The 286,509-nt window shown below is 50.9% G+C and overlaps 1 protein-coding gene and 1 non-coding gene across 3 annotated transcripts; one reads left to right on the top strand and one right to left on the bottom strand.

Annotated features, from left to right (window-relative positions):
* Nucleotides 1-61,246: 61,246 nt before the first annotated feature.
* Nucleotides 61,247-236,448, top strand: LRFN2 (leucine rich repeat and fibronectin type III domain containing 2). 2 transcript variants are annotated; one of them, XM_045866162.3, is made up of 3 exons: nucleotides 61,247-62,164; nucleotides 192,987-194,411; nucleotides 230,831-236,448. In XM_045866162.3, the coding sequence occupies exons 2-3, from the start codon at nucleotides 193,012-193,014 to the stop codon at nucleotides 231,807-231,809; spliced, it is 2,379 nt and encodes a 792-aa protein (XP_045722118.2). In that variant the 5' UTR covers nucleotides 61,247-62,164; nucleotides 192,987-193,011; the 3' UTR covers nucleotides 231,810-236,448. The 2 variants fall into 2 exon arrangements, with proteins under 2 accessions (XP_045722118.2, XP_064453649.1); XM_064597579.1 differs by lacking the exon at nucleotides 230,831-236,448 and adding an exon at nucleotides 216,820-218,185.
* LOC123838058 (U6 spliceosomal RNA) lies at nucleotides 217,978-218,081 on the bottom strand. Its single transcript, XR_006789396.1, has one exon. It is a non-coding gene; the product is annotated as a U6 spliceosomal RNA (small nuclear RNA).
* Nucleotides 236,449-286,509: the final 50,061 nt, after the last annotated feature.

Below are 286,509 nucleotides of genomic sequence, written 5' to 3'. Positions count from 1 at the left end.
TGCAGGTTTGTTGCAGCATGGTGGGGACTTCGGGCAGTGGGACAGGGGCGGGGCTGGAGGCAGACAGGGCCTGAGGTTGAAGTATCAATAAGCGCAGGCAGATAAAATGGAAGAGGAGTGGGTGGGACCAGGGAGAGAGACCGAGGATTGAGAGGAAGGCATGGTTGTGGTTGGAGTCCCAGCTCTGCCACTGAGCCATGTGGGCAGGTGGCATCTGTCCTAGAGTGGGTGAGTCATAGCTGCTTTCGGGTGCCTGGAACAGCGCAGGAGAAGACACACATCTAGTGCTCAGGACAGTGGCTGGCCCACGGGAGGACCTCAGGGAGATGGTGCTGGATTGATAAATAGATGAGCTCCAGGTCTCAAAAGCAGCTTCTGCCTTGGGTCCGAGACCAGGGACTGGTCCTTCCCAAGCCCTGGATATGAGAGATGCCCAGACCCCTACTTGTGCTAAGGCCCCGTCTGGCCAACACACCCAGCACTTCAGTCCCACTATGGTAGCCACAATCCAACCACAGCTGGTTATACACTTGAGCTCCTCACAACAGTTCCAGGAGCATCTGTCTGGAAAATAGGCCGAGCTAGGGAGCCTGCATGATGTGTAGACAGCTCTTAGAGCAATGCATGGCCCATTGTGGGCACTATGGGCACTGTGACCATCATTCCTGTTTTACAGATGACCAAATCAAGGTATGGAGAGAACCAGCAAGTTGCCCAAGGGCACATGGGGCAGTATAGACCAGCCCCAGAATCTGGCCCTGGACCTCTGGCTCCAGGTCCTGCATCCTTCCTTCTATTAGCACTTGCCTTGCTCTTGCTAGGAACTGGCCAGCGACCAGAAGTCTACTTTTTCACTTCTGCTGGTAGACTGAGCCTTATCCTTGCCCGGCTGCCATTCAAACCCGCTGATACCGACCGTCAGCTTGCCTGCTCACCTAGATTCCCGAGTCATATATGTACCCTTGCCCCCCCGCCCCCATCACCACTCCCTTCCTGCCTACAGACCTTGTCATCCTTCCCGAAGGAATCCCTCCCTGCCTGCCTTATTCTTAGCATGGTGACACAAACCCAGAAACCACTGAGATTATTACCTCTACTTTGGGTGCCCCCCAAACTGCTGTGGCCTGAGAAGGCAAGCACTAAGGGCTAAGGTCGAGGGCAACAAACTGCCAGGTGTCTGAGAATCCTTCCAGTCAGGCAGTGGTTACTCAAGGCTTGACTGCTGTGGATCATTTGTCACTGTCTGTGTTTCTCTGTCTTGTCTGATACATTGTTTAATTTCCTTTCGTTTCCATTTGTTCATTCTTTGGCTTCAAGTTTGCTGGTTCTTTAAACTTGCTGAGGAGGAAATTTGCTATTATGGGGAAGATGACCAAATGCCATCCTCTGAATTTTCTTTTGCCTTTGTCCTCTTGCCTAATTACCAATTATCATCTTAGATCCTTTCCTAGAAGTGCAGACGGTGTGCACGCTCTGTTTCATGTTTCAGACCTTTTAGCTTTTCTTCGTGACTCAGTGGTCTGCTGTGCCATTTGCACTGAGGGGCTGGGGGTGCGGGCCGTGTCCCTTCTCCCAGCCACAAGTGCCAACTGTCACGCCCTCCTTGACCGGGGATGCACACTGTGCACAGCTCACATGCTCGACGGCACATAGATATATTTGTGCATGGTATATTTTCACCAGTAAATATTTACTGATTGAACACTGAGGTCAGGCACTATTCTAGGTGCTGGGGTGCACTGGCCAGAAAGACAGACAAGAACATTGTTCCTATGAATATTACACACACACACATACATGCACACGCACAGCCATGTATACTCTTACTCTCCCCCCCGCCCCACACCACCCTTTTTTGTCTACCCTTTCCCTGGGATAAAGCTTTTGGATACCTTGACCACAGTCTGACTTTGTTGGTGTGGATACCACTGCCCCTGGGCAAAGTGTCCCCCCAGCCATGTAGACCTTGGAGGTTCTCGACTCTGCCTTGCAGAAGTGACTGGGTGCATACTTACCCAACCAGTCCTCTCCGGGCTATGTCCCTGAGCTCTCTCTCATGTGTGCACAAGGAGATATGAGCTCAGAGGCTCATTGCAGCTCTGCCTGCAATGGCAACAATTGGAGAAAACCAAAATGTCCAGCTACATAGCAGAAAAAAATGACTGAACCAGAACTGCATGGATCGGCATGGATAAATCTCAAGCATGTAACATTTCATAAAGAAAAGCAAGTTTTAGAAGGATTCCATTATTATGCCATTTGTATAAATCATGAGACCATGTAAGCCAGCACTGTGTGTTATTTATGGATACGTGACTGAAGGGCACAGAATCCCACACATGGGAGTGGGCATGACACACGCCAGGTTCAGGAGTGTGGCGGCCCCAGGCCAGGGGCAGGGATCAGGACCGGGTCGCGTTCGTAAGCGCTTCAGCTGAAACTATAATATTTAACTTCATAAACCAGTTACTGGTTACCTGATGTTCACTGTGTTATTAGTTATATATTTTATGTCCAAACTATTTTATTTTAAAAGATATGAGCTCAAAAGAGAACCTAAGGTGTGTATTTATCCAGGATTTCTCTGCAGAGTTAGAATCCTATTGGAGGCTTTATTTCTTCACTTGATTTGTCTTCAAGTTGCAGGTAAGTTTTTTTTTTTTTTTTTCAGAAAAGAATCTTCCGTTTAGAGAAAATGACTGGGGTTTCTTGCAAAAAGGGCCATGATTGTCTGTGAGGCGTCTGGATCCTTTCACTCCTGTTTGGTTTTCAGTTTGCTTTGTTGCTCACCGGCGCTAACACTACAACAGCCCGAATTTCCCTGCCCGGCTGAAGAGTGAGGGATGCGAGGCGTAGGGGACGTGTGGTGCGGGAGAGATCTTTCCCTGTGGCTTCTTGGCTGGTAAGGAAGGTGGGGCCAATCCTCTTCAAAACTGAACCTATAAAGTTCTTCCATGTCTGGGAGCCTCACTCCATCAAGCCTGGTGCAAACGCCTGGCGACCTGACCCGTGCCCCAGGTGGCACCATTCTGTGTCCCTCCCTCATCGGAGCTCCCCGGTCCAGGGTCCCAGCCCATCAGTGTCCTGCTATCTACCAGGTTACCTGGTAAACGGACCCTACTTAAGGATCCTTGTGAGGACAGCATCCGAGGGTGTGGCCTTAAAGGAAGCTAACAGACAGATGTGTGATGTGGGCCTCGTCTTGCCTCCTCTGCCAGGGTGGGCCCCGAGGTTGAGGGTTACATTTACCCTGTCAGCTGGGGTGCCAGGCAGGTTGCGTGTGAGCAGGGGGGTGGTGGGGAGAGGCTGGTTGAGAGGGGCCCTAGTTCCTAGGGAGCCCCTTCTGCTGCCCCCAGGCCCGCTGTTCACCCACCCCTTCTCGCCCTGCTACCAATAGCAGTAATCCATCTTCTGCAGCCCCTTGAATTTTTGTTATCAGGGAGAATCAAATCTGGCGAAATGGCAGGAAAAGTGCTTGCATAGGGCTTTTTGGCAAAACTCAATTAAGTGGGAATTGGACTTGAAAATGAGCCGCTTTGCTCACTCCTCTACTCAGACCATTCTCTTCCTTCCCGCATATGCTGCGCACTTGCACAGGGTGGCCCAGGCCTGGGATGCAAACAGCAGGCAGTGAGAGAAGCCCTGGCAACTGCACCCAGTCCCACACACTCCTGTGATGGACGGGCTGTGGGTCCCAACTTTCTTTTTTTATTATTATTTTATTTTATGTGAGTTCCATTTTCAGTGGGGAAACTGTGGCATGTGCCCATTAAGCACATTGCCCAAGGCAGCACAGCTGGTCAAGGGCAGAGCCGACATAAAAATCTTAATATCTTTGGCTCCCTGGCACAACCTGCCACGCCATGTTGCCTTGAGACATTTCCGTCCTGATCTTCTAGAGTCCCAAGCCCACAGAACGTGGAGCTTCCTCTTGCCATCTGAACAAGACAGGGGTGGACTCAGCTCCACTCCAGCGTCTGTCCCCCAAAAGAACAGAGTGGTTCTCCCAGTGGCAAGTGCCATTTAGAACTGCCAGTGCTCAGCCTGGATGCCTCCGTGGACAGAGCCCACCCCTCCGCCCCCACCCTTCAAGGTGTCCTGGGCAGCCGCTGTCTCCCTGCTGGGGTATTTGCAGAGTTCTGCTGCTGGAGATCACCTTCCCGGAAGCCTGGACCATGCCAAGCACCAGCCATAGCTGTGACTTCCTTAACTCCTCCTCCAAGCTTCCGTTGTCACAGCAAAACCAGGTGGTATCACTGTTCCCATTTTACCCTGAGTGTGCTGAAGCACAGAGAAGCACAGTGCTGGGGGCCATACAGCTAACGTGGATTAGGAATTCAAAACCCATACCTGTCAGTCTGGGAACCCTTGAACAGCACTCCACCCTGTCCCGACTGTCAGGCTGTTGGAGCCTGCCCCCTTCCCAGGGAGGAATTGGCTCTTATTCTATGCAGCCTCCTGGGTATAAAGTTCTATCCCTTCCATACATCCCAACACCTCCCAGGGCCCTGCAGACCAAGTTTCTTAAAGTTCCATCTGTTATCATCCCCACTTGGAACTAGAGACAAGAAAGCAAGTGTCAACCTGTCTGTGGGGGAGTTTTCTATAAGATATTATTAGAATTTTGTCTCCCTGGAAAAGGAGAAGTCATGTGATTGCATTTAGGGTTAGATAGTGAATACACTTTGATTTGAAATGAGTCATAGTTAATAGTGTGTTGGTCATTGAGACCTGGCCCAAAGAATGCTTTCATTCCTTGGGTATTACCAAGTTGGCCTTCCTAAGCGTGGGAACATGGTTACTTCAGTGCCGATTGGATCCCCTGCCTTACTGGGTCTTAGGAAGAAATAAAGCAGTGAGAACTGATTTTGGTGAATTTTTTTAGACAGCAAGGAATAAAATATCTGATCAAAGTGGTTTCACTTATAAGGGTTTATTTAAGTCGCATAACCAGAAGTCCACATGAGATTTGGGGGCAGCTCAATGATATTATCAAAGCCCAGGGTTTTACTATCCATCCACCTACCGGGCAGCCATGCTGGCCATTAATATGGCAAGATGGCTGCCCAGCTCCCAAGCAGCCAGATGGGGAGGGGCATGCCTCCTCAGCAGAAATATATTTCCCAGTGCCCCACCCCTGGCAGGCTTCCTCATGGTCTCATTGGCCAGAGCAGGGTTACATGCCCATTCCTAGACCAATCACTGGCAAGACAGAATGGGATTATCCTAACTGAGTTAGACCAAACAGATTTCATCCCCTGGGGCTTGGCACAGTCCCATCCAAAATAGAAGGGAGGAGAAGGCAACAGCTGCTGGGTAGCTGTGAACAGCAGGGTGTAGGAGCTCCCTACAATCCTTGACGTGGCCCAGGGGGAACCCCATGGCCTCACCTTTGACCTCAGCCACAGGAGCCTCAAGAAGTCAGCATCTTCTTCTGAGGTAGCCAGCAGAGCTGGTCTTAAAATGACAGACAGGCAGCTGAAGGTGGGGGTGGAAAGGGGTCTGATGCCTTTGACGTGTTATAGCCACCTTGTCCAAATGATGCTCTGAACTCCAACCCTACTCCTGAGTCTCCCCAAGATAGGAGACATGGGTACCCTCGCAGAGAAGCCAGATTCCAGGCAGGTACAATGTCATGTTTGTGGTGTGCTATTGTGGTGAAGGGCACAAACTATAGTTTGAAAGGGCTGTGTAATCCTGGGCAGGGGACTTAATTTCTCAGTGCTTCAGTTTTTCTCATCTAGAAGTGGGAACAAGACCAGACCCAGGGGGACAGCACCCTGGTTTAAAATTTCTGCTTCTCATTGCAGAGCCCATGGCATTTGGTGTCACTTTGCAGAATCCCTTGGCAAACAGATTTCTAGAGTGAGTCACCTCTTCTCAGAGTGCTGTGCGACAAGTTCATGCAACTCTCCTCTTGCATGAAGCCTTCCTGGACTGCCTCAGGTGGTGGGCCTGATACCTCCTCATGATCTAGACATGGTGCAGCTCTCTTCCCTTTCTTTTTCATCTATGAGTGCTATCCCTCTCTTGGTGATCCCCAAGAGAAGGTCATGTTTGCATAGTTGTGTATGGTTTAAGTAAATGTGTCCACGTGTATTATTACATTGAATCCCCACTACAACTCTATGACATAGGAATGTGTTTATACAAGAAACCAAAACCTGAAGAAACTGAGTTCCTGGTTCAAGGGGTGGACTTGGAATCAGGTGGAAATCAAAGTCAAGCCCTGTAAAAATAGTAAATCGTACTTACGTACTATTCACTATATGCCAAGCACTGCTCTATTATCTCATTACATGTTCACAGCTAACCTAGGAGGTAGGTTGCTATTACTAGTCCCATTTTACAGTTAAGAAACTGAGGCACAGAGAGGTTAAGTGAGCTCCCTAGGTTATCACAGCTTGTTGGTTCTGGAGCCAGGATTCAAACCCAAGCCGTCTGATGCCAAAAATCATGGGCAGAACAGCCATGCTACACTCCAAGCCTGGTGTACCCACCATTGCAGCATTCGGGGGGCTCTGTTTCCCTATTACCCACCTTTTAATCACTAATGCCAGGAACAAAGTTATCCCTCCCCTAGTCTGCTGCATGTTGTGAGTTATTCACCGGTCTGCTCACATTCCAGGCCTCTCGGGACTTATATTTCCATTTGAATCTTTGATGAATTCAGTGATATATTCTTGTACAAAAGACATGGTCAAGAATATAATTGATCTGACCCAGATGTCAGTATGCCATGCTACTGAGAAACCTATTCCTGAAGTCCAGCATTACCCCAACTCAGATCAGAGAATCTCAGAGCATCCTCATCGTCATAAACACTTAAGAGCTCCCTACCATCCTTGACGTGGCCCAGGGGGAACCTCATGGCCTCACCTTTGACCTCAGCCACAGGAGCCTCCAGAGCTTCAGCCCTGTCCCAATGGCTTGACCAGTGATCTCTTCTGCTTACCCAGGCCTAGGAATGGGGTGTGTTGGGGCTGTTCCCAGTCTGCCTAGCAGGGCAGGGAGAACCCTGCCACCCCACCTAAGGGAGGAGGAGGTGACAGAGACCTTAAAGAAGATCTGGTCACAGCGGGGATGGATGTCTTTGACATGTTGTTGCCACCCTGTTCAGATGGCGCTCTGAGATACAACTGTGCTTCCCCAAATTGGAGAGGTTGGGACATTTGCAGAGGACCTCCAGGGAGGGGAGACAGTGGTGAGGTCAGCTAACATCTCGCTCTGTCTTTGCTTAGACCCTGGACCTGCTCCAGATCACCTCTCCTGGAGCGCGCTTTCCCTTGCTCCCTGCTCTAAGAGCTGGACACACACAGGAAATCCGAGCCAGTGTCCACTTTTCAAGGTCAGCCTGAAAGGCGAGTTGAGCCAGAGGAGGATGACGGGTCTCTCCCAGCATCCCTCCCCTTCCAACTTCTCCGTGAGCAGCCAGGTTTGGGCTGGCGTGTTCCCTCACTGGCCTTTCAGCTTGTTGAGAAGAATGAGCCGCTTGAAGGACACTTTACAACTTCATAAATAATCAGGATGTTGAGCACACAGGATGGGAGTCGCACCCTCAGAGTGGGCGGAGGGGGCTGGGCACTGGCTGGGGTTCTCATCCCAGGGTCCATCGTCCTGGCACCGTTTCCTCCAAGGAGATGCCTTTAGCACACTGGGGGGTGTCAGCGCCTCCTCCCATCCCTGGCTGATTTTCCTCCTGGAGGGGTGGAAGCCAACGAACAGCAGAGCTCTTGCTGCCCAATGAGAGCCAGAGGTCCAGGCGGAGTGGGGAAGCAGCCACTTCAGAGTTTTTCTGCAGATGCAGAGATGGATGCCCAGGAATCGATCCCTTCTGAAGATGAATCACAGCGAGATGCACAAAGAAAACCCCTTTGGTCTGAACAGGCAGATAATGTTCCTGACAGGGCCTCCACTCTGTGTCAATTTGTTGTGATTGGTGGGAAGCAGCAGGGGAGGAGGAGAGGGAGCTCCAGAGAGCTGGACAGTGACAGGGTGGCGGACTCCCAGAGATGTATGCAGATCCAGAGACTTTGAGGCAGTGATGCTGAGACAGGGAGAGAAGGAGAGATAGAAACACAGAGAAAATGCAACAGCCATGAGGAGATTCAGAATGGAGGGCAGAGGTGTTTTCTTAGATTTTTGGTGGTGGGAGGGAGTGTGTTGGAGGCTGGGAGAGTCTCAGTCATTAACCAGGCATTCAGGTCATATTAGGCTTGTGTTCATTGCTAATGATTAATTAAAATACCTGGTCAGCTCTCAATTACCAGTGAATTGCTCCAGTGTGTAGCTTCTCCAAGGGTCCATGGGGGTCTCCCTTCTATTACAGATGTTTGTGTGGGTGGGAGAGAGGCAGAGATAGAGAAAGAGGTTCATGTCACATGTGAGGACCAGCCAGATTCAGTTTGATTCATCTTTTCCTTTGGAATTAGCAATGCTTGCCCAAACTGTTCAGGTAATTAAGAGGTAACTGTGGGGGAATTCATAGCATGTTCTGCCTATCCTTGATGCACGACAAGATCAGGCTTTTTCTAATTATAATCTTAGAGCTGGAGAATCTCAGAATGTGGTTCATCAGAGTTTGGCAGGAACCCGAGATGTCTTCCAGTTCAGCCCCTTCCATGGCATAGATGGAAAGACAGAGGCCCAGAGAGCCACAGGTGCCCTCTGCTTCTACCTGCACAGGTGAGAGATGGAACTGTCCATGTCCTTTCAAGGGCAGAGGCAGAGTGTCCTCACGACAAGACTTTGTCAATTCAGCATCCTCCTCTCTATGCTGCCTCTCACTGAACCAGTGCTAGAGCTTTTTATTTCTAGCCCCTACCAGACCCTGCAGGGTGTCTGAGAGGAGTGGACCCCAGAGACAGATGAAGAAAAGCATCCATCTTTGATGTTTATAGAAATTGTCTCTTTCTTGGTGCTTTTGGAAGTGTATCATTAGACCTGGGGAAAGGGTGGAAGATATACATCGAGGTCATCTTGTGGGGCAGGTCCTCTGGAGACCCAGGAAGGTGGAGTGGTTATTTCTGTAAACTCATTTCAAGAAGCGAATGGCTCCTACAGCAGCAGTTCTCAACCATGGGCAATTTTGGCGATGCTTGGAGACATTTCTGGTTGTCACACTGGGGGGTTCTATTGGTATCTGGTAGAGAGGGGCAGGTAAAGCTGCTAAACAAGCCATGATGCAGGATCAGCCCCCACAACAAAGACTTTTTCTACCCTAAATGTCCTCTCTGTCCCATGCTGCTCATTTGACAGGGTGACCTTTCCAAAAAAAAGGAGACTCATTTTTCAATGGCACTCCAGGAGTTGACTTGCCTGCTAGAACCCGAACTAGTTCCCCAAGGTCATTTGTAGGAGACATGTTCACTAACTGGGGTGGCTCTCACTGAGGGCTGTCCTTTTCTACCTGAGCTCAGGAGGGAAGAGAGAGGGAGGTCAGCCTGGACATGCTGTCCTCTTTCCTTCTTTCCTCTTCATCCTTCCCATTTCCTGTCTTACCCTCATCCTCCTTTTATCCATGTTCTTCTGTTCCAGCTCCTTCTGGTCTAGGTCCTTGCCAAGTGTCATCTGATTTTCTTGATGCCTCTCTCCTGCCCAAAGCTGAATATTGTACAGAACAGAGCAAAAGTTTTCATCCTTTCTCCTTGGAACTTAGACCCCACATAGACAATTGCCACCAGCCCCACTCCCTACAGTTTGGTATATTGTGTCAAGGTGTTGAGATCCCGCTGAAATTAGCTAACGGAGGGGTCTCCAGCACATCCCTCATGCTCCAGAGCATAGCCCCAGGGTGGCCTCATGGTGCTGACCTTTCCCCTGAACACTCCACCTGTTGACAAGAAAGGGAGTCAAAGAACTGCTTAAGGATGCTGATAGAGTAGAGGTCATAAACATGAGATATGTGGATCGATGGTTTTACTATTTACTGGCGTGTGTGACTCGGGCAGCAAGAACGTGAGCATTTGTCACAAGGAGTGGCAAAGGGATGGCTAGATGGCAGCATTTTTTCTCCATCTTTGTGAATACTAAGCCCTCTTCCACCAAAGGTGAGCTTGGGTAGAGAAGCTGGAGGAACTGGGATTCACACAGCTTAGATCCAGACATTCATTCTTGCTCATTTTTTATTCTGATCAGAGTTATAGGATTCCATAGAGGTGGAATGCAGAAGTGAAAAGAGCACCAAGAGGAGGGAAGCGGGGAAGGCACTTCCCAGGAGGCTTTTCATGCAACCAGACAATAATGAGTATCTTCCAACTAATAATGGATACTCAGGTGAGAAAACCCAGGGACAGCATCAGAGAACCTCCCAGCCTTTCCTTCCCCTTTCTCTTCCACCCACCCTTCCTTCCTCCCTGTGGGGTACACCACCCTTTCCCCATCACCTGTCTTCGTCCAAGTCCCACTTTGGAGCCTCAAATGTGTGTGTGTGTGTGTGTGTGTGTGTGTATAAAAGCAGAGGGCTCCCCTGGAAGATAGATGGGCTTTCTCCCCAAGACATGCCTGTATGTGCAAACCTTACCATTTCCACAAGGGCTTTGAGGGGGATAATGAAATTAAATTAAATGGAGCACAATCCAGCTACATTACAGCATGCCAATGCCATATCAGCTTACACAATGTTTTTGTGTTTAATCACCAGAACATCCTCTGAATTACAAATGAGGAAACTGAGGCTCAGATAAGATAGGCCACTTGCCTGAAGATTCACCACTTGTGAGTGACAGAGGTGGACCTGGAGGCCACTTCTTGTGACTGCCAAGTAGGAGCTCTTTCTGCCACACAAAGCGTTGGCAACAGCAGAGGACTAGGTGTGCCCAAATATCCAGGACAAGAGAGCCTCTCTGAGTGAACCAGCAATAAGCTGAGAGCCCAGGCCACTGGCTAGAGAAGAGAGGGAGAGGGCAGGACAGTTTCTGAGGGTAGAGGGGCAGGGGTGGTTGTGGGGAGCAAGCATGAGGAGCGTAGGGGCTTTAGGGACAGAACTGTGCAGGCCCAAGGGGTGGAGCATCCTGGAGGGATGAGGGGGGAAGAGAGATGCTTCCATCTGCTCCCTCTAAGGGCCTCTCTCCTTCTGTCCCTGCCTCCTTTTCTTGGCATTTGTCCCTTACAGAGCTGGTCCTTGGCACCTCCCACACCCTATGCACATACTTTAGAGGCTTTCTGGGGTGCTGGGAAGATCACAGGAGGTCTGAAAACACCTAGTCCAAGACTCTGGCCCAGAGCCCAGGCTCTCCTATCACTCACTTCTGCTCCTCTACCCTCCTCTCCACCCTGGACACCAGCCTCCTATGGTATGACTACAGGGAACCTCATCTTCAAGGACCACGGAATGACAGGGGTCATCTGGTCAACCCTCAAGACACAGCAGAAGAAACAGAATGAGAAAGGGGATGAGGCTTGCCCGAGGACACATACTGGCGAAGGGGGTGGGTGGGGAGGGGAGATACTGGCACACTGGTCTCCTGAGCCAGGCCAGACTCTTACCCGCTGCAAAGGCAGGGCCTAGGGACGGCCCTGGCACCACTGAGGCGCGACCAGCAGGACCACAGCCTGAAGCACTGCCTGCATCTCCCAGAGTTGGTCGCAGCCACTCCTTCCCTTGTTTACTGTTTAATGTTTATAAAGCACATCTCAGTTCAGCGCTTTTGCCACAGTAGATATCTAATAATCGTTTCGGAATCTATTACTTGCCTCACAAAATAGTGCCTGGAAATGGTGCTTATTTAATTTTGTGCTGAGAGAGAAAGACTCAGAAAAAGCCTGCAAAACTCCTGTCTCATCTCAAGTGCAGTTGCCTATTTATGGTCCGGAGAGGAGGGGTGGCCCTCAGACCAGCACCTGGGACTGATGCTCATGAGGATATTGGTGCTTTTATTAACCGGATTCAGCCTACCTTGCCCTGCACAAAAGCTGCTGAGATAATGTGAGAGAGAGAGACAGACAGACAGAGAGAGAGACACACACAGAGAAGAACCTAAACATTCATGATTAAAGCAAATCTCTGAGTATAAATATAAAAGTGTATATGCCAAAGTCACTCACTGGCATGTGTATATGTGCATATACATATGCATGCATATACATAATTTTGTCCATGTTTTTGTCCATGTTTCACAACCAGCTGGTAGTCCCCAAAATGGTCCCCGCAAAGGAGAACACAGCTGGAATGACTGGTCGTACTCATCACAGGTGACTTTACCATTTGCTCTCATATTCACCGTCTCTGTTGATTCAATCTAGATATTTTCATGCCCATTTTACAGATGAGTATCCTGGGGCTCAGAGAGCTCAGAGCATAGACTGAAGTCCAAACACTGCTAAGTGTCAGAACTTGAGTTCCTGACTCTGTGGGACACCAGATTCAGAAACATTAGCAGTGGGGTTAGATTTGAATCCTGCAGGACACAGGGGAGGGAACCATCTTGCCTGATCCACAATTTTCTCATCTGCCAAATGAGGATTGTAGCATCAACCTGCTTATGTCATAGACAGTTGTGAAGGATGAATGGTTGCAAGGTGACAGGTGTAAATGCTCCCCATCATGCCTGGCCTGTTGCACACACCTGTACCTGTTTGCTTTTATTGTTATCAATAGATCCAGTTTCCATCCCCCGTCTGCAATCCCAGCTGTATGAGAGCCCCCTTATCAACAGTCCCAAAACCCTTCCGTCACAAGACCCCTCTGCCCTGTTGCATGCTATTGAGGACTCCAAAGAGCTTCGATTTATGTGATTTACTTCTACTTTTATTGACTGAGAAATTTAACAAATATCTATTATTTTAAAATAGCAATAACAAGTCCATCACTAGTTACTATAAATCATAGTTTATGAAAAATAACTGTATCCTACAAAATAAATTTGTAAAAAGAGTGACCGACTTTTACATTTTTGGAAATCTCTTTAATGTCTGCCTTATTTTGAAGACAGCTGGATCCTCCTATTTCTGCATGCAGTGTGTTGTGAGATCACATGTCAGGCAGCCTCTGGGACACACTGCTGCACATTCATGAGAGAATGAGAGTGGAAAAGGCAAATCACACCTTAGTTTGATTATAAAAATAATTTGGACCTCACGGTTCCCCCAGAGGTCCCAGACCATGCTTTGAGAACCCCTGTATGAGCTGAACGTTGAGCTCCCTCCCTGCTCAGACAGGCTATGCTTCTCTACATTTCTTTGACTATCCCTGAAGAATTAAGATTGACTAAGACAAAAGCAAACAGTCGCTTCCTCAGATTTCTCTCCGGCGACACATGCTCATGGGCCTAATATTGATAACTAAGGCTTGGTGACTTCTAAGCTGAGCCATCAATTGTTACCAGCTTCTCTGATGGCATCCACCATTGGCCTCAGACTGAGGGTGTTGATTGATTGATACGATACGATATGCTGTGTCTTGGACGATGCACTTCAATGTAAGAAACAGAAAACCAAGCTCAAAATGACTGCAACCATAAGTGAATTGATTATCTCACATAGCGAGAAGTCCCAAGGTTAGGAAGTTGTAGAGCTGCTTGTTTCGGAGGCTCAATCATAATCATCAATGCCCAGGGTCCTTTCCATCTTCTTTCACTGTAGGTTGATTGTATCTCATGTTCACAAGATGGCTGCAGCATCCCCCACCATCACAGGCAGATACAACAAGATCATTATCAGAAAAATCATTCATGGGGCACCTGGGTGGCTTGGTTAAGCCTCTGCCTTCAGTTCAGGTCATGATCCCAGGGTCCTGGGATTGAGCCACACATCAGGCTCCATGCTCAGCAGGGTGTCTGCTTCTCCCACTCCCTTTGCTGCTCTCCCTGTTTGTGATAACTCTTTCTCTCTTTCTCTGTCTGTCATATAAATAAATAAAATCTTATTAAAAAAAAAAGAAAAAGAAAAATCACTCATTCCCTTGCGTTTCTTTGTATTAGTGGGAAACATTTCCCCCAGGCAACTTTCCTTCTGATGTTATTGGCCCAAATGGGGTCAGATGCTGTGTCAGTTTCCTAGGGTTGCTGTAACAAACTACCACAGCCTATGGGGCTTAGAAATGTATTGTCTCACAGTTCTGGAGGCCAGAAGTCCAACGTCAAGGTTGCAGCAGAGCCACACTCCCTCTGAAGCCTGTAAGGGAAGGATCCTTCCTTGCTTTTCCAGCTCCTGTGGCCCCAGCCCTTCCTGGGCTTGTGTAGCATCCCTCCGATCTTCACAAGGCCTTCTTCCTGTCACACACATCGTCTTCCCTCTCTGCATGCTCTGTGTCCAAATTTCCCCCTTTTTACAAGGACACATCGCATTGAACTAGGACCCACCCTAATGACCTCAACTTCATAATTTGCAAAGACCCTATTTCCAGACAAGGTCACCTTCACGAGTACAGGGTGTTAGGATTTCAACATATCTTTTGGGGGAGGCACAATTCCACCCCGAACACCTTCCTTCTCTTAGATCACTGGCAAGGAGAATGAAGTCATTGCCGTTGGCTTCCAGCGACCCTCAACCAAGACGTAACAGCTTCCCTTGGGGGGGTTGGACATGTGGGAGAGTTTTGAGAAGTCCTAACATCTGGGGCCCCTCTGAGCACACATTCCCTGGGGGCATAAATGCTACCCATCCTGTAATTGGATGCTAATAGTGCTCCACTGAGCTACACTGGGGACTAATCCAGGGCATGGGGCACCTGCCCCGTGCACAGGGCCCCTGGGAGTAGGACAAAAATGGAAACAAAAGTTCTGCCAGAGACACAAAGAGGGAAATAGATCCGGGAAGGCCATTTAACAAGGCCTGCTGACTGTTGCACTGATTTCATGGTGTGTCCTTCCAAAGGCCTCTGACCCAGACCCAGAGCATCGGGTAAAGCAACAATTATCTTCCTCTCTTCCTCTTGATAAGGGTGAGGGAGAAGGGCAGGAATGATTTTCTTATTTGTTTGAAATACCTCTCTCCCTTCCCCCACCATGTCCACACCCACCCTGTACCCTCAGTGTTAGTAATGTGGCTGATTTTGGTGGGGGAGGGGGCTCGGAGGGGGAATAGAAGAAAAGAAAAAAGTCACACATAACTTCGGAACACAGCCACTATTACTTTTTTATTTTATTTTATTTTATTTTATTTATTAGAAGTTTCGCCATGTGTGTCTTGCTAACCAAAAATTGGGATCTTGCTTGTTTCGAAAATCAGACCTACTACTTTTAGGAGAGCGGTGCCTATGGTTCTAATGATAACATTGAAGGGATGCTGAGAAATGTAAATCACAATTAGCCAGGCTTAATTCCCCAGTGACAACCACTGTTACTCTGCTGGATCTGTTCTAGTCTTATTTTTCCTCCCTACGCATTCTAAAATAAAATATTTGAGATTATACTACTATATACATAGATTTTTTTTTTTTTACTCTGGTTAACCAGTACATCTAGAAGTTCTACAAAAAGATAGTATAAAGAGGGGCTTGGTGACATGAAAGATCTGCCACTAGAGTCTCAGTTTAAAAAGTATAATGATTTGAACATTAGTGCTCAAGTTGCCAGAAGCGATGGAGTCTCTTTTTCCAGGCAGCGTGGGCTGGACGAGAAGACTGCGGTCTGCTTGGCATCCTATGCCCCCCATGGGATTGTGGGGAGAGCCCCAGGCCCAGGTGGAGGCAGGTGCTTCCGTCTCTGGGGTCTACTCTGACTGTTGTTATAGGCTCTTCTGGTCCCCTCCCAGGAGGCCTCCTGGAAAGAAGTGACAGATCCGGGGGTGGGGGGGCATCCACCATGCCCTCAGAGAGCACACTCTCACCGTGTCTCTTTGGATGCCCACCTGCTTGAGCCCCTAGCAGGGGTAGATGCCGCTGGTGCTGGGTGGGTGACTGACCTGGGAGGGCACCTTCCTGGCACTAGGCCATCTCTTCCCGTGGAGAAGGATGGAGGGACAGACCCCCTCTTTCGTTTCCTAGATCCTCTGCAGCTCTATCAAGCTTGCTCTCCTCCTCTCTGCTCCCAGCTGAAGGCAGAGTGACCCTCGGCACCATCCCTGTTGATGGCTGGCTCTGAAGGCCCCTCTTTAGCACAGCAGAGCCAGGCTTGAGGGCCTCCAGATGGGCTCTTGGACTGCAGATTGTCTAAGCACCCCCTGCCCAGCCCTCTGGGAGACAGAGGGCCATTCTGAGCCCCAAGGAGATCATCGGTGGCCTGCTAGTCCTTGGATCACATCGTGGTCACGCCAGCTCCCTTGTCTTGCAAATGTGTGCCCCTGCTCTGCAAATCCTGCTCTCCAGGCTCCCTCCATGCCCGCCCGCTGTGCTTGTTCCACTCCCTCTGCCTGCCCCAAGACCTCCTCACCCTCCCTGCCCAGCCCCTCCTCCTCCGCCCCAGCCTGCACCCCTCCCTTCCCATGTGAAGGGAAAGGTTAAGTGGAGACACGCTCACCCTGTCTGTTGCGATAGAGACGCAGCAACTTTCTCCCCTAATCAATCTGTCAGGCATGATTAGGCCGCTGTGAGACTCGGACCACTCAGTGTAGCCCGCCCAGCAGGCTGAGAGCTTCTGGCACTGCCCGCCCAGGCGCCCGCACACCCGCACACCTGCACACATTTTCGTGCACATATACATGCACTTGCACACACACAGACATGCGTGCACACATATGTACACACACTCATGCATGCTCTGGATCTGGGGGCCTCGCTTTGTGACTAGGGAAACCTATTTAAACAGAGAAGCCTACCACTCAGGTGACAGCCCACCACGAAATCATTTCTTCATTACCCGACAAGTATGCATGGAGTGGCTTCTATGTGACAGGTCCTTCTCCGGGAGCTGGGAAGTGCTTGCCCTCAGGGAGCCTGCAGGCTAGCAGGGAACATGGACAACCACCAGTAAACTTAAGAAACACATGGAGGTTGTAGCATGGCCAAGAAGCTCAGGGCTTGGAGGAAGGAAAGGTGAGGGCAGTCAGGGGAGGGATGGGGGTTGGCAGGTGGTAGGGGGACTCTAAATGCCCCGTTATCACCAGGAGCAGACAGTCTGGGAGCAAGTCACTGATAGCCGTGTGACTTTGGGCCAGTCACTTCACTTCCCTCTTCCTCAGTTTCATCATCTATAGAATGGGGTTATAACCGCGATAAGGTGGTAACAAGTTAGTGTGTGTGAACTGCTCTGGATAGGGCCTGGTGTAGGGTCAGTGCTCAGCGAGAGCTTTCCTAGGACTGATCCAATGAAGAAATTGTGCTTGCCGGCAGGTGGTCTTCTGGAGGACTCAGCATTCGCCCAGTATTACTGTGAGATGGCACAGACTGACAGAACAGGGCACTGAGGTTGGGGGACAAAGGGCATGGAGAAGAAGCAGGCCAGACTCTGCAGTGGAAGGCCTAGAGAGGTAAGGTCTGTAGCCAAAAAGATGTCTTACCCACTTCTGATTTGGGCCAGGCTAGGCCTTCAGGCAGAATTGAATTTCATCCACCAGAAATATATCCTGTACCAAAACCTTCTTTATAAAAACATCACGTGAAATGGTACAGCTTGGCCCATATAGCTCTTGTGGGAGCCTGGGAACTGGGGGGTCCAGGGCACATTTCCCTTAGCCTCTGTCCTAGAGACCCCCCCTTTCTTCTCTGCCCCTCCCCTCTTTCTCCCCCCCCCCGTCCCCACCCCCACAGAGATCCCTAGATGTGGCAGAACCACTGCCAGTAACTCACTCGGTGTGGACACCTATAAATAAGTCAAGTGGAAAGTTACACAAACAGAATTAGGACATCCTCAGTTAATACTTGGACTCTCTCCTCCCCATCAGTCTGGGTCAAGATCCCAGCCTCCCCACTCCCCAGGTCCCAGAGCTGCTCAGAGTTCCTGGATCAGACATGGGATTGCCCAACGTAAAGGTTTGTGCTTCAGCTGCCCATGCTGAGGACTGATATTGGGACTGCCCAGAGGGGGAAACACAGTCCTGCCCTCAGGGGGCCCCAGTCTGAGGGGGAGACACAGCCCTGCCTCAGGGACCCCAGTCTGAGGGGGGAAGACACAGCCCTGTCCTCAGGGAGCCCCAGTCTGAGGGGGAGACACAGCCCTGCCCTCAGGGAGCCCCAGTTTGAGGGGGAGACACAGCCCTGCCTCAGGAACCCCAGTCTGAGGGGGGAAGACACAGCCCTGTCCTCAGGGAGCCCCAGTCTGAGGGGAGACACAGCCCTGCCCTCAGAGACCCCAGTCTGAGTGGGAGACACAGCCCTGCCTCAGGAACCCCAGTCTGAGGGGGGAAGACACAGCCCTGTCCTCAGGGAGCCCCAGTCTGAAGGGAAGACACAGCCCTGCCCTCAGGGAGCCCCAGTCTGAGGGGGAGACACAGCCCTGCCCTCAGGGAGCCCCAGTCTGAGGGGGAGACACAGCCCTGCCCTCAGGGAGCCCCAGTCTGAGGGGGGAAGACACAGCCCTGTCCTCAGGGAGCCCCAGTCTGAGGGGAAGACACAGCCCTGCCCTCAGGGAGCCCCAGTCTGAGGGGGAGACACAGCCCTGCCCTCAGGGAGCCCCAGTCTGAGGGGGGAAGACACAGCCCTGTCCTCAGGGAGCCCCAGTCTGAGGGGAAGACACAGCCCTGCCCTCAGGGAGCCCCAGTCTGAGGGGGAGACACAGCCCTGTCCTCAGGGAGCCCCAGTCTGAGGGGGAGACACAGCCCTACCTCAGGAACCCCAGTCTGAGGGGGGAAGACACAGCCCTGTCCTCAGGGAGCCCCAGTCTGAGGGGGAGACACAGCCCTGCCCTCAGGGACCCCAGTCTGAGGGGGAAGACACAGCCCTGCCCTCAGGGAGCCCCAGTCTGAGGGGGAGACACAGCCCTGCCCTCAGGGATCCCCAGTCTGAGGGGAAGACACAGTCCTGCCCTCAGGGGGCCCCAGTCTGAGGGGGAGACACAGCCCTGCCCTCAGGGAGCCCCAGTCTGAGGGGAAGACACAGCCCTGCCCTCAGGGAACTCCAGTCTGAGGGGGAGACACAGCCCTGCCTCAGGAACCCCAGTCTGAGGGGGGAAGACACAGCCCTGTCCTCAGGGAGCCCCAGTCTGAGGGGGGAAGACACAGCCCTGTCCTCAGGGAGCCCCAGTCTGAGGGGGGAAGACACAGCCCTGTCCTCAGGGAGCCCCAGTCTGAGGGGGAGACACAGCCCTGCCCTCAGGGACTCCAGTCTGAGGGGGAGACACAGGCCTGCCCTCAGGGAGCCCCAGTCTGAGGGGGAGACACAGCCCTGCCCTCAGGGAGCCCCAGTCTGAGGGGGAGACACAGCCCTGCCCTCAGGGAGCCCCAGTCTGAGGGGGAGACACAGGCCTGCCCTCAGGGAGCCCCAGTCTGAGGGGGAGACACAGGCCTGCCCTCAGGGAGCCCCAGTCTGAGGGGGAGACACAGCCCTGCCCTCAGGGAGCCCCAGTCTGAGGGGGAGACACAGCCCTGCCCTCAGGGAGCCCCAGTCTGAGGGGGAGACACAGGCCTGCCCTCAGGGAGCCCCAGTCTGAGGGGGAGACACAGTCCTGCCCTCAGGGAGCCCCAGTCTGAGGGGGGAGACACAGCCCTGCCCTCAGGGAGCCCCAGTCTGAGGGGAGACACAGCCCTGCCCTCAGGGAGCCCCAGTCTGAGGGGGAGACACAGTCCTGCCCTCAGGGAGCCCCAGTCTGAGGGGGGAGACACAGCCCTGCCCTCAGGGAGCCCCAGTCTGAGGGGGGAGACACAGTCCGAGGCGAGACACAGCCCTACCATCAAGGAGCCCAGTCTGTAGGGGAGATTTTGTTTTATTAATTTTTTAAAAGATTTCATTTATTTATTTATTTGAGAGAGCATGCACTTGCACGATGGGGGGGGCGGGGGGGGAGAGATTCTGAAGCAGACTCCCCGCTGAGTGCAGAGCCCGATGACATGGGGCTGGATCCCAAGACCCTGAGATCATGGCGTGACCTGAAGTCAAGGGTGGGACACTAAACCGACTAAGCCACCCAGGTGCACCATGCAGGGGAGATTTTAAACAAACAAATAAACAAACAGAAGACTAGGACATTAGAGAAGAGACTGAGCACTTCTGGAGAAGAGCTTCCCAGGGCTGTGAGCTCCAAAGGTGCTTTGGGAATGGGGAGAGGCAGGAACAGGGATCTCAGGCCTCCTAGATGGAATCCCCATAATGAGGGCTGGGAGAAGCTGCCTGGAGAAATCAGCATGTTCTTCATCTTCAGGCTCTTCATGCCCTCTCTGTTGCTGGAGCTTTACAACCCCTTTACGATAGCTCTACAAGGCCTTTGAGGAGGGCAGACAGAGGGCATCATCCCATGGTGAAGGGAGGGGAAACTGAGGTTCTAGCCCAATATCCTGAACAACTTGGTCCAGAGCTGGGCCTGGAATCCTGGATTTTGGCCAAAGGTCTTCTGTGCCAGTTTCCCCTCTAGTGACTATATCTCCTTCTCAAAATGGAGGTCGTTGCAATCCTTAGGCATTGTAGAGACTGATGCCTAATGAAAGTCAAGCAATTCAAGAGGGGACTGGTACATGGTTAACTCTCACAGTGTTGTGTCTATTGCTGCTTGTTATTATGTTTATCCAGGGCTCTCCCCAAAGCAGACTCTGGGACAAGGATTTGGATGCCGTTAGTTTATTCAGGAAGTGAGCTCATGTAGTGCCAGCAGAGGTGTGGGGAAGCAGGGGCAGGGGTGGGAAGGGAGCCAATTTTGGGTGTCAGTGAGCAGCTACCATGTTGGAGAAGTGGTTCTCCCTCCCACTGAGGACCTCTCGGCCACTGTGTAGGACACAGCACGGTGGTGCCCAGTGCCCAGCACACTGCTCTGCTCAAACCAGGCTCTCAAGAAACATCTTTTGGAATATGAAGACCCCCGTGATAACATTGTATGGCACATCTTCACTTCTGCCCATGCCTCTCAATGCGACGTGCACACCCCTCTAGGGCAGGCCCGGGACTGTGTGCCCTTGAACCTAGCACAGTGGCAGGTACATGGACAGTAGGTAAGACTCAGGTGTTGACTGAATGCAGGGGGTTCCTGAAATCCAGGGCATTATAGAGCTCCATCTTGGGTGAGGAGTAGAAACCCGAGTCCTGACCACTTAAGGAGCACCAAGGCTGGAGTGAGGGGCAGGCAAACCGTGGAGAACCATCCAGAGAAGGCTGATGGATGAAAGATTACAAGGGTCAGAGCCACCTGGAGAAAAGGCAGGAGATAAGGTGCCCTTGCCTCACCAAATTGGCTGGCCTGTGGGACTCCAACGGAGCTGGCCTCTTGCTTGAGAAAGCAACTGTGGAGCCCATGTAGTACAAAGAGAGAATAAATAGGAATTTTTAAGAAAGGAAGGTCTGCAGAGGAGGCTTTGTGAGCAACAAATGAGGGGGCCCAACCAAAGAGTGTGCAGCTTTGGCAGTAATAAGGAGTCTGAAAATAGCAGATCAGGAAGGCGGGTGGAACCTGAAGGGCAGAGGGGCTTCTGTGGGCTCCTTCGGTGAGGGTGATTGAGAGGGGAAAGACCACGGGAGGTGTGGAGGCCACCTCCAATGGCCTCTCTGTAGGTCCCTTTCCTCCACACCAGGCCAATCTTGCAACAGTGGCTGGCTGATTCCCCGCATGATATGGTTTGAAAGGCCTATCGGTGGGTCATTGTCACAATGATGCTGTATAAAAAGACCACACCGAAATGCACTTGCCTAAAACAATATGTATTTATTTTCCCATTTTTTTTTCTCAAATTTGTTCACACTACCCCCCCAAGATGTAGGGTCCGTGTCCTCTCCCCTCGAATCTGAGCTCAGCTCATGGACTGCCCGTAATCACCTGGGAAATGGCCTATCTCTAATTTTTGTTATGCAAATCATAAATGTTGGCTTAATTAGATATTCTGCTACTGACAGCTGAAAGCGCCCTAACAGATGCCAAGGTATTTCCAGTCATATCCAAAACCAGGGAGAGAATTCTAGCCTGGGGGGCTCTCCCCCAGGGCCCCAGAGACAAACCTCCATTGGCCAAGCCGTGGCTCCAGGAGAAATAGCTCTTCTCTCTTACTACCAGTCCTTAAGTGGCTCTGCCCTGCTCCATCTGCTCCATCTCCATCTCCGACCACCTAGAAGAGTCTCATGTTCTCTCTCACCATGGCTTGCATGTCTATCTAGCCCCATATTTAGGACCTGCAGTTCCATTAATGTCCCCTCCCCCAAACCCAGCAGGGTTGTCCGATACAGGGATTTAGGGAAGATCGTGGTTCTGCCCTCCATCCCTCAGGAAACCAACCACCGACCAGTTGGTTCTGCTGTTCTGATCTCCCTCCCCCACGTGGGCTTGGAGCCGTGTGCCTCAGCTCTTACAGTTAGAAGCTTCAACCCCAGCCAAGTGGGTTTGCATGCAAAATTCACAGGGATTGGGGGAATTACTCATCACATCCCAGCACAGCTTCCAGGACAGGGGTCTGGAGCAAGGGGGAAGGGAAATACAAGGCTCTGGACCAGTGGACTCTGCAGGGGATGCAGCCAGGGGATCCAAGTGCTGGAGAAGAGATGACCAGAGAGGTGTCATCTGTTTCCCTGCGGGGTTAATGACTCTGCTATCCTTCCCCATGTATTTATAACTTGCTCTGTGGGCAGAGGGTGCTGGTGCGCCCTCTCTGCTTCAGGGTGCCTGTCTTTCTTTGTCCCCACTTCTTACTGGGCATGTGTGTGTGTGTGTCATTGTCACCTTGTGTGTCGTTCTCTCCGTACCTGGTCCCTATTAGTCTCTTTTCCAGCCAAGTATTTGCTGACATCCTGGGAGTCCATGTTTGTCTCTACAGGTCTTCATAAAGGCCTTCAGTTTTTAAACATGGAAACCCCTTGGGTCCAGGGTGATCCATAGCTGCGCGTGACATTTGAAAAGCAGATGACATTTTCTTCTCACAGCTGATAAGTACTTCTGTTCTTTTGTCCGTGGTGGGATACAGGTTCCCTTCTCTCTCAGAGCCATGCTTTTCAGCTGAAATTGTGCAATGCCATTTTCCTTAACTTCAACAAATGGAATAAATTTGCTTGTGGGCTGCATGAGGACTTGAGGAAAATTATGCATTGCGGGTCGCCAAAGGGAACGACCCTGCTTTCACCCCGGGCCCTCCCCAGCCCCAGGGGCCAGGCCTGGGGCAGTGTTAAGGTCTCTGGCCACCACCCACACTTCCTCCGGAGAAGGTAAATGAGGAAGGGCTCACCTCGTCAGACATCTGCTCTATCGGCTGATTGGCAGTCGTCCCCCACAACCATTTGCCCCCACTCCCCTATCTGGGAGCCGAGCTGTCATATTCTTAAACATCTCGATGACTAATGTTGGAACAAAATCCTCAGCAAACTCAGAGGGGGCAGGAAACTTTTGAGCTTGGCCCCCTGCCCCATTCCCTGCTCGGGGAGGCGGGGTGGCATTTTCTCCAGACAGAATAACTCTGCAACATCTGCATACTGGCTTCCCTTGGCAACTTTTCTGCTTGCTTAATGGAGTTAGAATGTTCCAGTTAAGCCTGTGGGGTTCCCGGCTCTCTCTCTACCTGGGTACAGTCCCTGACACCTGGACATGGGTGGGGAACTGAAGAATGCCTGTGTCCCCCTGGCTGGCAGAGCAAATCCAGAACTGAAGGTCTTTGGGGTTTGGCTTGGGGTGCTAAGAAGTTAGGAATGCTGAAAAAGATCCCTGAGCATAGGGGAAAGTTGGGAAACCCCATGTGTTCTTTACCCTACCCCTTCTCCCAGGTGGTAGGTCTGGAAAAAGACAGGTGGAGAAGCCTGGCTTATAAAATTGGTGTGTGCTCCCTTTCTTACTTGAGCTCTAGCAGAGGCACCATTTGACTCCATGGAGCACAGAGATTTCCAGAGAGGGAGAGAGAGTGAGCACGAGTGGGGGAAGGGGCAGAGGGAGAAGCAGGCTCCCCACTAAGCATGGAGCCCAACAAGAGGCCAATCCCAGGACCCTGAGATCATGACCTGAGCCAAAATCAGACCCTTAACTGATTGAGCCACCCGGGCACCCCTGGTATTTTTTTTTTTTTAAGTCTATTTGTTGAATAACATCCTTCTAGAAAAGTCTTCAAATCCTAAATGTACACACTGGATGAACGTTCACAAACTGAATACACTCATGTAACTAGCACCCAACTCAAGAAATAGAGCATCACCAGCCACTAGGAATCCTCCTTGTGCCCGCTCGCGGTGTCCCCCAAAGGTCAGCCAGTATCCCCACTTCTGACGTCTGAGATTGGTTTTGCCCATTTGCAAACGTCATACGAATGGAATAAAAGCGTGCCGACATTCTTGGATGTGTGGCCTCATTCATGAGCATTATGTTGGTGGGAGGCATCCACGCGGTTGCCTGTCATTACATTTGTTCATCTCATTGTGCTCTAGAATCTCATTTTGTGAACCTGCCACCTCTGTCGGTTCTCTGATTGATGAGCATATGAATCATTTCTGTGTTGGCTCACTGAGGCGAATGCTGCTATGAACACTTCAGCGTGTGTTTTTGGTGGGTATGGGCATGCCTTCCTGTGGGTACACACCTAGGGAAGTGCTGGGTCAGGAGGCACATGTACATTTAGTTGCCACACTGCCAAGTAGTTTTCTGGTGTGACTGTGCTGTTTGTACTCCCACCAGCAGTGTATGAGAACTCTGGTGTCTTTACACCCAGCTAGGACTTGGTATCGTCTGTACTTTTCACTTTTGGCAGCCTAGGGGGTGTGCAGGGGAATCCCGCTGTGGTTTATTCTGCATTTCTATGATGGCTAGTGAAGCTGAGCACCTGGACATGTTTAGTGTCCACTTAGGTAGCCTCTTTGTAAAGTGCTTGGTAAAAGTTTTTCTCCAGACATCTGTGTTTTTTTAAAGCTCCCCTGGTGATACAAATACATAACCAGGGTTGAGATCTTTTGTGTCTTAGCCGTTAGGGTAGGAAGCTTTTGGCTTTGGGAGACAGAATTGGCGAAGCTAGGGCAGACTGTGTGTGTGTGTGTGTGTGTGTGTAGGTGTAGCAAAGGCGCCTATAAGGAGCCATAACTTCAGAGTCCAGGATGCCCTTTGGGAGCAGCTGAGCTGGAGCCTTCTGGAAGGCATATTTACTGAGAGAAGGTAAGAAATTCCCATCCAAGGGAGAAGCAAGGACCATGTCACACGCACAGAAACACGCTACAACAGTGGCTGGGGCAGCAGGTGGCCAGAACCCCACGAAGCTGACCCCAGGAGTTGCTGGCTCTCCCAGATGGCTCCCTCTGATTTAACACCCTCTGAATTAAAGGGCTTGCGGGAGGATCAGCCCCATTGGAGCCGTCTTTATAAGGAACAAAATAAAGGAAGGTCACCGAGCCACATAAACCAGAAGAAGTGACATCAGATATCGACTGTAAGAGAGGGGGATTAATGATGGTTTGTTGACAGGAAGGCAGGAGCTGGCCCCAGCCTCCCCCACAAGTAGGGACCTGGAGGCAAACATTTCATTTTGACGTCCTCCAGCATAGCAGATAATCAGATTTCTCTGGGAGGACAAGGCGAAAGCATCAATAAAAAAGGGCAGATTTATCCTCCCAGCCTCCCAAGCTTAGTATGTATGGGCTGGGCCTGTCGTCCAATCACAGCAAGACTCAGACATTGTCACTGTCACCTTCACCGTCCCCAGTGCCCCCTCGGGTTGTTCAACACAGTGGGTAGGGTGATATCACACAGACCCCTGCCCTCCTTGGCTCCCCTGGGAGCTAGATGGTCCCACCCCAGGTGACAGCTCCTCGGGGCCATCTGTCTATGCCCCGGGCTCCCCCATGGCCCCTCACACTTGGACCTACTTGGGCTTGATTATTCCATGGGCTGTAACAACCACATTCCACACAGTGAGGACCCAAGGGACAAACTCCAGACCAGGCAGCAGTTGTCGGTTCAGAGATGAATCCCAGGACCCAGTGTCAGAGGCACCTGAGGTCTCCCTGGCCCAGGACGTCTCTCCTTGGACTTCCTAAATGATCTTCCCCACAAGTTTTACTCTTTAACCAACCTGCAGAGAAGTTTTGACATTTGTTTGACCATGTTGAAAGCAGTGGTTGATTGCTTTTCTAGCTGGAAATGCTTCTAGAAGGATTATCTAGTCCCTCCCTCTCACTGTATATCATCATCATGCTGGTCCTTTTTATGGAGAACTTGCTATGTGCCAGGCACTGTTCTAAGTGCGTTCCACACTTGAGTGTATTTTATCTCATAACAATCCTATGACATGGGTATTCTTGCTGTGGCCCTTCTACAGATTAAAAAAACTGAGGCACAGAGAGGTGATGTAATTTATCCATGGCCACACAGCTGCAGTATATAAAGAGAAAAAGACTTAGAAAAGTACAATAATATTGTCATCATAATTTACTGAGTGCATACGTTAATGTCAGAGGCCTTATATATTTTATTCTTAAGTCTTATAAATCCCCTTTAGGGTGGTGTATTAGTTTGCTAGGGCTGTCACAATAAAGTACCACAACCTGGGTAGCTTGAACAATAGAAATGTATTGTCTCATGGTTCTTGGAGGCCAGATGTCCAAGATCGAGGTGTCAGCAGTGCCTCATTCCCTCTGAAGGCACTAGGGAAGGGTCTGGTCTGGGCCCTTCTCCTAGCTTCTGGTAGCTCCTGGGCTCAGCAAAATACCAGTCTTCATATGGCTTTCTTCCTGCGAATAGCTGTGTTCAAATTCTCCCTTTTATAAGGACACTGGTCATATTGGATTAGGGATCCACCCTAATGATCTCATGTTAACTTGATTGCATCTGTAAAGACTTCAGTTCTAAATATGGCCACATTCACAGCACCAGGGGCTAGGACTTCAACATCTTTCTGGAGCACCTCCATGCAACCATAGCAGGAGGGCATTCTCCTCTGTTACCAATGAGGAAAGGAAGACTGAGAATGAAGTGACTGGGCCCAGGCAGCAGAGCTGGTCAGGGGAGATGCCTACACCCACACCCAAGGCTGCACATGGGGCTCACCTGGGGAGTTTTCAAAAGCACTGCTCCCTGCTCCACTTGAAGAGATTTATTGGTCCCCAGGTGAGTCTATGTGTGGCCAAGGTTGAGGCCATCAGAGTTCAAACCTGGGCAGCCTGCCACACTGGTGTTGCCTGTGTCTTAGGTTGGAGGGTGTCAGAGCTGCCCGGATGGCAGCCTGGTGGCTCCACCACCACTGCCCTCCCCTGAGTGTCTTTCTGCATAATTCTTCCATTAGCCAGCTCCCTGGGGACACCTTTAGCTCATGTCTACCATCCTTAAGCGCCTTTTGTTTTCCAGGTGGGTGTTTGGCTCTGTGGTTTAAACGGAAGCTCAGCACCTTTCCTGCTTTCCAGGGAGCTGAGGCATCTCTTCCTTACTCATTTCAATGACCTCTTAAGACTTACTGGGATATCAGCACAGAAGCACAGGATTAGTGTAGAGAGACAGTCATGTAGCAAAGATGCACCGTAGGCAGCATCACATCAACCAGTGGATGCCCATCGCTGGCAGAATGGTGACTTCTGTCTCACTGGAATGCAGGGAGTTGCTCCCCCTCTGGAAGACTGTCACTAAGGAGTCCGTGAGTTTGGGGTCCAGGCCCAGCCTGAACCACAGCACAAACTAGAGTTGTAAAGAGCTTTACCTGTGCAGAGCCCTCCAATACCCAGCCCTTTGTGCGGAAGATCTATAAAGCAAATCTTGCAAACCTTGCTCTTTAGATAGATGCTTTAAAGATGTTATGTGACTTACCTTCATCACAGGTGGTATTTGTGGACATAGGGCAAGACCTGGGATTCCTTCTCCAGTGTTCTTTCTGGTTATCTCTCATGCAAAATGTCAGGTTAAAAAAAATACGTACATGTATATATACATACATACATATGGCAGATAACTTATACCTACATTTATATATGCCACCTAGTTCTATAAGAGAATCTGGAAGGCCTTACAAAAACACATTTACTACAAGAGAATAAAATAAATTAGGAAGCACAAATAAAAGGAAAAAGGGGTAAAGGAGGCAAAACCAGGGAGGAAGGTTGTGGCTGAAAGGTATCCTCTCAGGCCCGGCTCCCCGTGAAACAGTCTGAGGACGTTAGCATTAAGAAGTTTATTAGCGTTGTTCTCGGGACCTACACTTATGGAAGGGAAGGGCAAGCGGCAGGACTGGGCAGGAGTAGAAGCTGGGCCATGATTCGATCACTGTAACAGGAAGTGGAATGAAAATGGAATTGGGGCCAAGCCAAACCATTCCACTCCCACCTGGATCAGTCTTTGGATGTGGGCTGCTAGGGGGAGTGGTGTGACCTCAGGTAAGGTAGATCTCTTCAGCCAAGGGTAGAATTGTCAAGGTTGAGCAAATAAATATAGGAGATGCCCAGTGAAATTCAAATTTCAGATTACCAATAAATCCTTTTTAGTATAAGTATGTCCCAAATAGCACATGGAATATACTTAAATTTTTTTTGAAAGGGTATGTTGTTCATCTGAAATTCAATTTAACAGAGTGTCCTGTATTTTATCTGGAAATCCTAGGATTCATATGTGAGCAGCCAGTCAGCAACACTGAGCAGCTGGGGGAATGGGTACCTGAGCCCTGAAGGAGGGATCTACTCAGCACAACATTGCATCTACTGCGGGTGCTATACATTTGCAATCATGGAGTCCAAGGTCAAGTCTCAATTTCCTGGAAGCCAAAGAACAATATATTTTAACTTTAGCAGCGGCCTAACATTTTCTAAATCTCAGAAAATTTTGCTTAGGAGAAATGCAGATTTTTTCAGTCATGAAACTTCAAGAAATTTCTCCTTGTGCTTTGTCATAGTGGGAAAAAGGTGATGTAGTGGACAGTTATTCTTACTCCAAGGGGTGGTGGTCTGGCTAATGTTACATCTTGTGAAGGACAAGGTTTATTTATTCACATATTCGTCCAGCATATATTTATTAAGCCCCTGCTGAGATCCAGCACTGAGCTAGATGCCAGGTATTTGGTGGTGAACAAGGCAAATATTGCTCCTCACCTCACAGAGATGACAGTCTACACACCTGGGATCTAAAGCCTAAATCAGGATGGCAACTGGGTCTCAACTGAAATACTGATCTGTTAGTAGAGGCTGACTGGACTTCTGGGGTGGGAAGGCTTCACTATCAATCAGAATTCAGGTTAGACCACTGTAACAAAGAGACCTCAAAATACGGTGGCTTGAATAAGACTGAAGTGCACTTTATGGTGGGTCATCTGGGGCAGGTGAGACGGCTTTGTGTCCCTCGATCCCAAGGTTGCCAAGGAGTCAAACTTCTTCTATGTTGCGGCTCCGAGATGACATCTCACCAATACCCTGCCTGCATTCTAGCCAGAGGAGGGCAAGGGAGGCACATGCCTCTTCACCGTAAGAGCATAACAAGGAAGTTGTACACATCCCTTTTCTTCACTTCCATTGGGCAGCCGTTAGTTACACGGCCACACCTTCCCGCAGAAGAGGCTAAGAAGCGATGTAGTCCTTGTTTGAGAGGCCACCTGTCCAGCTAAAGGGGGGGGGTATTTTTATAATAGATCAGTAAAAGGAGGAGGAGAGAGTGGCTACTGGGGACCACCAGCAGTCTTATCCGCAGATTCTGGGAGGAAGGATGTGCTGGGACCATGTCCCAGTGATGTCTGCCATGGAAAAAGGATGTGGGACTAAGGTGCTTACGGCACCTGCAAGTCCCAATGTTGAGGCTCTCTGGCCCCAGGTTCCTGACAAGTCCTCTGATAGTCTACTCATGGTATTTTCTGAGGCAGCCAGGAGATAAGAGAGGATCACAGCCTAATACTGTCAGATTCTGATGACTGTGGTGAGGAAGCAGGGGCCAGGAAGAGTGTAGCTCCAGTTTGGGAGCTCTGTCTGTCTATTCATTAAATTCACCTTGGCTGATCATCAGACCTCAGGATGAGCTGGCACCTCAAGATGAGCTGGCATAGGGAATGGGGCCACACAAGAGAAAGATAACTGGCATTTTAAAAAAATTGCATGTACCAAGCAAGTGCTTTATATATTTTTACATACTGATATAATGCTCACAGCAGCTCAAATTTTGTTTTTGTTTTCAATCCCCTGGTCTAGGCAAGGAAACCAGAAGCAAAAATCAGAGTCAAGTTTGAAATAGCAACTACCTTGGCCTAATTGATATTTATAGAATACTACCTCCAACAACTGTAGAATGCACATTCTTTTCAAATGCACCTGGTCTGTTGCGTGAGGTGGAAATGTTCTGGTCAATAAAAGGAGTCTCAGTAAATTTAAAAGGATGGGAGGTATACAGGATATGCTTTCTGACCACTATAAAACCAAATTAGAAATCAATAACAATGAAATACCCACAAAACTACAAAGATTTAGAAATTGAGCATTTTTCCAAAGGATCATAAATTAAAGAAAAATCATAGAGGAATTACAAATACTTCTAAATGAGTGATAATAAAAAATACACCACATCAGAATCTGTGGGAGATAGCTAAAGCAGTGCTTAGAGGGCAATTTATGGCTTTAAATGTTTATATTAGAAAGAAAGAAATGTCTGAAATCAATTATTTAAGGTTCCACCTAAGAAGCTGGAAAACAGGGGCGCTTGGGTGGCACAGTTGGTTGAGCATCCAACTCTTGGTTTCAGCTCAGGTCTGACCTCAGGGTCCTAAGATTGAGCCCGGCATTGTTCTCCAAGTTCAGGGTGGAATCTGCTTGGGTTTCTCTCCCCCTCTCCCTTTCTCTCTGCCCCTTCTCTCCTCTCTCTCTCTCAAATAAATAAAATCATTTTAAAAAGAAGCTGGAAAACAGAGTAAAGCAAACACAGAGTAAGTAGAAGGGAAAAAAGAATAAAGATAAAAGCAGAAATCAGTGAAGTCAAAAACAGATGACAGGAAAAAATCACCCATCAAAAGCTACAACAAAACTTCTGGCGAGATTCATTAAGGAAAATAAAAGAAAAATACAAATGACTAATCTCAGGAATAAAGTGAGAACATCACTATAGATCTTAAAGATATTAAAAAGATAATAAGGAAATATGAGTAACTTTGTCCCAATAAACTTAATAATTTAGATTAAATGGAACAATTTCTTGAAAGAATCAAATTGCACACCGATTCAAGAATAAATAGAAAAATATTAATAGTTCTATAGCTAGTAAAGAAATTGAATTTGTAATTAAAACATTTGCACAAAGAAAACTCAGGTGATTTCACTGGTAAATTCTATCAAGCATTTAAGAATGAAATAATACCAATTCTACTCAAACTCTTCAAAGGACTGAATTGTACCCCCACGCCTCGATCCATATGTTGAAAACCTATGCCCTAATTTGGAATTTGGTATTTGGGGATGGGACCCTTGGGAGGTAATTAGGTTTAGATGAGGTCATGAGGGTGGGGCCCCATGGTGGGATTAGTGTCCTTATAACAAGAGACACCATAGATCCTCTCTCTCTCTCTCTGCCATGGGAGACACAGGGGAGAGGTAGCCATCTACAAGCCAGGAAGAGAGTTTTCATCAGAACTTGACCATGCTGGCACCTTGATTTTGGACTTTCAGTCTCCAGAAGTGTGAGAACATTAATTTCTGTTATTTAAGACACCCAGTCTATGATGTTTTGTTATGGTAGCCTGAGCTAACTAATTTAAACTTTTCCATAAAACAAAGAAGGTGAGAAAACTTTCTAACCTATTTTATAAGATCAGCATTACCCTAATACCAAAACCAGAAAAAGACAGTATTTAAAAAAAAAATGTAATGGACCAATATCCCTCATGAACCTAAATTCCTTAACAACAACAACAACAACAACAACAAACAAGATTCTTTAACAAAATATTACCAAAATGAGTATAGCAATGCATACGTATTTATGTGACATCATGACTAAGTAAGGTTTATTCCAGTAATGCCAGATTGATTTAACATTCAAAAATCAATCAATGTAATTCTCTATATTAGCAGAATAAAGGAGAAAAAATGACCACATCAGCAGTTGTAGACAAAGCACTTGACAAAAATGCAACACCCAATTATATTAAAAACTCTTAGCAAATTGAAAATAGAGGAGAACTTCCTCAATTTGATTAAAAATGTCCACAAAAATCTTATAGCAAACATTATACTTAATAGTTAAAGATTTAATGCTTTCCCTCTTGTCAAGAAACATGAAGAATCTGAATTTTACTCTACTTGCAAGCTAACAAGTTAGACGACCACAGTCTTATGGATATTGTTTTCAGTTGGTTGGGGCTGCCTTAACTAAATACCACCAAATGTGGCTTAAACAATAGAAATTTTATTTTTCCCAGTTCTGGAGGCTAGAAAGTCCAAGGTCAGGTTTCGAGCAGGGTTTAGTTTCAGGTGAGAGCTCCCTTGCTGTCTTATTGTCAGTACTTGGTCCTCACATCGTCTTTGCTCTGAGTGTGGCAGAGGGAGAGAAAGAATGAGAGAGAGAACAAGATGGAAGGAGGGAGAGAGGGAGGAAGAGTGAGAGAGAGAATGAGAGCGTGTGTGTGGGGGGAGAGAGAGAGAGAGAGAGAGAGAGAAACAAGCTCTCTGGTGTCTCTTCTTATAAAGACACTAATCCTATAGAGTCAAGGCCCCATCCTTATAATCTCACTTAACCCTAGTCATCTCCTTATAGGCCCTATTTCTAAATGCATTGGGGTTAGTCACATTGAGGTTTAATGCTACAACATATGAATTGGGGGGGACACAATTCAATCCATAGCTGATGCTAACGGGTGACATGAGACCTCTGTGTCAGAAACAAAGAGCTTAATTGCTCACTGCACAGCAGGTAGCATGAGCTTCATGTTCTTATCATTGTCCCCCCAGGTCCTATTGGGCCTAAATGGATACTCTGCACAAACTAGCTTTGTGTCACAGATGAGGAATGCTAAGCTTAGGGAACTCTATCTTTTATAAGGGTTTGCATACAAACCTGCCCAGCCTTTGCCTTGGAAGGACTATCTTAGACAGCAAAGAAATTGTTCCTCTTTAGCAGAAGGAGACACTATCTCTGTTTTCCTAGGCTGTTCACTGTACAAATAGTCTTGAAAAGATAGTCCAGAATAAAAGATAATCCAGAAGCTCGTGTCTCTGCCTGTACACATTTCTCTTACAGAAGAGAAATCTCTTGCACAAATGCATGAGATCCATGGAGAATTATTTTCCAACAATCCTAAGATAGAGAACACGGGAAGGATACCCATCTCGCCAATTTAATTCAACGACAAACTAGACATGACGGCCAGTGGGGAATCCAAGAAAGGCATAGAGATTGGAAAGAAAGAAATAAAACTGTATTTGTAGATGATCTGGCTGTTTATATAGAAAATGCTCAGGAATTAGGATTTGTACTACAAAACTACTAGAGTTAACAAGTGACTTTAGAAAGATCACAAGATATAAGGTTAAATACTAAAGGCAACTAGATTTCTACACACCAATAAAAAATTCTTAAAATTCTACGTTTAATAGTAACAAGTCATAAAACACTTAGGAATAAATTTAAGAAGGTAAATGCAAAACTGAAAGATATAAAACACATTGAGAAAAAGTAAAGAAGATCTAAATAACTGGAATGATATCCCATATTCATGAATTGGAAGACTCAAAATTGGTATGATGTCAAGTCTCCTTGAATTAGATTTTCCCCTTAGGTTCAATACAATCCCAGTCATAATCCCAACAGATTTTTTAAAAAGGGTACTGACATGCTAATTTTAAATTTTATATTGAAATGCAAAGGATTTAGAATATATAAAGCAATCCTTTTAAAAAGAACAAAGTTGGAGAGGGCTTATGCTATTTGTCTCCAAGACTTGTTATAAAAGCTGTATTAATCCAAACAGTATGGGTTGACATGAAGATCAGCAAATAGGTCAATGGGATAGCATAGAGAGCCTCAAAATAGACTCATATATCTATAAACATTTGATTTTCACTAAAGGCACCAAATCGATGTAATGGAGAAAAGGAAAGTCTTTTCTAATATTGAAAGAACCAGATATTAACATGGAAAAAATTAATCTCAGCTCTTGCTTTACACACACACAAAAATTAATTTGATATGGATCATAAACTATAAAGCTACCAGAAGAAACTGGGAAAATATCTTTGTGACTTAGGGATAGATAGCAAGGGTTTCCTAGACAGGATTAAGGAAGACAATAACCATAAAAGAAAACGTTGCTAAATCAGACTTCATAAAAATTAAAAACTTCTGCTCATCAAAAAAACACTACTGAGGAAGAACCAGGCAAGCCACAGATTGGGGGAAATATTTGCAAAACATATATCTGACAAAGGACTAGTGTCTGGAATATATACATCATCCCTGCAACTCAATAATAAAAAGACTAACAACCTAATAAAAATAGGCAAAGATTTGAAAAGACACTTCACAAAGAAAGATAAATGAGCAACCAATAATCACATAAAAAAAGATGTTCAATATCGTTAGTCATCAGGAAAATGTAAATTAAAACTACACTGATATACTGCTGCATACCCATTTGAATGCCCTAAGTTAAAATGACTGACAGCATCACTGTTGATAAGGATGTGGAACTGGAACTGGAGTTCTCATGTATTGCTGATGGGAGTGTAAAATGGTCCAATTATTGTGGAACATTTTGGCAGGTGTTTTGTTTTGTCTTGTTTTGTTTTAATAAAACTAAACATACATCTAACCTATGACCCAGTAAGTTCATTCCTGGATATTTACCCTTAAGAGATGGGAGCATATATCCACAGAAGTGTTGTTCATATCAGCTTCATTCATAATTGCTCAGAACTGAAAGCAGCCTAGGTGTCCATCAGCCGGAGAATGGGTAATCAAACTGATATATTCATTCAATGAGCTACTACTCAGCCATCAAAAGGAATGATTTACCAATTCACCCAGTATGGAGGACGCTCAGAAACTAAGTGAAAGAGCCCTTATGCAGAAGAATATGTACTGTATGCTTATGCTTCCATTTACATAAAATCTGGCAAACGATGCCATGGTGAAAAAAATCAGAACAGTGCCTGTGTTGCAGAATTGACTGGAAGAGGTGGGAGTGAACTTTCTGGAGCTACGGCAATGTTCTAGGACTTTGGGTCACACAAGCACTTTTATTTTTCCAAACTCATCAAATGGTGTATTTAAGGTTGATGCATTCACTGTATGTAAGTTTCACCTAAAAAAGGAACTGTAAACAAGTATCAAACTCTAGTTAGTGACATGTATACTGAAGTATTTAAAGATGAATTGCACCGATGTCTGTAATATGCTTTCAGATGCATCAAAAATAAGATTTATTAATGGATGGATAGAGAATAGATACACGACAAAGCAAACATTCGAAAACGTTGATTGTAGAATATAGGCGATAAGTATATGGTGTTTATTGATAAATTCTTTTCCCTTCTCAGTATATTTGAAATTTTTCATTTAAAAAATGTGGGGAGGCGGCGCCTGAGTGACTCAGTTGGTTAAGCATCTGCCTTTGGCTCAGGTCATGATCCCCAGGTCCTGGGATTGAGCCCCACACCAGCATTGGGCTCCCTGCTCAGTGGGGAGTCTGCTTCTCCCATTGCCCCTCCCCCCTGCCTGTGCACGCGCGCTTGCGCGCGCACTCTCTGAAATAAATTTAAAAAATGTGGGGATAATATGAAGAAAATGTTTTTGAAAAAGTATTTGCATACACCCCTAAATTTATGGGGGATAAAATTTTTTCTTATAATGATATATGCTAGGATACTTAGCTTTTTTTTTATTCTTATGTTAATCCCCATACATCATTAGTTTTAGATGAAGTGTTCCATGATTCATTGTTTGTGCACAACACCCAGTGCTCCATGCAGAATGTGCCCTCCTCAATACCCACCACCAGGCTAACCCATCCTCCCATCCCCCTCCCCTCTAGAACCCTGTTTGTTTTTCAGAGTCCATCGTCTCTCATGGTTCATCTACCCCTCCGATTTCCCCCACTTCATTCTTCCCCTCCGGCTACCTTCTTCTTCTTCTTCTTCTTCTTCTTCTTTTTTTCTTAACATATATTGCACCACTTGTTTCAGAGGTACAGATCTGAGATTCAACAGTCTTGCACAATTCACAACGCTTACCAGAGCACATACCCTCCCCAGTGTCTATCACCCAGTCACCCCATCCCTCCCACCCCACCCCCCACTCCAGCAACCCTCAGTTTGATTCCTGCGATTAAGAATTCCTCATATCAGTGAGATCATATGATACATGTCTTTCTCTGTTTGACTTATTTCACTCAACATAATACCCTCCAGTTCCATCCACGTCGTTGCAAATGGCAAGATCTCATTAGGATACTTAGCTTTTAAGCAACAGATTTGCAGTAAAAGGCTGCCCCAAAGAACAGAGATGACATGCATTAATTAAAGAACTTTCATATAAACGTATAGCCTCAAGGCTAATCTTTTCAGTTTTTAGTATGATATTCTGCCTTCATCAAAGTCATTAGTGGGAATGAGAATGTGATTATGTCTCCACACGTCTGTTTGCATTTCACAGCTGCTAGTGAGGCTCAGTCAACACTCTCACGTGCTAATAATTGTAATCAACCCATTTGTTCATTTAAGACAAACAAATGATTACTCTGTGAGAAAGAAATACCTTGAGTCCTAATTTGCTAATTATTAGTTCTTATGAACATTAGCCAGTTATTCTGCTTCTCTCCCCAAACATATAGAACCTTGAAGCTATTATTTTTTTTCCTTCCTGGAGGATTAGTCTGGGGAGTTTTTTCTACTCCCCACGTGGTTTGTAAATGCCCAATTAAAAGAATTATGCAATGGTTATTTTACACACATGTGCATACACACACATACATGATAATGGAAGAGGCGGAGGAATTTCATTTTAGTATAAATATTACAGTTTAAATCATATTGTAAAGCCTTTAAAAGCACACTATAATAAAAATCACAATATGCGTGCTAGAGCCACGCCAGGTGGTGAAAAGGACACCCAATCACATTTGAGGATTGACGCATCCATTCTGCTGTGTACGGGCCCTGTCCTCAGGAGTTCTATCCCTCTATGTGAAAGGCCCAGGTTAGAAGATACATATCCTTCACCAACTTGGAAACTGTAATGGGACCCCTTAATCAAATATGTACATGCGTTTCACCTGGAAGTGAAATAAAGGCTAATGGAAGCTCATTGAAATTCCTCCTTTTAGTAGACTTCGTGGAAGATCAGCTGAGAATGAGAAGAAAACATAAGAACCAACAAAGGGTGGAAGAGGTTGCTCCAGGAGGGCATGCGTAAACAAGAGTGCAAGGAAAGGACATATAGACGCTGGCTGCCATGCACATGGGGGAGATGCCTTACCTTCCCACACACCAGCTCACTGAAAGCTCCCAATCTCATGACATCCCTCTTCACAGCTGGGTCTTCACTTTGAGCTCCTCTGGGATGAACAGTGGGCAACCTTCATAAAGCTGTAAGGTCATTGTCACAGGCCCCAGCCTCCTGGTCTGAGCACCTCCTTCCCTAGAAGATAGTCAACTTCCTCTTCTTTCCAACACACCTCTCATGGGTGCTCTACAAGCCATTAGTGCTTGGTTTCAGCATTTATAGGCTGTGACCATGGGGATGTTATCTACTCATCGATTTCTCTAGCATGCCCCCTTTAACCTCTGTGCTAGGACAGATGCTAAACAGGAAACTTTTCCTCCAGAGAGATGCTTAAAGAACAAGAAGGAGGATGGGAACCAGGAGCCAGGGGCCCATAACAGGTGAGACAAGGCCATTCTCCTGGTAACTAATTCATCCTATTTTGCCTGGGGCTTTGCCAGTTTTAGCACTGGAAGTCACACATCCGGGGAACCTGCCTCCCCAACTTTAGTCGTGGGCAAACTGGGATAGTTGGTCACCCATAGCTCTCCTGTGCCCTCCAGAGGCTAGGTAGGACATAACTGATCTCCAACCAACCTGGGGGATGCGAGAGGAAGCAGGGGTGATAGAGCTGAAGTTCTCTTACCCAGTAGTGCCAGAACCCTGTATTAAGGATCCAGAAGTCTCTAGCTTAGAGCTGCTCCTTCCCCTTCCCTCTCCACCCCAAGTCTGTTCTGGAGACTGAGGAAGGGATGGTGATAGGCACTGTCTTCTCTCAGCTATCCCTGCAGTGGAGGGATCTGAGAAGTCACAGTTCCACCTGTTTGGGTCACTCTGCATTCTGGGCAGTTGTTCAGAGAAGGGGGCCTTCCATTCTGGCCATTCTCAAAGATCAGCCCTAACTGCTTGGCAGCCAGCCTCACAGCTCCTCAGGGTCCCTGGCAGGAGTGCGACAGTCATGTTAGCTTCGTGTCAGGCCTGCCTCTCTGGCTTCTACTCTGCCCACTGCAGCAGTCTGGATTAGTGCTGCAAGGCACCATGGACCTGGCAGCCTGTATGCAGGAGAGGGGCATGACACTCGCTGAGACACACTGGCTGGGTGGGGCCCCCTGCCCTTTATATCATGGCCTCCATCACCTCTTCCACCCACCTCCAGACACTTATCATCTTTCCTGGTGTGGGGCAGTGGGTGACTTTGAGCCAGTGTCCCAGGATTTCCCTGTGCCAGCAACACCATCTGGAAAATGGATTTACAACCTAATAATAGCGGGCTCAAGAAATGAGCTCACTGATGGGAACTTTGGGCTGTAGGAGTTGAGATGTTAAGCTGTGTAAGAGGCCCAGAGCCACTGTGCTAGCTGATTGTTATGGGCAGGTTTACAAATCACAACATTTGGTATAGGTCTCATTCAATTGACATCCCAGTAATGGGGCACCCAAAATGTGCAGCCAATCTGAGCCAGGCATGAGAATCGCAGAGAAGTAGAATTTGTCTTTAGCAACCAACAATTCCCAGAAAGGTGAGTGGATCTAAAACTAAGAAGTGGAGATTGAGATTTTCTTAAGGAACTGGTGCAGTATATGGCATGAAGAGTGCCCTCTGTAAAAAGGCACCATTATTGTTACTCTAGAGAGAGCCTGAGAGGCAGAGATTGACAGGAGAGTCATGGAGGGTGGGAAGAAAAAGGAAATGGGGAAATGGCCATGAGAGGCAGACATTTCAGGGTCCTGCCAAGGGCATGCTCGAGGGAGTGACAGTTAAAGCCTTCCATGATGCCTCTCTGGGATGAAGGTTGCTAGGAAAAGGTAGGAAAGGAAGCCCCAGTTCATAGATGAATATGCCATTTCAGACTGGAGCTGGGATTTATGGGCAGGACCCTTATCTCCAAAGACCATTTGCCTTACCTCTCTATTGCATCACCCTGTAGTGTTCTTCAAGTATTGGACGAGGGAGCTGCTAACCCGGGAATACCTTGAGGGGAGGGGTTGTGTTGATTCCATCAGACCAGAAGCTCTTTGAGACTATGAACTGTATAGACTGGCTCCATCAAACTGGGGAATCCCTAAGGCCACAAAGTGAATCTTCCTCTCACCCTGGGAATTCTGGGCTCATGGCAGCTTGTTACAGGAGTGGGTAGAAGGCAGGGCTGGTCTGGCCTGGCCATGAAAGCCACCCGAGCTGGGCTCTGGATATTTGAACCTTCTTTGTGCAGGGATGATGGAGACTGTCCTAGGTCCTGGCCAAGTGGTGGGACTCAGTCATATCCCAAGAGGAGGGGAACACAGTATCAGGCCACAGCTCTGTCACAACGTGCTGCTTCCATGTCCTTCGGGGCTATTTTCTGAGTCTTATACTCACACTCAGTGCTCTGGGAGCAGGCCCTACGTGTGGGAGGAGCTGGCCCCACAGAGCTCCAAGAAGACTACAAATAAGTGTGTTGTACTCCCTGCTAATGCCTGAGTTATTGCTTTCCCTTCTCCTCAAATGAAAGAAGCATTTTATTGGCTTGGGTTTAGAAACAAAGCATAGAAAGTGGCTTGTTTTTCTTTTCTGACATCATGAAGCTCAGGCTGGAGAGAGAGGTGCTAGGGAAGAATGAGGAGAGTTGAGGGCGAGAAGTGGGAAGGAAACCAGGGGGAGGTGGGTAGGGGCCAGGAAGAAAAGGAGGAAATGATGGGGTAGAGGGCAAGAGAACTTTGCAGGGGTGTGACCTGCAGCAAAGAAGAAGGAGGAGAGAGGAAGAAGGAATGCTGCTCTGTAGGACATGCATCCATCTCCCTTCCCAGTGGGAAGACGCTAAGAGCCAAAGACAGCACAGTCAGTTTCAGTTGAAAAAGCTTCAACTCCCTGGAGACACTGTCCAGCTCAGGCACACCCATAGGGTTTTGCTTGTTTGTTTGTGTTAGTTTCTGTTTTTAAGCTCTGAACTGGGATTTGAGGTCTCCCAGAGATAGGGCTTGATGCTTCTCTCATTTTGTGAAGCAGGAAGGAGAGTTTCCTAATTTGGGGCAGCTTAAACTGGCTCTTCTCCCTTGGTGCACTAATAGTGCCACATGATGGAGTGGAGATGGTGTGCTGCAGGGGTGAAGTGGGGGCGAGACTCCCCCTGCACCCATTGCTGCTTCACAAACCCAGTGTGCTCTCTCAGTTCTCCCTGACTTTCCCACACTTCTCCTCTTGCCGATTGCCATCTCATGTCTCGATGACCTGTCACCTGCTGGTCACCCTTTATGTTTTGACTCAAACTTTGTTTCCTTTCTGGAGTTTTTCATGCCACCCCAGGGATATGTTCCTACCTTACCCTCTGTTTATCTTTATCATTGTGTCATGCTGTATGTATTTTGATTATCAGTTAATGTTTTCAGTTAAGCATTACCTGGGAGGTCTTTGAGAGCAAGAACTGAGTCTTATTTACCTTTGTATGCTTAGCACAGGGTCAGAAACATGGTAAGCATCCATTCGTGTTCAAGGAAAGAGGGAAAACAGGAGCTGCAGGAAGGCTACAATGTCATGGTGATACATAAACTTTGGGTTGAGACAGCCGTAGATGAATATTTTTCCTCTGTAACTTATAAGCTATGTGGCCTTGAAAGATGATTTTTCAAGGTTGCCATGAAGACTAGAAGTAACACATATAAATTCTTAGGACACAGCCTGGCATATAGTAGGTGCTCAGTAAATAGTAGAGATTGTATGTCAGTCCTCTCAAGTGCTAGAGTCCATCCTTAGATGCATCTCTACACCCCCCTTATCCTACCATCAGCTAGGATCCTTCCATAGAATCTCTGGATGATTTTTTTCCAGGAGGCAGACATGGATTTTTTTTCATGGGAGGAAATAGTCTTCCTGCATCTTTGCCAGCGTTGACAGTGTGTCTGCCACAGGACTGTTGATAGGAGGTGCAAATGTATTTCCTAATTTGAGATGGTGGTGTTTGGAATGCCTGGAACTGGGCTATATTTAGCTTTGAACTCCCCAAATAGCAACATGGAGGAAGAGCCTCCCATCCAAACATCCCATCCAGCTGGAAAATACAATAATCATAATGATTATTTTTATTATTGTCATTATTTATTGACTAAATGAATTAATGGGACTTGGATATCCACTGGCGTCAAGAATAATGGGTTTTATTTTTTATTTTTATTCTTTTAAGTTTATTTGTTTTTTTATTAATCTCTACACCCAACATGGGGCTTGAACTCACAACCCCAAGATCAAGAGTTGCATGCTCCCCTGACTGAGCCAACCCCACTAGAATAATGGGGTTTTAAAATACCAAGTGTCGGGCGACCTCGAATTCCATATAATCAAATATAGTGTGCTCTACAAATAAGGAAGCTGAGACTGAAAGAGATCATATGATTTGTACACCCAACATCAGAGTTCAGAATAGACTAAAGTCCAGATATTTGGACTCAATTCAATGGTCTTTGTTCTTAAGTTTTAAGGCATTTCATGCAAAGGCATTGAGCTGGCTTTGACGAAGAAGTTAGTCATTCTCTGGTGCATCCCTGTCTGTCTTTGCCTTTAAAGACTTTCTCTCAGTGCTATAAAGACCACATGGAACACTGAGCAGGGAGTCAAAAGACTTACATTTTTGTCTCAAATCTGCCCAGAACTAATTGTGTGACCTTGGGTAGGTTATTGAACTTCTCAGGGCTTCTGTTTTCTTATTCACTGCCCATTGTTTATCCACCCATCCATCCATCCGTCCAACAAGTGTGCATAGAAAACCTATAAGCTCAACTAGAGATGTTTGAGATCCAAGGGAAGTACTAGCATGATCCCTGCCTTCCAAACCTACATATAGTCCACCAGTAGGTGGTAGAGAACTACCTGACATGTTCACAAAGGAGAGCAATGAAGAGCTGGCCCCATTAAGGAAGGGCAAAAGAGGCATGGAGAACCCAAAGTAATAAACATCCTACAGACCATTTCTCTCTGGTATTGAAAGGTAATGAGAGATGGCCAGTGGACCCCTGCTTGCCCAGTGTGCTCGTGTGAACACACACACACACACACACACACATACACACACTCCTCCTTGTCCATAGCTGCCCTCATTGAACTCCCCAGAAATGAACCTGGGAAGAATTAGGAAAGGAAGGGCCAGAGTTACAGCTAACCTAGAGCAGGTGTGCTGCTGGTCACAGAAAATTGAGGCTGCAGGCTGCTGGGAGGGGTGTGTTCATTGTCATTCAGGTGTCACTTCCCAGGCAGGCAGTACCTCAACACTCCTCCAAAGCTCTAAGAACATCAGGTATGGGACACATAACTATGTGTCAATGATTTACTGAATACTATTAGGTGACCTTGGGGAAACCTATTTCCTTCTTGGGCCTCAAGTTCTATGTCAGGAAAATGGAGAAGGGGTGTTAGAACAGATGCCACTTGAGGTCATTCCCAACGTTAAGAACCTGCTGTTTCATGAATGAATAACCCTTAAAGACCTTCCCCTTTGACTCTTAATCTGATTTTTCTTTTTATGTTTTATCCTCAGGTTCCAAAATTTGATGTTCCAATCCTCTTACCCTTCATCCCTGCTCCTCCATCTTCCATCCATTATTGTCTATCCCAATCCCCTAACCCCCTAATTCTGCTAACTCTAGTCCCCTTCTAATCTCTTGAAATATATTAGTCAAACTAGAGCTCTTCAGCTATGGTTGGCGGGGATGCAGTTGCCCTCCCCTCTCTGCTATGTGCACATACACACCTAAACCCATCTGTGAAATGCAATGAACCAAGGGCCCCAAGAGGTATTCTAGCTCTTGTCCAAGTTAATAGGAGAGGGGATGAGAAGAGAGGGACTGAATTTTAATCACAATGTGATTATTGGCCTTTTTGAAGTTTTTCTGAGTTTTTTTTCACCTGGTTGGCTCGATATCACTAACCAAAAGCTTGTCTCACAAATCGGCTTTGGCCGCAGTTCAAATTTAATTACATTCTAGCTAAGTAAAAGCAAGTAAGCAAGCAAGAGAGAGAGAGAGAAGTGTGTGTGTGGGGGGTATAGCTTATGTTTATAGACCAGACAACTCTATCCTAAATCTTCAAATCTTCCCAAAGTGCAACAATCAATGTGAGCCAGACACAGATGGGTCAGCCCAGAGATAGATGTGAAGCAATAACAAGCTTCTTGTAATTTGAAGCTAGTGAAATTACAATGCCAAGGCTGAGAGAAAATTGAGAAGTTGGCAGAGTTTGGCTCAAGTGTGCCAGCTGCCTGATTCTGTACCTAGGACTGCCTCTTTGTTCTCCATTTAGCTACCGTCTAAAGCACTCAGGCTTTTTCCCTGTGTCTTTTATCATATTCTCCTGTCAGTAAACTTATTCACACTAAAGTGTAAATGACTGAAGATAAATTGCCTTTTCCCTGACTAAAATTGCGTTTTACTAAGAATAAAACATGGACAGACAGTCAAACACACATGCCAGCACCTCAGAATCAAATTAACAGCAAATAAATTAAACAGCGAATAAATAAGGGTGTGTTGAGTGGCCATGATAGTATATATTGGGTAACTACAGACCCATAATCTATGGAATATTAGTATAGGTAGGCATGAGAAAGGTAGGGGATAGAGGCAACAGTGACTCAAGTTCTCTGTTATAGAAAATAAGAGAAGAAAGCCACTTGTGGGGGGAAAGGTGATGATTTCTGTGGAGGATAGGGTGAATTTGAGGTGCTTATGGGCATCCAGTGGGGGTGTATATAGGCCTTTGTATATTCTTGTCTGGTTTAGAGGAGAGGGCTGCTCTGAATCATGTGTTTGGGAGCAATTAACTCAGGAGGGAATCCCAGAGCACGGATAGATTTACCCAGGGAGAATTCATAGAGTGAGAGAGAAGGTGATCAAAGGCAGGAAGGATACGGGGGAACACCAAAAATTTTAAGGAGTGCTCAAGAGGCTAAGAAAGTGTGAGCCAAGAGGTAGGAGAAAAACCACTGTGGTCACAAATAATCAAGGAAGAAGAATAATTTTTAAAGTACTCAAAAATGTGAAGCCGTGAAGAGGTACTAAGTAAGAAAAGGATTGTGGGGAATGGGGCACACTGGACATTGCAATTATGAGGTCATTGATGTCCTAAACAAAGGTGGTTTTGGTGGAATGATTTGGTTATAACCCACAAGCAGTGGGCTGAGGGATGAATGGGGTGAGTGGAGATGTGAATAGGGAATGTAGGTTACTCTTTAAGAAAATGTAGCTTTTAAAAGAAGGTGAGAAAGGAGATGATAAGCTAGAAGGAGCCTTTATAAAATGGCAGAAACTTTAACCTGCTTCTACATCGAAAAGAAAGTTAGTAGGAGGGAGAGTTTGATGGGGAGAGGGTGCATTATTCATGGGACAGGGTCTTCACAGAGATAGAAGGAGAATGGCTCTACATCATGGATGGAAGGGTTTCCCTTGGGCAGAAGAAGGAACACTTGCTCCTTCATGAGAGAAGGAAAGAAGGAATGTATAATTGTGAGAGCAGATGGATTTTTAATGGGTTTGAGGGAATCCATGCCTGATGACCTGATTCTTCATTTTTAACAGGAATGCCCTATCACTTACTGAGAGGAAGTTGGGGAAGTTTAAAGGTTTTCAGAAAAGTTGAGGAAGGTTAGCACAGCTGCTGCAGAGAATGAGAAAAGGAGATTACACAAGCCCAAGTCTCAAGAGGGGATAAGGGGCCAGATTGAGGCATGAGATCCAAACTCTGGTCCCAGTTCAGCATGCACCTTTTCTCCCCAGAGCTCAGCAGCAGAGATACAGGGGAAGATAGTTGAATGGACCAAATTTGAAGGATTTCAGAATGCATGTGTCAGACTGATAAGGAGATGAGGATGTTGGAGATTCTGGAAAAAGGGGCGAATATGATGCTTTTTTGGAGCTAGATATTGTAACCTTGCTCTGTGTGTGTGTGTGTGTGCATGCACACACACACGTATGTATATGTAGGGCAATATTGTGAAGACTGGTAAAAAAAATACATTTGTATTAATGGAGTAGTGTAGTTTACCCCCATGTAGACTTTCTACAGGGCATCCCTAATCCTAGGCCAGCTACCTTCTGCCTTTTTTCCATACCTTCTCCACCTTTCTCTCTCTTGTCTAATTCAAGCAGGGCTCAACATGATTACAAAGGTACACCTGCAATCCCTTCCCTTCCTCTAAAATGCCTTCTAATTCAATCTGCACTCAAAATAGAAATTATTTTGTATTACGTACTATTTGGAATTCTATGAGCTTCCTCTTTCCTTCCATTGATACAGGTAATCAAAGTCAAGTTATATTTGATCTTCTTAAATAGCAGGATAATCATGCCAATGGAGCATTCCCATCTGGGGCTCACATCTGGGGCTCACATCTCCCCACCTGCACTATAAGTGAAATAAATGGCTCCAAATCTCTTGTCCATCTCTGATGATATTATGAGCCTCTAACCCCTAGCAACCTCTACTAGCTCAAGCCAGTCCAGCCCACTTAGCTAGACCAACCTGAGTTCCAGCACGAGGGCCAGTGCTCAGTAGCACCAGTGGCTGCTTGAAAATGGCATACAGCAGCCAGGACATAGATGCAAAGCTTCTATTAGCCTCTCTGGTCCTAAAGTCTCAGGAGAACTGTGTAATTAACCTGGGTCAGGGCTGCAGATCCCTGCTGCCCATAACTGGCCAGATATGCAGAGCAATGTGAAACCGTTGACAGACAAGTTATAGGGGTGAATCATAAGGAGATTTATGGGTTTTAAGTTTTTTTTTTTTTCACTCATTCACTTTCCCTCCTTACTCCACTCCCCAACCAGTTCCATCAATTCCTGGTGGTGCATTCCAAGTGATATGTGGCTGCCAGTGTCACAGGAGGGGATCCCAAGATGGAATGGGAACTGGACTAAGAGTTGGAGACATCTGTGGCTCCAGCTCAGCTCTGCCAGGTGTGACCCTGAGCAGGTCACCTCCCTCTCTGGGACTTAGTTTAGTCATGAGATGGTTGAGCCAGATGTCCTCTAAGATTCCAAGCAGATTGTCTTAGTCTGGCTTTCCTCAGAAGCAGACACTGAGTCTAGGATTCAAGTGCAAGCAGCTTATTTGGGACATGAGCCCAGGAAGCACCAGTAGCAGAATCAGGAAGCGAGACAGGGAAACAAGCCAACACTAGTCTGTAAATGAGCAGTTTACCACTGTGGACAACTGGGATTCAATCTCAATGGGAACTTTTGAGAGGTGGTGTAGGATACGTGTTCCAGAGTTGTCCCTCATGAGAGGTGACAAAGTAATTAATCACCAAATTCCCACTTGTTATTCATTGGGGGCTTTTCTCAGGGTGCTAAGTCTCTAGCATTTACAGCCTTTTCTGGGGTGGGGGAAAAGGGAAACATGATCTCACTGCTAGAGAAAGCCCTCAGGCAGGGAGATGCAGGTGCTTGCAATAAAAGACTCTCAGCAGGCACAGAACCAGTGAGTGCTAAGGGGATATGAGTAGGATACTGACAGCATTTGCCATGAATATTTAATGTCCTCAAAATTCTATGACTTCCTTTGACCAAACCAAGAGTGAGAAGAACCATCCATCTTGAAAGGACTAGTAGGCAAAGAGTTCTTTTTGCTTTGAATGTCTGACCCTCCCTTCCTCTAAAGCTTAAAGCTCATATATTCTGAGAATCTTTCCTACATTAAGAAGGCTGATAGCCTATGTTATAGTCTCAAGCCTACTAGTTACTATGGGAAATTAGTCAACCTCTGTGAAATGGATATATCTGTAGAGTGCACAAAATGAGAATGGATGTCTAAAGCATCAGGTCCATGAGAACAGAAAAAAAAAAGAGCAATAATAGGATACCAACTGATGGATGGACAAAGGAGAAAAAGTAAGACAAACAAGGGTAGAGGATGGAAAGAGTCAGTATTCATCAAGGAATGAAGGAGTCTTGTGTGCAGACCTCTGGGCAAGAGGGAACCGTGACCAATGCTGAACCAGTTTGGTTGCAGTTGCTGCTAGGGACTTCGATTGTCCCTAGTGTCGCTGTGCTGAAGTCATATGTCATTTCTCTAGCAGTGAGATCATGTTTCCCTTTTCCCCCACCCCAGAAAAGGCTGTAAATGCTAGAGACTTAGCACCCTGAGAAAAGCCCCCAATGAATAACAAGTGGGAATTTGGTGATTAATTACTTTGTCACCTCTCATGAGGGACAACTCTGGAACACGTATCCTACACCACCTCTCAAAAGCCAATCCTACCACCTCAGCACCAAGCTAGCCCAAGTGTCGCTGTGCTGAAGTCATATGTCATCCCACCCTCACCTTGTGTTGTGATCAAGGAGCTTCCTCACTCACTGCAACTACAAACCACCCTCAGCCTAAATGGCATCTGGCAACTAGGGACAAGAAATGGAGTTAGGGGGGAAAGAGACTCTCTGTTGTGGGGGAGGGAGAGGCTACCAAAGTGGAGACAGGTGGCTAGGGAGGGAGAGAGGAAGAACTTGGAAAAAGAGGAAGGCAAAGAGAAGAAGAGGATAAACAGAGAATCGTTGCAGTGCAGAGGACTAGGTGGAGGGAGCTCTTTCAGCAAGTTAGGGGTCCCCAGAGATTCCATGATGAATGAGCAGAGCAATTATCGCTCTACTTGGCGGCATGCTATGTACCACACAGATGGAGAGCTGTCCATGATACTGAGGTAACTGTGCATGAAAAACCCTCGTGCAGCAGGCCCACGAGAGTGACACCCTGCCCAAGGGTGACAGCCATCTGCCCCATTGTATGAGCACACAGCATGAGCCTACACATCTGTGCTTCAGCAGCACTCAGCCACACACACTTACTGGGGCCCTTATCGCTCTGTATTACAGTTAGCTGTCTGCCTGTCTGTGAGAGTAAGACCTCTCTGAGAGCAACTACCTTCTCTTATAGACTGTTTATCTTGGAGAAAACTAAGGTCTCCCTGGAACATAATGAGTCCTTTGAAAGTTTGGGGAATAAATAAGTCATTTGTGCACAGGGATGCTAGTGGTTGGGGTGTGTGTGTGTGTGTGTGTGTGTTGCACAGATGTGAGGGCAGGGCATGTGAGGGCAAATAAAAAAAAATCAGAGAGGTGTTCCACTACAATATTTCTGAAACTCCTTTGACTAGTTGGGGAGAGTCAACCAGGATGCATACTAAAAATACACACTCTCCTAGTGCTGTCCCTGAATCAGAACTCCACAGCTGGGCCTGAGAATATGCATTGTCTCTCCCTCCACAGGTGATACTGATGGCCAGCCAGGTCTAAGAACCGCTGTTCTACAAGCATCTATTGCATTTATGAGCAACTGATTCCTAGGTGACTAGAACACTGAGGGTCCTTTGACAGCATCCGGAACAAATCCATATTTTACAAATGAAAAAAGTCGAGGCCCGGTGAGGAGATTGGCCTTACCCAACTCCACGCTGCCACCTGGTACTTCTGCTGGGGAGATGTCACACAGATTCCCGCCATCGCCCCCGTCATCTCCGTGGTCCGGATGATGCGATTCCTCAGAGACATCCGAACACGAGCCGGAGCGCGCAGTGCTCTGTCCAGCACCGCGTGCTCCTGAAGCACGCCGGCCTGCCGCGGGGCGAACTCCCGCGTCTGGCACTGCAGTGAGTTACACCACAGGTGGGAGGCCCCGCAGTGCCGACTGCAGCAGTGCCCGCCCGCAGTGCCCCCCGCCCCGCCCCCTGCACCCCGCGGCACGCGGAGCCCGCCACAGTCGCAGCGTGGGGCTCCTCTCGCTGAGCGTTATCCAAATTCAGGGCGGTTGTAAATGGCTACAGCATGGAGATGGCAACCCGGGCCCCGGCACATTAGCTTGCGGCTGGTTGATCAATTCCCCTGTTAAGGGACCGCACAAGCAGAGGAAGTAGATTAAAATATAATGTATTGCATTGAAATTTAACACAATGCTATACATAATATTCATCCGGATTTGCGTATTCACGTTCCCCCCCCCCCCGCCCCCTCAATTTCTCCTGGAGAGTCCCATGGGCCCTTCTTAAGCTTCTGTCACTGCTGGACAAAGAAATTTAATGACTTGAGGGGCTAGAAGGGCCTTCAAAATGTCATCTATCCAGTTCTCTGTGTCTGGCTCAGGAATATTGAAACCCTGAACTCTGCCCTTAAACTTGGTGAAGAGGGAAGAAGGAAGGCTGAAATGGACCCTTTGGGTGGTTTCCATTTCACCTTTGACTCACTCAATTGTGTCTCCTTCTGTCTGGCCTTTCATCCTCAAACCTCCTCCTTTGAGCTAGGAGAAACCAGCTGGACTTTCTTTGCTGTCCTCCAACCCCCTCCCCACCCTCCACTGGTTTCTTGGCCTCAGCAACAAGCCTCACCCTTCTATTTTCATTAGCATCCTTCTCACTTGATTGGGAGCCCAGCTTATAGGGGATAATGTTAGATAAATGCCAAGTCTCCAGAGGCTTCAAATGGTGGTAGGACAAGTACCTGAGAAAAGAACTCAGTCTGTCGAAAAGAATGACAGCCAAAGAATCCCATTTAATTTGGTGGCGCGATGAATATTTAAAGTTTTATAAAGAAATACAGGAAAGCAATCAGGCTTATTCAGGCATGTGCTCCAGGGAACAGAGTACTGCTCCCCATGTGTTGGCAATATGGGGATGAGAGATGAGGATGAGGGTGGGGGTGGGGGACACACACATAAATAGTCCATATTCTCCCCAATCTTTATATTGAGGTGAAAAAGAGCTTACCAGTGCAGTTCAAGAACAAGCCGGGGTGGGGGGAATCCTCCCAGATAATTATCATAACGTGCTGACACCCTAAACAGTTCCTTTTTAAAATTGAATTTCTAATATCATCGCTTTGGAGATTATAATATTGAGACATGAATCCCTTGTCAAATGATTCAGGAACCATACACACTGTGATAAAGACACCTGCCACGGGAACAGGAGGGGACATAAATCTCCTCCCGTGTGTGTGGAATGCCTAATGGTGCCACCCATTAGGCAGAGTGGGGTCATCAGAAACCTCCAAACTGCCATTCCAAGGGCAGTTAATTCATTATAAACATGTACCAGATATTTTCATTTTGTATCAGCTGTTATGTCAAATCTGGTTATCAGGGAATTAGCATGAGATACAATCCCTGCCTTCAAAAAGCTCCCAGTCCTCTTGGAGAGACAGGTGTGTATGCACAGGACACTGTAATGCTAGTCCAGCACAGAGCAAAGAGGACAAGCTAAGGGCTAATGAGACAGGGAGTAGGGAGTCTGTCAATGCTGATTGTAGGGATAGGGGAAAGTTTCTTATTACTCACTTTGTGAGTCACCGTCATTGCCCTGCTCTTATCTCCTGAGCATTCACCTTTACACAACTAAGTTGCTACTATGAACACCTGAGACTTTATGTCTGAGGGTTTTTTCCTGGCCAACGGAGTCAGTTGTGCTGGAGACTTAATGTCCTTGAAAGCCCTCAGCCAATGATCAATGGTTAAGTAGGTGTCTAAATACTCTACTCCCTCACCCCTGAAGGGGGCAATTCAGAGTGTGCTTCATACTGTAGCCCACAGGTTCCCAGGGGAATGAGAGCCAACTGAAACTACTTGCTTGATGATGCACTCTTTATTGGGTTCTTTCCCTTTCTTCACTCCTGACTCTACTGACATTTTCTGGGTCACCTCCCAAATCAAATACTTGTACTCAAACCCCTATCTAAACGTCTGTTTCTGGAGGAATCCAAACTAGTACAATACCAACAGCTACCTTGCATGAAAAGTCAACCATGGCAGGCGCTGTGCTGGCTTTCATAGTGTTTCTAATCCTTACAATAATTCTGAAAGGTAGACATTATTTTTCCATTTTACAGATGAAACACTGAGGCCCAGAGAGTGAAAGTGACTTTTTCAAGGTCACAGAAAATGTTAGAGACCTTGAGCCAATGAAGCTCCTAAGACTCATGGGTAACCATTCTTTCCCTCTCCCTAGAACCACACCCAAGGTGAAGGGAAAAAGGATACCGTTGAAAGTGTGATAGATATAATAGCCTCTCTCTCGAGGGGAAAAATACCATGCACATCTACATGTGAAATTGGCAATACAATTTCAGGTTGGTCATAGTCCCCCTTAGAATTACCCATGGGCTCCAGATTAAGAAACTCTTAAGAAGGAAAAAAACTTTCAAAAACATGGGGGCAAAATACATTCCTGAGGATTTGGGTACGTGGGGAAACTAGGAAGGGAAGCTAGTTCAGGAGGGAGAGTGGATGACAAACATATCACAGTTTGATCCATTGGTGGACCCCATGGGGGTACAGAGGAGGAAAGTAACTTGGAGAGCTGGGTGGAAGGAGAATGCTCTCTGGTTGAGTGAAAGCTGGGAAGGCATGTTGGAGGACTCTCCTGATATCTCAATAGAATCCAGAGCCTAGAGGAAGGTGTGAGAGTTCCTCTCTAGCCTCAATTACAAATTCTTATCCTGAGCCTTTACTTCCCTGATATCTCAGTTATTTGACCTCAGTACTCCCCATCCCAAGGCCTTCATCTCCTTCATCTCTTCACTTCACCCATCCACATGCCACATTACATCTTGGGCTTTCCAGCAGGTAAAGCTGTGTCATCTGGAAAACAGAAATCACCCTAGGTATTTCGAACAGAGGGGAATTTAATACAGGGCATGTGTATCGAAGGTGTTGGTTGGATTTTAAAAAGGAAAAAAAAAAAAAGATTGATAGCTTCAAGAAGCCATTACTGCTCCCAGAGCTGAAAGAGTAAAAAGGGGAAAGTGTCACACTCCAAGATCCCAGGGTCCTGCATTCTCTGACATGGTGGTGACATAGCAGAACCACCGTTAACACTGGGCAGAATCCCTGAGCCCACATCCCTGCCAATGCTGCCACCAGAAGCAGAAATAGCTTCCACCTTCTTCATGCCTTCTAAGCTCACTTGAGTGCTTCCCATCAGTAGACCCTATGCGGAATCCAGCTAGAAAGGGAGTCTTGGGAATGAGTTTTGTGTGTCCAGACCCCTGTGGTACAGGGGGGAGTAGGAAAGAGCGGGTATGGGTCTTGCGCCAACAGGCAACATTCAGCACAATCTTAAAAACCTGGAAGCCCGTATTCTCCTTTGCTCTGGCCACAAGTGTTTATCCTTTCATCTGTCCCTCCGAGTCTGTTGAACCCCAGTTCCCCTTCAAAGCAAGCCCACCCCCCTCCCCATCCTATCCTCACTAGCCTACTTACCCAGGGCCCCACAATCCATCTTTCATAAGGACTCCAAATTTCCTGCATAGTCAATACATCCCCACTCCCTCCTGACTACCCCAAATCCTAGAGCACATACATGCTGGTTCTCTCTGTTGTTTCCAGGCTGATAAATTGCAGAACAAAGTCCCATGACCTCCTTGAGTTTCTCACCATAGCAAAATAAAAACAATGGGCTTCACTTCTGCCTGAAATACCCATATTCATCCTCTGGCAGACTGCCAGTTTCATCCCCAAGGGGCTGCTCCAACCTCCCTCTCCCCTCAAATCCCACTTCCTCTCTCTGTACCATGCAACTTAACAAGATCCAGACCACAAATCACTTCCCTCTACCTCAAAATCATCTCCTTTTCCTTTGTTTATTTCCTCTGGTCTCTGTAGAAGAAGGACCCATTTCTCTTTCTAGGGTTCATTCCTGAACCTTCCTACCCCTCCCTTCCCCCAGGAAGATCTCTTCTTGCTTTCTCTCTACACCAGCTGCTTCACTCTGGCTTACACCCAAGTGTTTCCCACCCCCAAGAAAGTCTTTCCTCCATTCTGATTTCTCCTGAGCTTCCATCCCACCTTCCACCCTCCTTTCACAGCTAAACTTCTCTAAAAAGTATTATATGCTCACCGCCTCTACTTCCTCACCTCCCACTCAGTCCCAACCACTAGCAATCTGGTTTCCATACCCATAACACTGCAGAAATTGCTCTCTTAAAGGCCACCAATGACCCCTGAATCACCAAACCTGAGCTTTGCCTTACTAGTTACCATCCTCATAGACCTGAACCTTTGCCAGATCCAATACACCACGTAACCAAATTCTGAGCCAGTGGTCCTAGCTGGTGTGTCACAGCATATGGGTGTGCTGGATATTGGTCACAGGCAGGCCTGGGAGGCGCCATTCAGCCAGATGGGTGATTAAAATATGGAAATATTTCCGAGCCACTGCCAGAGTCCCCTTTCCCCCACCTGGCTGCCAAAGCCCCTGGTCTAGGACCCCAAGACAGACCTCATCATTATGTAACAATGAGACAGAACTATATCTGGTGTGGCAGGGGGCTTCTGCTCTTATTGGTTGGTAGCTGTATGTACCAGTTGTTAGATATTTTCAATATCACCACTCTTACTGCTGTACTGAGATATTGATTACTACCGTACTGGGAATAGCCACATACAGGCAGGGGGTGGGGGTGGGGGGCAGTGCGGTGCTGAGGGCAAATCACTGCCTCCCTCCCGAAGAATAGCCTCTCTGTTTACTCTCCATGTGCCATACAAATATAATTTTCTATGTGAGCCTTGGCATGGAAGCATTCAGAAGCAAAGCTCTCAGCCCCTCCCCCTCCTTGATTCCCATGATAGGAATATGTTTCTCTACCCCTTTGCGGGCTGCTTTTCTATTTCTTTGCCTGGCTTCACTAACAGGGTGACCTTGGACAAGCTACTTAATCTAGTTGAGCCTCAGGCTTCTCATCCATAAAATGGGGCTAACAGATTTCTGCTTTGCAAAGAGGATCATAGGTAATATGTGTAAAATGGGTAGTGTAGGACCTCATGTGGAGTAAAGCTGAGTAAGTGTAGGTTCCTAACCCCCACCTCCCTCTCACTCTACACTTTCTTCCCTGGGAATTTGTTCCACTCCCATGACCTTCCACCTCCATTCTACCTCTGACTCTTTCTTCCAAACCCACTTATTGAATTATATCCTGGGCAAGAGGCCCTAGGGACCCCAAGGTCCCAAACTCTGTCCCCAAGCTCCCAAACTCCAAATATCCAGTGTGGAACTCATCATTCCCCACCTCCCACTTTCTTCCATCTTTCCAGTATCTCTCAAGGACACCAACCACTCTCCCAGCTGAGTAGGTTTCATAACATGAAGTGGGCTTTGACCACCAATCTCCTTCCCCTCAAACCCCACAATCTTGTTCCCTCTGGGGTCTGGTCCATTCTACTTCTCACATTCACCCTCTTTTATTGTCATTAAGATAGCCTTTGATCTAACCCCTTTTCCCCCTTCCTGGACTATTTCAGTACATGTATAAATGCTTTTCTGTGGTTCAGGTCCTTCCCCCATCAGTTCAACCACCAAAACCTTACATGGATCTGTTCAAAACACAACAGTGTCCAGTTGTCTGCATAAAGGAACCCAGACCCATTACCTTCATGTTCAAGGCACTGGTAGCCCAGCCTCCTCCTCCTCCTGCTATGCTTTTATAAAATAATAACAGTAATAAGAACAACCAACACTTCTTAAAAATTGAGTATGTGCTGCTCTAGTATTCCGAAGTCATTTATGTCATTTAATCCTCTCATCCAGCTTGTGACATTTCATTGTTATTAATCTCACTTTACTGTTGAAGAAGTGGAACCACGGAGAGGCTCAGCAACTAACCTAAAGTAACTTCCCCTATAGGTAGGGGATTTGAATCTAAATCAAGAGTCTATATCCAGAGCCCGCATTTCTATCACCCTGCCTTCTTCTCCCATCCAAGTACTAACTAGGCCCGACCCTGCTTAGCTTCCGAGATCAGACGAGATCGGGCGCGTTCACCCTGCCTTTTTCTGCTGTTGCTTTGGTCACGCCAGAAAATTCCCCATGCTCACTTTACTGCCCTGCCTCCCTGACTTCACCTCTACTGTACTCCCACCCAGACTGCCAGTTTCTCTCATCTCTTTAACCCACCAAAAAATGCCATCCATCCTTTAAGTGTCATTCAAATGTCAATGCCTCCTTGAAGTCTTGTATGATTTCCTTGCTTCCAAGTGATCTCTCTATTCTGGAAATTGATAATTTTCCCAAACTTTTCACTTTTACCTTATTCTCTCATACTATAGCCATTTGAAGACAGAGCTGGTCAGCTCTATCAGAGTGTAGGATGGGGCCACAGCTGCTCTTTCCCTTCATCCTTTTCTGTACTTTTCACATGAAACCTACAAAGACAGTTTTTTTTTTTAAAGATTTTATTTATTTATTTGAGAGAGAGAGAGACAGAGAGAGAGCATGAGAGGGGGGGAGGGTCGGGAGGGTCAGAGGGAGAAGCAGACTCCCTGCTGAGCAGGGAGCCCGATGCGGGACTCGATCCAGGGACTCCAGGATCATGACCTGAGCCGAAGGCAGTCGCTTAACCAACTGAGCCACCCAGGCGCCCTACAAAGACAGTTTTATTAGAGGAAGTTGAATTGTTGTCCTGCTCGGGACCAGGAATGGGTCGGTTTCTGCTCCACTCTCCAAGTCCCTTTGAAAGAAGAGCCAACTGCTTGATTAAGGAATGGAAAGAATTTTGTAGCCGGTCAATTCCTGCTGTGATAAATCTCTTGGGTGACTGATGCTAAGTCAGGGACATAAATGACAATAGCTATGCTTCCACAGTTGACTGGATTATAAAACAAACCACATACTTATGACTATATGCTCCAAACAATACATAAAAGAAAGCAGGGAGAGGGACTAAGAACTGCTGTGAAAGCAGGAGATTTGCCCTGTCCATTGGGGAGCTTGGGATGGCGATTTTTCCTTACCCTGATTCTCCTGAAACAAGTTTTTTTTTTTTTAAGATTTATTTATTTATTTATTTGAGACAGAGAGAATGAGAGAGAGAGAGAGAGAGCACATGAGAGGGGGGAGGGTCAGCGGGAGAAGCAGCCTCCCTGACGAGCAGGGAGCCTGATGCGGGACTCGATCCAGGGACTCCAGGATCATGACCTGAGCCGAAGGCAGTCGCTCAACCAACTGAGCCACCCAGGCGCCCCTGAAACAAGTTTTTATTTTACTACCAGCCACTTCTAGCATAAGCTCTGGAGTTCGAGCGTCAGGGTTAGGATGATGGCTCTGCCACCCACCAACTCTCTGACCTAGCAAATTACTCAGCCTCTCTGTGCCATGGTTTCCGTATCTATACAATGGGGATAATAACAGTACCTGCCTCATAGGGTTTTTGTGAGAATTAAATAAAATAACCACTGTCCAGGGCAAAGAGGATTGCCTGGCACATAGTGTTGCCTAGCAAGTCTGCTGTCATATGCCTGATGGCAAGAGAGGAGATGGGGTTGGGGGTGCAAGGTGGTCTGAGGAGGGCTGGGGCAAGTGCCTGGATGGAGAAGAGCCCTGATCCTTCCCAGGTTCCCTTGGGCACTTGCCACAGCCCACAGAGTTTCTGCTTCAATACACCCTTAGGGTTTGGGGGTTCCCTGGCAGGAGGCAAAAGGCAGGAAAGTGAGTGGCATCAGTCCATTGTCCACTGTCCATTGAGTCAAGGCACCTCAAGTCCCACTCCGAGTGACTATTCAATTTCCTGCTCTTCATCTGATCCTGGAGATCATTTAGCCCCGACTCTCCGATTTTAGAGATGAAGCTGAGACCCAGAGAAAGGAAGAGCTGGGCAAGGTCACACTAAAGAACCAGAATCCAGATCCACTCTCTTCCCCTCTGTTGCTCTTTCTCCCACACTATCCCACAAGCTGAGGGTCTCTTAACTCTGTATTTGCCAGGGTGGTTCTCCTTGGCTGCAGAATCTGCACCGAGCTGGTCCTGGTTGCCTTGGCCTTCCCTTCGCTGGATGCCTACTACACCTTGGGCTGTACAAGATAATTTGCCACGGAGTGGTATCCAGGCCAGTGTCAGAACGGCTGCTCTGTACAGAGGAAGGGGCCTGGGATGTGGAGGCAGATGATTTGGTCTGAAATCCAGGGCCATCCAGTCAGAGCTTCAAACTCTTTGAGCCATCATGTTATCTGTATAGGACTTAGAGTGTCTTTGTTGGTAAAATGGGGATGATGATCTATTTCGTGCGATTGTTGTGAGGAGCAAGTGAGGTAGCATTTGGGAATGCTCTTTATAGACTGCAAGGCACCGTGCCAGAGTTGGTTTGTGTCCTTTCTCTCTGGGAAGAGACTGCCTTCTCCTTCCCTCCCTTCTCCCTACATACAGTATTTAGCGGAGGGCTGGGTGGTGCATAGAGATACTTAGAGAGATGTTTCTGTCTCTGTTGATTGAATATGATCTCCCAGGATCCTCTGACCTGTTGATGCATCAGGCACCCCAGCCCCAGATCTGGTGTTGGGGCAAGAGGGTGAGGCTGTGAAGGGAGCTCGTGGGGCCTGGGGAAGGGGAAGAGTAAACAGAGGGCTTGCTGATGAAAAGTAAACTGGCTTTAGAAAACATACTCTAGCTAATGGCTGTAGGTGGTGTTAGTCATGCTGTTAAGGAATTTGGGAATACATATGCATACTAATAGGGATTTATTTGGGCTGCTTCTTACTCCAGCACTTGGGAAGGGTGGAGGGGTAGAGGGTACTGCAGGATTAAAAGACACTGGCCCTTCATCTCCAGAAAGTACACTCCTGGGTTGGGGTTGGGCTTCAGCTTCTGAGGATGCATTTGCCCGAGTTCCACAAGGCCTGTGGGATAAGCTGGGGTCAGGCTGGCTGTTGGTCCTGGGGGAAGCAGAGTGAATGGGGTGCTAAGAATTTAGGAGTGGCTCCCCGCTTCCAGCCCCTATGGTAGACTCAGTGGAGGGAGATCCCATGGCTTTATCAGTCTGTGCCCCAGTATCTGTCTTACTCCCCTGGGCCACAAAGTCACTCTTTAGGCCACGACATGCCACGGGAGACTCTGAGAAGCATCTAGTGCATTCTTGGGATTACAGACTGCACCACTTTTATAGAGCAAACTCCACAGTCCCCACTCTGTGACTCCATAGGCTCAGGCACCTGGCTCTGTCCTACCATCTAGTCTGAATCTCTCACTGCTACTTACATCAGTTTCTTCTCTTTTTCACACTTAGTGGATAGAGAAAAGAGAGGCTCCCCATGGTTCTTTACATAGGGGTCCTTCTATTGGTTAGGAAGGCCCAGGCCAACTCGGCTTTCTCTTCCTCATGCTGGAGGTCTCCCCACTCCAGACCCTCCTGAGACCTCTTCTGATAGGGAGCTGTGATCTTACCCAGCAAGTGGGTATTGGGAGCCAGCCGTGTGCCCAGAAGGGTGCTGGGGGTGGGGGGTCGGTGCCTAGAGTCCAGCCAGAAAGCCAAGTGATGCAGACAATAGGGTGAGGCTGGTCACAAGTGCCCAGGAGAGCAGGGGAAGATGAGTCATGGCCAGGGGCAGGGGGACCTTGGGCTAAATTCAGGTTGGAGTATTAGAGATATATCCAAGGGTGCAGCATGGCCCTGATATACAGCGTGAGGCCCAAGGCACAATCACCCTCTGTCACATAGAGACATAGAGAAAGGGTATGTGAAGACATCCTTAAGCACCTGCTGGGAGCTCTCTGGGAAATCATTTGTCTGCCCTGCCCTTCAGTGCCTAGACTCTCAAACTGGAACAAAGGATTATGGAACAAGAGCCTGATGTCCTTTGGCCCAGTAATTCTGCTTCCAGGAATCTAGTGCAAGCAGAGACACAACAAGAACGTGGGTGGAGAGTTAGGCACAAAGATGTCCATTACAGGGTTATTTTGAAGGGTGAAAATGTGAGATGTAGAAGAATCCAAATGCCCATCATTAGAACGGCTTGTGTAGCAGCTTTCTCTCCTCCTTGTTCTTTCACCCCTACCCCGGCCATATGCACCCCTTTGGGAAGCCCCAGCTCTCCTCTGTGGTCAGCAGTCAGTAAAAATAGCCGGTAGTTAGCAGAGCAGTACCCCTCCTCAGCCCTGCTGGGTTTGTTCAAACAATCAAAAAATCCACCATCATTCAGCTTTCCATTACTGAAGTGCAGATTATCTTCTGGGGGTTTTCCACTGTGAATGGTGACGGTAGATTGGCTTTCTCTTGGCCTCCCAAGGTACATCTGGGTCCCCACCCTGCTCCAACTGCTGAGGTCACTTGGGGGTTCCTAGAGCTGGGCGGGCCCTTAGAAAGCACACAGTCCAACCCCTCTGAGGGGATGGGATTGTCACATTGCTTGTTAGTACAAAGCCATCGTGAGCATCCAGGCCACCTGACTCCTAGCCCTGTGCTCAGTGGCTAGGTGAGGCAGACATAATTCGAAAAATAAACCAGTTGTCCTCAGAATTACCCAAAGTGCTAGAAATGAACCATTCATTTAAATAAATCTCATGAATATGCATTAAAAAAAAAGAAAATAAATGATCCAGGTCCTGGCTTTTCCTAGAATATCCATTTCCTTCTCTGAGTTGGGAAAACTTTTTGATGAGGCATTGGGTTCCCTTTGGAGCAGGGACTGGGGCATCCGTCGGCATCCCTGGGGGCCCCTGGCCCCTCCTCCACACCATCCTAATGCTTTTTTGGTTTCCCAGAGCAGCTCCATCTTGTTCTGGTGCCAGCCTGGTCCTATCCCTGCCACTAGATTTTTGGTTCTCTCATGGGTGACTCTAGGGTAAGGAGATAACCTAGCCTTCTGCCCCCTTCTCTTGGGGGAATTCAGAGACTTGAGCCTGGGGTACAGTTCCTCCTTCCACTCCTAACCCCCCTCCCAGGAAACCCCCACCTATGGTATGCAAAACCACAGGTAAGCAAGGAAACAAACACTGGCCAGGCTGATCTCCCCCTCCTTTCTCCCTTCCCCATCCTCCTCCCCTCACTTTCTCCTTTCTATCCCCTACCTCCTTCTAAGTACCTCCTCCTTCCTCCTTCCTCTTCTTCTCATTTCTTCTCTCCTCCTCTATCTCCACCCCCTGATTCTGACTCTCTTTTTTAAAGCCAGCACACTCTGATAAACCTTGACTTTCATCCTGGTCATGCACCCTCCCTCCCCCCAAGCTTTCCAGAATCCCTGCGGGGAAGGGCCTGTTTTTCAGGGTCTGCAGTAGGCTGACCTGGCAGTTTTCCCTGGATGCCCATGGAGAGGGTGCCCAGAACATAGGGCCTAGGTGCCTGGGCTTCTGCCAGTATGCACCCACCTGTGTGCATAGACAGGTAGGAGGCAGGGTCTTATATTACAGATTTATCCAGCTGAGTCAATCCTGGGCTGCAGAGACACATCCGCAGGCCACATGTGCCTCCCCGTGGGTATCTGGGACAGGTGCTCGGGAGGTGCTAGCCACTAGGAGAGAAGAGATGGACTGAGACATTTTCCCTGCCCCTGGATTTACCAGCCAGAGTACCGGCAGGAGTCTCAAATTGTCATTTCCTTCAGTTCCTCTTGGGAAACCCAGTAAAGGAGAGCCCAGTCCAGCCTTCCCAGGAACTGGTTGCTGATCCTAGTGGGCAAAGAGGACAACCAAAGGAAGATAACACCCTGGCCAGGCCCAGACCTTCTGATGCTAAGCCCACAGTCGGCTTGGAGTAGGGACTACCTGCCACGTGCCGTGGACAAGTCGCTCTACTCGTCTGGCCCTCAGTTCCCTCCTATGGCAGATGAGCGTTGTTGGGAGGCTCAGACCAGGAAAGAGTTGCAAAGGTGCTGTGCGAACTGCCGGCGCCACTGCACACCTCACGGATCCCCGTGATACTCACGGAAGGTCTAAGTCTGTGGGTGCGTATTCCGGGCGCTCATTTTTCACCTGTCCCTCGCCAGGACGCGGGCCTCGGAGCGGGGCCCGGGGCTGCGTGGGCGCGACCCTCCCAGCCCCCAACCCCAGCCCGGGGCCGGCGCGGCGGGTTTTCGTCCTGCAGGCGGCGGGCTGAAGGCTGCACGGCGCGCTCCGCACGTGAGGCGGCAGCACCCGCGCCGGCTGCGGCGGCGCAGCCCCGGCCGCCCGGCTCGCCTTGCGCAGGGGCTGCCCGCGCCGCTGGGTCGCCGAGCCCGCCCTCCCGGCTTCCGGGGCTCGCGGCCCGCCCGCCGCCCTGCCGGCCTTCCGTGCGAGGCCCGCTGTTCGGCGCTGGCCGTCGCCGCGCCACCCCCGCGGGGACCGCGAATCCCTCCGGTGTCGGCGGCGGTGTGGGTCGGCACTGAAGGAGGTGCGCCGGGCGGCGGGCCCGGCTCCTGCAGCTCCGCCGGCCGCCACTGGGGGCTGCCGCGCCGGCGAGCTCGGCGGGGACGGTGCGCACGGCCCGGCGTTCCCGGGCGCCTCCGGCCGCTGGGCTTTTCTCCGCCGCCGGCCCCGCGCTGCCTCCGCAGCCAGCCCAGCTCCCTCCCGGATCTGTGCGTGTGATCGCTGTGCGTGTGTGTGTCCGGGTGCGCGCGCGAGCGCGCGCGCGCGTGGGGGGCGGTGTGCACGCGGGGAGTGCGGGGGAGTGTGTTTGTGTGTGTGCGTGTGGGTGTGAGTGCCTGGCTCGCTCTCGCTGAGACACACACACACTCACACACGCACAACCCGGCTGGCTCCTCTGAACTTGAAGACACCCCACATTCCAAGATGCCGGAAGTCCCTGGGAATGCCCAGGGTTCTTCGAGCTGGAGAATCCTACCGGCGTCTTCCTAGGCGGCGGGGGGGAATTATCTTTTTTTGTTTTGTTTTTTGTTTTTTAATCTGGAAGAGAAGAGAACAAGTTGTGCTTTTTCCTCCCTTCTTTTCGCTAAATGCCATGGATATAACAGAATAAGCCGCTCAGGGCTCTCCCCGCGTGGACGTCCGAGGCCACCATCTGCCTGCGTTCGCCGGAGCCGGAGGGCTTAGCTCGAGCCTGTCTCGGGCGGGGAAGGATGCGTGGCCGAGCCGGGGAGCCCGGGCGCCCCGCGGAGCCGGCCTCGGAGCCTCCCAGCCGGGGATAGATGCTGCCTCGCCCAGGTGAGTGGTCGCCGCCGCCGCGTCTCCGCGATCGGGGTGTTTGCGGGAGCTCGGCGCAGGGCTGAACGCGCGGGGGGCGCGGGGGACCGGGAACTTTGCATCCCTTTCTTTTTCACTTGAGCACTCGTCACCCGGGCACTCGTGCGGACACCTTCTCTTTTCGCCCATCCTTATCGCGGGAGGTTTCCTTTCCTTTCTTTTTTCCCCGGGAGTGGGGGTGAAACTCTGGCGAGCACCGAGGAGAGTGGGTCCGAGTGAGGCCAGCGAGCAGGAGGGAGAGACGGGAGCCTCAGTTGTATGGCAACGTTGAAAGCAGCAGGAGAACTTTGCCTCCAGACCACTCTTGTTGCATCTCCCCACATGCAAGGCCTGGCTGGAGCTATTGCTGGGGGCTGGGTCGGACACCAGGGCTCCCTGCGCTCCGTGGGCTGGGTGGGGTGGGGTAGAGCTGGGTGCAGAGGGCCTGATTCAGCGCTGATGGAGGGAAGGCAGGCATCACTGCAGTTTGGGGAGGCAGGTAGGGCAGGCTCAGGGCCCTGTCCTGGCCTCAGGCAGAAGGCAGGGAGATCAGGGGGATTGTGTGTGTGCAGCTTGGGGCATCAGAATGGCATGATGAAGCAGTATGGAAACTGGCATTAGCCATGCCTGGTTGGTAGGTCTATCTCTCACCTAGCCCTGTTCTGGTTCTAAGGTTGGCCTGAGCAGGGAGGAGGGAGAGGGATGGACTGCTCTGAGGCCGGCGTGCTGTGCTCCCTACAGACCCTGAGGCAACGACAGGGAGGTGTCCTGCTCCCCTTCCCATCACCCCAGTACAAAGAACATAGGCAGCAAGTCCCAGGGAGACTGAGCCCCTGAAAGCCAGAGCCTGAGAAAGAATGAGGAGTGAGCCTGAGCAGAGACTGCAGAGGGACTGAGCCAGGCCGACACCAAGTGCACGCCGAGAATCACAGACACCACAGACAGACAGACACTTGGTGGGAAGAGGGAGCTGGAGTCCGAGGCATGGCTGTAGATGCTGACCCCCTGCCTTGCCACGGTGGTGTGTGTGTGTGGTGGTGGGGGGGTGGGCACTGTGGCTGCAATGGGCTGATTGGCCTTGTGGGACTGGGGGAGGGCACTGGCTGCTTCAGGAAACTGACCCCCATGGCAGGGGAGGAGCAAGGCTGGGGAGGAAACTGCCAGGCTCTGAGCTCTAAAGTTGCAGGGACCAGGGAGGGAGGTTCTGGGTGGGCTTTTGTCCGTGTGGTGGGGCGGGGGCGGGGGGGGGTGCACGGGCGGGGCAATTTGGAACTAATGGTGGGGAGGCCGAGGTAGGGGACTGTGGGGAGACAGGGAGTGTGGATCCCGGGTCCTGGGGTTGTGTCCTGGGCTGGCTGCCACCCTTGGCTTCATACAGCCACACACAGGGGAGCCCAGCTTGGGACTTGGTGTGGGGTACTTTGGAGGCTGAAGGGGATCAGGGTCGCGCAGGGAGGACTCGGGAGGAAGCTCCTGAGGGCCTGGTCTTGGAGCTGTCAGCCTCCGTGGACCCCACCAGCTGCCTGGGCCCTTCTGCTGATGCTGGGATGTCATCTTTCCCTTCTGACTCTGGCTGGGATGCAGAGTTCCGTCCATCTCTCTCCTCCAGCTCCTCACATGCGTCTGCTCAGGCCCCCTGTCCAGCCCTCAATTTAGAGTTTCTGGTCTAATTCCTGCTCAGGAATATCGTTACTTAACTTCCTGCCCTCGCCCAGGGGAATACAAACAGCCAACGTGGCATTTCGGTCTCAGCCTCTGGCGCGGCTTCTCCAGGAGGTCGACTCCCAGCTGCAGCTCCTGGCCGGCTGGATGGGGTGCCCACCGGCGGCTGCTGGGGCTCAGGCTCGCTGCTTCTCTGCGGTGCCACTTCCTTGCCCAGGCCCAGCCATCTGAGAAGCTGGGGAGTGTGGTCTCAGAGCGGGTGAGCAGGGAGCTTCCGGAGGCTAGACTGAGGAGGGGACGGATGGGGTGGGAAATGCAGATGAGGTAGGTGGTGCCACTGGGGAAACTTGGCAGCCTTTTGGCCACCCAAGCTCTGGTTTGGCTAGAGTGGGAATCCGCTTTCTTGTCTCAGCTGCACCTCTGAGGTGGAACCGAGGATCCAGAGTATTTGGCCCCCGAGTGTCAGGCTTGTCAAGTCTCTCCAGCCAGCAGGGTGGAGGAGGGCCTCTCCTCCTTTCAGAAAGTCCCCTGGCCAGGGTGGAGATGAACACCGTTATTGGCATCTGGTGCCTTCCCATTCTGATGGGGGAGGCCGCCAGACTGAAAGCAGAGATGACCGCAAAATACCCACCAGGGATAGCCAAGTGGAATCGGACCCCCCCACCAACAAAAGCAACAATTTGGGTGTGTTGTGATTTTTCTTGGGACACCATTGGTGTTTTAGGGTCCAACTTATTTGAAGGGATAGAGTCAGCATATCATGGAATGGGACCTACACTTGGAGGGTTTGGATTCAAATTCTGGCTCTGCCACATCTTTGTTGGTTAACCTCTGGAGCTTCTATGTTCTCCTTTGGTGAAAGAAAATAATAACACGTGACTCACAGATGTGTTATAACTTTATGTTTGTCCTGGTGCTCCCCAAACCCCCTGTTCAGATCTGGGGAGTGTTTGATTGGAGGGGGAAGGGCCCCTCAGAGACAGGAGGGTGATACCCCTAGCTTTCCCCACCCACCTAGCTGTCAGGAGGGTTTGATGCCATCACCTGTAAATTGATCGTTGGAAGACTCCAGGAAGCCCTCCAGAAAACTTTGGGAATTGATATTCAGAGAACAAATTTCACCTCCAAGGCTATGGCACCTGCTTCCCTCTCTTTCTTGTTTGCTTCAGATTTTTACAGCCATGCCCATTTGCTCAGGAAGCCCAGGCTCTGTGGTTTTCAAGTGTCATCTGTCACCCTTCCCTATCTGAGGCTTGAGTGTGAAATTTCTCCCTGAACCTGGCCCCTGCCTTCTCTTCTCTGCCTCTGCCTCTTGCTGTCCCAAGAGTGGCCTTACCAGGATGGTGTCGGGTCCAGACCCACTAAAGGGGCACAGCTCCTGCTGGGGTCTGTGTGGGGCCTATGACTGGACCTGGGTCCCCTCTGTAGAGCTGAGAGGCACACCCAGCTGGGGAGAGAGGCTCAGGCCCAGTATGTATTTAGTAGGGTCTGACTAATGAACCAACTGGAATAGGAGTGGAGAAGGAGCTCCCACCATAATGGGCATGCCTAAGAAAAGGTATTTTCAGGGAGCAAGCGGTCAGATATGAAGATGGGGACCAGGGAGAGTAGCCATATCCAGCCTGCTCAGAGTGAGGGCAATCAGGAGGGCTCCTTGGAGGAGGTGAGGATTTTAGGAAGAGCAAAAGCCCATAGAAGTCCACAGAAGGCAGATTTGTTTTCTCTTAAATTCTTAGAGGTTACTGGGGATTTGAAAGATTTCAGGGGTGGGGTACTGAACAAGCAGAATGGATATTCTGAGAAATTTCTGAGGCTGTCAGGCCCAGCTCTTGAAATAATTTCTTGGTTGCTTATTATGTGCCAGGCACAATGCTAAGTGCTTCACATTATTATCTCATTGAATTCTCCCAATTCCATGAATTTGTCACTATTGCTACCTCTACCTTCCAGATGAGAACACTGGGGTTCAGAGAAGTAGGGACCTACCAGGTCACTAATATGGGACAGAGCGGTCACTCGACTCTCATGTCTGTCTGAATTCAAAGCCCACCCACTTCACTCCTCTGGGCCGCTTTGCCCTGCTGGTGAGGAACAGTGGCCACCATGGGCCCATGCCTCTTCCAAGTTCTGCTGGCCTCGTGGGGAGGCTGACTTCAGAGCCTCCATTGCAGACCCCACGAGCCCAGCCTTGCCTGTGGGCATCTCTGTCCGCCCTGCCCACTCACTCCCACCGGTTTATAAGCTCCCCGCAAATAGGCAGTACCGTCCTCAGGGGTAGGACAGAAGATGGGACAGTGGAGTGAGCACCAGACAGAGAGTCTGGGAACCCAGCTCTGCTGTGTATGTGACTTGAGTGAGGAGCAAATCTCTTTACTCCCCTGGGGCCTCATTTCCTTACTGACGAATCAGAATGCTAATGCTTACGGCATGTGTGAGTGCACTTCATACAGTGAATAATACCGTTAGCGCTCAGGGTTATATTTGTGACCCCTTCCTTATTGATACCAAGTGACTAAAATGTTAAATGTAGTGCTTCTTAGGGTTGAGGGCCTGGAAGGTGGGCTCTAATGTATCAGCTTCATGTGGGACAAGGGTTAACCAATAAAGTCACAGGCCAGCACATGGGTGCTGTGCCTTTTGGGAAAAGGGAGGGTACAGAACCTGCAGAAGAAGGGCATGTGGGCCAGACAGTTGGGTGGCTTCAGTGGCAGGCAGCTAGCAAGGGACACATTGACATAGACATCATTTACTTTTGGAATCTGGCAAGCATCAGTGAAGGTTGGCCCTGGAGTAGGCAGAAGGAATTTTCCTTAGGCCGATGTTTCTAGACGTTCTTTTCACTGTGAACCTCTCCAAGGAGCCTTCTTAGACACTTTTTTTTCCTGATTGCACCCCTGCATGGATTTTAATACCACAGGTATAATGTATATCTGTTTATGTACTGCAGGTGTCTCCGTGCCTCATATACCAAAAGTAAGATTTTTTTTCACCCCGCCCAAGAACAAATTTTTGCCCCCTTGGGGGCGCTGTTGTCCCCGTTGAGAATGCATGCTTTAGGACTAACAGACCAGGATTAGAAAAAAGCGGATTATACTGAGGCTGGGAGAATCCAGGAGATGATGAGGAGGACAGATTCACTGTGACACGTCACTTCCTCAGGGGTGGTCCATGGACCAGCAGCATTAGCATCTCTAGAGAGCAGGCTAGCAATGCAAACCCCATCCCATTCCGGACCTCCTGAATAGGCATCTTCATTTTGTCCAGAGGGGAAGTGGGGGCGGGGTTGGATGCACCACCCCCAAACCCAAGGCTAGTTTTGAACAGAGGGCCAAAGGACAAGAGGTAAGAAGGCAAAGAGAAGAGACAGCCATGTGCTGGGTCACTGGCTTCTTAAACCACTGAGTCCAAATGCAGCAAGCAAGTTTAAGGAGTGTCATTGTCTCTACTTGTCCTGATCTATCAGTCTTTACTTTTTTCCAGGTGATTTCCTTGCATTGTAGCTGCAGGATGTGTAGAGGGGGTGGGGGTCCTGGAAAGGAGATATGAGGCTGTGTGTGGCCTGGCTTCCGAGCAAACAGAAGGCCAGGCCGCCTTGGGTTTGAACAGATCTGGGCCCTCTTTCTTGAATACCCCTATGGGCCAAGGCTAATGGGGACCAGACCAGCCTGAGGGACGGACCAAGCCTGAAGAGACAAGACTTAGGTTTTAAACTGTGTCATGCTGGATTAAGTAACCAAACTGAGCTCTTGTAGTTTATCAGCCTGCGTGGGATTGTCCGCCATAGACCCTGGGAATCCTTGGCAACAATCCTGTATTAACAGGGCAGCCCTGTAATGTAACGTGAGAGACTGCAAAATCCCCAAGTTGGGCTCTTTAGAGTTCAGTGCATTTACTATGGGCATGTCCAGTGTTAGTCCCCCTGCCGGCAGGAGCTGAGCGCCAGTCAACCTGAGAAGCAGGACACCGAGTTTCTCTCAAGCCCCCTTCCTCTGGGTCATCTCCCCCAACCCGTCCCTTCCTCTACCCCATTTTGACCTAGGCCAGCACTCAGTGGTCTTCCTTCTTGTCTGAACTCAGGCCCCTAATATCACTTTGGTCCTCCCATCTCCCCTTCCCTAAGACTCACTGCCTGTTCCTTTCCCCAAAGCTAGTGCACTTCTTACCTACCCTTTCTGATCTGGTGCCCTGTTAAGGCAGCTTTAGTCGAATAAAACTGGGGGAGGGGATTCACTTTGGTCCCCAGCTGAGACTGTGGAGGCTCTTACTTCAGGGGACAATTGACCCTTGAACAACATGGACTTGAACTGTATGGGTCCACTTGTACATGGATTTTTTTCAAAATACAGTATAGTACTGAAATACGTGGATTTTTTCCAAATACGGTTTAGTACTGAAAACATATTTTCTCTTACGATTTTCTTAGTAACACTTTCCTTTCTCTAGCTTGACTGCAAGGATACAGTACATAATGCAAAAAACATACAACATGTTCATCAGTCATGATATCAGTAAGGCTTCTGGTCAACATAGGCAATTTGTAATTGAGTTTTTGAGGCAGTCAAAAGCTATACATAGATTTCCAACTGTGTGGAGAGTCAGGGCCCTTAGTCCCCATGTTGTTCAAGGGTCAACTGTAGCTGTAAACTAGGTCTTGCAGTTAGATTATTCTTCCTGGTCCCCCAAATGAGTGATATATGGTCACTCAGCCTGTAAGACTTGGAGGCAATGGGGGAGTGAGCTCGGCTCAGGCTTCAGCTTGGGTCTCAGAGTCTAATGAGAGAGATGTGGGAGCCTCCGGGATGATGGCAATGAGGGTAAAGGCATGCTTGAGCTCCTGGAAACCCCTGGAAATTTCTAACAAGGGCCATAAGATGAGGCCCTGCCATTCTAAAAAGGTATTGAAGATTTTGGGGTGGGCAAAGTTGCTGCCTTGATTCAGTGCCCCCCCCAATGAAGCCATTGTTACACCCACATAGGTCCTGCTGGGGCAGAAAGGCAGGAGGTAGATGGTGACCTGGGGTCATGGGATTAAAGGTTAGAGGTCCTCTTACAGCACAAGGCACACAGCACAAGGCACCAGGGCTCGTGGTGGCAGACTCCCTGCTGTGCAGGGGATCCTGGAATGAGTTTTATCCGTTCAGCTCTGCCAGGATCTCGCCCAGTGACTTGGGCAGCCCATTTCCCTTTCTGTCCTCGCTTGTGCAGTGGGCCCAAGGCTCCTCAAGTCCCTTCGGTTCAGGTATTGGATCTTTTGATTTATAAGTCCCTGAATCTGCCTGAGTAAAGATACTTCTGCTGAGCCACCCAGGCTCTGGAAGTGACTTGTCCTCCAGCTTCCTTCTCTTCCTGTTCTCCCAGACCGTGCTGACCTGATGTTTCCTTCCGCTTGATGCCCTCTGACTGCTGCAAACCTGCCCCAAATCCCGTTACTAGGTTACTGAGTTCAGTTTTGAATAACCAGGATTCCAGGGCTGCAATGTGAATGCCAGTGTCTCCTTCCTCCCTCACTCCAGCACATGCATGCACGCGCACACACACACGCACACTCACACACACTCCTACATACTCACGCGTGCACTTATGCACGTGCACACACACCCACAAGCAGACCTGCATATACACACACTCTCACATACTCACACATCTGCACACCCACACATTCACGCACATATACACACTCCCGCACACACATGCGTAAACACGTGCATGCACACATACAGACTCCTATACTTACAGCTTCATACACATGAGCACATACGCACACACCTGCACATACACACATTCACACACTCATACCCACGTATAGACACACATATAGACACACACACACACTAGCTCACACTCCCTTTGTCTGCTGCCGCCACTTCTCCTTCAAAGACACAGACACATGCCATCCAGCCCTTGCAGGGCACTGGCCACCTGCCAAAGAACACTTCTGTGCATGGTCTCCTGTAGTCCCTACGGGTCTCTGAGCTGGGCAGCGCCTATTTTGTCCTCCTCCCCATTTAGACGAGGAGCTAGGCTCAGATGGGGAAGACCACAGGGGTAGCAGAACCAAGATGAGAAGCCAGACTTCAGGTGCCATGCAAAGGTTCACAGTCCCAGCAAAACTGCCAGTGTGCTCACACCGGCCACTGTGCCTGCGCAGGACATCCCTGGGAAACAGAAGGCTCTCTCTGTCCATGAGTGAATCACTGGAAACTGGTTCCCAGGCGATGCATGCATGGGGTGCTGGAGCTGGCACTGGGGCACCCTGTCCTCTGCTGGGACGCATGTGCACTCGCGTGGCTGTTGGGTGATCCTTCCTTCCTGCCTGTCGGTCTGCTCTTAGAAGCTTTGGTTCAGCAATGGACAGCACTGCCCTCAATCAGCCCCAGGGGTGTCCCAACCCCAGTCCGCCTCCTTTCCACGGAGCTGGGTAGGATGCAGGAGAGGGCTGGGACTGGTCATCACCAGGGCCTCAACTTGCTTGCACTTTTGTGCTCCTGAGGCGGTAGGTTCTGGAATTTGCTGCCTGCCCTGGGAGTGAGGCTTCCTTTCACCTGTTCCAGCGTGCCCCCTCCAGCCCCCGCGAGCCCTCAGGTCAGGAGAGCCTGGTAGTTTAGCATCTGGTGACCCAGGCCGTGCTCCGTCTCAGCCTCTCTCATGGCTGGCTGGGCGGCAGTCCTCACAGATTTCAGTGCAGTTCCACAAGCAGCTACTGAACGCCTACTGTGTGTCGCCCAGCAGGCTGGGTGCCACAAAGATGAATCATTTTTCCAGCCCGCATGCGCACGCAGCCCCCTCGCGTCCACCATCTGAGTGATCCTCCTGTACTTTTCCTAGTCCTGCCTCTGACCTCCAGGACATGGTGGAGTTGGGGAGTGGGGGGGGGGTCCCAAGCTGGCTTCTTTCTCATGCCTTCCCTCACCTGTGTGTGCGTGTGTGTCTGCGCAGGACTCAGCTGAAGGTCACACGTGATCTACACAACTGCAGACTATGGTGGTGGTGGTGGGGATGAAGACCACTTAAGAAATGTTCTCTCACGCTGAAAAAAAAGAAAAGAAAAAACAATGTTCTCTCACACCGCTTTCCCAGACCCCTCTTTTGCCCCATTACTAAACTGACATCTCACCGTCTCACCCAAATGCAAACTGACTGGATGAAGAGATTTGGGGGTTGTGGTCCCCATTTAGGGGCAGCTGACCCTAAAGGAACCATGTAATCTTCCTCCTGGCCTGGTTACCAGCGTCACAGGGGCTGAGCTGGTGAGAAGGGGAAGTGAGGAGAGGCCTTAGAATAGACATAAATCCCGGACCCTCTGTCCAGTCACGGCTTCTAAGTCCATGACAGGTGCAGGCCATCACACTGGGGGGAGGATGGTGGCCCAGCCTTCGAAGGGCAAGAATCTGGGTGTTGACTGCTGGCAGGGAGGACAACAGGGGGGTTGCGAGTAGAGCGGGCAGGTTCCTGACACTTGAGAAGCCTTCTGTAATGGGGAAAGCCCTGCTCCTTGTCCTGGGGCAGCTTACGTCAAAGAGAGGATGCAGCAGATAAACATGGCGCATTATGTGGGAACACTTAGACGCTAAGCCACGGGGATGCAGCATCCTTCTTATGTAGGGACCGTGTGTGCACTTGGGCCCCCCATTCCTAGGGTTTACGCTGTGTCCTGTTTTCTTGGTCGTGTGAACTCAAGCTGGTTCCTCTCTCTGTCCCTCGGTTTCCTCATCTGCAAAATGGGGATAATAATAGTACCTGTCACATGGGGTTGTTAGGAAAAGGTAATGGGTTACTATATGTAGAGTGCTTGGAGCGGTGCCCAGCACACAGTGAACGCTGTGTAAGTATGAGATGTGGTTATTCATAGTGGGTATAATAATGGCATTTCCCTAGGGCACGGAGAAGAACACTGTAGACCAACTTAACTGATACTCTTTTCAAATAAGCACCCCTTTAATTCTATAGCAACTTGGGGAATTTCATAGTACTCTCACATGATCCCATTGGACCCTCCAGACAATCCTACCAGGCAGGCAGGATGGGCATTATGAAGATACCCATTTTACATGAGGGGAAACTGAGGCACAGAGGTTACCAAAGTGGTTGCTGGTCCAGATGGGGTTTCCTGTCTACTTCAAGGCCACACTGTGTTCAGCTGAGGGGTTAGGGGAATTTGGTGGGGAGGGTTTGGGTGAAGATGGTGGATGGGCTCAGGACTGGCCCTGCCATCTGGCCCTCCCACCTGGCCCTTATTGGTGTTGGGATCCGATCGCTGGGGAACGAGGCACAATGTGGGGGGAGTTCATGTCATGTTCCGGGTCTGCATGCCCAGACTGGATCTACACAGCAAGGCACAGGGGAAAGCACGTTGCGTCTGTGTAACACAGTACATCAGGGGATGGGAGTTAGTGGTAGGGCTGTAGGACGTACTTAGTTGGATTTTTTTGAAACTGTTCTGAATGCCCTGGGGTGGGGGTGGAAGTGGGATGTGCTGGGGGTCCTAAGAGGGCTGGGGAACCGGGACTGGGGGAACGTCTATCAGGAAGGAGACCATTCATTCAACCTGGTCTGTATGTGAAGAAAAGGCCAGAGAGAGACATCCCCCTGGGCCATGATTGCTGCCCCTAGCCTCCAACACCCATGCCCCAGGGCCCATCCTGGTAGTGGGAAGAGGGACCACCTGGATCCGTTGGTTTGAAGGAGCCGGGAAAGCATCTGGGGCAGGAAAATGAGCCTTGAGCCGGGACACAAAAGAGGGAATGAAGACTTCCAGCAGGGAAAAGCCAGGCCCAGAGGGATGCTTATGAGGTAGGGTTTCGGGAGCTCTGGGTGAGTTGGGGTACAGGAATAGATGATGGGGTCAGTGTCTAGGGTGGGACATGGGATGGCGATGGGGAGTAGGTGTATGGCCATGAGGAGGGGACAGGAGTCAGGGAGGCAGTGAAGGCCAGTAGAGGCTAAGAACCCCGGGAGGAGAGCAGGGGTTGGGAGCCAACTGGGGCCCGGGCCTCCCGGCTTCTCCTGCCGCAAAACCTGGCTGCCTGGAACCAAAGCACAACACCAGACCCCCTCTCTCTAGGGAACAAACCCAGGCCCCAGCCTCATTTCCCAGCCATGGGATCTGCCGGGACCAAAATCATGTGCCGTGTAACTATAGCACATAATTGGGAGGCAGGTGCTGATAGCTCCAGGATAAAATCTGAGCAGGGAGAGAGCGGCAGATCCTGAGCTCCAGGCTGGCCGAGCTTGGGGTGTGAGTAATCTCAGGCCGGGCCACCCCCCACACTGCTGCTCTGTGGTGCCGGGCTGCTGTTTACTGCATATTGGTTTTTAAATTACAGTACAATATTGATTCCCTGCTCTTCAAGTTCAGGCCTCACTCACCATTCCTGTCTCACTCCACCTCTCTCTGCCTCTCCTCCTCTTCCTCCATCTGTCTTGTCTCTCTCTCCACTCGGTTTTTAATGCGGAGTATTATCTTACATCGTATCGTAACCCGCGAGTATTATGTTTATATTACCTGATATTTATGAGAGTACATATTCTGTTCATCCCTTCCACATAGGCGACAGCCCTTGACAGTTTGTCAAGCTCGGCTTGCAGCCATGTTTATCTACTTTGGACCCCAGGACAGTGAAGAAGTAGGGCAAGCAGGAACTGTCTCCACCTAAAGGTGGGGAGACTGGGTTCAGAGAGGCTAATGGAATGACCTGGTCATGCTTGGATTGAATGGTATGATATTGTACCATCAGGATAATGGCTTCTGAGTACTGAATGCTTACGCTGGGCCCAGAATTGTCCTAATGGAAGCTTTATGGACTCATTTTATCCCCACATTAATTCTGTGGGGTGGGCACTGTTATGAGTTCATTTTATAGGTAAGGAAATGGAGGCCCAGAGAAGTCAAGTAGCTTGGCCAAGGTCACGCAGATCAGAAGAAGGCAGAGCTTGGATTCGAGGCCCAACGGCATGGCTCCTGAGCCCACACTCTTGTCTGCGATTCAGGCTGTCACATGCTGTGACCCCTGAACTGGAGCGGGGTTAGAGGATTGGGGCGAGGGGCGAGGTGGCTTCCCTGTGTTACTAGAGGCATTCTTGGCCTTACACACCTTCAAGGTCTGTAATCGCTTTGCTGCACCCAAGGGAAAGACAGGGACCCTTGCACTAGCTGGAAATGCCCCCAGAGTAGGGGCCGTGTACCTGACTGGGCCCCTAGTATCTGTAATTTGGGCTGCCAGGCCAGGGCAGGAGGGGGGGCACAGGGGAGGGGTGGTGGACGCCCGGGCCGGGCAGCTCGCAGGCTGCCTGCCTCCTTCTTTCCCATGTCCCTGGAAGCAGGCTGCTGTCTTGACCTCCATGGGGTCCCGATGGACTGCCTTCGTGCACTTACCCTTGCCCTTTGGGTTTCATCTCCAATCACAGGCAAAGCTGCTTGGGGGCCAGGCCCATCTCCAAGCCGGACTTGGCTCCCAGGGGCCCAGTAGGCCAGCGGGCATCAGAAGAGTTGCTGGCGGTGTCTGGGGGCCCTGCATGTTCGGCTGCATCCAGCCCCATCCCTGATGGGGCGGTGTTGGGGGGCTGCAGAGCATTGCCCTCTGCGGCCTGAGACTCCTGCCTGAGCAGAAGTTTAGAAGGTGTCCTGGCTTCACTCGGGACTACAGCCATGGGCCCTTCCTTTCCAACTCCAGACTCCTCACAGTCCCTGCCTTCTGCCTCCATCCTGATCAGATATTGCCATGGCTTGAGTCTGGGTCACATAACGCAGCTCGCTGTGGCTGGGAAGCTCATCTCACTGTCCCCACTCTCTTTCTCATGGGGGAGAGGAGGCAGGTGTTCTGAGACAAGCAGGAATGCCCTGCGCCATCTGCCTCTGCACCGCCCCTATTAGGGGCGGGGAGGAGAGTGAGCAATGGGGCCTGAGCCTGAGGACGTTACTGTGGCCTGGCTTCCTGGAAATAAGCTATCCCGGGGGAGGGGGTGTGCAGGCTGCATATCTGCGTGTCCATGGACCCACTGCAAAGTGGCACTTTGGGTGCCCGTGCTCCCTTGCCAGGCTCTGTACCATCTGCCCCTGCTAAGGACCCTCAAACTAGGAAAATGTCAAGTATAAGGTAAAGGGACCCTTCCCTTCCCTCCCATGGGCTCAGAATCAGCAGCTCACACCCCATGCAGAACACAAACTGGCAACATCATTCAGAGGGGTGATATTTTTTTGTTTTTATTAATTGGTACTATTTATTGAGCACTTGTTATATGAGGGGAAGTCTAGCCCAGTGATTGAGGCCCAGGAACCCAACAGCCTGGGTTCAAATCTCAGCAATTGCACCTATAAGCTATGTGACCTCAGGCAGGCCACTCCCCACTGAGCCCAATTTCCTCCTCTGTAAAATGGGGCTCACACCAGCACTGAATCCCCAGGCTTATGGCTAGAGTATGAAATGAGTGAATGTCTACAAAGCACTCCAGTGCCTGGTCTGGGTGTGGATTAAGTGCCTGCTGGTGCTGTGATCGACATGCTTTCTCTCCAGTAGTTCCCTTACTATCTTTGCTAAGTGGGTATTACCACTCTCTGTGCAGATGTGGAAACTGAGGCTCAGAAGAGCAAAGGGTTTGTTTGCTTGGGACTGAGGGGATTCCTGGGATGCAGGACTTTCAGTGTTAAAACCAGGGAAGTTCCAGGCCAACTGGGATGAGTCCCAGGTCCCACAGAAACTGTCATGGCCGAGCCAGGATTTAAACCCAATCATGTCTGATTCTTACAGCCCTTAACTACCACACTAGCCTCCCCTGGGGCCAGTGCCTCTCTTAGCTGCCCACATTTGCTGAGCCCTGGCAGGCAGTCTCCTATTTCATCCTCACAAAACCTTGTGAATTAGATAGTCTTATCCAAAGCGTACCAAAGAGAACTGAGACACACAGAGAGGTCAAGTAACTTGCTCAGGGTCACTCGGCCAGGAAGTGGCTGAGGCGGGATTTGAGCCCGGGCTCTCGGGAGCCTGTGTCCTACACTCCCAGTCTCTCGGGCTACACCTTCCCTTGTATCTCTTCCCAGTTCCCTCCAGGGCACGTGGTCTCCTTTCTTCATCCCAGTGGCCTGAGGAGTAGACAGGGTAGGTACTTTTATCCCTGGTTACAGGTCAGAACACAGACATTCAGAGAGGTCAAGTAACTTAACTAATGTCACATAGCTTGTAAGTGACAGAAGCAGGATGAGGTTCATCAGAGGCTCTCGGCCGGCACTTCTTGCTGTGGTTTCCTTGTTCGATAAGTGGGAGGAGGCCCCCAGCTGAGCCCAGTGCTGCTCAAATTCCTAGAAGGCAGGAGGTCTCGGTCATCACTGGGTCCCACGTGCAGAGGGCTGGTTCCCATGCTCGGGCTCCGGGATGTCATCTGACCCCCCTGGCAGGTAGAGGAGGCAGCCTGCCCCAGAGTGGGCACGCTGCCAGTCCTACTGCACCCCCACCCCCTCGCCCACCCTCTGGGGACTGACTGCAGCATGGGCTGTGTTTTCCTGGAAGGGCAGCAAAAACTCTATTAACCCCAGGCTTGTTTCTGAAGCAACTAAATAAAAGAATTGGGAAAGACAGTGACAAGAGTCTATAAATTCTGAATGATGTTCAGGAAAGTGGCCTGGACCTTAGCGCCCATAAAACCCAGGCAGCCTGCTGAGTTGGGGGTGATTTATGGAGCCCTTCATCTGCCTTGGGGTCACCTGCTCATCAAGCTTCCCACTTGTGAGGTACTTTTCTTTTTAACTTCCAAGCTCTTTTCATAGTTGTTGGCATTGTGTGGTTGTCCTCGAGCCACTCACAGGGATGAATTACTCCCCCATTTAACAGATGGGGAAACTGAGGCATGGAAGGATTGGCGAATAGCCTAGGCACTTGGCGAATAGCCCTTGACTCTGTCCTAGGAAGTTCTTACTAACATTTATACTGATTAGCCTTTACTACCTGCCGAGAATGTTCTAAGCACTCTATGCTTATTAACTCATTTAACTCCCCACCCCCCAACCACCCTAGGACATAGGACTGTTGTCACTGGGGTTTCTATTTTATAGTGAGGAAACTGAGGCAGAGAGAGTTTAAATGACTGGCCCAGGACTACACAGCTGGGACATTGCAGAGCCAGGATTTGGATCCACACCCTCAACCATCGTGCCATTAGCAAAGAGGCAGAATGGCCTGTAGGGGTGCGGAGGGGCCCCTGCTGTCCCTGGAGGACCTGGCTGGCTGCCCCTGCCTGGGAGATGGTGCTTTGTGCTCTGGCCAGCTTCAGCACTGCCAGATAAGGACATTCCTGAAGGAACAGTGAGGGCAGGCAGGTGGCAAAGTGCCATGGACAAAGCCCTGGGTTGGGAGTCTGGAAGGCTGGCCTCAGCTCTGCCACCTGCTGGCTGTGGGACCTGGGTGACCCCTCTGAGCCTCCCACCCCTTTGCCTCTGCCCTGCTCTGATCTGGACAGAGGTGGGGCATCACATGGTTTTTGGGGTGGGGGGGGCCTGGCGGTGGTGATGGCAGCAGAAGGAGGAACACAGAAGCTCCAAGGCCAGACCAGGCCCTACCCTCACTGTGGAAGCCCAGAGCAGCTGCCCAAATTGCAGCTAAATACCTGGGCTATTTACAGTAGTCTGGCACTACCTGGAACTTGGAGGTTCTGCTGTTTTAAGGGGGGTCTGGCCTGAGGCCACCTCCCTCCCCATTGCCCTGCCTAATGGAGTTTGCTGGAGGTTGGGGGAAGGGACGGGCTTGGTCACTGCCCATTACCTGTGGCGCTAACATGGCTTCCCTATCAAGTGCTCATCCATGAGGGTGGGGTGAGGGGCTTTGCTGGGGGCAGTGGGGGTGCAGCATCCTCTTATTCTGGCCAAGGTCTGTGAAACCCCAGATCTATGGAGGAGAAAGTGAGCAGAGGGACCTCTTCTGGTTCCTTCCCTTCCTTGGCATTCTTTGGCACGCTGCCGGCCTGGTGCCTCCGTTCACCTCACTTGCAGATGACAGGTGTTTCTTGAGCTCCTAGTATTGGTCAGCTGCTGGGCTACACAGGTCAGCTAGACCTGGTCCCTGCCCTCAAGGTGCTGCCTGTCTGGCAGGGGAGGCTGAGAGGTAAACAGGCTCTAACAGAGCTCGATGGGAAGTGGGGAACCAGGAGAGCTTCTAGGAGGAAGTGATTCTCTCTGGCTTTTGCTAAATGGCCGCAATAGCCTCCTGAGGGCCCTGCCTCCCCAGGCTCCCCTAGCCCACCCTCAGACAGTGTGCATGCCTTGCTGAAGACTTATTGCCCTCAGGATAAAATCCTAATTCGTTAGGTGGCCCGCAAGGTGCTGGTCCCCTCAGCTTCTTTCCCTGGGCTGTGCCCACCCCACACTCCTACTGGACCTCCACAGTTCCCAGAGCACGTCATGCTCTTTCCCACCTCTGAGCCTTTGGGTTCACTGGGTCCCCCTGCCTGGAACACCATTTCCCCACATCCGGCTTGGCTGGATCCTTCTCCTTCAGGTGTCTGCTGAAATGTTGCTCCTGGGGGATGGCCTGAAACACCTCCCCGCTGCCCCCCAGGCTGAATTTGGCCCCTTGCTGCTTTCATTCAGGGCAGCTTTTGTTTTTTTTCCATATCCTTTCCCCTACTTGGTATTTGCTTGTTTGTTTATTGCTTCTCTCTTGCAGCCTGTGAACAACGTGAGGGCCATAGCCTGGTGCTTAGACTGGTCCTATGGCAGTGCTCACCAGCTGTGTGACCCTGGGGAAGTCACTTCCCCTCTCTGTGTCCCAGTTTCCCTGTGTGTAGATGGGGAAAATAATAGGACCTGCCCCACAGAGGCGTTATGCTGGTTTAATGAGTTAATATATGTAAAGCACTTAGAGCAGTGTCTGGCACGTGGCGAGTGCTCAATAAATATTAGCTATCATCAGTATTTTTATATCCAGTGCTTAGAATAGTGCCCAACTCAATGAATATGTAATGATTCGATGAGACACCTGGGCTGAATCTTCAAGAGAGTAGGTTGGGGTTGGTTAAAGAGAGGACAGTGGATGTCAGTCTTGGCTGTGCACTGAAGTCACCTGGGGGCTTTAAAACCAGTGGTACCTCCGCCCCACTCCCAAGAGAGTCTGATTTCACTGTTCTGGGTGTGGCCAGGCCATTGGAGGTTTCAAGCTCTCCTGGGACTCTGATCCCAGGGTTGTGAACATGGGAGACGGGGAGAGGTAGGCATTCAGGACAGCAAGAACATCCTGCCGCCGGGAGGGCCTTACAGGGAGAAGACCTTGAAGAGGGTTATAGAGAGAGACCAGGGGCAGGGAGTTGAATGTGGCCCAGGAAGGCGGGGCCCCATGTGCCATACTCAGGAGCTCAGGTTCGGCTTGTGGGGAAGCCGGTAGGGAGCCTGGAAGGCTTTTAAAAGCTGGGAATGGCATGGTCTGATTTGCCTGTAAGGTTATTGGCCTGGGTGGATGTGTGGAGGATGGATTACCAGGAGTGAATGTGGGTCCCAGAGCTGCCTTTGGGTGGTAGGGCTCTCGATAAAGTGACCCACGTCCCTCCTACGGTACCACGCTGCATATCACCCCATGTCGATGGGTGCTCCAACCTGGCTCTGCCACTTACTTGCTGTGTGATCTTGGGCAAGTCATTTGATCTCCCTGTGCCTCAGTTTCCTTGTCTACAAAATGGGGTGAGAACTCACAAACATTGAGTTAGTCTAGGGCCACCAGCCATGGTCATGGGTTTGACTAGCCATCCAGTTCAGAGGACACCATAGGCTGTACTTACCACCATGTTTCTTAACGTTAGGGAAGGATTTGGGATAGGACAGGCTAGAAAGCATCTTCATTTTCACCTTGTGGGAGGCCCCGCCGCTGCCCACATGAACAACTTTTTTTTTACCCCACACCCAGCTGGGCCTGCCAGTTGCTGTGACTAACCGCTGAGATGCATGGGAGTATCCTTGCTGCAGAGAAGCTGCAGCCTCAGTTTCTCTCCATCTCTATACCATCTTAGAGATCCAAGGCCCGCCTGCCATCTCACAGTTCCCGGGGCCCGCGGATCGGGGGTTTCACAGTACTCGGACAAACACCGCAACCCGGGTGCTCCTTCCCTGTATTGTGGAAAGACAGCCCAGGTCGTTTTCCCAGGGAGGCCTAGTCCAGGACAGGCCACCGGCAAGCCTCTAGTCTATCTGTACCTACCGTTTCTCCTAGGACGGGACAGTCAGGAGACTACTGTGAACCGTAAAGGCAAGAGAGAGACAAGAGAGGGGAGAAACTGCAGACCACCTGGGAACAGTGAATCTCATTTTCACATTGTGGGGGTAAACTGATCAGCTGGCGCCTGGCAAATTGGTTTGTCCGGGCATTTCTGTTCCTCAGCAGGCTGTCTAGGAGCGTCAAAGAACATAATGGCACCATTTTTTTCCCTCTCAGCATGGAGGATAACTAGAAGCCCAGAACCAGAGAAAGAGTGTCCTGTTCTCTTCTCGGTGGGACATGGGGATGAAGACCCTGGTAGCAGGAGGCTGTTCTCTTCTTGAAGGTCTTCCCTCTGTACTTCTTTTTCCTCTAGGAAGCCAGGTGGGCTAAGGGACGGGATCTCAGAGGCTGACCATGGAGCCTGGCTGTCCTGGGGACTTGCAGTATGACCTAGATCAAGAGGGTCTCCTCTGTGGCCCTCTTCTGTTTCCTCATCCTTAAAGCTGGGAGATGGAAGAGCTACACATATTCTATCCTAAGAATTTTAAGGAAATGGGCCTGCCTCTTTCTACTCTAAGCATACTCTTCGTGTTTCTCTTTAAGGCCACTCTCAAAGGTCATTATCCCAAGGTTTGGCTGGAATATAAGTGTTAGTAGGTCCCATAGTGATTTGTCTTGGGGTCCAGATCCCCTTTCAGTTGGCCCTGGCCATTACACATCTGACTTGGGGCAGGAAGAACAGTGCTCCCTTTGACTTTAAGGGTTGGGAGCTTTTCTTAGAGATGTGGGAAGGCTAGAAACTCCAGATCCTTCTTAAGGCTTTTACTTGAACAGAGGGGCGCCATGATGATGTGTTTCTGAGTCCATGTCTCAAATGGTTAGAACTTTGATGGTGGGGCTGCCTGTTTCCATCATTGCACACAGCACATGGCGTGGGCACACACATTGACGATGACTCACACTTTTGTGATGGCGAGGGCTGCAGGGATGGGGGGAAGGTAGTGGAGGAGGTTGGGATGATCATGGGATGGACGTTATGATTGCAAGGATGGTGGAGATGGTTGTTGTGAATAAGGCATAGGGAAAGGCTGGGGAGGTAGGTAGGGCATCAGAGGCAGTTAGGAAGTATTTTTGCTAGGAGCAATGGAAAAAGGCATTGGAGGCTTGTAATTTAAGGGAAGGGGGACCAGAGTTATGTTTTCAAAAGCTCACTGTAATTGCATGGTGGAAAGCCGCTCGGAGGGTGGTGGGGGTGGGTGCATGCAGACCAGTGAGGAGGCCATTGGAATAGTCCAGGAGAGGCAGAATGGTGGCTTGGACTGGGATGGTAGACATGAGATGCAGAGAAGTGGGCAGATTGGAGCTGCTTAAGTGGTGAAATCAACAGGGCGTGGTGACGGTTACACGATACCTTGATCAGATTGGGGGCGCTGTGCATGGGAAGGATGCGTCAGAGATGCACCTTAGATTTGTGGCTTGGACAACTGGATAGATCATAGATTAATAAGCTCCATGGATCCAGGATCCATGGATTTGTCTTGTCCACCTGTATCCCCAGGTCCTCAGGCAGCAGCTCACCCAAGGTAGGGCCTCAGTAAATGTCGGTTGGGTGCCTATTGCTGTTGACCCTTGGTCATGACCATGATGGAAAGTGTATATTGTTATTTTGGTTCCCGTGTCCTCCACTGGACACCAGACACTTTCGGAGCTGGCCCACAGATGGTTAACGGCCATGGGGCTGGACCTCAGAAACAGAAAAACCCGATTTTCAATCCTAAGACCTTCCTTTACTGGCTGTGTGATTTGGGGAAAGTTACTTAACTTCCCTGAGCCTCAATACATTCACCTAACAAATGGGGATACAAAGAGGTCTTACCTCACAGAGTTACGCTGATGAAATGAGGTCATATAATAAGATAATGTTGTGCAGCGCCTAGCCCAGCTCCTGGACTGTGGTTGCTAAGTGTGATGGTGGTCGTTTAAGAAAATTACTCACCTGTATCTCATCCAGCACCTTGCTGGGCACACAGCGTGGGGTAACGGGGAGGAAGTGAGTGAGGGCGGGGGGAGCCGTGGAACACTTCGGGGACAGGGCTGGACGTACCAAGGGAGACTGGTGCTCCTTCTGCAGCCAGCCTCTTGCTTCCACCCTGATTTCTATTCTTGTTTCTTGGCAGTCCAGGAGGTGAGACTGTTTGTGACACGGCCTCTGGGGCTCATGGCAGGCCCTCCGTGCCGACAGGGAAGGCAGACCGTCTGGGGACTCAGCTGCTTCCATATCTACCTCTGCCTCGGCTTAATCCCAGCTTAGTCACAAAGAAATGTGTTTTAAAAATAGCAACAGGTGCTGTTCATCCAGATGGAACCCCTAAAAACCACTGCTCCCTAATGGTCTTTGCGCCATGATAAATGACTGGAAGCCCCTGGCAGCTGCTGTTCCCTGCACTCTTGCTCCCTCGCTCCCTCTGATGAGAAAGCCAGGACTCAGCAAGCCTGAGGACCCTCGAGGGCCCCCCTGGATGAGGAGGCGGTAGGAGTTCACTGGCCTGGTGGCTGGTCCTGCTGCGGTCTTCCTTGTGTGTCTGGGCTGGAGGGAGTGGGAGATAGAATCACAGACACTGAGCAATTGAAGGATGCAGAGAGGCAGATATTCTGAGAGCAGGACGGAGAGAGGCCCTATCCGCACCTGGGTCTCCTGTGGGTACCATGCAGGTGTGCAGGGAGAGGTCTCTACAGAGTCAACCCTCAGGAAGAGACAGGTGGGGCCAAGAGCCAGCTGATGAGTCAGCAGCGCTTGGTCAAAATCTAGACTTAGGCTGTAAGGAGACACCCAATATGATACACACTCCTACACACACAGAGACCCGCGTACCCACCCTCACACCCTCCGTGGCCAGCCCCTCCAAGACTTGCCTGCAGCCCTTTGATGGATGTAGCCAGGGGCAAGCCCCACGTTGGGCCTAATGGGGTGTGTATGTGTATGTGTGTGTGTATTGCATGCTTGCAGGTGCCTTTGCATGTACAATAGCAGCTTAATAGTTAATTTCTAGAAAAGTCTTCACCTCCAAGAGGTGACAGAAACAGACTGGGCTTTATTTCACAGCTTTCTCTGGCTGGTTAATACATGTGTGTCAGCAGGACTGGGAAGTCCCTCCCCTCTGCTCATCCAGTGGCTGAGACCCTTCGAGCCTCAGGGGCAGTAGAGGGAGACTCCAATGAGCGCTCCCTCTGGCTGGAATCACAACATCCTCCACATGGACCCTGTTTCCCCAGAGGGCTGTGAAATTGAAAGTCCTGCGTCTTCTCCTCTTCCTTCACACCATACCCTCCCTGTTGGCCTGGCCCAGTTCCTAGTTACCACTCTCCCAGCACCCTTCAGGTCTGTGTACTTCCCCAATCCGAGCACTGCACTGTGGCGCCTCCTTCTGCCCACCCTAATCCTACCTTCCCCTAACCTCCACCTCCAGGAAGTCTTCTGTGATTGCTCCAGCCCAGCCTTGCCCCCAGTTCCCACCTCATTCCTCATCTGTGTCCCTTAGCTGTCTGTCGTCATATGTTCACTTTTAAATGATCTTCCTCTACTTCTCTGTCATCACGCCCAAGCTGGACTGTCATCTTCCAGAGGGCAGGTTCTGTGCTCCTTAGTCTCCGTTCTGTTCATTCATTCATTCATTTGCTCACTCACTCTTCCAATACTTCTTGAACTTCTTGTCTGAGAGTAGCCAGACACTGGGCTGAGCCCTGGGGCTATGGAGGTGAGCAAGACTAAGGTTTCCTGCCTAGGGGCTCCTTGACTCCAGGTCAGCAAGTGGAGGGAAGATGCCCTGGACTCCCTGCAACCTGAAGTTAGAGAAGGAGGTGGGGAGGGGAGGCCTACTCGGGGAGAAGTGTTCACCCAGAACCTGGGAAGAGTGAGCAGCTGGGGTGGGCCCCCCAGGCCTGCTGCATCCCCCCTTCCTCCAGCCCCTCGGCCCAGCCCCGCTTGTCCTCACTGGCATTCCTTCTCCATCCTGACTCCTGCTAGGGTTCAATGTGGGGAAAGCCGGGGCTCTTGTTTTCTTGTAGACCCCCTGAGCTGGCAAGGCCTTCGGTAGCCAGCCCCAGCAGGGAGAGGGCGCTGCCCTGTAGCCTGCCTGCCGCCCAGGGCGCCAGCCCCTCAGGCCTGGGCAGCAGTGGGAGCAGAAGCACTGCTCCCACTCCTGGGAAGGTGTTAGGAGACATGGCTGCTTCTCCCAGGTCAGTCCCCAGCCAGCCATTGGGCCGCCCTCTGTGGGGCTTCAGTGCCCCATCTACAAAATGCGGGTTGCTGCAGAAGCTCCCCAAGGTCCCTTCCAGCCCAGGGTCCCTTCCAGCCCCGAGTCCGCGAGGGAAGGCCTGGATTCAGGCCAGCTCTCCTGCAGCCCACAGGACGCCCTCCTTTGCTTCCTGTTCCCTGGAAGGCAGAGGAGGCGTTCCCGTTGCTGACTGCAGAGGGCATCAGAGGGGCTCGGGGCTCCTCCCAGCTGCCCTCTGCCTGGGGCCTGAGCTCCTGGCACCACTTGGGCCCCGGGGGGCGGTATGTCCTGAGGCCCCGTTGAATGTGCCTCCCTGCTGAACACACTCTGCTGATGACACCGGGTTGGGGGTGGGGGGGCAGCTCCTCACGGAGGCATCAGTCCGCTCCGAACATCCCTTAGCTCAGACGGTCGCTCCACACAGTTGCTGAATCACATTACAGAAAGGGAGGGAGCACACATCCTTTAGGGTCGGGTAGATTTGGGGGTGCTCCGGGTCCTCTATGCTAGTGGCTTTCAAACTTTATCAACTGGAATGCACAGTAAGAAATGGATTTTATATCACAACCTCATATGTACATTTGAGGCATTCAAATACCCAACACGTGTATAATGGAAACAAAGTATAAAACAGCATTCTTACTAAGTACATGCCCTATTCTATTCCCTCCTCTCCTCTTCTATCCTCTCATCTGTTAGGCATGCTGGTTATGCTCTACTGCATTGATCGCGTGACCCACCAATGGCCCATGGACTGCAGTTTGATAAACACTGATCTAGAGTGATCGGGCAGATCTGGCGTGATGGGTGTAGGGAGCTTCTGTCTGTTCCAATGCACGTTAGTGGGAGCAGCTTGCCTCCTGGAGCATCTTTAGGCTGGCTGATCCAGACAGAGCCTGTTGCACTTGGCAGTGTGCCCCTACCACAGACCCTTTGCCCACAGGAGTCAGGCACCCCTCCTCCTGTCCTCTCTGCCCCCTGGGACTTCTTGGTGCTCCCCAGGTATCTCTGCATTGGTGAGGGTCCCTGGCCTTATAGGGGCTGCCCCACCAGGGATGGTGTGTCTCACGCCTCGCAGCATCTTGGCCTGGTCCCAGGAAGAGTCCATAGGCCTGAAGCATATGACCTTTGAAAGGGTCTGGGTGGGGAGTGGCCCTTGCTGCCAGCTGGAGTGTTGTCTTGGTCGGAGAGGGCCTCCCAGACTGGGCTTCTTTCAGCCCACAAACACTTATTTAGCACCTTCCGTGTTTCCCACACTACAGTACATGCAGGCCGCAAGAAGGAATAGTTCCCTTCATCAAATGTGGACTGAGCTTCCTCTGAGCGCTAGGCCCGGGGCTAACCGGGACAAGGCAGAGATGGAGACAGCACCCTGCTCTCTGAGAGCTGGTGATCCGGGGGTGGGGGGAGGTGTGTGCACACAGATGGTGAAAACTGTCCTTGGCATGGGGAGGGCCAAGTCAGGACTGTGCCCGGGAAATGGAAGGGGGAAGGAAGCTGACTTTTGTGCACCAGCTGCTCCCACGTGGGTGGGACTTGGAAGGATGGCAGAGAGGGAGAAACGAGGATCTGTGAACAGGATGCAGGGAGACTGCCCAGGATGGGGAGGTGGGGGTCTGCGGGGTCAGAGTCAATGCTGCTCAGTTTGGGGAGGTGCTGGGGGCAGGGATGGAGTTGCCTGCAAGGGCAGAACAAACCTGGGGGAGGGGCAGGCTTGAATCCCAGCCCACCTGGCCCCTCTGGGTCTCTGCCCACCCCCCTGGATCTCAGAGGCTGGTACTTCTCAGGGTCCAAAGTCTGGGTATTGCAGAAGGGGCCAAGTACCACCTCTGCCCCCCACCACCTCTTTCCTCCCCACTCCCTCCACTCCACCCCAGGCCTGGCCCAGGCCGGGACAGGCTCTCCGAGCTCTAGCCTGGGATGGTTCCAGCCTGGCCAAGAATTCCCAGGGTGAGGGGCTGTTGCATGGACAGCCCCTGTCTGCTCTAGTCAGGATTTACAGTGACGGGAGTCATAAACTAAATTCCAGTAACAGCTCAAACAGTGGCATCGGGCAATAGAGTGAGCGCTGGAGGCACGGTAATGGGTTTACTTAGGAGCCCTGATTTACAGCGTCATCAGGAAGCCTCCCAGCCCTGCCCTCCGCAGGAGGAGCAGTTAGAAGCTGATACCTCCCCGGCTGCCAGCTCCCATTCTATACTTGACAAATGCAGGAGACACAGAGCAGCCCTCCCTCACCCCCACCCACCTGCCATCCACCCACCCCCAGCATCAGCACTCCCTCACCCACCCACCTGCCATCCACCCCACCCCCAGCATCAGTACTCCCTCACCCACCCACCTGCCATCCACCCCACCCCCAGCATCAGCACTCCCTCACCCACCCACCTGCCATCCACCCCACCCCCAACATCAGCACTCCCTCACCCACCCACCTGCCATCCACCCCACCCCCAGCATCAGCACTCCCTCACCCACCCACCTGCCATCCACCCCACCCCCAGCATCAGCACTCCCTCACCCCACCCACCTGCCATCCACCCCACCCCCAACATCAGCACTCCCTCACCCACCCACCTGCCATCCACCCCACCCCCAACATCATCAGCGGCTTCATCTCTCACCATCTTGACACACTTTCCTGCTTGGATCTGTACCCCAACATATGCTCCTTTCCATGTCCCCATTAATCCTTATTGTCTTCCAAAGTCACTCCTGCGGGCCGCCTTCCCAGCCAGCCTCCCGCCATCCTTCACCCTGATGCTGGCACCCCTGGCGGGGCGGGTGGGGGCAGGGGCGTTGTGTTGCTGGCATGCTCTATTTCCCTGCACAGTGTGGGGTCATGGTGCACAGTGCCGGGTCACCGTGCAGCTGGCTGGTGGCCCCTGAGCTGCCTCTGACTGCTGCAGACCTTGGGCAGGTTGCATAACTTCTCCATGCCTGGTCCTCATCTGCAAAATCGAGGTGCTAATGACGTTCCCCACCTCATAGTGGGTTTTATGGGGATTGAACAACAGGATGCAAGTGCTTAGAATAACAGAACAGGAGCTCTGTAGTAATGGAGTAGGAGCCATTATTAATAATACTAATAAATTTAATGATTCTAGTGTCAGCATAGCTCTTGCCTTCCTCTGCTAGACCCCAAACTCCACAAAGTCAGGGACCCTCTTCCCCATCAGACTCCCCTCCTCACCCTCCTGGGACCTGCTTGCCTCCTAAGCTCAGCTCACTGACCGCCTAAACCCCACACGAGCCAAGCAGCCAGACCCACTGCCCGCCCCGGTGCAGACCCCTCCTTGCAGCCCTTGGCCAGGGTGGGACTGGAGAAGGGAGGGGCAGACCCTTAGCAGAGGGCAGTGGCCCAGGCCTTCAACAGCCCAGTGGAAGGAAGTCCTGGCTGTTCCTTCACTGGCCATGAACTGGCCAGACCAGAAGAGAATCAGTGCACTGTCCCTTTGGGAGGGCTGAGGGTGTGAGCTGATTTTCTCCAGTTCCTAGGCTCTGGGCCAGCCCCTCCTGTCCAGATCCACAGGGGCTGAAGGAGGTGTGGTATTGGAGGGTCCCTCTGGGTGATCAGAACAGCTTTCCTGGGGACCTCAGCTTTTTCTTTTTAAAGATTTTATTTATTTATTCATGAGAGACAGAGGGAGAGTGAGAGAGAGGCAGAGGGAGAAGCAGGATCCCCGGGGAGCAGGGAGCCCAATGCGGGGCTCGATCCCAGGACCCTGGGATCATGACCTGAGCTGAAGGCAGATGCTTAACCGACTGAGCCACCAAGGCACCCTGGGGACTTCAGCTTACTCAGGCCCGGGAAGCCCAGAAACCACCCATCTGCTGGAAGGTACCTCCTCTCCTCCACCTCTTCATGTGGGGTGTCACGAGGCCTGTGGCACCCCATCAGGGGTCTCCACTGCTCACCGCTGGAACCTGTTACTTCTTTCAGGTAAATGGTAAATTTCAAGTGAATCTTTGCCCAAAATATAGAAGAGGCTTCTGTGCAATGAAATAACGTCATCATCAATATCAATGATAATCATCTCTCACATTGCCCTTACTGTGTGCCAAGCGCTCTTGTAAACACTTTGCAAATATTAACTCACCTAAACCTCGCAAGGATCTTATGAAGTAGGTGCTGTTTTCATTCTCATTTTATAGATAAGGCACAGGAAGACTAAGTAACTTGCCCAGGGTCACATAGCAGAGCCAGGATCTGCAGACTTCATCATGGTGTGTAAGAGCATGCCTGATGTGATGGCTTGGGTCCCAGCCATGGCACCTCTGCTGCCCCAGTTTGTTTCCCTGGGCACACTACACTCTCATCTTTATTTATAGAGGCCTGACTGGGCCCTCAAGGCCAAGGCCTGTCCCTGAACCCAAGGCCTCCTTGGAGCCTTGCCTGTGGATCTTGTCTCCCTGTGGCTCTCCCAGGGTGAAGGTCAGCAGTGGCAGCCATCATCTTTACCCCTTCTCTGAACCCCCACTCCTCTGCTTCTTTCCCTTTTCTGCTTTGTCTGTGTCGTTGCTTCGCGAGAGGCAGGACATCATTTCTTCTTTGAGGGCAGACTCGTGTCCTCTGCTTCCTCGGAGCCCTGAAAAGATCAGACGTGTGCTGGGCCCATGGGAGCCTCGCCCCAGAGGGAAGGAGGGTCTGATGAATGGTGTGACGCCCTCAGTCACGAGCTCACAGCTGCCCTGTCCCAGACTGTACCGGCGTGCTGGCTGGGCCCCAGCATGGAAGGCAGTGGTTGCAGGATGGCAGATGGGCTGTGAGACACACGGATGGAGGGCGGCGTGCCCAGGGAGGCACCTGACAGCCGAGCGCTGACCGGGATCCTGCTGATTATTATGTCTTTTGTGTAAGGAGCTCTCAGTCTGGGCTGACATAGGTTAGGCACATGGAAGCATACCTGGAGCAAGACCTGGACTGGAATTGTATCTTCAGAGATTTAAGCCTTGATGGCCGTGGCCTCAGGAATTCTGGGCATGGGCCAAATTTGGAGTCACTCAGATAGGAGGACATGAGTCCCCAGAAATCGCCCATTCAGAAGAGGTCCCTGGGCATGAGTAGGGGTGTGTGCGTAAGAGAGAGACTGGTTCTAGTTCGCTTGCCACTGCTAACCAGCTGTGTGACCTTGTGCCCCCCACCTGTTCTCTCTTCTGGAAAAACCTGCCATCCCAAGAACGAGAGTGTGGCCTCTGAATGACTGACATGGTGGAAAGTCCTGCAGAATCGGGGCATGGGTGACAGCGTCCTGTGAGAACGGTCACGCCGTCCCCCTGCTCCTGCCCTTTCAGAAGAGCGTGTGGGCTCCCTATCTTCTCCTCGCTGCTCTGTGCCTTTGGCACAGTTTCAGAGGGGCCTGTCAGGGTGTCAGGGCCCAACGTGGGCCTGAGTTCATACAGGACTGGGTCCCATCTGTCATGGAACTGCTAGACAGGAAAGCTGGCCATGCAGCCGGGGCGCACATCTAGGAGGGCCCTCCCTCCAGTGCCCATGGCTCCTCCCAGGCTCTCTGGCCTCAAGGTGGGCCTATACTAGACCCTCCAGCTGGTGGGACCCTTTCCAGGTGGCTCAGGTGGGCAGGGTGGGTAGAGCTCGAGGACAGAAGGTCTGCTGACAGTGAGGGTCAAGGTGCCCAGATCATGTGTGCCATAGAGCCTGGAACAGAGTCCATTCTCAGTGTATTATTATTGTTAGGGTTATCCTGATTTTGATTATGCCTCTTGCCCTTAGGGAGCTCCCGGGCCAGATGACATGGAGGTCAGCAGGGAAGAAAGGCGTACAGACATAGCACAGGAAAGAAGTCCAGGCCTGTTGAGAAGCTATGTGGACAGGATGCATGTCAGCGATATGTGTAGGTGGGGTGGGTGCTCCGTGGCAGGGATTCAAGTCACGGTAGAGAGGGCTGGAGCAGAATCACCCCTGACCCCCATCTATTCAGGGCAAGGAGGCTTCCTGCCAGGGGGGGAGGTTTCTGAGGGCCTCGGGAGGACGGGAGGGAAGCAGGCTGGGGAATGTGGATATGGGACCGAGAATACAGGATTGCTCTCACAATGCCAGTTGCCCCAGATGCTCCCCTACCTTGCCCCCTTGGAGCGGTGGCCTGTGAGGAGGGGGCTCTGAGTGGTGACTGCATCTGGCTCTTACCTCCCGGATGGGGCCCAGACAGCCCATCAGTGGCCGCACCCACCCCTCTGTGATCAATACTCTGAGAAAGGTTTCCTGCATCCTGCCGGCTCAGTTTCATGTGTGTGGAGGAGAGAAGGAGTAGGAGCTCCAGACCTCCTTACCAGTGGGTTGAGCTCATCTCCGGCAGCCTCCCCTCCGACCCCCATTGAGGAGGAGCTAGCAGGAGAGCAACTCCCTCCCCTCCCCTGACTGCAGAATGCATTTAACGGTACTGGCCTTTCTAAAGTTGGCAAAGACGATGCCTTACATTCCCAGGGAGAAGAGAATGGGGCAAATTATTTAATCAACTGTAAAGAAGGATGGAGTTATGTTAGATGTCAGGAAGAACTTTCCACCAGCATGCAAGGGAAAGGCCTTTTTTATACATTATAATTAATTATACATAATTGAAAGTGGCTTTGTTAGAAACAGAATGTTGGCCTTATCTCCTGCTTTTGCTGTGGAAAGCACTGAGCTCGTAGGTTGATTTACTGTGGGGTGACTTTTAACCAAGAAGCTGGCTGGGACAGAGATAAAAAATAGTTGAAAGATATGTAGGTGAAAGTCAGGACAAGAGGGATTTTTCAGGGAGAAGAAGGGGGGTGGAGGGAGGGAGGCAGAGACAGAGAAACAGAATTAAAAAACAAAAGCATAAAAAAACAGTGTTTGAGACTTGGGGCCTATCGGCTGACCTCCTTGGGCCTCAGTTTGCTCATCTGTAAAAGGGGGCCTCATTTTAGCTTAAACAGCCAGTGGTTTATGAAGCTGTGATTACGATTTGACAACCTGATTACAAAGGGTTGGTCTGGAGGGCTGAGTGATTGTTGGGTCCACTTTACCTTGAATTAGTGGTTGCTCTTGGGAAACAGGCAAAGAAAAGAGTAAAAATAATCATCAGTTTCCTTGGGACCTTTCTGCTTCCTGTCAGTGTGTCCAACCAAGCTGCCTCCTATCATTTTGTCTGCCTGCCTGTCCATTTATGTATCTCTCTATCCATTCACACCGTCCCCCGCCCCATTCATCTGCCCGCCCATCCATCTATCCCATGCATCCGTCTGTCCGTGTACTCATCCCTCCATGCACCTTGGATTCCAGCTTATTCCTGGGTGGCCCCAAGGTAGGGAACACATGGGTCTGAAAGGCCCAAGAAGAGAAGAGCGTTGGGAGGGCGTGAGGTTGGTCCATTGGACAGAGGCCTCCAGAACTGAGATGATCTCATCTCTGGTATCCTGGGTCCACTTACACCCTCCTACCCAGACCTCTGGGCATCCTGTTCTTTGACAAACTCCCTTTTGCTTTTGTATATCCCACAGTCCTCTTGGGAGGGGAGCAGGGAGAAGGGGCAGAGGCTTGTGCCCAGCAAGAAATCCCTGATTCCCAGGGGGTGGGAATGGAGGGCCCCCAGTGCTTAGGTAGGTTGGGGAGAGAGGGCGGTGGAGGGGAACTGCTGTTTTGAAGATTATGAAAAGTCAGCCAAGACAGGAGAGGGCTGCCTGAAGGCATGGGAGAGGCAGAGGCCTCTCTGGGTCCCCGAGCAACAGTATCCAGGGCAGAGGGACGTCTGTGGCCCAGAGTGGGATCTGCCCAGATGACCTGAGAGGGAGAAGCACAGCCAGGGTCCTCGCCCGCCTCTGCCCACCACTGTCTGACAGAAAGCCGCACGGCTGGGTCTCGTCCTGCGGTTGACCTGGCACCCCACTCCCCACCTGAGGCCACTTACGAAGCTCACCTACATGTAAGCAGCCCGTCTTCATTACTCGATGGTATACAGTTCTCTCCTGGCCACCCCGATGTCCACTCATGTATTCTGTGCTGTGAGCATTTACGATGTGCTGGCCTCTCCACTCTCGCAGGCTTCTGGTCCAGGACACCGTTGGGAAAGTGCTCTCCTGGGTAGGGAAGGAGTGTCCCCAGGTCCTGAACTTACCCGTTGCTCCGCTCTCGCGGATGTCCTGTGTGTGTGTGTGTGTGGTGCCTCCCTGACTTGGACCACAACAGGCTTTCCTTCGATGTGATTCTGTTTCCAGTGCGACTTGAAACCCCTCAACTATGTAATCATATATGGGGTTTTTCCCCCTCTGTGTAGGGTTTGCTGATTATAAAAAAAAAGTAATAATAAGTAGTCTTGGACTCCTAATTGCTTTGTTTATTCGACCTACATTGGTTGATACTTACCTTCAAAAACCTTAGCCTTAGCTACGTATATCTACAGAGTCAGGTGGCAGAGATGGGCAGAGATGGGCTTCCTTCTCCTAGGGGTGGGGGTGAGTCAGGAACTAGAAGTGATGGAGGAACCTAAGAGGCAGAGGAAAGTGAATGAGAAGGGAGGTGGACGGCGGCTGGAAGAAAAGACAGAGCCGAGGGCACACACCTGCCCTGAGAACCAGGAAGATATCAGTGCAAATTCAAGACAGTATAGCTCTAGCTAACTGTTGACCGGCAATGTTAATGAAGTGATTAAGTGTGGGTTTTTACTGATTAAGATTAAATGGGGCTAGAATTAGAGCATTCCCGTACAGAATTGTTCTAGTCAAGAAAACCCTCGAGTACATGATAGGACCTGCTTTTAGTTTTTTTTTTTTTTAAGGATACTTATGAATCAAGATTGGGAGGATTATGCAAATATAAAAAATAGTTGCTGAGACAGGGTGATTGGAGTATGAGTGTTTTTCTTCTGTTCCTTTTCTAAAAATCTTTTAATGATATTACTTTTATAACGAAAAAAGTTTTTTTTCAGCAAGAAAGAAAAGTAAGGTTTGAGACCTAGGTTTTATTTCTGCATGATCTAATGATTTAGCTATAAATATATCTCCCTTTTCATGGTGTGGTGGGATTTTACTTTTTCAAGTCCCACAAGATTGTGTCTGCTCAGCTACCTGTATGAGAGGTTGCAGTGTCCACAGGTGAGGGGAAACAGATGCATGATGACGTTTTAATGTATAGAACATTGCTCTTTGAACCATGGGCCATGGCCAGCAGCATTGGCATCGCCTGGGAACTAGTTAGAAATGAAGATTCTTGGGCCCTACCCCAGACCTACGAAATCTGAATTGGCAGTTTAACAAGAGCCCCCGGGACCTTGCGTGCACATTAAGGTTTGAGCACCACCGTTCTAGAAGAGTGGTTCTCCAGCTTGAGAATTCATCAGGATCACCTCAAGGGCTAAGTCAAACTGGGATCTCTAGGCCCACTTCGGTTTCTGATTCAGAAAGTCTGAGGTGAGACCCAAGAGAATTTGCATTTCTAACAGGTTTCCAGGTGATGGTCTCTAACCAGCAGGTTAGAGACCACACTTTGGGAAGCATTGTACTCAAGGATGGAACAAAGAGCCGGGAGTAAAATCCCTGTGGGAACAGCGTGAGAATGATGTGCGTCTCACCTGTCTGAATGGACTTGGGGATCTTGTCTTTTGTCTTCAGTTTCCCATCAGTCAAGTGCGTGGCTTGGACTTGATGAACTAGAATCCTCCTCCTTCCACCTCTGATCTTTTCTTAATTGATTCAGTCACATTTGCATGTCAGAGCTGATCAGAGAAATGTTTATAGAACATTCCACAGTTCTTGCTGAGAACGCTCTATTATTTCACCCGTCACCCTCCATTGCTAGCCTCAAAGCACGGGTACAGTCTTGCATGGTGGTCTCTCCAGCTCTGTGCTGGACTCAGTCCTCAGCAGCCACTCTGCTCACATGTTTTGTGGTTGTCTAGATTTGTTTATTCATCCAACACACATTACCAGTCATGGTCTATGCTCCTGCCAGTGGGTTAGGTGCTATGATGGGATCCAAAGAAGTGGACTGAACTCAAGAGATTCATGCACAACATATCTTTTAAATACAAAGAATGGAAAACTAGGTAAGACAATGGAGGATGTTTATTGGTTCATGTGTTTGGAAACCTGGGCAGTAACGTGAACTTCAGGAGCAGCTCAAACAAGCTTCAGGCTCCATTTCTCATGGGTTCTTGGCGTCCTGTCCTCTGTGTGCTAGAATTGTCCTCCTCTGCTGACTTCCTCCCTGGACTCACCTCTGCATGCTGTGCTTTCTTGAAGAGTGTGGGTTTTTGGAGGGCAAGAACCATGTCTCTGTCTTTACAATATCCACAATTGCCTAGAACAGTGCCTGGCACACAGTTGGCCTCTGTAATTACCTCTTACTGGGGTCTTTGTCCCCAAGAGTCACTTTTAATGGACTGACTTGGATCGCAAGTTCCTTGAGAACTGGTCTTTGTCACTTGGGTCATGAACCATCACTAACTTGCCTGGTGTCACACACAGGCTCCACCCTGGAGCTGGAGATTAAATCAGCTTCCTCAGCCCCACAGGAGATCCTACACGGAAATTGGGAGCTTTTATCATGGACTCTGGAAGGCAGTGTTAATGTCCACCACAGTCCTGCCTCTTTGGCTGCAATACCCACTCTTGTATTACATGCGTAGTTTCAAAAACAACCCCACACTACAGTGTGCTCATTTCACACCCAGCTGCACCTTACAGCTCCCCATTCAGCATCTCTCAGTGCTGCGTGCCTTCTTCATCCTATCCAGATAAGATTCCTGATGTTTCAGGCTCTGATCTATTCAATGGGAAGCTCTCTATGCCTCAACACACCTAATATGCATCAGTGGAGAGAGAATATGAGAATTGCAAAAATTAAAAGAAAAAAATTGCAAACAAAAACAGACCCCTTCCAGTTGGAAAGAGTGAAATTGGAAAGCCACGTTGTGGTCACTGGTCTGTGGTCTAGAGCATACACTTCTGGCAGTGCGTGCCTTCCTTTGTTGGCCAGTGAGGGGGTGGGGGGCTTCCTTGTCCATTCTCCTCTCCGGACCCCTGTGAGATGGGCACCGTGGAACCTTCTCTTCTGTGCCTGCTTTAGCAATTGCTTCCTCTTAGATAAGGCTGGGAATTTGGGCACTGCCTTAAGGTTTGAGCCATCAAAGGCCATTACCAGCCAGACTTACCAGTGTAACTCTCTCTCTGAAGACCTTAGATTTCCAGCCTCTTTACTTCATAGTCAATACCATGTGCCAATAACAGCAGCTAAGAGATATTGCTGAGTCAGTCTTAAGACTGAGAATCGTCTCCTAGTGACCTCCTTGCTCTGCCCATTCCCTGGCCCTTAACGTCCTAGCTTCTGCCTCCATGCTGTGCCTCCCAGGGGCCTCCTGCTCAGGACAGGGACACACCACCGATCTGCCCTTTGCTCACTGGCTGCACCTCCGCAGCACGCTTACAATAAAAAAGGATTGGCCTCATGCCAGGAAGGGAGTTTATTTGTGTGTGGTCAGGGGGTTCAGACTTCCTACTGATACCAATTTTATGTTCCATTATGCTTCCCTATTATTTACCTTTGCTTACCGCCCCCCCCCCCCCCCCCCGCCCACAGCATCATTTTTCCCTCTACCAGGCTCCAGATTACCATAATCTCAGGAAATCTGGATTCCAGACCAAAGGTGGCAGCCTCTCTTAGCAAAGCCATATGTATTTTTTTTTCCCTCTGTTCTCAGTGGGCCACCTCGAACCAAAGGTCATCTTTGCATTATAGGACCTTATATTTTATTGAAGGCACAAGAAGTAGTCAGTGTATTCCAACATCCTAAATTCATTTTACCTGCCAGAACCTCATCAGGCCCTGGGGCTGCAGCCTGAGGAGAGGGGCACCGTTTCACTCTACCCTTGCTGTTGCATATGCCGTGTTCCCTGTCTGCCACAGGGGGAGTGACAGCCCCGCCAGTTAGAATGAGCCTTCCCTTTCTTGAGTCACTTTACTTCTATTTGCTAGAAAGTTGACTTGTAAAGATACAAATGTATAATGGCTGTGAATGTCAGTGGTGCCCCCAGGGGTGTGCAAGCCACAGACCATGGTGGCCCTCCCTGGATGGCCACACTTGATTGTTTGCCAGCCTGTCTCTTTGGCTTGATGCATACGCCTTGCCTGACATTGTCAGGTAAGTTACATCAACATCCCACTCCAGGTACAAAGTCTCAATGCCTTGAATGCAACTGATTACAAGTAGACAAAAACCTAATTTGATCTGACTTCTAAAAATGAATGTTATTGGCTTGAGTCACAAGAAAGTGGTGTGGACTCCAGGCATGGAATCACCAGAGTTTGACTTCATTTACCTGCTCTCTTTGAGCTGGCTTTGCCTTTAGGCTGGCCTTCCTCATGGTAGCAAGATGGCTGTGTGTCCATAGACCAGGCCATCTAGAAGGAGAGAGAACACATTCGCCCAAAAGTCTTGGAAGGAGTTCTGAGTCACACTCTTGATTAGACCTGCTTGGGTCTTATGCTTCTCTTGTAACCAATCCCTGGGGCCTCTGGAATTAAATGCACCCATTGGAATGGTGTGGGCTGGGGTGAGGAGGGTGGAGTCAACTTTCTAGAAATACATAGCTTCCGCCAAACTAAAATCAGAGGCTTTTGGGAAGATAGCCATACATGCTCCTGATATAAATATAATGTTAGTAATGCTGATGGCTGTCATTTATGGGATCCTAGTATGTACATTGGATCAAAATAACCTATAAGGTAGGTACTATTTTTACCCCTAATTTTACTCCCATGTAAAAACAGATGAGAAAATGGAAGTTCTTACCTAAGTCACATGACTGGTAAATATTAGAATGAGATTTGACCCAAAGTCTGCCAGACCTCAGTGAAAATGATGCTTTCTGGCTTTCTAGTTGAAGCTGCGTATTGGTCAGGATGCCATCAGGAAACAGAAGGCACCTCGAATGGGTTATTTTAAAAGGAACTATTGGCAAAGCTGGGGACACGACATGGGGAAGCTATAGGCATCATGCAGTGGTACTATGGGACTAGTGACAGTGGGGAGCTATTGCTATCCTTAAACTTGAAGGAGTGAAGAGAAGGGGTAATTCCTATAACCCAGAGAGCGTGTGAGCTCCAGAAGGTTGCCCAATAGGAATTGTCACCTCTGCTTGAAGGTCACAACCGGACTCACAGGGAACGAGTTGTGTGTGTTGGGGGCGGGGAAGGGTGATAAGTAACCTGAACCCACTCTCCCCCCTCGCTCTCATCCTTTTCTGGCCTTTCCTGCTGACCTGCCAGTAAGGGACGCCGAGAGCCGTCAGCATGGTGGCCACTGATGGGGGACACAAGGACCAGTCTCCTGGGTGGTGGATCTGGAGGGGAAACGAAGGTGACAAAGACATAATAAGCTGAATAGTGTAATAGATAAAGTATTATGAGGCAGGAACGTCACCGTGGTTTGGGGCCACTTACTGACATTAATCACGATTTGCTTTATTGCCATTTTTACCATGGAAATACACTCTTCAGTCTCTAACAGAGTAGCTGCAGTTTACGAAATTCCTACTCTACAAGTACTTAAGATATGTTATCTCAAATACTCAGTAACTTGTGGAAGAAGATACTATTATGAGCCTCATTTAAGAAAGGGGGAACCCAGGACTCACGGAGGTCCATTAAATAAGTGATGGAGAGGGGCGCCTGGCTAGCTCAGTCAGTAGAGTCTGCGACTTTTGATATCGGGGTCGTGAGTTCAAGCCCCCCGTTGGATGTAGCGATTACTTTAAAAAAGGTATGTAAGGGGCACCTGGGTGGCTCAGTCGTTAAGCGTCTGCCTTCGGCTCAGGTCCTGATCCCAGGGTCCTGGGATGGAGCCCCGCATCGGGCTCCCTGCTCGGCGGGGAGCCTGCTTCTCCCTCTCCCCCTCCCCCTGCTTGTGCTCCCTCTCTCGCTGTGTGTCTCTCTGTCAAATAAATAAACAAAATCTTAAAAAAAAAAAAAAAGAAAAGGTATGTAAGTAAGTGATGTAGAAGTTAAGAGCCAGGGATGTGCAGGCCGAGTGCCTGAGTTCAAATCCTGCTGCTACCACTTACTCTTGACTCTCTTTGCCTGTTACGTCACCGTTTGGTGCCTCAGTTTCCTTCTTTGAAAAATGGGATAGCAGTAGTACCTGCCACATAGCGTAGTGAACATAGATGCAAAACACTTGGAACAGTGCCTGGAACAGAGCAAACACTCAGTAACTGACATCAGTTCTTACTATGCACTGAGTGGCTTGGGTGGCCTGGCTTGGAAGCTGCAGAGGTGGGGTTTGAATCCAGCTCCAAAGCTGGGGAGTGTCACCTTATCATCTGGTCTGTAGGACAAGAATTGGCCAAGCCAATGAAGGCATGTCTTCAGGGGCTCTGCTGAGCTCCCACTAGTGTTGGCCAGGAGGTGGCTTATGACTTGGGCCTGGCTACTCACCTGGGCCCTTAAGGAACCGGAGTCTAGCTGTCAGGGGTAGAGAGGTGTGCAGACGCTGCAGGGAGGCTTGGGGTCAGTATCAGCAGGTCATTGGGTTAATAGCTCTGCCGTCTTTCCCAGGAAGAATGAGTTATGATGTGCCTGGTTTGGCACAAACCCTTTGGAACGTGCCATACCTTTAGGACCCAGTAGACACATCAAGAGCCACATCCTCAGCTAAGGTCAAGGCCCTGCCTCTGTGCTGCCCTCTCCTGCTGCCCACCAGCACAACCACCCATCCGCTAAGGACTGTGGTCTGTCCTGTTGAAATCTCTCTACCTCCCTTCTCTCAGCCCTTTTCTCCTTCTGCAGCCAAGCTGTGATCCTCAAAATCAGCCATTAAGATTCCCTGGAGTCTCCCTGCATCACCCCGAAGTGCAGGGCAGAATCCCCGGGAGCCGCTGGGCTACAACCTGCTAGCTGATTCTCTGCACTGAAATATTTTCATTCAACAAATAGTTACTGAATGGGCTCCTGGGCAGGTGCAATTCTAGAACCTGAAGATACAAAGCTGAAAGAAAAGGAAGAAGAAAAAGAAACAGTAACACAGAGTCCCTGCCCTCTCAGAGCTTACATTTTAAAATAGCTCTCCCTTGCAGGCGGGAGGATGTTTGCAGAACTTTTGAATAGTGCCAGAGTTTCGACTCAAGAACCCAGGTCCTGGGCCACACTTCCTCCCCACCCGCCCCTTGCCCCTCCCTGTCCATCCTCTTCCTTTCTCCTGTTTTACCTTATTCTCCCCCTTACCTTCTCTCTCCTCCCTCCCACCTTCCTTTCTTCCACCTCCCCCCTTCCTCTTCCTGGGTCCCCTCCTATACGTGTGTCTCTCTCTCTCCTTTCCCTTCTGTCCCCACAGCCTCCATGTCACAGCAGACAGTAACCCACTTAGCATGCTCTGGGGGTTGCCCCAGTGCTGGGGTATGGAAGATGGGGGAATACAAATCATTCAATCAATTTGTTTTCAATGAAAGTGCTCTCCCCTTCTTTGCCCAGGACACGTTGTTGCAGTGCAATGAGGCTGGGGCTGCTGGGCTCTGCATTACACATGAGCCAGCTGTCTTGCAGGGGCTACAGCCCTTGAGTACCCTGCCCTGTCCAGGGGCCCCACCTTTGTGGTGCTCCCCAAGCTCCCCAAGCTCCCCACTGCTCAGTTCTCAGAATTAAAGGCTGAGGTTCCTTGCTATATGGTCAATTTCCAATAGAATAAAAAAATAATACCATTTATTCAGCACTTACTCTGTGCCTGGCCCTGAGCCAAGCACTGTGCATGAATTAGTTCATTTGATGCGACAACTATCCCATGAGGTGGGTGCTCTTCTTACCCCCAGTTTACAGTACAGAAACTCTGGCTCAGCGATGAATAGTGACTTTCCCTGGACCATCTGCTAGTAAATGGGGGAGCAGGATCTGAATTCAGGACCCTGTGCTTCTCACACTACCCCCCCCCCCGCCGCCATCCCCTGCCCCTGGTGACAGTTCTTGTCCAGTTAACACATCCGAACTCCTCACAGCTGCAAAGACCCTGTCACGGCCCTTTGCTCTATCCCCTCATAAAGATTCAGGTTTGGGGTCCAAAGAAGGGAGGTGATTTGCTTGAGGTCACCATGGAGCCAGCACGGAGCTGGGACTTGTCTTGGGCCAGTACCACTTTCTCTGCACCATGAAAAGGTAGCTTATCCTCAGTTCTGCTGGAATGGGGGAGATGAGCCATCCCTTTAAGCTTTTTTGAAGAGGAGGGCAGGGGGCAGGCATGAGCTCAGACCAGTTTTCTTCCTCCTCATTTGTCAGGGGAAACCACTGGAGCAGATGACTTCCTAGCTCTCTCTCGCTCTGAGGTCTGAATCTGGGGCTTGGATGGGGGGAGATCTGGGCCCACAGAGCTTTGGGGGCAAGAGTGAGTGGCCCTCTGGGGAGACATGGGATTATACATGGCTGTTTACTCAAATCCACCCTGAAATGCTCCAGCCATAGGAATGCCAGGCCTGGGGCTTTCATTTCCACCTCAAGTTGACTTGGACTCTTGTTTTAAATAATAAAACAAGAACAGGTCTTAACAAGTTAGCCTCGGGTGGGACTTTCAGGTCTGGTAGTTAGTGAGGATGGATGAGACACTCTGTAGACTTCCATGGGTCAGGCAGGTCACTGTACTTGTAGGGAAGGAGGGCATGAGCTCTGACTGACGACGGTTCTAGTTTCTCTCCCCTCCCCTTTTTCTCTTCTTTCTCCCAGCTTACTCGATTGGATAGGTACTTCCAGGCTTGGGTAGAACTGGCTAGTTGCACCCTCTGGCAAGAGACAGTGGATGGCCCCGCAGTTCAGGGTGCAGGTGGTGGTGGGTGGGGGTTGTCCTTGCCAGCCCCTGGAAGGAAGTTGGAGGCCAGCTGGGTGCTTCTCCAGGATGAGCCTGCCCGGCCCAAGTCTCTGGCTCGTGAGCTGAGCGTTTACAACCTGGCTGCAGGCATTTGCTACACCAAGGACAAGGACAGGAGACACCCAGTGGAGCCTGGCATTTCAGGAGGGCAAGATGGAGAGCACCAAAAGAGACAAAAACCCACGTTGAGTCCCTTTTCAGCATGCCTCCTGGATACCTCACTCCTTGCTGATACAAAAGACGTCCAAGCAAGGGAAGCCCCCAACGCCTGCAGCTGCTTTCCGCTCAGGGCTTGACCTATAATTATAATCCCTTTCCTTTGATTTTTCTCTGTGAAAACAGCAACATTCCTGCTAGCTTCGAGCTGGAAAAAAGCACTGTGCAGAGCTTAAGAGATTTATAAACACGATGAAAAATCAGTCTTGTTTTCCCACAGCTTGTTTCCCTAGGTGAGTAGAGGGAGGAGGAGAGAGAGGACAGCAGAGTTAGGATGGGGGTAGTCAGGAATAAGGGTGTGGAGGATACAGATGTGCAAGACACCTGGTTGTGCATGGACCAGAAGCTGAATGGAAACCAAGAATATGACTCAGCTGCCAAAAACCTAGCTAATTGTTTCTGGCGGCAATGAGAGAGGTATATACACATACATGGATATGTATGCATAATAAGCAGGTGCCCCAGGCTTCATCCAGAAAGGATTTATGGGATTGGTGTAAGCAGGGAAACCAGAACAAGAGGGAGGACAGTCCCTCTGGACTCTGTGCTGATGGGCAGGGACTGAATAAGCCAGGGAGATGTCCATACATTGGAGAGGGAACAGATGTGTGGTCTTTCCCATGTGCCTGATAACATCTGAAGATGCTCCATTCAAAATTAATCCAGGATATCCCAGCCTTTAAAGCTGCTAGGGGCTCTAGAAGTCATTAGACCCAATAACTTATTTGCAAAGGTTTTGTTGCCCATTTTGCAGATGGGTCATCTAAGTGGCAGGATGGGGGGAATGGAGATTAGCACCCTGATCCCTAGAACTCATTCACTTTGCAACCCTGCCTTCATCTAGAGGGTGCTTTGGCATTGGATGCCCTTTGGGAAGATGTGGATATGCTGGTTTGGGGGCATACAGCGCCTGCTGTATCCACAGAGACCCTAGGGGACTCTCCCCAGGCAGAGAGAGCAGCTGGGGGAGCCTGGCCCTCTGGGGATGAGCTCAAGGTAGAGGGACCTGCCTTCTGGGTGGAACTGTGAGGGCCAGGGGTGTCAGGGACAGCTTCACCTGTTGAGAGAGGCAAGGCATGTTCAGAGCTGGGGATAGGGCTGGAGACAGAGAGGGTGAATAGGTCTTTTTAGCATCTTCTGTCCATCCAGCCCGGCTCAGAGGCTACGTCGTGCAGGGTATCTGCCGTGGCCTGGGTGGTAAGTCAGCCTCCTGGGAGGAGAGCGAGCGAGTGAGCAAGGAAGCCACTGCGGTCGCGGGGCTGCTGGCTGAGGCCGGGATCCGGGCTCTGCAGATGTTACAGAGCCATCTGAAAGTCTTTCCGTGGCTGCTGTGTTTCTCTGCAGTGCCTCCTGCCCACCCATCCGTGTGCTGCCCTCAGTCCATTCCTCCTCCCCCTCCTCCTCCTCGCCCTCACCGCCCGGGCTGCATGCTTAATGAACCTCTGCCGCCACCGCACTTCTCACGGCTGCGGGTTCCTAATTGGAAAACTCATAGCGTGCATCTCTTGGAAAGGCGACTGGGGGCCTAGGAGGCTCCCTGCACAGTGCGGGCCTTCCTCCTGACACGGTCCTCTTTCTTCACATGTTAGAATGGACAGGAGTGTGCCCGCAGCAAGCATCCGGGCCAAAGCAGCAGCCTGCCTGGAAATGGAGTGAGAGTGTGTGTGTGCGTGCGCGTGTGCATGCCCATGTGCGTGTTTGTGTTTCAGTGACCAGTCTTGGGTCCCCATGAGTGCAGGTCTGTGTGATGGAGTCCCTGCCAGGGGCTGCCTGGGTGGAGACGCCCACTGGGTGTGGCGGCGTGTACTTGCACGTGGCACGTTCCTGTGTGTTCCCAAGGGGTGGAGGGCGCATTCTCAGCTGCATGTTTGTGTGTCTTTAGGGTTTCGTACACCTCTCTGCAGTGAGCCTCTGGGTGCCCGTCTGACACTGCAACCTGCCGCGTGTCTGGAGAGTGCATGCGTTTGAGTGACACAATAAGAACCCCTGGGGGCCGGCAGCCGACTGTTGGGCATGTTTCTATGGGGGCGGGGGCGGCAGGACCCAGGGCAGGGGGTGGTCGCTGCACCTGGCTGGGGCCCGTGTTTCAGCAGAGCCATGTTTCCCAGCATCCTCTGCAAGTGAGACCCTCCCCACTCATGGCAGCCCAGACTTGTCACCTACACCTGTGGTTGGCATGTCTGGGACCTTGCCAGTGAGCTCTGTGTCTCCCTGGGCTCTGCCCCACACCCTGAGCCTTCTCTCCACCATCTTCACTCTCCAGGTGGGTAGAGGAGGCTCCCGAGGTTCCCCCGTGCCGTCAGTTCCCCTGTGTCTGCCTGTCATTCCCCCCAACCCCACCACAATCTGTCTGGGGTCTCAGGAAATCCCCCAAGGGGCCCTATCAATTCTTGACACCTCAGTGGAACTGGGGCAGATGGTGAACAAAGACCCCAAAGAGGTCTCAGCTGTCCCTCAGGGGACACACTTTGCTGGGCTCAGCTATTGGCTCATTGGGGGCAGGGCCTGGCACAGATAATTCCTGTTGGGGAACTCGAGGCAAGCGAATGAATGGATGGGTGTGGCCCACAGCCACGTGGGTGCTCAGGGAGGTGTCACCCAGTACAGGAGGTGGGGGGGACATATTTGGGGGGCCAGTCTGTGCGGCAGCATTACTTGGGAGCATTCAGGCTGGGCAGAACCATCCTGGGCTGAAGTGGGTGCTCACTGTAGGGAGCCAACTGCTGGCTGGCTCGGAAAGAGGGCCCGGATGTGATGGTTCTACAAGCGATGAAGGACACTGATGGCAGAGTTAGAGCGCACCCCGTGTCAGTGCTAGTCCTGGGCGTACACACAGTCTAGCTGCTGTAGAACCAGGGGAGGGAGCCCGCAACCAGGGCACAGCACAGGCCCAGGGCTCACAGCACCCCTCCTCCTTTGCTGGGGAGAGATCTCATTCCCTCCTGAACCCAGTGGCTTCCTGCCACCATAGACGGCCCCTTTTGGCCTGAAGAGGGAGCTGAGGAAGGACTTTAATTTGCAGTGCCCTGTTCCATCACTGAGAGGTTTGCCTCCCTGGGCTCTGCAGAACCCCGCTGTGCTCCTGGGGCCCCTGGGGCAGTGGTAGGTGTGTCCCCAGCACAGCATGCTCCCTCCACCACTGGGGTGACTGTCCTCCAAGCTAGGAGGGAAAGGAGCATAATGCTCTGCAGAAGGCACAGCCTCGCTCAGCATTTCCCTTTGCATAATGAAAATGCCATTATGTTTTCTGCTCTCAATAATACCAGAGCAGAGGCAGCTAGTAGCCCCTTCAGGCGATATCCACCTTTCCCACACTGCCAATCACAGCAGAGCCACAAAGAAAACCACATAGTCTCAAACTTCTCTGATTGTCTCCTCCTCCCCAGCCAGGGCTCCTGGAATAGAGAGATGCTCCAGACCTCTGTGCTGAGGGGGAGGGATTAGGCAGATCCCGAGGGTCTGGTGCTGGGGGCCCAAAGGGAAGAGACCCCAGAGCTTTACAAAAGCTCAGGATCCAAAAGGGAACTTAGGTTCAACCTGCTCATTATACAGATGGAACCCCAGAACCCTAAAGGAGGGATCGGCTCACCCAGGGTCACGTGGCAAGCTCATAATCATCAATTTATGAAGTTCCATGGGCTGTTCTGAAAGTTTTACTTATAGTAACACTATCAAGTATGGGGTAGCATTTTCCCTGCACGCACAACGAGGAAACCAAGGCACAGAGTATTTAAGCTAGGCAGTGGTAGAGCTGGTATTGTGACCAAAGTCCAAGTCAGCATCTGTTCTCTCCACTGCTCTGTTCCACACTCGGTGACCATGCCAAGAACATGACCCTGGCTCTTGGCCTGGTGCTCTTTTTGCATTGAGGGAGACTTGCCAGAATTCAAGCATCCCAGCCTCTGTCCTTTCCTGGTAGCTCACAGCATCCCAGAGAGGTGATGGAGAAGGGAGGGAGGAGTGAGGATTATCCTCTCCTGGTCACAGTGGGGAAACTGAGTCAGAAATCGCTACACCCACAGTGAACAGGGCAAGGGCCACAGTCAAACTAAGACCCCGGCTTCCCACACCCATCTAAAACCTCTCTACCCTCCACTTATTCTTTGCTCCAGACACAGAAACATGCCAGGCAATCATCCTGGGCTCCCCAGTGCCAAGGGCCCTGAATCGTGTGCTAAGGAGCTAATGAGAGGGGTGGGGCCTGGGGAGAAGGAAATCTGTGCTATGGGACTGTGCCCCCCCCATCTGAACCCTGAGGGCAGGGTCCCCGCTGTGTCCCCAGCTCCTAGAGCAACACCTGGCTTACAGTGGGTGCTCAAGAGGTCTTTATTGAATAAATTTGTGAAATGAAACTGGAAGCTTCCCAAGGCTGTTTCCTCTACCACCGAGAACTCTCTGTCTCTATTTATTCCTCTGTTCTCCAAACAGTTAGTATTGGCTCACACTGAACCCCTGTCAGAGGCTGTCAGGGCAGAAACATCGAGATGATTAAAGTTGGGAAAATAGTACCTCTGGGGCAGTGTTGACAGGATGGGGGTGAGTGACCCCTGAAAAGAGAAGACAACCTTGGAGCTCTGTTTAGGAAGGCTTGAGATATCTGTGGCTAACAGCTGTTCATCAGCCTCGTTCCCCGGAAGCCTGGCCTGGGAAGGTGGGGCACGTGGGCAGGTGGGGTGGGGGAGAGAGGAGAGGCTCACTCTGCAGGAGGAATCGGGGGTTTGGGGCTGGGACTGGTAGGGTTGGAATGAGGATCTGGCTCTCAGCTGTCTTGTGTCCTTAGGGAGGGAGCCCCAGACTCCCAATCGCAGGGAGTGTGCACAGGGCAAGAGCTGGATGAGGTGCATGCCTTGGGTGCAAAATTTAAGGGGTGCTACAGGTAATTGAAATAAATAATCTTTGAATGCAATATTTCTAAAAAATACTTTAATGAAAAAATTTGTGCTGAACAAGAAATGACAGGATCTAATATTGAAGCTTGCACCGCTTACCTCGTGCCCTCCTGCTAGCCTAGTCCTGGGTCTGACACAGAAGGGAGTCAGAGAATGGGGGGCCGCAGTGGGGGCAGGGTTGTCAAGAGGAGACCTCTGCGTTTGAGATGGGTGTGGTTGGGGATGAGTGGGAGCTGTGATTGGGGGAGGAGAGGACTGGGGTTTGTGGTGAGTGGGGTGTGAGATTGGGAGGCGTGAGTAGTGGGAGAATATAGAGGCCTGGAGAGAAAGAGGGCTGTGGAGGTGAGGGCTTCTCTTCCTGAGCCAGGCTGTCTCTCCACCTAATTGGACCCACTGTGTCTATGGTCATTCATACCGGGTGCAGGAATCCTGAGCCCGGGAGGGGGCGCTCTTTCCTCTGGACAGAGCAGTGCCAGGGAAGGCCCTGGGTGGCTGGGGGCCATGGGGAACTCCAGTGGAGGGCAGGGCACGGGGCCTGGGAGTAAGGGAGCCTGTTCCCAGGGGCTTCCCGTCACTGCCACGAACACCAACCCCATTTCCTCCCCCTGCCCCAGAATGGTAGCGCCTCACTTCCTGCCCCTCCCCAGAGCATTGAATGCCCAGGCTCGAATAATTGTTTCTCCAGTTTCACTTTCTCAGAATAGCTAAGAAAGAACTGGAAGAGGCAGCCCCTCCCCTTGGCACCCAAGGCTCAGATAGAGAGGGTGTGTGGAGGGGGTTGGGGCACCTGGGGGTTTCTTCCATCCATAGCCTGAGCAGGGTGGTGCTAGAGCCCCAGGGAAGATGATAGAGCACAAGAGAAGGGGCTCCATGGGCCTGCATGCCCCTGTCAATCTCTGGGGGTCCTAGGGTCTCATATTTGTAGCTGGAGGGTGGAAGGAGTTGGGGTGGGTAGTGTGCCCCGGCCTCCCCCCTCCCACGACTTCTGCTGTCCATCTGTCTTCAACACTGAGGAAGTCTCCCTTGTTCCTAATTCTATGCCAAGGCTTTGAGGGCTGAACAACAGCATGGTGCTGGGTCTCTGCCCCCCAGTGGGGCTTGTGGTCAAGTGGAGAGGTGGACCACCCCCAGAGACGGGAACCATCCCCATCAGGTGTGGCTCAGGACCAGAGGAGAGGTCAAGACAGTGGGAATCTAGTGGGGACTGGAGTGGTCAGGGATGCTTCCTGGAAGAAGGGGCTCTCAGCTCTGATTCAGGCAGCCCCCTTAGTTCCCATGGCACTTGCTCCTTGGGAATTAGGAATCGCCTTGTTCGATTTTCTATTCTTGAGGCTCTTTCAAACCACATTTAGTTGAGACAGGTGCCTAGAGCCTGTGGCTGTGCTCTGGCTCTGGCCCACGAGTGAGGGGATGTGTGCCCAGGAAAGGATTCTACCAGGTGAATATTCATTCCACAGATATTCCTAAAGACCTTCTATGTGCCGGACACTGTTCTCTGTGTTCTCCATGTTCTGGTCACTACCTTCCCGGACCTTGATTATCTAGGGTGATGTGCCCCTACTACATGCTTCAGATGATGCGAGAAGGTGCTCTAGCAAAAGCAGTATTTTAAGGTATTGAGCTCCCAGACCTTGGAAGCAATTAAACAGAGATTGGATCACCACACATCAGATCTCACGGGTCTAAATTCCAGCTTGCTGTGTACTAGCTTCCGAATCTTTGACAATTTTTTAAACGCTCTGTGTGTCAGATTCCTCCTCTGGCTAATAGGAATAGTAATAATACCTTGGCCTAGGGCTGAGGTGAGATTCACAGGCTCAGGGGCTCCACCCCGTCTGAGTCACTGGCCCCTTAGCCGCTCTCTGTCTGGCAGGGCTTCTCCTGGGATGCCTCCCTCGGCTTCTGGCTCCTCAGTGGGAGCTGCAGCCTGGACAGAGCCCCGCCAGGCCAACTTTCCTGTCCCCTGGGACTGGGCTTGAGTTTCCCAGCTATTACCTACGTCCCAGGGGTTCCCAGCCAAGAACAGGCCCTCCTCATCCTCCCCCTTCCTCCCTGTTTCCACTGCAGACCCAGGCCTGTCTCCTCACTCAGGGCCTGTCCTGTCATTTACATAACTCAGGGGAGCTGGGGAAAATTCCATCCACTCCTTAGTCCTCATTCTGTTTAGTTCTGAACACATACATAGAAGGTCACACACTGACCTTGGGGAACAGTTAGCCTGTATATGTAATATGAGTCCTGGGTTTCTCTTCGGGGAAGGCAGTGACTTTGACTCTTCTCTCTGACTACAGGCTCCATGAAAGTGGAGATTATTTCTCCCTTCTCCAACTGGGCTCCCTGAGGGCAGGGCTGTGTCTCCCCCTCAGACTGGGGCTCCTTGAGGGCAGGGCTGTGTCTCCCCCCTCAGACTGGGGTCCCTGAGGGCAGAGCTGTGTCTCTCCTCAGACTGGGGCTCCCTGAGGGCAGGGCTGCTACTTCCCCCTCAGACTGGGGCTCCCTGAAGGCATGGCTATGTCTCTGCCCTCAGACTGGGAGTTCTTCAAGGACCTGACTCTGTAGGCTTTTGCCCAGGCTTCTCCCCTCCTCCCGGTGAGCCTTCCCAGGTCTCCTGCCTACTTTGCCTCTGCTGGAAGAGAAGCCTCCCGTGACTGGTCACATGCAGCTGGCTCCTGACCTCAGACTCCCTTATTTCCATCTCCTCACCTGACTCCTCCATCCTGGGCCCACACAGTGTATTGCTAACATCCCTACTCGGGCCAGACCCATCTGCTTCCACATCGCTGAGCCAGCTGCAAAACCAGGTCACCCTCCTTCTCCTTGTCTTTCTTGTCCTCTTTCCCTAATCGAATTATTTTTCCTCTGCATTGTGCACGAAGCTTCGACAGACGTGGGTTTTCTGCCCTCGCTGGGAACACTGAGTCCAGCGATGACAGGGCATAATAAGAGTCCCGCTGCCGAATCAGCACCCTCCCCTCCTCGCCACCTCCTGCTGGCCTGCGCCTCTCGCCATGCGGGCTGCGGGGCCGGGCCTTCAGGAGCAGTGCTCAGAGTGGGTCTGTAGGAGAGAGGAGGGCACCACGCTCACACTTCTGACGCCGGCTAAGGGGGTGAGCGGATGGGAGAGGACAGGTCCAGGTGATTAATGGAACCATGCCCGTCAGAGCCCATGTCTGATGGGCCACGGTGGGAAGTTTCCTGACCTTAGGAGGTTCCTGTCCATTCGGGGGCTCCAGGGTAGTGGCGGGGACGGCCTGGTCCCTGCTCCTCTCTCCTCTTGGGAACTTCAGGTCCAGGTCGCAGCCTGGCTTTCAGGCTGCCCTCAGCTGGTCCTGAGCAGTCAGGACACAGCTGCCCACCTGTTACTCCGGGTGGACAATCACAATAGTCATGACAATGATAATGATGCTGATCCCGCAGCCTGGTTGTAAATGCTCCGAAGGTTTCCCAAAAGGCATTCCCTCCCATCATCACATTGACAGGCAGGCAGGGTGGCCGAGACTCAGAGACATCGAGAGGTTTGTTTATGACTGCAGAGCAAGGCAGTAACACCGAGGCCTCCCTTCCTCCGTCCCCCTCCTGCTTTCTGGGGAGACTCTGAGCCCCAAGGCCTGACCCGTACCTCCCCAAGGGACTAGAGTGGTAACTAGAAACCTGGTTTTGGAGTCAGACAGACCTTGGTCCAAACCCCAGTCTGGCTGTGCTCTGTCGTGTGCCTTGGGCAAGTTGCTTCATTGCTCGGAGCCTCAGACTCCTCATCCGGGAAATGGGACTATGGTACCTCTAACCCAGGGATTTTAGAAGATGTGTGCAGGACACCTGACTTTTGGTCAATACTCAGTGGGTATCATCTGTCTTGTTCTTGCCTAAGAGTAGAATTGCCCCTTCCTTTTTCTCCTCCTCAGACTGATCCAGTAAGGTGGCCCCTAGCCTGTGCCCAACGGCCCTAAGGGGAGTCACCACAGAGGGGGGTCCAGACAACAGTAATTCCCAATGTGTATTATTAGGCTCTTACTCAGCCCAGGCACTTTCCTAAGCTCTTTACGTATACCCTTGCAGTAAATTCTCATAAAATCTTTATGAAGTATCTTGTAATTATGACGCTTGCTTTCCAGGAAGGGAAACTGAGGCACAGGGAAGTTACACGGTTGGCTTCAGAGCCTGCCCGTCTCACCATGACTTACCCAAGGTCCATAGGAACAAGGTGACAGAGCTAACACTGGGCCTCAGGGCTCCCAGCGCCTTCAAAGTTTCGGGTAGTAGTCTGAGCACAGGCTCTGCAGTTCAGACTCCCTGGCCATTTACCAGCTGTGTCACCATGGGCAAGCTCCTTAGTCCCTCTGTGCCTCCATTTTCTCATCTGGAAAATGGGGATAATAGTTGTAAGAATACTTCTGACATGAGGATCCAATGAGCTAGTCCATATGAAGAACATAAGGCAGCGCCTGACAAATTCTAAGTGCCTGGTGAATGTGGGTGTCCATCGTATTCTTGGAGTAATCTTAGTATAATTATGCCCTGCAGTTCCTGCATCTCCCTTGCCTTCTCTCTCCCTTCCTCTTTCCTTCCTAGTCCAGGCCATGCTGAGGGCCACACCCCAGCTTCCAATAACCCCTTTCCTCCTTAGGATTCAGCAACCCACTTTTTTTGCAGGTGCAGTAAGTTTGTTCACCAAGTCTGCTCTGTCAGGATAGCAGGTCCCTGCATCTAGGGGCCGCATCTGCCCTTGATTTTTTGTCCAAAGAAGGGATGTTCTGTGATCTGCTCCTGGGCCTTTGGTGTGGGCTGGCTGACGTGCCAGAAGCCAGGAAGTTGTGCCTGGCTTTGGTGGGGGTGAGGGTTGGGAGCCAAAAGGGTGAGTGACAGAAAAATTATTTGAGGATCCTTTAAGGAAAAGGAAATCTGATCCCCCTCCTTGTGTGTGTGCGTGTGTGTGTGTGTGTGTGTGTGTGTCAAGCAAGAGAGCAGTAAAGTAGAAAACATCCCACTCATATACTTTTTAGAGCAGGGAACAGATAAAAAAAATTCAGTTGGTACAACAAGTAATAGAAAATGTATTTTGGTTCTGGATTTTGTATTTTGTCCAGTTAAAGGAACGAGAAAGAAAGGACAAGGCGATGGAGAAAAGGCAAGAAAGAGAAGGAGGGGAGGGTTGGGAGGGGTGGAGAGAAGGAGACAGAACAAAACTAAACAGAGACTCACGGGATGAGCCTAGCGAATGGTCTCTAGGACATCTCCAGAAGCCCCAGGACCGTCCTCAGCCAGAGGAGGTTTAGGACTCTGGCCCTGAAGACCTTTAAACCTTCTGTTGCCTTTTTACAACTGCAGGCATCTTGTGGTCCCTGACCTGCAGGCCAGGTGAAGTAAGCCAAGGTCTAGATGAAGCCTACAGATGGGAGGCCTTCATCACTGTCTTGCTGTTATTATTACTGTGTTGTGCTCAACACCCACCTGCCTGGGGCTCAAGGTACAGAATTGACAGGGTTCCGCCCTTAATGAGCTCCCAGCCCAGTTGGAGAGGCAGACATGTAAATAACGATTATAATAAAAGTCAGGCTGCTACAATTACTACAATAAAAGTTCAGATGAAGTGCACGGAGGAGGGATTAATTAATTCTGACTGGGAAATCCGAAACTGCTTTGTAGGCAATAATGAGGCATCTTGGAGGAGGTACAGGGTTTCCTTAGGCAGAGCGGGTGGACGCAGTGGGGGTAGGATAGATTTTGCCTCAGACAACTTGGATTTCATCTCTGTGCCACTTCCCAGCTGTGTGCCTTTGGGCAGGTGACTTACCCTCTCTCCGTCTTTTCTTCACCTATGAAATGAGAAGACCTGTCCCTCTCTCGTAGGGTTATCACATTAAACCCTAAAGACTGTGTTGCTGGCATGTAAGATATAAACTGCAAACAGATGTAAAGAGAGCATTGGAAGACCATGGCTTCCATAAGGGGACTCTGACCACAGGATCCATTGCCATAATGTCAGAATACAAGCCTGACGGCTCCCCGGAGCTGAAGGCTTGGCAGCAAAGCTGAGGGCCAGGTTTCCTGGGCCTCAAGTGGACAGGAGCCTCTGAGACCATCTGAACTGAGTGAGGATCCTCTCTGGCCCTTGGAAAAACCAACACTGGCTCTTCGGTGGTAGGCGGGGATCTTAATGTACCCGTGGCTACTTGGATGTTTTGGGAGGTGTGGGTCAGCTTCCTTCCTGCAGCATCTGGGCACAAACTAGATGTCAGTCTTATTAGGGTGAATGTGCTTTCCCCGGCAGTGGCCCTGTCCATCCCTCCCAGCCACTTGGGAGTGAATACAAGGCCGTCTTATTCCATTCTTGAGTGAATGTGGTGAGCTGCCGGGAACTGGGGATCCCTTCCAGCTATCTCTGGGATCTGGGGACCCCGCATAGGACTAGACCCACCCCCTGCCTAAAACTGTCCCGCAGTGGGGAAAGAATTTCAGGCAGAGGGGAAGGCACCTCCCAAATGCCTGGCGCACAGTAATGCTTGAGCAACTCCATGGATGCACCCTGGGCAGCTGTCCACTGGCCTGAGTTCCCAAGGGGAGCTTCAGGGGATGCAATTAGAAAGGTAGGTGGGGCCAGAATGAGAACAGGATCATCTCGGGTGTATAAGCACTGGATCCGTGTCAGGAGCCTTGCGGGTGCTATTCAGGGAGATAGGCTCCTGCCCACAGGGTGGTTCACAGATCTGGGATTGGTGACTTTGCTTTAGGCCCTGGGGCCTGGGGGGGTCTGGAGCAGGACATGGCCCTGATGGGTGTGTGTGAGGCATCAGTGCAGGGTGCGGGGGGAGGTGGTGGCCAGGACCTGCTACAGAGGAAGCCTGTAATAGGTGATGGCCCCGACAGGACAAGAGGAGCACAGGAGTGAGGCCAAGGCAGTGGGGCTGAAAGGGGAGGAGGGATTACAGAACTACTGCACGGGTAGAACCAGAAGGACCAGAAACGCAAGGGAAACAGCTTTCTGAACAAAAAAACACAGATAAGACCACTGTGAGTGCTCCTCGGAGAGGAGGCAGGAGGAGGAGCCAAACACAGCTCTGAGGGCTCCGCGGACTGCAGTTCTCCCAGTTCTCCCTCGTGGTTGGAGGAAGGATTTGCTGGGACAGACACTCCGAAAACTCTTGGGAGAATTGACCACAGCAGTCTATCTGCCTCCTCGGTGTCCCGGGAGCTCCCACCTCGATGTACCTGCAGCAGAAAGGTGCCCGAAGGGTGTGTCCTCGGGTGCTCACTGGCAGCACCCAGTATTTACAATATGGCCCCAAGGGGATGCTCCCCAAACGCTGGCCAGCAACGGGGAGGAGAGAGGACTCAAGGGGCACCACACAGCAAAGCAGGGGCAGCCCGAGGTTACATCGCACCCTGTGCGGGAATCTCACCAATGTAACCTCCTGACATAGGGAAAAAGCCAGGCAAGGAAAGAATAGAGACTGCGGGATTCCACTTACGTAAATTACAAAAACAGATGCGGGATCAGTGGTGATGGAGGGCCAAGTCGCAGTGACCCTTGTGGGAGGGGTTGGGCAGGGACAGGAGGGGCTTCTGGGGGGCGGGGTTTGTTCTGTTTCTTGATCTGAGTGCTGGTTCCCTGTGTGTTTATTTTGGACAAATTCTTTGAACTTGTAATAGGTGGATTTTCCTCTATGTGTCTTGCATTTCAACAAACAACTTTTTTTTAAAAAATTATTTATTTATTTGAGAGAGAGAGAGAGAGAGTGAGCCTGAGGGAGAGGGAGAGAGAATCTAAAGCAGACTCCCAGCTGAGCGCAGAGCCCAACACGGCTTGATCCCACGACCCTGAGATCATGACCTGAGCCGAAACCAAGAGTTGGACCCTTAACAGACTGAGCCACCCAGGTGCCCCTTAACAAACAACTTTTAAGGAACATTTCCCTTCTTTGTGTGCCCCCCCAACCCCCGCCCCCCGAGAAAGGAATGAGATTTGGAACAATCTGACAAACAGTGATGACAGTAACCCAGGCTGGGAAGGTGAAGGTAGCAGCAGGGGAGGAAGCAGAAGGGAATTTGGTGTGGGTTTGCTTGGGTTCGGAGTGCTGTGGGCAGTCAGGAGCAGATGTGAAGAGGGTGCCGGAGTGTGCACGGGGGTCAGCTGGGCGAGCAGATGGCAGGGCTGTCAGTCTGGCTGGTGTGGGGAAGTAGCCCTGAGTCACCGGGCCAAGTACAGACAGTAAGGAGAACAGCAGGCAGAGGATGGGGTCCTGGGGAGCCCCAGGGTTCTGGGGTGAGCGGTGGGTCGGGGGGTGGTCAGAAGGAGAGGATAAAACCTCAGAGGAGGAAGTTTCATGGAGAACGTGGCCAGGGTACCATGTTTTGGAGAGGCTGAGCATCCTTGCTGTGACTGTCCCCATCACACCACTGTCCCGGTTTCTTCCATCCTCATTGCCTTCTTCCAGAACTTTGCTCTCATACCGAGCTACCGTCCAGTGACCCTCCCTGTTCCAAACCTCACTGCCCTCCCCCACCCCCATGTTAAGCCGGGGCCCTTTGTCATTTCTGGAACTGCTCCCCAGCCAGGTCTCCCCTGTCCTCTTCCTGCCCAATTGATTGTTCCACTCCCAATGTAGAAGTTCACATCCATCCCTGTTAGACTCCGCCTGTCTGTGTAAGCCCCAGGGGCAGGTGGAGACAGGGGAGGCTGCCCTGCACAGGCTTGTGTGTTTATGTGCAGGTGGCCCCGAGTCCAGGGTCCGGGTGGAGCAGGCAGCTGGCACCCCAAACAGAGAGACCATCTCTGCTTCAGTTCCTTCTGTACCGACTACCCTGGGCTGGCCAGCTCCTCATGTTAAAACGTGAGTGTCACCTGTCACATTCACCCGTAGGGACCACACAGAACTTCTAACCAGGAAAATAAGGGAAGATTTGCAAGCAAATGAAAATCTGTGCTTCTATTTGGCTATCTGTGATATGAAATTAGGGAGTTCAAAACAGTAAGAATCCTTCAAATTCGAGTAATAATAAGAGCTACCCTTTATTATAACGTAACTGTGTACCAGGCACTGGGCCAAGCATGCACTCAGGTGGTATGATTGAATAATCACATCTACCCTGTGGGCTGCATGCCACTATTACTCCCACTTTATGGCTGGGGAAACTGAGGCACAGAGAGGTTCACTACTTTGCCCACGGTCACTAAGCTAGTAAGTGGCAGAGCTGGGATTTGAGCCCAGAGAGCTCAAACTCTCCGCCACCTTTCATGGTGTCATTAGTGAGGTGAACGCGGGGAGCCGTGGCAGAAACTATACATAACCTAAATCCATAGACGATCCTCAGGCACTTTATTTGGGGTTTAAAATGCACAGCTTGATGGCTTGGCAGCTGATTTATTTCCTTTCTATATTCCATTTGGTTTAAGCAAATATTAAAATGAGTTACACTTCCCTTAAGCCCACATTGACCAATGGTGGGGAAAAAATGTGGAGAGCGTGGAAGGCAGCTGGGCCCACAAATTTAGGCGGGCAATAAATATCACATTTTATTTTATTTCCACTGCCATAAGTCTGACCCTGAGCCCCCACCTCACACTGATGTGGTGGGAATTTCTGTTTCTGTATGATTGGGACTTTCCATTCCTATTCTGCTCCGAGTTATGCAAAAGTCCTGGGGTCCTTTGAAGTGCCAGCTGACTTTGCACCTCTTTTCAGTGCCTTCAGAGCTGCTCTGCTCTGCCTTCCTCCCTTCAGGACACTGCAAATAATTTCATCACTAAGTCCCCACTTTTTTTTTTTCCTAAAAAAGACAAAAAAGGCAATGACCCCGGCATCTTTTTTTTTTTCATCCTGAGAACATCCCTGAGGCCTGGAAAAAAGACAAAGGGGAGAGGGGGAATCAAGACAAATTAGTACGTGTATGCCCACGGGGAGCTCCCGCTTACTGGAGGAGCCGGAGTCGTCCATGCACTGCCTTCCCCAGACACGCAAATGAACTGAGCCTAGAATATGTCCTGGGGGTAGGGGTGCAACTTGTTGGGGTGACTCCTCTAGGAGGCTTCCTGGAGAGTCCACAGTCAAGAATTCCTGGAGAGAGGATCAGATAGCCCAGAAGACTCTGCCTGTCTCTTGCAAGACTCTGCCTTCCTTGGGGGAAGGAAGACGTATTAGCCTGAGCCCAGGGCCCTCAGCCTCCGGAGTGAGCCGTGCCTCCTGACTTTGAGGGGGTTCCACCTGGCTCCCCAGTATAGCAGCAGCAGGGCAGACTGGAGGCATCTCTTGGCGTACAGACGAGTTCCCAGACAAAGTAAGGAAGGCAGAAACATGGGCTTCCAGGATCTGAGCGCTAGAGGGCTTTAGAGTCAGCTAGTCCAGCTTCCTCCTCATGCCTGTCCTGAAGGGCTGGGAAAGGGGCGCCTTCCTGTCAGGTGGCTTGGCTGGACGTGCGTGACTATAGGGCATCTAGAGTGCCTGAGTCCAGGCCTTCCTGCCTGACTCACCTGCTCTGCCTAGCACAGTTGCACGGCTCCACCTCGGCAAGATGGGGCTGGAACCGGGACCAAGAATATTCGTCACGTTAGAGTTCGGGGGTTGGCAATAGGAAATAAAAGGTTTCCTTTAAGCTACCCCTTATTTCTTTAAATAAGCTAGGATACAATGTAGGGGTTACTTGAGATCTGGCACCAGAGCAACCTGGATTTACGTCCCAGCTTGTGCCCTAACCAGTTGTGTGACCTTGGGCTGGGCAGGTACCTCTTTGAGACTCGATTTTCTCCTCTATGGATGGGAATAGTAGTCACTTCATAGGATCACGAGCTTGAGTGTTTAAAGCACTTAGAGTTAGTAACCGCAAATGGTAGCTAGTATAGTTATGATGATCATTCTGCCTGGTGGCAGGGGGTTCCTCGATTTCCTTTATATGACCCAAACTACAAACTGGACTTGGCCCAAAATCTAGACTCTAACTACGTAGTTTCAAATGCCTTAAGGTGTTTTCGTTTTAATTATTTTAAAAATAGCATCATTGGGGCGCCTGGGTGGCTCAGTCGGTTGAGCGTCTGCCTTCGGCTCAGGTCATGATCCCGGGGTCCTGGGATCGAGCCCCGCGTCAGGCTCCTTGCTCTGCGGGAAGCCTGCTTCTCCCTCTCCCTCTGCTGTTCCCCCTGCTTGTGTTCCCTCTCTCTCTCTCTGTCAAATGGATAAATAAAATCTTTAAAAAAAAAAATAGCATCATTAAGCAATCATTAATGGGTAGAATAATTTATATCATAAGATTTTCAATCTCTTCTCAAGTACAATATGGTACCTTTCTCTTTAACCATTTATATATTCAGTGCATCTTCAGCCAGGTGTATATTCCTTCTCTTTCTAAAGGATCTGGAATCTAGCTTCCTATTCTTATTTCAGATTGGCACATCATCCATCATCTGTAGTGGCTCAGACCTTTTCCTTCTGTAACTGGAGGCTTGGATGCTGGAAAGTGTCCAGCTTTGTGGTTAGAAAGATCTGATTTCAAATTCTGACTCTGCTATTTGCCTGCTGTGTGGCTTTAGATAAATCTGTTAACCTCTCTGAGCCTTTCTCTCTCCCTGTGTATAATAGTCTATTACCTCATAGATGAGGCGGCCAATCAAATAAGATGAAATCTGCAGATCTCTGGTTTAGAATAAACACCAGTGGAGGCAAGTGTCTTTCTTTTCATTTTTCTCCCGTCTTCATAATTTTGGCTGTTCTGGAATATTGTATTGTTGGACAAGGGACTGGAAAAGAAGCCTTATCCTGACTGCAGTTCCAGACCCTTCCTTCAGGCAGCTTCTGGAGAACTGCTCTCCAGTGCAGAAGAGGCCAACTTTCGTTTTACCTTTAAGGGCGAGTGAAATACCCATCTTCTGAAGGAAGTGCCCCAGACTAGGTGTAGCTAGGCCCACATCGAGAGGTAGTTAGTTCCCTTAGCCAGCTCTGGTGTTACAGCCTTGTCTCACCGAGCTCCTGCTGATAGCTCCACGTCTGGGCCCTCAGTGGAACCTTTTAATACAAAATGTTGAATGAAAGTTTGAGGTTTTTCTCTTGATAGAGATATATGGCCTTCATCAAAATTCGGCTCACCTTCCCTTCCTGCAGCCCCTCCTTGCCAGCAACACATAACTCAATGCTGATGTTGACAGAACAGGGATCTGGACTATGTTCTTGCCTTTGGTGACTGCTTTGGGATGAGATTATTCCTATGGGAGAGGAATCCCAAATCTTTAATGGTGGGCTATAAGGCAGTGAGGATGATGGATAGGGAAGGTATGGGGGAGTGTCATTCTCAGCCCTTTAAAGGTTATCCAGCCTAGGCCTCGACTGATCCTGTCTAAAGGTGGACCTGGTGCCGGCCAGACCTGGATTTGAACCTGGCCGTACCCTCTCCTGGGCATGTGATGTTGTGAACCCTGTTTCACCTCCTGCGTGTCAGTCTTCCAAACCCCTAGTGCAGAATGCTAGTCCCATTCTTGTCCCCATCTGTCAAATCTTGTAGATTTCACCTGTAAAGCGTGGGCTAAGAGTGGTTCCTGAAGCTTGGGGTTGAGGACACAGTGGGTGTGCAGTGAGGACAGGAGTGGCAGGGCCTTGAGTGGGTAGGGGGTCTTCTGGTCCAGTCGTTCGACACGTCCTCAGAGTGCTGGCTGCTCTGGGGGCTGCTGATGCCACGAGAAGAACTGACCTTGTCTTGACCTCACAGTGGACAGCGGAGGTCAGAATAGAGAAAAGTAAATGCTGTGGTGGGGGGACCCTGGGAGCTCAGGAGCAAGGGGGAGAGCCCCAACCAGTGTGAAGAACAGGTGTGCTAAAGACACGTTGGCTATGAGATCCACTCAAGATGTCTTCCTGGGAGGGTGGGCCGGAGAAGGCTGTCGTATTTGGTCTTTGCTAAGGGTTGTCTTGTGGCCCCTTTGTTTTCTGGCCACTTTGAGTGCTATAAAAGGGTTTTAGTTTGGCTTCCATGCCTTGGAATGACCTTTTCTGCTCTCTGGGAAAAGGCCTTACTGTGGTTTTGAGACTAACTCTGGACCGCGCTGCCTGGGTTCAAGCCCCCGTTCTGCCACTTTGCACCCGTGCGCTAGATAAGCTCCCTGAAGGAGGCTTGCTACCCTCCTCTGTACCACCCTCCCTGCAGAGGCTGTCCCACACACAGTGCTCAGAACAGCGCCCGCCTACAGTGATGGAAACAGTGCTCTTGTTAAACCAGGAACATCCTGAGGACTGGGGACCTTTGATCTCTCCCTCTTCCCAGCAGGGATCCTGTGCCTGCAGGCTGTGTCCTTGTGGGTTAAAGATGGTGACTTTTAACTATTCCCTGGAGGGGTAAATTTCAACACACAGACATGGAGAGGGGACAGATGGCAGGCAGGGCGGGTGGAGACTGTGTCAGGGGCGGTCTTGGGGGCAAAGTTCCAGGGACAGGGACAGGCAAGATTGTAGGAGGTAACAGCGAGAGTGCCTGTGTGGAGGTCTGGCCATGTAGGAAGCCTTGGGAGAGCAGGTGGGCTTCCTGGAGGAGGTGACATGGGTCCACTGGCGTGAGAGAAAAGTGAGAGCAAGATGTGGCACAAAAAGAGCCGAGGGGCAAAGGGTGGGGACAGAGTGTGTATAAATCTCAGTTCCCTCTGCTCAAGTTCTGCAGACGCATTTTTCTGTCAGTTTTATATTAACATTTACATAACAAGTAGATTGAGAGATTGCATTATTTACATATATATGGAGGCCGGCTGGAACTGGGGATCCTCGTGCCTGTACATGACGTTTTATTGATTAATAAATTAGACACTTACAGATCAGGCACAAATCAAATGCATCCATTTTAGACACCCATCAGGTGCAAATGAATGTAAATTGGCAGCCTCATTTGCATATGGAACGCACACCATTCAGTCATCATTTGTCATAGGCACCCTTGAGAGGCTGTAATTTGCCTTGTGGAGCCAGCCTGCAGCACGGCCACCGCTGTGCTCTGGGTGCTTTCTGAGACTGGAGAGAGGTGGTCTGTCTTCAGCTCCCCCTCCCCAGTCACCAGCGTGGTCCCAGAGGAGGGCCCTAGAGCAGAATCAGAGTCCAGGTGGCCCAAATTAGAAGAAATCTTGAAGTCCATCTATACCAGTCCTGTATTTTACACATGATGAACTGAGGGCCAGAGAGGGGAAGTGACTTGCCTAAGGTCACACAGCAATGTGGGCGCCATGTCAGGACTAGAACCTAGTTCTCCTGACCCCAAGGGCAGTGCTCTATCTGTGATGCCATTATGATTCTTCCTAACAGGACAGAGAGGAACAGAGCCTGCAGCTTCTAGAACTATCGGCTCCTGATTCCATTTTCTGGAGGAGCACTCAGCAGTGGGGGGGGGGGGGGGTTCGGGGTAAGGATGAGCCGCTGCTTTCAGGATGTACTTGTTCACAAGTCTCTGCTGAGGCCTAATTTCAGGGTGCCTGGAAGCCCCTTGCCCCTGACAGGATCTCCCCCACCATGCTCTGACTCCCCAAACTCTTTCACTGACAGAGAGGGTGTTTCATTAGATAAGAAAAGATGGTTTAAAGAGTGGGAAGGACCAGCCTGGAGCTCCGGTTTGTATCTAACCTGCTCTGTGACCTGGGGCCAGGCAACTCACCTTTCCATGCTCTCTGTAGAGACAGAAAGTACTAGAACTTATTCAAGGGATTTGCATTCCTGCCCTGTCGTGGGAGGGGCTTGGCCCAGTCATGAGATTGTCTGTGGCCTTGGGGGTCTTACTTAATTTAATGTCTCTGGCATGCACTGCCAGTAGGTGCTTCGTGGACCGATTATTTAGTGTCTCTGTTAAAAGGGAATCTTGTTATGCTGACTCCTGAGGGCTCTTGGTAGGAAAGCACCCAAAGATGCTTCAGTATCTTACATAAAGCAGTAAAAACAGGGAGGGTGGGGGGAGGGTGGTTCAATGACTCAGTGTGATGATCCTTCCCCACCTGGAGCAGTAGGGCCGAGGCCCAGGGTTAGGGTGCTGCCTGAGCATTTGTGCAACCCAGTCTTGGTGAGTTCAGTGGGCGATGCATCAAGGGGCTGTCGGAAGGGGCAGAACTAGAGGTCAGAGTTCTCAGTGACCCTTCAGAAGGAGGGCAAGGAAGGGTTCACTGAGCATTTATTGAGTACCTGCTGTGTGCTAGGCTACAGTCACGTGTTACCGCATTTGTTCACCCTGGCCTTCAAAAGGCCCCTCGAGACTCTGAAGTGGTCGAAGGTGTGTAAACAGTTTATACCTTCGGAGACTCACTGGGTCCTCGTGCCCTTTGATAGGCTTGGTTTCACTGATGTCGCTCAGAGGGCAGCCCAGGCCTGTGCCTGCTCGCCCCTGGCACATGCCATTTCCAGACCATCCTGCACACATTCAGTGGGGCCCCACACCCCACACCTGACACTTCCAGCCCGTTGCACAAAGCTGAGAGAAGCAGATACTGAGGCAGGACTCAGGGAAAGCATCGTAGGCTCTCATCCCTGATTCTGTTCCCTTTAAACCCTGTGGGTTCCCACGTAGATGCTGCTACCTTGCTAAGCCAGTGGTTTCCAAACTAGTGCTCCTAAGATTCCTGGGCCCTCCCCCACAAGAGCTCTGAAGTGGTGAAGGTGGGTGTGGGGGGGGTGGGGCGGGAGTGGGAATTCTGATGCAGGTAGATGGGGACCTTCACACAGTCCCCTTGCCGGCCCACTTGCTCGCCTTCCACCCCAGCTCCCAGCAGTGAGATGGGTCACCTGCAGCTTCAGCTGGAGGGGACGGCAGGCGGGGAGGGCAGTTGTCTTCTTAGGGAGACATGCAGCCGGGACCCTTCCTGTGTCACCTCCGCTCCGCATGGGGGCGCACGCTCACACAGCTCTGCTCTGGCCTCTGGGCAAGCCCAAGCTTCAGGTGGTGGGCTGGGGCCGGGGCCCTTGGCCTTCTCTTCCAGAACAATTGGCCAGATTCAGCCTTCTGGCTCTGTCTGCTCCCTCTCCGAGCACCAGAGTCCCTTGGTCGTTGCCCACATGGCCCCATGACTCACCTTCCTGGGCCCCCTCTAGGCCCAGTCTGATTCGTACCCTCCTCTCAGACTGGGCAGCTGGCCCTCGGTCAGCATTTAGTTTTTCCGTGTTTCTTTCTGTACCAGTGGGCTTGCCTGAGCTTCCTCCCCAACAGGCTCTCCAGCATGCATTGTGGCTGGCGACCGCCGCCCCTCCTTCCCCCACCACGGCTCCAGACCCATCTCCTCTGGAGGCTCCTTGATTTTCCTGCACCTCCATTGACTGAGCAGCACCCCATAAAGATTCCTTCCTTTCCTTCTGGTCTTGGGCTGTGGCCTTCATCCCCAAGATACTCAAGATACTCCTCAGCCAGCCCATTTCACAGATGAAAAGCCTAGGCTTAAGGGAGAAAGGAACACACCCTTTGTCTCCCAGTGGGGCCCTGTCTGGAAAGCCGTGGAGCTTTACTAGAGGTCCTCCCGTGAGCTGTGTCCCAGCTTCCCCCAGCCCAGGGCCTCTGGCCCTCTCCATCAGTGTCTTTATTCTGTTCCATCTCTGATGTAAAGGATTGAGAGGAGGCGGGTCAAAGTGAAAGGGCCCTTGAATCAGCACACAGCTCAATCTTCCTGTCTGGACACCTCTCTACATTCCACCCCCTCTGCCATGACACCCCAGCCTCCAAGTCCCTCAAGGGCAGAGCCCCAGAGCATCTTGTTGCTGTTTTGTGAATCTCGAATGATAATTATATGTATAAAATTCGACTGCTTAAACGTTCAGGATTAATCGGCACCAACACACAGAAATGCGCCTTGCCTGTAATTAGCGATTCCCTGGCAAATGCATTTTGCAAAATAGCACTTGATTTTAATAACAGGCTGTTAGTATTAGAACACTGTGCCCATTTTATTTCAAATTGTCAAAGCAGCCCCCTCTCTCTGGCCGCCCCTGGTGCCTTGGGCTCTGAGATCCTGGTTGGGGGCCTGGCGCCCTCTGGGAAGGGCGTCTTGGTGGTGTCCTGGGCCCTGGCCCATCTAAGCTCCACCCCGAGTAGGGGCGCACCAGGCCCAGCTGTTGCAGGTTGGAGTGAGAGTCTCAAGTCTCGTCTGGGGGATTCTTCCCCTTCCCCTCTCCTCCATGAGCACTTGCACTTCCATCCCCACCTCTTCTCTCTCCTCTCCTGCTGCCTCCAAGGTCCCCTCTGATCAAGTTCTGTCTCTCTTCAGGGACCTTCCATGTCTTTGAAGGCCTCGGTGTGGGTCCCCTACCTGCCTCCCTCCTCTCCTCACTGCCTCTCTAATTGCTTTTCCCTTCTCGTCTCTTTTTGCTTCCATGCATGTGACAGGCCCCCCCTGCCTTGGCCAGAACTTGGGAGGATGCTCCTCCAGCCCCTGGTGGCTGAGTGCTGCACACTGAGGATGCTCCGTGCTCGGAGGGAGTGGGGTCTCAGGCTGGCAGCCCCCCTACCCACACACACGGCCAAGCACCCGCCATGAAGACCTGGTTGGGCAGGCCAGGGTTGGGCAGAGGGGGCAGACTCAGCTGTGGCTGCTGCCTGCCCCTCCCCCTCCTGCTACCACCCTGCTTCAGCCTCCAGAGGCCCCTGTCCTTGCTGGCACCACTGTGTCACATGATGCCAGTGCTTGTCCTAGCAGCATAGGGACAGCCGTGACCAATAGAGGTACCTTCTTATGGGGGTATGGGGTAAAAGGACAGGAAGACCAAGGTGCCTCTGGTTGGGTCACACAGATGGCTGGGCGGTGGGGTGGGCCCCAAGGCTGTGAGGGAGGAGGCCCCTCCTGCAGTGTGAGCATGACCCCAGATTCTCTCTTCTTCCCCACACCCACTGGCAGAACTGACCCTCCTCCCATTTTCCCACAACCACCCACCCGGTTGCCCAGGCTGGAGACTAGGACATGACCCCTGCCCCTCCTCATTAGTCCATACCCAAAACTGCCCATCTCTCTCCACACTCCCTTCTCCACTCCGTTCACCTTGGCTGTCGGTAAGAAATGCAGCAGCATCTCCTCTTGGCTGGCCTTCCTGCCTCTTGCTAACCAGTCCTCATGGCAGCCAGAGGGTTCTGGCTAAAACCAAAACCAGGTCTCATTGCCCCACTACTCAAAATCCTTCAGGGGGTCTCTGTCACCTCAGCATAAGGCCCAGACTCCTCCACCTGGCCCACCTGCCCTTGCGGCTTCATCTCCTCTCCTGTCCCCAGGACCACCATGCCTCCGTGGACACTGTTCCCTCTGCCTAGAATGCCCTTCTCTGTCCCTTCTCTGAGAAATCCCAGTGCCCAGAACAGTGCTTGGCACACAGTATGTGCTCAGTTAGTGTTTTCTGAATGAATGATAGACTTTCCCCATCATCTAGCCCCAGTTCAAAAGTCTCCTCCTCTGGGGAGCCTTTCTACCTGCCCTTGGTTTACCTGTATCCCCCACGTACTATTTGGACACCTTTGATGTGTCTCTTTTCCTACCTGCAATACAAACAGACCTGTTGTATTTGTCGGCTATTGCCAAGTAACAAATATAGCCAGTGGCAGAGAGCAGCGATGTGGAGCTGGGTTGGATAGAGAGGCTCGGCTGGGGTATCTCCGCTCCCTGTCTCTCTTTCTGTGCCTGGGACCCGGGGGCTAGCCCAGGCACACACCCCTTCTGACAGTGGCAGAGTCGTAAGAAGGCGGGAGGAACTGTAAGGCCTCTTAACGCCCAGCCTTGGGGCTGATGCAATATCATTCTACCTTATTCTGTTGGCCAAAGCAAGTCTTACGGCCAGATCCAAAGCCACGGATGGGGCAATAGACTTGCCCCTTTATGGGAGGCACTTGAAAGTTTTATAGCAAAGAACATGAATACAGGGACTGGGTGGGCAGATTTGGGCCCACACCAGTGCTTGAATCCTCATCTACCTGCTTATCTGTATAGAGAGTCACGTCACCTCTCAGAGTGGCCGTTTCCTTATTTTTCAAGAGTATTATGAGCATTAGAGTAATTCATTCATTCACTCGGTGCATATGTATTGAGCACCTACTATGTGTTGGGCACTGTTCTAAGTACTGAATAATCTATGTAGAATGCTGAGTCTGGCCCACGTAGCAAGCCCCCTGCCCCCTCCCCTGCTCTGCAGAGGCGGCAGCAACCCCCTGATTGGCACCTTGATTGGTTCCCTGGGGTCAGGCCTCGTCCACATCTCCACCTGCATCCCGCCGCTGTTCCCCTGGTACTGCTTAGGGCAGCCACCCCGAAGGTGCCGCACTCTACTCCTCCCGCGCTCTCCACTTCCATTCCCTCTGCCCGCAATACCCTCAGCCCTCTTCACCTGGTCCCACCCTCTCCCTGGCCCCAGCTCAGGCACAGCTCCTGTTGGGTAATGCTCACCACATTGTGCTGTCATACAGTAGACCATCCAGGGCAGCCCTGTTCATCATCAGGTCCCCAGAGCCTAGAATACAGTAGGCGCTCAGTGCCAGTCCTGGGGGAGGGAGAGACTAAATGGGTGGATGGGTGTATCCTGAATTGCCTTATCTGTACAGGCTGGTGGAGGGTGTCTTGTGGAGCCATCAGGGAAAGGCATTAGAGAAGGAGGCCCCCTGCCTTTCCTTGAGCATTTACTGAGTGTTCGCCCTGCACTGTGCTCAGGAGTGTGCTGGACCAGGACGCTGCTCCTGTGGGACATGCGTGCTCAGTAGATCATCCAGGGAGGGTGAGTGAGGATGCCGATGGAGAATCAGCCCGCCCAGATTCAGATTCAACTTACTTGCTGTGTGTCAGCGTCTCCCTCTGGAAAGTGGAATTATAACAACACTTGCTTCATAGGGGTGTTGGAAGAATTCACTGAATGAAAAATTTATTGGCCACCAACTCTGTGCCAGGCACTGAAGAGAGAGCAGGGGAAAAAATAGAATCCTAGCACCAGGCTAAGTTCATAGTGCACACTCAGCCAGTGTTTACCACTGTTCCTCCACCATCTGGTCCAATCCTGTCATTTGACAGATGAAGAAACTGAGGCCCAGACAGGGTGAGTCACTGAATCAAGTTCACACAGCAAATTAGGGATGGGACTGGTACTAGAAACCGAGTTGCGTGATGCCCGAGCAGGGCTCTTTGTATTTTACTGCTGGCCTTTCCTTGGAAAGGGGACTGCTGGGAGATGAACAGTTAGCAAAAAGGGGCTGGGAGGCAGGAGGAAGACTGGCCCAATCACCCTTGCTCCCTCACAGCGCTTGTGGACCTTGATTGAGTGATTCAGTTTCTGTTGTCATCCCCCAATTGTCTGCACTAAAGGAGCAGAGATAATCCCAAAGTGCAGCTAATCCCATAACCTGTTCTTCCCGACTGCCGCATGTACGCCATGCCATCACGTGCATGCTGCTGGCCGGTGTGTGTGTGTGAGGGGAGCTGGCGAGTTGACCCCCTACTTAGGCTTTGCACAAACTGATATTGAAATGAATCTGCTTCCTGCGAGTGCACCTGCTCAGCTGGTAGGGAGGCATCCTGGGCAGGAGGTTCTGGTTGGGATGAAGGTGCCTGGAGATGAGCAGAGAAATCCACACGCACAGTTGCCTCCGCAGGTGGAAGGGAGTTCAAAAAGCTCCTCTTCCCTTGTCTGGGGTCTGGGTCTGAGAGCCGGGCCCGATGCCCTGCCCAGAGTGACCCACAAATGAAGCAGCACGATTTTTGTCTTAAGCACCTGAGATTGGATTCGTGGGGAGATGTGCATTTTAGGAGCCCAGCCTGAGCTTTCTCCGTCTTGTAGATCTGGATCCTCCCCTTGAACCACATCTCCATTCCCTTCTGCATCACAGGGCAGCGCCGACATGGCTCTCACTCCCTGATAACACATCTTTTACTTGACCCGAGGTCTTTTGGAGACCAGGTGTCAACTCAATGGAATGGATTTAGATGAGGATTTGGGGCACCTGTAATCTGGCAGTGGGGAGGGAATGGGCAGTATCACAGCTGGGAATGAGAGGAGCGGGCTGGTTCTCTCATAGGAATACCTAGGTGATGAGTCCTTTTGTCACAGGCAGCGCTGTCCTTTCCGGCAAGTGCTGATTTCTAGGTCTAGAATGGAAGCATTGTGAGAGCAGGGACTCTTTTCTGGTTTATACCCCAGTGTATCCCAAGCACCCCGAAGTGGGCTGGTACAAAGCCTCCACACGATGACAGCAGTTGGGGCAGAAGTGAAGACCCCATCACAGAAGACAGTATGCCCAGCCCCAGGGTCCTCTCCCTGGCCTTTTCTTAGATGAGGAGCTCCAGAGAGCTGGAGGGGTCTTCCCCAGATGACCCGGCACACGAGGCTCATCCCTGGCCACTCCGTGGAGACGGTGCCTCTCTTGGCCACCCCATAATCTTGCAGGAACCTAGAGACTTGAGTGGCAACAGGCCAGGGCCAGTGTGTAGGGTGTGTGAGTGACAACTCTAGGTGAGAGAGGTCAGCAAGCCCCCCAGCACATGGTAGGGGGAGAAACCCTTTGGTGGGTTATTGCCCTAATAAGGAAACGAGGTGGCATGATTCCTATGGTTCCTACCAATTAAATCAGGTGACCCCCTTCTGGGCCTCCCACGGCTGTGTGTGTGTGTGTGTGTGCACGCACGTGTGCACACAGAGCTTCCATGGCTGCCTCCTGGGGCTGAAATGTGCATTCTTTCTCTTAGCCATCATCTTGGGTCCTGTTTCTTTGTGGCTATTTGGGTCACTGTGAAGTCAGCTAGGTGACCCTTCCAGGCCTGACTTGGAATACCTGAGTTTGGTGCAGACACTGACCAGAGATTAACTCTGCACTGTGGGGACCTCCATAACCCTCCATAACCCATAGAAGAACCGGACGGAGCAGGCTCATGCACCTTCTCTCATGCCTGGGAGACAGAGCCTCAGACCTTGCTAAGTCGTTCCCAGCTCACCCCGCCAGGAGGTGCTCCCGCTGGGTTTCTTAGTTTGGGTCCCTGCAGAAGCAGACCTGGAGACAAGGATTTGAGTGGAAGCCGTTTATTTGGGAGGTTGGCTCAGGGCACCCTAATGGGTGGTGAGGGAGGAAAGGAGGTAAGGCAGGGCAGGGAATATAGCCAGTAAAGGCTGGGTTTTCAAGTCACTTACCCTTGGTGGCAACTGGAGCTTAATCCCACGGGGGGCCCCTGGGATTTAGTGTAGAGACAAGTCTCCAAATTGTGCCACCTGAGGGGTGAGTGGGCCAGGGTATTTATACCCTACTTTGGCGGGCATTGATGAAGACCTCTTGTGCCAGAGAGTGCTAATTCCTGGGGACCCTGGGGCTTTGGTACAGAGAAACCATCAGCTGGAAAGTCGCAGGTGCTGGTGGCCGGGAGTCAGGCACATCATGGACATGCCAAGGGTTATGGGCAGAGCAGCACCAACACCTGCCACACGAGGCTTCGCACCTCAGCAAGTGTGATCCTCAAGCTCATGATTTTTGCATGGGATCTCACCGAATCACACGTTCTGCTCATTTTTCTTCTGGGACTCCTGATTTCAGGGACCAGATCAGTGCACAGTTTCCAATCTGGAGGGCTTTCCAACATGCAGTTGAGGAAGGAGATACTAGCCACAGTGCATACGAAATTCCCCAGCCGGCTTCCCCAGGCATCTCCCTGGGTCCGCTTCCCCGTCTTCACTCAGCATGTTTCGAAAAAGCAAGCTCTTTTTGGCATGTGGTGAGTGAGGCCAAATTAGGAAGGTAAGGCTGAAGTAAAAATAAGCTCACTTAAGCATGCCCCAAATAAATGGCTTTCCGATTATCTGCTGCTTCGGATCATGCCATCTGCGCGGAGAGTGACCGGGACTGCTGTGTTCACCTGCTGCATGCCGCGGCTGCCAGGTGGCTAGGCAGAGCGGGCTGCTGCCGGGGAGTTCTAGAGATGGGCCCTTGAGCCAGGGACAGGATGGGGGCGGGGCTGCATATGGGGGCTTGGGAAATGGGGACTGATTGGCAGCACTTCCCTCAATCTGCTGCTTCTGCAGGAAGTTCATGGGTTTTATGAGGGTGTGGGGAGAGAGAGAAATGAAAGAGTCCTGTGGTCAGGTTAGGCTGAAAAAAGCTGGAACTGGCAAAGCGGGAAGTGTATTTACTGCAGGACTTCTCAAGTCCCTTACCATGCAAATCAGCATTGTGATTTTCCAAACGAGAAATAGGAGTCTGCAGGTATGCGTGCATATAGATGCGCGCGTGCATGTGTGTGTGTGTGTGTATTTTTTGTTTTTGCCAAAACTGTTTGTTTGGATCATGGAACCCTTCCCTTCACGTACAGTTCTTAGGACTTGTATGAATGCCCTGTGGAACGTTCTATGGGAATGCCATTTGGCACTTTTCCAGAGCTTTGTCATATCCAGTTCGCCTCGGATCCTATTAAACGCAGAAAACAGAAGTTCATCTCTTCTCAGCTTCTGATCCTCAAGATTCCCCAGGCCTGTCGGACGATGCTCTGACTCCTTAAGCCAGGTGTGCCAGCCCCCCATAACCTCGCCAGGCCCCCTTCTCCTGGCGGCTCCCCTGGGAGCCCTGAGCTTCTAGACCTAATGACTTTTGCACACCTGCTCGCTCTTGGGAAGGTTCTCCCTCTAACCCCTTCTGCTTGGCGAGCTCCTGTTCGTGTTTCAAAACCTCAGCTCAGACATCACTCTGGGGGAAATTTTCCTTGATCTTGCTGCCATCTAATGACCCTTCCTGACCACTCTTAAAATCCCCAGAGCTCCCTCTTCCCTTTCCTGCTTTATTTCTCCCTTGACACTTAGCAGCTTTGCATGGATTATGTCATTACCCTATTTGTTTCGTTTATCGGTTGTGATCTGTCTCCTGCCTCTGGAATGGGGCAGGGGTCATTGTCCATGCTGTTCTCTGTTTGCAGGGCCCAGCACACAATAGGTGCTAAAAATACTTGTTAAATGAGAGGCTATGGTAAGCACTTCCTCAGCTGTTCTCCCTCAATATCTTAAATGCACATTGTTATCGGACACCTGGGCCTGCAAGTAAGTACTCGCTGCAGTGTCCTGCCTCCCAGGCACACTGGCTTCTCCAGGGCACCTGCTCCGGGCCCCACCTCTGTGTCCCAGCAGTTAACAAGTCCCTGCCACTAAGGACACGCTAAACAAATGGCCTTTTACAAGCACCAGTCACCATGTTTATAAACAGAGAAGCCAGGTCTCCTCCCGGCTAAGGTGGGGGACAGGGAGCTGCATCTTGCAGACCCCGACCCCATCCAGCCCAGAGTCCTCTCTTTTGATTTCTCTCTCATCTCCCAGCTGACAGATGTCCAACCACATGGGGATGTTGGCTGGAGTTGATTTCTTCCTATGCAGAAAAGTGACGAGGATTTTCTCTCCCCATTTTCTCTCGGCGCTAAGAGCAGAGCCCTGGCCTCCTCCCGGTGGGTCTGTCTTGTCCTAAGGTGGCTCAGAAAGTGGGTCCAGAGAGCTGTGGGGCCGTGGTGGGGTCTCAGGAGGAATCCGGGTTCTGCTGTGTTCATTTTCAGTGTGGCTGAATCCGTATCCATGGAGGGGGAGAATCCAACAGAGCTGAATGGGGCCCAGAGTGCTCTCAGGCAGGAGTCCGACAAACCCAGAGTCAGGGGGCCCTGGCCTGGGGCGCAGACAGATGGTCTCTGCTCCCAGGGTGTGTCTGAGATGCTGAAGGGGATACTACAGTATTTCGGTGCATTTAAGCCTCCTTTAATTAAAAGATGGACTATTACTTTAAGAAAGAAACATTGCTGCTGATTCAACTTTGACATGACATTTCAATTTCAGAGATGTTATATAAAATCTTAGGATTAACGGAACTTGGGCCGTGTGATCCGCAGGAAGTGGGGGCAGCGGGAAGTTAAGTACCCCCTGGGCAAATGACACAAAGCAGAAGAAAGGTCTCCCGGAGGGGGCTTGGAGACTCTGGTCAGCACGCACAGGGAGCACAGGGAATCTGGCCGGGAATCCTCTGCCTTAATGATCTGGGTCCTAAGATCCGCAAGTCTGACTTTAGCCAGAGTCCTCGTCCCTTGGGAGCTCTATTGACTTAGGAGTTCCCAAATGCCTCTTGTGGCTGCTGACCCACCCACTTTGCCCACCTCTTTGCATAGCTTCCTTCTTTGTCCCCCTCTCCTCCTCCTTTCCTGTCATTCTTCCTCTTTGTCTCCACCTGTCCTCCCTTCTTGTCAATGACAATTAAAATTATTGAAACCTACACCCCTGGCATTTCTCCTTTAAGAAGACCCTGCCTAGGGGCGCCTGGGTGGCTCAGTCGGTTAAGCGTCTGACTCTTGATTTCAGCTCAGGTCATGATCTCAGGGTCATGAGATCGAGCTCCGAGTTGGGCTCTGCACTGGGCAGGGAGCCTCCTTAAGATTCTCTCTCTCTCCCCCTCTGCTCCCACCCCTCTCTCCCTCTCTAAAAAAAAAAAAAAGAAGAAGAAAAAGACCCTGCCTATTGCTGCAAAGGACCATTGTGTTAAAACCTTGGATCATGGTATCGTAAATCCTTTCTTCTCCCTTGTCCCCCTTGTCCTTGGCCTGGACTGGCTGCCACATCACCACCCCACGCCTGGCTCACAGTCACCCTCCCAGTGGCTTCTCCCTCTCCAGTTTGTCCCATGTGCTCCCTGAAACACCTGCCACGCCTCCTCTCAGAAACCCGCTGCACCTGTCTCTGCCCTGGCACCTCACAGACAGGCTGGTGCGGGACACAACACTCTCCCCAGCGGCACACGGCCTGGGTGCGAATCCCCCCACCGACTCCCAGCTGTGTGACTTGGGGCGAGTTACAAACCCTCCTGCTGCCCCAACTCCCTGATAACAAGGATTTGGGTCCCATCCATTCTAAGCTCTTTAACGTCTCTGAAACCCAACCGCCTCCTACAGTCTATGACATGTCAAAGTTTAATTAGCAGCGACATGTCTTTCTTGAGGATATCAAAACAATCTATCTTCTAATCTAAAGAGTCTGAGATTTGATGAAATGTTGGAGTGTCGGCTTCAAGGGTTGCAAGGATCACATCAGCTAACATGACAAAGTCTTAGCACGGTCGCTGGTGCACCGCAGCTGGCTCCTAACTGTTGGCACAAGAGTAAACTCCGTCTGCCCCTCATGTCTCAGAGTCTCCCCTCGTGGTCCCCACTAGTGAGCACGATGACTGCTCTCTGCGTCCCCTGCACCAGGCTCCCTTTGGCCTTCTTCCCTCTGGTCCCGCCCCTCCCCCTCCACCCGACGGCCGTCTGACCCCCATGGCGCTCTACCCTTCCCTCTTGCCAGAAGGGATGCCTGGCCACACTCCGGCTTGCCCTTTCTGATCTGTAGTTCGCTCACCTCCTCCCGCATTGACCTTTTCCGTTTGTACAGCCTTCCTCTACTTCTGCTGTGCAAGTCTCACCTTCCCGCTGCTCCTGGGAACCGAGAGCCCTGTCGTTGTCACATGCTTACTCTCTGTACTCTGCCAGCCACCAGGCTTGCTAGGAAAAGACCGTTAAAGTGGCCGCCCAGTCTGAAAGCGCATCCCTATCTGCCCCGACCCCGCTTTCCTTGCCTTCAGCATGTTATCCAGCCTGACGTTCTGGGCGTGTATCTGCTGGTTTATTGTTGGTTTCGCATGCTGGAATGTAAGCTCCCTGGGGCAGCAGCCTGGTCGTCTTCCTCATCCCTGTGCCCCAGCAATGAGCCCGAGCCGAAGACTGGCATGATGTAGGTGCTCAATTAATGTTCATGGAATTAATATGCACGTTCTTATTCACCAACTGGCTTGTTGACCAATGGAGGGCAGAGGGTTTGGGTGGGGGTGGAGGGGTGGCTCAGCTTTTCACGGACTGAGGCTCAATGATCAGGAGAGAGACTGGGCTCCAGACAACCAGGGGAGGCACCACCTGGGATCTCCAGCTTTGCCTGGCTTGATGCTATTCTCCTCGTATCCTCACAGAATCCCTTCATGCTACATGAAACTTGGGTCCAGGAAGTCAAATTAGGTGCTCTAAGTGTGTGGCTCAAGCTTCTTTGACCACGTTCCACAGTGATGCATGCCGTTCACACCATAGACACACACGTGAGCACTCACCCCTTACCCTGAGGAGGACGCTTTTATTTTCTGTGTTCTTTTATTCCACTCTGCTCTTTCATTATGTTTTAATGCCAGACATGACCCACTGTGTTGAGTTCATAACCCACAAATGGGCGTCCCAGAGCTGCTGAGCATCACCTCAAGCTGCTGGATGCAAAGCCCGTGCTGTTTCCGATGAGCAATCCTGCCCGGGAAAATAGGTACAGAAACTCATGTGTATTAAGAGAACAGGATTATTCTGGGAAAATAAGTGGGAGGTTCTATCAGAGTTCAGGAAGGAGGTTCTGTGGGGGTATCATCCCTGGCTGGGTCATTCATGAAGAGAGAGGCAAGGTGGGCTCACTCCAGAAGGTTCGTTGACGAAATGAGTGAGCAGGTGAGTGACTGAATGAATAACCCCCTTCCCTACACACCTCTGGCACCGACCCTGAAGGTAGAGGGAGAATATGCCACACCAGTTGTCGTGGTCCTGAGAAGAAAGGGATGTCAGAGTCCCGGCATGGAAGGAGCCCGGGAGATCATCTTGTCCACCCTGTTTATTGCACAGATGTGGGCACTGAGGTCCAGAGAGGAGACACGGCATATCCGAGATCACGCTGTGGTCACTAGGGGAGCCAGCTGGGAGCTCCCACGTGCTGGCTCCCAGGCCAGTGCTGAGATGGTATGATGAATACAGAGTCCAGGCTTTGGGGTCCAGAACACAGTGCTCCCACCATGAGTATTACTAGTGGTTAGAGCAGCATCTTTGAGCGTTTATGGAGCACTAAGTTCATGATAAGCGGGGTTTTAAGTGCCTTACGTGTCTGAAGTCATTGATTCCTAATGCAAACCCTGTAAAGTAGGTGCCCTTATGAACCCCTGTCTTTCTGGAGAGGAGCCTGAGGCACAGAGGAGTAAAGCAGCTTGCTTAAGCTGGCCCATAGGTTTGTGGTAGAGACAGGGATTTGAATCTCAACGGGCTCTGGAGCTGTGCTGCTGGAGGCTTGGTCGGGGGGAGACAGAACCTCTCTGGGCACAGGAAAAATAGCCAGGTCTTCTCAGCTGGATGGCCCTCCCCCATAGCAGATCGGGCCCATGGGGAAGCCCCTATACCTCTGGCATGGCTGATGGCACAATTGGCAGGAGGGGGGCTGTGGAGTGGGGACAGGCAGAGGGGGCCCTCAAGTAGGCAGGATGGGATGGCCAGGCAGGAGGCTGGAGGTGGCTCTGCCCCGTCCCTGTGGCATGTCCTCGGGCGGGAGAAACAATTGCTGTTGAAAGTTAGAGAATTGGGGGGGTGCCTGGGTGGCTCAGTCGTTAGGCGTCTGCCTTCGGCTTAGGTCACGATCCCGAGATCCTGGGATGGAGCCCCGCATCGGGCTCCCTGCTCAGGGGGGAGCCTGCTTCTCCCTCTCCCACCCCCCCTGCTTGTGCTCTCTCTCTCTGTCTCTGTCTGCCAAATAAATAAATAAAATCTTAAAAAAAAATTATAGAATTGGGATGGGTGCCAGCACTGCATGAATTTTCAGATCTAAGCCTAGGAGGGAGTGGGGGCCCAGAGAGGAGGTGATGAGCCCAAGGGGACAGCTGAGGACCAGAGCCAGGTATGGGTGCCACCCGCCCCCCCAGCTCCCGAGCCTCTGCTCTCACCCCTGCGCTGGGGTGCAAGCTAAATGGCCTGCTCCGTGCCCCGACCTTTCCAGGGGAAAGAGAGGCTCCCACCTCGACTGTTACGATAGCTGTCAGGTGTCTGGCTCCTAAAAGGCATGCGTGTTTGTTAGCTGGTATTCACCTCCCTGTCCTCAGGGCATCAGAATCAGAACACCTGACTTGGAGTTGTGGCTTGAGGTTTAATCAGATGCAGATAGAGTCTGAAACTTTTCAGGGCCAAGGGCCTGAGCATTTTGTGAGTAGCTCATTCAGGATCCACTAAAGGCATGACAGAAAGACAACTCAAAACAAAACAAGATGTCACCAGCGTCTCTTGGCATTTGCAATGTGCCAGGCACGGGGCTGGGCATTTTCTCCTTTATGTCCTCATTTCCCGTCAAAGCAGCAAGGGAGGGGCGCCTGGGGGGCTCCGTTGGTTAAGTGTCTGCCTTCGGCGCAGGTCATGATCTTGGGGGTCCTGGGATTGAGTCCTGCATCAGGCTTCTTGCTCAGTGGGGAGCCTGCTTCTCCCTCTCCCTCGCCTGCTTCTCCCTCTGCCTCTGCCCCTCCCCCTGCTTGTTCTCTCTCTCCCTCAAATGAATAAATAGAATCTTAAAAAAAAAAAACAGTAAGGGAGGAAACATCACTCTGCCCAGTTTTCAGATGAAAAAAACCAAGGTTCAGAGCATCTCAAGAAACTGCTCAGCCTTAGGAGAGGCCGTTTGACATTGAGGCCTAGAGCATGGACTCTCCGAGGACCCCGCCCTCAGTCAGCCATGGGGTTTACCCTTCTGAGCCTCAGTTCCTGAAGCTGGAGCCTGTCTCAGCAAGCCCTCAGGATTAAATGAGATACTGTGTGTTTGGGATTTAGTGTGTTTCTGACACAGGCTGAGCACTCAATAAACAGTAGTCATTGAAATCCCATCTGTGTTTTGTTAGGGTATAGAGGACAAGGGGAAGAAATCCCTCTTTACATCATGAACTCGACCAGGGCAATATTAGTCTGGCTCCGGGAATAGGAAACACATCAGTGAGCGTTTATGAAGAGCCTACCGTGTGCAGGATGAGTGCAGACTCTTTCGGTCCAGCCGAGACGCTGAGTGGAGCTGTGTAGGCATCGAACCCCGGCCAGTGACTCCAAACCCAGACCTCGGGTCTCCTCCACACGGAAGCCCCCATAAAATCAGTGCTAGTTAGGCATCCTCACATGGCTTATCAGTGTGATGCTTTCTAAATTAATAGGGTCCTTGGTCCGTTCGCATTATAATTTGCGAACAGGCTTCCCCTTTAACATTCCCTGGTCTTTTCCTTTCAGCTTTACATCCCTTCCAGGCAAATTAGGGACAGATAGTCCCATCTGGCATCTGTGACAAAGCTCAGTCTCAGAGAGTGGAAGCGAGACGCCCGAATTCTCCAGACTGGTTGCTGGGAGTATGGGGGCTGGAGCTCTGATCCTCCTGATCAAAGAATTCTCTCCACCCCATCCCGGGATCCTTCTCAGAGGGAGGCATGGCTGACCCCGGCTTTGGGGACAGTGACATCTTGGCAGATGAGCTGGGACAGCGTGGCTCAACAGCTGGGGGCAAGCTCCCCAATTTGCAAGGCATCTAGGAACGTGCATGGTGAGCCTCCAGCATGCTGGCACCTGCCCAGAGACAAGACACAGTCTTACTCGAAATCCCAAACACCAACTGAACGAAATACCCGTTAAGCTTGGAGAATAGTTCTGGGCTGTACTCCTGCCCTAGCTACGTAATTTTAGAATATGCAGGATGCAGGTTTGGCTCTAATGCACAAACTGTTTCTGGGGGTATTTTTTTTTTTTTTTTAATAGTTCCATTCATGCTTCAGAGAGCTAGCAGATTCATTCTGGTCAGAACTCTGCCTTCAGTTCAAGTTCCTGTGCACATCTCTGCATGATCAGAGAACAAAAACACCCCTGGATGATTTTTATTCTAGCGGGCACATGTCTGGATAAAACGATGCTGGACCACCAGATTGAGTGGAAGACATCCTCTCAGAGAGGAGGCTGGGTGTCCACACCCATTCTGCCGTCCATTACTGGAATGGCCTTGAAACAGGCATCTTGCCTTCACCCCGCATCTGCTCAGTGAGGGTGCTGGACCTTAAATTGTCCTTTGGCCCTGGTTTTGTAGAAATGGATACAGTTGCAAGCAGTGCCCAGGCCCCTGGAAAGATTTGGGCCCTCATTGGGGCCTTTCAGGCCCAGCCTTCAGGATCCTGGATATTGAGATGGGAAACAGCTTGGGGCCCTTTGCTCCAGTGGTCACTTGGCCCCAGACCCTCCTGAGCATCTATGCATCTTGGGGCCCCCCTGACCAGCTGGCAGAGATGGCTATGCTGACGAGGCCTATCCTGGAGACTCACAGCTGCAACCCCCAATCCCGGTTAGGAGGCATGAAATTAAGATGGGAGTTGGGAAGAGATAGGTCATCCCTATGCGGGGTGAAGTCCCAAAGCCACCTCCACTGAGCGCCCTGAAGGCCACCAGCACAGACTTGTCCAGTGGTCCCCAAATAGCACTCTGTCAATCAGGGCCCCCGGAGGTGCGAGCTTCCCTTCCCTCTTCCCACCCAGGCAAGGGGAGGCTTTTGTGTGGCAACTTCCTGATTTCACATTTTCATTTTCAAAAAGGAAATAAATTCTCTCCAGCCATAGCTATAATTGACTTTGGAGTTGTGACTTTATCATGCAAATGGTTATTTGTGGACTTCTAGAAACCTGCATCACAGAGCGAAATTATAAACTTAGAGACTTCCGAAGCCATGGATTGCGGTCCCAACAGATCCTAATGATTCTCTGGGTGCCATTAGGGTATAACGTGGAAATGCATATTTAGAGGATGATTAAAAAGCAAACGAGCACGCACAGTGAAATTCCTTGTGGAAAGTGGTGATTAGACCCACCGAGAGACTACTTGCTCATGTTAGGGATCTCACCGAGATCCTCCCTCCCTTGCCCCCCTCCCGCCCCTTGCCCCCACAGAGCCCCCGAGGCCCTGCTGCTGGCTTGTAAGCAATCACAGACACGGACCTGAAGGAGGCAGAGGAGGAGACCCGCCACACCTGCCCCCTCGCAGAGGGAGCCTGCTGGCCGCTTTACTGCAGCCACCAGAGGGATCTGGGACTGTCCTTTCTAAAGATCTTGGTGCATTTTCTGCACCCCGCGCCTCCCCCAACCCAGGCCCCCATCACATCACATATCCTGGAAACAGTTCAATAGGAAATCGCTTTAGCAGGAAGTGAGGGGCTCTCCCACCCAGGTAGGGAGGGCAGTTTATAGGGACAGGAGCTTCAGTCTTGGGTAAGGTTTGAGACCCTAGTTTCAGACTCTGTGCTGGTACATCCCGATGGCCAAACCCCACTGGGGGTGGGAGAGCAAGGGGGCACTTCTGTCCTGCTCCTCCGCTGGATCCCCGGACTGGTCAATCCATGTCCCACATCACAACTCGAATCCTATCACCCACACCCACCCTCACCCCACCGAAAACAACACCCTTGTTTTTCTGTTGCTTTTGACATCATTTCCTCAAACCGTGACATGGCCCTTAAGGCCTGCATGGCTGGCAATGTCCACCCTCCAGCTTTGTGGCCTGTCCTCTTTGCCCTCTTGCTGTCTGGGCTCCAGCCACACGGTCCGTGGCCTCTCAGTCCCTGGAGCTCACAATGCTCCCTCCCTGTGTGGTCTTAGATGACATGAACACCATGCTTTCTCTGTGTGGAACATTCTCTCACTGCTTGTGTGCCCCACCCCCCCGCCCCCAGTCTTGGCTCTTTTGTTCTTTTCTCTGATAGAATTGTGGACCTGTCTTCAGGGCACTTCCTCAGTCTGTAAGCCTTGCCCGTTAGTGTGTATGTTGACGATTTCTGTCATCTTTGCTGGCCTCTCAGTTCCACAGGATCTAGTACCACGTCTGGTGTTCCTGCCCCATCCTGGTACCAGGCACCCCGCATTCAGTCCCTCCCTCAGTCCGCCTGTACTTCCCGAGGACTGTCATGTTCTAGCCACTGTTCTGGGTTCTGGGGAACACGAGGGTGCACTTGACAAATGTGAGTGAATGTCTCCCTTTTGTGCCTCACCTCCCAGGTCCCTCCCTGCTCCCTTCTAGGAAGGACAGAAGTCCAGAGCCTCCAGAGAGAGGGACAGGAAGGACAAGTGTCTGCTTCTTCCTGTGGACATGGGTCCATTATTTTCCAAGGGCTTGTAACTGTAGCCCTTCTTCTCTGCCTCGTCCCGACAGTCCAGTGGGCTTCCAGTTGGCCTCTGAAATTCCTCCCCTCCCTCTAGTCCCCTCTGAACCCTCGGGCATGACCCACACCCCGTGGCTCTCCATGCTGATGCTCTGGGGTGTCTCCTATTGTAGGCTGGTGGAAAGTGGTGATTAGACCCACCGGGAGACTACTTGCTCATGTTAGGGATCTCACCGAGACCCCTGGAACTCTCTGGGCTGCAGCTTCCTCTGCAGGAAGATGGGGCTGATGATGCTCACCTAGAGGTTGCTGTGGGGATTAACTGAAGTCATGTGGGTGAGGGTGTTCTGAGCCCATAAGGCCCTAGACAGATGGAAGTGTTGTTATTTTAACTGTTTTGTTGCTTAACACTGTAAGGCCGTTTCCCTTTGCAGGGGGTACGTCCTGTGTCCTGAGCAGGTCACACCCACTCTGGATCTCCACAGGGCTCAGCAAAGGACAAGGCGTATAGTCAGATGTGCTGGGTGAAGGACTAAGGGTAAAACGTGCATAAATGAGGCAGAAGGTTCAGACTATTCGGGGCCTCCCTATTTCTCTAGCTCCAAACCCCTTGGATACCTGGCCTCATCTTTCCATGGTCCCAGTGGAGGGGACCCCCAAGCCAGAGTATTGGGGCAGAAGGAGGCACATTGGCTTAGGGCTGAGTCCACACCCTGGAATGGTTTGGCCTAAAGTGTCCTAGACTCCTAATTAAAAAATATAATTTGATCATTTGAAAATCAATGTTATAAAAAATTTAGAAAATGCTGTTAAATGTAAATAATTGTCCAGCGTCCCATCATCCCAGATAACCTCTGTTAACATTTTGTGCTTCCTTTCAGTCTTTTTAAATGAGATTTTAGATATAATAGTAAATCATATTTAGGCTATGTTAGACATTTATGTGTGTGTGTATATATATGTTTAACATTATATATGGAGAGAGAGGGATTTTGCTTTTTTCACTCAACCTTTTATGGTATTTGTTTTTCTATGACATTAACTTTTAAAAAAATCATTTTTAATAGTTGTACCTGTACTACCAAAACTTCTAATCAAAAGAGTAATTTTTGCTTAGAGCTGAGACTGCAGAAAAAAGAAGCAACACACATATGTACAAAGGGATAAGATAACTACTATCCATAGCTCACATGTTCAAGGATAACACAGTTGACATTTTGGGGTATATCTTTCCTGTACATTCTCTTTCTAAACCTGTATGTATTATTTTTGATGGTTTTAGGTTGTCCATAGTCTTTGAGGCCTGCTATTTTTCTTGGAGGTGTGTAGTGAATATTCTCCAGTGTTGGTGCATATTCTTGCACTTGTCATTGTTCTTTTTTTTTTTTTTTTTTTTTAGATATATTTATTTGAGAGAGAGAGTGAGCGCACAAGCGGGGGGGAGGAGCAGAGGGAGAGGGAGAAGCAGACTCCCTGCTGTGCAGGGAGCCCGATGGGGGACTCGATCCCAGGACCCTGGGATCATGACCTGAGCCGAAGGCAGACGCTTAACCAACTGAGCCACCCAGGCGCGCCTGTCATCGTTCTTAATAGCTGCAGCCCAGTGCCCCATCTGGATGACTCACCCGATGCCTGTTGGTTGGACCTGTAGGTTTCTTTCACTTTTTGTCATTATAAATAACACTGTGGTGACCATCTTTGCATGAAAACCTTTATGTACAGCCGTGATTACTTCCTTGGCCCCTGCCGCTTTCAATCCCCTCCAGAATATTTAAGGGAGGGGCTGTTTGCAAAGGTGTGGGCACAGTTGACAGAATCAGCAAGGATGCTGAAGCCCCCAAAGACAGGCAATGCTGGGGAGCCGTGAGCTACCTCGCTCTGGCCTGAAGTGATCAGGTGAGGACGCAGAAGGGAGGCACCAAAGCCAGAGGGAGTATCCGACTTCTCTCTCCTCCTGCCTTCTGACCTTCTGCTGGTACATCCCGATGGCCAAACCCCACTGGGAGTGGGAGAGCAAGGGGACCTGGGGGGCGCAGTCTGCAGAGGCCAGCCTCCTGGAGCACGAGTGGCATGAGGAGCTGGAGGGGCAAGCGGAAGAGTCAGCCGCATTCGCTAGTACCCTGGGGTGCAGAGGGGGGAGACCTGCAGGGTGAGGAGCACTCACCCTCCCTTCACCTCATAAGCGGGGAGCTGGTAGCCACCTGTCTGGCGATAAGGGATACAGATAAGGATGGGAGGCTGACAAGAGCCAACATGCTCTGAGGATTTGCCAGGACCCCCTCTGAGGGGAATCTGTACACTAGTCTAATATAGAATATATAGACATACTTAATCCTTACAACAGCCTGAGGGATGTGCTGTTTTCCCCCATTTTACAGATGAAGAAACTGAGGCACAGAGAGCTTTTAAAGACTGTTGCTCCCACAGCTAGTAGAAGGCAGAGCTGGTATCCAAACCTGGGACCTCCCTGGGCCCCCCACCCCCACCCCGCCATGGGGTCAGCAGGTCACTGGGCTCACACAGGGATGGGCTCCCAGCCCTGCATTCCGATTTCCCCTCTGTCCACTCTCTGCTGTCACTCTCTCCAGCAGGAGGAAAAAAGAGAAACCACAGGCAACCTGGAGAGGAGCCCCACAAAGCCCCTAAATCCACTCCAATTGTATTTTCTCTCTATCCCTTGGAAAATAAAAATTGCTGAGCGCCGGCTATTTTCCCCGAAACTGTGTAGCAGAAATCTTCTCCTGGGCTCTGACCCTGGGAGTCAGCTTTCTGCCCAAAGCACATTTTTACAGCCAGGTTATTTCAGATTCTTTAAAAGCAAAAGCAAAAAAAAAAAAATGTCTGGAAGGAGCAGGCTCTGTTGTAATGTAATGTCTCAGCAGAAATCCCTGGCCGCTGGGTGCACGCTTGGCTCCTGTCCTGACCACAGGAGGCTGGGAGGCGTCTTAGGCAGCATGGGGCGAGTGCAAGGCCGCAGGCAGCCCTTGGCACTTTAATTATTGCAAGGACATGGTAGCGAGGAGTAGAGATGATGTGGTATTGAAAGGAGACGAACACACAGTCAGGGAAAGGAATGGACAATTCACAAATCTGACTTCGAACTTGGAGGGGCCCCACTCCTCATTCCCAAGTGAGCTGCTTCCTAGGGGATCATAAAAATGCTTTGACTTGGGATTTGTTTTTAAAAGCATCAAGAGCTCTGTGTGTGTGCGCGCATGTGAATATGTGGTGTGAAGTTGCTTGGCCTGTTTGTGAATGTGCCTTTATGGGTCATCCTAAGGGCAGGCAGGACCCATGGTGGTCTCGCTTACTTGTATACCTTCAGCACCAAGCGTGCTTCCCGAAATGAAGCAGGTGCTCAATAAATGTTTGTTCAGAGTTTCTTTGAGCATGTGCACGTGTGTGAATGAGTCTGTGTGCGGGCGTCGGAGGGGCCTTGTCTGTGCATTTCTTTTTTTTTTTTTTTTAAGATTTTATTTATTTCTTGGAGAGAGAGAATGAGATAGAGAGCATAAGAGGGAGGAGGGTCAGAGGGAGAAGCAGACTCCCCGCCGAGCAGGGAGCCCGATGCGGGACTCGATCCCGGGACTCCAGGATCATGACCTGAGCCGAAGGCAGTCGCTTAACCAACTGAGCCACCCAGGCGCCCCTGTCTGTGCATTTCTGTGGACGCAGCACCAGAATGCCATCTCCCGAGGGCAGAGATCTTGGTCGGCTCCCTCCACTGGTGTACGCCAGGTGCCGAGTGCAGTGCTGGGGTGCGGCTGCATGCCCGTGGCGGCGGGGGGTGGGGAGAGGCTCTCAGAGCCGGCCTGGGTGTGAGCATGAGCTTCCGCTGTGTGTGAGAGATCATGTGTGAGAACCAGTGCCTTTGGATAGCATGGTGCCTGGGAATATCGGGGTTGGGTGTATCTGCATTTGGGAGCAAGCGTACATGCTTGTTTGTTAGGAAATGGGGAAAGACATGTGTGTAAACAGCAACAGGGTCGGTGACTAGAAGCAGAAACAACAGAGAACTATCTGGAAATATCTTCATAAATATGTCAGGAGTCTCTCCTGCAGGCTCTGGCCTCTCTGCCCATGGCCCTGGCGTGTTTGGATTTGGGTCTTAATTGTAGACCCTTCAACCACGAATGCAGCTTAGATTCAATTATGACGAAGGGCCCGAGGGCAGAGACTGGACTTTTTGGCACACACCCTCATTACTCACTTGTAGCTCTGGAAGAACCTTCGGCTGCCTCCCATCTCCCGTTTCCACGTGCAATGCCATTTTCCCTCCCGTTTGGTCTCTCCAGGCTTCTCTGCCGGGGATGGAGCATTCAGTGTGGATACAGGGCTGTAGGCACACCGTCATCCAGTCTGCATCCCCTCCGGATGGTCTGGATCTCATCCCCCTTACCTTGCTCCCTCAGTCTCTACCCCGCCCCCCATGGCCCTGGTTCCTCCGCACCCCAGCAACCACCCCCGTAAGTGATTCTCTCCTTCCTCAAGGTCAGCTCTGTCTCAGGCCTGCTCCCCAACAGTAAGGATGATAAATGGCTGTTGTGGTCCGAGACTGGGGAGGTGACATTTCTCTAGCCTTCCAAGAATCCCCTGTGTGCCCACTGTTGTTGTCCTGATCTGGGTTTTTTGATCATCCTCGCTTCCTGGGGAGCCCAGGGCCCTCTCTGCAAAGGCCATGCATCAATCCTGGGGAAGACAGGAAGGCGGGGTGGCGGGAGGTGTTATGGAAAATCTAGGGCATCTGCACTGCAGAGCCTCCTCCATGCAGCTATGGAAACTGAGGCATTGTCTGGCACTCAACATCTTCTCTTCACCTAATCCTTGTTCTGTTGTAAGTGCATGCTTTCCTGTCTCCCGGAGACATGATATCACCATGCGTTCTATGTGGCACAGGGACTTATTAGATACTAACGTGATAAGGGGGGCCTCCCAGAAAATGAGAAAAGAGTGCTTAGCTGGCTTCCACCGGAAAACAAAGCCACAGGACAGGTTTGGAGGCAGGTGCCCGGGTGGGGGCAAGGTTGGGGGGGCAGCTAGACTAAGGGTAGGGCAGAAAAGATAAGAAGCGTCCTTGGGACAAGCAGAGATTGACAGGACAATGGGCTGGGCCTCTCAGGCTTGGAGGAGACCCTGGAAGAGAGGGGTGCTGGGGTGCTCGAGGGTGAGAGCCGGGGAGGGGTCTGCTGGTCAGGGTCAGGGTTAGGAACACCCGGAGGAATGCAGAGGGGTTCTCTGAGATTGGGACAGGGAATAGAGGCAAGGGTGTAAAGGAAAGGAAATAGAAACTTCTGAGTTGGACAGGCAGGTGGAAATGGGACCAGAAGAGTCCCTTTGGGGTGCTAGAAACTCCTCTCCTTTTCTGCAGTCGGGTAGGGCCAGCAGTGCCTTTGCATGCTGATTTGCACATTGCAAAGCTCTAATCACATCCAATAACCTTGTACCAGCCCTGGAGGCACATATGTATTAGAGCCCTTACGTTATAGATCGGGAGGGCACAGAGGGATTAACTGGCTTTTCAAGGTCCGTCAGCAAGGAACTGGCGGACTGGGACAATTAGTCCTACTTAATAAGCACCTACTGTGTGCCAGGCGCTTTTTAGGTGCTGGGATTAGAGTCAGAACCCTGCCCTCAAAGATCTTATACTCTTGCAGGAGGAGGCAGAGAATGACACACAAATGCATCAGTAAGACACTTTTCAGTACCTATGGAGAAGATAAAAGAGATTATGGAAAGTGGTGGCAGATGGGGCGGGGGTGCCTCTCCGGGGAGATGACCCATAAAGTGAGATCTGAATGATGAGGGTGGCATGTGAAGAAGGGGCAGGGGGGAAGAAGGGTCCGGGCAGAAGGAATGATGAGTGAGAAGACCCCAGGGCTGGAAGGAGCTCCGGCCAGGGTGTCCGGAGCTTCCCGACTGAGGGCAGAGCTGGGGGAAGATGAGGCTGGGGGGTGGCCAGGGGCTGAATCACTCAGAGCCTGCAGGCTTTGATCCTCAGTGCCGCAGGAGCCTCGGAAGGGTTTGAAAACAGTATGCTCCCATCCAAGTACTAACCAGGCCCACAAAAAAACAAAAACAAGAACTGAAGCATTGACAAGTGAGATAAATTACGTAAGAACACAGATACCATGACAAGCCTGACTTAGTTGCACAACTCCGTGACTATATTAAAAACCACTGAACTGTACAATTTAAAAGGCTGAATTTTATTGTATATAAATTATATCTCAATAAAATTGTTATTTTTTTAATAAAAAGAATCATGAGTTAAAAAAAAAAAAGAAAGAAAACAATATGCTGACCTGATCTGATTGCGGTTTAGATAGGTCCCACCGGCTGCTTAGAGGACAGGTAGTTATTGAGAGGACAGGTAGTTATTGGTGATGACAAGGTCTAGGGTGTGGCCATGTGCGGGGAAGGTTAAGGAAAGGAAAAGATCTTCGGTGCAAGGGGGGTGGTCAATGAACTGAGGGGGCCACGGTTGGAACAGATCATCTGCAGGGACACTAAAGATGTTGAGAATAATGGCCAGAATAGTGGTGGGGGAGAGAGGGGGAGAGAGTGCACATACCAAGGGCTGAGGTCATCAATTGGTGACAATCTTTTAATTCTTGGAATTTCTGAAGTCATCTAGTAAAGTGGTTTTAAAAGGATTTGGAAGACCTTCACCTCTTGTTTGTAGGAAGCATTCTGAGGCAGCTTGGACAAACAGCAGGAGCACAAGTATACTTGTGTTTGGAAATAGGGTGGGGGAAATTGAACCCCTTACTCTCACCTCCACCCTGGGTGGGGGTGTGTGTCTGTGTGTCCAGGGCAGGGCGGCTTTGAAAAGGCTCCATGGAACCTTCCACAGCACACAGTTAGAAAACCACTGATTGGATCCAGTGGCCCTTATTTTACATATGAGGAACAAGAGTGCTATTTATCCAAGGTCACCCAGGTCATTCGGAGCAGAGCCAAGAACAGAGCCAAGAACAGAGCCAGGTATCCTGCCTCCCACTGGACCTGGGCTCCATCACCTCTGCAAACCTGCTTTCCCATTCTGGGCTGCTTTTCCCTCAGCTTTCTAACACTGCTTGTAAACACGGGACTGACCACAGCATTAGCAAGAAGCTGCTCCGCTCCAGCCCATCCCCAGGCTGGCCCATTTCATTCTGGCTGGCCTTTCCCGGAACTACAGGATAACACTGTCCCATCATCACAGGGGGCTAGGCTCAGGTGAAAGCTGTGCAGAGATGGCTGAGGGACACCCAGCTACAGGGTCTGCCCTTGGGGGCCAGATTTTGGGCCGCAGATGAACAGCAACCAGAGATTTGGCTATGACTGGGCTCCTAGAGCCTGGGCTGAACATGGGTGAGGCAGGATGGCCCCACAGGCTGGAGGTCAGTGTCCAGGGGCGAGGCCAGCACCCAGCTAAGTGGACTGCCCAAGCAAGACATCAGTGTGGCCAAGAGACAGAAGCCCCTCTGCAAGGCGGTGGGACAGAAACAAGACTGCAGGAGAGGGGAGGGTCAGGAGGGGGAGGGGAGACAGAGCTGGAGGGTTTCCAGAGGTACTGTAGAGCATGGGGGCTTTTTATAGGTCCCACTGGGTCTCACCCATGGTAAGGAAGGTGCTAGACAGGACTCTGTATGGGGGAGCATAGCCAGACTTGCAGGTCAAGCCTCGTAATGGGGGACATGGAGGCAGAGGGCAGTACTCAAAGCCAGCTGGGCGTTCCTTCCTGATTCTGAGCCATCTGCCCATGGACAGTGGAACCCCACCCAACCTGGTATGTGGGAAATCGTATCTGTACCCCTGGGAAGAGGCTGGTAAGCATTAAACAGATCTCCTTGTCTCAGCCAAATGAGTCGGAGTACAAGTCAGGACTCTCAATAGAGCAACATACTGGCAGGGAACTGCAGTGCCAGGCAGGGAAACTGAGGCAGAAAGCCAGGATGGGCGGATAGGGGCAGGGGGCTCACTTCCCATCCCTGACCCCCGCCTCAGTTCTGGCCCCAGTGCACAGAGGACTCCAGGATGTCCCTTCTGCCCCGAAGCCCTTCCTCCCACCCCCTCCGTGCCCCATGTCAGCGAAGTTCAGCACTCATATGTCCCCTCCGTCCCCTCCTCGGAGAGCCCTTCCCTGACCTGCCCGTTTCAAGAGCTCCCATGTCCCATCCTTCATTCCCCTCCAAGTCTTCAGCCTGCTTTCTGTTTCCTGGCAGCATGTGTTACTTACTACCTGACGTCTTAGAATGTATGCATCGACTCGTTACTGCCCATGGTCCACACTAGCTCTGGACTGGAAGCTTCCCCCAGGCAAGGGGTTTGGTTTTCCTGTGCTTTCAGGTCTGCCGGGTTAGGCCGCCAGCAGAGGGGGGGTCCCGGCTGCCGTGCTGCCTGCTGCAATGCTCACCCCCTCCCTGACAACTGCGCTGCTGCAGGCCCCAGGGCTGGTGAGCAGGGCTGGGCCCCTGGAAACCCCAGGCCCGTCGTATCAAGGCAGATAAGCTTCAGTAAGTGGCTCTAAAGATAATCAATTGTTTTGATTCTGAGCGAAACAACCGGCTCCAAGGAACCTCTATTTAAAAACCGCACACATATGCCAGATCCATCTTTCGTTAAATTGTTGCACATGCTGATCTGATTTGACCAGGCAGGTTTAATGTGCTTCAGGCTCAGTGCCAGAGAGGGGGCTGGGAGGGAATGAGGCAGGGGGAGCTGCGGGGCGGGAGGGGCAGCTGAGCAGGAAGGAGGGGCGGATCTGGAGCTGACAAGGAGGTGGGAACCTCACCTTCTAACTGTACCCATCTTTGGGACTCAGATGAGGGCTCCCCTCCCTTGTGGGGAAATCCTGCCCTAATCCTCTTCCTCCTCCTCATGCTCCTCCTCCTCCTTCATTGACCCAAGAGAATTAGTGGCCTGGCTGGAAAGGACCTTGGACGGCAGGGTCCAAACCCTTGATGTTCCAGGGAGGAAAACAGAGACTCAGAGAGGGTAAGCTGCTTACCCAAAGTCACACAGCAACATGGTGACAGGGTGGAGCTGGGGCCTGGGATCCTAGAGGTCCACCTGGTACTCTTTCCAGGAGCTGCCGGGGAGGAAATCTTACCTCTTCCACAAGGTGAAGGCCTCGACAAGGGCACAAGCACATCTTTCTCCTTCCCTGCTTTCCAGGCATGCTCTGAGATGGGCACCCAGTGAATGTTGCTAAATGAATGCAGGGAGGGGTCCATGGGGTCCTGAGGAGGGGAAGGAGATCTGGTGGGCAGGGAATGGAGCAGCTTGGGCAGATCAGGCCCCAGAGAACACGGGAGCTGCAAGTTTTGAAAATACAAGGCAGGTCATGCCCCTTCTCTGCTCCAGACCCTGCACTGGCTCCCAGTTTGCTCAGAATAAAAGCCAAAGTCCTAATGATGGCCTGCCCTCATTGCTACTCCTCTCCCTTCTCATCACCCTGCAGCCACATCGGTGCCCTCCCTGTCCCTCCTGCATGCCATGCAGGCTCCTGGATTTTACAGGTGAGCACCACAGACTCTGAAGGAGTCAAGGATGTGATGCGTCACTGGAGACTCAGTGAGGTGGCAGCCAGGGAAGCTGGGAGGTCAGGCAAGATGGCAGGACAGGCAGGTAATGGAGGCCGGGGAAGGCAAGAGACTGTCTCACTCCAGCCCAATGGGCAGTGGAGGGAGCCTGATGCCCATCGTCTGAGCCTGGGAGCAAGTCTCTGGCGGTGGGTCCTCGGATGCTCTTGTCCTGCCAGGTCTAGGCACAGTGGGTGGCTGCTCAGGGACCCCACAATACCAGCCCTGCTGCGCTCCAGAAAGAGGTCAGGGAGTAGGCAAACAATGGAGAAGCACAGGGCTGAGGATGGCCACAAAAGCTATTCCTTCATGTGACAGGTGGGAGTGCCTTGAGACTCAGTCCCAGGGAGGAGCACGTCTACAGAAGAGCTGCAGGTGACCTGGGGGCTGGGAGCCCTGAGGCCAGGGCTGCAGTCAGGTGGCCCCTTTCTCCCAGGGGCCACTGTCCCCGCCGCTCTGCCCCTCCTCTGTCTCTCTACACCTGTGCTGGCTTGAGGCACGGCCACAGCCATAAATAATAGTAATAAAGAGAGAGTCCGTGCCAAGTGAGATGATTTTATGAAATTACATTTTTGAAAAGGTTAATTCTTCCATCTCCCCACTTGGACTCCAATCTGGAGAGGCAAATGTGGATTAATTGGTCCCATTTCCTCCCCGGCCTCCGTGGGACACGGACAAGATGTTTGCTTCCACCGAGATCTGTCTTGTCCCCGCAGGCTTGCGGGAAGCAGCCGGCCTGGGCTCTCCACCCCTCCTGGAGCTGGCTGACCTCCCTCCCCGTCAGGCTCGGGGCCAGCTGGGGCCCTCCCCGTGCTGCCCATGCTGTCCTGACCCAGGCAGTGGGCAGAGTCCCACGGGTGGCTTTGCAGCTTGCCTGGGAAGTCCTGGCAGACAGAGAGACAGACGGAAAGGACGGGAGAGGGAGGCCCCCAGAGAGATTTCGGGAAGTGGCCATGGAGGGCAGCATGCGGGAGGAGCAGATGTGGGTGAGGTGGTCCAAGTGGGGGAGCCTGAAGCTGGGGGCTCCCAGGCACACGCACGGAGTGGGCAGGATGGGTGAGTCAGAGAGGGGAAGGGAATGAAGACAGATGGACAGACAGATGTGAGGGAGGAGCCAGGAGCCAGTGGGTAGACCTTCTTCCTGGTCTCTACCTTCCACCTTTTCATTCTTATTTTTCCCAAAATCAGGCAGAGGAAGTCGGGGGAAGACAGCCCCTGAGGGAAGGCATTTACCTCAACAGGAAGTGAGGAGAATGGGAAAGGAGTGTTTCCTTGGAGCTCAGAGGTGACCTGTGTCCTGTCCCACTTCTCCTCTCCTTCCCAAGGTGGCCCTCCCCTGTGTCCTCCTCGTGTCCCCAGCACACCACCCCCCTTGGGCTGCCCAGCTCTCCTCCCCTCCCCTTCCTCACTCTCGTGGATGCCCGGCCTCCCTCCACCAGGAGAAGCTGGGGTGGTGTCGGCAGTTCTGCCCTGTGTCCCCAGCTGCCACTCGTGGCTGGGCCGCCTCAGGCAGGCACTGCCCTACTCTGAGCCTCAGTTTCCTCATCTGTAAAGCAAAGAGGTTGGACGAGCTTGTTCGAGGTTCCTTATGGTGCTGACTTGTGGAGAGTGTTGGGTGCTTAGAGGAAAGGGGTGCTCTGGTGTTTAGCTGTGTGAGGATTTTATTTTGGTGGGAGATCATCACTGGTTTTCAAGTGCAATAAAGTGGACCAGCAGGGACACAGAGAGGGCAGCGAGATGGAGGCAGGCTGCACCTGGGTGTCCATCTGTCTGTCTCTGATGTGCTGTGAGGTGTGTGTGCCTCTGTGTGTTGTGGGGTGCGGGGGGCACGGGATGTGCCGGCAGGTGCTTCTTGTGTGGCTGACTCCGTCCTCTTCTTGGGTTTGCTCCTAGCATTTCACACTCCCAAGGGTGAGCCCGCCTCCCAGTCATGACGTAGCCCACCACCCTGAAGCACTGGGGGGATACAGAAATGGACCTGCTCTCAAGGAGACGGAGGAGGTGAGACTCCATACTGGGAGTGTTTCACCTTCAGACCGGACCAGGGGGGCTTGTGCCGTAACTGGAATTACCCCTAATCTGCAATGGTACAAGGAGGGAGCAGTCAGTCCACCGGAGGGCTGGAGGGATCAGGGGCGGGGGGGCTTCCTGGAGGAGGAGACACAGAAACACAGATTGATTACACGCTATGAGCCACAGGAGGCTGGACAAATGGCTCAGTTGAGGGACAGAGTGGCAGGCAGGTGCCCAGGGGTTGGGGGGATAGGTAGAGAGTTGATCTATCGTAGGACTGTGCCTCGGCCAGATATGAGAAGAGAGAGGCGTAGAAAGGCTTCTCACAGGAAGTGAGGCTGAGAAGAGAGGTGGCTTTGTTTTGGTGGAACAGAGGCAGAGGGGTGGTGTCGGGAAGGAGCAGGGCAGAGGCAATGGCAGACCGGGCATGGATGGGGAGGGGACAGGCAGGTGGCTGGCAGGCACGGCCCCTGCTGCCTGCTGGTCCTGGAGAAGGAAGGGGTGGGCTGGAGAGAAGATTCAGCCTCCCTGGCACCCTCTCCCTGTGGCTCCTGATGGGGCCGTCACCTATTTCCTGGCGTGGGTCCCCTCCTGACAGGCGCTCTCCCTGTTTATTCCTGTTCAAAGAGCGGGGAAGACCTATTTCCCTCCCGAGAGCCTATTTATTCTGCTTTCTCATTTTCCAATCCAGTGACTTTACAGCTTTTTTTCATTTGGCTTCATCTTCCCAACAAGAGGAAAGATTCCCTCTCCTTTTCAAGCCCCGGCTGACGAAGGACTAGGGCCACTGCTCTGGCGGGGAGGCCCGGGGCCTGCTGTGCACCAGTCAGGTGGGCCCGGGGCCCCCATTCTCCAACCCGGGCCATACAAGGCTGGGATTTTAGCTCCAGCCAGAGGCGCTTACCCTCTCACTGCCCTGCAGCCCCAGGGCCATGGAGAAGAAGTGGGGTTTGGATGAGATGGGGGAGAGGACCTGAGGTAGAGAGGAGCTGGGACCCGGGGAGGGGGGTGTGACCCCCAGTATGGCAATGGCTGGTGGGCCTGAGGCCCCCTCTGCTTTGCTCCTACCATCTCTCTTTCCCTCCTTCTAAGGGCAACCCCCTAATCCTCACCATCCCCTGATCCCACCACCCTTGGATTTGCTGATGGAAGCCACTGATTGCCCTCCGCTGATGTCAAGGTTCCTTGGGCTTCTGACCACCCCTTCTCACCTCATCTTTCCAAAAGTAAGCGGTCCCACACTTCACACCTCTCTGCCCACCTCCCCTCCCTTCTATTGACCTTCTCAGGACACATTCACTTTGCAGAGGTTGAAGGACAGACTCCATGTGGGGCTGTCATTTCTCGGGGTGCGGATGACTGCAGAAGCAGAGGCTCCTGGGGGACAGTGAGGGCTTGTTTATGGCCCTGTTAGGTCTGGGGGTGCCTGTTAGACACCCCCTGAGGATGTCCTGAGAGTCCAGGTGTGCGTCTGGAGCTCAGGGTGAGGCTGGGGCTGGGGACATGGACTCGGCACTCATCAGCATATGATGGTGTTTCCCCAAGGGAAAGGGAATAGATAAAGAAAAGAGAGGGCCCAGGAGGGCCTGGAACACTAAAATGTTTTGTTGAAAGAACCAACAAAAGAGACTGAGCAGGGCAGGCCAGAGAGGAAGGGACAATGAGGACCCTGTGCTCTCTGTTTCCATTGTCTTCCCAGTGTGGTTATTTCCTGGTGGTCTTCAGGTCACTTCATGTATCGGGCTCATATCCTCAAGGAACAGACTAGACAGAGCACAGCCTGAAGCAGAATCTCAGCCCCCGCTCTAGCTATGTGGCCTCGAGCAACTTGCTTTGCCCCTCTGAGCCACATTTCCTCATTGCGCATGCAGAAAATTCAACCAAACCCATGAAACACCTGGCACCTAGTAGCCCCTCCATAAATGTCAGTTCTCCTTCCCCTCCTTACTCTTCCTAAAATAAACCACCGTGGTATGCATCATCTCAGAAGGAAGTCCTGTAGAGTTTGAGATATTTGTCTTTAAATACACTATCTTACACTTGCCCACACCGAATCTCATCTGTCACTTTTCTGCCCACTCACACACCCTTGTGGGATTCTGTAGTGTGTATCCCCATTGGCTTGACATTTCACTTCCCCCCCCAAAACTTAGTGCCATTTGCAGATTTCCAGCTCTCACTGCGTACTCCATCTTCCAGATGATTTATTAAAATTTCAGTCGAGATGCTCCGTCCTAACCATGGGGCACCTCTGTTGGCCATTCTCCACCCAGAGAAGTGCCTGGCATGTCTCCAACATCCTGCTCATTTCTAACCCAGGAACAGTTCCCCTGAGATGCCCACCATCCCAGAGGCCCTCCGAAAGCCTGAATGAATCTCCCCAGGAGGTCTTGCTACCTGCTCAGTTCCCCAGAAAGTCCTTGTGCTTCAGGGCTCAGGGGTCCTACCCTTTCCAGAGACCCATCCGTTCTTCTTGTTAGGGTCAGAAACTGAAACTCATTAGCCCATGGGTCTCAAGTCTCCTCTAAGATTACTCTTGTGGGGATTGTAGTCTTACTGGGTCCTGCTTATTACCCCCTCGACCCCGCCATTTCAGTTCATACCTGCTCCTGCCACCTCTCCCTGCATCCTTGGCTTGAAGGCCTTCTCTGGCCACAGGCACACACATGGCCCAGGCAGGGATGCAGGCCAGAAGTGCTGAGGGATTTCGAGAGCAGGTCTCCAGCACTGACTGTTGGCCCCTATGATCCCAGCGCCCTCACCCCTCAGCAGGGAGAGCTCCTGACGAGGTCCCATTGGGACTGAGCTCCCTTTGCTCACCATTGTAACATGCTTGAGAACACTTTTATTAGCTGCCTTCCCTGCCCCACCTCACTTCCCCTACACCCCTCCTGTGTTTTCAGGGACCACCTCCCCAATAAACTATGCACCCTCGAATCCTTGTCTTAGGGTCTTCTTCTGGGAGAACTTAACCCAAGACATGCTGGCTCATTGGCCTGTGATAACCAAGGGTCCTTGAGCTGCAGCTGGCCTGATTCACCCCCTGTTCTTTCCAGGGCTTAAAGTCCAGCCCCTGGGCATACTCCATACCAAGAGTTCTCCCCAGTTCTGGTCCACAGCCTGCCCTTGTGTGGGGGGCTGGACCAGACTTCTCCTCTAGGTCAGGGCATTTCTGAGCATTGCTGTCGATGTTGGAAGAGTTTATCTTGTCACTGGCTGCATTGTCTGCTGATTTATCTCTATCCAGGGGAGTGGGGCCCAGCTGCAGACAGCAAACATATTGAGTAAATTCCTAATGAACTGATTACTCAGCTTAGCATTTTAACTGCGGCATTAAGCACCCTCTCACCCTCATAAACATGTTGAACTACTGAAGGGATTATGGCTTCCAGGCTGGCCACTCTGTCACTGGGAAAAATTAATCTCGAGATTTAATCAAAGCCAAGACCACAAACTGCAGCAGGGACGGGCCTTTTTCTTTCCGTGATGCCCAGGAGATAGTAGGGAATTCATAGATTCCTCTGACTTGTGAGTGACCTTGAGATGTCATCTGGTCCATCCTCCTATGTCTGTGTGCACACAGACTTCCTCAGCCTGATGGTTGAAACCTTTTCTAGACAGGATCCAGCTGAGAAATACCCTTTTGTAGTTAGGAGGGGAAACCCAAGAGGAAGTAAGTTGATGACATTTCCTACATAAGGTTGGAATGCAGTGCAGAAAGCAAATGCAGGGTTCTTGCCTATTCTTGGCCTCTTCTGTTAGGGATTCACCGTGACCCTCAGATCCTCATCTGAGGGTTGTTAGAGTAGCCAAGACTACATTTGGACACTCAAGGCGTCTTCCCCGAGTTTCCCCATCTCTCCTGACCTCTGTCAGCTTCTGTGTGGTCAGGCTGAGGAGTGAGTGTGGATGGCAGAGCCCATCTGTGCGGGTCTCACCTGGGCACGTTTGTCAGTGAGTGAGGCCAGAGGGGTCTGCGAGGACTGCGTCCCCCAAGGAAGGGCCAGATGTTGGGATTCTGCAGCTGGAAGCTCGTGGTCTTAGTTCAGACGTGCTCACGGGTGGACGCGGGTGGGTCTGAGTGACTGATAAGCAGCAACTGAGAACAATTGTCCAGTGTCTGGTTCCTGAAGGAGAAGAAGGCCTGGGGGGCAGGGTGGCACGTGTGGTTCCGGAGAGCCCTAGGCCCTAGACTCTCAAAGTAGGGGTGCTGGACGCATTCCTGGGTCATCTAGGCTCTCACTATCTGCAAGTAGTGTCCAGACACCTAAGAATGCAGCATCTGCAGCCTCCCCCAGACCTCCTAGAGCAGGACCTGTGTTCTGGAGTCCCAGGTGGTTTGTGTGGGTACCTAACCATCAGCTGCTCGGGGCCCAGCCATCTAGAGAGGCTGCTCTGAACTCCGAAGGTGGGGGCGGAGCCAGCCAAGGGCCCTCCCTCCTTAGTTAGGTGCCTGTGGTGGAGCCGCTGAGCATCAGAGTGGCCCACCGCCAGGGATGAGGAAACGTTGAGGAGCCGTAATTGGGCAGAGGCCTCTGGAGATGAGAGCTCTCAGCTGGCTCTGTCCCTCCACCTGTCACCACACTCCGTCCCTGTCAGGGCCTGCTGTCTCCCTGAGAGTAAATCCTTGCTCCTGGAATGCGGTCCTGTCCTTGGCAGGGGGGAGGCCGTTGGCGCAGACTCTCTGCTTGAGAAGGGGAGGAGAGAGGCCTCCCGGACCTGGCACGGGCAGCAGGACGCCTGTCACGGAACCCCCTGGTGCAGTTTGTGCCAAAGGAGACGGAGTTGTGCCTGCCGCGCACAGAGACAGCCCCACACCCGGCAGGGAGAGTGGCCTGAGACGGCCATCCTCCCTGAGGCAGGCACCCCGATAGACTCGGCAGGAGGGTGATGGGTGAGACTCCGTGGGTGACCTTGCACTTGGACGGAGAATGCTTTGCAGGGATTCAGATGCTCTCCATGAGTATTTGGGATATAAAGGCAGAACCCGTCTCAAAGCTAACAGACCCGAGAAAGGAAGGGGCACTTCACGCCTCTGGGCTGCCAGGCCTCCTCTCCCCTGTCCCCCTTCTCCAGTCACTCGCACATCCTAGAATCGCTGCCCCTCCTTTCCTGCCACTCCTTGGTGTTTGTAGCTACAAAATCTAAGTGTCCCATAGGGGTGACGTGACGATTAAATGAGCTGATTTGCGGAAAGCTCCTCAAATAGAGTTTGGCACACCGTAAGTACTCGATAAATGCTCTCCCCTGCCATCACTCTTGTTCTTGTGCTCCCCCTGGCTCCCCAGCAGAGGACAAGGCTGTCCCTTCTGGAGATGGGACATCTCCCACCCCCCTTCCCCAAGAAGCCCCGTGGCCACAGGAAGAGTGGAGGCTGCAGGTGCTGCTGGCTCGAGGGGCTGTGTTAGCAGTAAAGCCTGGGGAGGCAGGAACAGAGAAGAGACAGGGCCGGGAGGGCAGCGGATAAGAAGAGAGGGAAGCCAGGTGGTTTCATGGAGATGGAAGATGGCAGGGGAAGGGGGTGGGAACAATGGGAAGCAGAGAGGAAGGAAGGAACTTATCGTGTAGCAGGTTTTTCCACGCCACTCCTCAGGGACACCCTGCGGCAACCCTTAAGGTAAGTCTTAGTCGCCCATTTTGTGGATGGGGACGTGAGGCTCTGAGAGGTCTGACATAACTTGCCCGGGGTCAGGCTAACCAGGTTTCACAGATTCTTTCTTTTCAACCACCCTGGAGCCTCCTGGGCTTTGGGGGACGGAGAGAGAGCTCCAGAGGACAGAGGAGGCTGCAGCAGGGACAGGGAGCCAGCAGGGAGGTGGTGGGGGCGGAGAGGGCGAGGTCTCTGGGGCAGCTGAGGCCTGTCTGGGAGCCCCTGGCAGGCCCATGCCACACGGGAGCTCATTACGGTCACTTACCTGCCGGTGCCGGGGGCTCTGAAGTGGTTCTCCACGGAGCCGCCCCACCTGGAGGGACAGGAGGAACGGGAGGCTGGGCCCCTCTGCGCCCGTGAGGGCAGGCAGGGGTGGGGCGCTGAGATGGGCAGGGCGAGGGCTGGGCAGGGCCGGGGAGGCTGCCAAGGCCGCTGGAGGGAGCTGAGCGCTGACTTCGGAGAAGCTAGTGGGTGGTCGCCATGGCAACCACAGACCAGTGACATCTTTGAAAACGAAAAAGGACAACAAGTTGGAAGATTTTATTTGCTGCTGTTGTACTTGGCCGGGAGGAGAAGGCCGGGTAGACAGGTGGGGTGGGGGTACCAGACGCAGGCTCCCCCTGAGGGGAGGATGTGGTTCACCCCCTGAGGAGGGTAGTGACGGCTTCTCTGCGTAAGCTTCAGGACCCCAGGCCATGGCATCCTCTCCTGAGCCTGGGCCGTCTACACTCGCACGTCTTCCACCTCCTATGTTGAGAACTGGGAACTCCCCGGGACTTGTCAGCCGGGTCTGGTTGTACGCCAAGTAACCCACAGAGAAACCGGCTTCAGACTTAAGCCCACCAGGAGGGGGGATTTCAGAAATCAAGAAGAGTTTCCATGTCCCATCCTCCCTACCCCTGCCTAAAAGTACCCCCTTCGTCTACACGGCCTTTGACACATATCCAGGAGGCACAGGGAACAAAAGTTCAGACTCCAGAGTCACACTGCCTGGCTCCACAGCCCCATTGTCCCTTCTAGCTATGTGGGGAAGCTAGTTAGCCACTGTGCCTCAGTTTCTCCACTGGGAAACCGGGTCAATGATAATAATAATATCTACTTCTCTGGGTTGTTGGAAGGAGCGAATGAGTCAGTGTAAGTAAAACACTTCAGCCAGTGTCCCGGCTTGGTCTGACCTGGTGCTGCACGGCTTCTGTAGTCACAACTTCGGGGCTGTGGGGCTGAGTCTTTGGATGGCTGCCGTGTGGGCCAGAGTTCCCGGCCACCCCTCCCTTCCCGCCCCAGGCGTGGGGACCTCTCATGCCTGGGCACCGCCATCTTGATCTCTCTGGCCCGAAGAGCCTCCAGCACACTCACCGGGTATCTGGAAGGGAGAGAAGGAGAGTGCCCTCTCCTTACGTCGGCCTTCCCAGACTACCCTGGGCCTGTACACATGCCTAGAGCTGCCGAGCCTCAACTGCTTCAAGGTGCTTTCCATCCCTGGCATTTCAAAGATTCTGAGCAAGAAAAATAAGCAAAACACAGAACACTGATTTCAATCCTCAGGGGAGGACCTGTCTGCATTGATGAGCATGTGAGCCAGAGACTGCTTTTCCATAAGTGGTTTCCTTCCTTCCAGACCCAAGCCCTCAGAAGACCTGTCTTCCTGAACAGACCCAGACACGTGTCAGGGACCATCGGCTACGGGAGACTCACTCAAATTAGCATGGCACTTGCAAATAACATGTGAGTGCTCTAGAAAGGTTCTCTATGGATGTTTGCCCCAGGATTGTTTTAACCTTCCCTCTCCATGTATAGGTGATATTGTTTTAGGTGCCATCCTAATTTCTATAAATTTCAGAGTAATTAGGTTTTGCAGTCAATGCCCACTCAGCAGTATGTTATTCCTCTAAATCCAAATAAGAACTGCACTTGGCAAGTGCTTCTGTGTCCCATCAGGCCCCGTCTGGTTATCCATAATTTCCGGTCACAGCTTTGCAGGATAGACTGTCTTATCCTTATTTCCAGGGAAGGAATGTGGGGCCCAGGGGTCATGGACTCATTCAAGATCACACAGAGAGCCAACCAAGGAGTCAGGCTGCAAATCTAAGGCCACCCAGCTCTTGACGTGAACCCTGACACACAGGGCAGTCTATGTGGTGATTAAGAGCCTGCACTCCTGGGGCGCCTGGGTGGCTCAGTCGTTAAGCATCTGCCTTCGGCTCGGGTCGTGGTCCCAGGGTCCTGGGATCGAGCCCCACATCGGGCTCCCTGCTCAGCGGGAAGCCTGCTTCTCCCTCTCCCACTCCCCCTGCTTGTGTTCCCTCTCTCGCTATGTCTCTCTCTGTCAAATAAATAAATAAAATCTTAAAAAAAAAAAAAAAAAGAGCCTGCACTCCTGACCAGTCAAGTAGGACCAAATCCCAGCATGACCAGCATCTAGCTATAGGAAACCACCTTCTGGGCCTTCATTTCTTCATCTGAAAATCAGGGATAAAACTTCTAACCTGGTGTTGGTAAAAAAAAGCAAATGAAGGGTGCCTGGGTGGCTCAGTCAGTTAAGTGTCTGCCTTCGGCTCGGGTCGTGATCCTAGGGTCATGGGATTGAGTCCTGCCTTGGGCTTCTTGCTCAGCGGGGAGTCTGCTTCTCCCTCTGCCCCCTCCCTTCACTCGCTATCTCTCTCTTAATCTCTCTCTCTCATAAATGGATGGAAACTTAAAAAAAAAAAAAAAAGCAAATGAGTGAGTATATGCAGAGTTCTTAGAACAAAGCCTGGTATACAGCAAGCGCTGAATCAGGGTGTGATTTCATCCTTCCTACTAGGCCATGGCTCTGGAGAAGGGGAGTAGATACATGTCTCTCCCCAAACATCGATTCTCAAGAGTCCTTGAAATTTTCCTAGAAGTAGGCCTTAAAAAAAACCCAAAGTCATGGGTTTTAAGCCAAAACTGTTTTCCCAAACTTATTTCTCAGTAGCACAGATTTGCACGGGAGAGAGAAGAAAGAATTGTATAGCCAGATGGACCCTCAGTAGAACTAGGGCTCCACCCTTCACACAAGCATGACCCTGGCACACTCTTCACCCTGCCTGGATCCCCGGCTCGGCTCTGGGATGAGGGCAGAGCCGGCAGCCCCCACTCCCAGGCCTGTCTTACCACAAACACGCTGAGCTCTTGCTCCGGGTCTCAGCTTACCTTACCTATACATCGAGGAACTTGTTCCACACGGTGCTAGCAACCCAAGCTCAGGTTTATAACCCCACCCCCACCCCAAAGTGGCCCCAACCCAGAGTGCCCCTCAGAGTCCTGGGTGGCAGCACCAGATGTGCAAGGAGGGAAGGAGAGAGGAGAGAGACTCCTAGCAATTCTAGAAAGTGAGAGCTAGAGGAGGTCCTAGGAGGTTACATGGTGCACTCCCCATTTTACAGATGGGAAAGCTGAGACCACAGTCGTGGGTCGGGGAGTCCCCATCCAACGTCAGAGCTGGGACTAGAAGCCCTGTGTTCTGCCTTGTAGTCCCAGTGCCCTTGACACTGTATCAGCTCGGGAGTGTGAAGTCCGACACCCCTCCTCCGGGTTTTTACCACTTGTCAGCTTGAGCAAAGTGAATCAGCCCCAGCGCGCTTCGGCACAAAGATTGAGAGACACACGTCTTATTCCCTGTAGTGTTACTGCTGCTGACAACAACTCTAGTTTATTAAGTGCTGTGTGTCAGACATTATTCTAAGTGCTTTATATTCATTCACTCCGGGGAGGCGGGGACCGTGCTCATTTCCTGTCACAGTGAGAAAACTGAGGCACAGAGAAGTTAAGCAACGGGCCCAAGGGTTCCCAGCTGCTAAGTGCAGGAACTTGGTCTTGAGCCAGACAAAATTCTAAAGCCTGCCCTTCAACTGTGTGTCTACACGGACTCCTTGGAGCGTAATTGTTCTGCATTTCCAGTCTGGGGAAACCCAAGGAAGGGAATTGTGCGGGCTTCAATTCAGTTTAACTCCGTTAGTGTAATTGTCAAGACCTACTATATGATCAGCTGGATAGCCAAAAACAGTGGCTGGTTCCAGATTAAATGTATCGATATAAATAGGTTTCTGGATTGACCTCTCACACAAATGTGTGTGTGTGCACACAAACACACACACATACACGCACAAAGAAGGGAGAGAGAGAGAACGCCAAGAGCATGGTCAAGCAGAGAGTAGAATGAATTCAGAGAACCAGAGCACCTAACTCCAGTCCTGCTTGCTGCCGTCCAGCCGGAGGCTGCTTGGTGAGTTAATTTGCCTGCTCTGTGAGGGATGGGGCCACATCTACACCATTTGCCCCCAAATTTCCAGGTGTTCCACTCAGCAAATGAATGGATTATTTCCTCCCCTCTGCTTTCTAGCTGTGTGACTTTGGGCAAGTTACTCAACCTCTCTGTTCCTCAGTTTCTTCCATTTATAAAATAAAGATAATAATTTGACCTACTCCCCAAGGCTGTTGCAGGATTAAATGAATTGACATGTATAGAGGACTTGGAGCTCTGCACAGAGTAAATATGCACCAATGTTAACCATGACGGTGGTGATGACAGTGATAATCTGATTACTGTAAAATAGGCCAGTACTAGCACTTAGCTCCTAGGGTTATTCCGAGGACCAAATAAGACAATAGCGCAGAGTATGGGCTCAGCTTCCAACTCATACCACAGGTCAGGGACAGAAGAAGGAAGGGGGTGCAGAATACTGCAACACCTTGTCACTTGATCCATGAGGAAGAGGAGGGTGGCAGGGTGCGCCCTGGCCTGGAGTCTGTCACGGGAGCAGATAGGACATTTCTTTCCCTTGCATCAGCTTATCCCTGTGACTTGCCACCCCAAAGCTGCCACTTTGCACGTGTGACCCAAACTTTCTCTTTAATTTTCACACAGAGGAAGAGAAGCCGCAAACAGGTTTACAATATTCACGGTTTGCTGCGTTGTGTTACAGCCTACATGCATGTAAACAACATCTTGTGGCATTGTCTAATAAATTAAACATCTCTCCTGACTGGGCTTGGAGAGGAGCATAGGGCCCCCAAAGAGGGGCACGGGTGACTCAGTGTCTCAACCACTGTAGAGTTTGCTTGGAGCTCCTAGAGCTAAAAGCTCAGGAAGGGACACGGAGTGGAGAGTGCCGGCCCCAGCGCATGGCCTATTTACTAGGAGGGGGCAATGGGATGTGCCCAAAGCCCGCACTGAAGCACCTAGAGCAGGCTGGGAGTTGTTAATGAGGACGAACACCTCTGCAACCTCGGGGTCTGGGAAAATGTGCTCTCCACACCACACCACCCCCAAGACTCTTCATCCTCTAGAACCAGCCCCTCTGGCCCAGCCCACCACCCAGTCATTTGTTCAAAGAACCTGACTTATCAGCTCAGCTCTGAAGGTGGAGAGAGAGCTGTATGACCCACTGACAGACTCTCAACCTCTCTGGGTCTTGTTTTTCTCCTGGGCCCCCAGACCATGAAGACAACCTTGCCAAAGGCAGACAGCTGGATCACACTGTCCCTTGAGCTGTCCCAGCAGCTGTAAGAGCCACCAGCCTCTTCCCAGCCAGCCTCCAAGGAGATCCCTGGACTCAGAAAATGAACCAACAAAGACATCATGAGAACATAAGGGAGATATCTTTGATAAGAAAACCCCACGGAGAGTTAGAAATCACCCAAAAAGCCTTTTTAAAATTACCCAAAATACCGATCCTGGTACCATCCCCAGCATTTCTGATGCAATTGTTCAGCTGGAAGTTCAGGCTTTGGAATTTTATAAAAGCTTCCCATAAGCCTAACGTGCAGCCAGGGTGGAGAACCACTGACCTAAATAACCCATTCCCCGTTAATTAAAAATTGAAGGTGATTTTAATTAATGAGGAAGATGGGAAGAGATTCTGGGGAACCAGACGTCTAGGCCTTTTGACAGCCTGACCTGAGATGTTTCTCGGGCTCCTGCCCAGACAGGCTGGATAAAGGACACTGCTCCTGACTCTTGGGCCCCTCCCTTCAGACTTACGGTGAGGCCGGGAGACACAAGGTTCAAAGGGAATTTCAAGATGGTTCGTAGAAAGGGAATTCCTAGTGAGGACTGCTAGTTGGCCTGCATCATAAGGAAGGTTGCTTGGAGGAGGTGAGTCTGGAGAAATGGATACGCAGATAGGAGGTGGTGACGTCTCGGGACCGTATAAGTACGGGGAGGGAAAAGCTCTGCTTTCTGATGATCCAGCCTCTGCCATGGCCTGCGGTGTGGGCAGGGCAGGGAGCCCCAGGTGACAGAGGTACAGGGAGGGAGACAGCCTGAGCAGAGCAGCTCCAGGCCCAGCTGGGGCAGAGCAGTAAGGGGCCTCCAAGGCCATGTTGGGCTGGTTGGACCCATTCTGAATTTGGGGGGTTGAAGAAAACAGTCTGGATTATATTCATCTTTTTTTTACCAATGCAATCGTAAAATATAATATTTTTTAAAAAGATTTTATTTATTTGACAGAGACACAGCAAGAGAGGGAACACAAGCAGGGGGAGTGGGAGAGGGAGAAGCAGGTTCCCCGCTGAGCAAGGAGCCCGATGCGGGGCTTGATCCCAGGACCCTGGGATCATGACCTGAGCTGAAGGCAGCCGCTCAACCGACTGAGCCACCCAGGAGCCCCGTAAAATATAATTTTTACTATCTTCTTATGGGGGAAGGAGTCCATGAAGGCAAACATGCCTAGGGCCAAGGAAAATCATGTCGCCTTGAGTCAGCCCAGTTGGCTGGGATTCTAAATCCTTGGATGCTCTTTTGAGCCCACCTTCAATTAGCTGGGTATTTGGGGGGCAAATCACCAAGCCTCCTGGCACCTCAGTTTCCCTTTCTATAACCCAGGAGCAATTAGCCCATCTCAGAGGCAGCACACTCTAGGGGGCGCCGTCCACCTGGGATACATGGAGAACCATGCCCATGGACCATGCAACAGGCCCAAAGGGCCCACGAGAGTGAGGAGTCCACCAAATAAGAGCCACGGAACCACATTTTCAGAAACAGCTCCAAGGAGACCACTGGTCTTAGCACTCGGGAAGGGATCGGGGCTCCTCATTCAGCCTTCCTATCCCATTCCCTGTACCTCCCATCAAAGAATCTCTGGGCTGCCCTTTGTGGGCACAGTCCGCAGGGCTCTCTGTGCGCCCCACCTGTGCACACTGCACGGCTGGCTCCTCCGAGACACCCCCATCCCCTGAGGCCCGGGACCCCAATTTGTCCATTGCCACCCGCTGGCCCAAGCTTCCTGCAGGAGCCGGCACCATCAGAGTGCAGGCCATGCTTGCCTGTGGTCCTGAACCCGACACCCAAGTCCTTCCTTCTCCACCTGCCTCCGGGGACCCCACTGGGCTCACCTCTGGGTCTCCGTTCCCTAGGATGCTCTCAGTCCAGCTGTTTTCTCTCAGCAGAACTGCGACAGTCGCCGGCCCCCGTTGTGCTTGGGTCAAACAGTCTCGGCGCTGGTACTGGGGTCCCCAGCCTAGCTCGGGCCACACGCTGGCTTCCCACACGCTCTGGTGGCCACGCCGTCCTCTTTTTGCTCCTCTTCCACTGGGCTGTTCCCTCACGAAGCTCCAGTCCCCAGCAACCGTGAGAGCAAGGGCAGCTCCAGTGAGGCTGTCTCTACCACACGCCTTGGTGCAATGGATCTCGAGATAAAATTATCCTGTTCTGTTTAAGGTGGGCCCTGACCCCAAGATGGGTGTCCTCCTAAGAGACAAAAAGGGAAAAGATACCAAGAAGCACAAAGACAGCGTGTGAAGACTGAGGCAGAGATTGGAGTGATGTTGCTGCAAGTTAAGGGATGCCAAGGGTTGCAAGGAGCCACCAGAAGCCAGATGAGGCAAGGGAGGATTCTTCCCTAAAGACTTCTGTGGGAGCCCGGCCCTACCGACACCTGGATTTCAGACTTCTGGCCCCCACACTGTGCAAGGATCAATTTCTGTTGTTTCGGGCCACTGGGTTCGTGGCAATTTGTTAGAGCAGCCTCATTGCATCCATTCCATCCATCGATCTGCCCAAAGACCCCATGTCTAAATTACGAACAACAGGAATACCATCCTGCATTTATTGAGTGCTTGCTGCACACCAGGGACTGGGTATTTGCAGCCCAGTGGGCACGCAGGGCAAGTGTGAGAGGCAGCATGTGATAGTGATTCAGGGCCAGGCAGGTCTAGGTGGCCACTTTCTAGTTCTGTATCCCTGGACCGTGATTCCACCGCTCGGGGCCTCCGCGTCCTCATCAGTCAAAGGGGGATGATCACAGCAACACCCACCTGCCGGCTCGTCGTGGATTCCGTGGATTAACATTCATGACGCCCTCCGGTGTTGGCCACTGTCCTTTCCCCATGGCTCAGGTGAGGTTAGGAAGCCCAGGTGGAATGTGTCACTTTCCCGCTAGCAGATGGCTGGGCTGGAGTTTCATCCCAAGTTTTTCTGACTTTAAAGCAGAAGCGCGTTCTAGTCTGACACACACTGTCTCCTTTCCAGGAGCTTCCCAGAGACTTGACATTTAAGCTGAGAGGAGGCATGTTACCCGAGATGCTTAGACAGGGCTTCTCGCCCAGGGGTGGCAGCTGGGGGCTGCTTGTAAGTTGCAGCCACCACTCCTGGCCACCAGCTGCCAGGGAGCAGAGCCCGGGAGCTGGGCTGGGGCCCCCGGAGGTCATTTTCTTAAGGAGAAGGAAGGCAGAGGACACGACCTGGAGGCACGGGACTGGGAAAATGAGATGTGAGTTGGCCTGGGGAAACAAGGAGGGAGCTAGACACCGAGGGGTAGGGACGGCGTGGTGTGTGCTGTGTGTCCTCTATCCCAACATCTCACCCAGCGAGACCCAGGTCTGTAGCAGCCTGAGAACCAGGTATGTAAGTAGCTGCAGAAGGGTGCAGCCCGGAGGGAATGAAGGTGCAGCCCGGAGGGAGTGAGGATGTGATCGCCAGGGTGGAAAGAGACTGGAGATTGCAGGCCAGGGAGAATCGCAGTCATGGAAAGTTAGAAGCCAGTAAAAATGAGGTTTGGGGAATGACATGGTTCTTGCCTGTCAACCTGCCAAGGTGCCTGAAGGTGGGGGCCGCAGCCACAGGCGGGAGGGAGGCGGAGGGGAAAGCCCAATACCGTTGTGTCAAACGATGCACAGAGTCATGACACACCTAGGGCTCCCCATTGGGTCTCCCTGGCGCCACAGGATGCAGTTTCCTCTGTGATTTGTAACGGCACCAGTGTGGGAGGAGGGAAGCGTCTGCACGCCTGGAAGGAAGTGCGTATGTGCTGGCGAGGCTTTTGGAGGATCGAGGCTGTGGGTTCATAGCAGAGAAATCTGGAAGCTGTATGCGGAGAGCGGGGGTACTTTGCAGACCATTCCTAAAGGTCATTTGGCAGGCCCTCTGGGAATCTTTAGTAGGCCAAAATGACCACACTGGCCCCTCTGCTCCCCACAATCCTCCCCCTCCTGTTGAGTCAGGGCTATGGCCAACATCGGGGGTCTTCAGTTGCCAACTCAGCCAGCAAAGAAGTGAAAAGTTCAGACAGACAATGAGTGGTTCTCACATGGCGAGAAGAAATCCCCAGATTCCTGGCTTTCACTAAGACCCGCCTGCTAGATTCCTGAGTTGGTGGAATTGACCAGTTATTTTGACCTAAAAACACCCATCCAGCCCTGGGGAGGAAAGAGGGAGGGGCTGGAGGGAGGGCAGAGGGAAGATGCAGAGCAGACAGGGACAACCTGCATTTCTTTCTCCTCTGGGCACACACACACAAGGAAGCTTATCTTCAAGCCCCCACATGTGGGGTGGGGGCATCTGTTTGTCTGAGTTACTGAGTCCCTGTGACCACAGCCAGCAGCATGCGGGATACCTGGGGGCACCACTGTCACTAAGCGTGAATACACAGGCCTCACTGTTTCTGGGCACTCAGTCACCCTCCTAAGGGGCTTGCCTTGCAGGGATGTGGTCCCTCCATTCACCTTCTTTCTTCAGGCAAGTGTATTCCGGCTGCAGGTGTGGGACAAGTCCTGTCGCAGAGCACGTCTCTGTTAGTGTCATCAGTAATGAAACCCTCTCTGGTTGGACGGGAGGTTGGCTCTCCCTGGCCTGGGTGGCAGTTCTGGTTGAGCTCCCAGAAAGAGCAAGTCTGAATAGTAATGATGATAGCAAGCACTTAACCTACTACCTGTAGTATTAACTCATCCCATCTCTGCAGCAGCCTTGGGAAGGGGGGTACTGTTCTTTCCCCTCCCCCCCATTTTACAGGATGGCGGGGGAGGTTTTAGCGAGCTGTCCCTGGCCCCACTGCTCATCAATAACAGAGCAGGGATTTGAAGCAGGGCCAGCGGGCTCCAGTCTGTGCTCTCGACTCTACACCACAGCACCTCTCAGAGGGCAGCTCGGGGGTATTAGGGAGACGTTTTCGCCATCAGAGTAATGCATCCTTTACACAGCATTCCATGACAGCATTCCTGAATCTCCATGGTCCAGCCTTCACTTGAATATACCCAATGACGAGTGTCTCATTACTTTGCCAGGGGACCAGATCCATTTTTCAACAGTTTGAATTTTTGTAAAAGTCATTTGGATGCTGAGCCCCAAACTTGCCTCCCGGTGCCCTGCGGCCCTGGCTCCATTCCTGGAGCCAATGAAGAGAAGTCCATTCCTTCGGCCTGATACCCTTCACATATTTGCTGGCCAGCCCCATACCCGTGACTGCAGACTTGGATCGCACAAGCTTGGGGTCCCCTAGCCCCTCAGTCCTCCCTCCTTCTTTGCCATAAGCTCCCACAGCCCTCGCCTGTCAGGCCCAGACCTGCTGGACACGCTCTTGTTTGCCAACATCCTTCTCAGCCTGCTGTGCTTAGGCCTGGAGACATCGTGGTGTGACCCTTCCCCTCCTGGCCTTTGGCCTCATCAGTAGGGCGAGGGGCTGGCTCAGGAGGCTCAACATTCTGGGTGGTATCCGGGGCGCAGCGCCACCCTCTCTGTCCTGTCCCTTGTCTCTAATGCTCCACTTCCACCCTGGTGCCCTCCCCTCCTGGAGGTGGGCCACAAGGCCTATCAGAGCTGAACAGAGAGAGCGATAGCACATGGCGCAGGAGCCAAGGCAAAGGAGGCCGCAGGTGCTGAGACGTGAGGAGCTGGAATGGGGTGGGGGAGTCACAGGCCCAGAGCTGCTGGCTGCGTGGTCTTCTGAATTTCTCTCTCTTTCTCTCTTTCTCCTTCCCTCCCCCCCCCCAGGGGATTCCTCTAAGCACAGATAGGAAACAGCCTCTTGTTATTAAATGGAAAACACTTGGCACCATTTCATTTTTGGTTTCTATTGCAAGGGAGATGGGGAGGGAAGACATTGCATTTCCTTAGATGTAATGGAATAAACATGCACAAACTCACCACCCAAAAAACAGCTTGACTGTCACCTACATCTGAGTTCCATCCCACCCCATCCCATACCTCTGATGCCCAAATCCAAACCTGCCCTCCCTCCCCTCTGTTCCATCCCATCCAGCCCAGCCTCTCCCTTAGGACCACTTCTGGGCTTCCCCTCAGCTCTGGGAATGGGAGCCTATCCCTTGAGCCTCCAGATTCCTATTAATGTGATCATCTTGGGAACTTAATTGCCCCGAAGATGCTGGAGCTGTCAGGTGTCAGATCTGGGTCAAATCATAGGTGGGTCAGGATGGCCCAGGTCTTTTCAGTCAGATATCTCTCTAGTCCCTCCAACTAATTAACGTCTTATGTTGGGTTCCTCCAGAACAAACCAAAGCGAGGATTTGAGGCAGGTAGTTTATTTGGGGGTGACCTTAGGAAGCACGGATAGAGAAGGCAGGGAAGTGAGAAGTGCAGGAAGCCCATACAGGGCAGGTTAATGAGCAGATTACTCTTCTGAACAACTGGGAATCATCCCCCTGGACCTCCAGGAGGGCGTGTTAGTTTCCTCCTGCTACAGTGTAACGAATGACCACAAACTTCCTGGCTTACAAACAACTTGTTTATGGTCTTACAGTTTTGTAGGGCAGAAGTCCAAAATGGGTCTCACCTGGCTGAAATCAGCCTTTCTGGAGGCTCTAGGGCAGAATCCCCATCCTTACGCTCTCCAGCTTCTAGAGGTTGCCACTCTCCTTGGCTTGTGGCCCCCTCCTTGAGAGCGGGCCCAGCAGGTCCTGTTCTCTGTGCTGCACCCCGAGCTCCTCTTCGGCTTCCCGCTTCCACATCTAAGGACCCTCTTGATGACATTGGGTCCACCACGCTAATCCAGGATAATCCCTATTTCAAGGTCAGTTGACCAGTAACCTTAATTCCACCTGCACTCTGAATCCCCCCTTTGCCATGTCACCTAAGATATTCACAGAGGGTTAGGATGTGGATAAGCTGGGATCTTTATCCACCAGCTCCCATCCAAGATTCATTGCAGGGGGAGGTAACTTCTCAGTGTTTCTGCTCTGTCCACTGGAGCCCTGTGAGTTCCTGTGCCCAGAGCAAGCCGTTAGGCAGAGTGGCAGACTCGTGGAGCAGGAAGCCATCAGTACACATGGGGCTGCTGATCACTGAGGCACATGGGCAGGCTGTCATCAGGATCTGCGACAATTAATTAATCTATTTATTCATCAGAAATTGAATGTCTGGTTAGGCCGGGTCCTTACCGGGTCCTGGTGAGAGAATGATGAATCTGACACTAGTCCTTGCTCTGAAGGTTTTCGCTGTCAGGCGGAAGGGACAGGCGAGTACGGGATAATTATAATGCAGTGCTTTAAGTGCAGCACTGGGTACTTGAGCTGGGAGTCTACACAGTCTGGGGTGGGGGTAAGGGGAGGATCCGAGAAGGAGTCCTGCCGTGTAAAGCCTGAGTTAACATTGAAGGACGTTTAGGAGTTGGCCAGACGACAGGGGCAGGCCCTTGTTGTGGATGGAGGCGATGGTGTGAGCAAACAAACACCTGAGCAAGAAATGGTGTGATGCACGCAGGGAGCGTGGAGTGGCCTGAGTAGCCTGGCTTAAGACACTGGGGGGCAGGGGGGGAAGTATGGGGATCCCTCTGCAGGGCGAGGCAAGGGCACGGGCACCCACAAGAAGCCGCCTCCGCTTCTGTTCTGGGGCCGAGCCAGGGTTAAGACTCATGGCTTAGGCCTTGTTTTTCTCTTCACTGGCAAATGGAACCTTTTCTTGGTTTTAGCAAAGGCGCCCTCCGTTCTTTATAGTAATTATTGCTCGATCAGTAAATGGAAAGGTTTTAATTTCACAAGGGTATGTGCAAACTGTATGTTTTGCATTCACTTAGCCTTAATCAATATGGGAACAGGATTAAGAGGCCCCAGCAAGTCTTGTGATCTTGCCTAAGCTAATAAAAAATGAGCCTATATAACTACAGACAAGACTTTAGCTAATGTACTTGTAGATAGCTGGTGATCACATTTTTCCGGCTTGTATCAAATTTTCTCTAGTTTATTCAGGTATTGACTAAAAGAGTGTTCTGTAGAGGCAGGGGCACTCTTTCATCACTACTACAGTTTTAAGATTTCATGTCATCTCTGCCAAGTCACCCAATTACATTAAGTTTCGATCTCAAGCCTGATAATCAGCAATCTCCATCTGCTCTCCTGCTTTATTTTTCTCCTCAGCACTTACTACCTTCTATTATATTCTGTGTTTTATTGTGTATCTCATTTTTCTCTGCCTCTCCAAACTAGAATGTCAGCTCCGTGAAGGCAGGGATTATTTCGTTGTTGTTTTGTCCTGTTGGTTCACTGCTGCATTCCCAGAACCTCGAACAGTACCCGGCACTTGTCAGAAGCCCAATAAATTATTTTGCTATAGTAATAAAAAATAATAAGTTATTTGCTATTGGAAGGAATGCAGTCACCTGGTACAGTTGTGGTACACACAGTATGTGTAATTTCTAACGCCAGTTCTTGGCTCTAAAATTCTGTGTTCAAGCATATATTCTCTGCCCTCTCTCTCCAACATACGGCCAATTTTTAAAATAGCATTTAATGACCATCTCATAAAGACATCACTGCATCAGCACTGGCCCATCAGCAGTCTTCTGACTGTGAAGCCCCCTTGTTTTCCTGTAGCGATCCCTCCAGGGGACCACGGAGGGGGCTGCTTCCTGGCCCAGCTCACCTGCTTTATTTGTAACCCAACTCCCTGGATAGGGTATTCTGCTAAATACACCATCTCCCTTATCTGCCTCTCCTATGGTAATGTTCCTGCTACACAAGCCAGACAATTAGAGGTAATTGGGATAATCGGCATTTATTATGGCAATTTGCATTTCTGCAGCAAGCAGCACAGAACTTACCCCCCGGGCTTGGGAATGTGCTTTTTGGATCGGGGCTGAATTCAGCCCTCCATTCTAAAGCGCATTTTAGAACCCACAGGATTTATCCCCTTCTTTGCTCACAGGAGGTCCTTAGGCCTGCATTTGGTGTGATTCTCACCAGCCAATCAGAGGGGAGCATGCAAATGAGGGTCTGGCACTGAGGGCCGCCTCCTTCTCTCACCTGGGGAAGTGTACCGCCTGGAAGGAGCACCGGGTCTGAGGCCAGCCCCCTGGTGACTGATTTTTCGCTACATTGACCAGATGTTTGACTTAATTGACAGAATTGTTTCACTGTCTCAGCTGAGTGACTCAAACCTCCTGTCTGCTGTCGGCAGGAGCCTCAGCAAGGGAGCCCCTGTGGTGAAACAAGTCCACACAGGAGCCCACACCGGGGTTTCTGAACTGGCTCTTGCTCCCGTCTGCGGCCACCTTCTCTTGCGCCCATCTTGGACTCTTCCCTTATGCCCAGCTTCATGGGCCCCTGCTTGTTCCTCTCATGAACGAGGACAGTGTTGTGCCGTGATTATAACTGCAACTTCCAACATTGGAATCTCTTCTCCAGCAGTTAGCTGGGTGACCATAAGCGAGTTTCTTAACCTCTCTGTGCTGTGGTTTCTCATCATCAAAGTGGAGATGACTCGTACCTGACTCAGAAGGCTGATATGAGAAGCAGGTGAGATCATGTATGTGAGTCCCCTTGCAGAGCGCCCGAGACAAATGTCTGATGATCTCATTCGAAGGTCCTCTCTCCAGCCACTCCAGCAAGCCTGGTTCTGCACCTTCACCAGCCCATCTACACATTACAAAGCTCCAAGTGTCCCCAGAGAAGCCCAGATAAAAGTGCTTAGGGAATTTGGAAAAGGGAGCGATTGATCTGGTCAAGGGGGACATGCAGGTTTTTTGAAGGGAAGAGGTGACATTTATTCTGGGCCCTGAAAAACTGATCAGATGGAACCTGCAGAGAAGAGGTGGAGGCCATTAGGAAGCAGGAAAAGGTGGGGTATGCATGAAGAAAAGTTCATAGCAAAGGGCACAGGTTTGTATCTGTACCTGTACCTGAAATCTCTCTATTTACATAAAAAAGGCCGTGTTTACAATGTAACTGCAACTTACAAGCGAGCTCTACATCACACACAACCTCCCCAAGTCTCTTACTCTATCTCATCTCACCCCGAGCAGGGAGGCCAGGGGAGCCTGTCACCCCCCTAGAGTGGCAGCTCCTCTGGTCCAAGACTTCACTCCTGTGACAGCCCCATCATAGACTTTGTCTGCTTCATTGAGAATGTGGTGGCCAAGGTGGAGAGACAATTTCCTGGGGTTCCTGGGGAAAATGAGGATAGTTAGATGGTGGGGCCCACAGATTGCTAGATCTTTCAGGCCCCCTGACCTGCTTGCCTAGGCTCATTCCAGCCAGGCTCTTAAGCAAGAAAGATTGGTTTCATTGTTTTTGGTCCCCTGGGTTCTTGGAAGGCATGTGTGAAATAAACTAAAACACTGGCAACAGTGTATTTGTTAGGATAAAGGTGGGATGGGAGGATAAAGGTGAAGTTGCTGTAACAAAGAGTCCCAAAAGAGAGTGGCTTAAATAAGACGGAAGTGTATCTTACTTTCACACAGTGTTAGCTGGTTCAGGCTGGCAGGGCAGCCGTGATTGACAAAGTCATTCAGACCCGGGTTCCTTCTGTCTTGTGGCTCAGTCTCCCCTTGGGCACGGTGCTCCTCTGCGTGGCTGCAGCTGTGTTGCTGGCCCATTTGCTTTCCAATACATGAGGATTGGAAAGAGGAGCATGATTCCTTTTTCTTTAACGCCAGGGATGTAGAAGTGACACCCGTCATTTCTGCACACTCTCCTTTGGAGAATGCAAGGTCATGTTGGCACACCTAACCCTATGAAGGGCTGGAACGCCTAGTCTCTGGCTGGTGCTTTGTGCCCAGTGAAGCCTTATGGGAAAGAAGGGTCTGTTAACACAAGGAAGCAGGGTGCCTTGTGTTTCTGTTCTGACTGTTGGTGGAATAGAAAAAGCTGGGAGTTATTTCATGTTGCTCTGGACCATCTCTTATCAACGGAGCCAGTACTTATAAGCCAAGATGTAGATTGCAGTGGACATCTCTGGGCTGAACACTAAAGAGAGCATGTGTTTCTGAGCCTTTGGGGGCCTTTGCTGCTCCTCAACAGTACCTGGTTTCATGAGAATGTCCACTGCCCAGCCCTCCCTTGCAGGCCATCCCCGCTTGCCTGTAGAAATAGCCTCAAGTAGCAACCGAGCCTCCATGCTGGTGAAGCGCCTGCCCATTCTCTGATCTAAGCTGTCTGTTGGTTTATCCCTTCCTCACATGTACCCTAGGAGGAAGGCTGGACAGTTTCCCCCCACATGTTAAAGAAGAGAAGACAGGCTCAGAGAAGTTAAGGGATGTATTAGTTAGAACAAGCCAGTTACGCTTTCATAACAAGTGGCCCCCATCTCAGTACCTCAACACCACAAAAGTTTACTTCTCATCCTCACAAAATCCGTAGGGGGCCCGAGTGACTCTTCAGGGCAACCATCCTCCATTTGGTCCTCAAAGATCCAGGCCTCTAATGGCTCTGTCTTCTTGTAGTTTCACCATCTGATACACACAGCCTCCTTGGGACTCATGGCCAGGCAAGAGAGAGACTGGATAATCCTGTCTGACAATGACACACATTGTCTGCTAATATTCCAGAGTTCACCCCTTGGGGAGTGATATTATAATCTTGACTGGTGATACCATTGGCTATTATGGCCTTGATAGTGGATGTGGCTAATTCTAGATCCTTGTTAGCTTGGGATATCAATAGGATCATGGGAGCAAATCAATGGCATGGCTGACCCAGGAGGTGGTCTGCCTTGAACCTCTGATGTTGACCAGCTGTGACTCTGGCTTTGAGAATAGCTGCCACCATAAATGTTAAGCAGGCTGACATAGAGACACATGGCACTGCCATTCTGGTCCACCTCCTATTCCCGGAGGACTTTCACTGGAGATTAGACACTTTGGAAGTCCTCTCAAGAGTTTGTACTAATGTGTTCAGCCTTTTTCCTGTGCCTCTGTTTCTCCTTATGTAAGAGGGAAAATAACGGTGATGTGGGGTGTCCATAATATTGTTTTCACTGGGAGAGGTACCCTTGGAAGTGACAGAATGAAGGAGTGGTTGTTCCTGAAAGATTGTCCACTGGCAGCCTGTGGAGTTACTCATTTTTATTTATTTTTATTTATTTATTTATTTATTTTAAGATTTTTTTAATTTACTTATTTGTCAGAGAGAGCGAGCGCACAAGCAGGGGGAGGGGCAGAGGGAGAGGGAGAAGCAGGCTCCCCACTCAGCAAGGAGCCCAATGCGGGACTTGATCCCAGGACTCTGGGATCATGACCTGAGCCAAAGGCAGACACTTAACCGACCACCCAGGTGTCCCATTACTCATTTTTAATATGGAAAGGAGCAGTGATGTCTGGCCCAGTCCCGAGGGCACATCCCAACAAGGCCTTCCTCTTGTACTTTGGGATCTCCTACAAAGGACCTCTTGCCTCCCCTGGTCACATAAGAGCTACACGTGTGACCGGGGAATGGAAAAGAGCCTGTATGCTTTGAACAAGGGGAAACTCACACAAGCATGCTGCTTGGCACTGTGGCTCCTTCTCGTAACTGTCAGGAAACCAGGATCAACATAGGACCACTGAATTCTGTAATGAAATGTCTGCTCTCCCCAACACAGGCCTCGTGGCCAGTCCATAGAGATACTCATTAAGTGAAAAGGCTGATAATTCATTCACCACAGGGCCAGACATAAGCAGAGGATGCTTCTTCCCTGGAGAATAGCGTGCCTTGCTCTTCCCCCCCAGAATGGTTACTCTCCCCAGATAAGGCACATAATGCAGGTCTCAGGAATTGGAACTTGTGTAGGAAGAGTCATATCTAGAGATCTCCAACCTCCCTTCATGAAGTAGATATGGTCAGACAAGTAATGGTCTGAGATCCAGTGAGGCCTTACTTCTCACTAGCTTCAGAATAGGTGTTCAACTTTGGGGGAAATCACCTTCACCTTGGAGAATCTGATGAAAGCTGTGGACATTCTTTCCAGAAAAAAATGCATGGTCACACAAAATTTAGCACACACTTTCAGTAAGTTCATAGGTCCAGAAACCCTTCTCATGCTAGATTATGTCCCATATATCTTGCTCCCTTGGGGGCACTTCCCTCCTGTTTGTGGGGAGCAATGATAGTAAAGCTAAGAATAACATGGGTGGACATGCCCCAATGCTCTCTTTGAGCTGAATAGCACCTTCAACTCACATCTATGTTCATCTAAATATTGTGCATCCTTCAGGCCTCATAGAAAAGCCCCTAAAATTCATCCCTGGTCCTCCTTTCCTCTCCATTATCTGGGAACCCAAAGAACACTGCACCCCTAATGATAATGGTCATTTTCTTCTTACGTTAGATGTTTATCCACCTTCTATGTTCTCTAAAGACCATTCCCAGGAAGTGGGGACCAGCCATATTTGTTTCTTTGCTGGTTGTCCCATAGCACCCATTACAATCTTTTATACATAGTGAGTGTTCAGTAAATGCTCTCTGGATGAACGGATAGATGATGAATGAGTGTCCTTGCTTGGGGACTGCCCAGTCTGCCCGCAGTGGGATGCAGCTGGACATTGACAAACACCACCTACTTGGCCTTCCTTGCAGGCCTCAGCATAGTTGCATCTCCCAAACACACCTACTCGGGGACACAGACGAGTCTGTCCCCACAAGGAAATGCTCCTCCCTCCCTTGCAATATGCTCAGGGGCCTTTGACATTTAACTCCAGCGCAATTTGTTTTCACCCGAGTTGAAAATACCAACAAATGTCACCCGCCTTCGCTCCTCTCTCCTGACATGTGACTTTGATGGGCCAGGAACTTGCAACACTAATGAGCATCTTGGGTCTCCATGAACTAGCAGGAAGATGCAGAGCTCTGGGTAGGGAAGACGTGGGTGTGGAGATGGTTCCTGCAGGGGAAGGGTGAGCACAGAGTTATGGATGGAGGTGAGGATGCCTGCAGAGGTGGGTGGTGGAACAAGGAGGTGGGGGAGGACAGTCCTTCTACTAGCACCATCAAAGGGAAACATGGCTTGATAGTCCAGTGCCTCTCTCTGTCCGAAAGGACTTTTCCCCAGGGCCCAGAAGGTTGTCTGATTGTTCATTGCATCCAGGCCAGCTCGACTTCTGCCTACCACCTATCTTCCTCAGGATGGAGCTGGGATGCTACCTTATTATACTTTTTGGAAATCATATCACTTAGAAATAGATTTCATTGCAAGTGATGAAACAAAACAGGACAGAACAAATAAGAGTGGCCTAAATGGAAGCGACTTGTATTTTTCTCTTGTGTAAAAATGCAGAGGAAGTTCTATATTTGAGTGAATAGCATTGCATCAGTGTCGATTTCCTGTTTCTTTGATCATGTACTATGGGTAGGCAAGATGGGGAAAGTGAGGTGAGCAGTCTATGGGAACTCTTACCATTTTTAAAACTTCTTGTGTATCTTAAACTATTTCAAAAAATGTAATTTAAAAAAACCTGCAGGGAGTCCAGGACTATGTGGTGGTGCCATGGTACCCAGGTTCCTTCTATTTTGTTGTTTTGTATCCTCAACACATGACTACCGACTGGTGGACCAAGATAGCTGCTCAAGCTCTATCTGTGCATCTACGTTCCAGTCCTTAGGAAAGAGAAGGACAAAGAAGAGTGTGACTTTTCTTTAAGGAAATCTCCAGGGTATTACCTACCTCTGGTTTACTTACAGCCCTTGGCTAGAACTTGGTCATATGATCACACCTAGGTACAAAGGGGGCTGGGAAATGTAGTCTTTATTCTGCATGGCCTTTAGGGCAAATAACACCTGGGGATTCTTACTGGGAAAGAAGAGAATGGATATTAGAGGACAACCAGGAGTCTGTACTTGGAGGAAGAGCACAGCACTGGGCGTTGAGGAAGACACGGTTGATTTGATTGCCTTCCCAACTGTCCAACCTGACTTCCCCATTACCTCTCCCATTTACACCAAGAAGTTGCCCTTGTTTCTTCCCTTTAGCAAAATACTCAGTTTCCCTTCCTTGGCTTACTGAGTCACCACCCCATCTCTTCAGCAATTCTTGGGAACTTAAGCCAGAGGCATTCATCTTCCTTGGCTCTGCTGTCTGTTGAACACCAGGAGGCACTTAGGTAATGTGAATAGGAGAAATGATTAGACTCTCCCAGCCTCACAGTACTCCAAATACCACCCCCATGAGTCAGAGGATAGTGCCTAAAATTTCATTAGGGTTCCTTGGTTAAGGCAGTACAGAATTCTCATTTCACATCATCAGGCATTAATATTTTAACCACTGATTTATTTGATCTTTTTGAGTGTTGCAGCAAAATAAAGATCCCTAAAGGTTAGCACTGGAAGAGAATTCAGAGATCTCATTGTGCCCAAATACCCTTTACTTTGTGTTGAAAGTAGGAGACTGTGGACAGCTGTAGTCACACCCTCTCAGGGGCAGCTCCCTTTTGGCTTCAAATTCCTTCTGTTCTCCTGATTATCATCATAATAATTTTTTCATCCTACCCAAGGACTGGTGAGGTGGGGTCTGGAGGGGAGCACTTGCTTGTTGAGTTCACCAAAGCCCAGGGGTTGCTGGAGAAATACAAACCTCACTGCCTCAACCAATCCCTGATCCTCTTTCTCCCATTGATAAAAGCGTGAGACCCTACCCCAAATCAGCAAGCCCCCTGAATCCTGAGGCCCCATGATATTGTGAATAAGAAGAGGCATTCACACTCCCTCCCGCACTGGGACCTGTGGGAAGGATGATGCTCAGGGGCACCCAGCACCCCCCACCCCCCGATCCCTCACCTGCTTGTGCTCTAATACTGGGAGCACCCTGACCTTTGACATGTCAGGTAGGGCGTCCCCACTCTGAAACTCTGGGGTGAGCTCTCTCTTTCAAATAAACAAATAAATAAATAACATCTTTAAAATATAAAATAAAATAAAATAAAATATTCTCTAATCCCAGGTCCCCAGTTAGTGCAGGTAGAAGACATCATCAGGTAGTGACACTGTTTATCTATGGTGGTGCAAAAGGTAGCTATGTTTGGGGGAAGAAGAGAGACTGGGGTGAGGCTCACTCTTGAATCTCACTCCACATCCTAACATCACAGCGACTTTATTTATTTTTTAATTTTTTAAAAGATTTATTTATTTATTTGAGAGAGAGAGAGAGAGCAAGCATGTGCACATGAGGAGAGGGGCAGAAAATTTAAGCAGACTCTCTGATGAGCGTGAAGCCCAAAGTGGGGCGGGATCTCAGGACCCTGAGATCATGACCTGAGCTGATACCAAAAGTCAGTGCTCAACCGACTGAACCACCCAGGTGCCCCAACATCACAGCAACGTTGAAGCTAATTAGTGCCCCTTATTAGTTTCCTAGGGAAATTGAGGCACAGGTGGGAATGTGTTTAGCCTGAGGTTAATGAGAAGTTCAGTGGGGGTATTTACACCTTGCAAAGAGGAAGTATAGAGTGTTCCTGAAGAACTACTCTCACGGTGAAGAAATAGAAGACTTGGATACCAAGGAGCCCCAGTCTGAGGGGGACAAACAGCCCTGCTCTCAGGGAGCCCCAGTCTGAGGGGGACAAACAGCCCTGCTCTCAGGGAGCCCCAGTCTGAGGGGGAGACAGAGTCTGAAGGGGAGACACAGTCTGAGGGGTGACACAGCCCTGCCCTCAGGGAGCCCCTAAACAAGGAGACACAAGTCTGCTTCTTTGTGGGTTAGAGGAGGGAGGCAGGGCAGATCTTGCTTCTATCATCAGACTGCTGCCCCCCACCCCTCTCCCTCTTCCCTGAGTGCTGGGTTTCTCTGTCTGGCCTTTAATAGATTTTAGTCTCCTAGAGAACAGAGAGGAACTATTTACTCAGACTGTGTATGGAGCCCAGCACAGCAGGTGCTCAATAAATATTTATAGCTGCTAAGGATTTAGCACAATAAATACACATAACCTAAGTGACAGAAGTGTAATGAGCATGGCACATAGCAGCTGTGCTGGTGGCCATCGGTGGAAGGAGCAGGGTAGAGAACAAGTTATTAACAAACTGGAAGTGATCAGAGAGGAGGCATGGAGGACCCTTTATTTTGTGGTCCCCACGGTGGTAGGTGAGCAGAAAGTATCCCCAGTACCCCGAGCAGGGCTTCATTATGATTTTCATGGGTCTTAGGCACTTTTGCCTTTGAAGGCTCCTTCACGAAAGAAAAAAAAAAAAGTCCCTGCGTTTTTCCTGGGCATGGAGGCATCCTATCTCCAAACTACCCCTGAGCCTAACCCTGGAATGGGAGCAGCCAGACTGGAGGAAGATTCAAGTGTTGCTTCCTGACCCCAGCTTTACTTGCAATACCCTCTACCCACGTGACCTAGCACAACAGAATTTCTTCAGCTAGTGGCAGAGGTTCCCAGGAGGTGCTGAATTCTGGAATATGTTTTACGTTTTTGCATTTTATTTCAGTGGCAATCTCAGATCCATTCTTTACCAAAAATTCTTTTGAGAACAGCCAGTTGTGACTTAAAGACAGTCACAGAGTAAGAATTATAATGGGTGACCCTGTTTTGCAATTTCACTATGTGCTCAGCTCTGCTTAAGAGTTTTACATGGAGTGACCTAGTTAATCTTCACAACTCTATGAAATTATCCAGTTTCACAGGCAAGGAAACCCAGGCACTGAGAGATCAAGCAACTTGCCCACAGTCACACACTAGTAAGAACCAGGATTCGAGCGCGTGAGGTGGCTAGACTCCAGAGTCTGTGTCCTTCCCAATAGATGCCTTCCCTCGAAGTCAGGCTTCTTAGGACAGCACTTCTCCAACTGGGACCTCCGAAAGGGTCTTCCTTTGAAAGGTTTCTATAATTACTCAGCTTTGTTAAATCCTCCTCTGACTCCCACAACACCTTGAATCTTTGTCCTTCTAGAATGTTCTCATTAAGACCACCATGCATAGATGCTGAAATCCTACCACCTACCATTTAAGGCCACAATTAGTGCTACCCCCTTCAAGAAGCGTTCCATTGCTCTAGTTAGGAGGAATGTCTTCTGAAGAATCCCGATAGCATTTTACCACTCTTCTCTCTACCCTCAGTTTCTCCACCTGTAAAATGGGCAAGTAGTATTACACTATCAAATGATGTAAGTGAGATAACATGCAGAGGGAGCCAGACACACTGTAGACACTGCTACCCCCCAGCTGGATTACAGTTATCCAGGTGTTTGTAAGCTCCTCCTGAGAAGAGGGGGGATGTCCTGTCCAGTTCTGTCCATCCCCATGTCCTGCATGTCCATGAGCAGTGGGTGCTCAGCAGAAGCCTGACTGAGTCCCTGCTGCTGAGTCCAGCAGGTCCTGTGTCTGGGGGTGATGGGGGTTGGGGGGGTATGGAGGGTCGTAGGAGGGAGGAATTGGCTGCAGAGTTCCAGATCTCCACTCCAGACAGTCTCCAGAGCAGAGAACAAAGGAGAAAAGAAGGAAAGGACAAAGAAGACAGGCAGAGGCAGAGGGAAATGGGGAAGGGTGGAAGATCATGGGGAGAAAGGAGGACAGGAGGAAAAAGGAGAAAAAGGGAAGGGAGAGATGAGTTTATAAACTGAAAAAAAAAAAAAAGGAAAAAGAGAAACCCTGTGAGGTTTTCAGACTTGAAGACAGAGAGGAGACTCTCTCCCATTCCCCACACTTAAGGGGCTGGGGTGGGAGTGGACTAGGGTGCTCATGGGGCCTGAGTCTTCATTGCCCCCCAATCTCATTCAATGGGCTGGAAATGGACCCCCCCCACCACACACACACAGAACCTAATTGCCCAGATGTGGAAACTGAGGCACAAAGAAAGAGAAGTGGCTTGCTGAGGTCCAGGGCAGGGCCAGGATGGGGACCCAGGGCACAGAAGGCCTACACCACGCTCTTCCTGCTCCGCTAGTCCATGCATGCGAGTCAGGATGCCCATATTCCAACATGAAGAAAGACAATATTAGGGATGCAGAGAGCAAATCCCAGGGTAATGGAGCCTGGTGTTTGCAATAAAAATTTAAATGTGCCGTCCTGGTGGCGACAGTGACTTTTATCTGATCAGCCTGTCAGTGCTTAAGAAGGCCGGCTCTGTAAATGGCAAAACCAAATTGAATTCATATTTACTGCCCTTGAGTCTGTGGGGTTTATTGCTTCCAAAGGATTAATCTCTCCTTTCTCTTTCTCCTCTTCCTCCTTTTTGCTACTCCCTCCCTCTTCCTCCTTGTTTTTCTTGCACTTCCAAGTGGCCTTATTATCTGCCAACTCCTTGGGAAAGTTGACAGCAGTGAGGGGTGCTCTTTCTGGGTGCAGATTATTTTCCATTGGCACCTCCAAGTAAACTCTCCACAGTCCTGCCGTGTGGCCCTGGAGGCAGACCTGTGTGGACAGCCTCATGCAGGCCCCCTTGCCCTCTGGCTTCCTGGGTTTGGCTGCTGGAAGGTCCCAGCGGGAGGAGAGAGGGCAGCGTGAGTGAGAGGCGCTTACTTCCTTGGCCGGCTTCCTCCCAGAGGGCAGTTCATCAGTGGATGTGGCCTCTACTCAGGGCCACGACTCCTGTTGGGCCACTGTTCTCCCGTGGCTGAGACAGGCCCGGGTTCCTGAAACTGCGCTCTGCCTTCGCCCCTTCAGGCCTGGGGGCAAAAGGGTAAAAACCTCCCCTCTGTTGCCAGTCCCTGGGTGCTAGAGCTCCCCTACCCCTTCCCACACCCGCCGTACATTGTCCCTTCACTAAACTTCCTTCAGGCAACCCTTGCACAGTCAACTCTTTCCTCCGAGGACCCCGAGTGATAATGCATCTCCGCCCCTGGTCCCCAGAACTGGGAGGACATGGGAGAGCAACATACCGAAGGAACAGGCAGGAGGACCTTGTTCCATTTGCTTATTACAAAGTGGGAGGAAGCCTTTTTTTTCTTTTATGGCTTTTTCTTATGCCTTATGTCTGCTAGGGAATTTGTGGGGGTTATAAAACAGCAAAGGTAGCCCCGACTGATAAGTGTGTGTCATCCTATAAGTCTGGGTTGGCCATTAGCTGAGGATTCTGTTCCAAGGCCAACGAAAGGCCAGACAGACCTTGGAGGTGCAACGTGGGATTCTTTATGCCCACGTTCCTCCTCGTGGCAAGCGGCCCCGGCCCTGCCCCGCCACCACAAGCAGGCGAGATGAAACGGGCAAAAAAACCTCCCATCAAGAAGCCAATTTGATTGTCTAAATTCTTTCTGTTTTAATAATCAGAGGTGTTATTAGGAGCCCGAGATTAAATATGCCACGCTTGATATCCTAGCAAACACATAATACCAGGGCCGGGTAATAACTGCAGGTCTTCGTAATGAGACCTCCTCCTTCCCAGAGCCGCCGGTGAACTTTAATGAGATCCTGCCTGGGGCTGCCCAGCTGAAGCCCTCTGCCTCCCTGCTGGACAAGGCTGGTCTGGGAGGCCGGGCCCTCACTGGGGCCCGTCAGAGTGGGCTGGGCAGAGGGAGCAGAAGAACTCTGGTAATGCTTGCGTCAAGTTCCAGGGCCAGTGCTGTGGGCAGATGCTGGGGATATAGGGATCAGACACAGCCCTATCCACCTGCAGCCCTGGCCTGAGCGGGGAGACACAGCCCTGCCTCAGGGACCCCAGTCTGAGGGGGGAGACAGCCCTGCCCTCAGGGACCCCAGTCTGAGGGGGAGACACAGCCCTGCCCTCAGGGAGCCCCAGTCTGAGGGGGGAGACACAGCCCTGCCCTCAGGGACCCCATTCTGAGGGGGGGAGACACAGCCCTGCCCTCAGGGAGCCCCAGTCTGAGGGGGAGACACAGCCCTGCCTTTAGGGAGCCCCAGTCTGAGGGGAGAAACAGCCCTGCCCTCAGGGAGCCCCAGTCTGAGGGGGAGACACAGCCCTGCCCTCTAGGAGCCCCAGTCTGAGGGGGAGACACAGCCCTGCCTCAGGGAGCCCCAGTCTGAGGGGGGAAGACACAGCCCTGCCTCAGGGAGCCCCAGTCTGAGGGGGGAGACAGCCCTGCCCTCAGGGAGCCCCAGTCTGAGGGAGGAGACACAGCCCTGCCTCAAGGACCCCAGTCTGAGGGGGGAAGACACAGCCCTGCCTCAGGGACCCCAGTCTGAGCGGGGGAAGACACAGCCCTGCCTCAGGGAGCCCCAGTCTGAGGGGGGAAGACACAGCCCTGCCTCAGGGAGCCCCAGTCTGAGGGGGGAGACAGCCCTGCCCTCAGGGAGCCCCAGTCTGAGGGGGAGACACAGCCCTGCCTCAGGGAGCCCCAGTCTGAGGGGGGAAGACACAGCCCTGCCTCAGGGAGCCCCAGTCTGAGGGGGGAGACAGCCCTGCCCTCAGGGAGCCCCAGTCTGAGGGAGGAGACACAGCCCTGCCTCAAGGACCCCAGTCTGAGGGGGGAAGACACAGCCCTGCCCTCAGGGAGCCCCAGTCTGAGGGGGGAGACACAGCCCTGCCCTCAGGGAGCCCCAGTCTGAGGGGGAGACACAGCCCTGCCCTCAGGGAGCCCCAGTCTGAGGGGGGAGACACAGCCCTGCCCTCAGGGAGCCCCAGTCTGAGGGAGGAGACACAGCCCTGCCTCAAGGACCCCAGTCTGAGGGGGGAAGACACAGCCCTGCCTCAGGGACCCCAGTCTGAGCGGGGGAAGACACAGCCCTGCCTCAGGGAGCCCCAGTCTGAGGGGGGAAGACACAGCCCTGCCTCAGGGAGCCCCAGTCTGAGGGGAGACACAGCCCTGCCCTCAGGGAGCCCCAGTCTGAGGGGGAGACACAGCCCTGCCCTCAGGGAGCCCCAGTCTGAGGGGAGACACAGCCCTGCCCTCAGGGAGCCCCAGTCTGAGGGAGGAGACACAGCCCTGCCTCAAGGACCCCAGTCTGAGGGAGGAGACACAGCCCTGCCCTCAGCGAGCCCCAGTCTGAGGGGAGACACAGCCCTGCCTCAGGGAGCCCCAGTCTGAGGGGGAGACACAGCCCTGCCCTCAGGGAGCCCCAGTCTGAGGGATGAGACACAGCCCTGCCTCAGGGACCCCAGTCTGAGGGGGAGACACAGCCCTGCCTCAGGGAGCCCCAGTCTGAGGGGGAGACACAGCCCTGCCTCAGGGACCCCAGTCTGAGGAGGGAGATTTAACTCCTTTCTCCAGTGACCTTCAAGTCTGATATCCTAGTGAGATATCGACCCTAAATTATGTTCTCCAGCTGGAGTGAACTCTAATGCTATCCAGTCATTGCCTACCCTGTAGCCTGGATGGCTTGAAGAAGAAAAGCCAATTTTAATTTTAGCCTGAGCCAAACATAATGAGGAGAGTAAATCAGAGTGTGAACCTTCTCTAGCCAAATGGAAATGAGTTTTGGATTATCTGCCGTTTTGAATTATCCACCCCACTGCTCCTTTCATTAGCCCAGGCCTAGAGAGGACCACACACTGAGGTTGCCACCCTGAGCATGGTGCCCAAGGAAAGGTCAGGGTGCTTGGGATGGGGTGCTGGTGAGTCAGTGAACCCAGGGGTGCTCTGTGATTTCAAGCAGGGAAAGGTTAAGGCAAGGACTGGGTTCTTGGACATGAATCTGCGGAGGGTGAAGGGGAACACTTTGGGCAAGGGAGAAGGGACCAGAGAGGCCCTGGTGACTGGAAATGCATCCCTGTGTATCCATACCCTCCACACTCTCCCTCTGAGGTACAGAAGGAGCGGTCATCCCGGCTTCCAGAGCAGGATCCTTGCTTGAGTCTTCAGGTGATAGAATCCAGAAAGTGCTCAAAATGGGGGGCAGGGGGCATTTTAGAGAAGGAATCTTGAAAGTCATGACTGAATCAAAGCAAAAATCTCTCTGCGTGAAACCAGAGCTCCCACACACTCACCTAAGGGCTGGAATAGAGACTGACAGGCAGGGACAGGGAGGAAGGTCAAGCAAGGCCTAAACTGATGCTGAAAGCTGCCAGCCCCGTGGGCTGTCTGTGTCCCCTAAGCAGGGACAGATCACAGGCAACCATGGAGATTAATGCATTTGTAGTTGACAACACGGCAGCAAAACAGCATTTGTTTCCATCAAAGCCGAACAAACAAGCTTGCTCCCTCTCCCTTCCTCACACACTATCGGCCCACAGGCAGCCTCATTCACATCCAGGCCCCCATTCGTAAAACCAGGCCCTCCTTCACTCACACAGCCCTCCATTCAGGCAAACACACCCCGTTCACTCACTCACTCACCTCCATTCATGCAACACCCCCTCACTCACACATGAGGCACCTCCAGGCACGTGATCAGTCAGACGTGCCCGCTTCCTCACACACACACCTCTCCATTCACTTTCCAGCCCTGATAACGACACTCCACATGCGTGTGCACATGGGCCTCTCTCAATCACACTCACTCACACACTGGCTCCCAGCTGTCTTGAGACAGGAGGGTGAGTGCTCCACATGGCCATGGTCGTGAATACGCTGGGTGGAAAACAATTGCCATTCAACCCTTAGGACCAGTCCTTTGTGTGGGAACTCAGGTCTCCTTCCCCAGAGTTGCTGGTTTTTTTGTTTTGTTTTTGTCATTGACGAGAACGTGTGTGATTTTCACATCATTTTTTATTTCCATGTATGTGACATTTCCACAGTGGCCCAAACTCGGTTGGTACCTTACATCATGAGAGTTATAATTAAGAAGTGGACCTTGAGCTGGATTCCCCAGAAGTGGACCTGAAACAAGGATCTGAATGGAAGTGGCTTACTTGGCTGGTGATTGCAGGAAGAGAAGTGGGGGTGGGGAAGGGAAGACAGCCAAGCCAATATGGGGTGTGAGGAGCAGGTGACTCCAAAGGGCATTGCGGCTCACTGTCACCGGGGACCTCCAGGAGACTGAAGAACGTGCCTCAGAGTCCTCTCACCAGTGAGGGGAGGGAGTTGAGGTATTTATCCTCCGCCCCTCTTTTGGGGAAGCATTGGTTGGAGCCTGCTGTCTGGGGCATTGCTTCTCCAGCATGCCCGGCCTGCCCCAGACAGGGGTGAGCGTGTTCCTGCAAAAAGTCAGCGTGTGCGGGGTGGTGAAGGTGCCAAGGGGTACAAGTGGTCATGCACTCATTTTCAGTCAGTCACTCATTCATTCTATCCTGACATATCACCGACGCCTCCTCTGTGCCAGGTACTGAGCTTGCTCCTGAGGATTCAGAGCTGAACAAAACACAGTCCCTGACAAGAAGGGGTTCCCAGGTGAATGGGGTAGGAGACAGCAAAACACATAATTACATTGCAACACAATAAAAGCTACCATGGATGCATTAACACGGAGGCCTAATGCTGTCATTGAGAACAGAGAGGAAGCAGCTCTGAGCTTAATAACTTGCTTACGATAACAACTGCTTATCTTGCACAATAGAAGTTTAAACAGAGCGTAAATGGGCTCATTCTGCCCTTTTGATGTTTTAGACATTATTTCCCCTTTTCTTTCCTGTTGCCCATGCTGTCTCAGACCCTGTTTTAAACTAGTTTATGCCGAAGTTTGGGGATTCAGGATGTGGTCTCTGCCCCCACGGTTTTGTTTGGGGACAGCACAGGGACTGTTTTTGCCCGTCTTGTTTGAGGGTCTTCTGTAGCCAAGAAACTAGGATCTTTTAGAGGGGAAGGGGCTCCCTTGGGGATTTAGCTTCCTATCTCTCTTTCTCTCTTGCCTCTGTCTATCTCTCCCCCCCCCCACCCCCTTTAAACCAGAAGCTGTGACTCCAACATCAAAATAGGAGCTGCCTGCAGTCAAAAGGCTGTGCCTCTCCCATCAAACTGGGAACTCTGAGGTCTTGGGCTCTCTCTCTCTCTAGCACAGACTCAGGAAGCTTGCTCCCTGCCCTCTTTTTGAGGGTTCTGGAAGGATCTCTGTGCAGGGCAGCATCTGAGAGGGGGTTGAGGAAATCAGCTCTCTAATGCTAATTCATTTTTCTTATCCTTAGAAGGAGCTCTGGTCTGTTATTTCCTGAGGGTCTGGGAGACAGAGGTGATGGAGATGGGGCTGAGAGGGCCAAACATGGGGCTGGGGGCAGGGCCACCACCTGCCAACTCCTAGACCAGAAGAGCAGCCCCATCAGCTCTTGTCTTGAAGTCAAGTTTCCTTTTCCCTATCCCCTGGCTCCAGAGCTGGTCCCCCCAGGGCTCGCCTTGAGTGGTATGATTTATGGGGAGCAGTAAGTGCTCTGGGAGGGCAAGTCTGGAAAGAAGGCGCAGGGACTACCTCTCCTGACAGATCTGAACCCCTCCCACTTTTATTAATTCACACTTTCCTGTCTGGGAGCACCCTGGAGGGGCCATTTCTCTTTACCTGAAGCAGAGACTGGCATCTTACTTGATTTACAGGCTCCAGGGGCGGGTGGCTCCTTGGCTGGTTGCTAAGGTATCTTTTAAATGGAAATCAGGGTGGAGAGATATCCCATATATCGTGCCAGCCATCTGCTAAGTGTTGCCTCTTCTGTCTGGAACAGCTCGAGGTGGTTCTGACAGGGAGGCAGGGCCCAGGGGCTGGAGGGAGTGGGGAGGAAAGTCTGTGGTCTCACCATCGAGGGAAGGAACAGGAACTTCCCTTTTCTGCCGCCATGTCCATTAGTTTTCTGCTTTCTGTCCTCGCCTTTCTTTGTCCCTTTTGTTTTAAATATAAAATCCCATCTGGAGACTCTGATTACAAACCATCAGCCTAGTTCTACACGTTATATTTGTTGCCAGTACATTTAAGTGTGTGCATGCATGCGTGTGTGTGCACGTGTGCTCGTGTGTGTTTGTGTGTGTGTGTGTGAGAGAGAGAGAGAGAATCACCACCATGAGGCCTGACAGGTGGGTTTTTCTGAGCCAGTTAGGCCCCTGCTTCTGAGAACACCATCCCTAAGCAGCAAACTCAAGTGCCCAAATTTAGTCAAACAGCTGGGCAGTCACAGGTCACTAAGAATCCCATAGTGGTGGCAGCCACTTTTTCCCTGTAGACCGGGCACATGCAAGCCTCTGCGGGGGGGCGGGGCGGGGGGGGGGGGCTGCTCTACTCCAAGGACAGCCTGGAGCCAGAGAGAGTCATCAGTTCTTCTCGGAGTAGCTGGGAGAGTTTGGGCCAGCGCAAACCTCTTTGAACCTCATTTCCTAGTGGTTGAAATGAGGATAGCAATACTCAAGGCCACAAGGTATGGGAAGGTAGGTTGTTTACTGTGCAAGGTTGTCCAGCAAAAGGGGCCCTACAAATGCCCTGAAGGGACACCTGATTGCACAAGAGTACCCTATGAACCAGTTGCAGCGCTCACGTTGCACAGATGCCGGGGAAAACTGCCTGAAGAAACCCAGGGAGGGAAGAGACACTGTTCCCACCCAGAGACGCGTGGATTCTTGTGAGCACAGCAGATCCAGGGAAGAGTGTTTCTCCTCCTCTCCGGGGTCCTCTGTCTGCCTCCCCAGGCAGCCCCCTCCCCTCCGCTCCCTTAGCCCAGGCTCATAGACATTCCGAGCAGACGAACTCTTGTCCTCTGCAGATGGATTCCTTTGCATGAAGGCTGATGCTGACATTTGATATCAGCATCCATTTCACAGCCTCGCTTCTGATCCCCCGTGCACCTCTCTCAGCTTTGCTCACAAATAATCCCGGAGCCCCTCCCACCAGCTTTCATCTGCTCCTTTTTTCCTGAGACCAGACCCCTACTCCTAATCTCCAGCTCTCCTTGCTCCCCTCTGCCACCTCTCCCATTCGGACATGTTTAGAGGGACCTTGTTGCTCCTTCCAGCCCAGATCTCTGCTCAGGAGAGGGAGCCCCCAGTCTGGGCGTGCACTAATTACGCACACCCACATGCTCCCCATCGCCTCCCTCCCAACCCAGGGTTTAGGCTGCTTTTTGTTTGGCTGTGAGAGTAATATATTAAGTGGCAGTTCTCAGAATACGATTTTAATTACGATTCAATAGTCACTTCTCTGTCCGTAATCTTCCATGCTGATTACTTAAAATATGTTTACCCAGCTCTATTATGTCACAGCCTTGAATTCATTAGACGTTTGTTAATCCTTAACAAACTTTTAAAAAATAATTCCCAAGGACAGAACTGTTTGAAGCAATGGGCCATGTACAGGGTGTGCAGCCTGGAGTGTCTGAGTCTTCTCTGCTTGCTGCCACCGCAATCTAGCAGAGGGCAGGCGGGCAACAGGACCGAGGACAGCCAGCCCCAGAGGATGCTGCAGGATGGGGCAGTCTGTCCACAGTGCACGGATGCAGCCCAGACGGCCAGCCTTCCAGGGCAGAGGGCAGGGTCGGGGAGGGCGGAGGGAAGAATCTGGAGGGACTAACTGCAGAGATCTAGCATGGGCCACCTGCAAGCTTGGCCCTGGACTCACAGGACCCTGCTGAGCACTACCATTTCCTGTGTGCACTGTGATGTGAAAATGCTGGACGTGCTTCTTAGCCTTAGGTCACTTCAGTGTTTACCGATGAGAGCTGGTAAGGAGGATGGCTTTCTCTCAAGGCCCTAGGCTTTCAGCACACTACCCCCCTCTCTACACGTGCACACATGCACACACACAGCTGCCTCCAGCTTAACTAGGGAGGGACATCTTGGGCATGGTTGTCCCTGGATCCCCAGTGGGTAGAGGGAGTATTGTTCACCTCTACTTGAGGAGACATGGTAGCCAGAGAAATAAGGACTCCCTGACTCTACGACCATGGTGTCATGCTGGGAAGTGCAGCTGATGCTTGACAGAAGATGCTTCTGAAGTTTCTCTCCATAAAGATAGTTTTCTCAGCTGATCAACCGAATGAACCCTGGGTTAATACAGACCTCAGAACCTCAGCGACGATGCCAGAAACTCCCTTTGCTCAACTCATACTTCATTCATTCATTTAATTGGTATTTACTGGGCACTTGCTATGAGTCGGGTGTGGTGCTAGGTCCTGGGGGTACCGTGAGGGGTAGACAAGATAGCTAAGTTCCCTGCCTTTTGGCGTTTACAGTCTAGGAAGGCAGATAGGTAAGGAAGGAAGGCATTATAATGAAAAGTGCAGTGAGCAATCTGTGGGACAAGTATAGACTAAGGGGCACATAGCAGCAGAGCCAAATTTGGTCCAGGTCGTGGGAAGGTTTCCTGGGGTAGGTGATGTTGGAGCCGAGACCTGAAGAGAGAATAGGAACTTGGCCAGGCAGGAATGGAGGTAGGGAGAGAGGCCAGGAAGAGACCAGAGCATGTTGGCAGTCTCGGAGGAAGATCAAGCATTGCATTTATAAGTGAGAGATGTTGAGCCTGGCTGGGACACGAAGAGCAATGGAACGGAGAGTGGTAAGAGATAAACCAGGGGAGTGGCCAGGACTAGCCCTTGAAAAAAGAGAAGATTCTTATTTGTTTTATCAGGGCCCCAGCTAAGTATGGACTTAAAAGGCCCGGGCACCTTTGAGCACAGAGACAGTGGCAGGTGGGAAGCTTCCACACGTAGACAGACACCTCTGGGTTGGATGCTCCTGATAGGACCTGAGTCAGGGTGGGCCAATACCCCTCAGGTCTGTGAGAGCCAGTGGGGACTGGCAGGGTGGGTGGTGGCTCATGGGAGCCCAGAGCAGAACTGTGTGGAATTAGGCACATTGGCAAGGGCTTTCAATGAGGGTGACCGTGATGAAGATGAAGAGGGAAAAAAATCCTCCGCAACAGAGGTTGGCAAACTTTTTCTGTAAAGGGCAAGACAGTAAATATTTTTGGCTTTGCTGGCCACGTTATATTTGCTGCAACTACTCACTTTCGTCCTTGTGGCGTGTGCGTGTGCACGCACGCTCACGCACACACACACACGCACACACGACATATCCATAGACAGTATGCAAATGAATGAGCATGGCCATGTTCTAATAAAACTTTATTTCCAAAAACAGGTGGCAGGCTAGATTTGGCCCTCAGCTATAGTTAGCCAACACCTGCTCCAACAACATTGTCCAATATGGTAGCCAACAGCCACATATGACCAATGAGCCCTTGAAATGTGCTCTCAGTATTAAATACACACCCGATTTTGAAGACTTACTACGAATAAGAGAATGTTAAATATCTCATTGATAGTTGTATGTAGTGAGTACATGTGAAGTAATATTTTGGATATAGTGGTTTAAGTAAAATATATTATCAAAATTTATTTCACTTCTTTCCCTTTTTATAATGGCCATGAGAAAATTTTAAATTACATGAATAGCTAGTAATCATCTTTCTATTGAACAGGGCTGATGAGAAACAGCACTCTCTCCAGATGAAATACAGATTAAGTCTCTGACCCTGAAGGGTCTTAGGTGGGAGATTTACCCTGAAAGAGATGCAATAATGAAATTCATATCTTCACAATAAAGTAATATCTGATTGGAATAGGTTTTTAAATTTATGTTGTATCCTTTTAAATCAGCCAGTTGTTTTTTTCTGCACCTGTGCTTCTCAAACTGGGAGCTCTGGAGCCCTACTTCCTCCAGATATTAATGGTTGTTGCTTCCAAAAAGGAATATCTTGGGGGCACCTGAGTGGCTCAGATGGTTAAGCGTCTGCCTTCGGCTCGGGTCGTGATCCCAGGGTCCTGGGATCGAGTCCCGCATCGGGCTCCCTGCTCCGCGGAAAGCCTGCTTCTCCCTCTGCCTGCTCTGCCTGTTTGTGCGCGCTCTCTCTGTGTGTCAGATAAATAAATAAAATCTTAAAAAAAAAAGGAATATCTTTAGCTCAAAATGGGGGAAGCAATGCAGAATTAAACACTAATCCATTTTCTTTACTGCAGCAGAATTCCTCAACCCTTCTGCACTTGCTAATGCATACGGAGCTTTTGCAAGAGCAAGAAAGACCAGTCAGTGCGTCCCCAACTCAGTGGCCTTAGGAGGCCCCCTTGCAGCACGCTGCTCTGGGTGACGCTACACAACCGGTGTGCAGGGTTTTCAAAAGTCCAGCTCCACTGATGTTTTTAGCACCACATAAATAGAACTGCGGTTAGTGTAACATGGAATAGTGAGGAAACTGTGAGATTTGGAGGCACAGAGACCTGATCCAGAGTCCATTCCTTCCTTCCCTAGATATTCATTCATGCAAAAGCACCGACTGTGTACCAGGCAGTGCCCTGAGTATACAGTGGTGAATAAAAACAAGTCCCTACATCTTGGGGCTTTGTTGCCAGTACAGAAGACAAGCAATAAACAAGACAAGCAGGGGGCGCCTGGGTGGCTCAGATGGTTAAGCGTCTACCTTCGGCTCAGGTCACGATCCCAAGGTCCTGGGATCGAGTCCCGCATCGAGCTCCCTGCTCTTTGGGAGCCTGCTTCTCCCTCTGCTTCTCTCTCTCTCTCTCTGTCTCTCATGAATAAATAAATAAAATCTTAAAAAAAAAAAAAAAAACAAGACAAGCAGGTGAAATAAATACACAGTAAGGCAGATCATGACGAATTCCCAAGGAGAAAACACAAGGCAGGAAGGAGGGTTATGCACAGCTGGGGTGGGGCCTCGGGGAGAGGGTGACTTTTGAGTGAACACCTGAAGGAGGTGATTCAGAGGTGGACAAGTCCTCATCTAAATACAAAAATAAGCCCAGCCTTGTGAAGGGTGTTCCCAAAGCCCAAATGAGATGAGGTACATGAAGGTCTGGGCAGAGGACACAGCACATATAGGGTGCTCAGAAGAAGTTAATGCCTTTGCTTCCAGCCTCACCCCCTTCTTCACTTCCCTGAGCTCCCAAAGGTTCACCCACTATGTAGATTCTCCATGGGGAAACTTATCTACAACCAGTTCCCCAATAACCTTGGCATCTCCGGGGGCCAGTTCTCTCCTTGTCCATGTCCTTGTTCCTAAGGAATGCTGGTCCAATTTGATTTCATGCCAAGTCCAAACCAATTAAGGAGATAAAAGTACTTTAACGTACATCCAGAACGCACTTTTCAAATATGATTATTAGATGAACCACTGGTATAGAATCATCCTTCCATTCGTTCAACACATTGATGGAGCACCTACCGTGTTCCGAGCACCATGCTAGATGTGTGGTATATAGCAATTAACAAAACAGACAAAAGAGCCTTCTGTTGTGGAGCTGGCATTCTAGTGGGGGAGATAGGAAATATTACATAAACATAGTTAATAAGCAAATTAAATAGTCTGTTAGAAAATGATAAGAGCTAAGGCAAAAAATATATATATATATTAGAGGGATCGATTGGGGGAAGAGGTTAGACTTCACAAGAGCACAAGCCATTCTCTGCTGCTCCATAAGGCAGGGGTTAGGGCGACAGATGAAGCCCTGGTGGGGCATTAGGAAGTTGTCTCTTGACCCTGACCTTGTGTCCCTCCCTTCCAGGCACCGCGGCCTGAGTGACCAGACCATGGAGACCCTGCTTGGTGGCCTGCTGGCATTTGGCATGGCGTTTGCCGTGGTCGACGCCTGCCCCAAGTACTGCGTCTGCCAGAACCTGTCTGAGTCACTGGGGACCCTCTGCCCTTCCAAGGGGCTGCTCTTCGTGCCCCCTGACATCGACCGGCGGACGGTGGAGCTACGTCTGGGGGGCAACTTCATCATCCACATTGGCCGCCAGGACTTCGCCAACATGACGGGGCTGGTGGACCTGACCCTGTCGAGGAACACCATCAGCCACATCCAGCCCTTCTCCTTCCTGGACCTCGAGAGCCTCCGTTCCCTGCACCTCGACAGCAACCGGCTGCCCAGCCTTGGGGAGGACACCCTGCGGGGCCTGGTCAACCTGCAGCACCTCATCGTGAACAACAACCAGCTGGGCGGCATTGCTGATGAGGCCTTCGAGGACTTCCTGCTCACGCTGGAGGACCTGGACCTCTCCTACAACAACCTCCACAGCCTGCCCTGGGGCTCCGTGCGGCGCATGGTCAACCTCCACCAGCTGAGCCTGGACCACAACCTGCTGGACCACATCGCCGAGGGCACCTTTGCCGACCTGCAGAAACTGGCTCGCCTCGACCTCACGTCCAACCGGCTGCGGAAGCTGCCCCCCGACCCCATCTTCGCCCGCTCCCAGGCCTCGGCCCTGACGGCCACGCCCTTTGCTCCACCTTTGTCCTTTAGTTTTGGGGGGAACCCGCTGCACTGCAACTGCGAGCTGCTCTGGCTGCGGCGGCTGGAGCGGGACGATGACCTGGAGACCTGCGGCTCCCCGGGGGGCCTCAAGGGCCACTACTTCTGGCACGTGCGCGAGGAGGAGTTTGTGTGCGAGCCGCCTCTCATCACCCAGCACACACACAAGCTGCTGGTTCTGGAGGGCCAGGCAGCCACGCTCAAGTGCAAGGCCATTGGGGACCCCAGCCCCCTCATCCACTGGGTGGCCCCCGATGACCGCCTGGTGGGCAACTCCTCAAGGACCGCCGTGTACGACAACGGCACCCTGGACATCCTCATCACCACGTCTCAGGACAGCGGCGCCTTCACCTGCATCGCGGCCAACGCCGCCGGGGAGGCCACGGCCATGGTGGAGGTCTCCATCGTCCAGCTGCCACACCTCAGCAACAGCACCAGCCGCACTGCTCCCCCCAAGTCCCGCCTCTCGGACATCACGGGCTCCAGCAAGACCGGCCGGGGAGGTGGAGGCAGTGGGGGCGGGGAGCCGCCCAAAGGCCCCCCGGAACGCGCTGTGCTTGTGTCCGATGTGACGACCACCTCGGCCCTGGTCAAGTGGTCGGTCAGCAAGTCAGCGCCCCGCGTGAAGATGTACCAGCTGCAGTACAACTGCTCCGACGATGAGGTGCTGATCTACAGGTGAGCCGGGGCTGCCGCGAGGTGTCTGGCTGGGGAAGGAGGAGGGGCTGGGAGGGTTGTGAACCGTTCCCACCCCAGAGGTGCCTGGGGGAGTCGTGGGGCGAACTGTGCCCTCTGTGCAGGTAAGAGGCCATAGAAATCACATCGACTAAAGTGTAGGAAGAAAGGAACCCTGTGGGCAGCCCAAGAGACGTGTGTGTAAGAGGATCAGGCCTCCCAGGGTGCAGCTCTGGCAGGTGGGCGCATGGCTGTGAGCCTCTGAGGAGTCAATCTGGCCTTCACCTGAACGCACATTCAATCATGCTTAAGGCTTTAAGGTCAGGAAGAGTAGAATTCGGATCACGGCCCCCGCCACTTGCTAGTGATTTAATTCTCCCGGCCTGCCTGCTTGTCCCGATCTGTAAAATGGGGAGAATCCATACCTGACTTAGGCGAGACACTTGATTGCAAGTAATGGAACCCAATTCAAACTGGCTGAAGAAAGAAAAAAGGAAAAAGGAGAGGTAGGGTGTCAGCTCATGTAATATAGAAGTCAGGAAGCTGCTTCAGGTTCAACGAGATCAAAGGTCCCCCCACCGACATCCTGTGTTCTCAGAGTTTCTTACCTTCACTAAGTTCCACTTTCTTCTGGTTGGGCACACCCCCATGCAGTCTCTTCTCTCCGAACAGCCCTAGAGGACCCATTCCCAGCTGGTCCCACAGGAGCCCTGGATGAGCTCCGATTGGCAAGAGCAGGTTACGGGAACCCGGATATTAGAGGTGGGGTCATCCCTCCCCCCCCCCCCCCCCCCGTGCTGACATCTCTGGACACCAGTCTCCTTTATCTGGAAACAGACAATGATGTTGACATTGTAAATTTATGTGAGGGTCAAGGGATCATTTCCTGGGCCTGGTAGAGAGGGAGGTTAAGACTAAAAAGCTGCGCTAGAATCGCCTCCATCATTCAGAGGGAAGAGCTCACAGAGTGATAGATCCAGGCCTCAGGGTCCAGGCTCTGACGGCAGATGAGTTCCTGTCTCAGCCAGCCTCGGTTTGCAGTAAACGTGAAGCACATGGCCTAGAATCTCACTGCTCAAGGAATGCCTGGTTTCTTCCGGAAATCCTCTATGTTTTCTTTTATGCATTTATCTTATTTTATTTTTTCAGAGAGAAAGTGAGTACTGGAGACTAAGTTGGGTGGTGGCGGAGGGAGAGGGAAAGACAGAATCTTAGGCAGGTTCCACGCCGGGCCCAATGCAGGGCTCGATCTCATGATCCTGAGATCATGACCTGAGCTGAAATCCAGTCAGACGCTTAACCAACTGAGCACCCAGGTGCCTCTCTTTTATGCATTTAAAATGGTTATTCTGAGAAGCAATCCCATATGCTTCATAGACACCCAAAGGGTCCATGGTGCAGGAGTGGTCAGGAGTATTGAGAGTTCTTCCGGCTCCGATCTCAGCTGATGAGTCTCTGTATGGGAATGTGTGAGGGAGAAGAGCTCGTAAGGAAGGTATTCATTCACCAAATGGAGTCCCTGAGACTGAAGGGGTGCATCATGGAAACCAGCAGAAACCAGGGTATTTCCCTGGCCGGGCATGTGCTTGGTTTGTCTGGAGAGCAGCTTCGCGTCTCAAGATGTGCAGAAAGCAGCATTAGAACCTAACTTAAATGTATGCATATATACAAATATAAAGAGATCTATAGATATATCATTAAGCCTAAATATACATGTATGTATTTTTCTAATTATAAAAGTAATAGTCTTTGTAGAAAATTTGGAAACTAAAGAAAATGACAAAGAGAGGGGCGCCTCGGTGGCTCAGTTTGTTAAGTGTCCCACTCTTGGTATCGGCTCAGGTCATGATCTCAGGGTCATAAGATCGAGCTGTGTGTCCGGCTCTGTGCTCGGGGCGGAGTCTGCTTGGGACTCTCTCTCCTTCTCCCTCTGCCCCCCTCCCCAATAAATAAGTAAATTAAAAAAAAAAAAGAAAGAAAAGAAAATGACAAAGAGAGAAATAAGAATTACCTGTAATCCCACCAAAGTTAACCAGAGGCATTTGGCCTCTCAGTTTTTTTTTTTTTTTTTGGCCTCTCAGTTTTATTTCAATTCAAAACAATATTTATGGTCAATCTAGTTTGTATTCTTTGCACTCCACATTACAGCTTGCTTAGTTCCCATGGTAGTAAAATATTTTTCACTTCTCTGTACCACAATTTCTGTAACCAGTCTTCTATTGTTGAACATTTAGATTGTTTCTCATTTTCAACATTGAAAGTAGCGCCTCGATGGATTGTTGTACTTAAATATATCTGTGCTAGTTCAGTGATTTCCTTAGCTTATTTTTCTAGGGGCTGAATTACTGGTTTAATGCGTAAATTATAATCTTTATATATTGCATGTAAATATTTATTGACCCCTCAACAGTGGAAGGCGACAGTGCCCATTTCCACCACCTTCACCAATGACAGAATATATAATTATTTTCATCTTTGCAAATTTTACAGGTGAGAAATGGAACTTGTTTTAATTTGCATTTCTTTGATAACTTGTGAGGTTGGCCTTTGGAAAATAAGTTTATTTCTTCACTTGTGAATTTATTATATGGTCCTGACTTTGATAAAAAGTGTAAAGGTGAATGCTACCTGCTCTGAGGCTCGCACAGGCACAGGGCAGAGGGAAGGCAGTGCAGTGGGTGATGGGGGGGGCTGTTGGTGTCCAGGTGGCAGCACGCCCATAGGGCGCCCCTCCTTGGGGACCCCAGAAGCACAGGCAGGGGCACAGAAGGGGTTGGGGCTGGGCTCCTGACGTCACTCAAGATGGGGATTCAAACGGCTTGCATTCGGTGGCTCAGAACCTGGAGACACTAAGTTCATAAAAATAATTGAAATGAAAGCATCAGAAACCTTGGAATTAAAAAAATAATAAATAAAAAAACCCCCGCTGACTTCCTCTGAGGGTGGTCGTGGGGACCGGAGGAGACAGAGCTCAGAAGCCTCTCCAAATAGCGTGAGCACACAGCTCGTGTTCAAGGTACGCGCATCATTATCATTATTGTTAGTAAAAGTAATAGTAATGGTGACCGAAGACCATTATCTTGTCTGCCAAGCTTGGGGGAGGAAACGGAAGAGGAGGGCTGAATACACAATTCGGTCTGTAACAAGACAGGGTTCCGAAATCTTAGAGAACAATGTCAGAGTGAGACTGTATCCAGATGATAGGAACAGCCATCGTGGGTCACCATGGTTGCCTGCTTACTCTGTGTCGGACCCGTAGCTCTACGGGCAGTGTCCGAAGTAGAAAGGGCCGAGAGAATTAGAAAGCTCTCCCTGGCTCAGGCAGCTAGAAAGAAGCAGGAGTGATTTGAATCCAGGCCCTTCTGGAGTCCGCGCCTAGCCTCGGCCCTGTGGCCATGCCTCCCGGCGCCCCAACAGCGACTCTGGCTCGGGAGAAATAGGGCACTCCAGGAAGGAAACTGAATTTTTAGAAAATGAATTGTCCCCATAAGAAAGAAAAAACAGGGCGCCTGGGTGGCTCAGTTGGTTAAGCGACTGCCTTCGGCTCAGGTCATGATCCTGGAGTCCCAGGATCGAGTCCCGCATCGGGCTCCCTGCTCGGCAGGGAGTCTGCTTCTCCCTCTGACCCTCCTCCCTCTCATGCTCTCTGTCTCTCATTCTCTCTCTCTCAAATAAATAAATAAAAAATCTTTAAAAAAAAAGAAAGAAAGAAAAAACACCAGTGGCTGCACAGTGGCTTCTGACATGCACAGACTTTAGCAGGAAAGTGTACAAAAGAGGGGAAGAAAGGCCCGTATGGGAAGATGAGGAGGAGCATGCGCTGTGCAGAGAGAGCAAAACACAGCCCAACGGGGCTTTTTAATCCGTGTTCGTAGCAAAAAGGAAAAATGACAACAGCCTGCTGGTTGAGAAGGAGGTTGCAATGAGACTGGACAGGAGCCAGCAAGCCAGCCTGGCCATTTCTGACTGGCACCCACCCTCCCGGCAAGGAGCACAGCGGCAGAAGGGAGGGCACAAATCTGAGCTGAGAGCTGACTAGGGCTTTATGCGGACCAACTCATTTAGTGTTTACTATCCCCAGGAGGTGAGAACTATGATTATTCCACTTTCCGTATAAGAAACTTGTCCAGAGTGTGTATGATACAGGGGTAAGAAGCAGAGACAGAATTAGGATCTTAGCAATCCAGGAAGGGCAAGCCCTATACTGCGGAGAAGGAATGGAAGAATGTGGGTCCTGTCCACAGGTCCCCAGGGTCACATCCAAGGCTAAAGGAACCATAGATGAGGTTCCCAAGCTGTGGGCGTGGTCCTGAGGCAGCACGGACAGAAAGACAAGTGCCTCAGATGGGAAAAGGGCGGATATTCTGTTTTTCCAAGAATAGACCGCGTAAAGCATAGGATGCAAGGCTGGGCATGGAGTCCCTGCCAGATTCTAGAAAGGATTTTGCAACAGATGGCAGTAAGCCCTCAGAAAAGAATGCTGATTGCCAGGCCCCAACGTGGGTTCACGAGGAGAAAATCCTGCCCAATTGCTGATCTGTGTTCAGGAGACACTGTGGACAGCAGCTCAGACGGGCGTGCCTCCCCGTCATTCACGAGGGCAGCACCTCTCGGTCAGCATCGTCCTTGTACAGCGATTCTCCATTAGATCCCACCCCCATGTGTCCCCACAGGGAAGTGGATCCGAATCTCGGGGGTGCTAAGTACCCTTGGAAAATGTCCTAGGAGTTTCCATTGGCTATGACTTACTACCATAAACAGAGCTTATCACAATTTTACAGGACATTTGACAAAATCTCACCCTGTGTTGGGACAAAATGGAGAAATGCCTCCTGGTGAAATGCACTTGAAACTGGTCAAGTAACCAGACTGATACATTGATGTGAACATGAAAGAAAGCCTCCGCCTCTTGCTTCCTCAGCTTCTGCCCCCATTTCTGTACTGCTTGATCCATTTTCCTATTGTCACAGATAATAACACAGAAAATGTGTATTCCCTTCCCTTTGGTTCAAGGACTCAACTGGACAAGCACAAGGTGGAGAAAACCTGGCTTGACTGGAATTTTGTGTGGCCTAGGCTCTGAGTTTTAGTTGATGTCAAGGACATTACGGCCACGAAGTGATGGAGCTGCTAAGACTCCTATGGTGTTTGGTTTTGTTAACAGAAATAAAAGGCTCAGCTAGTGAGAGATTACGATTCTAACCACTGAATCATTCAAGCTGGTCAGGGCAGTGCTGTGGAATGTTCGATACAGGATGGCACGGTCTTAAGAGTCATTGCCATGTGTCCAGAGATCAACTGATGAGAATGGGGTTCTGGAAGCTCATGGGAGATGGAGGAAGGTTACCTTGGAGATGAGGCGACTCAGAAAAGAAGACCTACCTCCCTTAACTTATTCAAAGAATTTAGGAGCAGAAGAGTGGAAAACACATGCACTTGTGCACACGCATGCACATATGAAAGTAGGCATCAGCCCATTACAAGAGAAAAGTCCAACAGCAACAGCCTTATGTACCTCTCTCATTACTCTCCATCTGGCCGTGAAATTTGCTTTTGTATCTTTCTTTCTCTCCAGCATGTACTTTTCATGTGTACTCATCTCTGTACCCCCAGCTCCTAGTAAGTCCTGGCCCATGACAGCTACTGGGTCGACATTCAGTGAACTGAACAGAATGGAAATGAGCATCAGAGCTGCCCAAGAGCAGAATAATTAAGAGCTGCCACAAAGTAGTGAGCTGCCCGTGCCAGAAGGGTTCAAGCAGAACCTGGTTGACTTCGTGCCAGGGGCACTGAGTGGGCAGCCCGACTTTAGGCAGGCACGGAAACATTTGACTTACATGATCCCAGCCCTGATGGTCTCTGATTCTGTGCAAGACCTTTACAATCCCATGATTAAGGCAATATATTATTACTCTTGCTAAATCCACCTGCTTTTACCAGCTGGGGCCACTCTGACATCTTACTTCCCAGGTTAGAGTGCCCTCTCTCATAGGGGTTTGAGCCCCAGGGCCCTGAGGTCACAGACAGGGACTTGGGCAGAGGCTCAGATTGTCCAACCAGAACAGGATGCGAGTCATCGATAGGGGAGCCCTGGGGAGCCGTGAGCAGTTTCTGAAAACATCAGGTTCTATTCCACATACCAAGAAGAGGGAAGCAACCATAGGTAATCCCAAATCATGGATAACTGAAGATTTGAATTTGACTATGAAATAGGGTCTTGCTTTTTTATCAGATAATTAGCTCCCTAATTATCTAATGGTTCTTGCAGACCTCCAAGGCATTTGTCTTCCCTGCATACACACGGCTGAGCTCCCCAGCGGCCTGGCATGTTTCCCATGTGACTGGGGAGTGCTGACTCTCCCATCTCTCTGCCCCAGAACCTGCCCTTTCAGGAAGTGGCCAGAATTAATGAGGACAGTGTCAGAGCAAGGAGGGGTCACAAGGGGAAGAGGGAGGGTGGCAGGAGAGGAGTCAGAAAAAAGGGAGCCTCCCTCCTCGCTGGAGAAGGCAGCAGCCTGTCCTGGCTCAGCCTCATCCCTGATGTGACATGGAAAGTTAAGTGCCCTGCATGTCATTATCAGCCCAAGTGACATTCACAGACACTTGTCTCCAAGAGTCATCAAGAACATCTGTCACCAGGCGTGATGTCAGAACTGTCCTCAGGAGGGCCAGGGGAACAGCAAGCATGCTTTTAAAGCACAGTGTGTAATTAGCCAGGATGCAGTCTTGCCTTTCTCTTGCTTATTATGCTGTGGTCATCCGTAAGTAGGGCAAGTGATGGATTGTGAGAAGAGAGACACTGAAGTTGTGGGGAGATAACAGCCACTCCATGCCCCACCCCACTCTGTCTGCAGGCCCCCCTTTCCATGTCGTCTTCTTCAGTGAATGTCAGACATTACACCATCCCCCCATCCTGGGGAGCCTGGACCACCCCACTGAGTTTTGCAGTGCTGGGGAGGGGGCATCTTCTACTGTTGGTCTGCCTTCCATCTAGGGAAAGGATAAGAGGGCCAATTCGGTCAGGTCCCACCCCATCAGGATCTTACCAGTCAACACTTAAGTGGAGATCTGTCTCCTCCCCATGAAGAGACAGCCGTCTCCACCATGGGATGGAAGGGAATTAACTAATGAACTTGAGATTTTATGGATATGGGGAGAAACTGGTAGGGACAATTGTACCCTAGAGGGAGGGGGACCTGCTGTCTATGCAGGGGGAGGCTTCCCCAGACAGCCCAGCTTCTGTTGAAGGGGTTGATTGAGCTCCCACAGGCGAAGGAAGAAAAAGATGTAAAGGAGGAAACCGGGTGGATGGGTCGGGAGAAGCTCCCCAGCAGCTTGCTGGTCAGAGCCAAAATCAAAATCAGCCTGCCTTGGATTTTATATTTTTCTAAATTTTGTTCACACTATTAAATTACTGAAACCTGACATCCACAAGGGAGGGATGGACAGGACAAATATTAGGCTCATTTTATAGATAGTGAAACTAATTGTCCAATGCATTAAATAGATTTCCCAGGATTCCAAAAAATACAGATGTGGTCTCCTATGTTCGGTGCCAGGTACCACGCTGTGGGGCACATCTCACTAGCAGCACACGGGTTTTTGTTAAGGCTACAGACTTGGACTACAGACTTGGGCCAAGGAGCACCAACTGTAACTTCTCCTGAGAAGGATGGGGTAAATCACTGGGAGTCTGCCAGGTTGTCTCTCGCAGCTTTAGTTTCTTCCCACATTTCTTTCTTTTTTTTTTTTTTTTTAATTTTATTTATTTATTTGAGACAGAGAGAATGAGAGGGAGGAGGGTCAGAGGGAGAAGCAGACTCCCTGCCAAGCAGGGAGCCCGATGTGGGACTCGATCCCGGGACTCCAGGATCATGACCTGAGCCGAAGGCAGTCGCCTAACCAACTGAGCCACCCAGGCGCCCCTCTTCCCACATTTCTAAGGCCTAGAAGTGTTGAGGGAAAAGGAACAGGAGGGCCAGGGAGAACCTTGGGTCCCACTCAGAAATAGTAGCAAATCAAGGCAGGATGAGGATTTCTATGTGGTACCAGGTGAGCCACTGTGAAGTAACTTAGTTGCTAGAGGCATCCCAGAGGAAAACAAGCCTGGAGTCGTAAGTCCAGAGTGGCAATTAGGATGAACAAAAAATTCAATGACTTAAACTCATTAGCGTTTATATGTCTTTCATGTAAAAGAAGTCCAGTGAAAAAGAATTTAGGTCTGGTTTTCTGGGCAGAATGGCCACCAGGGGCCTAGCTCCTTCCAGCTTTCTGCCCTGCCAGCTTCAGCACAGTTTCTGTCCTCAAGGTCACCTCATGGTGCAAAATGGCTGCTAGAGCTCTAGTTGTCATATCTCTCTTCTATACACAATAGGAAAGATGAAAAGTAGAGAGCAAGAAGGCAAAAGGGAAGTTCTCAGTAGTCCCAGCCAATAAAATCTGCTCACATCTCAATGACCACACCTTTCTGCAAGGGAGGCTGGGAAATGTAGTTTTTTTTAAAGCTAGGTACAATGTACACCCATTAATATAGAAAAGATAGGGAAGAAACTAGCACTTCTAGAACCTCAGTTTGCGCCCCACCTCCACCATGTACTAGTCCTGGGACCATGAGCAAATCATTTCATTGCTCTCAGTCTCCATGTTCTCCTCTGTAAATGGGAACAAAGATTCCCCTCCGCATAGTTCCTGGGATTGTGGTGAAGACTGAATGAGATTGTGTATTTGAAAACACGTCTTTCATAGTCAAGTGTGCGGTGCTGAACACATGTAAGTACTTACTGTTATTAGGAGACTGCCTGCTTTTCCTTCTTGCCCCTCTTCTTGGGCCTCTTCTTCAAGCTCCCTCTTATGGCTCCAGTCTTCAAAGCTGTATTCCAAGAGAGCTGTAAATTTGGAAAATAATCTAACAGGGTTTTAAGAGATCAAGGTATAAGATGTAAATCCTCTCAGAAGTGTTTACAGTTCAATTGGGAAGACCCAAAGGAATGAATCTCTAATGGTGGAATTTAAAAACCCACAGCACACTTGTGCATAGGGAAGACATTTTTCAGGGGTGCCTTCCAAGAGCATTTCAAATCATATCACTACCTTCTCATCCTTCCTTTCCTGCTCTGCACAAGAAGATGACACCACTCAGATTCAAAAACCTTCAGGGCATCTGCTCAGAGGTGACTAATTTCTCTACTTGTCATTCCCTCTTCACTCTCAAAAAGCTCTTGCTGGAGACATCTCCGAAGATAGAAATAATTAGCAGGAGTAAAGGGATTATAGTGTATATCCAGTCTGCCTTGCTTCTGAAATGTGGCTCTTCCCCCTATTGGTAAGGAAGAACCAGAGAACCAGCCTCTTGTTAATTTTATATACCTTTGGTTAGTCCATGAGTGGAAGTGGGGGATATCATTTATTTCACACCAGGAAAACACCAAAGAAGGTTCCTAGAGGGAGGGGCTTGGCTGGGAGGAATGTGTGGTGCGGGGGGTCAGTATGGCTGGTGACACTCATCATAAGGCCACCAAACCCTCATCTGACAACTTGCCCAGGTGGGTTCACAGCAGCCAGCTCCTTTTAGGAGGAACCAGGGCTGGGCAAGGTGTGAAACTCAGGCATCCTAACCCCAAGCCCCAGGTTCCCACCTCCCCAGTGTTCCCTGATCCTGGCTGCACGCTGGAATCTTTTGGGGAGTTGTATCTTCCCTCCAAGAGATTCTGAGTCAGCTTGGGGTGGCGCCCAAGCATCAGTGTTTCTAAAGCTCTCCCAGCGACTCTGACGTGTATTCAGCATCATGCCACATGCCGGTGAAATCAGATGTGTGGGCAGCACTGGTGGGCAGAGCCGCTGTGCATCCCACGGGGGGGGGGGGGGGGCTGCTCTCTGAACTTCCGGCCTGCTCATCTCACCTCTCGGAGACTTTGCTTCCTCCTTAACATTGAAATAAAAATCCCTTAGAATGGGGTTATCTCCCAAAAGATAAAGTACGCACGGGCAAGTAAAGCACCTTGCACACTTCAGTTGCTGGGGTCCTTTGTTCTTGCCCCTCGTTTGAGCCTGAGGGATGAATACAAGGATGGACTTGGGGGCCCCAGATGTGGGCTCTTATCTTTCCTGCTCTGAACTTCAGGCTTCCCATCTGCAGAATGGGAATAATAGGGGTCCTGCCTACCTTATTAGGTAGCAGCGAAATGCAAGATGTCCGGCGTGAATGAAGAACATCTCCATAGAGCGCCAAGTGCTTCTAGTGGCAGAGATTGGACTACAGTGCATGAATCAAATTTGGAGGGTTTTTGTTTTTCCTGTCATGTAACAGAATCCCAGCCAGAGGAAGTTCAAGGCTGGTATGGGAGTTCCATGGCTTTCAAGGACTGAGGCTCCTTCTGAAGGTCAATGGCATTGTCCTTACCACGTGGCTCATGTCTCCTGTGCTCACTGACAAATCCGCCTGGGGACTCTCCGGGAGCACAGGTGGTAGTGCAGGGGACCATCCCCAGGAGCCCCCCGAGCCTCTGACACTGGGAGTTGGAGAATTCATACCCCAGCTTCCTCTTCCTTGGAGGACAGGGAAGGAGGACAACCGAGGCGTGTTCTGTGCCTCCTCCAAGAGGGTCCGAGTAGGATTGAGCCCCAGTTGCCCACAGTGGGACCATGCTTAGTGGACCCTCCTGTAAGGACTTCCTTCCCCATCTCCTGGCCGGACTGTCCTGGGTCCACCTCCCAGATTAACTACTGGTACTTGAATCCTTGTCTCCGGGTCTGCTTCTGGGGAACGTCACAGGCACCACCTCCTGGTTGGGTTAGCCCCCAGAAGTCCCATCCGATGACTGCCAGAGGCTGAGAAAGGTAGTTGTGTGTTAGGCACATCGCTGCCCCAAATAAAATCAGGGCTCTGCTGGGAATCTGGGAGGGGGAGAGGCTGATGGGGAGGCATGCAGCCACTGCAGAGCTGTATGGGTGAAAGCTTTGGTGTCATTAACGCTTCTTGGCACCTGCCCACACAATCCCAGAAACCAGTAGCCAACATAGAGCTGAGGCCAGCCTGGGAAAGAAGATGATCCAGGCTGTTTTTCTGCCTCTCTCTGAGTGCTCTTTTCTCATCTCTGGAGACAGTGAGACAGAGAGAAGCGAAGAGGGATGTCTTAGTTCTTGTCAATTAGGGCTATGGTCTGCCATGTGCGCATGTGATGGGAGTGGGCACCCTGTGGGGGACAGAAGGGTTGAGGACATGAAGTCAAATTAATGCCCATCATCTTCAAAGTCGCTGAGGTGGTGGGGGGGGCAGGGGAGGAGTGGGCAGAATCACACAAACCACAAACTACAATGTGTCAACCCAGGGTGAAGGCAGGGCCACGGATGTGCAATACGGATGAACAGCTCATTAACAATTTATGAAGGGGAGCTATTTCTAGCTGGGGTGGGCTCCAGAGATGGGCTCTGACTTGTTCTGTGGCTGCAGGGCTGATGCTGTGGCCGGGGTTGGGTAGGGGGGGATGTACTGATCCAGATGTGGGAACTGACTTCTATCCTGTCGTAAAGGAGGTAATTGTTTGGAAATTAAACATCGCGGGGAACTATTAAACACTTAACCTTGTCACATGGTAATTAGTTAGTGATGGTACTAAGTTAAGGGGTCTTTCAGTGTAGTAATTAGCCACCTAAAAGGTGAAACTCTAAATGAATGGTGAACTTTATCCACTTGAGCTTTTTCATAAGCTAACTGAAGTGAATTCAAATGACTGGGTGGAAGGGGGAGTAGTGGGGTGTATTCTAGAGGGTAGGGCTTCTGGGAACAGGTGGGGTGGAGTGTAAGGTGTATCCTGGGGAATAGGTGGGATTTGGGGGGAAGAGGGAAAGGCGTAGCTGCTCTAGATGGAACCAGTAAAGACAGAGACAGAGGCAAGAGTGATTGGTCCTGGTCAAGGACTTATAAGGGCTGCTGGTGTATTAGTCAGCTGCTGCCACAGTAATGCTGCGTGACAAACAACCTCAACATCTAGGTGGCTTACAACTACTAACATTTCATTTTCTTATTCATGGGTCTGCAGGTTTGTTGGAGTTCACCCAGTCTTGGCTAGCCTGGGCTGGGTGGGGCTGGGCTGGGCAGGACTGGGTTGTGGTGTAAGTCCTCCCTCCGTATCTCATTCTGCAGCCCAGCTAGGGACAATGGCTGTTCGGAGTATGTTCTTCTCAGGGTAAGAACAGAAATGCAGGAGGTCAAGCCCAACAGAAGAACCAAATGCTAATCTTGGGGCATCACATGTACTAAATCCCATTGGCCAAAGCAAGTTACATGGCCAAGCCCAAAGTCAGGGGGCAAGGCATGCACTTCACCCACCATCGGGCCATGGTAAGGCTGGGGAGGTATCATTTTCTTATAGAAAAGTGAGGAAACAGGACCAACAACTCCATCTAGCACACATGGCCTACCTACCAGAGGAGTTGTCTCTAGGGCAGGTTCTCACACTTGAGCACGCATCTGAGTCATCTGGCATACTTGTTAGCACACAGACGCAGGACCCTACTGAGTTTCTGACTCAGTTGGTCTGGAGCAGAGTCTGACAGTCTGCTCTTCTAATACATTCTCCCAGGGATGCCGATACTCTCACTTTGGGACCACACTTCAAAAAGCTCCCGTCTAGGAAAATAATAGCTTTGTTTAAAGATGGGAGAGGTCAGCTTGTCAGTGTCCTTGAATGTCACACAAAATAGCTATATTTACTGAGTTCTTACTACCTTCCAGGAACTGTTCGGAAAGCATTCTGTGTGTTCTCTTCGTTGGTATGTGAACCCTGTATGTGTGGCGTTGCCATTTGACAGACAAGGACTCTGAGCCACAGCGGGTGATGTGACTTCTGAGGCCCCCAGCTTGGAGGTCGCAGAGCTGGAGCTTGTAGCCAGTGCTCTGTCCTGCCCTGAAAGTCAGCCTTCCTCCTGTTGACGGTGGGGAGCCAGGTCAGTTCTAAGGAAAGGAGTGACCTGTGGTGGAGAAAACTCTGGACTTGGAACTGGATGGTCTAGGCACAAACCACACTTTGACTTGCAGTAGCTAGATTTTGGGGTAGCTAGATCTGTTTGGGGGTAGACTGTCAAGACCCTAGGGTTAGAACAAGATAGGCAAAGTCCTTATATTCTTATGAGAGAGATGGACAAAAAATTTAACATGTGCCTTTGGAAGAAAAATAATTAATATAAGGGGACATAGAATGAGGGGCTACTGCTTTATAAGGGTGGTCATGGGTGGCCCCTTTAAAGAGTGACATTGGAAGAGAGACCTGAATAGAGTGAGAAAAAGAGCTCAGTCGTGGGTGGGAGCTACCAGGCCCTGGGGTAGGAACAAACTTGTCTTGTTAGAGAAACAGCAAGGACTCCAGTGCATCTGGAGGCAGAGTGACAGTAAATAAGATTAGAAGACTGGACTGGGCTGGATCATGTAAGGCCCCATAGGCCATGGTGAGGCCTTGGATTTTATGCTGAAAGAGGTGGGAGCCACTGGCGTGTGGAGTGGGAGGTGTTGAATGCAGGAGAGTGGCATGATGTGATTAAGAGAGAAGATTCTGGCTGTTAGGTGAAGAATAGACATCAAGGGGGCAAGGGTGGAAGCAGGGAGATCAGTTATAAGATGGTTGCAGGAGTCTTAGCTATGTCTTGAGACACCCCCCCCCCCCTTAAGGTTCACATCCATAAAATGGGGGAAGGATCTCTTCCATCTTTTCCCCTCAGTGTCCTTAGAGCGGGGAAGGAGATCAGGGTGCGGGCAGCGAGTGAGCAGGAAATACTCAGGTGGGGAACAAAGCAGCACTTGGTCGTGGTTTTTCTGGCAGAATTCGTGGGCCTGCGTCTGCCCGGCTGGGGAGCCCTGCTGAGGCCCAGCAGCCGCCTGGAGTGACGAGGAGTTCCCATCTTCCCCTGCAGAGCAGACGTCTTGCGCATCACTGTCCCAGCTCCGCAGTCAGTGTCCCCCACCCTCTCCGCCCCCAGCCCTCTCACTCTGATAGGGAGTAATTATTTATGTTCTTGTTTAATTAGCTCATTAGGCATGTGCTGCAGGATTTCTGATAATAAATCTTCTCCTCTAGTGGCTCTTCGGTGCGTTTTTGCTGGCGCCGGGCCACGGGGATAGAGGCGGCAGTTGCAGGTGTGAGGCTAGCTGGGGCTTGGGGCTCGGTGACCTGGGTTCTGACTCCTGGGAGGCGGGCGTGTGGACAGGTGAGGAGGCTGCCAAGGCCCTGGGCAAGGAGACAGGATCTTGGAAGCTGAGACGGTGGCAGCAGCCGGCACTGAACGCCAGAGAGATATTTTTACCACCCGTCAAAATGCCACTGAGGCTGCTTTGCTCTCCTCCCCCAGCCTTTGATTGTCACTCCAAAGAAGGTCTGAGCGAAACAGTGAGACTTGGAAAATTCCCGGCCGGCTAGGCTGGTGCCCAGCAGTCCTCTCCCTCTGGCAGGGGCTGGAAGAAAGCTGGTCTACTACAGCAAAAGTGAGTGGGTGGGAGCTACCAGGAAAGCACAGGTGCCAAGATTTAGACCCAAACCTCACACACACCCCCCATTCCGTCTAGAGCGGGCCTACGAATGGACCCCACCCAAAAACATTTCTTTCGTAGAAGATCAGAGGGCCTGAAATTCCACCGTTAGAGATGCACTTCTTTGCACTTATCATAGGCAAAAACCTAGGTGATACTGATGTGGTTTCCTCCAGGACTGGTCAACAGAGGATGTGGACCTGAGCGGGGGCACAGTGGAGGTCCCAGCAGCAGGAGGAGGGAGGGGCGCAGGGACGGGTCATAAGGTGACCTCAAAGCCCAGTTCCCCTGTGTGGACAATATTGCCAAGGACTTGAGAGAGCTCAGGGAGAGGGAGGGAAAGCCAAGGTCTTGGGACCAGTCCAGCTATTTATTGGCCGCAACTCTCTTGGATTCTGTTCTGTCTTTAAATGAGCCTTGTTCTTGCTACTCTCATAGACTGAAGTAAGTCCAGAGTTAGAAAGGGACAGTTCAACGTCAGCCAGGCTAGCTCTCTCCTTTCTTTGTGAATACTTATGATGCCCACCCCTTCCCCTATCTATCACCCCCACCTCACCTCCCCCCACACCATTAGGATCCTAACTGGCCCCATATGGGAATAGCTTGCATACACAAGAAACTACCCCCTCCTTTTCTTTCCCAAGAGCCCCAGCTACCGTTAGATGCTCTCGCTGAGAAGATTTCCCTTATTACAGGCCCCCAACTCCTTCTGCCTCTACTTCTTGCCCTTCCATTCTGCCTTCATCCTCATCAGGAATAAAATGAATTCTGGTTTCAAAATAGGTCCATTTAATGTTTGCAGATATTTCTCATGGCTCGCTGAATCCTGTTTTGTTTTGTTTTTTTCAGATTCAATATCCTCCTTCCCTGCCTTCTTCCCTTCTTGCCTCTCCCCTTTAGTCATTGAAGAGGTCTTTATTTCATGTGGCTAATGTCAGGCCTGGGCCACTCACAGGGAAAACGGCCACTCACAGGACACGCCTGCCCTCCTGCAGTTCACATTTCCCAGGGAAGTGGACATAAAGGAGTACCTTTATGAGGTGCTTGAGGAGTACCTGACTCAGTTACTGTGGCTGGGATAAGTGCCGTGCAAGCATCATGGCAGGTCCTGGGAAGGTCAGGGAGGGCTTTCTGGAGGAGGTGACCCAGAAGGTCAAATAGGAGCCCAGTCAGGGAAGAGACACAGGAGGCATATCAGGTACAGGGTGGTGGTGCTTGTCTCTGGAGCAGGAAGGGGGCGGGGGGGTACATTCTCTGGTGCCTCTCCTGCTTCCTTGCCTTGGAAGCGTGCCAGGTTGTGCCATCCTTCTGCATGTGTGGGGTCTAGTGGGTGGTATGCTGGATGTGGCCTGGGATGGGGGTAGCCCCTCCTGGGCTGGGGGTGCCCCTCATCTGAAGTATGATCAGCCCTTTCTGCTCCTATTGTCCCAGTCCCACACAGACTGGATGCCCCTAACAAAGCTGCTCCTTTCACATTGTTCTGAGGCCATCACATCCCCCACCCACCCCACCCTCCTCCCTACGCTCTTCCCAAGATAGAATGACCCAGGGCTGCCTGGTGGCTCTGTGGGCATGCCTTAGTTACATGCCACAACCAACCATCCTGGGGGCAAGGCCTCTAGCTCAAACCTCCTTACTGATCTCTGGATCTGCCATAAAAGAGTTTTTTAAAAATTTACTTGTCTCCTATGTTTTTATGTAGCAAGTCATCTTATATCTTTGGTTAGAAGTAAGTGGATTATAAATCACAAAACCAATTGATGGAAATTAGGTCAAAAGTGCCAAGTAAATGCAGGTGTTTTTTTTGTTTTTTTGGTTTTTTTCCTCCAGTAATGATGATGATAATAAGAGCCAACCTTTTGGAGAAATGATGACGTGCCAGGTACTATTCCAGTGGTTTCCATTTATTAGCTTATTTAGTTCTTTCAACATCTCGATGACGAAGGTCCTGTTATTCTCTTGCTTGTACAAATGAGAAAACCAAGGCACAAAGATGTTAAGTAGCTTTCCTGAGGTGTTCTGCCTGGGATTTGAACCCAGGCAGGCTGGCTCCAGGATCTGTGCCTCGCTGTCTTAACAATATGCAGCTAGCATCTGAGCGCTTGCTGTGTGCATCCCGCTGCACTGGGCATGCATACAACTACAACAACAACTTTACAGGGTAGGAATCTCCAGGATCAGAGAGGGTAGGTAAGCTGCCCCGGGTCTCCCAGCTTGGACACAGCAGAGCCAGCATTCAAACCCAGGCCTGCCATGCTCCAGATAGCTCCCGACCACTCTTCTTCCTCCCAGGACGTGAGTTAGGGTAGAGAGGAGTGAGATGGATGTCTTGGGGTCACAGGTATTGTATTCAAACTGTGGCTGGCGCAGTGAGTGGAGCATGTGATTCTTGATCTCGGGGTCGTGAGTCCAAGCCCCACGTTGGGCGTGGAGCTTACTTTAAATAAATAAACAAACAAACAAACAAGAAAAAAAAATAGAGACCAGTGACCCTATTTCCTTTCTAGATCATCTGCCTCCCAGCCACCTAATCTTTTCACAAACCCAGAACTATCAACCCACTGTCACTCAGAACCACCATGAGGAGCAAGGGGAAACATGAACACATCCCACCTATCCCCACGTAAGGAACGAAACAAGGAGACACAGGTGGGGTCTATAGGGAGGGATCTCAGCCAGACAAGTGGAAGGACGTCCCAGCAGTGCTGGTGATGTCTAACAAACAAAACCATTGCTTCTTTGAAAGCAGAAGGAGGGCCTGGCTGTGTAAAGGGCCTGGAGGATTCTGCGGGAGGCCAGCAAGCTGATGCACGCCTCTTGCCCCTTCTGCATGCTGAGGAAGGTGATGGCCAGCCCTGGGGCATTCTCATTTATAACTTGCCATTTGAACCGCGGCTGTTTGGCCTCCCCATCGCTGCCTCCTCCCAGGACCGAAATGAAACGCAGGTCACGGGTTCAACCCTAGTGATGGGGTGTCCTCAGGAGAGCGGGAGGAGATTTATGGCTTGGTCTCTGCCCTTAATGAGCCGTCATCCCCTAGAGCCACTGTGACCATGTCCTTCCCGGCTGGGTGAGGCCCAGAACCAGCGCCAAGGGGCAGGCGGTGTGCCTGCCTTCTTCCCTTCTTGCCTCTCCCCTTTAGGGCCAGAAGATGGTGCCATGAATTTCTGACAGCCACAGGACTCCCTGGCTCATGGACGGCCGGCGGAGGGAGCTGCCGATGGATCACAGCTGGGCTGTTGACCTTGAGTCTTAAGCAAAGTAAAGAATAAAAGGTCACATTTATTCCATCAGAGCCACAGGAACTATAAAATACTGGAGTGTGGATAAAGACAGTGGTAAATCACTCATCACTCTCGGGAACTTGGCTGATCTGTCTTCTGGCCCCATCACCCACAGTGCAAGCTGGGGATTGGTGTGCTCAGCGATGGGGGACCCTGAACAGTGCTCTCTTGGAACACAGGGGTGCCAAGAATCGCTGAGATTCATAGGTTCCTGGAAAGTAAGATGTCCCTCACTGCAAAGGTAACCTTCTCAAGGAGGTTTCTCTGGTCATCCCCACTTAGAGCTGAGCCTGCCTTCCCTCCACCAACACTTTTACCTTCTTTTTTTTCTTTTTTTAAAGATTTTATTTATTTATTTGACAGAGAGAGAGACACAGCGAGAGAGGGAACACAAGCAGGGGGAGAGGGAGAGGGAGAAGCAGGCTTCCCGCCGAGCAGGGAGCCCGATGCGAGGCTCGATCCCAGGACCCTGGGATCATGACCTGAGCCAAAGGCAGACGCTTAACGACTGAGCCACCCAGGCGCCCCATCACACTTTTACCTTCTTTTAACCTGCTACGCTTTTCCCTTTTTTCCATAGCATGCTCCATCTTATGACACATTCACTCATTTACCAATTATGTTTATTATTTACTCCCCCCTCCCTGCCAACGCCCGGAATGTCAACTCCACAAGGCAGGGACTTGTGTCTAGTGGCCACCACTGTATCCCCAGTGCCTGGAGCAGTACGGGCGTATAACAGGTGCTCTGGGAACATTTCTTGGATGAACGGACCAGCCTGGAAAGACCTCAGAAATGGTCTAATCCCAGCCCCTTCTCTGCCCAGGGAGAGCAGAGACCCAGACAGGGGACACGGGACATGTCCTGGGTCCTATAGCCTGTTAGGGGTCCCCGGGCTGGGAGAAGAATCCAGGCACCCAACTCCTGGGTCAGAGCTGGGGTCCTGTGTGGTCTGAACAGAAACCACAGCCATCAGAGGATGTGCTTGCTGGTCACGTTCTGCTAACTACCTATAGGATCAGGAGCCGGCAGCCTGGGGTGGGCAGGCGGGGGCTGCCTGGCTTCCTCTCTTGATTTTTAAAAAAAGGAACGAATCTACTGATAACTAACTCCCTAAGCCAAAGGGGGTCCACTAATACGGGCTCTGGGACTGTGGGATGTCAGGGAAATTTTACAAGGTAGGTGGAAGGCCTATGAGCCCCTTCCCCTCTGCCGGGCCCTTCACACAGATCACTCACCTCCTTCTGACTCCCAGCTGTGATGGAGTATAATAATAATAGCCAACATTTACTGAACTATGTGCCAAGCACTGTTCTCAGTGCTTTTAGGTATTCATTCATTTAATCTGCCCGACAACTCTATGAAGTGGAGAGCTTCTATTATCGTCCCCATGTTACCAATGAGAAACCGGAGGCAAATATGCCAGAATATAAATGCTTCCATTCTGGGTGCTTGGGATGCATCGGTGAACAAAACAACTGAGGATCCTTGTCCTCATGGGGGAAGCAAGCAACAAGCACAACAAATGAGTAAATTATCTAGATGTGGGGAGGCAGTGGGTGCTTTGCAGGGGAGAGAGGAGCAGGGTAAGGGGCTTGAGGCAGTGGGCAAGGTGCAAGCTTACACAGGGTGGCTGGTGTGGGCCTCCCCGAGAAGGTGAGGCCTGGTAGAGGCTCGAAGGAGGTGAGCCAAGCCGAGGTCTGCAGGAAGGGCGTTCCTGGCAGAGGGAACAGCAGAGGTCAGGCCCCAAGGCTAGAGCAGGTGTGAGGAGCAGTGAGGGGCCTAGTTGGCTACAGCGGGAGAGCGAGGGGCAGAGTCTAGGAGATGGGGCAGGGAGGGAGTGGGGCCAGGTCCTGGGAGCCTTGCAGCCCCCCTCAAGGACATCTTCTTAAATGAATTTCTGACAGCCACAGGACTCCCTGGCTCATGAACGGCCGGCGGAGGGAGCTGCCGATGGATCACAGCTGGGCTGTTGACCTTGAGTCTTGAGCAAAGTGAAGAATAAAAGGTCACATTTATTCCATCAGAGCCACAGGAACTATAAAATACCGGAGTGTGGATAAAGACAGTGGTAAATCACTCATCACTCTCGGGAACTTGGCTGATGTGTCTTCTGGCCCCATCACCCACAGTGCAAGCTGGGGATTGGTGTGCTCAGCGATGGAGGACCCTGAACAGCGCTCACTCATTCAAATGCTCACATAGGTTCATGGCCTCAAGCCAACACCCTCCTCTCTGCTCACACAGCAAGGGTGCTTCCATACCAGCCAATAGACCCACACTCAAGCACACACCAGCCAATGGACACACACTCACATGCTCACACTGGCCAATGAATGCACACACTCAGGCACATGCTGGTCAACGGACACTCACTTACGTAGCCACCCTGCCAGAAGCTTCATCCTCCATCCTACCTTGTGTGTAGGGAAGAGGGACAGGAGGGGGTCCTCATGAGCCTTGCTCCATCTGCAGCCCAGCATGGCCTCTCCACAGCCGGACCAGGAAAATGAGGAAAGCATGCCAATTCCTGGGGCTTCAGACACATACACCCCAATAACAGTGCTGGAGAGACGCCCAGAAAACCATAGACCTAAGTCTGTGATGTACTCAACCGTGATTTACTCACATGATTACTTCCATATAAGAAGATCACAGACCCACATGGTCATCCTCCAGGGACACTGAAGTTCGTTTAGTGGCTCTATTCTGTGCTCATTGTCCCCATAGGAACTGCTACCCAGGCCTGCGGGGGGCTCGGGAGGGAGAGGATAGTAATCCTGCTACTTTTAGGTATTCCCAGGTAGAACCAGGACAGGGTACCTCTAGACCAGGCCGGCCTCACCTGAGAGCTCCCAGCTAATGAGTAAATCCCACAGTAAGGTTCATCTTCTCAGCACTGAGCCCCTGAACCCCCAGGCGACCTACCAGTGCCCCCAGACAGCTCATCTGCCTCTGCAAGAGCTCCTCCTGGGAGATGGACGGGTTGGATGGTGCTAGTGTTCTTTATGAAAAAGATGATAGTGATGATAAAGATCGGTAGACAGACAGATACATAGAGATAGATGGAGAGATAGAAAGATAGATACATAGATGATAGATAGATAGATAGATAGATAGATAGATAGATAGATAGATAGATAGAGATAAAATAGGTTAAGCATTCACCATACTCATACCTGATCTACTGAGTATATATTGTATGCCAGTGTTTTGCATACATTATTTCTAATACTCATATGACCTTGCAATTTAGATTTGCACACAGCTTTTACAAACAAGAAGAATGAAGTTCCGGGAAGTTAAGCAGCAGGGTAACGATGAGGCAGCCCGTAAGTTGTGAGTCAGGATTTGAGCTCACAGCCCAGGTCACTCGGATGCCAAATCCTATGTGCTCTCAGGGTTGGGAACCTGGTGCTCGAGCTCCCACAGCCCTTTGCTGGCTGTACCCCACCTGCCCTCCTCCTGCCTCCCCCTGGCTCCTGTCACCTCTCTTCTGGTGATATTCTTATAGAATCCTAGAATGTCAGAATTGGGCACTGAAGCACAGAGAAGAAAAGTAGCTGGAGAGCCACACAGCCAGTCCGTGACAAAGCCAGGGTTAGAGCCTTGTCCATCCAGCCTGGACCGGAGGGCATTTGATGAGTGGGGACAGCTCTGTCCCCCCATCCTCCCTCCCACTTGGCTGAGTGGAGTAGCCTCCCCACCGTGGGGAGGTCTCCCTCCAGAGGTCATTCTCTCCCTCCCTTAATTCCTTCCCAGCCAGCCTGCTTGTGAGGGGCAGCGGTGTCCTGGGGAGGATCAGCAGAAGTGCAGCCCAGAGAAGTGCTGAGCAGGCTCCTCCAGTCCACCGGCTGGAAAGGCTATCTCTCCGCTGGGGGAGGCAGGAGCAGAGTGATGCTGCCGCCTGGCCAGCCAGGTGTCCAGCAGGCCACTTGGTCATGGGGGCCCGCCTCCAGCCACGCAGCTTGGAGCAACCCTCCAGGAAGTTTCTCCATCACTGGTTCGTGCACGGGTGCTGAACGACCCCTCACATTTGTGACCACTTCACCACTTACGAGCTGCGTCCCAGGAGACTCCCATCTTCCTAGGTTTGCCCAAGAGTCCTCTGGGGGTAGCAGGATTAGCGTTCCATGGGACAGACGACAAAGCTGAGATTCGGACAAGCGAGATCTCCTTGTTCGCGATTGCTCAGCTAGCCAATGGGGGGGCCAGGAATGGAACCTGATCTCCAGACACCGAACCCCAGCATCAGCATGGCTGCTTCTGACTGCACACACACACATTCTAAGCACGGTACCCGGTACTGAACCAGTACCGTTTAATGTTCACAGAGATACCATGTGATCAATATTATGAACCCATTTTGCAGGCAAGAAAACTGAGTAAGGCTCGGAGCTGTGATGTGAAGGGACTTACCTACGCTGCACAGTCAGTGAATTTTTCCCACACGGCACAAATTCCACCTCGGGGTTGAGAAAATTCCCGTCTTCGAGGAGCTTCTCGTCTGACAGAGAGAGGGGATTGTAATAGGGGGGAAAGGCAGGACCCCAAAACTCAGCCATGAGATGACTGAGGACTTCATTTCATCTTGATTTCTTCTATCAAGGGTCAGCGTTGACGTCCCCCCCGTCGTCAAAACAGAACGTCGTGCTTCCTGTTCAGGCGTCCTGCCAAGCGTTTCACACACTTTACCTCATTTCATCCTGACGGTGTTCCTACAAAGCAGGTACCAGCATTGCTATTTAACTCATGCAGAGAGGGTGACATAATCTGCCTAGAGTCCCAAAGCTAATCACTGGCAGGGGGGGAGTTGAACCCAGGCCCAGCCAACACCACGGTGGACACCGTGACCACCGCGTGATTTTCTTCTGCAACCTCTTTGCACCCATTCGATTCACGCCAAGTTCTGCTCTGGAGCTGCCTTGTTCTTCAACCATCAGGACAGATGGAGAAGTGCAAACACAAGGCCAGGGGCCACCCTATTCCACCCAGGCCCCTCCCTACATGCTGCCCATCCCTGACCTGACAGGGCCAACCGAGCCCGCGGACAACAGAGCCAGGAAGGCCCTGCCGATGGTGACTGCCCGCCGAGTGTGCATCAGCCATGCGGACGCGGCAAATTTGTTTCCAGCAACCTCTCTTTGTCCTACCCTCCTGGCAGAATTTGCTTTGTGATGGCATTTTGCAGGGGGGCATCGTGTGTGTGTGTGTGTGTTAAAATATACGGAACATGGGGCACGTGGGTGGCTCGGTTAAGCGACTGCCTTCGGTCAGGTCATGATCCTGGAGTCCCGGGATCGAGTCCCACATCGGCGGGGAGTCTGCTTCTCCCTCTGACCCTCCCCCTCTCATGCTCTCTCTATCTCATTCTCTCTCTCAAATAAATAAATAAAATCTTAAAAAAAAAATATATATATATATATATATATATGGAACATGAAATTGACGATTTTAGGCATTTTTGAGTGTGCAGTTCAGTGTCACGAAGTACTTCCACACTGTTGTGCAGGTGCGCCACCCATCCCCTGACTTTCCCTCGTCCCACACTCGGACTCCGCACCACTCGCACATCAGCCCCCCTTTCCCCGCCCCCCAGCCCCTGGCAGCCACCCTTCTTTCTACTTGCTGTCTCTCTGAACTTGACCACTCTCAGGACTTCGTGTGAGTGGAATCGTGCCGTAGCTGTCCTTCTGTAGCTGGCTGATTGTACTTAGAGGAATGTCCTCGAGGTTCATCCATGTTGTAGCCTGTGTCAGAATTTCATAAAAATATGCAATGCTTCATGAATTATCATGTCATCTATGTGCAAGGGCTGTACTCATCTTTGTATCATTCTAATTTTCATACACGTGCAGCTGAAGCGTGCACTGTGATAACATTTTTAAGGAGGTTGGTGTCACAGGTGACTTTACCCCTGGGTGGTGCCCCCATGAAATGATGGATCTGCCAACCGGGGGACTTGGATCAGGTACATCATTGGGCGGCACTGACCTGGGGTCTGACAGTTGTTCGGGTGTATTTTGTTTTGTGTTTTGTTTTGTTTTTTTAAAGATTTTATTTATTTACCTGATAGAGAGAGACACGGCGAGAGAGGGAACACAAGCAGGGGGAGCGGGAGAGGGAGAAGCAGGCTTCCCGCTGAGCAAGGAGCCCGATGTGGGGCCCGATCCCAGGACCCCGGGATCATGACCCGAGTCGAAGGCAGACGCTTAATGACTGAGCCACCCAGGCGCCCCTGTTCGGGTGCATTTTGAACGCAGCTGGTGGGGAATCTTTATTTTGAACACTCCTGTGTTTACAACAAGGTATAATTGGTCTGACACCTTCTGTGTTTTTCTCTGTAAGTGATGAATTGTTAGTGAGCAAGCTTTTCTCAACTCCTCAAGGAGAAAAAAGCCAACTATCATCATCATCCTCCTCTTTGCTGGGGTACCAAGTGGCCCTGGGAAGGGAGCGGAAGGGGCAGACCTGCTTCTCCCCACTGCCTTTAATTTTTCACACTCACACAGGAGGCTGGTACAGCTATCCCCATCTCACACGTGAGCTAAGAGGTTCAGAGGCAGAAAATGATCCAGAGTCACACGGTTGGGGGCAGAACCGACCTTCAAAGAGAGATTTCTGTCTGATTCCAAAACCCACACTTTCTCCTCTGAGACATGCCAACCCAGTCCTTGGGGGCTGGGAGCTAAGGACAAGTGAATAGAGAGAGAAGTTTCACATCTGTTGAGACTTGGATGAAGGGAGACAGAAAGAAAGCTAAAGACACACAGAAAGAGAGGCCTGCTGTGGGCTGGGGAGCCCGCCTGGGTGGTTGCAATGGCAAGAAACGAGCCAGCGATGGTAGAGACGCTGCTCTAGGGGAACGGAATGGTAACAACGGGGCTTCATAGCAACCCTGGGCTAATCACAGGGCATTTCCACTGACCGCAGGCTCAGTGGGAGCCACGGATGGGATGCTGCTTCCAGAAAGTCCAATGCAGTCTTGGGCGGGAGTGGGGGAGGCTCAGGGGAAGGCTGACGTCTGATCAGGGAAGGTGGCGTCTGACCCCGTTCTCGGTGCTCAGAACGGCCCAGAGAGTCACAGACTGGCATGTGACCGGAGGCGAGCAGCTGGGAGGCAAGAGGAAACTGGGGCCTGAGGAAATGTCAGAAGGAATGGGAATGTTAATTCTGGAAGAGTGGAAACTCAAGGTGGGATGGGAGAGCCACTGCACAATTTGAGAGAAGCCCCGACATGGCCAAAAACAAGCAAACAAACAAAACAGCACTTTGTTCTGCATGTCCCTTGGGGTTGGCTCGGAGCCCGTGGGAGAAGCGGCAGTTATCAGGACACAGACGTGAGCCGGGATTCCCCTCCACTCGAGGTTGTGCAGAGCTGGACAGGCTACCTGGCCTGTCCCTGACCTGTGGGAGCACGGTGCTGACAGCCAAAGGAGCCCGTTGCAGAGGGATTTGTACCCCTCTCAAGTGGCGTTCCTGAGGTCTGTGTGTGGAGATGGCAGGGGAGGCGGGACAGACCAGCAGACATCAGGGAGTCAGCCAGACAAGCACCTGGGCCGGAGGGCAGGCTGGGCCAGCGAGGGCACCAAGACAGACCCCCGGGTCTCAGATGGCTGCCCCTGCGCTGGGCTGCGTGCCTGCCTCCCTATTCGGAACTGAATCTAATCTCACGCCGGCTGGGTTCATCGGCCCACCCGCCTTGGGACCAGATGACACCCTCAGTCACCAGCTAGCATATGCTGAGTGCTCACGAGGGACCTGGCACCATTCACACGTCAGGAGCTGACTCATTTAGTCCTCATAACGACCCTGTGAGGGAGGCCCTGCCATCTGTCCCCCTTTACAGAGAGGTTGAGTGGCTTTGCCCGGGTCACACAGCCAGTAAGTGATGGTGCCAGGCTTTGAACCTTGATGACCCAGGACCAGTGGTCTGGCCCTGACCTTCTGGCTCCATCCTCTCCGTGAAGGAGCACCGTGGAGCGGGGGAAACTCTCTCACTGGCACTGTAGTCCCGGCCAAACACGGGGCCTGGCGATTTCCCCCGCCCTTGCCAGGCAGCTGGATGGCTGGATGTGCCATGCTTCCCGAGTCAGGGAGCAAAGGAAAGGTCTCCCCAGGTCAGACCCTCACCTGTCACCAGGTAAGCCCTTACTCTGGGAAGGTGAGCGCAGAAGCAGCCTGCTGGGGCTTGCCTCACTTTGGCCTGATTTCCAGACATCTCTGCAATCACTCAGCCAGGGTTTAACTAACGCTGTCACCACGTGTCTTCCGAAAGAAAAAGACTCTTGGAGTCACAGGGAGGGTGGGGGACACACGTCTCTGTGGTGAGTGTCCCAGGCACCATGCTTCCCTGCCGGCCCAGCCAGGACCCAGGCACAGCGCAGGTCTCCCCCTTTTTAGCTGGTGTGAGGTTTGCCAGCCACAAATCCCCGAGGCCTGCATTTCCAGCGTAAGAGATCCATTTCTTTTGGTTCAGCATCGCCAGCTCCTTTATATAATAGATCCTCAAGAGGATCTTACTCTGTGCCAGACACTGACCTAGGTTCTTTGTGAATCATGACTCATGTAAACCTTATAATGACCCTCTAAGGCAGAGCTTATAAGTGTGCCATTTTACAGAAATTGGGTATTTTTAGGCCACTAAGGCACAGACAGGTTAAGAGATTGCCCGTGGTAAGCTCTCATAGCTGGTAAGTGGTGGAGCAAGCATTGGAACCCAGCAGGCTGGCTCCAGGGTCTGCTCATCACCACAGCACTCTGCTGCCTCTGCACCTTTTCTTTCTTTCTGGTGGTAGGTATTCCTGGGAGGGGTGATATTTATCATTGGGGATTTTTTTTATATTTATCGGAGATTTTTTTTAATAGAGACTTATGCAACAGAAGTGTAACTAATAGAGGGAAAGTGGAAAAGCAAGCATGAGGATTTAGAAACAGAGAACCAGAGGGGGACGCAGAGCCTCCGTTTGGCAAAGCAGAGATTCAGAGCAGTCCGGGGGCATGTGAGCTTGAGCCAGGCCCAGGGGAACCCCCAAAAGACCCCACTGAACCTGAGGTCCGAGGAGCCAAGAGAAGCTGGAAGAACCAAAATGAAGGGATGAAGCTGTCCAAAGTCACTGTGAGACTTTGTGGGGAGAAAGAGAACTCAGAAGCCCTCTGGAAACCTCTAGGAGTGGTCCCTGAGCTGGAAAGTGTTCCCTGGCCTGGCCCCATCAGTTTGGGGTGCTGGGGCTCATACAGGAAAGGGTCTACCTCCTGCTGGAGTGCTCAGCATGCTCTAGAAGAGCACCATCCGATGGAACTCTGGGACGGGGCGGGGGATGCTCAGCAGCTGCCCTGTCCCATGTGGTAGCCTCTAGCCACATGTGACTAGAGTGACTGGGGAACTGAATGTTTAATTTGATTCAATTTTAATTAATTTGAAGTTAAATTTAAATAGCCACATATAGCTACTGTGTTCAGTGGTGCAAATATAGAACATGCATTTCGTTCACCTGCCCAACAAATGTTTTTAAGGGCCTCCTTTGTGCCAAGTGTTGTTCTCAAGGCTGGAGAAATATCAGCCAACAAAACAGGCAAAAAACCCTGATCCCCAGAAGGAGAGCTGAGATTGATTCTATTGCAAGGAGAGAAAGATAATTAATAGTAAGCATAGTAAATAAGCAAATGATAACATCTTTCAGGCAATAACAGTGGAATGGAGGGGGAGGGAATGGAGCAGAGTAAGGGGTATGGGGCAGCCAAGATAGAGATGAGAGGAAGCACACCATGTTAAATAGGAGGTCAGAGAAGGCAACATTGGAGCAGAATTAAAGGAGGTGAAGTAGTGAGCATAGGGACTCTGGAGGGAAAGCACTAAGGTAAGGGCAACTGCCAGCGCAAAGGCCCTGAGGCAGGAGCACCGTCGGCAGGTTTGAGGACTAGCAGGGAGGCCAGGTGCTGGTGCAGAGCAATCTGGGTAAGGAGAAAGAGAGGAAATAAGAGAGGTGAGGTGCAGATCACATGGGGTCTGTAGGCCACACAAGGACTTTGACACATGAGACAAGCCTCACTGGGGGTGTTGGGCAGAGGAAAGACTTGATCTGACTGGCTTTTACAAGATCCTCTGGCTGCTGGTGCAGAAGAGGCAGAGGGAAGAAGAGCAAGAGAATTTACCCAGAGACCAGTTCAACAAGGGCTCTGATCCCCCACCCGGCCTGCTCTCCTGAGGGCTATGGGAATGGATAGTAGGGGCTTTGTCTCAGAATCTCAATAATCTTGAATGGGACTTCTTTACTTGTTGACAGAGTGAAGTAACTGTCAAGAAGACAGAGGGCCTTGGGACACCCGGGGGACCCTGTGTTCTCAGGAGGGGCAAAGGCAGAAAGGGAGCGACAGAGACTGGTCCCTGGCCCCTGGCCCTGGTCAGAGGTTGATAAGAAACTTCTGAATCTTGGAGCCTCGCTCAGTCACCCCAGCTCCATGATAATCTCATTCCCTGTTATCACTCAGGGCCATGCACTTAGGGAAGGCCAGCATCTGGCATGAGACACCAGAAGAGGGGATTCGACAGCTTATATTAGTGATTCCAGTAATTCTAACTATTCTCTGATCCCTAGACCAGAAACAACAAATACAGGACACAGGTTCTTCCAGACCCATACCACTCTGTCCCACTGAATTTGAACACAGCCTCAGAATCCTCCTCAACCTGCCGCCCAGCAAATACTCTGAGTTGGAACACAACACTGAACATATTTACAAGCCTTCCAGAACCTGGCTCCTGGCTACTACTTTGGTGACCTCATCTCCTACCACTCTTCCTTTCCATCACTCTATTCCAGCCATACCAGCTTCCTCACTGTTCCTGCCTCAGGGCCTTTGCCCTGGCAGCTCCCTCTGTGAGGGAACTGCCTACAGATATCCATGTGGCTCCCTCAGTATCTTTAGACCTCACATGAACCTCAGGAAGCAGGCAGACAACCCTCATGGCTCACCGAAATCCCATCTCTACCCCTAATTAGCTATGCAACCTTGGGGCAAGTCAGTTACTCTCTCTAAACTGGGAGTATAATTATGAAAGGTACTTTTCGGGGTTATCGTAAGCATTGATGGAGGTAATGTGAGAGTGCTGGGTTCAAATCTTATCCAGGCGCAAACATTCTAAGAGACGTTGGGCAAAAAACTTCTCTGAGTTTCAGTTTATTTATCTGTAAAATGAGGATCATAATAGTATACCTCCCTCATAGAGTTGCCATTAGGATTAAATTAGTTTAATACATGTAGCATACTCAGAAGAGTGTTTGACATATGGTAAGTGTTCAGTAAATATCAGCTGTCATTGTAGTAATACATGATTTTTTTTTTTTTTTTTTTTGTATTGCTGTCAGTTTGCATGACTCTAAGACTGGCTTGCTGTTAAAATCTGACTCTGCTCAATTCAGTTCTAGGCAATTCAGTAGAAGGCAGATCATGCTCAGGGGACTGGCAGGCCTGGCTTACAGCACTGGCTCAGCCACTGTCCAGCCCCGTGCACTTGAGGGAGTGACCCATCTGCCTGAGCCTCAGTCTCTTCATCTGTAATGTGGGGCTAATTATTACCACTTACACGGGCAGGGCACAGAATCAAAGAGAGCGTGACGGTCAAATGCCCAGCACATGGGAAGTGCTAGGTAAGTTGTATGTCAGAGAGAAGCAGCCGAGTCTCCCCTCTACCTGGCAGTTTGTGGGGGGAAGCAAACAGGCCCCTCTGAGGGCTTGCGGGAGGAGGGAGAGGCTGGGGAGCCAGGGCCGCTCACCTCTGTTTAATGAGGCTCTTTCATGTGCCCCGAGATCTCGCAGCCTGCCAGAGAGGTTGGCAGGCTGGTGGTTCTGAGAAGAGCCGGTAATAAGGGTGCAGAGCCGGGGAAGTGGAGTGGGGCAGCTTGACGTGGCTTCTGCAGATGAGTGCAGGGGCCCAGCCGGCAGCCGTGGTGCATCATGGATGGGGGGGCGGGCATGATGTCTTCTTCACCTGGAGACACAGTCACCTCTGACTTCTACCATCCCTCAGGCCTCACTGTCACCTGCGTGGTCAAGACAGGCCGCCGCACCCCGTGTTTGGCCGCAGAAGGGAGGGAGAATATGGGACAAGCAGTTCTCTTTTAAGGCCTGGCCCAGGGGCCCACATTCCATTTGCCAGAATGTATCACTTGGATTCCCTTAACTACAAGGGAGACAGGGGAATGTAGTCCGGAGTGAGTCCAGGGAGGTGGGTAGTGGACTCTGGTAGTCAGCTACCAGGCTTTGCCCTGAGGCCCTGGCAGAGACTCAGGATCTCTCCCATTCCTGTTCTTGGATGCCCTGATACCTTTAATGGTAGCTATTAGGAAGGATTGGGCCTGGCCTGCAAGGGCGCACAGGAGTCTCCTCAGAAGTGTCAGGGGACACACAAGAGTGCCTGGGACGGTTGAGACTGGGCAGAAGGGGAGCAGAGCAGTGACTAACATTGGGGGGAACCAGCACCTTTGCACACCATCTGTATGTGAGCACTGACACCCCCCACCCACACACACAGATGCACCTCCATGTCCGCACTCACACTCTCCACACACGTATCTATGTGCACATCCATGAAGGTGGTCAGGAGGGCACACGGTGAGCCTCAAGCATATAGAAGAACTCCTCTCCAGAAAGACATCCTGGGGACCAGCCAGTGTCTGCGAGTCACCATTAGCCAGCCATCATATTTAAAGAAGATTCTCTCCCATTTGTATAGGCCTTAACATTTAACAAAGTACTCTTTCATTCACTCAACTGTAAGGTACATATTTACTCAGCAGTGACTCTGGGCCAGATACCATGACTGGCAGTGGAGCTACAAGGTGAGTAAGACGAGGCCCCTGTCCTCAAGGGGGTCTCGGCCGCGCATAAACAGAGGAGGGCTCTAAGGCAAGGGTGTGCGAGGGCGGGGGCAGCTCTCAGTGGCTCAGTGGGGTCCAACGTGATGTCTGGGTAAGGCCCCAAAGGACACAGTCACCCGGTGGAGAAAGAGATAGGAGGCTTCCAGGAAGAGGGGCTGCTAGGTGCCAAGGCGTCGTGGTGTCTTATGTGGGGAGTGGGGAGAGAGTCAGAGAAGGTGGCCTAGTGCTTCCTGAAGCTGGAGTTCCATCAGGCTAAGGCCAAGATGTGCTGAGGCCGATGTGAAGCCAGGACAGTCTTTTCCCGAAATGCAAGGGGAAAATGATAAGGTAGAACATTCTCATCACGGGAAGGTTACCTCCCACGCCACTCAGGAATCAGACAGGAAAAATAAAAACACGCTCTAGATCTAAGAGGGAATTCGGTACAGGGGTTGGGCCACACAGGGGATGGAATCGCTGGGGCTTCAACCAGGGGGCAGGGAGGCATCAGAGGTGAGCGACAGCAGGAAGCCGTAGCCCCCTCCCACCTCTCCCTGGGTGGGGAGCACAGGAGATGACATGACCAGAGCCAAAGATCCAAATCCATCTTGCAGGAACCAGAACCCCAGGAGCTGGGATCACAGAGGGGGGCCCAGAACCTGATGGGAAGCCACCACATGAAGCAGAAAAAGAGGAAGAAATAGCTGGCTTCTCCCCCACCTCGGGCCCTCCAGCCTTCTTCCAGGGCCCTCATGGGCCAACTCTTCCCTGAGGCCCGAGGCCAAGGAGCCTGGGAACAGGCAAGGGAGCCTGGGAAATGTAGTTCCTCGGCACCCAGCGTGGGGACAGGTGAAAGGGAAGACAGACGTGTGAGCAAATAGTCGGGTAACAAGTATGCTCCTGTGATTCCTCCCTAAACCTCTGGCATCAGCTGTAGACATCCGCTGTAGATTTGTCTGATAGTATTAAGCTGAATGAACGAATGCCAAATGAATATTAATAGGGGAAAAAGAAAAACAACTCAGAAGCAGCCACTTACGTTTGTTTTGTTTTTCCTGGGTAAGTGCTTGGGGTTGCAAGCTTTAAATTGTGCTTTAGAGCACGTGAGCTTAATTAAATTTAACATGTTGGAGCAACTGAACTTAAAATAGCAATTCATGTTTTCTGCAGAGATGTCGCCTGTGTATGTGATAGAAAAACCTATCAGGATTTCAGGGATGTGTCTTTCACAAGGAGGGCTGTGACCCAGTGGTTGTGCCAGATGTTGCCCATTGCCTCCCCAGATCCCCTCCTCTGTGCTGCTGTGTGCCCTGGAAGGCTGACCAGTGTGCCACCCGGAACCCCGGCTTTCGGTGGGGTTCAGCCACGGGGAGCAACAGCAGAAGATTGAGAGGAGGGAAGAGAGTGAGGTCAGGGTCTGGTGACCTCCCCTGGTATGCTCAGGGCTAGATTGGGGAACAGCGTGGCTGCTACCAGCCCTGGGTTATGGCATGTTCCCTACGGTCCCCCATCCCCGAATCTACCCCTTTAGAACAAAGTCCTTTGTAAGCAAAGGCTTTAATCACCCCTCTGTGAGTATGCCTTCCGCCCCTATTGGGCCCAGCTGATTCCGAGGTGTTTTCCTAAAGATTGTGGGCAAAGTGCGTGGGTGGAGGGACAAGAAGGTGATGGGCAGCCTGGTTTGGGAGCCCCGCTCGGGAGCTTGGACTGACTCTTGTAGGTCACGGAGAGCCCCTGAGCAATGTTTCATTGGGCGAGGGGCGTGGCCAGAGTTGTTTCAGATGGTGCGCTCTGGGGTTGGTGGTGCTGAGCATGGATATGAAGGGAGCCCAGGCAGAGGCAGGGAGGCCTATTTGGAGGCTTCTGCGCTCCTCCACACCAAAGATGGCAAGGCCTAAGCAAAAGTATGAGTGTGGAGATGGAAGGCAGCGAGAAGTCCAGAAGGTGGAACGTGGAACGTGGATAGGAGTAAAGTGGGGCCCCGGGCTCTCCAGATCTAGCCTGGAGGATCAGCAGCTGGTTGTGCTGGGGAGCATGAGCAGGTAGACAGGGCCATGCGGGCAGGGATGAGTTTGGTTCTGTCACTAGAGTTTGAATAGAGCCCATTTCACATGACTTTCTCGTGCAGTTTGTCCTTTTGGTTGCCCGGGGTGGGAAGCAGCCTTGCTTATGCCTAGAAGTGTGGGCTCTGAATCCCTGCGGATCCAGATCTGGTCTCAGCTCCCCCACTCCCCCGAGGGAAAGTGACAACTGCTTAGCTTCCTCCTTCCCTAAATGGGAATGATGATAATGACTTCCTCCAGGGGTTGTCAGGGGGTAAAGTGAGATAATGTGCAAAACTTCCAGGCACAAGATTAGTACTCACGCTGGTTATTATTGTTTTTGCTCAAGGTGGACTTGATTGTCAAGGCTGTTTGTAGCCAGCTGGCTCTGGCTCGCCCATGAGTACACACACACACACACACACACACACACACACACGCCCAGGAACCCGGAGCTACTTCCCTGCTCTTAATCCTGGGAAGAAGGCCCTTTCCTCTGGCCATGTTTCTGACGCGCCAGTTATAGCGGGAAGCTTCTCCCAGCCCGCCCTCTCTCACCCCTGCTGCCAAGGACCAGCCCGCCCTGTTATACCTGCATCAGCAGTGCGGCCCACTGTGGCTTCATCATATTCTGAGCTGCCCGGACTTGGGAAGCAAAGGGGAGAGAGGCCAGGCAGGGTCTTGCACAGAGTCACCCCGAGGCCTCAGGAAAACAAGATAGTGTCTGAGAGCCGGGGTGGCACAACGGTCGCCTGAGGCCAGACTGCCCAGTTCAGATCCCAGCTCTGTCAATTACTAACTAGCTGGGAGTCCCTGGGCAGCCAGCTTAACCTTTCTGTGCCTCTGGTTCTTATCTGTAAAATGGAGATGATGATTACTATTATGAGTGTTCATCCCGTTGAAGATCTCCGAACAGTGCCTGGCACACAGGAAGCCCTCACTCGACCTTAGCCCCTCTTCTTCTTTATTTATTTTTTTTCTTTTTTAAGATTTTATTTATTTGCGAGAGAGAGAATGAGAGACAGAGAGCATGAGAGGGAGGAGGGTTAGAGGGAGAAGCAGACTCCCTGCCAAGGAAGGAGCCTGATGCGGGACTCGATTCCGGGACTCCAGGATCATGACCTGAGCCGAAGGCAGTCGCTTAACCAACTGAGCCACCCAGGCGCCCACTTCTTCTTTATTCTTAATTAGCAGTAGCGGCAGTGTCTGCTTTCCAGACGACAGCTAAACATGGATAAAAGTTCTGGGCTCGTGGTCCATCCCCTGCGTCCTAGGATTGCTGCAAAGGTTAAGCGCAACACCGGATGTGAAAACCCCATCCCAGAACAGGTGTTCAGTAGGCAAGCTGGCCCATCCCCTCCTCCAATGGATGTGCTCTGACATTGCACACGCCCCAGCGGGGTACTGGGGGGCAGTGGTCTGGGGTCAAAGCCCAGCTGTGTATCTTTGCTTCTTAGCTCTGCCTCCCCAGCTGCAACTAAGGATCATGGTAGGGGCTGCCTCAGAGAGTTGCTACAGGACCAAGTGAACTGATAGCCATAGGGCCCTGAAAATGGGGCCTGGCACACAGGTGACCCTTGGGGTTTGCTCCTACTGTCGTCACTGTTCTGGCTGTGGATTGCTCCTGCCTCTCCAACTTCTCTCGTCAGCTCTGAGGGGGAATGAAGTGGGCTCTGCCCAGTGGGTGGCCCAGCAGGCCAGAGGTCCTGCTGGTGGCGGCGTGTGAGCCATGGTGGGCTCAGAGCACTGCTCTAGGGAAGGGGTGGCTGACAGGCCACAGGCTGGGACAAGCTTTTCAGTGAGATGAGGAAAATGCCCCGTGTTTGTTACATGGTAAGGAGCAAACCCAGACTACGGATCTAGAAACCAGTGTTAAAGTCCAGTGGCCCATCTTAGCAGTCCCAGCTGTGTGACTTCAGGAAATCACTTAACCTCTCTGAATCTTGGCCATTCCTCTTCTGTGCCATGAGAGCACTAGTCCCTACGCTCTCAGGATTGCCACGATGCCCAGGTGAAACAGATAGACCTAAGGGGCTGGCCTACAGGCCCTTGCGGACCCCCCACAACGCCCCCCACCCGGCCCTGGCCCCACCTCCCCACCTCTCTTAGCTGTGGGCTGGGGGTGGGGCCAGGGACCAAAGTTTCCTCCACTGTGGCTTCCCCCTCCACAGAGCAGGCTGGGAACGTGAGGAGGGAGGCAATGGCCTCTTGCGCTGCCCACTGACGGGACGTCAATAAATGCTTGTCAGCTCCAATCCTGTGTGAGGGAGTTCCCGGGTGGAAGTTTGCAGGCTCCGGTACTTCATATTTGAGATCTCAATTAAGCTGCCTGGCTCTGGGTTTGCGGGGTTGAGGGGTGCTAATGGAGCCCTTGAGTAGTAGGGGACTGCAGAACGGAGGGCCCTTCGGGAGGAGGGGCGGTGGGAAAGGCTCAGAGGGACATGGCCCCTCCAGGACGAGGTGACTATCTTTGCAGGAGTGTTTATGGGGTGACACGGGCATTGTCTCTGGAGATACCACAAGGCACCATACCTGGACGGGGCTTTAGAGATCAGGGTGTGTGCCCAGGCTTCCTGAGGGTCCCAGCGAGAAAGGCCCTGGACAGTAGATGGGCCCCAGCGTGGGAGACTGCAGCCCCACTAGACCCTGCCCTAAGGTGGAGGGACCAGTCAAGGCCTCCCCGAGCAGAGACTCTCTTTCCCCAGGCCTCTCTGGGTGAGGCTGGCCTGCTATGCCCGCGAGGGAGGAATCATCCTTTCTCTCTGGGAAGCAGAATCGCCCTCCAGTCTTCAACATTGCACTGTCCGCCTCCCCTCCCCGCCTCTAGCTGTCTTCTGCTTAGACCCCTCCAGCCCAGTTTGCCGCAGCAAACATTCTCCTGCCAGGCCTGAGAAAGCCATTTGCAGAGAAGGATGGCGTGGGCTCCGAGGGCAGAGCCTTGACTGTGACTCCCCACAGTGCAGGCTCCTGGCAGGGGCTCAGGCAATGTCCATGAATCTCCAGGACACAGCAGGGGTGGATGGAGTCTGGGGTGTCTGAAGCGGGGGCCCTGGCAGGCCCGGCTCCCACCACCTCCCAGAGTCTGAGGGAGACAGGGCGGGAATCAGGCTGGGGGTCCGTTTGTCTAGACTGGGCTTCTGCAGGCTTTAACCTCTCTGCCTCTCCGTGTCTCTCCCTCTGCCCCTCCTGTCGTCCTTCTCCCATCTCTGCCCGAGGCGCTCCCCTTCTTCTGTGTACCTCCTTCTCCCTACCTGCTCTCCACTCTCCCCCCCTTGTTCCCTTCATCATCACATTCCTGATGTCTGTTTTTGCCTCTTTGGGGCCCTTGGGCACCTGGTCTGCATGTGCATCTCTCACTGACCCTCCCACCCCTGAATCTCTCTCGCTGCCCTTTTCACCCCCACCTGTCCTTCTCTGGCTTCTTACCTGGGCCCCTCTCCTCCCACCTCTGGGACTCCTTCACCACCTCCCACGCCCTGTTCGTGTCCCCTGCCGTCCCTTCGTCCCTTCGCTTCCTCCTCCTCTCTCGCCACCCCTCCTGTCTCCTTGGTTCCTTTTCCCATCTCTTCGCCTGCCCCTCTCTCTCCTGCTCCACCTCATTCCCTCTGTGTCCATGTGTCTGTCTCCCTACTGCCAACCTCTCCTGTCTCTGTCACTCTCTGTCTTTCTGTCTCTGCTGACCCTCACCATCTTCCCCCTCTGCATCCCCCCACCCCAGGATGATCCCAGCCTCCAACAAGGCCTTCGTGGTCAACAACCTGGTGTCAGGAACCGGCTACGACCTGTGTGTGCTGGCCATGTGGGACGACACGGCCACGACGCTCACGGCCACCAACATTGTGGGCTGTGCCCAGTTCTTCACCAAGGCTGACTATCCCCAGTGCCAGTCAATGCACAGCCAGATCCTGGGCGGCACCATGATCCTGGTCATCGGCGGCATCATCGTGGCCACGCTGCTGGTCTTCATCGTCATCCTCATGGTGCGCTACAAGGTCTGCAACCAGGAGGCCCCGGGCAAGCTGGCGGCCACTGCGGTCAGCAACGTGCACTCGCAGACCAACGGGGCCCCGCCACCCACTCTGGCCAGTGCACCCAGCGCAGCCCCCATGCAGGGGCCACCCAAGGTGGTGGTGCGCAGTGAACTTGTGCAGTTCAGTGCCAACCTGGCTCGGGGCAGCGACTCCTCTTCCTCCAGCTCCCTGGGCAGCGGGGAAGCCGCAGGGCTGGGACGGGGCCCCTGGCGGCTCCCACCCCCTGCCCCCCGCCCCAAGCCTAACCTTGACCGCCTGATGGGGGCCTTTGCCTCCCTGGACCTCAAGAGTCAGAGAAAGGAGGAGCTGCTGGACTCCAGGACTCCAGGCGGGAAAGGGTCTGGGACATCGGCCAGGGGCCACCACTCGGACCGAGAGCCACTGCTGGGGCCTCCTGCCGCCCGGGCCAGGAGCCTGCTCCCCTTGCCCCTGGAGGGCAAGGCCAAGCGCAGCCATTCCTTCGACATGGGGGACTTTGCTGCTGCAGCTGCGGCAGCCGGAGGGGTCGCCCCTGGTGGCTACAGCCCCCCGCGGAGGGTCTCGAACATCTGGACAAAGCGCAGCCTCTCTGTCAACGGCATGCTCTTGCCCTTTGAGGAGAGTGACCTGGTGGTGGCCCGGGGAACTTTTGGCAGTTCCGAGTGGGTGATGGAGAGCACGGTGTAGGCCGGGGGGGCCCTCCTGCCGCTCACCCTTGCAGGGTAGATGAAGGGGAAAGAATCTGTACTGGCAAGTCTTTGTGGAGTTTCCATGGTGATGTTTACATCTAGGGACAGTTTCGTCTCCCTGTCAACGCCCCTCCCAAGCCACACCACCTTCCAAGCCTGTCCCCCACCACCCAGCCGGGGTGTGCTCAGGGAAAGCGGATTCGATCGCTAAAATGTCGGACTGAGCCCTGAGTGTTTGGAAAGGCGGACTCCCTCCTTTCTGATCACGAATGTAGCGTGTAAGCAAGTGGCTTTGGATTGCTTATGGTTCCAGCGTTGTTTTTATTTCTTAATTTATGTTTCCCACTTCCCAGACTCCTCCTCTTCATTCACACAGATGATGGAGAATTTACTCTTCATGTGAGAGTGGGTTCCCAGCAGTCCTGATAGTGGGAGATTATGGTCCGTTGACAAGAGAAGGGAAAGATTCTGGTTCCACACTTGTTTGGAGGGAAGACTGAGGCATCCCCTGTCCAGACTCCTCCTTATTCCCAACTGTCCCCGTGCTTGGGAGGGATGGGCAGCCACCAGCATACCTGACCCAGCTTCCTCTGCTCAGACATCATGCCCCACACCCATCACAGTAGCCTAAACCAGAAGAGTAACTTCCAGAACTTCTTATGTGTGGGAAAGGCAGAAGGGCTTTATGAGGCACAAGGGCATAAAGGGTGTTAACTTTTGGAGTTGCTGTAGGATTTTTACCTCTTTGGGGGAGGAACCTGGGACTGAAAGTCCGCATAAGCATGTGGCTGGCCAAGAGGGCTTCTCTTGACGAAGCAGAGCGGGGTGGCTAAAGGAGCACTGGACTTGGAGTCCAAAGCTCTCAGTTTGGGTTCCAGAGCCACCACTGAATAACCAGCTGAACACGTTGGGCAAGACCCTTTTTCTCTTTGGATCTCAGTCTTTTAATTCTCACACTACTGGATTGTACCCAGTCTTTGATTTCCTTCAAGTTCTAAGGACTAACGAACTCTTCCATGCCTCTAGATATTATGGTCTCCAGATCAGCAGTACCAGCAGCACAAGCAGGTAGAGCGTCCCTTTTCTTCCTACTGGACACAGAGGGAGAATTCTAGAGGTTTGGGAGGGGGAAATTGGAATCTTTTTAGAATGGTAGAGTTTTGAAGTTTGAAGAGGTGTTTGCAATCATCTCATCCTTAACCCTCTCTCCCTCCCCCACCTGCCCCAGAGTATAAAGGACTTGCTCAAGGTCGCACAGTGAGTTAGTGACCAAGTCAGGGCAGGTGCCAAGGTCATCTCCTGGGATGGTGTTTGGGATTCACTATGCTGTCTTCACCCTGGCTCAGGCATTTCTGTGTCCAAAGTCCATCCCTTGTTTGTTCCTGAGGAAGGTGGCTCAGGGTGGGACATGGGGGATGCCTTTCCTAGATGCCAGCTTTGAGGAGGATCCATCCATGGAAATGACAGAGGGCAATGGGAGGGGTGCACATGGGTTCCTTTCTACCAGGGGATGAACCCCCATATTCCAGACCATGTCAAGAGGGGGCAGAGGACATGTGGCCAGGAAGAAACTGTTTTAGAAGCATCTGGAGGACTTTCCCCTGCATCTCTCTGTCTCTCCTGGTCTCCGTCTCTTCTAGATCTCCTCACTGCCAACATACTACCTCTCCCTCGGTCTCCCCAACCCATTCATTGCTCTTCTGAGTCTCTGCCATTGATCTCTAGCTTCTCTCCTGTTCTTTTCCCTCCTTCCACTTGCCAACCACACCACACACAATGTCCAGGTGAGTCCACTTCTGCTGAAGGGTTCTGATGGGCTCAGACCTGGAGCTGAGCTGGCGGCCCGCAACCCCACCCAGAACACACAAGGAGCTGGTAGGGAACTGTCTATGCAGGATTGCCTTCTGGCTCTAGCCCCGGAGCCTCCAAATCCCTCTTCTTTGCCCTTCTCCCTCCCACCCCTCCTGCCTCCTCTCACCTTCCCTCCACTCTCTTGTCTTCATTCTTGTTCTTCCTGTTGACCCTCTGCCTTGCCCCATCCCTTTCTGGTCCTGACAGTCATTAGCAGCCCAGGCTGTTCTCTTCCTAAGACATGTTAATTTTCTAGGCGAGTCCCAGGGCCATAGCACAGGCCTTCCCCAGTCATGGTGGCAGCCATGGAATTGGGTGACTTGAACGGAAATCTCTCCCTCCCTCTCTCCCTCCCTCTTGCCCTGCCCGAGTTTCTCTTCTCTCCTTTTCCTCCCTTCACCTTTCTCCTTTAGTCTTTCTAAATGTAGCCATTGAGGAAGTGACCCCAAATACCACCTTTCTTTTTGCCTTTGGGTTAGGACACCCAGAAGGAAATGGTGGACACGAAGGGGAGGACTGAACTGTATATTCCGGTCAGTGGCCCCGAGGTCTGTCATGACATGATATGTACTTGCACTTGTGTTTGTCATGTTTCTGACTGGGAGTTTTGGAAAGCTACATCTGTGTGGTCAGAATATAAATGCCAACTTTTTTTGCTAAAAAAGAAATGTACAGTAAAATGTACAGTTTAAAAAACAGAACCAACCACACTTCTTGGGAGAGAGAAAAAAAGAACATTCTCATATCTGTGAATGTCTGCTGTTCATTTCTCTGGAAACTACGGTTTTCCGAAGGTGGCTTTGAAGTGGCATTTTCTCTTGCACTTGTGTTTGTTACTGCCCAGTGGGAGCCTGCTTCCTGCCAAGTTCATGTATAAGATGGGAGCCTTCTGAAATAAGAGAGAATGGGGTCGTCCTTCTGGAATAAAGGACAGTAGAGGGATCTGGAGTGAAGCTCCAGGCGAAGAAGGAATGGTCCATCCTCAGCTGCCCTGACTGTCCCACCTGATACCTCATAGACCTGCCCTGCCTCCTTTTTCCAGTACTGTGGCCACCACCACACTTAGCCACTAGGGGCGCACGGACATCTCCCACCCATCCTGGTTGAGCCTTGGACGACACTTTTTCAAAAGGCTCTTTTACTGGGAGAACTGGGACAATGAACCAAAGCATAAGCCCAAGGTATAGAAATGAATAAACTTCTCTGGAAACAGCTTCCAACCCTAGCTACATCTAGTGGCTAGATTAGCACTGTCCAATTGGAATAAAGGGTGACCTACACGGTCATTTAAAATTTTCCAGTAGCTGCATTGAATCAAGTAAAAAGAAACAGGTGGAATTAATTTTAATAATATATTTTATCTAATCCAATATAGCCGAAAGATTATTATTTTAATGTGTAATCACCATAAAATTATTAATAAGACATTTTAGTTTGGGGTTGGTGGGGGGAGCTCCCCCCCCCCGCAAAGTTTTGGAAATTGAGCGTGTGCTTTACACTCAGGGCACATCTCAATCCAGACTAGCCACGTTTAAAGTGCTTGAGAGCCACATGTGGCTAGTGCTGGTCACCATATGGGACAGTGCAACTCTAGACGGAGAGTGATTGACTTGCCAGCGCACCTTTTGGAAGGGGAAGGAGCTAACAGTTATTGAGCACCTACAGTTTCCAGGTCCTGTGCTGCTACTTAACAGGCATTTCTCACAACAGCTATCTGGACCTGGAGCTGAGCTGGCAGCCCCCAACCCCACCCAGAACACACAAGGAGCTACCCTACTATCTCAAAGTAGATATTATTATGCTGATTTTACAGATGAAGGGCCTGAGGCCCAAGAGGGGTTAAGTAACTTGCCCAAGGTCACACAATATGTCTGGTCGCAAAGTCTTAGCTCTTTCCATAATATCAGCCCCTATTCTTTCTTCCTCCCTTCAACCCGTTATGGATTGTATTTTAGACTGATGGAAGTACTCAGATTTACAACCTAATCTGGAAGCTCTTGGTTTGGCCTCAAGGTCTGGTAAAATTCTCAGAGTGTTAACTCCAGGTAAGGGCCCCTTGGTTAAGTGGTTTCCTCTGACCTCACACTGGCCTTTCTGGCCCTTCTTAGAGGCCTGTAACACACTCCCTCCCCTGACCGGGAAGATTCCCTCAGGCTTCAGAAGGTCCTGCTCAGACCACCCTTATGATCAGCCCTTCTCCTGGCCTGGAGACTTCTAGGAGATCCCTTGCTTCCACACCCAGCCTCATCTAGTCCCCTGTGCCCTGAAAGCCTGTGACTTCATCCCCATAAGATAGAAAGCCTCATACCAGCTCACTCCAATGACCAAACCCATCTTCCCACCATTTCCTATTCCTAAACTCTTGTCCCTATCAGGAGAAGCGCTCGCCCACCCAGATCCTCTTTCTTGATTGAAAGAAGCTTCAGTTCTCTGCTCTTTGGCAGAGAAGAGGTAGCTGATACACGCTGAGCCCAACCGAATTATTAAGCTTTCTGACAAATAGTCCAACCCCCTTTCCCCAAATTCTTGATAACAACATTCCTCAGTTTCCCCTCAGAGGAGATGCTTTTCATTTTGCCATCATAACACTGTTGAAATTCCAAAAGAACTTATGCACATTTTTTTTTTAAAGGGAAAAAATTTGGGCGCCTGGGTGGCTCAGTTGGTTAAGTGACTGCCTTCGGCTCAGGTCATGATCCTGGAGTCCCGGGATCGAGTCCCATATGGGGCTCCTTGCTCAGCAGGGGGTCTGCTTCTCCCTCTGACCCTCCCCCCTCTCATGTGCTCTCTCTCTCTCTCATTCTCCCTCTCAAATAAATAAATAAAATCTTTTAAAAAAAATTTTAAGTTTTAAAAAAAAAAAAGGGAAAAAATTTTCAGCTGGGTAAAAGGAAGGTCATTGTCTCAGGTTTCCCCCTTCCAAGACTAGTAACTTTTCTCCCCAGTTCTCTAGGTACTGATTTTCCCGAAGCACAGCCTGGGTATTTCAGTGTCTTCTGTTCTCTGTTCTCTGTGTGTCTGCAATGAGGGTCTCAGGGCTTGAGCCAGCGAGGCCGGGCTTCCTCTGTTCTTAACAGCCACTGTGGCCTCTGCAAACTGCTGCCGGTAAAATCGACACACTTACTCAAAAGACGAGACTTGGCAGACAGCAGTCAAATCCCCACCACGCGGTTTTAAATAGCACACCTCGATTCTCAAACCCAGCTGCTCCCCATGATGCAGTTGGCAGCAGGAAGTTTGTTGTGACAAGGCTTCTCCCAGGTAAATACCTGAGGTTTCTAGCTTTGCAGAATAGAATCGGACCCACCCACGTTGCTCTCCCAACATCTACACGGAACACTGCTGCCTTCACAGTTTAAAGATACCTATTTATTTTATTTTATTTTATTTTATTTTATTTTATTTTATTTTATTTTATTTATTTCATTTCATTTCATTTCATTTCATTTTTTTGCTTTCAGACTTTAAACTGGAGATCTTAGTTTCTGATCTTTCGTGATCCCATTTAAGGTTTCCCATGTCACAGCCAGCCAGTGTTTACTACAAGGCTCAGGAAATCCCCTTCCCCACAGCCTCTAGCAGAAGGAATTGCTATGCTTCCCAAAAGACCGAAGAGGGGAGCTGGCCTTTGCATCTCAAGCTTTCCTGTGATGCCCATCATAGCCATGTAATGTCTTCTGACAGACCCAGCCGTCTTGCCCTGTGTCCTCGTTTTGGATGCTTGGCATCTTTCTTCACTGACTTTAAGCAAATGGGCCAAGATTGCAGGCTCTTGCCTGGTTATTTTCCTCTTCTTGTTGGTATCCTTGAGCTTCTGGCTCCTTTAGCCAACAGTCGAATGTGCTCCTGGTGAATGAGAGCCACTATTCTCCACCAGCATCTTGCGCTGGTGTCTGTGTGGCTGGGGCAAGGAAGACCTCATTATCTAATCCCTTTCTGAGACGTCAGTGCATCCTGCGGGCACCCGTTTGGTTTCTTAGTGATGAGGAGGTGAAACTGGAATTTCACCCATCTCCATGGGACCCCCAAATCCCTCTGGCCCACAGCCAATCAGCCCACCGACCAGCCTCCCATGGCCCCAGGTCGCTCCGTCCAGCTGCCCGTCTGGTTAAGTGATGATGAGCATACCTCCTCTTCTTTCGCCACCTCCTCTGTACCAAGTGTTCATTGGTGCTCCCTCGAGCAGGGGTGAGTTCGCTTTCCCTTGACACCCCCTGTGCTGTATTCGAGATGTCTCCTGTTCCCCAAATCGTAGTTACCTCTGTTAGCTGAACTTCCTGATACTGTTCCAACTTTCTCATGAACAAAAACCTCAGAGCCTCATGCCTCCATCACCGACTCGGCACACCCTGACAAGAGGCAGGTATCTCGTTCACTGTCTGAGAAGGAATGTTATGAAGAAGAAGAGAGTGAAGTCCTCAGTTATACCTAGTAATCCTGAATGTTTTCCTCCTGGTTCCCTGTCACATTCTACCCATTCCTCCGGGGATCTCTTGAGGATACGATTCTGCCTGTCTACCCAGGATGGGCTAGTTGCCTTACTTACACAGACTAATCACAGGGAAAGTTTTATCCCTTCATTAGGTTGACACAAGATTAGCATTTTCCAAGTGGATATTGAACGCAAAATTAAATTGCTAATAATAGCTGACATTGAGATTTTCCTATGTGCCATGCACTGTTCTAAGAGCTTTGTGTAATCTCACTTTATCATCAAAACAACACAATGAAGTAGGTATTATTATTAACATTCCCATTGGGGAAGCTAAGGTAGAGAGGAGTTAAATAACTTGCCCAACATCACATAGTTAGTGAGTGGCAGAGTTGGATAAACATTCAATAAATGGATTTGCACTGAAGTTACCCGCAGAGCTGCAGAGGCGAGTAGAAACGCAGTTTTCTGGGTTTCATGTCAAAGGCCTGAATCCTGGTGTGTGAACCTTGAATTTGAGAAGGCCAAGCCCAGTAGAAAAAGTGAGAGAGGTGGAGAAATCAGCGCCGGAGGATTCAACATGCATTTGCTGACCTGCTGTGTGCCCCACACTGTGCCTGGTTTTAAAAAGAAATCAAAATAAAAGTGAAGGACACTGTGCATGCCCTTGAGGGCCTTACATGTTTCCCGGAGGGGCAGGGGCATGAGCTAGTTTCTAGATCTCTGATTTTGCAAAGATGGGTCCATTTTCATTTATTTCAAGATAATGTATAGCTTTGGGGAAGCTACTATCCCGGAGGAGATGGATGGGTGGATGGATTGGCCAGGGCCACAAGCCCCAGGTGGCACCTTTGGCTGGAAGAATTTACTAGATTTTAAGCTTCAAAGAAACTCAGCATGGGGAGTGATGGGCTTTGTGCCAAATAGGAGCCAGATCAGGACTGAAATCCTGTGCCTGGGCAAGCAGGGGTGAATGGAGGCAACCAGCTGTCCTGGGGGGCTTTAAGGCAGGGTGGGTGGGAAGTAGGATGGAGAGAACAAAGGAGGTCTGGAAGAGGGGCAGTTGCAGAGAACTGGGGGTGGGGGCGCGGTCCTGAGTAGCCCAAGGCAAGTGCAATCCTTCCTGTGGGTGAGGGGCCCTTCAGGGGGAGGAGAGCTGGATACAGAGCCATTTCTCGGCCCTGGTTTCCTTTCTGATGAAGTATCAATTGTTAAGTATCGACCTTGGTAAGTACACCTGGGAAGTACATGTAGTTTTATAGATTACACATCAGATTGGAAAAGGCAGAGTATAACAGTCATTATTATTAATGATACGCATCGCTGAAACCATTAATATAAATTACAGGGAATTAGTGATAATATTAGGTATCTCAGACTCAGAGAATCTCAGGGCTGCCAGAGCTATTAGGAGCCATCCACTCTAGCCTCCCTCAATGGGTATTAGAATCTTCTGTTCAATATCCATGAAAACTGTTGTTAATCTTATTACAAGCAAGACTGTGCATGATGAATTTCAGAGTTCACCCCAGGCAGGAAGTGGCTCCCCATACTCCAATCAGATCAAGGCCTGATGGTTATGACTCCATATTCCTGGGGGCTCATGTGGAGCCATCATTCCTGCCTTCACAAGAAATCCAGAGGCCAGACAGAAAGCAGCTCTCAGAGTGCTGTGGCCAGAATCATGGTAGGAAACCAGGTACAGAGCCAGGACCTCGGCTGAGAATATCTCCGAGGGGGAGGATGCTGTTCCCTTTGCCAAATCAGTGTTGGTCTCCATGACATTGAGAAAAGGAAGGAGGCTGGAAAAGGGCAGAAAGCACATGGCAGCCTCTGCAGCCCCTGATGCTCCTTCATGTTCCGAAATCTACAGTCCCAGTAGCAGCAAGGAGGACCTGGAAAATCCCCTGGGCTCCCTCGCTTATCACTTTTCCAATCCTTGCTCACCCTTTAGTCTCGTTCCAGGTATGGCATAATAGCCAAAATCTAACAACGGGGCTCTGGAATGACCCAAATGCTTCCACCAAGCCCCCTACTGGTTTCCTCCATTTCTCTAGGTTAACAGACGTTTTCCCTTCTAGGCTGTAAATGCTCATGGGAAGACTCTGCCAGATGCCAGGTAAATCACCCAGTGACAGGCTGGCTTACTTGAGTTAGGAGTGAGCACTTCCCAAGGTGTGGTAGGAGGACCTGGGGCAGTCTATTGAGCAGCCGTCTCCACCTCTCCTTAATATCCTGATCCCTGTTAGCACAAACACCATCCACCTGCTTGAGGTGGGGAGATTCAAAGTGACTCCATTTAGTCTTTACTTCTGAATCATCACATAAGTCCCCAACTGGAATGAAGAAGGAATATTAGAGAAATGGCCCACCCCATCTGGTGCTACACAGCTGGGCAGGCCCCTAGGGTAGAGCTGACACTTCACAGCTGCTTAAGGGAAAAGTAAGGTGCAGCAGAACATATGGCAGGGGATAGGGTGACCCACACACAAAGAGCCTGGCTTCCATGATGAAGGTAAATGGAGATGAGTGTGGGTCACCCCAGAGGTCTGGGAAGAGGTGGAGTGGGCCTCCACAGTCATCAAGTAAAGGGGCCCAATTCTTCCTTGATCATCAAAGTTTTTGTGCAGTTCTGACGAGACTCTCTCTTCTGAGGAATCTTGCGAACAGTTTTAGGTTAGTTCAGCCTTGACCAATATTATTAAGGAAGCAGAGGTTGGGACTTCTCTGGGATTTTTTCTCTTGAGCCCTAGGGCCTTCCATCTCCCCTGAGGTATGGAAAACAGGGAATGGGGGTTTGTGTCAGGCATAAGAAAACAAGATACTCTTGCCTGAGCCCCTCTGCCTCTGTTTGGGGTAGAAAACAAGATGGAGCAGGCTGAGGCAAGAGTATCGGATTCTAGGGGTGGTTAACTGGGCTTTCTTCCCTACGCCCAGCCTTGTCTGCAGAGTTAGAGGGGGGTGGTGAGAAAGCTAAGTGGGGACGTTTAGTCAAAAGCAGGGCTGGAGAGCTTGTACAGCATCCCCTGTTCCAGGTAAATCCTTTCACATGGATTATCATTCCTTCCATTCCTTACCTAACAACTTGGATTTACATACCAGGGCTTTCCCCATTTTACAGATTTTCCAACCTGAGAATGCAAGTTGTTTGTTTTTTCCAAGTTCTTACAGAGTTTATGGAGCAGAAGAGGGTCTCAAATGAAACCTTCAGACCCCAGAACATGTGTTCCCATCACTCCCACCCCCACCCCCACACACACTCAGCCATTACAGTGATGGCTGCCTGCTACAGCAAAATAGAAGTGAGGCCCAGAAGGCAATAAGAGGAAGGAAAAAAAATATCCACATGGCAGGAGGACAACCAAGCCTGGGAGAGGTGAAAAGGGATATAGGACCCTGGAGAGTTGCAGGATAGGGCTGAAAAGGGTGACTCTGCCAGGAATTCCTCATGGGCATCAGGCTCTCTCAGCCCTCCAGTGCCAGGCCAGCTGGAACGGGGTCAGAGACCTTGGTCCACTGTTGGCTAAGAAGGGGGGAGGTGAGAGGGATCAGGCAAGCATGAGTAGGGAAGAGGTGAAGGGCAGAATCAGAGGAACAATTGGGAGGACACAGCTGTGCCGGTCCAGGGTATAGGTCTAGCCCATCTGCCATCCACATCCAGAAGAGGGCAAGAGAGCAGAGGCCTGGGATGGTGCTCCATCTGGAGCGTCCTTGTGGGCCTTCTACATAGTGAAGCCAGCAGGCAAGCAGTGTCCACCGAGAAACTCAGGATTTGAGTGTTTGTGCTGTATATGTCTTGAGGCTCTTGCTCTTCCCTGTGGGAAGGCAAAGACTCCTGACCCCATATAAGAAGAGAAGCTCATCGGGAAATCATGGCTGTGTCTATACTTGCACATCAAGATTTAGTAAAGAAGAAAGGGCTGGCTTTTCCATGAATACCAGAAGCTCTAGGGCATGGCCCCACCATCAAATCCACTTGTCTCTTCTAGGTCTCCATGAAGGCATGACTGGACACTACAAGAGTGGAGAATGACTGAGGCTGATGAGCCCCTGGCCTTCCAGATTATTCCAGGGTAAATTTATAGAGGGGAGAGCTGTTGCACAGAAGAGTAGAAGTCTTTCAGAAAGTTTTATGGAATCTGGGTTGGCCATGAAACATCTAGAGAAGGGAAGACTCAGGACTCTCCCCTCCTGGTTGTGAGGCACCATGAATAGTAAAGCTCTTTGCTGAAGAGTCCTTTACACAAAGGACTGTCCAAGCAGGGAAGAGGGAACTCATGTGATTTTCTGAACAGTGCAGTAAGCATCTTGTATATTTCATGTGCTATTCCTCATAATCCTCACAAGGATTATGACACAAAGGTTAGATCATTCATTTACCACTGAGAAAACTGAGACACGGAAAGGATAAACAACTTGCTGTAGGTCATATAACTAGTCAGGGGAAGAGCTGGGTAATCAGTCACTTGATAATTGGAGTTGCCCCAAGTTTACCTAAGAACAGTGAAGAACATTAGAGTCTCAGTGAATTACCCGGAAGGAATCATAACGTGTGAGCGATGAGAGTTAAAAGCGAAAATATAACATTAGAAAGTGGAAGACATGGAGAAATCTATTGAACAAATATTTAATGACTTTCCTGTGCCTGTCTTAGTGCCTATGAGAAATAGAAAACTGCCCTGAAGGTCTTAAACGTCCTGACAAACTGAGGATTAAACAAGACCCAAGTCCCTATTTGCTTTTTCTTGTTTTCTAAAATGTGGGGGTTGGAGAGAGGAGTAAGCCAGTAGGCCCAACAGGGCTAATGCACTGCAGACCCTCTCCTTCAAGGGAGTTGAATCTTTTTCCTGTTTTCAGTATCCTCATCTGTAAAATGGCCAGGGTATTTCTCTACCTCCAAGAATTACCTTGTTTGTAAATCACAGAGCTCTATGTAGCTACGTAAATAACCCATAGCACTTGAGAAGTCACCAATTCATGATGATTAATGACCCGGATCAATGATAACACTGGTATAAATTACAGAACACTAATGATTATTATATGGGTATTAGGTCCAGAGTCTTAGGGCTGGAAAGATCAGAGGTCTCCAAATAAGCCCTCCTCTGCTCATCAATATCCCTGCCAGGTGGTATTCTGATTACAACTGATTCCATACTTTTAATTTATAAGTCCCCCAAGGAAGAGAACACACAAACTCATTCCCTGTGCTCCGATGAGCTCCATGCTTGATGATTGTGGCTCCAGCTTTGTACAGACTCTACCATTCCTGCTCCTTAGGAGACACCAGAGTCATTACAGAAAACTTCTAGAATATTCTGTGGTCATCATTGGAGTAGAATAACACAGAGCAAGGGCCCCAAGGTGGGGAGTCTTAGGGAAGTCTGTTCTCTTGCCAAATCAGCTCTGGTCTCCATGGCACATGGGCAAAACAAGAAAGGAAGAGGGGGCAGGGCACTGGGCAACCTCTGAAGCCCCAGTGCGTGAATGCTTTGTTTTCTGCAAGGACTTTCACTACCAACTGTGAGACCCGGGAAAGTTGCCCACCACCTGCCAGGTGCACAGCACAGGCCCATTGACAGGATACCTCTACTCTGTGATCAACAACCCCCTCCCACCAGGAATTTGTTCCTTATTAATTCTCCCTTTATCCTTAATCAAGGACTAGGAGAACAAAGTTACAAAAATAGTAACTAATAAAATTCCAGGACCTCAATATGAATCACTATTTACCCCCTTTTACATCCTTCCTAATGACATTCAAATGGAGAAATTTGTTCCTTTGGTTCTTGCCCTATCACAATGTAGATGTTCAAAGAAAACCCTGCCAGGTGTCTAGCTAACCAACTGGTGTCTGATCCCTCCCTGAGACAGTGACAAGCATTCTTCAAAGAGGGAGGTGGGCAGAGCCAGGGATACCCCTTATAACAGCCCTCCCTCCTCTTCCCCTCATTGTCCCCTTCTCTGTGGCACAAACACCATGCACTGGTTTTGGATGGAAAGAAAGAAGGACTATCCAGTCTTCTGATTCAGCACACCACTCACAAGTCCCGGCAGTCAAGGACATAAAGCCTTTATTAAATTGGTCTACCCAATCTGAGGTCTGAGGGCCTCAGTCACCTCTGGGTGTCTGGCCAGGCCCCTTGACTCCACAGGCCTCCTTTGTGGAAGGGCAGTTTTGAGGAACAAGATAATGCACAAAAGAGGGAGAATACACCCATGTAAAGAGACAAGTTTCCATGTTGATGGTAAATGGAAGAGCCTTTGGGTCTGAGCTGAGCTCTGGGACAAAGGGGTAAAAGATGAACTGATATGAAAGCCTAGAGTGGGGTTCCTGCTCATGCCCAGCCCACTTTACTGAGGAATCCTATGAGCCCTGACCTTTGAAGGAACCGAGACCGGTGAGGGCTAGGTCTTCTCCTGCTGCCTGAGCAAAGCTCAAATCTCCTCCCTGAAGGGACAGTACTGAATATCTTGAGGGGGAGAGGAGTGTGTGGCACAGGGAACAAAAGCCCCAGGTCCTACTAGCAGATCCTTTTCCAGATAGCTAATACTTCAGTAAAGGCTGCAAAAGGAGGAGCCGGGCATAGTCCCACTGTGATGGGGACTCCTGAAGGGTGGCTTCCTAATTCCTAGAAGATGACCATGTGCACATATAGACAGCCTCCATGCTCTTGGTTATGGCTTGACTGATGATCATGGGCAGTGACCAGTCCTGTGAAAGCAAAAGGAAATCAGGAGAAACTTGATACACGGAAAGGCGGCAGTGGGGGCAAAGCTGACACCGTTAAAACCACAAGTTAAAACTACAAGCAATCTGTAGTACACTTGTTTTCAAAAGACATTCACTTCACTCCCATTCTCACCGAGACTCTTGACCTCGGCGGTGTTACCGTCCTGTCATGTTTCAGGTGAGAGGACACGTTCACAAGGGGTTAGTGTGTTTCCCATGCCCCCCCCCCCCCCGGCCTTGCAGAGATCTCCTGCCCCCACCCAGGTCTGCAGTTCCGTCCAACCCAAGCCCCCTCCCCTCGCGGTGGGAAGGGAGGTGAGAAGGAAAGGAGGAGGAGGAACATCCCGCAAACCCCCTCACCCCAGCGCCTCGGGAGGGGGGCCGGCCGGCTGGGCAGCTCCGCCAGGCTCATCCCGCTCCTTGAGTCCGGCGCTCTCCCACTGCCTGCAGGCGGCGACCCCTCGGGAAGGGGAATGGCATCCTTCCACGAGAGATACAATACACAGGTAAAGGGAGAAAAGAGGGTGGAAATCCGAGGGTGAGCCCGCGGCAAGGGGAGGGGGCTCAGCAGGGGCTTCGAGCGGCCCCCAGCCCCCAGCCCTGCAGCGCGGGGCAGCGTCCAGAGGAGGAGGACAGAGCGGTGGTCCCGGGGACGAAGGCCGCCACTTCTGCAACCCACCTGGGGTAAGCGAGGGGGTGTCCAGTTCCCCACAGCTTGGGCCTCGGGGATTTTCCTGCATCCTTAAAGCAGTTCTGATCTTCCTTGGAGAGGGGGATGCCCCTAAACCGGTTTGTCAGCTACAAAGTCAACTCAGCAAGGCGCTGCCCGAAATTAAAGGCCAATGGCTCGGGCTCCTGCCGTTGGCCACGCCCGTCGCCCCGCCCCCACGCCCCTCTTCCAATCAGAGGCCGAGCTCCTCCCCCGGACCTCCCCGCCGACCATCGTGGGGCACGTTCGCGGACAGGAGTGGGGGAGGGGCGGCCCCGAGTCCGCGGGGTGCGTGGGCTGCAGAGGGACGCTGCTCTCCGGGAAGGTGGTGGCGGGGGGTGGTTCCCAGGAAGCTTATAGGCTGGCAGGAAAGGAAAGGGGGGAGGGGGGACGGAGCCCCAGGACGCCGGAACGGGGGTCCGCCCCGGTCTGGCCTCCGAGGGCAGTGCCCCTTGCTTTATATTTAGCAGGCCGTGGAATCACAGGCTGTATGTTCTCCCAGAGTCCTCACTTCCTTTTTATCCTACCTCAGAGGAAAGCACCATCCAGAAGGCACTTGGCCTGACGTCTCACAAGAGTTAGGGGCAGTTCAGACCCTCCTAACGTCAATTTCTGGCATTTTCCAACCAACCAAAGACCTCTCACTGGAGAGAAATGCTTGACCAGCTTCATCCAGCTCGTGGGGCCCCAGACCCCTAAAGAAAGCTTGGCCGTTGTCCCCGGCTTCCTCTCTCCCCTGCTGCAGGGCCTGGGGAACCGGGTTCTCGCTCAGACCCTTAGCATCAAGGATCCAGCCAATGGGAGAGGGATGCTGAGCTGATGAGAATGCCCCTGACCAATGAGAAGAGAATAATGCCTTAGAGGCCAGCTGGGAGGAGGCTCACTTGTTAATATTTCCTGGGCACTTATTTTGAAAGACTCCCTCCTGGAAAATTCAGAATGCATCATCATATTTGAGCATCCTATATTCCTTTTTCAAAAATGCACATAACGTAAAGTTCACCATCTTAACCATTTTAAAGTGTACAATTCAATGGCTTTTACTACATTCACGATGTTGTGCAACCATTACAACTATTGGATTCCAGAACATTTTGTCACCCCCCCCCCCAAAAGAAGTCCCATACACGCAAAGTGGTCACTATCCATTCTTTTCTTTAGCCTAGAGCAACCCACTAATCTGTTTTGTGTTTTGATGGATTTGTCTATTCTGGACACGCTGTGTAAATGGGATCACAGAATATGTGATCTTTTGTGTCTGGCTTCTTTTACCTAGCATAGTGTTTTCAAGGTTTCTCCACGCTGGAGCATGTATCAGTGCTTCATTCTTTTTAAGGCCGAATAATATTCCACTACATGAATATACCTTATTTTGTTTATCCATTCACATTGATGGACATTTGGGTTTTTTCTACTTTTCGGTTATCATGAATAACTCTGCTATAAACATTTGTGTACACATTTTTGTTTGAGTTTTTGTTTTTCATTTTTTTTTTTTTATATATACCTAGGAGTGGAATTGTTGGGTCATGTGGCAATTCTATGTTTAACTTTTTAAGGAACTGCCAAAATGCTTTCCACAGTGGCTATATCATTTTACATTCCTACCAGCAATATATGAAGGTTCTGGTTTCTCCTCATCAATACTTGTTATTTTCATTTTTAAAAAAGGATATAGGCATCCTAGTAGGTGTGAAGTATCTCATTGTGGTTTTGATTTGCATTTCCCTTGTTGTTGTGTGTTTGTTTCATGACTTTTTTCAACTGGTTTTGTATAGTGTGTGTCCTTGGTAATGTGTGATCATTAAAGTCTATTCTGTTAGATTTATGGTCAGCTGATGATTTCACAGAAATGTCCTTAAATACTTGGGACTAAAAACAAAAACAAAAACAAACAAAACAAAAAACCTCCTAGTTTTAGTGGGTGGTGTGTGTGTGTGTGTGTGTGTGTGTGTGTGTTGGGACATGCATTCAACACTCAGCCACACATTTTACAATTTTACCTTAGCCTTCACTTCCTGCTTGTGCAGAGCCCAAAGATCAGCCAGGGACAAGAGCTTAGGGCCTTCTCAGGTGTTTTCTGATCATGTTCCCAGACCTGGATATGTGCATAGCCTTCTAGATTCCCAGAACTATGTGGCAGCATTCCAAAATCCTTATTCTTCAAAGAATCTCATTCTTCAGCCTTTCCTTTCCAGGCTTTTAGGTTAGACTATTATTTTCCCCAACTGTTAGTCCTTGCCTGAGGAAGCAGCAGCTAACACACTTGATTTTAAGTATTTTTGACAAATTCTCCCTGGGTAGCTGCTTCAACCCTGGGATAGTTCTTGAGTTAGGTGAAATAGAACAAGCTTTTTGAGACAATTCAAGAAGCCACCAAACAGGTCAAAACAAAAACTACAATTGTTTGGAATAGGGTCTGTTCTGTTCCCTCTGGTGCCAGGTACATACTGCTGTCCTCAGGCCACTGCCAAGCTGGGGAGTGGGATATAGTACCAGGTAGGTTAAAATGTCACATTTCATTGAGACTCGTATGTGTTTTTCTCAATTAATCATTCCCGTGCTTGCTGTATGATATTGATTAGATTCCAGAGTCCTGAAAATGTTGATTCTCACAGTTTTTGTCAGTTTATTCATTGCTTTTATGGAGGAACAGACTTTTGGAGTTCCATACTCCACCATTTTTGCTGATATCGCACTCCCTATTTCTTTTATAGGTAACTATTCATTAGGAGCTAAGTTCCTGAGAAGCTTAGTTACTTGCACATGTTTTATCCAGTAACACTAAGATTTGGACACAGATCATCTGACTCTAGAGCCTGTTTTATCCAATTTTAACACTTATTCGCTCATTCAAGAATATTAATTCTAACATCTACTAAGTGCTAGGTATAGTTCTAGAAATTCAGGATTACCTCACTGTACAAAAGAGCAGATTCCTGTCCCTGAGATCTTGTATTTTTATGGAGGCAGATTCATAATAAACATTTAATAAATATTTGATATTATAACTTAAGTGCTTTGAAATAAAGAATTGGGATACTTATTTTGAATAGGGACTACTATGGGAATGATGTGAATATAATTTTTTAACATTTATTTTGTGTTGGTTGCAAATTTTATAGAAAAGTTTCAATAATAGCACTTGATTTCCTAAATATGCTTAAGCAGATCTATTCATGGTTAACATTTTGCTATATTTGCTTTATCTCTCTCTCATTTGATAGTAAGTTGTATAAAATTGTGCCTGTTTACTTCTTCACAGTTAACTATTTTCAAAGAATAAGGACATTCTCTTATATAAGCATGGAATAGTTATCAATTAGGAAAGTTAACATCTATGCAATACTATTATCTAATCAACAGCTTATATTCTGATTCTAAATTATGTCACGTCCTCTCAATTGATTGTTTATCATATGAAACACATTCTCTATCCCTGGTAATAGTCTTTGTTCTGAAATCTACTTAGTTTCATATTGGTATAGCCACTCCAGCTTTCTTTTGATTAGTCATAACACAGTTTATCTTTTCCCATTTCTTTGCCTTAATTTATTTGTGTCTGTATTTAAAGTGAGTTTTGTGTAGGCAGTAATAGTGGGGATTGCTTTTTTATCCATTTTAACAATCTCTGCCTTTTTATTGGGGTGTTTAGACCATTTACATTAATGAGATTATTGATGTTGTTAGATGTAAGTATACCACCTTGCAGTTTGATTTCTATTCATCCCATATGTTCTTGATTTTTATTTTCCTCTTTATCTTGCTTTCTTTTAAATTAATTGAACATTTTTCTCCATTTTTTCTCTTTTGTTGGCTTATGAACTATAATTGTTGTTTTGCCATTTTAGTGGTTGTTTTAGGATTTATAGTATACATCACTAACTTACCACAATTTACTTTCAAGTGATTTTATACTACATCATATATATTATAGGAAGCAACCTCTCCATAGTATATTTCACTTATCTCCTAGTAGCCTTTATGTTATCTCTGCCATACATTTCACTTTCACATATATTATAAACTCTACACTACAATGTTTTTCTCTTAAACGTAACTATTTTTAAAGAAATTTAAATAATAAGAATAAAATCTTACATATTTATCCATATAGCTATCATTTTCAGTGCTCTTTATTCCTTTGTGAAATTTTATATTTCCATCTGGTATCATTTTCCTCTGCCTGAAAGACTTCTTTAACAAACCTTATAATGTGGCTCTGCAGGCATGAATTCTTTTAGCTTTTGAATATTGATGCTCTTTTCATTTTCTTCTTATTTTTTTTCTGTGTATTTCATTTTGGGTAGTTTCTATTGCTATGTTTTAAATTCACCAATCTTTTCTTCTCAATGCTAATCTTAGTTCTTAGGCTTATCCAATGTGTCTTTCACATCAAGCATTGTAGTTTTCCTTTCTAGTTATTCAGTTTGGGTCTCTTTTGCATCTTCTATGTCAATATACTAACTTTTTGAACATATGGGTTATAGTTATAATACTGTCTTAATGTCTCTGCTAAATCTAACATTTGTGTCTAGTTCTGGTTGTTTTAATTAATTGACTTCCTCCTTATTATAGGTTACATTTTCCTGCTTTTTTACATGCCAGGTAATTTTTTATTGGATGCCAGACATTATGAATTTTAACTTATTTTTGTTCCTGAGCTTTGTTCTGAGATACAGTTAAGTTACTTGGAAAGAGTTCAGTCCTTTCCGGTTTTACATTAAATATTTGTCAGATAGAGCCAAAGCAGTGTTTAGTCTAGGGCTAATTATCCCCCAACTCTAAGGCAAGATCCTTCTGAGTACTCCACACCATTCTACATGAATTGTGAGGTTTTCTAGTTCAGCTGCTTGGAGCAGACACTATTCTTGGCCCTGTGAGTGTTTCTTCTGATCCTTTCAGGAGGTTCTTTCTGTGGTTTTGGGTAGTGCTATGGTCTGAATGTGTATTTCATTCCCAAAATTCAAATGTTGAAATTGTGGCCCCCAAAGATGATGGATTAGTAGGTGGGGCCTTTGGGGAGTGCTTAAGTCATGAGCATGGAATTCTCATGTGTGGAATTAGCCTTATAAAAGAGGTTCCAGAGAGGTCCCTGGCCCTTTCCACCATGTGAGGACTACAGTGAGAAGTCTGCCACCAGAAGAGGGCCCTCACCCAACCATGCCAGCACCCGATCCCAGACTTCCAGCCTCCGGAACTCTGAGAAATAGATTTCTGTAGTTTATAAGCTGCCAGGTAATGGTATTTTGTTATAGCAGCCTCAATGGACTGAACAGGTGGTTTCCTCACACATATATGCTGACCAGAATTCTGTTGAATGCTTGAGAAGCACCCTCTGCAGCTCTCCTCTCTCTTGTACTCTGTCCTGTGAACTGCAGTTCCCTTGATCCCCTCAGCTTCTCAAGTCAGGCAGGTAGTCCACTGGGCTCCTTGCACTGGGCTTGGAAATCTCTCTAGGCACTAACCTGACAAAATTGTAGAACTCATCTCATTTGTTCCCAAGTCTTCAGGATCACTGTCCTTCATGGTTTGATCCTGGTATTGTTTCATATATTTTGTTCAGACTTTTTGTTATTGTTTTAGGAGGGAGAATGAAGTCAGTCCCTTTTTCTCCATTTTTGGAATGGCTTTTTAAATGTTTGCTGTTTATTTCTACTTTCACTGCATTGTGATCAGAGAATTTAGTTTGTAATATTCCTACTATGAATAGGGAACCTACTTATGTTTCCCTTGTGATATAACATATGATATATATATTATATAATATATAATATATGATCAACTTTGATGAATATTTCATGGCTGCTTGAGAAGAAAGCATATTCTTTATTAAAAGGTACAGCATTTAATACATATTTATGAAATCTAATTTAACTTAAATGTTGGTTAAGTCTTCTCTCTTCATACTTATTTTTGTTCACATGCCCTTCTTGGCCTGAGAGTGGTGTGTAAAACTGTCTTATCATTATTATTTCTATCTATTTCTCCTCATATTGCTGTCATTTCTATCATAGAGAAGTGGTTTCTGTGTAATTTGGTACATAGATATTAATAACTGGTATAGTTTATTGTAGATTGTGGCTTTTTGCATTATAATACATTTTTATTTGTCTTGTTTGATGCTTTTTGGCCTAAATTCTGCACTGTCTAATATTAAGCTTGCTACCCTTCTTTAGAGTTGTTCTATTTAGCTAGCATAACTTTTCCTCTCCTCTTTTATTTTTTAGCCTTTGATTCACTTTGTTTTAAATGTTTCTTCTATATATAGAAGAGACTGGAGTTTTGCTTTGTAAGATATTTTGAAAATCTATTTCTTTTACTGGGCAAGTTAATCTCCTTCACATTTATTGATATGCCTAATATATTGGTGTCAATTTTATGTGATGTTTACTTTGTTTCTTTCTCTCCATGTCTCCTTTGCTTTTTTTTTTATAAAAATTGCTTTGATATTTACAAAAGTGTACATTTTTGCTCTAATAGTTACCTTTGTACTGATATCGTTTAAAATATCCTGATTTACCTTTTTTCTCACTTAACTATGAACTATCTGCACTGTCTAGATTGTCGATTCTAAATGGTATCATTTGATTCCTATCTGTTCCCTATGCAACAATGACCTTATTCTACTTTGGTCTTTCTGTCTTCCTTCTTGGCTCAAATTTTAAGTTACATTCTTTCTACTTGGTCAGAACATAAAGCATTTACAAATTATTTTCCACCTCTGTCCCATATCCTTGTTTAACTTTTATATCTACATGCTCTAAATATACTTTAAATACACTACATACACACTCATCATCAGTCTTTTGCCAAAAGTTCCTCCACCAGTCATCTCTTGAGCAGATAGAATTCATCCTCTAGCAGGTTATCTAAGAAGGGCTCATGTGTACAGAATTCTCTCACTCTTTGTATATATAATTTTTCAATAGCCTTGATAATTGAATGATAGTTATGCTGCATATAAAGTCCTTGGCTCACAACTTACTTCCTTTCTTTTGGTTATCTGAAAATAATGCTCCATTCTTGTCTTGCTTTGCAGGTTGCTCTTGAATATCCTGATGCCAATAGAATTTGCATACCTTGTAGGTATTATGACTATTGTGTCTGGAGGCCTTGAGTATTGCTTCTTTGTCTTTAAAGTCTGATAATTGTTTAGGCTTTGTCTGTGAGTTGATCATTCTCAATTTTCCCAGGCACATTGTTGACCTTTACATAAATTTAGGTTTTCTCCTATTTCTATAAGGGTTCTTGAATTCTGCTTTTAAAATATTAGTTCTTCTCCATTGTTCCCTCCAATTTTCAGGGACTCCAATGTTCTTGAACATGAGAAAAGGGGTGGAACTGGTTTGAGGTAGGAGCACAGTTAGTTCATTTACTACAATGGTCAAGAAAGGAGACTGTGGACACGGATGCTGACAGGTGGTCTAAGGAAGCACACTTCTAGTTACTTTGGTTTTCTCAGTGATAAGGAAGCAAGATTGAAGCTAACTCTCTAATTCTCCCCACCTGGAAAAAAGGATGGAGATGAGTCCATTTACCATATTTAGATTTGTAGCCTGAATGTGAATCATTTACCAAAATTTGTGAACTATGTTCCCAGAAGGAGCTCTACCTGAACACCCAGAGCTACTTCCTCCTGGGATTTGTTCATATCCAGAGGGACTGAAAACAGCACGAATGGGGGATATGAATGGAGGGAGAGGCCAGGCACATCTCTGCCAGGAAGCTGGAGGATTGTCTGTGGGAGGTGTGAAGACCTGCCTTGTATTGCTTCAGGAGCAGTGAGAGAAAGACACAAAGCCATGGCTTTGAGTGAGTGTAAGAAAGAACTATAAGGGGCTGGGGAAGGCTCTTATGTGAGGCAGTGAATCCTCTCTCCCAGGGAGTATTCCTTAAGTGGCCAAACATCATGATGTCGGGGATGTTGGCTTGGAGATTCCTGGGTCAGCAGGTGATTGCCAAATAGTCTCCATAGCAACTCAAAGTTGACTATCCACTTTCTATCCAAAGCCTCCTGTCAACAGCTCTTGTCCACTCTACCTTCAACATATATTCACAATGCAACCATTTCTAACTTCCTCCATTTAATTCCCCCTGGACCAATAAATACATGGTTTTCTCTCTCCTGAATTATTTCAATAGTCTTCTAGATGATTTCTCTGCTTCCTTCTTGGCCCCCACTCCCCTACCCCAATCTATTCTCAAAAGAGCAGTCAGACTGATCCAGTTAAATTATAAGTCAGATAATGTCACTCCTCTGTCAAATTCCATATTACCCAAAGTCCTAACAATGGCCTTCATGGTCACATGTGATCTCTCCCACAGCCCCCTGCCCCAGCCAACTGTATGCCTCCTTGCCCTGTGCAACATGCTCACTTATGTAGGCCTCTCGCTATTCCTCAGATATGCCAGACATGCTCTGTCCGCCCTCAGAGGGTCTTGACAATTTCTTCTTCCTGGAATACTTCTGCCTCAGATATATAGAGAGCTCACTTATTTTCCTACTTTCTCCTTAAGTTCCATTAACTATTCAAAGAGGTTCTGCCTGTCCACCTTTATAAAGAAGCACTCCCATCCTTTTGTGTTCCTTTATTTTGCACAATAGTATTTATCACCTACATATTATATATTTAATTATTTGTTTATATTCTGACTGCTTTGTCTGGCAGTGGCTTTGTCTGGTTTTCATTGCTAAATTCTCAGTGTCTAGAAGGGGCCTACCACAGACAGAACCGGTGCTCAAGAAATATTTGTTAAGAGAATGAGTAAGTAAGTATGATTGTGTTTTCGTGAGGATAGAGGACAATGTAACAATCAGCCAGGACTTGTCTCCTTCCTCTTGGAGGCAGGAGAAGGACCAAGGCTTTTATAACTCAATAAGCCTTTAAAATCTTATTATGTTCCAGTTCCAGGTAGTATGAAGTAAACACATGGCCGCCTCTCTCCCTCACTGGGTATAAAACCTGGACAGAGTACATGGTGCAGCTGTCTGAAGTCTCTGAAGGGTAAGTACCAGCAAGTGGACTGGGGGCTGGGGGAACCAGGAGTCCAAGGACCACCAAACTGGTCATGAGTGGGACATATTTTGTACTTGGGTCTCTGCTGAACAGAACTTAGTGTAGCCTGACACCTGAAGTCAGCACTTGGTGCAGAGAGAGATACAGAAGCAAACCTCTGGTTTTGGTCAGACAGTGACATCAGGAACTCCTACAATGCAGAACATGGGTGTAGGGGTGGGGATCCCTGGTTTTTTCCTTTTGCTTTTCTCCACTCTAGTGTCCCAGCCATCAGGGAGTCTGGCAGGAGCAGAAGGTGTGGCCAACATGGTGGCCAACATGGTGGCAAACATGGCTGTCAACGTAAAAAGGCAAGGGCTAGGACTCTGAGGAAGGGAAGCCTATAATCTGGACTCAGGGTGCTTTTTCCTCCTGCTTTCAGGACTGTATCCCACAAGCACCTCAGGACTCCTGATACCTGTCACTCTTACCTGTCACTTTTTAACCCAGATCAGTGGGGTTGGGGATACAACATGCTCTTGAGGACACAGCAGCTGTCACATTAGGGACCAGTCAAAAAGCCTGGCCCCAGACCCCCCACCCCCCATAGATATCCCATGTCCAGGACTTGCCCATCACCCCACCTAGGCCCTGGCCTCCTTAGGTGAGGAGCTGGGCTGGCCCACTGGACCAGAGTGCAGAGCCACCAGCCTTCTAAAAACTGCCATAGTCTATGGGTCAGCCATGACAGCCTTAATACAGGGAGCAGGTAAACCTGGAGCCCAGGGGGAGGGGACAGAGGAGGAGCTCTGAGACCTGACCTTACAGAATGTAAGGGCCAAGCCATGGCATCTGTGATGAAAGATGAGAAATAACTTCACTCAATTGCTCAGAGGCTACATGAAGAGGAAGAGGAAGGCTCTTAGCAGTGTACAAGTGGGGAGAGGGGCAGGGAGGAGCTTGTGCTTCTTACACAGCTCCTCCTAAGCACTTCATATGCACTATGCCAGTTAATCCTCACTAAGCCTGTGACATGGGGTAAGGCACCTATTATCCAGTGGGGTAAGCTGAAGCACAGAGCGGTTAAAGCTCTGTGCCCAAGGTCACAGCCCTGGCAAGTGACAGGGCTGAGTAAACCTTCAATAAGCACATTTGCCTGCATTGGAATTGCTATGAATGAAAACCCAGAAAATTCCTTAATTCCTAAACTTTTGAATCCCAACCCATGTGCCATGAACTTTAGAAGGCAGAAGCCAGCAGCAGTGCGAGGGAGATGTAGAAATCACAACAGTTCACATTTAGTGGTTTGCTGAATACAAGACACTCTGCCCCCTGTTGTGAGAAATGGGCCTTCACAGGTCTCCCAGAGGAACTGATCTCTGGTTGACAAGGACTGGTGTGTTTTATACATGTCTCCCCCTGGTCTCCGTGTCTCTGAGGAATGCACTGTCAGACAAGGATGGACTGACCAGAGTTCCACGTGGGCCATAGTGGTCCTATCAGCTGAGAGAATTCATGGCGCTCTCTGAGGTTCCCAGACCTGCAGGCCTCACTTATCCCAGAAAGTGACTAAGGGGAAGAGATTTTTTCTGAGTCCGACTAGGAATCCGTCAAGACAGACTGTGTTTCTGAGGGACAGGAAGCCTGAGGAACGAAGCCCAGCTTTCGGGTTGAGGGGCGATGTGGTCCTGTGGGCTTGCCAGGGAGAGCATGCCTCAGGGCAGTGGGCTAGGGGCAAGCGGAGTTTCTTTCGGAGGCCCAAATCAAGGGGGCTGCTTGTCTCTTCCTGAGTGAGGGGCTTTAGCTTGGGCCTCGGTTCTTTAATTGGTAAATGACAATGAAGAGAGATCTAGCTCAGGGGGCTGTGTCTTTATAAGCAGAGAAGTACAGAGTAATTAAATACATAACACATAGAACTGGGGAAACGGAAGTGCTAACAGCTTCCCTTATATTAATTATGGGTGCCACTGAGCACATTGTCATCAATTACTTCATATTCATGATAATAGTCAGCATGATGTGTTCTAGAATCATGAGACTGGTACAGTCAGAGCCTCGGAGGCCTTCCAGCTTAGTCTCCCTTATCTGATTTTCGAATTCTCTGGCGACTATTCATGCCAAGGAACATTGATATTATACTGAGTAGTAATGAGCACTCAGTAATGAGCAGAATTCATCTGGGGCCTGGAGGAGGGGTTCTCATGCCCATCGTCTTCCAGGCAGCCCGAGCCATCGGATCCATTCTTGCTCTCTTGGATCCCTGAGCACAGGCAGATCCAGCATCCTTCCTGGTCTGTGGTCACCCTCGGAATATGAAAAGCAGCTCTGGAGGAAGACGTGGACTGGGAAACTTTCTGTGGCATCTGCTGTCTTCTCAGCGCAGTGCTGGGGGAAGAAGGAAGGGCAGGCAGGCCCAGGGGGGTGAGGGTGTGGAGGCGGCCCGATTCCCAGAAGGCCCAGAAGGCCCCAAAGGAAAGGAGCCCCGCTGTTCCAGTGATCAACTAAAAGGCCCAGAAAAGCTGCTGATATCACCCCAGAGCTACATGTGACAAACTTGGGGGGGTGCAATTCCCTGTGAATCCCAGCCCCTCGCCCCCCGCGATGAGGACCACATCCCTGCCACTTGCATCTGTTCCCAAGGAATCACGCTTTCCCACAGTTGTAATCGCTAGGAAGCCACACAGTTGTAATCGCTAGGAAGTTGTAATTGCTAGGAGGAATGCTGCCCCACCGGCCCCCAGCCTTGCCCGGTACCTAACACTAGTAGAAGGTCCCATCCCCTTGTGTTAAAAGAATCCCCTCCACAAAATGTGAGGATGCCCAGGAAGGTGAGCCCACTCCTTCGAGGGGCTGCCACTCTGCTATGGGGGCATTGAGGCCACAGCAGGCAGTCGGTCACTGCCGGAAGGGGACGTGAGAGTGCCCCAGGCAGCCATGGACTAGGCCCCCTTCCCTTTGATTGTCACCTCTCCTCTCTCTCAAGCCCAGTTTGTCTGGGTGCGGTGGAAGGTAAACAGACTCCTGTCACAGCTGAAGTAGTAAGGAATAAGATAGAAAAACTCCCTTAAAGAAACCTGTCCACCCCAGCCTGCTTCAAGAGGGGCTCTGTGGGAGCCTAGGTGACCCCCAGGCCCCCCAGACATGGGGGAAGCTGATGTTCTGGGCTCAGCTTCAAGGCAGGCCACAGGTGCACCAGGACACTTGGCCAGAGTGCAGGAGCTTGTCCACTCGGAGAGCTTGACGTCAGGTGGTTGTAAGTGGAGGGGCAGAGCTGAGCTGCAGGACTGGGAACGGAAGAGGGGGAGCAGGGATGGTGGGAAGGGGCCCACTTTCTTCTTGTACCAGGACCCCAGCTCACACTGCAGCCCTCCCTTCTGAGCAGCCCTGAAGACCTTCACCCAAGAAATGAGGAGGAAGAGGAGCTAGGGGCTCTTCTCTGGCTGTCCCTGCTCTCCCTCCTCGCTCAAGTGGGACGTGGAGGGGCCCCAGGTCCTATGAGCAGGTCCCTTCCAAGGAAACAGGAGTTCAGCAGCACAGGGAGGGAAGGAGCCTGGGAAGGGTTGGGTGGGGGCTCTCCACAACTGGGAACAGTGCTTTTCCACATTCATCTCTTTGTATGAGGGGGGTGGTCTCCTGCTCTGTGTTCTGCTTGACGGCTACTGTGGGCTCTGATTCCCGTGAAAGAAAATGATGATTGGGAGACACCTGGAAGGCAGGTGGCAGCAGGGAGAGACCCGGATGCAGTCTCCATGTCAGGGCCCGCCCATCTCCCTGTCCCCCAGCCAGGCGGTCACCCATATTAGGTCTCTACCCTGAAACAAGGGGAGTGGGGGGGGGCTCTCTTTTGATCATCTTAAAGGAGAGGAAATGGCCGATCAGAGAGGTCTGGGTGTTTGGTCCAGGTTCCCCACGGAGCGTAGAAGAGAGCCCCTGGCTTTGCAGAGGAGATCTCCTGTCCCTAGGTTTGCAGTTCTGTCCAACCCAAGCCCCCACCCATCACAGTGGGAAGGGAGGTGAGAAATGGAACTGAGAAGGAAGCCACTGAGAAACATCCCACAAACCCCGGGGGAAGTCAGCCTCAAGCTCAGGCTGGGGGCCAGCATTGCAGCTCCACCAGGCTTGTGGTGGGAGTCCTGCGCTCTCCCACTGCCCACAGGCGCGGCCCCTCTGGAAGGGAGAATGGCAACCTTCCATGGGAGATACAATACACAGGTAACGGGGTGATGGGCATTAAGGAGGGCATGTGATGTAATGAGCACTGGGTGTAATATAAGACTGATGAATCTTATATAACTAATCTCTACCTCTGAAACTAATAATACACTATATGTTAATTAATTGAATTTAAATAATAAAATAAAATAAAATAAAATTTAAAAGTAAAAAAATACACAGGTAAGGGGAGAAAAGAGGGTGAAAATGCGAGGGTGAGCCTGGGACAAGGGGAAGGGGCTTAAGGAAGGCTCTGGGGGAGTCCTGCCAACTGCTCAAGCCTGCCTGGATGGGGACACCCAAGGTCAGGCCCACAGGTAGCAGAAGGCCAGGAAAGGTGATCCCTGGGGGAGGCCTGCTTGCCAGCTCCCTGCATCCTGGGTGAGCCACCGAGATAAGGGGAAGGGCACCCCAGTTCCAATGGCCCTGGATCCTCTGAGCCCCAGCCTTGAGGGCAGCTGGAGCCGGCGTGACCCGCGGTGGCCCAGCAGTGTGACAGGGGTTCCACTGGAGGCGGGCAGGGAGAAGACAGCTGCCTTGGGTGGTTCAAGCAGGTAGGAAACAATCACAAAAAATTTTGGCCACATCTTCTTATAGGTAATGTGGAAAATTGGTAATGCCAATTTTCCAAAGAGAGTTAAGAAGAGGGAAAGGAAGGGTGGTAATCAATGCTCACACACTTTTGTTGTTTTGGTTGATGCCCTGTGCTGGGTGCTCTGCTGTGGTTTCTCGCTTTCCCCTCACAATTCTCTGAAGAGGGCATTATTGTCCCATTTTACAGATAGCGTCCCAGTGCTGGAAAGGACAGGGGCAGGATGGTTACTGATGGTCCTCTGATAAGGAGACTCTCTAGCCACAAGAGTAGGCACCCTCCAGGCTGTCCTTTTGTCCAGCTTCCTACCTCTGGCCAAGGCTTCATGGCTTCCTGAGGGTCCAGGGGCAACATTGCATGGTGGGGGTTACCTGGAAGTCCAGGGGCCAGGACTGACAAAGGATAAGGACGTGGGGCATGTTGGCAATTGTGACAGGAAGGATTTCAGAGTCATGCACCCTGGTCTTCCTAAATGTCTCGGGGTGGGCTCCTTCTGTCTTCTGCTCTGGAGAGCTTTGCCCAGGCCTTTCCATTCCAGTGCTGCTCTGGGGGCCTTCACATGGAAGTAGGGGCTTTGGGGACCTGCCAGGCCAGTGAGGACCAATCCTGTCCTGTGCCACCAGGGCCAGCTCTAGGGTATGCTCCCACCTATGTCTCCACGCTCTGCTCTGTGAAGACATCATGTTGAACTTCTTGGTCTTTAACCATGAAGGGGGTTGGGTATTCTGCTCCTCCGACTGTATGAATCACCACACACACACACACACACACACACACACACACACACACACACACACACAAGGACTTGGAACAGCCTTGAAATTAGTAAGGCCTCAGAGCCAGAGAACAAGGGTCATATCCATTAGAGTTTGCTTGTACCTCGACCACCATAGACCATGCATGGTGCATGATCCTGCATTTCCCAAATACCTCCTGTCAGAATGGGATGAGCTCGGGTGAGGCACTAGGTGAGAACATCCACAAGCTTAAGTGACTGTTCCCCCTCTCCCTCCATCTCCTTGTCAGGGCAGAGATGGCATCCCCTTCCCCTGGATGGGTCCTGGCCTGCAAGGGATAAAGTGGGGGCCAGGGGAGCCCCCTCCATCTTGTCTGATCTCAGACCTGCCTCGTCGGTGCCCCACATCTGGCCCAGCTATATTTAGCAAGCTCAACTCTGTAAACTAGAGCGACTGGGTCACCCCAGCCCCACCTCCCCTTCCGAGGACTCTGCAGGGGCCAGCTTCTCACACCTTTTAATCAAGTCTTCCATTTCTCCAGGCAACCAACACAAAAGGCCTGGACCAGGTGGTGGAGATGCTCTGGCTCCTGCACAGAGGTTCTATTTTCTGTTCTGCATTCTTCCAGGCTGGGTAATTATGGATCTGTCCGCAGAGACGTTCTGTTTCTTAGCATGGGCTGTTAGAGAGCCCGTCTATGTTAAGCTGGTCTCGCCACTTCTGTCTGGTGTTACACTGCAGAGTACTATATCACAGACAAGTGTGCAGTGTAGTACATTCGCATGCACACTCTAGCATGTGCGTCGTGTCTGTGCATGCGTGTATTGGTACGTGGCCGGAGTGCTCATTGATCAATCGGTATTTGTCCAGTGCCCACTATGTGCCAGGCCAGGGTGCTCTAGGTGCAGGGCGCAGCACCGTGACAGGGAGGGGACAGACGGCTGTGCCCGGGGTTTACATTTTAGTGGCCGAAATAGTAAACCCCGAAGTCAGGTTGTTTCCTTCAGCATTGAGCAATGCTGAAGGAAATAAGCAGATCAATGCTAACGAATGAAAGGTGCAGTGGGCCAGCTAGGGGTTGCTACTTTGGTTAGGGTCATCACGCTAGCCTCTCTGGGGAGACATGGAGGTCTGGAGGCCAAGCCTGGAACAGGCAGAGGGAACAGCAAAGACAGAAGCCCTACAAAGGGATGCGTGTGGTGTTTGCAGCTGGAGAGCAGCCACAGGGCTGGGGGAGTGGGGCAGCGGCTGGTGGGATCTGAGGTCAGGACTGTGAGCAGGGGCCAGGTCCTGAAGGCTTCTAGGAGTCAGACCTTGGACTCTGCGGCCACATTTCCCGGGCGCAGTTTCCTATGGTGCCACTCATTAGCTGTGTGACCTTGAACAAGTTACTTAACCTCTCTGGATCTCTGGAAGGGGGTGGTGATAGAGGTAATGACAGAACCCCCCTTAGAGAGTTGTGATGATCCAATGAGTTAACAGAAGTAAAGGGCTTAGAACACCTCCTGCCTCAGAGTGCATAGCTGTTCTTTTTAATAAGTATTTGTTATTATGAGCAGCCTTATTGTTATTACAAAAAAGGAGCTAAGGTTTCAAGAGATGGACCTTTGTCTGCTGGGACAAGTTCTGGTCGGAAATTAGGGAGACCTGAGCCTTACTTGTTGCTCTGTCTTCAAGTCCCTGGGTGTCCAGTTCCTCTAAGTGGGTTTCAGGGCAGTTCTGTGGGACCCCAGCTAAGCAGATGACACAGTAGTAACCTCTCAGGTTTTAATAAGAAGGTAAGATTGTTGCCAGAAAGGGAGTTCAAATCTCATCAAGAGAGTGTCATAGGCAAGCTAAAGCACAAAGGACACACCTGTCACCTGAAGCAGGGAAGGGAGGCAAGCAAAGAAATGAGAGGGGGCAAGCACAGGGCTGGAGGGGATTGGAAAGCAAGGCTGGCTTCCCAGAAGCCATCTTGATTGGTCTGGGCCTCACTGTGCACTATGGGGATGGCTGAGATGAAGGCCCAAGGTCAGGGAGGCACTGGGCTTTTCATCTTTCAGATGAGGGAGTTGGTTGAGATGGTTAATAAGCTCTTTTAAGGCACTCCTCTCAAAACATAATGGGAGGCTAAATGGCTGGGGGCTAGCGAGGTCTAAGGAGAACATTCTTTGAGAATAACGAGCCCTGGGTCTGTGGTAGTCTTGGGATACAGTGTTTGGTTTCCTTTTTGCTAGCCGGAGGTGGAGAAAGAACTAAGGTTTATAGTCCTGGCTAGGGTCCCACTCTGTGATCAGACCTCTTACGTGTGTAGCCAGCCAGCTCTGGGGAGAGCTCCCATTAGAAATGCTGGCCCCTCTCCCTTGCCAGATAAAAACAGGCACTGACAAGTTCTGCACATTTACAAACACAGATCCACACCTCTACCACGGACAGGCTTCTGAAAATTTACAGGTAAATCAAATTTTTGTAAATCGAATTTTATGTTCAGTGCACTTTGGCTGCTTCCTGTTTAAAGAAGCCCAGTTGCAAGTCCTTTTGTGAAGCAAATATCTCTCCTCCCGTAAATATCAATGTTCATATTTAGGCTTTCGAAGTGTGGAAGCCCCTGTCTGTTCAGGTGTGTGTGTGCGCGCATGCGTGCCTGTGCACGTGTGTGTGTTTGTGTGTGTGCATTTGCATTCATTCTGGCACATAAAAGGATCCATGAATAAAAATGTTCTTTCTCTCTCAGGCTTTGCTGTGATATGTTGCTGGAAAAAAAAAGACTCACTGTTCAAGCAAAAGGCAGACCCTGAGCAGCTCAGATCTCTGTCTGAGTGTGCTTCCCATTCCTCCTGTGTCTGATTGCTTCTCCCCAAGTAGACCCCGTGGGAGGGAACTTCATAACTTGGGGAAAATGGAAAATCTGTCTGCTACCTGGAATGGGGTGGGGCAGGGGAGGCAGATATGGGAGCGTAGAAGGGGTAACGGGGAATTCTCCTGGAATTCATTCGTAAGATTGCATGCTACCATCAATTATTCATCAGGAAACATCCAGGGAACCACCATTATGTGTTTTCTGCTTGTCTACAGGACCAGGGTGGTGGTCCTAACCATTGTGTCTTTCACCACTCCGAAGAGTGGCTTGACTTCCCCTGTTAAATTCATGGTACCTCCCTGGGCTTTAGGTCTTCTCTCTCCACCCCACGCCTCTGACCTCTGCACGGGGAAGGGTCCCCTGCCCTCCCCAGCCTTCTGTAGGCGGGTGTGGGGACAGGCCTGGGAGCCTCTGGAAAGGCTCTCCTCCATCATTTATTAATGGTCTCTGGTCTCTCCCCTGAAATAATTAGGGTTGGGATATTTTAAGTGCCATCTCTACTGCTTCACAAGTGAGGGCACTGGGTAATAATCTGGAGGCCCACCAGAGGATGGGAGGTGAGTCACGGTATTGGCTGCCACAGCCTCAGGGCGAGGGAGAGGCGGGAGGGAGCAGGCGCTGGGATGTGGGAAGTGCCGGACTCACAGTTCACAGGGAAAGTGTTAAGAACCAGGCTTCTCCTCTGGGAGCAGGAGCGCGGGAGACAAGATCCTGGCAGAAAGCTGGGTTCTCACCACAACAGACACCCACAGGATGTCCCAGGAGCTGCCTCAAGAGCATGCAGATCTGGGATCAGAAGCCCTGTGTTCTAGCCCTCCGTTCCCTGAAGCAGAGTCTGAGCTGGGGATTCCTGTGTATGTGTGTGATTTGTTGAGGGAACAAGAGAAAACTGGAAAAGAAGAATCTAGGCCAAGATGCCACTTTAGGCAAGGTCTTGCCTGAGTCTGATCCCTCAGGGAATTCTGGAACCTGAATGGCCCCTTGAAGTCCATGGGAAACATGCATTTTAGTTGTCATTAGTGGGAACATGAAATTATTTCTTGGGGGGAAACAGAGCTTTGATATTCGGACACCAGAGTTACTAGTCAAGGGCTATGGGGGGTGGTGTGGGTGCATGTGACAGAGGGCCTCACCTCCTGGGTGTCTCCCAAGGAAGTGGCTTCTATCCTGCCAAGTAAGGACCACTCATTGGAGAAGACATGGTTATGAGCCATTAGGAACCAACACCCCAGCAGCTTGGTGATGGAGATCTGGTGGGGCCTCTGATACAGCCTTCCAGGCTAGAGACAACAGACACCCAGTCTCTCTGAGCATCCACAGAGAGGATCCACAGCCTTCCAGGGCTTCTTGCCGTGCAGACGGTGGTGCGGTGGCCATCTTGCTGCTGTCATGTGCCATATAAGTACCTGCGGGTTCTGCTGCACAAACCCCTGAGCTCGGGGAAGAAGTAACCGGATCCAGCTCCGCATACGGCTGGAGGCACGGACTGGTGCTTGGCTGGATTTACAAGGCTTCCTTCAGCACCCTCTGGCCTGGCCTGGGCGCCCTCCATCAGACAAACATTCCTTTGGGAAGACATTATCCTTGGGGATAATTTACACAGAAAGCCGAGAAGGGCTAATTTGTGGTTCTCAGTCATGAACGCCAGTGTGAGTGAGGATCCTGCCCAGGCCATCTTAGACTAGAGTCAGGAAGAGGGATGAGGGCCCAGCAGATGGCCACTGAGGGGACTGCAGGGCGGGCTGACTGGGAGGCTAGGAAGGGCTGAGCACTCAGGCTGGTGAAAGCAGGGAGGACGGTGAGTGCGAAGGAAGCCCCCTCCTCCCCTACCCCTCTCCCTGGCTCACAGGAAAAGGGCCCCCCCCTTCTGTGCCATAAGCCAGGAGGAGAGGCAATTACTGGGGAGGCGGTGCAGGAGGCGAGAAAAAAGTCCTCTCTCCCTTGTGACTACTGGGGAGACAGGCAACCTGGGAGCCTGGCAGGCCTGTGGGGTAGAGGGGCAGAGGGGGACGGGGTCAGAAGAGCCCTCTGCTGAGCCTGGGACTCCGTGTGGCCTGGACAACAGCAAGTGTTAATCGTGCCAAGGTCAGAAAGGTTGACCTGCTGGCTATCAGATCTTTCTGGGAGAGAAACAATAAATGACACTCTGGTGCTTTCTACCTCAAGAAACAGCGCTTTAGCAAGATCATCCCTTCCCTTTCCCCCATGAGGCACCTCGGTGCCCCCTCAGGACGTTGCTGGCCTGCCCTTTCCTGGGGGAGGAGGGATTCTACTCCTAGGACACCCTGCCCCCGTCCCGACGCCTGGCCTCCTGGGTGCCTCCCGCCTCCGGGGGGCAGGTGTGGGCCCAGGCTGGCCTATTCCTCTGTTGGACCAAAAAATCCAGAAAATGGGAAACATGCATTTTAGTTGTCATTAGTGGGAACATGAAATTATTTCTTGGGGGGAAACAGAGCGTCTGTATATGTGTGTGTGTGCCTGTCTGTCTGTCGGGGGCCAGGTCATGCTGTCCCCCACCCCAGGAATACAGACCCCTGCTTGAAGGAGGGAGGTCAAGACTCAGCAAGGACAGGCCTGACTAAGGAAAGCTTTGGCCGCATGCAGCGTGAGGTTGGGCTCTGCGTCCCTGAGGTGGGCAGGAGAGGTGAGTGAGGCCCTGCTTCAATCCAGGTACTTGGATTTACTAGGGGGAATCCCAATGGGGTCAGGCCTAGGGGACTAGAAAAGGGAGGTAGTGTAGAGGCCACCAAAATGGCCAGGAGAGGCTACATGGGAGAGGTGGGGCAGGACAGAAGTGCAGCATTTCAATTGGGAGGGAAGAGGAGGAAAGAGGGAGTGCATCTGCCAGCCAAGCGTGGAGGCGGGAAGCAGAAAGGGGGGCCTGGCTGGAAGAGAATCTTGCAGGAATAATAAGTATCATCGGATATTAATGATGTTAATACTAACTGAACACCTCCTGTGTGCCGGGCGCCATGCTTCACATGTTAACTTCCTTAATCCTCACAAAGACCCCATGTGATAGGTACTACTGTTCCCATTTTAGGGAGGAAGAAACTGAGTCCCAGAGAGGTTAAGTAATTGGCACAAGGTCATGCAGCCAGTGAGTAGCAGAAGAAATCAGAATTTGAACCCAGACAGCCTGGCTCTGGGACCTCTATCCCTAATCAATAAACCTTTCTGGACAAGCCAGCACATACTGAGTGCCTATTATATGGGCCAGACACCATTCTGAGCCTTTGATTCATGGAGCCCTCATTGTTAAGCCCATTTTGCAGATGAGAAAACTGAGACACAGCAAGTTTCACACAGAATTACTCAAGGTCACCCAGAGAGCAGGGGAGCCCGTGCTGGCCCCAGGCAGCCGGGGGTCCTTAGTGACTCCACATGGAGTGGGCGGGGAGATGGTGTGGGTGAGGCCCTGGACATGGAACTGGGATGCGTGGACTTGCTCCCAGGCCCTGGGATTTTTTGTGCGGGTTGATCACCGAGAGGGAGGAGGGATGTGGGCAAGACGTGCACAGCTGGGGCGTGTGCCACAGGGCCACTCACGACTGGGCAGGAGATGCCGCCCGGAGGCGAGTTGATGGGCACGTGAAGCCCTTTCTGGAAACCCCACTCACCCAGGGGCGGGGCAAGCTTCCCAGCTGTGGCAGAGAGGCTTTCTCTTCTGTCCTTCACTCAGGCAGACTTCAAAGGCTGGGGCAGGGGGCAGGGCCTGCCTCCTCTGTGGCTCCTGTGGCCTAGTTTCCAGGCGACTGCCAGGTACTGGGCCCAGGCAGACAGGTTATAAATATCCCCGAGTGACGGCAAGGCCTTCACTGACGCTTTTGCGGATTAAGCCGGATGTGCAGCCTCAAGGTCACTGGCATGGCTGTGGCTTCCACTGCTCTCGGAGGGTCTAGGTGAGGGGGGTGCCACGGAGGCCAGAGCAGGGGGGCAGGGGCCTGAGTCCCTGGGGCCAGCCCATCTCAGACTGTCCTCCCGTGTGGTCCAAGTTCTTCACTCCAGCTCTTACCTGCTCAGTTTCTCTCTAACCTCTCCCTCCCCCCAGCCTCTTCTGCCTTCCCTGGAGCCTGCCCTGTGCAATTTTTCTTGGCCCAGTCTGGACCCTAAGGCCCTTAGGACACAAGGCCTTGGTGGGGGGATGGGTTGCCAGGTAGGAGATAGGTTGTTAGGTGGGGGGATGGATTGTCAGGTTGGGGAGAATGTGTTGTTAGGTGGGGGGATGGGTTGTCAGGTGGCAGAATGGGTTGTCAGGTGGGGAAATGGATTGTTGGATGGGGGTGGGTTATCAGGTGAGGAGATGGCTTGTCAGGTGGGGGAATAGGTTGTCAGATGGGGGATGGGTTATCATGTGAGCAGATGGGTTGTCAGGTGGGGGAATGGGTTGTCAGGTGGGGGGATGGGTTGTCAAGTGAGGAGATCAGTTGTCAGGTGGGGGCATGGCTGGTGGGGGAGGTGGATTGTCAGGTGCGGGGGATGGGTTGTGAGGGGGGAATAGGTTTTCAGGTGCAGGGGTGGGTTGTCAGGTGGGGGACGGTTTGTCAGGTGGGGGGATGGGTTGTCAGGTGGGGGTGGGTTGTCAGGTGGGGGATGGGTTGTCAGGTGGGAAGTGGGTTTTCAGGTAAAGGGATGGGTTGCCAGGTGAGGCATGGGTGGTCAGGTGGGGGATGGGTTGTCAAGTGGGGGCAGTTCCTGGCCTCTTCCACTTTCTGCTCCAGCCTCACCTCCTCCTCCAGCCCAGAGCCTTCGGACCTTGGCAGGGGGGCTAAGGGTTGAATGCGGAGGCTCAGGGCTTTGCTCCGCCCTCCCAGCTTGACTGGATGGCTGCTGGGTGGTTTTTCCCTTCTTTTCTTTCTTTCAGTTTAAGCTCGTAGCCACCATGCTGCTTCAGTGTTGTCCACTGGGGCCCCAACTCCTTCTATATGAGGAAAGGAGAGGACTGGCCTCAGCCGGGGGCGAGGGGAGATGGCTGCTGGGCTGCAGGCCTTCCTGGCAGAATGAGGGGCACTCAGGCCCCCTTTGAGAGGGGCAGGGGGCAGCCAGCTCCCTTTGCCAGTGTAGGAGACTCAGAGCCACTCTGGAATGACCCAAAGCGTGGTTGGGCGCTCAGCCCTTAGCCTGCAATCCCGTCATTCTCAGGGGCAGCAGACTGGGGACCCACAACCAAATGCTTTGTTTGGCCAACACAGTGTTTCACAATTTTGAATTTGAGTGTTGTGCCCCCTTATTCTTCCTGGTCCCCATCGCTCCCTGTTGTCCTACTTATTTCTAGTAACATCTGCCTTCTTGCACCTTGTGAATACCGCCAACCCCACACTTCCGGTGAATGCCGGTGGCCCCGGGAAAGCTGTAAACTCTTCATCACCATGAATTAGACCTTGTGGGAGCGATTTGCTCTCAGCCAGCCTCCGATAACTCCAGTTGGCTAGGGCCCTGGGAGCTCGGGGGCAGTGTGGGTCACTTTGGAGCCTGGGGCACCGCCTTGGAGTTGTGCAAAGCACCAGAAGAGACGAGTGCCCTGGTCAGGTGAGGGTGGGAGATTCTTGCCCATCTTCACCATTTTTCCAGGGTGGGCCTCCAGGGGAGGGTCCCAGCCACTATTTTTTTAAGGACTCACCATGGGCCCGGGGCTGTGCTACAGAGACATGATCTAAGTCAGTTCTCTGAGGTAAGGGTATTATCCACATCACGGATGGGACATCTGAGGCTCAGACAGGAGGAGCCACTTGTCCAGGTCCTCACTTCAGACAAGAGGCCACGGGGGTCCTGCCGACGTCCGGAGCTTGTGCGTCTGCATGACATCGTGGTGGCCCATTCTCTTTACATGGCCGCATCTCTCTCTCTTTTTTTTTTAACTGTTTTATTTATTCATTTGAGAGAGAGAGAGAGAGCATGAGCAAGAGGAGGGGCAGAGGGAGAGAGAGAAGCAGACTCCCTACTAAGCAAGGAGCCCGATGCGGGGCTCGATCCCAGGACCCTGGGATCATGACCTGAGCCGAAGGCAGACGCTTAACCGATTGAGCCACCCAGGGTGCCCCTGCAGCATCTCTTTTATCAAGTCGGCAAAGTGGATTCATGGAACGTCTCCTTGCCAGGATCCAGGCTGGATGGCTATAGTCCAAGCCCCTGACTACTTCTTGGGCTGGTGGGGAGAGGCAAGATGAGCAAGCAAGAACCTTCTATCTCATAGAGGTGGTGCCGGAATATTCCCACCAGTGCCACCAACCAAACAACCAGCAACGTTTCCTGAGGGCTCGCTGTGCACCAGGCTGTCCCCGGGCTTCACGGGTATTAACTCTGTCAACAGCCTGAACGAGTGGGTTCTGTCACCATCTCCATTTTAGGCAGGAGGCAACTGCATCACAGAGAGGTTAAGTAATGTGCCCGAAGCCACACAACTAACAAGTGCAGGGCCAGGGTCTCTTAACAGTTGGCCAACAGGACCACAGAGGGTGGAACAAACACCGGACAATCTCACTAGCTGCTTATAGCAGGCCCCCATGTAAGACTCGGTGATACACACGGAGGAGGTAAGCAAACTGCCTGCCCAAGATCTTCAGCTCGTAACTAGTGGAACTGGGTTTTCTTTTCTTTCTTTCTTTTCTTTTTAAAGATTTTATTCATTTATTTGTCAGAGAGAGAGAGAGAGAGAGCGCGCATACAAGCAGGGTAAGGGGCAGAGGGAGAAGCAGGCTCCCTGCTCAGCAGGGAGCCCGATGTGGGGCTCAATCCCAGGACCCTGGGATCATGACCTGAGCCGAAGGCAGATGCTTAACGACTGAGCCACCCTGGAGCCCCAGAGCACTGGCTGGGCAGGACTTATTAGCTGACAGAGAGGAAGCGACGTGAGTGCTACAGAAAGGGAGCACCCTCAGACACTCTCAGCTCTGAGGTGGAAGGCCTCCATAATTCAGTTCATGAAGTGCGGGGCCTGCTGATCCGGGGCTGCCAGAAGCGGCTTTACCAGCAGCCTCCGTCCCCTGTTAGAGATGTGCAGCCTGCTTCTGACTGATGCCCGCTCAGCCTCTCAATCCCCGAGAGTGATTCCATCTCATGGATGAGAGCCTTCAACATCTGTACCTGTTGGGCGACAAATCCACACACACACTCCCTGTCTGGTTAGAGAGGCATCAGGCCTGATTAGGCCTGTGAACCTGCTGGCTGCTCGCGAATCCCTTTAGCTAAAAGTCTCAAAGATAAATGGAAATTGGGGGCAATTCTCGCTGGGAAGTTGCCTGGTGACATGTAGTGAAGGGCCTAGTGTGGAGTCATGGGGGTGGGAGAAATGGCCGACCAGCAGGTGCAAGGCAAGGGGGCCCTGTCCCTCCCGGGTGCCCTCAGTAAGGGCCGTGCTGCCTGCTGCAGGACAGAGGCCCCTTGGTGGCCTCTTGCTTAAGCACCATCATGGTTGTACTGAGGTCTCCCGGCTCTGCTCTCCCTACCTGTCTGTGTGCCCTCTCCTCTTCCCTCCGCCCTGCCCTGCCTCCACTGTCTCCCTTCTAGCCCCCTGACTTCACTGCCCACCCTGCCCGACTCTCTGAGCCACTTCTTTGCCACCTACTTTTCCTCCACCTTCACCCCCAAACCTGTCCCAGCCCCTCTCTCTCGGGACCCCCTGCCCGCCCACCTCTCACCCCTCTTGTGCCGTGGGGGGCGGAGTAGGGCAGCACGGCAGCCTGTGGCAGGGTCCATGGCCCCCGGCCCCCAGCAGGCACCATCCCCAGTGCTTGGATGGGACAGACCTCCCCTGCTTAGGGCACAGACCGATGATGCAGGACGAGCAGGGAACAGGACAAGGCAAGGAGGGGAGGGCAGCCCTGGAGATGGGGAGACTCAACTCAAGGACCTCTGAGATCCAGGAGACATGCTTCCTCCCTTCCAAGAGGGAGCAGGGATTCCAGCACAGAGGTGGGGACGAGAGCAGAGGTGGCCTGTTGTGGGACGGTGAGGGGGCGCCTCTCGCTCTGGGCTCAGGATGTGTCTGCCTCCCTCTTTCCCCTTCCATCTCCCTGTTCTCTGCTCTGTCTCTCTGTCTCTGGGTTTCTCTCACTTGGCCCCTTGGTCTCTTTGTATCTCCAGCTCCGTGCAGTGTAAAGGGTGAGTTGGAATAACTTCTCAGCATTAACCACTGCTCCTGTGTGGGGCAACGTTATCTTAATTGAGTCTCAGCTTGTTCACAGCCACTCAGCTGCCATAAATAATGGATGTCCAAATGGACTATAAACCAGAAGGACTGAACAATGCTGCCCATTGCAATTGCCACTAGCTTCAGCCTTCTGTGAGGAGCCCAGCTTCCCTCTTAATAATGTATGGTCCAAGCCCGCCACAGCCAGACGCCCAGAGGTTCCTGATGAGAAGCCCTACTGTGGCTGTGGACCAGAGCGAAGCTGCAGGGAAGAACTGGGAACTTGCCTGCCCTCTGATCCTTTCAGTGCAAGGGCAGTGACTGTCCTACAGAGAGGCGTTGGTGGTGCAGGTCTTCTGGGCAAACCATCCTGCCCACGATGTCACAAAGACACCGAAACTGACCCACACTCGCCTATGTGCGCCAGCAGATCGTCTCTTGGTCTGTAGCTTTAATCCTGGGGTCTGAATCCTGCGGCCGTCTGCTTACCGGATCCCTGAAGACTGCACCATCCTCTGTGTATAAAGCAAGCTGCCGCTTAGAGAATCTGAAGCTATTTAACACACTTGGGCTGTTTGCAGAACCTCCCTGTTTGTAGAGCCCACCAACAATTGCAAAATGAGGGCTGTTTGCAGACTTGGATGCTGTTGGCTGCTTCTGTCCCTGAATTCACAGTCAGTGCCTTTACTCATCCCCAAATCCCAGTTCCCACGTGCATTCCCCCTCCTTCTGGCTGCTCTTCTGGCCCAGGGTCTTCAACTCTATCAAGTTGATATCTATCAAAGATATCCCCACCCACTATCCCCCATGCAGCTGCTGTGCTCAAAAATAGTCTGTGATAACAGGGGTTATCAGGCCTAAAAATTTGTCTCAGATCTTGAGGTTTCTGGGGTGGGGGGTTGAGACTGCTCTAGAAGGGCCCCCCCGTGCTACTCAATAGTGCCTGGTAGGTGAGGATCTCAATGCCTCGGGGCTTGCTTTTAAAGCTCTGGGCAAACACAAGCTATTAATAAATCTCAGTGTCCGCTTTATTCTAACACATTCTTGTTGGTTTTGTTTTGGATGCCTGTGGGGTGGATGATGGGAAGCAAGCTGTGGTTGTTTAGCAGTTTTTAACTTTAATGGCTTTGGTAACGTAGCTAAAGCCTGTGCAGCTTCCCTTGTTACTGGTACCCAAATGCTCCAAGCAAATCATCCCCAGCCTTCTGGTTATCTCTGTAACAGTTCAGGCTGGAGGGGCACAGGTCATTGGGGTATGGGGTCCTCAAGGAGCAGGGGACGGTCCCTCTGTGACCAGAGCAGAAAGCGATTGCTTCTGTCCCGTGCCGAGCCTCCCGATGGGATGGCCTTCCCTTAGTTTCCCCTCCGTGTCCTCAGACTCATTTTGTCACAGATGGGTTTTGAAATCACTGCTAGAGTGATGAATGATACTCCTAATAACACTTAGCGTTCGTATAACACTGAGCAGGTAACACAGGGTCTCACATACATTCCTGCATGAGTTGTTCCTGAAACGGATGAGGGAAATGAACTTAGGAGACACGTGGGACTTCTCTAAAGGGTAGACCTCCACGCAGCTGATGCCACATTCAAGTTGCCCCTCTGTACCAAGGTTCTCAACCACGGGACAGAGTTAAAAGAGAACCTCAGCTCCCTCGGGAGTTGCTGTGAACGCCCTGAAGTTATTTGCAAAATACTACGCAGTGGGTGTGTGTACAGCTCCTTCTGGGGCGAGGGTCTGGTGCTTTCACGAGATGCGCCCAACGGGAAGGGGATGTCAGGACCATGCCGCGAACCCCACGGCCAGCCTCACGAAGCCAGGGCTTTGGCGGTCTCCTGCACCCACTGGCACTTGTGCCTTGAGCGCCACTGGGGGAACTGGGGGAACAGATGATCAGGGTGCACAAGGTCCTTGCCCTCAAGTAGCTTTTGTTCTAGTTGAGGAGGAGACAGGCAAGTGAGTTACAATAAATGAAAAGGGAAATGGTAGAGTGTGCGAAGAGGCATGAGGGAAATAAATAGGATGATGACCCAGGAAAACTAGGATGACAGGTGGGGAAGGTTGCCCTGTGACAGGGACCTGAAAGAGAGTCTCCCTCTTCCGTCAGACTGGGAGCTCTCTGAGGACGGATGCTGTGTCTTCCCCATCAGACTTGGAGACCGGGAAGGGAGAGAACCATGAAATCCCCTGACCACGGGGGTCTAGGGTGGGGCATGGCAGGTAGGGATGCTCAGACATTCTGCCATCTTGAAATACTGGCGAGTCTGAAATGTTCTTTAACTCGGGGATCGTTCACTCCATTTATTTGACAAAGGCCTTCCCACTCCTGGCATCTCTAGCTTCAAAACCCCGATCTTCCTCTCCCTTTGAAAAAAGATCACATCCTCTTCAGTCCTTATGATTTCTTTCCCAGCATCATATTCCAAGAATAGAGATGGCTAAAGCCAGCCAGACCCCTCTCCCGGTCCTCCCACAGCCTCTGCCCCTCGGCCGGGCACCCCCTCATCCCACCCACCCGCTCCATGTTTCAGAAAGCTCCAGCAGCTTGTCCCTCTCCCCTTCACAGCTGAGCATGTAACCAAAATTGGCAAACTAAATGATGCCCTAATACCCAGATCAATCTTCTTGTGAAAACTCATTATTCAGGCTCCAATTGCGGGGGATGGAATTAAGACAAGACCAGTTAAAGGAGAAACTGCTGTACCAGGTAGCATTTGGGAACTCCCAGATGAGCTGGGGAGGAGGACAGAGAAGGAGGGGCTGGGCCCCTCCAGGAGAGCCCCCGGCTGGGCACTGGGGGAGGGGATATCAGGTCAAGACATCTCCCCTTAATCTGGGTGGTGGGCCACTTCTGTAGTAAAAAAAAGGGGGGGTGCAGAGCTAGCAACAGGCTATAGGGTTGCAATAGGAGTCGCTTTGTTCCAGCTGGCCACGTGCTGTCCAGAACCAGCAGGTCACCGGGGGCTCCAGGAAAGAAGGGTGTTGTTGGAGCAACTCTCCATCCCGATACAATTCATTCATTCATTCATTCATTCATTCACCAGACATTCCACGGTCTCCTGCTATGTTTCCACCAGTCGGCCTCAGAGGACGTCGAAGCGACATGACCAATCGGCCAAGAGTTGAGAAGCCTGGGTCGTAATCCTAACTCCTAACTCTGGGACAGACTGGTGGTGCCATGCCAAGACAGCCTCCTCAGGTTCTCCAGGCCTCGGTCTCCTCATCTGAAGGGTGAAGAGGCTGGAAGGGAGTGGGGACAGCAAAGGTCCCATGAAGCCCTAATGTTGGAGTGTCTGTCCTCGGGGCTAAGCTGGGGGCTGAGCTGGGCACAGAGCGCAGTGTGTGCTGGGCATGGGTGGCCAGGCAAGTGTTTGAAAGAAAGACAGAGCAAGAGTGTGACAGAAGGAGAGAGATGGTGGAGGGAACAAGAGAGAGCCAGAGGGAGGGAGGGAAGAAGGGAGGGTAGGGGTGGGGAGAGGGTGGTCATCTGAAGAACGAGGAGAAAATCCCGTTCGACCCAGCTCCATTCAACAAGTTCTTGTTGGCGTCCCTACCACGTGCCCACTTCTGTTCTAAATTCTCAGGAACAAAGGCCGATAAGCCAGCCCCTCACTGCCTTGGAGGAACTACATGATAATGTGGAAAAGGGGCAAGATAACACAATGTCAACATTTTCTATGGGGACCTTAATCTCAAATCCATGGAAAACAAAAGTGATAGCTAACACTAATTTCTTACTAACTAACCTAATCTTTACAGTAACCTTATGAGGTGGGTACAGAGTATCATCTCTTGGAGAGGTGGGGAATCTGAGGCTTGGGAGGTTAAGCAGTTTTGCTAAGGTCACCCAGTCAGTCAGTGGTAAGGCCGGGATTCAAATCCAGCAGCCTGGTCTCAGAGCCTGTGCTTAACCATCACCCTGTATGGACAGACTGGGGAGCTGGGTATGGAGAAATGGACCCTGCCCTCCCCCAGCCTCAGGCAGGGTAGAAGCAGCTCATCTCCTAGCAGGCAGCTTCATCCCAAGGAGGACTGATTCCTTCCCCTGCCTCTGCTTTGTTATGATGACAAGAAGCCTCGTGCTTCATAAAGAAATGCACCTCAAAAGAGAAGAAAGGAACAGTCAGGACCAGCCCCTGGCCAGGTTGGCTTTCTAAACTCACTCTAAGTGGTAGTGGGAGGGTGGTTTGAGTCTTTGACCGTGAAGACTAATGATTAATTCTCTCTGAAACTCAGTCTTCCCATCTGTGCGGTGAGCGGTTGAATGATACCCATGCACTCTTAATTCTGTGTCTGAGGCCCCCTTACCCTCCACTGTATCTCTCCTGTCCTTCATTCTTATCAGGTGTCGCATCCATAAATGTTGTATCAGGAACTGGTTCAGGCAGTAGGCTTGGCAGGTGAGCCGAGCCCATCAGGTAGGTGAAGAAACAGGAAAAGAAATGGCTTTGTCTTTGTACTTAAGAATCAATTTGACTATCTGTGCTGAAAGATACAACCTAAAGTAGCTAAAACCACTCAGAAGCTTATTGCTATGGTAAGAGAAATTCAGAGACTAGCCAACCACATCAACAGGGTGGATCTTGAGTGTCAGGGACCTGAGCTCCTTCCACCTGTGTCTTCCCTATACTCTGCATGTGGCTTCCACCTCCTGGTCCTAAAATGCCTGCTAGAGATCCAGCCTTTGCAGCCACGTTTCAGCTAGCAATTTAGAGAGAAGAGACTAAGAAAGTTGCGACTGCTCCTTTTTTAGGAAGGCTTCACATAAGTCCCATACAACACTTCCACTTAGATCTCATTGGCCAGAACCCAGTCACGTGGATACACCTAGCTGCAAGGGACGCTAGGTAATACAGTGTTATCTGGTAGCTGGCTTTCAAGCCTGGTGCTCAGCTAGGGGTTTCGTTACTACAAAAGAGGGGGAGAATGGATATTATATAGACACTTAGTAGTCTTTGCCCTTTTCCCTTGACTTGAAATATGCTGATATATCCAGGACAATGGAAATTTTCAGCCAGGGGATCTATCACCAAAGGTAAGGTCCTGGCATGGCATTCAAGGACAGGAGTCCAAGGTTCTAGATTTGTCTAGACTGGGGGTAGCTGAAGAAGTGTTAATGGCATGAGGCCGAAGCTCTAACTTCCTGTGTCCTGGGCAGGAGCAGGCCCACCTGGAGTAAGCCAGGAGGGAGGCTAAGCTTCCCAGCTGTGGGATTTGGGAGCCAGGGGACAGGGAGCTGGGCAGCTCATGACACTGGGCATGTGGCCTGGGAGAAACGGAGGGGGAGCAAATGGAAAACATCAGGTGTTTGAAGCGAGGACAGGAAAGTCTGGACTCCTTGTCAGGAGCTGGACCTGACCCAGGGTGGGTCCGCACGGAAACAGAGATGGGCCACTCCTAGGGAACGGGAGAGGGAGAGTCCTGGGAGCTGGCTAACCGCGAGCTCCCTCTGCAATGGAAATGGTATTCTAAACAGAATAAAGCTTAGGAGGCAAAACAAAGCTATTCCACTGAATAAATGGTCTACATTAAAGCAGCCAGCATAGCAATGAATTAAACATCAGGTCTGAATGAAGGGAAAGTGCCGTGATTTATAATTGCTTCAGGCAGGAGGCAGCCTGGGAGAGAGGCTGAGGCCCCATCAGGGATGGGGTTTCCCCACAGAGCTGTGGAAGCACTGAGAGGAGATATGGGCTGCCTTCAGGATGGGGAGACTGGGATGGAATCTTCTAGAAAAAGGGGGCAGCCTGGGGAGAGGAAATGCCACTAGGAGGTCCAGCTGCTCAGCTTAGCTTCGTTGTGTGACCTTGGCTAAGTCACTCGGCCAGTCTGTCTTCCTTTTCCCATCTGTCTGATGGGGATAATAACACCTGCCTCATCTCGCTTGGTTCTTGGGAGGATAAAGGAGATAATGGCTGAGAAAGGGTTTTGCAAATGTAATGTGCTGCTCTTGTTTCCTGGTCTCGGCATCTCTGTGAGGGCAGTGCTCATACTAATGCTGAGCTCTCTCTGCTTCTCTCAGGTGATCTGTCTTCAGGGAGGCAGAAGGCAGGGAGGGGAGAGAATAAAACAAGATGTATTGGCAAGCGCTTAGAAATGCCGCTCTAGAGATGCCTGTCAGAACAGCTCTGTGTCAGCCGTCTCCCCCCTTCCTGCAGGCAGCCTGAGGTAGCGGTTATGATTCTGGGGGTCTGGCTTGGAGTCCCCGCTCACCTGCCTGTGAGCATGGGACCTCAGGCAAGTTAGGGAACGCTTCTGCATCTCAGCATAGTAACGGTACCCCATCTCAGAGAGTTACATAAGGTGATCCAAGCAAAAATGCTTGCAGTGTTGCCTGGCACATAGAAACTGCCCTGTAACTGCTAGCTCTTATTAAGTTTCTCAGCCTGAGCCCATCCGCTACACATCTAGAAAAGGAGCCACGGACTGGCTTTAGAGGCTCCTGAATGCTGCCAAAGACTTGCTACTCATACTTTGCTCTGCACAGGAATCCCGGCGGAGGTTTTGTTAAAATGCAGATTCTGATTCGGCAGGTCTGGATTGGAGTCCGGGATCCTGCGTTTCTAACCAGCTCCCGGGTGATGCCAGGACCACACGTTGAGAAGCAGGAATTGAAGGGATGCTCCTGGTCGAATCCCGATGGTGCCTGCCCTCTCCAGTTAGAAGTTTGGCTATTTCAGGAGGCGGTTGGGTCAGCAGGTCTATGCTGCTGACCCTCCGCCCCCACCTCCCACCCAAAAGGAGCTGCTACTCAAAGCTGCCTTCCTGGGGGGTAAAAAAAAATCACTGACATACAAGAGGGATGAGCCTTGATTTTCAACTGACAGGACTTTATCAGCTCACAGAAAACCACCCAAAAGGTTCAGGCAATCTGTCTTGCTGGGATATTTCTGATCTATTACAAATAACACAAAAATCCATTCCTAAAAATTCCCAGCATCTGACGATGGTGCCAAGGCTGCTGGGAGAAAAGTGTTGAGTGGGCGGGCGTAGCTGTGGGCAGCTCCCCGCTGGACGCCCCAGATCCTGCCGGGCTGACAAGCCTGTCCCTTGTGGACTGCGTGCCTGGGGCAATTTACCTTCCCTGAGCTTCCTCCTAGATCAGTGGGGATCACAAGAGATCCCACCTTATAGTGCAATATGTACTGGTATGGAAAGTTGTCCAAGGATGACTAAGGGAAGAAACCAAATTGCAGAAAAGCCTAATGCCATTTTAGAACATGTACAATAACATATATTTGCAAACCCACGGGAGCCTCTAAAAGTATATATACCAAACTGTTAGTAGCAGTTATCTGGAAAGGGACAATTGGGATTATGAGGGACTTTTACTATCCATGTTGTGAATTTCGATACTGTTTGATTTTTTAAAAATGATGAACGTGCCTTACTTTTGTAAATTTTGTATAAAAGAAAAATCTGCTTAAAAATAGTGCCAGTCTTATTGGAGAGAGAGCATTTGGCAAGATCCCTGCCCCTACCCAGCACAGACCATAGGATCTGGGGCCAGAAGGCCTCCATGAGAGTCTCACTTTGCATTCACTCACTTTGTAACCTGGGCAGCTCCCTTAATTTCTCTGAGCCCTGGGTTTCACATCAGCAAAACGGGAATAGTAGTCATATCTGAACCAGAGGTCAGCATGTCCCAAATTTGGACATCCCCCTCCCCCCAGCTGGAAAGCAGGACATGGGAAGGCTGGGGAATCCTGCTAGGCTTCTTGGAGTGGCATAGCTGGGGTTTCCTCCAACCAGCAAGGAGAGGAACAGGTCCTGTTGCCCAGACTATGACATAGCTCTCATTACCCTACCTTCCAGTCTGGACACTTTCACGCCTCTGACCTTCCACCCCTGCTGTTCCCACTCCCTGGGAGGCCCCTCCTTCGTTCACCTGGCTACTTCTTGCTCACCCTTCAAGACTTGGCTCCTGCAGGAATCTTCCCTGAGCCCCTTGCCGGTCAGGACGTAAGGGCACCTTCTGGGTGTTCCCTCAGCAAGCTACATTGCTCGAACTCCCTGGGCTCACCCCACTGCATAGTCATTGCCCGCTTCCCTGTTTCCCATTGAAGTGGGCAGGTATGGGTCTTACTTGTCTCTGAATCCCTGGCACCTGGCACAGTGCCAGGCACATATTTTTATCTCTCTTTCAGCTTTCGTACACCTTTTGATTTAAGCTCCTTCAATTTGTCCTGGAATATCCTCAATGGTTCCTTTGGGCCAAGGCCAATCAACTTGTCTACCAAAAGAGGGAACTAGAAAAGGGCAGGATTGCTGGGGGTGGTGAGGGCATGGTGCCCTCTAGTGGCCAGGTGCAGGGGCGGCTGCAGCATCTCTACTGGAGAAAGAAGGGAGAGGTCAGGCGGGACTGGGGCCCTCCGTAAGACCAATGAATGTTCCCACGAGCAGGCAGATGAGTGGGGGACCGCTGTGTTAGCCCTTTCTCCAGAGCAGCCAGGAGCAGTCCTCCTCTATGGACCCAAGTAAGGGCTGTGGCTTGGCTTAAAAGTGATTGAAAAGCAAGAGGAATCCCAGAGACTGCCCCCTGGTGGAGAGAAGGAGGCAGCCACGTGGAGGTGCACCAGGGCAATGCTGAGATTGGGAGGGACGCCGAGACCCTGGAGGTGTATGATCTGGAAGAAGGACATGTCTCCTGCTCAGACGCTTGCGAAGGCCTGAGGACAGAGAGGCCCTTCAGCGAGGGGGACCTGACCAGTTTTCTCTTGCAGGGAAATCATATTTGAAAGCCTCTTGCTCCACCCGGTATCCTTCCAGTTTGGACATCCTGGGATCCATGAGGCTCCCTTACAGCTCCATGACCTTCCCTAAAGCCCCCCTGCCTTGGACCCATCAACCAGAGTCAGCAGACGCTGGCCAGGCTCCCCTCCCTTCTTGTCATATGGCACTAGGGACATTATTAGATATCTCTCCCTTTCCACACCTCTAGGACATCACGCCCCCAGTCACCCTTTGTGCCTGGCCAGTAGGGCCAAGGAGGGGCCCACTGAGACCTCCTGAGCAGCCAGCCTACCTCCCCAGTGTACCTCTCCCTTTCAACCAAGCTTCAATGCCTGGGGTGGAACGTAAGTCTCTTTGCTGCTCTATGAACCATGTCCTGGAGCTCTGTCCCCTCCCCCGAACTAGAGAGGTGCTCATTAGCATCCACCTGCTCCCTCAGTGCCATTTAACTCCCACTTCCCCTAGGCTTTCCCTACAGGTTCTATTTTTTTGCCCCAACTCTTCATCATTTCTCCTATTGGCTCTGGCTCTTCCTCAGAACCTCCAAATCCTTCTTAAATGTGACAGCTAAAATAAGATCCGGGAGAAGGCCAAGTGCAGTGGGATGATCGCACCCTGTCTTGCATGTGCTGCTTCCTCCTTCCTGGGTCCTGTCCCAGAGGTGTAGGCTGGCCCGCACTGAGGATGTTCCCAGGCTTGTGTCCTCTGTGATCCTGGGTCCCCTTGGATTTTCTCCTTGCCTCTTCCTGGATTGGCAAGGCTAGTGTTTAACTTCTAAAAGCCTTGCCTTCTATTTCACCCATCCTGAATGGATCGTTTTTCTAATCTGCCAAGCTTCTCCTGAATTATATCCTGGCATTCTTGGACTGTGTCTGCCTTCTGGTGCCCCAGGATAAGCCAGGATCTAGTTCTAAGATGCACCTAACTGGCTTTGGTTTGTTCATTAGTTCACTCACCCATCCATTTAGTCAACAGCTACTTAGTGAGTTCCTCCCTGGTGCCAGCCACTCTGCTGGCTCGGGGGTAATGCCAGGCCTAAGGCAGTGCCTGCTGGCATGGAGAGCTCAGTCTTAGCGAGCAACATTGATATGGGACAAGGGCTGTCCGGGGGCCTGTGGGGGCCTATGTGGGGGCTAGCGGTCTCTCTGGGAGAACTCATTATGGCATATAGCAACTATATGTCTGTAATGCCAGGGATGCTGTGGTAAATAAACAAAACAAACAAAAAACACCAACCCACCAAACCAAACCAAACAAACCTCCAAGTCTCAGTATCTTAACACAATAAAGTTTTTTGTTTTTTTATCTCATGCATGCATTCCAGTGTAGGTTTTTTTTTTTTTTTTTAAGGTTTTCTTCATTTATTTGTCAGAAAAAGCACAAGCAGGGGGAGAGGCAGAGGGAGAGGGAGAAGCAGACTCCCTGCTGAGCAGGGAGCCCGATGTGGGGCTCGATTCCAGAACCCTGGGATCATGACCTGAGCTGAAGGCAGACGCTTAACTGACTGAACCACCCAGGTGGTTTTGACTCTCCGGGGCAGCCATCCTCTCTAGAGATTCTGGCTCCTTCTATCTTATGGCATCATGTCAACACATGTCAACATCCAGGTTAGTGTGGCAGGGAAAGGAGAACTTGGGGACCCCTCCCCACTTGCTTATAAGTGTCTTGGACCACAAGACACCCACATCACTGCTGCCCACACGCCGCGGGCCAGGACTGGTCACATGGCCCCAGCGTCAGTGCAAGGGAGGCTGGGAGGTACCACCTGGCCACATGCTCAGATGGAGGAGATGGATTGGTGAACACATCACATTGTCTCTCTCACCTTGACACACACGGCTGGAGCTCAGAGAGAAAAGGTCAGTGAGTCACCATCACCCCAGTCAACACTCTCTCTTCAGCCACCCGTCTTCAAAGCAGCTCTTGATGTTGAAGAAGAGGGCCAGGGCCAGAAGCCTGATATTTCCTACCCAGGGAAAGCCCTCGACAGGGTCCCATCCTTGGGGCAGTCAGTGTAGACCTTGGCTCCAACCTGAACCAGCGATGGGATCTTGGCTAAGGGGCCTCAGAGTCTCAGCACAGGGTGGTCTGGGGATCCCACTGTGTTGATCTGGGGCCTGTTGTTCTCAGATCCCTGCCCTGCCCTTCCCGGGCATCCCGGGGGCTGGCCGGGTCAGCCGGGTTCTGTCTCCCTGGAGGGGAGTGCAGGTCAGGAAAGCAGCAGCAGGGGATGGCCCCTCTCTCCCTGCCTGGAGCAGCTAGGGCCCAGCTCCTGTTCTCGGGGCCTTCCCCTGTCGCTGGTGACCCCAGCTCCCAGGATCTGTCAACAGCTCCTCTGCCCTCTCTCTGTCCAGCTCGAGAGCTGGCACTGGCTTCCGGATGTTGCTAATTTCTAAATTACTTCACCGCTCCATTTGGCTCTTGGCTCCTCCAACATCTGTGTAAGCAGGGCCCTGCAATACATTCCCTCCATTGTGTACTTGAATTGATTTCTGTTTTCCCATTTAGATCCAGACTGATACACCATCGACTTGGCAGGACCTTGGTGGGGGAGGGGAGAGGGAAGTAGATATTAAGTGAGGTAGAAAATATGACAAATAGAGATTGGGTGCAAACCATAGTCTCCTTCCTACCCCTTCTTTGTGGTCTCCAACACGGACATTCACCCTCCCAAGGGCTGTGTCCTCCAAAGTCGTCCTTGGCAATAAAAGCTGGGGAGAGTGGGATAAACATGGGTTAGAATAAACCCTGGCTAAGTTGGTCCCGAGGCAAAGGGGAAAATAGGCACAGCTGAGTCCTTCAAGTTAGAACAGAACTTTCTAGGAGCCCCATGCCATCAAGGCCTGTGTTGCCCCATCCATCCCAAAGCCTTGTGCCGGGAGAGCTGGTAGGGAGAAGCCTGGGTGCATGCAGGGCCTTGCTGCATCGTGTAAATCACCCTCAGGAAGGGGACCGGCTTCTCAGCCAATGCTATGGGCTATGTCCGTCATCCATCCTGGCCCAGCTCCCGGCAGCCCCGGCCGTGCAGCCAGCAGGCAGCGGACGGCCCGAGTTCTCTGTATGCAGAAGAACAGCTTTTAGGCGGGCAAATAAATAAAATCAGAAACCATAAATAAAACCGCCAGCCTTGCACGTGGTGAACAAGCAGCCCCCTGGGGAGCTGGGCTCTGCTTGGTGATTAAATTCCAAACCAACCCAGCACCACCGGGGCGGTGGGGTTGCAGCAGAGGGAGACGATCACAAAACAGTAGAAAACCGAGGGATTTCAGACTGAGATTCAGAACTTTAAAATTTTGAGGGACCTTCCCGGTGGTGGCTCTCAACCCTGGCTGCACCTTGGGATCACCTGCGGTGCCTTTTTATATAAACTAGAAAGACCAGACTCGGCCCCTCCCCAGCCCCTGAAGATGCTGACTCAGTGAGGCTCGGTGGGGGCCGAGCTCCTCTGATGTTTCTGAAATGGGCTCCGGTCCAGAAGCTTTAAGCTCCACTGATAAGGAATTCGGAGGTTCTCAGAGCAGGGCCAAGGGGTTCCTCCACTGAAATCGAATCATGCAGCTCTTTTCCCAATGCACAGAAGAAATCAAAGTAATGAATAGAGTGTTCTGTATTTAAAGTTTTCCCCCATAAATTTTTCCTCTCCTTTTGGCACCTGCTGCTGCATGCCTGCCAGTAATCAGTGAGAAACCAATATGAACAGAAAATCCCAGAAGCCATTGATCACGTCTACTTTGGCGACTTTTTTTGTTGTTGTTTTTGGTAAGCCCATGTGCTTCAGCTCATGTTTTTGTATTGTGTTTCTAGCACAAATTTAATTAAAGGTAACATTTCCAGGCAATTTAAGCTCTGGATAAGAAAATCAGGTAGTGGTTCCCTCAAATCTTCTTTAGAGCGAAGTGGGTTAAGTGTAAATAAATAAGACGCCATCTTTTGAACATCCTCAAGGTGTCCATAACAGGTGGTACAGCCTTCCTAGAGGTCAAGACCACAAATCCCAGAACTAGTCCGCCAGGGGTGACTGTCAACCCCACTGCTAATTAGGCATGTGACCTTGAAAAAGATAACCTCCCCGTGCCGTAGTTTCTCCATCTGGGAACAGGGATAATAAATAGTATCCACACCACGTGGCTGTTCTGAGGATGAAATAAATCTGTGTATCTAAAGGTCTTCTAGTAGCACTGGGCACTTAGTGATGCTATTAGCCAAACCCATTTGAGGATTCAGTGGGGGTGTGGGACAGCAGAGTTAGTATCTTTAAAGACGATGCTTTAGTCAAAGGAATAGTCTTTTTCCCATTCGTTTTTTTTTTTTTTAATTTAATTTTTTAGAACAGTTTTAGGTTCATGGCAAAATTGAAGTCAAGGTACAGAGATTTCCCATATACACCAGCCCCCACATATGCCCAGCCTCCCCATTATCAACATTCCCCTACCAGAGGGGTACATTTGTTACAACTGATGAACTTACACGGATTCATCAGTATCTCCCAAAGTCCACAGCTCACATTAGGGTTCACTCCCAGTGGTGTACATTCTATGGGTTTGGACAAATGTGTAATGACATGTATCCACCACCACGGTATCCTACAGGCCATTTTCATTGCCCTGAAAAAAATTCTCTGTGCTCTGCCTACTCATCCCTGGCAACCCGTGATCTTTTTAGTGTCTCCAGAGTTTTACCTTTTCCAGAATGTCATAGAGTTGGAAACATACAGTAGGTAGGTTTTTCAGATTGGCTTCTTTTCCTTAGTAATATGCATTTATGTTTCCCTCATGTCTTTTTGTGGCTTGATGGCTCATTTCTTTTTCACACTGCATAATATTCCATTGTCTGGATGTACCACAGTTTGTTTATCCATTCCCCTACTGAAGGACATCTTGGTGGCTTATTCATATTTTGCTGAATATGAATAACGCTGCTGTAAACATCCACATGCAGATGTATGTGGACATACATTTTCAAATCCATTGGGAAAATACCAAGGAGAGCAATTGCTGGATTGGATGGTCAGACTATGTTTAGTTCTGGAAGAAACTACTAAATTGTCTCCCAAAGAGACTACCATTTTGCATTCCTACCAGCAATGGATGAAAGTTCCTGTTGCTCCACACCATCATGGGCATTTGGTGTTGTCAGTGTTCTGGATTTTAGTCATTCTAATAGGTTCATGGTGATAGCTCATTGTTTTCATTTGCATTTCCCTAATGACGTATGAGGTGGAACATCTTTTCATTTCTCCCTTGCCATCTGTAGATCTTCTTCGGTGGGCTGTCTGTTAAGGTCTTTGGCCCATTTTTTAAATTGGATTGTTTGCTTGTTGTTGAGTTTTAAGAGTTTTTTGTATATTTTAGATAACAATCTTTTTTTTTAATTCTTATGTTAATCCCCATACATTACATCATTAGTTTTAGATGTAGTGTTCCATGATTCATTGTTTGTGCATAACACCCAGTGCTCCATGCAGAACGTGCCCTCCTCAATACCCACCACCAGACCAACCCATCTTCCCACCCCCCTCCCCTCTAGAACCCTGTTTGTTTTTCAGAGTCCATCGTCTCTCATGGTTCGTCTACCCCTCCGATTTCCCCCGCTTCATTCTTCCCCTCCTGCTACCTTCTTTTTTTTTTCTTAACATATATTGCATTATTTGTTTCAGAGGTACAGATCTGAGATTCAATAGTCTTGCACAATTCACAGTGCTTACCAGAGCACATACCCTCCCCAGTGTCTACACCCAGTCACCCCATCCCTCCCACCCCACCCCCCACTCCAGCAACCCTCAGTTTGTTTCCTGCAATTAAGAATTCCTCATATCAATGAGGTCATATGATACATGTCTTTCTCTATTTGACTTATTTTGCTCAACATAATACCCTCCAGTTCCATCCACGTTGTTGCAAATAGCAAGATCTCATTCCTTTTGATGGCTGCATAATATTCCATTGTGTATATATACCACATCTTCTTTATCCATTCATCTGTCAATGGACATCTTGGCTTTTTCCACAGTTTGGCTATTGTGGACATTGCTGCTATAAACATCGGGGTGCACGTACCCTTTCGGATCCCTACTTTTGTATCTTTGGGGTAAATACCCAGTAGTGCAATTGCTGGATCATATGGTAGCTCTATTTTCAACTTTTTGAGGAACCTCCATACTGTTTTCCAGAGTGGCTGCACCAGCTTGCATTCCCACCAACAGTGTAGGAGGGTTCCCCTTTCTCTACATCCCCGCCAACATCTGTCATTTCCTGACTTGTTAATTTTAGCCATTCTGACTGGTGTGAGGTGGTATCTCATGGAGGTTTTGATTTGGATTTCCCTGGTGCTGAGCAATATTGAGCACTTTTTCATGTGTCTGTTGGCCATTTGGATGTCTTCTTTGGAAAAAAGTCTGTTCATGTCTTCTGCCCATTTCTTGATTGGATTCTTTGTTCTTTGGGTGTTGAGTTTGATGAGTTCTTTATAGATTTTGGATACTAGCCCTTTATCTGATATGTCATTTGCAAATATCTTCTCCCATTCTGTCGGTTGTCTTTTGGTTTTGTGGACTGTTTCCTTTGCTTTGCAAAAGCTTTTTATCTTGATGAAGTCCCAATAGTTCATTTTTGCCCTTGCTTCCCTTGCCTTTGGCGATGTTTCTAGGAAGAAGTTGCTTCGGCTGAGGTCAAAGAGGTTGCTGCCTGTGTTCTCCTTTAGGATTTTGATGGACTCCTGTCTCACATTGAG

This window comes from Mirounga angustirostris, unplaced genomic scaffold, assembly GCF_029215605.1.
Source record: "Mirounga angustirostris isolate CCGP_5_RB_7025 unplaced genomic scaffold, mMirAng1.0.hap1 SCAF_8, whole genome shotgun sequence".
Lineage (NCBI taxonomy): Eukaryota > Metazoa > Chordata > Mammalia > Carnivora > Phocidae > Mirounga > Mirounga angustirostris.
Note: the sequence above shows the minus strand (reverse complement) of the source record. Positions and strands in the feature narration are given on the sequence as shown.

Coding starts and splice junctions, on each gene's coding strand:
- LRFN2 (XM_045866162.3), top strand. CDS start 193,012: ATGGAGACCCTGCTTGGTGGCCTGCTGGCATTTGGCATGGCGTTTGCC. Junction 194,412..230,830: donor GATGAGGTGCTGATCTACAG/GTGAGCCGGGGC, acceptor CCCCCACCCCAG/GATGATCCCAGCCTCCAACA.